Source organism: Vidua macroura, chromosome 2 (genome assembly GCF_024509145.1).
Source record: "Vidua macroura isolate BioBank_ID:100142 chromosome 2, ASM2450914v1, whole genome shotgun sequence".
Lineage (NCBI taxonomy): Eukaryota > Metazoa > Chordata > Aves > Passeriformes > Viduidae > Vidua > Vidua macroura.
The window spans coordinates 26,436,168-26,721,594 of NC_071572.1; the positions used below are offsets into that span (position 1 = coordinate 26,436,168).

The 285,427-nt window shown below is 40.6% G+C and overlaps 3 protein-coding genes across 3 annotated transcripts; 1 reads left to right on the forward strand and 2 right to left on the reverse strand.

The window, feature by feature from the left end:
- Positions 1-1,116: 1,116 nt before the first annotated feature.
- GAS6 (growth arrest specific 6) lies at positions 1,117-42,297 on the reverse strand. The gene is made up of 15 exons (XM_053971711.1): positions 42,005-42,297; positions 41,447-41,613; positions 26,859-26,883; positions 26,014-26,076; positions 21,281-21,403; positions 19,579-19,698; positions 17,455-17,580; positions 16,108-16,229; positions 15,880-15,998; positions 15,298-15,487; positions 9,811-9,975; positions 8,118-8,286; positions 6,085-6,257; positions 5,074-5,299; positions 1,117-1,697 (listed from the first exon to the last, which is right to left on the reverse strand). Exons 1-15 carry the CDS (start codon positions 42,072-42,074, stop codon positions 1,546-1,548), a joined length of 2,010 nt encoding a protein of 669 aa, XP_053827686.1. The 5' UTR covers positions 42,075-42,297; the 3' UTR covers positions 1,117-1,545.
- Positions 42,298-88,606: 46,309 nt separating this feature from the next.
- Positions 88,607-217,419, reverse strand: RASA3 (RAS p21 protein activator 3). The gene is made up of 24 exons (XM_053971269.1): positions 217,206-217,419; positions 181,170-181,287; positions 169,816-169,919; positions 158,054-158,148; positions 146,106-146,182; positions 123,029-123,109; positions 120,228-120,300; positions 115,945-116,024; positions 111,853-111,957; positions 111,196-111,352; positions 110,275-110,423; positions 108,487-108,601; positions 107,622-107,696; positions 106,653-106,776; positions 105,377-105,483; positions 104,675-104,752; positions 103,677-103,754; positions 102,981-103,054; positions 99,264-99,370; positions 98,241-98,323; positions 94,439-94,650; positions 93,586-93,689; positions 91,026-91,209; positions 88,607-90,446 (listed from the first exon to the last, which is right to left on the reverse strand). Exons 1-24 carry the CDS (start codon positions 217,258-217,260, stop codon positions 90,371-90,373), a joined length of 2,511 nt encoding a protein of 836 aa, XP_053827244.1. The 5' UTR covers positions 217,261-217,419; the 3' UTR covers positions 88,607-90,370.
- Positions 217,420-262,939: 45,520 nt separating this feature from the next.
- CDC16 (cell division cycle 16) lies at positions 262,940-283,002 on the forward strand. Its single transcript, XM_053971246.1, has 18 exons — positions 262,940-263,035; positions 265,671-265,725; positions 266,609-266,706; positions 267,220-267,258; positions 268,083-268,223; positions 269,596-269,755; positions 270,427-270,521; positions 271,148-271,281; positions 272,330-272,409; positions 273,994-274,043; positions 274,707-274,780; positions 276,593-276,718; positions 277,480-277,632; positions 278,214-278,277; positions 278,722-278,783; positions 280,833-280,968; positions 281,532-281,622; positions 282,713-283,002. The coding sequence occupies exons 1-18, from the start codon at positions 262,988-262,990 to the stop codon at positions 282,976-282,978; spliced, it is 1,872 nt and encodes a 623-aa protein (XP_053827221.1). The 5' UTR covers positions 262,940-262,987; the 3' UTR covers positions 282,979-283,002.
- Positions 283,003-285,427: the final 2,425 nt, after the last annotated feature.

The window sequence follows — 285,427 nt, forward strand, 5'->3', positions numbered from 1 at the left end:
GGTCCTTGGTTGAAAGTGATAAAGTTCTGTTCTTTTCTGCCCTGCTGCATTGCTGCTGATTGATTTGCTCATGATAAAATGCTTTGATGCCTTGTCTAATGGCTAACAGAGTACCTTCCTCTCCTCTGCTAAATAAAACAGAGAGCCTTGCCAGAAAATAGGCTTGGAATAGTCTTCCCCTTCTTTACTCTTTTCCTCTGGGAGTGTTTATCTTCACAGTTTGGTCACAGATGTTGCCACACATGAGGATTATTAGACTAATGCGTCATCTCCTTATCTGCTTAGGGAAAACATAACATGACTGACCAAGAATAATTTATAAAAGACCTTGTAGAATTAGACCTTTTTCATGCTAATCCTCTGAAGGATCATGTAACCTTACCCATTCAGTATTTGGATTTTGCACCACAGCATATACCAATATTACTCAGTTTATTAATTTGATTCAAGACAAAAACCAAATAAAACAAGATTTAAGTGACTCAAGACAGGCTAGGCAAAGAAGGATAGCTGAAAAGTTGAACACACTTTATGGCTCTAAAACTTTTCCTGCATAAACCCCCAGGGGTATTCTCACCTCATGCAGTTCAGCCTGGCTAACTCTCACAGCTCAAGCCTCTCTGCTCCCACTAGGCTCACAGTGAATGAGCCAACATAAAAATGCAGCAGCAAAAATATGTCATCACCAGATAATATTCCCCAGTTCTCAACACCTCATCATTTACTCCAGCAGCTATTGACATAAAAACTGTACGGCTTTCAACTTATTGAGTCTTTTCTTTTAAATATTTCCTGCTGACCCAACTTCATTTTCCATTTTCTGTTGACCAAGAGTTTTTCTAAAGGTCACAACTTTTTTCTGAGTCTTTTTTCTGTGGTACCCAGAAAGAGAAGAAGAGAAGCTCTAGCAGTAAGAATAGCAGCCACCATTTGCTCTGCAGCTAAGAAGATATGAAATACTGATGAAAGCATATAAACCCCCAACCCTCAACCTCCAAAAAAAAAAAAAAGGGCAGCCCTTCCCTCCACCCTCTCCCAGTGTAACCTCCACATCAGGCATAGTCTGCGTCACTGTCTCCAAATATCAGAATATAGAATAACCTCAGTACAGGTAAATTAAAAATTGTATGTAAATATTTTATTCTCTCATATTTTGCAAATCAGAAGCAGTGTTTGGTAATAAAAAATAATACAGAATTATTATTTTTCTTCCAGTACACACTCATATATTACCAGGTTTCCCACATTACAGATTAAACTGTCTCTTACAGTCTAAAGATAGTATTCACTTTCAGTACATTCTGTACTTTTGATGTATTTAATATTAGTCTTCTGAACTATTTACAAATATATTACAACCTTTAAACCTCAAAGCAAAGAGTATTTCAATAATTAATCTGACATAAGGATCAGTAGCTTCTACATAACTTCAGTGTTTAAGAGAAACTATACACGCAGTGCGGTAGATCTGAATAATTTATATCTTTTAAAAAAAGAAAAGCACTGAAAGTTTCTGAGTATAAAACTTTCGCATTGCAGTGGTACCTACTGACCCTCCTGGACTGGAGGACAGGAATGTGAGGTGATGTCACTGTGCTTGTAGAGAGCCTCATCTAAGTCCAGTGCCGTGTTGCTCAGTTTGAGGGTCATGCAGCCGTGGTAGGACGCGGTGACCGGAGTGGAAGTGACAGGAACGTCTGTTGGAAAGGGGAGATAAATATTTCTGACAGCTGCCTTTAAATAAATACCTGCCCTGCCTAGGCTCAGATGGCTATTGCTTCAATGAATTCAAGCTCACCTCCTTCCATGCGGGTGTTTCTACCTCCCCCTGCCCCCTTGCCAGAAGGCAAGAGCACAATCCCAGACGTGAGGAAAACACCATCTGTTCTGGTGCACAAAAGCCCTTCTCCCAGGCTGAACCCTTCCTCAGCTGCTCTGTGTCTCTGCAAGGCCTCCAGACCAGATGAAACCATGGAACCTTGTGCTGCACAGCAGCAAGGCTTCTTCACTGCAGTGGCACAATGTGTTCACACATCCCCATGGTTTCCCCCCCTCCATCTCCAAACTCTCTGCTTTGTTATTGGTGGAGATGTTAGACCCTTTCTCTTCAAAATAGCTTCCAAAAGATCATAGGAAGAACTTTATGACAGAAAAGGACTTCCCATATGCTGCCTCTACCACTTGCTGGACTCATCTTTACCACAATTTTGCTGTGTATGAGCACAGGAAGGTTGCTGGCCTTCATCAGCAAGGTGCTGGAATGCATCAGTTGAATTGTTCAGACTAATTAGACTAATTTTTACTGTGGAGACCCACTGGTGATTTTCTTTTAATCAGTTTACCAAAGGCAGAAAACAGATGGCAAGGAAGAAAACACTAAGTACAATCCAATAGACTAGAGGAAGTTAGTCAATCTTACTACTAACTTCTGTAATACACACTGACCATAAACAAACAAAAAGCCAACACAGTAACATAACAACAAGAAAATCTACATGAGCTCTGTCCTCTACCTTTCCCCAAAGGTCTTTATTTTATTTACAACCCAAAGCTGACCCAATCAAACTGGTTGTGCAATGGAAAATAATGAACGTCTCAAAGAATATTTAACTTCACAGTGATTCAGGTAGCTAAATAAATCACTTATCTTTACATCGAAGCAAGGACAACTTGAACAATAGGTTGTCCTGTTGACCCAAGATTAAATGAAATTTAAAGTGTTCTGCCTGGAGATATGCAGGACTGATGTGATCAGACATGGCTCAGACAGAATCTAGGACTGAGTGGGAGAGAGAACATTTGTAGGAGATCTGTAAGCCACAAAGAAATACTATAAATCTCTTCAGCTTCCTGGGGGAGAGCTCCCTACCATTTCTCGGTAGTTGCTTTATTTAGTGATGTTATCTATTTCCCATTCCTTCCCATTTAGCAAAGTTTATCTGCAAAGTCTGCTAAAGGAATGCAGCATCTCTGTTGTAATACCTTACATGAATGTAAACTAAATTTTGAGTCAGAAGGAGTTGAAGTTGTGACTTAACAACTTGAAGACTCATCTAAGGAGTCAAGCAGATTGCTGTTACATGTGCCACAGGGCTGACTAAAAGACAGTGTGGGCTTTCAGATGGGTATGTAAGAGATTAAAAAGAAATTAGGTTTTTTTCATAGTGTTGTAGTTGCAAATTATGTGAAATATTTCATTTTCTGTTATGACTAGAAATGGATCTGTCCAAAATGTGGTCATGTAAAGATTTGGAAGCCCAGTTTAAAGGTTCCTTCACCTGGTGGAATGCATATTTTCTGAAAAATAACATATGCATTACATAAATTACATAATTTAGGATTTACCAGAATTGAAAAGCCTATAGAAAATGTAATTAACATCTACATGTTCCCTCTTATCTGTTGAAACTCTAAGTAGTATTTCTTTCACATCTGCAACATTAGCCGTGCTTAGGATCAGACTTAATACATATTTGGATCCAGAAGTCTTTCTTTATTTGTGGCAAATAGAATAAAGACGTGGAGTTTGACCACTATACTGTTTTTTCCACAGGGTATGGAAGCATGGAAAAACTAAAAACTACGTAATGTTTTCAAAATCTGAATGAGCCAAACTCACTTAGATCTGACCATTTGGTATTGTTACTTAACCCAGAGTGATTAATCCAACTGAAGTGCTGAAATGTTTATTTATTTGGCAAGTGACAGGGTTTCTCATGCAAGCACTGGGTTCCTCTCAATGGCAAAAGCAGAGTGCTGGCAGAAATTCCTGTTGCTAAGCACAACAGATCAAAGGGGGATAGTAGCTGAACCTACAGCAGCCAGCTGAGTCTGAGCTGCCACAGCCATGGTATCTCACCCTTAGCTCTGGCAAATTAAAACCAGTGCTGCACCCAGCACAGATAGTCTAAGCAACCACAGAGAACCTGGGACAGTGACAGAATGGGATGATTTTCTGAGCTGTGGAAGTCTCCACTGTGCATCTGAGAGCAGCTTAAAAGAAAGCAGGCAACCTCTCTAGCCTGTGCAATGGCCAGCTTAGATAATTCAATCTGAGAATAGAAAATGCCACGTTTGGGATTTCATCCTTGTTCCTGCCACTGTGTGAATGTTCCAGAATATGTGGCCTCCCCCTTTCAGGTGTGACTGGGAGCCATTTGTCTCATCAGCATAAATCCTCTGTAAACTCTTGCTCATGGTGGGGACAGCCTCATCATGTGTCCTATGTGCACCATGTGGCACCTCAGCCACCCTGTTCCAGCCTGACTGCTTCAGCACCAACGAGAGGCCAACATTTGTACCTCTCCCATGCTTGGGCAAGTAAGGGCAAGATTCTGCTTAGCTGTTGGCATCCTGTGCATCAGAGACATAAGTGTTCCTTTAATAGCACTCCTCAGCAGAAGGCACTGATAAACTTGTTCAGGCAGAACAAGAAGCAAACTCCCAAACTTGGCCAAAATTCATGATTCAGATCAAAGTTTGATCTTACAGGTTCAGAAGAGAGGAGCAAACTGACCTCCCAGAAGAAGCCCTGTTGTTGCTGAAAAACCAGAGAAACTATACACGGTGTTAACCCCTTGGTTGTGCCCTACATGAGCTCTGCTGGGAGGCAGTCAGTTAACTGTGTCGTGCTGTGATCAGTTTAAAGAGAGCATCAGCCAGGGAGGATCACCACGCTGGGCTTCTCCAGTTTCAGGCAAAACACCTTGATGTCCTAGTACTCCCCTCAAGGAATGCTCCCACAGGTTCATTACATTAATGAAGCACTGCAGTCCAGCTCCTATGGATTTTACCAGGTTTAAGATAATAACCCAGTTTACAGCAATCCTTCAGATTAAATCATTCCTATTGCTGAACAAGCAAAACCTCCTTTTTCTATTTTTGCCTCCAGCTGCCCTCAGAAGGACACAATCATTCAAGGAAAGTGCAACCCCAGATTCATTGCAGACAAAGCCTGCTCAAGCAGAATCAGAGAAGGACTCCCACAGCTTGAACAGAAACAGTTTTCCTGACTCCCAGCTCAGCAAAGCAAGTTGGAAGTCTGTGGTCCATGGTACAAAACTGGAGGCTCACCTGGCAATCCTCCCACATATGTCTTCGTTGACTGCAAAGAGCTCTCCAAGATGGACAGACTATCCTCCAACTCAGAGATGCTTAGTTCACTCTCTCCTGCTACCCCATCTACCCTCAGGGATAAGTGATCTTTCTTGAGGAGGACGTCTACAGAGTGCTCCTTTTTATCACAGAGATTTATTGCCAGTCTGGACACAACTGTGTTCTCCAGGGCCACGATGATAAACTGAACAGCATGGGAAAGAAAGAAAGAAAAACAGGCAATGAGCAGAAAAATACCTAGCTACACTTAGCCAGAACCAGGATAAGCCCAATGTGCCGTTTATTACAAATATTTTGCAGAGCCTTCAGAGAATTTGGCTTATTACTATTGCTGATTGTGTTCTGAGCTCATTTGCATAGATGCAAAAACAATGAACCAGTGGGACTAATTCTTGAAACCATGTTTTCTCAGGGAGAGTTCTTAGTGAGTCTTGCAGAAGCCATTATATTGCACTGGGGACAAACTGGAGCTGCTGTACTATAAATGAAAATTGGCTCATGGCATTTAGTGAAATGGTTTACCCTTGTGGAATGCCAGAATTTAGCCCTTTGTTATGAATGCCATTAAATAGTAGCTTCAACACTCCACCATAACTGGCTTTTCCCAGTAGCTTTCCCACACCTAAAGCCTGTCTCTTGGCTCCTTTGGGCCAGTTACTGATAAGCAAGGATGGAAATCCCTGGTTTATGGCACTAAACAGTTTCTGTGCCAGAAAATAAAATATGCCTGCATTCAAGAGAACAGTTTTATCTTTTATCTAGACCACATTTGCAAAGAGCTCCCTATTAGCATCTGACACACAGCTGTAAGAGGCAGAACTTCAGGCAAGCACTGTTGTTTCAGACCATGCTCTGAACAGGTGGGACAAATAATGAGGCAGGCAGCAGACCTGGCAACTGTTTCTGAAATTGACCTCCAGTTACCAGGAAACAGCAAGGAAACTTCTCTACAAAAATACTTGTTTGTACCTGTTGCTTCAGTTTCTTTGTGGAGTGATAATCAATCAGAGATAGGGATAAAGGGACAGATGCTTCTTCCATAACTAGGGCAAACAGCACACCAGTATCTGTTGCTGGTTGAATTACAGCATTTACTTCAATTTCCCAATTTGTCTTGGTTTCATTTCCAGAAGAAGGTTGCACTGCAGAAAAAGAAATTCATTGGACAATGTGTCAAATGGGTAAGCTGTTCAATTTCTCCCTAGAGAAGAGCATAGGCAGATGAACTTCTGGAGGGACTGCCACATTTTTTAAATTAAAAAAAAAATCATTCCAAAGCACCTGAACATAAAATTGGACAAGAAAATGGCATCAGTTTCCCCTTGCTACCTTATGCATTCTGCTGCTTTTCAGAATGTCAAAGGATAACATAAAGCTTTTTACCACAAAGACTTAGTCAAATTCCCATGGCTGCCAATCTGACACATTCAAAGAACTGCTGCAAGATAGGTCAATCAAAAACCAATTTTTTTTACCAGTGTGTCCAAAGATCATTGAGAAATCTGAGTTGAAATTTGACACACAGGAAACATTTCTATTAAAGCTTGTATTAAACTCAAAAATTGTAAAAGCATACTACACTCATCACCTACTCAAACTCTTCCTGATCACTGATCTCTCAGAAGTGTGTCATGTTTTATTTCACCCGTTGAACCCTGAATTAAACTTCCTGGTATCTTCTTACTCCCTTAGTGCCCTAATAATTTAAAAGGTAATGCAGGCTGCAAAAAAAGATCTCAACCTGCTCCTGCAACCTCCCTTCACAGGACTATTAACTTTGCTAGCTCACCACATCTTGAAATACAATAATCCATTCTTTATAAAGCTTAACACTGCAAAGCAAAAAAACAAACAAACAAAAAAAAAAAAAAAAAAAAAAACCAAAAAACCCCAAAAAAAAACCACCAAAAAAAACCCCAAAAAAACCACCAAAAAAAAACCCAACCAAACAAAAAAAAAAAAAAAAAAACAAAAAAAACCCAATAACTGTTTGGAAAAAAAAAGTAAGTGCTGAAGCCTTATCTTGGCTGTCTTATCCTGCACTTTAGATGCTGCCTTGTCTTTATTTTGCAACTTTTGAATCCATGTACTAAGTAATACGACAGACACCTGGTACTCCCTAATTTACCATGGCACAGCAGAAAAATCCACATAACGCTGAACAGGTGGCTCCTGCAGAGCAGGACTTACACACTACACTGAAATAGATGGTTAGCATTTGTGTGGGTTCAGAAATACTGATAGTTGATTACACAGATAAGCAAGCACAATAATATAGAACAATAAAAGGTGCCTTTCTGAGTGCTACATTAGTACGGACAAGTTTGATTTGAAACCTGTTTTTTATTATTTGTATAACAATAATTATACATATACATAAATAATAAAATATTATTTGTATTACTCTGTTTATTATATCTATTTATCAATATTATTATTTATTTATAGTTAATATTATTATCTATTTATTAATATTATTATTAATATCTATTTATTATATGCATTACTCTGTGCCAATTTCATTGGCTTCTATCAGAGATATGCTTAGTTCATAGTCCCAAGTCTAAGTAATGACACCCCATGATTAAAAGTGAATCCAAGACAATAGACAATATTAATTTTTCTTTCTATTATAACCTCAGGATACAGCAGTATGGCTAGCAGGTCTCCCTGTTGAGCAGAAAACAGTGGTAAGGAATGGAAACACCTAAGCTGCTGTCAGAGAGATGTAAAGCCTCTAAGGCTGAGGATGAGCTGGAGCCAGTCTGGGTGTGAAATGTATTACTGGAGCTACACAGAAATAACCTAATCCCTGCTGGGCATATTTGCACTGGCTCAAACTATGATTTATAGGCCTTCCTTCACTAAGAACCACAAGTTTAATCTTTTCTGCATCAATCAACAGTGAGTCTGGCATACACCAGAGTTTTACACTGTTTATTAACCAGGTATGGTTAATGGCAGAACAACAGGTCAGAAATAAAAAATCCCAGCCTACTTACTGTAAGTAAGATTAAACACAGCAAAACCTCGGCCAGGATAGAAAGACCCTCGTCCTGCTACAGCAAAGCACTGCATCTTTTCATTCATCTTTATGGTCTCTTGGATGGATGTGTCCTCCCCATTCAGCCAGTTCCATGCCCGCATGCAACCATCCAGCCGAGGGTTTATCTGGGAAGATAAAGCAGTGTCTTATGCCTCAAACAATTGTTCAGTGAAGAGGAATTATGTGCAAAGGAATACTGAGTTATATTATGACACTAAAGAGTAGAAATAAATTTGACATGTTATGTACATGCAAACCAATAGGCAGCAACCCTAATCCTGCAAACCCAAGCAAGTGAGTGGTCAGTATTTCCCCAGGAAACTTCCCTGAGCTCAGCTCGTCTCCATAGGCCAGAAGAGCACTAGCTAGTGCAAGTGCTGATTTGGCTGTATTGATTCTGTAAGCTCCTCTATGTGTTGCCCATCATTAATACTTATTTCTAAACTTATTTCTACAGCTCTGTAGCCAAAGCTCCATAATTCATTTAGCATTGCAAATGCTGGAGACTAACTTAAGGCTGAAAATCCCAATCTTTTTTGTAATTTCAAACAGCCAGATATTGGAGCTGATCACAGTATAAGTTTTTGGGTTCTGGCTCAAGGAGGGGTGCCTGCACCACAAGCCCAGCACATCACTCTGTACACACCTTATTCCTTCCAGCTTCTAGTTAGGCTATCCTGTACCTAATGTCAGCATTAAAATGTGAGTCAGTCTGTAAAGAGAAGGCTCCTTGCAAAGCCTCTAAATCAGCACCACTACCCCAATTAAGTAAAGGAGAGACAGAATTAAGTGTCTGAGCCAGGATAAAAACCTGAGGAGTTTCTGGCTCTCAGTCCTAGGTTCTGACTACACCTTGGGCTTACTGTTTCTGACAAGCAGTGGCCTTGAATGACTTCTTGTGAGGCATAGAAGCTGTGAGGCTCAGCTGCTGCACTCCCAGTCACAGAGCCACAAGCTTGTCACCTCATTCAGGAATAAAGAGATGCAAATTTGGATTTCAAGGTGCCAACTCTGCTTGTGGTAGACATTCAAACCAGCCTGAGCAGCACCTATTCCAGAAACACAGCAATCGTCCAATCTTACCCAAGGACTGCCTTAACTTTTATTCATATGCTGTATCTACTTCAATTGGGAGGAAATAAAGAAAAGTAAGCTCCTGTTTTTCCTTGGGTCTCACTATACTGACACAGCAAACACATGCAGCAAATTGTGATTTGTAACATGTGAAGAACAAACTTTGGTCACAGCACAAAGAGTGCCCCTGACGTTGGTTCCAGTCTTAGTTGGCACAGTGGCACCCTCACACAGCAGCGTGCCCACTGACCCCTCCCCCAGGCCACTCCTGCTCTCCAAGCCAGCATCACCACTGTGAATTTTGTCATGTGCTCCAGTTTAGCTGTGCCCTAACTCTGCAGGTGGGATACATCTCACCCAAACTTACCAATCAAAAAATCTGGAGACTCAAGTTTGCTACTGGCTTAGGCTCCTGCTATAGTCAATGGACAGAAAGCTGTATCCAGAAGGTGATAATTCCACCTGTTTCAGGGCAGGTTGAACAGCTCTCAGGAAGGACCTACATTACCCTGAGAGAAGATGAAATCAAGCCCTTCAGGCACGCAAAGGAACACAAGTTATCATGCTATACTTACCGGTAGAATAAGGTCCTTTGTTTTGAAAGGAATGCCTCCTACTGTCAAATTCAGCTGATACACTCCCTTGTCTAGTGTAAACAGGTTTCCTGAGACAGCTATTTTCATAACTGCATCCCTGTTGACCTTTATAATCAAATTTCGTTCAAGTTCCTCAACAGAGATCTGAAAAAGTAAAATTCCAAATTGAGTTATTAAGTATGAATAGAACTTAGTATCTGCAATCTCAGCTACAGGACAGACCCCAGTGAAATCCCCAAGATAAGGAAATATTTTCAGTCCCCAAACCTCTTTGTTCACCTTTTAAGTTACATTCCACCTTTATATGTAAATCTACTCTAGAAAGCAGTCTGTGATTAACCTTTATGGTGAAGACAGTCCATCTAACTTCAAAACAGCTACAGAAAAATGTGAATGGATTAAATACATTACTTTTGTAGGTTGCTTTATGCAAAATATAAATGCAGTAATGAGTTATCAAAGAGAAACTTCCTATTGCAACTGCATGTGAAAGGACAAACAAGATGTCTTTTCTTGTGAAAGGACAAACAAGATGTCTTTTGTTGGATCAGTATAAGATAACACAGAAGCCTCTCAGACCCAGTCTTTTAATATCAACCTCTGCAAAAAGCACAACACAGAATAGAATTTTTGAGAGGGCAATATAAATGTGTAATAGGCAATAACTTTTCTTTCAAAAAAGCATTCTCCATGTCTCTGAAAAGCTATTATCACTGAAATTAAAAAAAAAAAAAAAAAATCATCATTTTGATTATGACCAGGCTGCACAGAGCTTCTATGGAAGGAGAGAAGGTGAAGCCCAAAGCTGATGCACCAGACTGACCAGCAGCCAAGATTCTGCTGCCTTGGTACATGGGTCCTGCTACCAGTGGGGTGTTCTGTGGCTGTAGCAGAAGACAGTCCCAATCCTTCTGTAAAGAAGAAAGGAACACACCTCCACTATTTCATAATCTTCTACCCACTCTATGACAGATACTCCACCTACTCACTCTTCATCTGTACAGCTCTGTTCCCTGGGACACCCAGATGCTGCTTCTATCAGTGAGCTGCTGTACAGAGCCAATTATCTATTTCAGAGGATGTTTAGACATGTCCTTCCCTCTCCCTGCTAGCAGGTCAGGTCCTGAGCATCTTTCTCTCTGTGTTTTGACTAGCAGTCCCAAAATTGCTCTTATCAGCCATTCTGAGTTCTTGCTCTGTGGCTGTAACATGAAGGAGGACAGGGTTGAGCAGGTTCGTACCTGGGCACTCCCTTTGGATTGCAGTCTTCAGTAATGAAGATTAAGTGAATTTGATAGTAGAAAAGATTATTCACAGGCTTTCTTCTTCTCATGAACCTTTTTTCTTCTCTCATGAATACAATCTGGTTTATATTGCTACAACACTGTTTCCACCTGGCGTCTTGCTCTGTGCCACATCCTACTGGACATGGATTTATTTGTCTGCAGCTTGCTTGTTTGAAGTAGCACCTACATCTCCAGACTGTATTTCATGGAGACACACAGGCCAGTGGCAAACAGGCTTTTTTTGAGTATTGGATGGCTGTGAAGCCCATGCAGTGTGGGGGAACATAAGCCCATAGGTCATGGCAGTCTCAGCCCAGCTGGCTGAGCTACACAGGCTGTCCTCACACAGACACCTCTGCCTGTCATGGTCACCGCTGCCCTAATGCTCCGGGCTGTGGAGTGCCACACAGAGGTGGCACAGACCATTTCCCTGCTCCTGGCACAGACACTGGGCAGATACAGAGCAAATGGGAATCGGGAAAAGCTGGCTGCAGCAGTGCCCATACTGTGAAGAAATACTGCTACTTACAGGGCCACCAGAATTCAGGGCCCTCTAAAATTTTATTAGATTGTATAGCAAGTAATAACATAAAAATAATAAAAAAAAAATTCTGAGTTCTTAGCTGCATCTGACCTTTAATACAAGCAAACACAAATCAATGGAAACTTCCATAAGAGAAGATGTTAATCCCTGCGAGAATTCTCAATGGATTCTAGTTTAGGAAATTACATTCTGCCTATTTTACAATGCCCTCTGGCTGCTTAAGCTCCTGCTTCTTATAGTCAAAGCTTAATTGCTGGTGCACCAACATCACATATAAACTAAAAGAGGAAGCATTTCAGTAGTTAGCATCCTGCTCAATTCCCTACTCCTGTGGCAAGGAGAAGCTACTTGCTGCCTGCCACTATGGCTTAGGGACATTCAGGAGGACAGTTCTCATAGCTAAGAGTTCCCATATGCTTAGGCATAAGGGCAGTCAGCTTTGTGTTTTGGATTCATGTCCTGGATAGCTCATAGCACATAGCCAGCCTGTCCACTGTTTGCTGAAAAGCAGGTGGACAGCACTGAAAAGGGACAGACCTACAGTCAGCTGCAGGGTTCAAACCAAATACCAATCTTGTGATTGCTTAACTTTCAGCCCTGACATTTAACAGTGCAGGTAAATTATTATTTTTGCTAACCAGACTGTGTCCTCAGAGCAGGACTAAACTGAACACTGAAAATAAGACAAAATGAGGACTGTTTTTAGAAATGCAAAACAAACAGAAGGCGAGTGCATTCTTTACTATCATAATTTCATACGTGCCACTTCATCCAGCTGGATTACACACAAATAGCCACATTAAAAGTCTTTCCTGAGGTTGCTTGTTTGCGTTTTCAATGCTGGTTCAATGCTCATTTCAAAATATTTTAGGAAGCATTAACACCAGAGAAAATACCTAGGTAGAAATACTGGCCTGAAGTTTTGAAAATAGCATCGTATTTCAGTGAAAGTATGCAACTTTGCTCAAGAGATGAGAACATTGCCGGTGCTTTTTCATATCTTTTGCTTTTAAATACTCACTGTTTTTCCATCTGCAGAAACTTAAATTGTAAAATTGCTATTTTCTCACAATCCATATGAAGTTCGTTCCAATACCCAAAGTCCTCTGGTTAAGATCTAACTGAAACTAAGGGCTTGATTCTGTGCATACTGAAATCCAGACTAAAGCTCACAACTGCACTTGAGCCTGGACTGTGACATCTGAAGATTGTTGAGGCTGTGTTTCAGAGGAAGTGAAGCTGCAAAGTACACACAAGTCCATGCTCAAAATGAAATGTGTGGCTACATATTTTATAATAGGAGACAGTAAAAAGAAACCCTTAAACAGGATTTCCTAAATTAAAAACCATGCCAAAGAGAGAAAAATGGAAAAATGCGGGAGGGGATAAAATGTAGGAACATGTTTACAGTTGTATCACTCAGCCATATAGATTAAATAGTATTTAGAGGTGTGTGACACTAGATGTCAAGGAGAAGAGAGCCGAGTATCTCTAGGGTGAAAGCAAGAGATAAGAAAATACAGCCGAGAAAGGAGAAATCAACAGCCCCCCAGCAAACCAGGCAAGGTTTCAGGTCTCAAAGGTGTAAAATAGGAAGACAAGAGACTAAAGGCTCCTTCCTCCTGCTGCTGTTCATCTGTGGGTAAATCCTTCTGCTTTGGGGCAGTATCAGCACTGCACTGTTTCACTTTGGGAGACAGTCACCAGAATTATGGCCATTGACCTGCTCCAGGTCCATTCCTGTGGCAGCACTGCATGATGCTCTGTCCTCCACTCGTGTCATGCTATCTATGCCTCTGGCAGCTGCCCAGCCCTGCTCAGCCCACACATAGGGTGATGTCCTGGCTGCAGGGACACCTCTGCCTCCACCCCATAGGTGTGGGTCCTGCCTATCTGCCCCACACAGCACCCACAGCTTGGTCTTTACTGTCCCAAAAAGCCTTGAGGAAGGATTTCTGGGGGATTTACACAACTCCTCAGAAAATGTGCAGGGTGCATTGCTGCAGCCACTCAGCCAGGCAATTTCTTGGTAGGATGATACCTGGGGATAAGAGCCCTGACACTGATAGCTGGCAGGAGACATTTAATTCTTGCCTAAACATGACATTTTCATCACACTGCTTTCTCTCCCTGAAGAAAGAAAAGACATTACAGCTGTGTCCCCCTCAAACTAATATGGGGTAGTTTGTAATTATCTCATAATGAGGTCAGGCACTTAGCAAGTATGTTAGCTCCTCTATTAAATGAATTAGCTTGACAACTGCTGATTTTTGTGACTCCCAAGTCACCCCAGTGGCATCCACTCTGTTTTTCACATCTTCTGTCACCGTCCTCTCTTTGCAGGCAATTACAATTGTCATATTTCAAATTAGCAGGACAACTCTTACCATAAAATTCAGTAAGTACTGGCTTGAAGCTATTGCTATATGTAAAGATACAGCATGTCACACATTTTATCTACAGCTTCACTGAACCTTTATAGTTCTCCATTTGGAATCTAAAATTTTTTCACTGTCATTAAAGGAACCGAACCAAAAATCACCTCTTCTGCTGGAAACATTACCAAATGTCAGTGGTTGATAGTGAATGTATTCAAGGACTTCTTCATTTATTAATTAGAAACAACTTTTTCCCACCTTCCTTATTTCTTTAATGTATAATTTTCAGCTTTTATATACTAAAAAATGTAAACCAGAAAATGATTCACAATTACCAGTATTTGCATTTGTCTCATATGTGAGTTAGCTGAGAACTTCCCACCCACTCCCCAAAAGGCACATCAATTTAAAAGAACTAATTAAGTAAGAAAAAATGAAAGGAGAGGAAAAGGCAGAAGTGAGAAAGCATGTATAAACTGCTCATCTAATGTATATCATACTGCAGGATGATCCTGCCACAAATGGCAATAACCATAACGCTCCCAAAATCACCAGTCAATGTTCTGTGAGAGTGCCAAGAACACGAACCTTTACAATCCTTACAATCTCATGAGATTGCTGGGATTATGGTATCAATAAAAAGATGCTTTAGGGTTTACAGCAGTAGTGCTAGGTCGACAGTTGGACTTTATGGTTTTAGATGTCTCTTCCAACATTTTTTTGAATTCTCTGATGCTATAGTAGACCCCAATATCTTTACAAGGGAAACAGCTTATTTTGTATATAAACAGGCCTGAAGACTTTATTAAAAGTATACTGTAGCATAAGAGATTTGTGAAAAAGGCCTGTGACTAAACAAATGAATGAATAAACAAAAGCAACGATCCCCCCACACCAAACACACTTGGAAACTTTCTTAAAAGAACAGATACAGAGTTCCCTCAGCTAGGGGGCATCTTCTTGAGCTGATGTGAAGTCATCTTAGCCCTACTGCATCTCAAAATGCAAGTTTGTGCAAGTGGTTGCTCTGGTTGTGCAAATTAGAGATGCAGTGTATATTGCAATGGATGTAAAGTATAATTCAATTTATTAGGAAAAATATTTTCACCTTGGAATGTATGACATACTGGCATGCATTTACTGGGTAGATAGGTTGGGAAAGCATTTTCCCACGAATACACAAAGTCTATCTGCACTTGATGAGTACATCCCAAACAGGCCAAGAAGGAGTGAGACCTCAGCAGGGGCCTGGACTCACCGTTTGCCACATGCCATGGTTGATAAGTGGCCCGGTGCTGGTCACGCGGCCGATTCCGTTGTATTTCAGCTGCAGCTCTAGCCGTCCTTTGCGCAAAGCCAACACTATCCATGTGCTGTCTTGATGGCCTCCAGCAAAGAAAAGGATACCTTCAGGATCAAAGGTTCTAAAGTCGAACTCAGCCACAAGTCTGACCACACAGGTGCCAAGAAATAAATTAGTTATGCAGAGTTCAAAAACCACAGAGTATTTTCCATACAGATAGCATCAATTCTAGCAGCTCTAAAGCTCTATTAAAATATACTAGCTTTTAATGCACTCCTGAAAGCCTTAAGATGTGAGTACAGCTTTTAAAACATCATCAAGAATAAAGAATACAATACTATATTTCAGTAATTGTCCTAACAGCTCTGTGGTCAAGGCTACCTTTCTTAATTGCTGGTTTAGGTAATGTTTAGCCTAACAGGACATCATAATCCAAGCAAATAATGATGGCTGTAGGGTCAATTATTATTGTAACAACTCCCTTGCATGCATCAAAGCCAGTTAGAGCATTTCACTGCTATTCTAAATTGTCCTCACCTCGTCAGTTGTTTCCTTTTGAAGCGCAGCCTGATAACAGGAGTGCCGCTGAACATCCTCCCCAGGTGCAAGGATTTAATACTCCTTCCAACAGCAAAAGGCACACATGGTATGATGTTCTATAATCAAAACACATTTCTGAGTGCTTATTGTCCTCACACAGCAGAAAGAGAATCAGAGAGTGCTGTAAAGGTCTGTTTGCAGTTACAGCAATGAACACTGACATACCTCACATGTATTCATGTCCTGGGAAAGTTTCACCCCCCCTCTGCCATCACAATGACAAGTGTAACTCCCTGGTGAGTTGACACAGGTCTGTTCACAGAGCTTTTCTTCACATTCATCTATATCTACACAAGACCAGCAAAGAAGAGAGATAAAAACACTGAGTTTGTTTAAACATGGCAGAACTGAGGGAATGGCCTGAAGTTGTGTCAGGGGAGGTTTAGGTTGGATATTAGAAAAAGGTTTTACACCCAGAGGGGGGTTGAACACTGGAACAGGCTCCCCAGGGAGGTGGTCACAGCACCAAGCCTGACAGAGCTCAAGAAGCATTTGGACAATGGTCTTGGGCACATGGTGTGACTGTTGGGGATGGTGCTGTGCCGGCCTGGGAGTTCGATTCTATCCTTGGATCCTTGTGGGTCCCTTCCAACTCAGCTTATTCTGTGAAATCTATTTTCACAGACAGATTCCAGCTGCCCAAAGATACATAGCAAGTCAGTGGGAAGGCTGGAAGCAGAACTCAACTACTTGTCTGCTGGAACAGAGCCCTGGGCTGTAACTTCTAGACAAGACTTCCTCCCTTCAGGCCCCTTCTGCTATGCCTGTAGTGACTGACTTCTGCTCCTTGCAGTCAGGGACTGCATATAAAACCTGAGTTTCTCATTCACTGTTTTCTTTTTTTCTTCCACTATTTTTTATCTTCTTCACAAACAAATGCAGGAAAGCAAACTGCGACAGCCCACAGGGATCTCTTCAGGCATAGTTTAACACTTAAAGCCCAACAGGACTGGTTGGAGTGTGATTTGAGTCATTACGTTAACTTAGACAAAAGGCAGGGAACAATGCTGGTTTTGGAATACTTCCAAAACTTACTCTGTTGAGAAAGCTTGCAGCAGTGTAGCCAGCAGAGCTGTGCATGCTTCCAGTACATATTAAGTTCCTAGTTCAGAGTAATACCACAAGACAGGTTTTGAAAAAAGAGCTACTGCTTTGTAACTTTTCTTGTCCTATGAAGAGAGACAGCAACATGCACAGATGCTTCTGAGCTTTCACCAGATGTTGCACTTGTTAAAATTTCAAGAAATCTCAGTACTTTGGCTCATACAGCTTGATACAAGTCATCAAAGATGACTGCAAACTCACTGAACTCAAAGATGACAGCAAGCTCGATGAACTCAAAGGTGACCACAAGCTGCAAACTCACTCCTAACTAGGGAAAGGGAACAGAACTCCAGTGTGCAAGCAAGATTTAAAAAGCAATAAAAGCTTTTACTGAAGCCTGAAACTAAATTTCCGGGGTTCTACAGATTTAAATTATATAATAAATGCTAACACATTTCTTGCACTTACCCTGACAAGTTTTTCTCACGTCATCGTACTTGTAGCCTGCATCGCAAAGACATTCATATGAGCTAATTAAATTTTTACAATGAGCTTCTCCACAGATGTCTGCTGATGCTGTGCATTCATCTATATCTGCAAAACAAGCAATTAAACAACACAACTTCAGAGGAGTATAATCACTGCACTGTTCACATAGAGTGAGCTTAAGGCAAGGAGATCCCTGCATAACTTTGGAAATTGAAAAAAACCACTATCTTTAAGAATTCACTTTTAGGGTTAGCTAGCTATAAGAAGTGACTTCAGGCTTCAAAAATCAGTTGGTCTTTTTTACCTTAAGCCATTAACCACTGTTGGAAAAAGCAATGCAAAGTGAACCAGGAGAAAAACTGCAGAACAAAACAACTACCACAAAACCAAAAAGCCCCACTCTCTCCAATCAGGGGCCTGAAACTGCAGGTTTAAAAAAGCAACAGGCAGAAACTTAGGAGCAGCAGCATGAATTTTACCAAAACACTGAAGCAACACTCATCCTGTAGCACTTCAGAGAATTTTGCTCTGTGTCCTCAGACAGGTAAAAAATACATTTTCATATATTTACAAAGCTAATATCTAAATCTGCTGGTTTGTAGAGGCAAGGGAGAATTGAAGCAGCCCAATTTGTCACAGAGAACAAGCCATACCAGAGAGATGTGGGGTTTTGCCATAAGGGCAGGCAATGAACTGGAACTGGAAGTCCATAAAAAAACCTGATTGTTTTCCTCACATGTTAACTAATACCCTGCAGAATCCCGGTGTTGACAAAACATTTGCAGTATACCGAGAGTTTAATATTTACTTTTGCTTTCTAGTATGTGTTAAAACTATAATTACTCATTACTCTTGTTGATTTTCCCATGTATGAGTGAACTGGCTGAGTATCCTATGTAGCTTAGCCTACAAATGAAGATGAGGGAACTTTTGTATGTATGCCCATGATGACAGGAACAAATATTTAGAAAGTCAAAATGCAATGTTAAATCTGAGCTATCAATAACCACACCTGACAGTAATCTCAGCAGCTGGAAGGTCACACGTTGAAGCTACAGAATGCTTATATAGTAGTGCTCACAGTGCTCTAGGAGACAGTACTAGGTTTTGGAACAAATGTACATGCACAGCAAACAAACACAATATGTGAGCCCCTCGCCATCCACCTGTCCATGCTGACTGGCACTAGAGGACAATTCAAAAGTGAAGCTGGCTCTTCTAAGTTGCTCCTCCCATTCAGAACAGATACCATGTAATCTATACAGTCATTTAGAGTGGAAGTGACATAGAAACAAAATCTTGCTCTTTTTCTTTTTGCTAGTAGCATTAATAAGTTGATCATATCATGTATGCAAATTGTTTAGAAGTATGTCATCACATCCATCTCTAACAGATATATACCTGTTTTTTCATAAGATGAATGTAACTAACAGCCACCTGTTGTTGAGTTTGTCTCAGCATGCAGTCTCTTAACACTTTTAAAATCTCAGTTGCTTAAGTTTTGGTTATGTAAATTCATTAGGCAGGTTCAATCAGAAACTTCAGGTCCTCATTTTCTGCTCTTAGCTGGTATGTAAAATAGCTGCCAAACTTCACTAGGGCCTTTCTACACCTATTAATATTGACTTGCAGTGAATTTAGCCTTCTGTATCTATCCAAATTCATAAGCTGCTGCACACATACAAATCTAAAAAAAAATAAAATAAGAAACACACAAAAGAAAAACAAATGGTTCACATACTACAACACTGTGAGTCTGGAAAGAATCATAACAACAAATCTGGCCAACACTTCCTCCTCTCAATGTCAGGATATGAGGATTGATCAACTAAACCAATTTAGCACAATCTAAGCCACAAATCCTCTGTGAATCACGCCTGTGTTATGATCTTGAGAGTATCATGGTCCAACTGCTAACAAGCCCAGGCATGTAGGAGCACCCAGCACAACCCCAGTGGGGTCAAGCTAAGGGGAGCTACCAGCAAATTTCTGCTGGGCTAAGGAGCAGACCAGGACTGCTCAGGGCAACCCAGCTCTCCAAAATACAGACACAAGTCATGAAGCAACCCCCTGAAGCAAACTGAGAGTCCCAGCAAAGCTTACCTTCACATATTTTGCTGTCTTTAAGAACATAACCACTGTAGCATGAGCACCGGTAGCTGCCTAGCTTGTTGAGGCAGAGCTGGTTACAGCCGCCATTCTGCGTTCTGCATTCATCAATATCTACATCAGAAGAAAGCGTCACAGTCAGATTTTCACATCTGTAAATAATCTACAGGGTCACAGTGCAATAGGCGTTGGGAAGGAGAAAGACCAAACAAGAAACAGTATTACAGATGCAACGCAGTGATAACAAAAAGCACAAAGATTTCAAAGATTTCATTCAAACACTTCATGCGTATAAGCTCAAGTTTGTTTAACTTAAAAAAAAAAAAAAAAAAAGAAGAGAGAGAGAAGGATCTGTAACTGAGTAGTATCTCCTTCACAGCTCTGAGAATGCATAAAAGTATCTTTAGTCACTGTGGAGGCAAAGAAGCTTGTTTGCAGAAGCAAACTAGTTATGTATTTTTTATCATAACTAAGTACTAAAATTATGCTATAGCCAGTAAGTTCAGGACAGAATCTTAAATAAAAAAGGAACACTATATTGTTACTATTACAGAACTTGTGAGAACACAGGAAGTTCCAAGTTCACACCTGCCGAACATTTATGAGCTTAACTGTGCCCCACAGAAATGGGCAGCAAAAGCCTGTAAAATCCAGCAGAGCCTGAGTTTCACCTTCAGTCTACCCTACCTGCTTATTATGTCCTGCTTGTCTATGGGACTCCAGAGTTAGCTGATGGGTAGAACAGCATGTCATGGCCTTTTATAAGAAAATAAGGAAATATGCTTCAGACTGATCAGTGTCTGAGCTCTCAAAGCCAACTGGATACTGACTGGTCTGCTTTCTTAATTGATTAAATAAGATGCTTTAGTGATCCTATAAACTCATCACAATATTTACATGAGAAGGAAAGGATTGGATTTCCTACTGTCTTGGTTGCCACAATTCTGGACTGGCTGAATACTATTTCCAGTCATTATTTACTATTGGCAAGCAAAAAAGCAGTGGCCCTGACAGGAAGCCTTGCAGGCAGAAGAAAAAAACCAAAGAAGCCAGAAAACAAGAGGAGGGAAGATAACTTGTAGAGAAAACTCCATAGGCAGCTGGAAATTTTTGCACCAATAGTTACTGTCTAAAATTCTCTTTTGAGGTGATGAAAATACCCCAATGGAATATGTGGAATTAAGTGGACATGGAATAAGGTCAGACTAGCAAGGAGGCTTCTAGAGACTAATTTTATCAATTTGTGTGTCATCAGACTCAAACCTCAACTTGCCAACTGGAAGTCATTGTTCCCACTGCAGGGATGCTAGATGGGAAGATGGGCCAGCTTCTCTGGCTCTGCGGTCTGTGATGTGTTACACCAGGATTCACAGCAGCAGCTGATGCAGTTCTGCTTGAAAAGCCACTACTGCTCTATTTCTGCTGCTGCTGCTTTCAGAGGGGTGGAGCAGAATGTTGGAGCATAACTTCTTGGATTATCTTGCCAAGACCAAGCTGAGCTCCACTAGAGTCATATAAAAATGTTGATGTGAAAAACTACCTGTTTCCCAGAAAGATAAAAACACGAACAATGTGTAATCCAGGCTCAGTTCTGTGACTTTGGAATTGTGCAGCACAGTATCAGTGACCATTTGAGAATACAGCAAAACCCAAAACATATTTGTTACAAGAATAAAAGATAATGAAACCAAATTACCTTTTTCACATTTTTTTCCCTGCCAGCCATGCTTGCATTCACAATAGAAATCCCCCTTGAGATCCTTGCATTTGATGGTACCTTCTTTGTGACAAGGACTGGGAGAACACTGGTTTGGCAAATCTGATTTACACAAGGAATAAAAAAACCAAAACAAAACAGAACAACACATTGAAGTCACTGACAACCAGGTGTTTCACTCTCATTAGAAGATGGGAATCTTAAACAGTATTGGAGAATCACTCAAAAATACTTGTACCTGGCAAAACTATAAGCTAGTTCTTAGTGCTCACGTGCCAAACAAGCTGTGCCAGGAATTTTGCAGAGCATATGCAGTGGAATTCACTTAATTGTGCAAGGGAGTGAGGTACCACCCCCATATCTGAAGGACACATCCTGAAAGAAATAACTCAAAGTAGCTTATTTTTTTTTTATTCTCATTAATTTTTGAGAAAAATAAAAAAGCAGTATCAACTAAAATACTCAAGAAAGGATGGACACTCTTTTCAATCACTTTTGATAGTTAAACCAAGGATCTTACCAGGGATGAAAAATTTCTGGCAAATCTAACAAAAGTTTATAAATGAAATTTTTGTTAGATCTTTTCTATTACATCAAATGAAAATAAAAAAGGAATACCCATATTTCAACAACCAAGAAACAACAAACCATGAATCCAGTTTACAAAGAGCACAATGTTCCTATGGGGATTTTTAAGCCAAGTTCCAGGATTTAACAATGAGTTTTCTCATTGGAAAGAAGCAGGGGAGTTGTCACCACACTTTGGGAACAATTGAAGGAATAAATCTCAAAGTATCATGTAACTACTCACCAGCTGTAGTCACCTGTCCAAATTCACCTACCCACTTACCTGCACAACACCCAGGGACGGTGCTTCAAAGAGGTAGCTAAAGGAAGGAGGAGAGAACACCCCTGTTTCCACAAAAAATGAGTTGGTAGCTATCATGTAGTAGCAACCTGTTAACACCAGTGTTCTAGGTCAGTGGTCTTCAAAAACCGGAATATGTTAACTGTTTTCACAACTTTAACCAGAAGAAACAGTGCAGGAGCTTCTTCTGCAGATTGCAAAGCTCACCGGTTCAAGAGCCTTTCTTTTCATTTATCTCCTCCCAGCATTTGAAAGTGCCCAGTGTGTACACACTAAGTGAGCAGCAGCAGAAAAGACCTGCACTGGTTTCCATCCACTGGTTCTGCTGAGTCCAGTACAGATTCTTGATATTCTGAAGCATGACTTTGTAGCATGACAGGGAGGCTTTTAGGAGAGGAACTGTTTGTAGATTAGCAGCCCCATGAAACTTCTCAAACTGAGAAAAGTTAAGACTCCTACTTTTGTCAGGATTATTATACTTCTACAGGTCTCTTCTCAGCTTCCCCTGTGTGATCCTGAAAGTCACTGTCATGACATGCTTTGAAAGAACTTTAACACTTCTGTGAGTGCAGGCAGTAGCAGCTCCATTTGATGTCTCATAAAGCACTGAACAGCACTTTTGTTTGCATGGACTGTCTCGGATTTAAATCTCAGGTGGTTGAGGTTGGCAGGGATCTCTGGAGGTCACTTGTGCTCAGGCAGGGCCACCTACAGCTTGTTGCTCAGGAACATAGCCAGAAGGCTTTTGATTATCCCAGGGACGGCGACTCTACAAGCTCCCTGGGCAACCTGTGCCAGTTCTGGTTCACCCTCACAATGAAAAAGCATTTCCTGATGTTCAGACAAAACCTTCCACATGTGCAGAGCTGGGGCAAAGGCACTGCCAAAGAGGCCAGACACACGAAACAAAACACAGCTACATGGGCTGTCTTAACATCCACCTGCCAGAACACCTCCCAGTAAATCACTGCCCAGCTGACACACTGCTGGAGGTGGAGGAGCTGGGGAAGGAGAGGCCAGGTTAAGGTGGCAATGAGCCACAATAGAGCAAGTCTGTCCAGGATGCTCCTTTTCATAGACAAATCAGAGTGTGTACATTAAAAAGAATGGTTTAGGTAGAGTAAGCCACAGGGTTTTTTTTTAGCAGCTCACACCAAATCTAAATATAGCAGTGTTTTCAGTCATTTGATAAGCAAATCCAGTCAACAGGATTATGCACAACTTATCTGGTGTATCCACAAGTTTATGATTCTTCCCTTCAAACTGGATTCTGACATGTCTTGCAGAGCCACTTGGTAGTAACAATGCCCATCAGGGTAACAACCCATGATATAATCCATGGATATCAACCACAGAGATTTCTATCACATCAGCACAAACTGATTGTTCCCTCTTATCACAAGAGTTTGAGAACATAAGACACACCCTCATACTCTTCTGGTGGCTTCGCAGTTGTGTTATTCTGCTGGTTTCATAGAAGGTGCTGTTGACTGAAACCATTGCGAAAGAAAAAAACCTGAGCTTTTGTTCACATTCATTTACATGACAGATTTTAGTAAAGCTGTTAAAAGTAGTGATGAACATGACCTTTTCATGTGCTTTGAGCTGTGTCTGATAGCACCTATGAAGCTCATAAGTGCAGACAGAAAATAGAACTACCAATTCCATCTTTGAAATCTGTATGGAAACAAGACTTTGCTTATGCCCACTGACTGTCACTTTCAGTTTATTACTTTGTTCTGTGAATTTATTTTTTGATACTCACAAAATGGTTCATATTGAGACTTCATAAAATGCTAGGCTGCAAATAATATCACACTCAGTAATTTAATAGTAAAAAGCAGGCACATGTGACCTAACAAAAATATAATTGTGTATTTTAAGGCCATGTGTAGCTTCATTTTCCAAAAGTCCTGTAGAACTTTCCAAAGCCTTGCAGAACCAAATCCTTAATTCCTAGATGACCTTCAGGATCTCTTTTAGAAAAAGATCCAGATATGCAGAGAAATATAGGTATCCATGTGTAAAGTAAGATCTATCTGCAAAGCAATTATAAATACTCATCGCAGTCAGTGGAGATAGTACAATAAACAGTCTGTGGAGGGACTCAGGTCTCCTCAGAGCAGACACAGTTTGGTTGGGGGAATCCCTCTAGAACCAGAGGAGATTAACTCTCTGCTAACTCTGATGGGAATACTGCTCATGTAAGCACCCATGCTGGAAATCCCTATTTACACACTGTATCAAATCCTCTGAATCTGGATCAGCTGTAACCTGATCTCAAGAGTTTATGAAACTACGGCCGTCAATCACCCTCCAGCCCTTTGGTTGTTCAACATCTTTTTACACCAGGTTAAAAGAACCTTCCACTACCTTGTTTCAAGAGGAGAAAGGCTGCTAAGAAGGAAAGTTTAGAAGTGTCTTGCAGGCATAAACCCATAGAGCTACATAGTCTTTTGGCAGCATCTGTGAAAAATTAAGAGACACGCTAGAATTGGCCAAGCACGAAGCTTGTCATTCTTCCAAGCGTGTTTCAGGCTCCTTCTCTGTTACTTCTCCTTTGAATTGATGATGGCTAGACAAAACTCAGACATTTAAAAACCTTTTAATATTATAATGGGGGAAAATATTATCATTTTCTTTCCAAACAGCTGCATCTGCAATGGGCAGAAATCCCTAAAAACAATTATTCAGCTTTTATTTTTTAATATTTTTTCATCACTACCCTTTAGACTCTCATTTCTGAGACCTGATTAGTTGTTTGGAACAACTGTTCCCAGTCAATCACCATTTTCAGCAGAAACTCCTGCCTCTTTGCTGTGCCACATGCACAAGTAAATGTAAGCATTCAGTCTCACATCCCACTTTGGACTAGCTGGCACACTGCAGCCAACACAGGTACTACAGGTCTGAGAATTCCCAGTTCGAAGGACTCAACATCCATAAGTGATACTGCTGCAATATGTGAGGGAAATTCTTCACATACCACTTATTAACCTTGGAATTCACTCTTTAAAAAGGTTGTTTTAATGCAGTTTATAAATGTGAAAAGTTGACTAAATATTGATCCTGCTTTGGTAGCACATGTATGAACACATGACTAATTAAACTTGATCACAATAAAAGACTGACACCCAGGACTAAAAAGAAATTAAATATACATACATCTAATTTTCTTCACATTTGAACTGCTCACAGGACATATTTAGAATACTTATGCAGTTTTCTACCTTTGGCACTGCTAAACTGCAAAAGGCAACTAGAAAGGTATTAGAAGAATTCATTACATTTTCTTCTCTAATGTTAGTGAAGAATAAAAAAACCCTTCACCCTCTACAAAGTTACCGGTTTGTCTTCCAAACTGATTTGAGGTTTTAAAGGTAGCAATATTCAAAGCATAGTCACATGATACATGAAACTGATGTCTTAATGTAAAGAAGGCTGGCACAAGCCTGGTTTGACTTTAAACTTTTCTTGATGTTCCTAAATGGGGTAAGCCAAAGCTAGCATTCAGAAGAATAGAAATCGAGGGGCCAAATATTGTGTACAGCTTATGGTACCTCCTAGTTCTTGTCCCTCTTGCTTCTCATATTATTCAAACTTTGGGAAATTGGTGGGAAAGAAACTTGCATCATAAAATATCAAAGCACTAAAACAGGACAGCAAGATGGCATTAGGTTATAAAATGGGAAAGATTTTGTTTAGTGGTATGGAGTCTTAAGCCTGGAGAATAGGAAGACTAGTATTGAAATACTACCAAAAACAGATATGGCTGAGCTAGTCCCACACCTTCAGGTAGAATGAGAGAACATTCAACTACAATATAAAACCCAAAAATGCTTACTATGAACACATGTAAGGAAATCTGGATTTCTCGTATACGGTGACCCATATTTCTGAATACAGTCTGAAAAACAGAAAATGAAACTGTTATTGTTACAATGGTGAAGGACACCTGTTCAAAGCACATAAAATGATACCTGGCCTGCAAGGATTTGGAAGGTAGATACAAAATCTATGCAATATTATCATCTCCCATGTGCCTTAAAATTCTGAAGTTCATTAAAATCTTTTAGCTTTGATGTACAGCAGTTAAAAGCCATGTGAAGATGATCACTTAACCAGATACTACTATGGTTCTAAAACTATGGTAGTAGCTACTCCAATTTGACCAACTAAACTTCTTAAAATATCTAAAAAGCACACATTTTTTTCTCCCACTGTGGCATTTGTGATCTTAAATACATCATATCATCATATTTAACACAAATAGAAAGCAGTATGATGCCAGGACTATGATACAGTCAATAGAATAAGGCAGTAGTTCAATCAGGCACCTATTTCTTTTTAAAAGGAGATTAGTTAATGACTAACTTAATTAAAAAGGGAAAAAGGTAGAAAACTACAAATTATTTCATAACACTGCAAGCCACAGATACATACACAACATCAAGATTTTAACATGCAGAAAGCACATAAAGCATCTCTGTCTGCAAATGTACACATAAGTAAAAACACACACCTCAAAGTACAATAAGGAACATAAAGTCTATCTTAAAAGTTAGCAATGCATGTTTATTGCAATCAGATTTCCAGCCCTTTCCTTAGCAGAGACTTCAGCTGTGACAAGCTCCAGTGTTAGGCACATACCAGCACTCCCACAAAGTGGAAATAAAAGCTGCAACTCACCCAAGTATTTCGGGTAAAAATATTCCTGTAGAAGGAAAAAAAAAAAAAAAAAAAAAAAAAAAAAAGCAAAGATTTATTGAATCGTATTTGCTTCTATTTTCATGCTATTTAAGAGCTGCTGTTACTTTAGTGGTCTTGTATGGCAGTTTTTTAACAATTTCAAACACCTAATTTCCTTTTATTCAGAACCAGAAGCAGCACAGTATTATACATGCATTTTTCATTTGAAAAGCAAAGAAACATTAGCTTGTCTCAAGGTATTTTTTGATGGCAGCTGATCTGGTCAGTGACTGAGCATGAAGACACCCTCCAAGAGATAAAGCTGCTGCTGATAGCATGAGGTAGGGGAAAGGATTGGAATCTGGGGCAAAACCCTAGAAGGAAGAGTTCAGGATCATTCAGTCACCCTGTGTGTCCTCAAAAGCATTCTGCTAGTGCAGGACATGGGCCTGAACACCACAGGCCCTAGAAAAAGTACTTTTTGCTCTTACAAGGAGCACCCTACAACTCAAACAGCACCATTGCTGTACTACACATCACATTCTAGATGCTCGAAGAAGGGAGCAATGACACTTTGCAAGAGGGGGGAAGATTGACATTCATTTCTCTAAAACCAGACTGCAAAGGGCATTGCCATTCCTCTCATGCTACCTACATGGGTGTGCATTACTGTTCCCTACTTTGCATCAACAAAGTGCAGCCATAGAGTGAGAGCAGCATCATTGTGCTGGTGTGATGCAAATCTAACCTTGCATGTTAGAATAGTCAGCCTGGTGAGAGAGCCTTGTGAGTCACATGACTGCTTGCACCAACACAGGGAAACAGCAGAAAAATGCAGTTGTGCTGCATGGAAGAATGGGAGATTGGCTGCAGCTGGCAACTGCATCACATTCTTAAAAAATACAAAACTTCATGGCCAGGAAAAAAGCATTTTTTCCCACCTTCCTGCTGGTTTTCATAATATTTAAGTCACTAATTCAAATGCTGTTAAAATGGTAATTGGGGCATTGAATGAGGAAAAACTTAAGCATTGTATCAGTGCTTAATTTTTTTTTTTTGTTTAAATAAACCACTTCTCAGCTAATTATGAAAGCATATGCACAGTATAATTCTCTTTTATGCAAGAGGAGCAATTTCCATATACCCTTATCTTCAGTCAGATTGGGACAGTAAATATCCTGCATTCTACAAAATTAAATTGGTCTATACAATGTGCAAGAGAAGAAACTATTTTTTCTTCTCCTCTTATTACAGATGTTTGGATTGGATCTATATAGGCACATATGTCGGAGCCTTCCCCGGATTGGGGTGACTCCGGCTGGTGGTGAAGTCTCTCCTCCAACCCGTGCTTTCAAAGAAAGACTCAGCAGTCTTCAGTCGTCCGGTCTCAAGGCAGTTTATTGCATGTTATCTCAAGGCACACAGACTCCCTGACATTGTCCCTGACTCTGTCTGTCCCCGTCTCTGGCTGTCTCCTCTCTCCCCTCCCCGAGGGGCTGGTGCCATCTTTTATATCACACATTACGTATTAGGTGTTTATAGTTTTTCCCCAATGCCTACTACCTATGTTGAACAGTGACTTTCTACTCTAAACCAATCTGTAAGTGCCAACATCACCAAGAACATGGAGAATAGGAAGAAGAAAGAAGGAGGACAGGGCACGCCCAAATCCCTCCATCTTAGAACCTCTGACCCCCATGTACAAACCTCAGACCCCCCTGTACAAGGCCTAAAACCCCCCTGTACAGCACTAAAAAATTCTACCTTTCACCTTGTGACTACTTCTATTATAATATCTAAACTCTTGTGATTTCTTGTTCTTCCTGCAAGGTTGGTAAATTGTTCCATGGGTCAAGCTCAAGACCACAGGGGTCCCTGGCCGCCTGCCAGGGTCTCAGAGGCTTCTGCCCTGGGCCCAGAACATCCAAGAGTGTCTGAGGGACACCTTGGGTTCCGACACACGTATAAACAACAGAGACAGGCACACACCATGATTCAGTTTGATCTGGACTGTCCAGTGCAATCAATTGCACTGCTGTCATTTACCAGAAGAATCAATTGCTTCTGGCAAATATGCTCCAGTTACTGAAATACACCATGTAAATATTCAGCCTAAATGATGAGAGCATCAGCAAAGAAGTAGAAGCAGCAGCTTACACTAATGTTAATTTTTAATTCTGATATGAGGGTGATATGCTTGGCATCTTTTGGGGCTGAGCTTTGAAATGTTTATTCAGCCTGAAATGTGTCATCAGAGTGATGAGCTCAGAACCCACTATGGTTCTTGTTCACTCTTTTTTTTTTTTTTTAAGGTTTAGTTTGGAAAGAAAAGTCAAAAAAAATTCAGTCAAAATAAAAATAGATCTAAGCAGTCTAAGTATTCAGATGGGTGCCCATATGTGCTATAACCACAGACTGAACTTCAACTGGCACTTGAGGAGAAAAATATAAGGGCACGTAATAAAATATTCCAAATATTTCTTTCATTATTTCCCCTTGATTCAATGTACTTCACAAGAATGTGCAAATGTATTTAACCACCAATAGGATAATCCAGACTCTGACAAGAACAACTATTTTGGCACTCACAGGACGATAAACAGGAGCTTTTGTATTAATGGCTATCAGCCTAATTGCTCCATGTCAGTGGTGGCAAAGGCATTTTCTCCTTGACCTCTGATGAATGAGCTGAGTGCTACAAAAGTGGTATAGAATTCACTTCTGTAAACATAACTTCCAAACTCAAACTGACTGTGTATTGATTCAATGCCAATTGGACAGCAGATAAGTGAAACTCCAAGGCATTGTACCACCACGACTTCATTCCACAAAATATGTAGCCAAGTGATTTAAACAGGAGGCTATCACTAGAAATTTAGCTCTTCTTTCCCTGTCTTTCTCATTTGTTTATGTTATACAAAGGCACTTGGTGATCACTAGCACTTCTCCAGGTTTAAGAAACCTGCTGATACTACCATTCTAAAATAAAGACACGTGCTCACAGGTTCTAACAGTACTCATTCTTGTATGATTAGCTGTTCATTTTTTTCCATACTCAATTTTTCTTACAGCTGGCTTCTGTAAATACAATGACAATGCATTTACATTCAGAGAAAAGATTAATCAAGAATGAAGGATGAATGATCTTGCGCCCTGAGGAAAGGAACCTGCTTAAACTGCAGTCCCTTTTCAAAAAACACTGATGAGAAGTTTTCTTGGTTAAAAATTCAAGCTGCTCCTAACCTGATACAGATCCAGATTATTTCTCATGTGACACTCAACTCTTCAATGTCTTTTCAGTGTTCTGTGATGTACTAAGGTTTAATGACCCCCAGATGTCAGAGAAAATGAAAATCCTACACAGGGTTAGGTCCCTGTTAAAAGTGTGCAACTCGTCTTCTTTCTACTAGAAGTGTTCAATTGTATTTTCATAATTCTACAAAAATGCCAAGAGAAATGCTTTGAGGCTTGCTAAGAAGGAGTTGGCAAAGATTCTCTGTTACTATTTTGCTGATTTTTCAACAAGCCACTTTCAATTTCAGGCTCAATAAACTTCTCACCATCCAGAAAGTCACACACTGTTCACAGGATCAAAACACAGGAAGTTATTTAACTGTTACCACTAGGGTGGCAAAAATCACCACAGAATTATGTAAGTGTTAAATTTTCAGCTTGGATTCCAACAAAAAAGGTCAACATTTAAGTGTGGTCAGCCCTTCCCCTTTATATCTGCTTCGTAATTACTGCTGAAAATAAAAGCAGGAGCAATTGGCTTTTTAAATAAAAAGCTATAAACACATACATGTTGGGCATAAACCTCCTCTGGACAGGCTGCTGCAACAGACACTGACCTCACCAAGTTCTCTAATCCATCTGTCCAGTAGTTATGTCCCAGTGCAAGCAAAAGGAAGACAAAGGCTGCAGAAGCTCTGACCCCCACAAGAGATGAAACATCACAAATGTAGCTTCAAAAATTCTAACCTCTGTGACTCTTCCCACCAAGAAAACTTAAATCTATTTCCACCTCTCTTCTTTGTGACCCACCAAACTTTCTGTCTGCCTGGTTTCTACCTATCAACCAGTATGGCTGGGATGGCAGAAGCAACAATAGTCAAGGGCCTGGCAGCAGGACACTGGCAGCCTGTGGTGCCCTAGTAGCATGAATGGTCCTTTTGTAAATTATATCTTTTATCTGCTGCCACTACAGGTCAAACTTGTAGTACGAGCTGTAACTCACCCATGAGTTACACATCGTATGCCACCCAAAGTACAACTCAGCAGAGATCTCAGGTAAAGAGGAAGAAACAGGAGAGACTGGGAAGTGCCTAACATCTACACATCTCCACCCTTTCAGTGAGGTGGAAAGCATGGCATCAGGCCAGCCTCTCCAGGCAGGTCCTGGCTTGCTTATTTCAGCTCATTTCCAGAGACCTTTCTCGTGCTGCCCAGGAGACTGAGCTGTGCATTAACAGAAAAGCTTTAATGTCTACAGCCCCTACCCATTTCACACAAATATATGTACATGCTAGAAGCAAGCCTTCTGATGGATTAAATGCAATTATTTGCTTCCACAGAAGTGTTGCAAGATCTGAGAGTGCATGCTTTTATTTCAAGGTAGAGTGACACCAAACACAGGCTAAGGTGTTCCTCTCCCACCTGCAGCTGGAGCTTACTATTACTACAACACTTAGTCTGGATATCTAAGAGAGCATAAGTTTAAAAGTGTCCTCAAAAAAACTAACCCAAGCAAACAACCCCCCAAAACTCCAGGTTGTTAATTTTTGTATTTGGCTTTTTTCCTTCCAAATGATAAGAACAGTTTCTCTGGGGCCACCCCCAAATGCCTCTCATTGAACCAACTGAGGAGAACAGCAACATGAAGGTAAGAATTCACAGCTGTGGAGGGGAAGGGGCAGAATGTCAGCCTCCTATGTCAGCCTCCCCACCAAAGGAAACCTACATTGGGACTGGGGTCATCATCTATTTTCAAATCTATGGCCAAAGTCCACAGTGGTAAAATCAAGAAGTTATTGTAATTATACAGGGTATGCATTAGTCCTGCTGCGTTTTTAGAGAAGATGGAAAAACAGCAAATCAGAACAGGCGTTAACATGAGTCACTTTTTAAAAATAGCCCTTCTGAAAACATAACAATGACCCTGTCGACACCAGGAAAATGTTCTCACTGTTGCTTTACTTTAAAGTAATTGGTAACACTGGAGACCTCAGAAAAAAGGGCCTACTTACTGCTTCTGTTTATTTTGCTTGAGTACCAGGTCAGGTAAAACTGCAAGGCACGGAATCTTACAAAAAGTCATGTTTGAGCTCTAGAGGTCACAAATAAAAGATGTAGTTTAAAAGAAGGCTGCTCATGTTTCTGGACATCTGGCTCTTGGTGACCCTGCTTGGACAAGGAGGATGGACCAAAAGGCCTCCAGAGGTGCCGGCCAACCAGTCTGTGATTCTGTGACTGCAGTGCCACTAACACTGGAGCATTTCACCGATTTGTGTTAGCAACAGTGATTTCTAAAAAGCACTTTCTTAGTTACCTAGTTACATCTAAGAGAGTAGCAACAACTCCCACGTTATGCCCTTTCCTCATTTCCATATAATGACTCTCCCTTTTCCTTTTTCCTTCAGGACTGAATGTTTGTCTTGGTTATGGCCAGACCTCATTTATAAATGTTCTTCATGTTTCCACACTGTGGGCTTGCATTTTCCTTGAAGAAATCACTGCTACCAACCATAACTGGCTATAATTCAGTTTTTGCTAGTTTTCAGCTGTTACAACCTAAGAATGCAAATCTCAGTTATGCTTGAGAACTCTCCTGTTTTTTTTTAAAACTCAGCCCTAGACTTTAGGTGCATAGCAAATCTCACACTGCATGATATGGGCCTTCCTCCTGTGTCAGGGCATGAAGCAGTTCTGCAATTCAGAATTTTAAATATGTAGAATCAGTACTTTCAGAATTTATGCTCAAACGAATGCCATGCTGCCTGCACAAGCTTTCCTTCTCATCATGAGGGACCCACCACTCAGCCAGGGTAATGCTTCCTATTGCGCTTTGTGACAATCTGTATTTTCTATATGAAGAGCAAAGAGAACTTCTCTCCACAATTTGGCAAGTGAGGCTTTAGAGAAGCAAGTAGGTCACATAACAGTCCAAAAGCAGCCTCCAAGTCTCATCTCCTACCACCAAGTTACAGCTGCTTAGGGTAGCTTTTAGATTTTTTGTCCATTTGTCAAGTATTCACTTCACACTGCCCGGGTATTTAGGTGCACAAAGACTGGGTCTGCCACTTCTACCAAGCTGTTGAACTTCCCAAAATAGAAGCATTCAAGACCATATTCTCCAGCATGACATCTTTTGTAGAGACTAGGTGCCTCTGCAGAATCCTCAAGTCTGAAATAAAACCCATCTATTGTCATAACTTCCTTTGCTCTGTTCTGGACAGCAAGATTGTTTCCCAATAGCTTACTGAGGTACTACTTCAGCAAAAACTGTTTCTCTGCAATGAGGAAAAACCCACCAATGATTGGAATGCATAATTAAAGGGGAGAAAAAAAATTACTGAAAGAAAACAAAAGACAAAAAAAATGTTCACGTATGTCACAGATACTTTTGATTGTGTGAAGATGCAGGGGGCATGAAGACATGATTTCTACAGGTGGCCTGATGCAAGGTTTGATTAGACAGTAAACAGTGTGAAATGGATATAACTGATGCCAAGTACTCCAACAGAAATAATTTGTAGTGCGTTGTAGTGCTTTTAAGTTATTCTGACAGAAATCTGATCACAAATGCCTTGAGGTTTCCTCCACTGCTTCAGAACTGAAAGGCTACTTTCCCTCTAGCTGCAATAATGTGCAAGATCTTAATTTCATGACAAATGTCATCTCACTCAATGTTGCTTGTTTGAATCTTTACTTGTTGCAAGAGTCACAGTATTTGTATGTGGCAAACTAACACTTGCTCAGACAGTTTAGTCAAATTAAGGAAAACAGTATCTGACAAAATATGTAACATAAGTAAAAGGCTGTCTCTCCAACACCATCTATATTTATTCTGTAATTATTTTAGCCATAATTAAAACAGAACATGTCATATATCACATCAAACATGATTTAAATATCTATGATCTCTCATAGGTTCTGTGACATTTTATCCACTTTAGCTTTTCCCTTCCTTGTAATGTAATCACTCTGTTTCTTTGGATCTTGCTGATCTGCAGAAGTTGCAACTTATACTAACAGCACTCAATCACATTAAGGCATTTAAGGATTTGGACTCAGAGAGCACAGGCAAGTAAGGAATAGGGAAGTGACATCTTAGATGATACCAGGCCCTTGTGACAGAATCTGATCTCATACTTCCCTGTTCATTATTTTCATAAGTAAGTAACTTTTGCTTTTCTGGAATTAAACTAGAACTCCCTTTTCCAAGAATCAGCCAAATATGGTAGCTTTCCAGGAACATGTGATTCTGTGCAGTGCAAGCATGACCCATTCTCCTTTTATCTCTTCATTTATGTACCCTTCTCTCCTGGCAGGTGTGTGGAGTGAAGACAACACCAACACTTGTTCCCCTCCCTGGGTATCCTTCTTACTTCCCAACTTTGCTCTTCTTCTGGTTCCCACTGCTGATGCTCAAAGGAACAGGGAGAAAACACAAACTCATCAATAAGTAAATTTCCCCACAGATATCCACGCATGGGTAGCCTATAGAACAGCAGTCATAACAAAACTATGATTAAAGCACAGATACAGAAGGGAGACCTGCTATAAAACTTCAATCAGATTCTCCAAGGCTTGTTTATTCATTCATTGTTTTGACAGGCTGAGCTGTGACAACCATTTCTGTTTCTCTTCCAGCACCTGGCCTTCCCATCCTAACCTCAGGCTGTCCTTTCCACTGCGTCAGTCCCCACTGGACTGGGGAACCAATCCAGCTGCAAAATGACCATTTTTCTCTGCAGACTACTTTTCTTTAGGTTAAGTTACTTTAATTGGTCCATGCCAAATTGCTGCGCAAGAAGGGTGAAAAGAACAGGCAAATTTTATCTCTGCTTATCTCTACTAGAGCAGCTGAATCCCCAGTGTGAAACCAAAGGCTTGAAAAGCAATGTGAGGGGAGAAGTAAACCTTGATACTCCGCTCCTCAGTTTCTTCCAAATCTGTGGTCATGCTTCCATCCTTGTTCTTCATACTTATTGGAAAGTATGCTTGTAATTCATTAAGCTCACTCAGAGTAAGGAACACACGTGAATCACAGCTGCCAATTAATACACATTCAATGTTTCTCTTACCTGATTCTTAAGCAGCTGCACTAAAAAATTATATTAATTCCCAGTAGGCTGCTCCTTTTCTTTTTAATTTAAAAAACAAAATGAAATGAGTTCATGGCCACAAAACTGTTTTCTTAATTTTTAATTGTCTTTTTTCCCTTCTCACGTACTTATTAAAACTTATTGTGCTGTTCTAGAAAACTGACTTACTCTAACTTCATCTACTTTTTCCATTATAATCCATCTTGAAACCAGTATAAATCCCCCCATTCAATTTGTCATTCTTAACACCTTCTTCTACCCTATATCTTCAAACAGCCCCTCAGCCTAATATTAGTCCCTTTTGTCTTCTCTTGCTCCTTCCCTCCTGCTGCACAGTCCATTTAGCATGCACTGCTTCTGTGATGTGGTGTGTCAGTATTTCCAGGTCTATTCTGAGTTTTTGGGCTCCTCTCCCATGAGTGGAAATTGATACAGATCAGGTAGGTATGAGTCCAGCAGAGCTGATGGAGTTGTGTCTGCTTCCACCAATGGCAAACTTCGCTCACCCTTCTCAAAAACTTTTGATAAAGCAGCATTTAGCCAATAAATGCATAACTTGCCTCCTAAGACAGGCAGGAGTATTTTTGTCACCCTCCTGCTACTGAACACCACCACTGCCAACAAATACTGTGTCTGTACTGCAAAGTAGATGGGTGCATCCTGGTCCACAGTCCCAATCCTTTTGCCTTGCAGATCAGTTAGACCCACTGGGTTTTGGTACAAAGCTCCATGTCTTTTACACCAAACTACAAGGAGAAGGAAAGAAAGGGAAGGGAGTGCACCTGGTAGACACACAGATCTCATCCCAACAGGCTGGGATACCACTATGGCATTTACCTGGGCACTCAGATTTTTACTTCCTTTTTCTCTCCTTCAACCCATTCCTGGATAAAAGTTTAAGTATCCCTGTATTTTCTTTCTCAAAAGCTATTAAGCAGTATCACTGTGCCTGGGAATTCATTCCTACATGTACTAAGTCCAAGCAGCTTAAAACATCAGCACAGAGTTTTCCAATAACTCTTTCTCTCTCTCTGCACCAACAAGAAGAGATAAAAAAATGTATACAGCTATAAATCTAGCACTTTCTCCATGCTCTGCCAAAATATCAAAACAAATAACTATATTGAGAAGAACTGTCACAGCAAATAAAACCAGATTCTTGCCTGGTTATTAAAAGAATATTCTATACAGGGATTATGACATCTGTATCTAAAGATGATATCAGTATTTTTCATGTCTAGACTACACAACGTTCACTAAATTACTTAAAGAAATTTTACACTGCTTTACTTTCCCAGTAACTCCTCTCCTCCCTCTACATGCCTTCATACTTTACTGATTAATATTTACAAGTGTGTATCTACCTTGTTATTCTTAGAGATAACATCTAAACATTGCCTGACAAGCACACCTCCTAAAAGATCAGAATGAAGTTTGGATGACCCTAGTCCATGAATGAAGTTCATCTGTGTTATCAAGACCATGTCATGTTATGGAACACATGAAAAATAAAACCAGTGAGCCATCAACATGCTGAAGACCAACCAAACTGACCCTTACCACACCCTATACATTGCTTCATCTGTATTTCAGCTTCTCAATAAACCCAGCCTAGCAGAAAGAAAGCTGACATTGCTGGATATTTTGTTAGAATCAGTAATTTTCAAGACAAGGTTGCTAAAAGTCCCCAAAAACTTGGTCTGGTGTCATTGCTGCCCTTGCCATGAGTGGGACAGAGGCATAGATTCCTCTTCAGCTCCATGTGATGCTGTGATTCTCTGCCAGTGTTTTGTGTATCTGACAAGCCGTAGATTTAAAAAACATTTTGGATTCAAGTCCCTCAAAATCCAGATTTTTCACGTGTCTGCCTATGAATCAGATGTCCATTCTGCAGGCACATGGAAACCAGCTGGCTTTCCACACTGCTCTAGTGAGGGCCAAATCCATAAACAGTAAACACAGGTGGCCAGGCTGACCTACATCAGCGTTTCTGGTGTGCCTAACATTTTTCAATGCATTCAGCATAGTAATTTCTATGGTGAGCTGCAGGAAGAGCAGTAATTCCTCAGCAGTAACAACAGCAAGCAAGATGTGCAGGGACAGATACTGTACTATCATACCAAAGGATAAGAGGCTGTATTCAAACATCTTCCCTATGCTGAGCCTTTCAAAACAGAGGAACTCCTTGCACAAGGACGTGTTTTTCTTCAGTGAAATACAATGTTTCTAAGAAGATCCAAATCTACACTCCCTTCTGCCCTTTGTTTTACATGCTTGGATGACCAGATTTTTAGAACGGGTCAACCAAATTCCAGAGCAGTTTATCAGTTACTTAAGCTGTAATACCTTGACTGCATACCAAGGTCAAATATTTCTGCAGTGCTGCTTTTATAAGGCTTTGTCAACATGTTAAATAAGATAACATTCTTATCTCTGTATCCAAGATATTTTGTAACTTCATCCCATCTATCACACCTAGCATGTATTTTGAATAGATCACATTTAGAAACAGTCTGCATACCTCCCATCAAGATGTTTTCCATCTTTCTTTTTTTTTACCACTATATTATCTTTTAATTTTTCTCTTTGGCACCTCTAGCATAAATGAAATTACAAAACAGGAACCATCCCAGAATTCTACAGTAATGTTTAAGGTTGCTATAATCAGCTTCATGAAAAAGGTAGGCTGCAAGACTCATTAATCCAGGCTACTTGCTTTTACCATGTTTAGTCATTCAAGTGGCACAGACTGAGTTTTGTTCTGCCTCTTAAAAAAAAATCTAAAAATGTTTCAATTGATTTTCCTTCCTCTAGTCTGAATGAGCTGATATTTATATTTTCCGTAACATAAAAGACAAAAGCTGCACTGCCCTGCACATGAATGGCTCTTGGGCCCCGCCTGATACACTATTCTTAGCAGTTGATGTAAGCAATCACACATGTGGCAAAATCCACATTCAGGTTTCAGAGAATGTGCATCTTCTGCTGACTGCCTGCAGATGTTGTTTTGGAAAGCTGATCACTGAAACAATGGAAAGCACAGGAAAAGGTGCTCTGGTATAGGTATGTGACACATCATGTCATTTACTGGTCTGTCCAGGAAATAGGTATCTATCCTCTTTCTTGGCTAGATGTTACAACTGGCTGCATAAAGATATGGTTTTACCTAGGAAGCATCACATGACCTATGTTACAGCCTTACTTCATCTTACCTCAGCTTCTGGAACTGTTTTATTGAATTATTTAATGCAATTTCCTATCACATCTTTAGGTCATAGGTCTTAAACTTAGGCCTTGAAATTCTCCTCACACAGCGACAGGATAGTCAAGAATGGCAAGGTTGGTAATGAAGACTCATACATTTCATTAGCATCTAATGGAGGGGAAAAGGCAAGAGGGACAACACTTTTGGTCTGACATCACAAGCCTTTCTTGGGGTTGAACTGAGAAGCATCAAGATTGATCAACTAATCTGAAACTAACTTTCAGTTGTCAAGGCTGCAAGACCATTGTTCCTGTGGGACAGTAAACAGCCAAATGCCTACATAGATGCTCATCTGGTGCTTTAAAGCATAAAACCTGGGAGATGCAACAAGACATTGCACTGCTGTGTTTGTCATGGCTTGCTCACAGAGCTCGGCACAGGGCAAAAAGTATTGTAGCTGCTTCTTTCTGCTACAACCCAAATAGTTAATCCATGTGACCAGGTTCAGCAGGCACATGCAGAAATTTCATCCTTCCTAAACTATAACGAATCTTCTTCTGTCAACAACAATCTGTTCATTTCCCTGGTCAATAGAAGCTCACTTTACAAGCATGGATCAGGCTGCAGCCTGGCAATATGCTGAAGCATGACTGCAGTTACTGTAATTCTTCAAAAAGCTTGGTGTTGTTTACAACAGTTTTTGGCTTTCCTAAGTCAGGTCTGTCTCAACTAGCTTCCTTCTTCTGTCAGTCACTGGGACTGGATGTACAACACAGCATCAGTGAAATGACAGCACAACAACTCCCTACTGTTTAAAATACACTTCCATTGTGAATTAATACTCTGTCCATGAAATCCACAGTTACTGCTGAAAGACCAGTCACCTATGCACTACAAAACAGTGAAGTATTCCAGTGCAGAGGCAGCAACAGCCCACATACATAACCTCTGCCACCATGTATTAGAAAGCTGCTACTGAAGAGCAGCTGGTGCTTTTACATCACATACTGATTGCAAAAGGGACAGGAAGGGCCATAAACCCCCTGATATACTTAAGCACACTTGCTTCTCAATCAAACTGAAGCAAAGTAATGCAAGGAGTAGAACATACTGCACTTAACAAGCAACTTTACAGCTCTTGGGAGGTTTGTGTCTCAGAAAAGGTAGGATCTTATGTCACTGCAGATCTAAGTGTCCTCGTGTAGGACATGTTAGGAGGCACAGACATCTAGCCCTTCTTCAGGTTTTCAGAACAGAGTGAAATCTAGCAGCAATAGCAAAGGAAATGCACCAAAAAATCAAAATCACTTGCAATAACAGAAAGCCAGCATTGTCTTACAGGACACACTGAAAGTATGATGGTATCTTAAAGAATTTATATTATATGTGAAAAGATTTTAAACTAAAATTATTTCACTATTGTCATTTCAGTAGGAGAACCATGCATTCTTTACAATTTATGAAATTAAACAGTAATTGTTTGTTTGTTACTTTTATGAAAGTAAACAGTAATTGCAATTGTAAACAGTACCAAATACTGTTAAAAACTCCTGACATACTTGTACACTATCCTACCCTTAAAGTGATCTATCAGTGCATCACCTTTGGCTACCTTCTTGGCCAGCAGCCAGTTAGTAAAAGGAGTGACCTTAGATCATCTTTGTTCCAGAAGGCTATAAAATCACACTCATCATAGTTTTCCCTGCACTCACTACTATGTGATGAATATTTATATTGAGTTTAATGTTACATTACTCAACACAAATACAGTAGCTGTGCCAGCCACTCTCACCCCATTACAGTTATCCACATTCTGAAGTCTCTCAGTTTCTGCAGAGCAGAAGCAAACACTGCTACATGCAGATGTGACTATGCATACACATAAAAGGTGTAACATTAAACACCTCCTGGGCAAGTGTTTCATATTAATCTCAAAAATAAATCAAAACCACATCACTTTGCTTTTGCTGTACTTACTACTGTCTTGTGACAGCAAGCTACTGCACTGTCTATCCAGTGCTAAGGCTGCTAATGAAGCACACGTGTCAAGACTTGCCTTACTGAAGCATAAAACATCTCCTCTACTGAGTCCCTCCCTTGCCTGTGGTTTGTGTCTCTGTGTACACACACACGTGCTCACTCTCTCTCTCTCCTCCTCTGTCCTATCTTCTCCCTAGAGCATCATACCATTAACAGGAACATGCTGTGCAGAACTGAGCTTCAGTTTGAACACCAAGAAAATCCACTTCCCACTGCTAAATCAATGCCAGATAGTCCTTGCAATGAGAACAGCCTATCCAAAACAGTGTTGAGAGGAGGTGTAAAGTGACTGGAGGAGTAAGCCAAGCTTAGTAAAGCATCCGCATGCTGCTCGAAGTAAGAGGACTGAAGTGAAAGTCAACCCTGGTAGGTCTAGAAAAGACAGCTCCACGTACAGTGTGCAGTCTGTAACTGTGTGAATCCACACTGTTACAAGTGCAGCAGCAGCTGCACTTGTATGTGCCCTCCTGCTGTTGTAATGACAGGTCCTGAATCTACTGATTCTAAGATGCTGACCAAGCTGAATTGGCCCCCATGGATTTAAGAATGGTTAGGACATTCGTCTGAGAAGCCCCAGTTGTGACATATGCTGCAACACTGAGGGGATTTTAAATACCACTGGGATGGGAAGCTGGAGGGAAGAGCAGGGATGGTAGGGTATCTAGACAGAGAAGCTGTATCATTATGTTGCTCTGGTCTTGCTTCATGGATTTGCACCATGGGTGAACAGGATCCTTCTACCCTCCAGTGACAGTCCCACCAGCCAGTGCCAGGCTGGGCTGCTCACTCAGACCACGCTCACCGAGGCGCTCCTGACTGGACAGCCGTGGCACAGCCCTTGTGCAGGCTGAGCATTAGTGTGTCTTCCAGTCATTCATCTAATGGCCCTGGGTCCTCCTCCTCCAGATGCCTTTCCCAGCTGTGCCGGTAGCTGGCATCCAGCCGCGGATAGTGGGTGGGTGGGAGCGCAGAGCCGGACAACCCCCCAAATCTCCGCGGCGGCCCTGCGTCCTTACCGTCTCTGGGTCATTCTCAAACACCTCCCGGGCCTCCTCCTTGCTGCAGTGCTCCTCCACGCACTCCCTCTCCAGGTGCCCTTGCTTGGTCTCCTCGAAGATCTGGTAGGCTCGCCGCTGCCTCTGCCGCAGGAACTGGGCAGCTTCCGGGGCGCGCAGCAGCACGGCTGGGCAGCCGAGCGCCGGGACGGCGCGGGGGAGGCCAGGAGCAGGACGAGGAGGAGGAGAGGAGCAGGAGCAAGGACAGGCAGCCGTGAACAGCTGAGCCCGCCTGATCGCCCCGGATCCCCCTACCCCCACCCCGCACACTTACCGCCCCTCCGGGGGGCACCGAGCGCTCTCCCTGCTCAGGGCGCCGCCCGTGGGTCGCCGCGGCCTCAGCGCGGCCCCTCACCCGCATCCCCTGACCCTGCCGCCGCCCTCATCGCAGCCGCGAAGCTGCGCATCCCCCCGCACCCCACCCCGCCCCGGCAGCATAGCCCGCACTCGCACACACGCAGGGCGGCCGGGGATGCTCGGCGGCGTGTGCGGGAAGGACGAACCCCCCGCGGTACTCACTCTGCGAGGAGTCCGCCGCCAGCAGGACGAGCAGCAGGGCGGCCCCGAGGGGCGCCGCGGGATGCGGCATCACGATGCGGCGGCGGCCGGGGCCGAGGCCGGGGCGGGCGCTGGCGGCGCGGCGGGAGCGGCGCGGAGCGGGAGCGGCGCGGGCGGCGAGCGCGCTGCTACTGCGGGAGCGCGGCGGCGGAGCCCGGCGAGGGAGCCGCGGAGCCGCTCGCCCGCCCTGCCCAATCCTCACAAGGCACCGCCGAGCCGCTGCTCAGGGACACACCTCGCGGCGGAGCGGCCGCCCGGACCGGCCCCGCGTACCTGCCCGGCCGCCCGGGAGCGGCCGTGCCGAGCGGCGGGGGCGGTCACGGGGAGTCGGGCCGATGGGCGGCCAGTAAGGGCGCGGGGAGCGGGCGGGGAGACTGCGCCCTCACCTCCAGGCACATCTCTTTAATAGCTCCGGGGCTCATCACTAGGAAGGCAGAAGCTGGCGCCAAACCCAACTCTGTCCTGCCATAAATTAGAAACTTGGGTTCTCCCCACACACCAGCACAGGTTTTCGTCAGAAATGCATTTTCAGTTTGTTCTAGTATTTTAGGATGAACTCCCCAGGAAAGAGATTAGTGTCTTTTTGTTACCAATATGTTGCAAGCCATGCTTTACTGTCCCTTGTCCATCCGTAGTTCCACGGGGCACTTCCACCGTGGGAAACCCTGTTAGCTGTAACCTAGAGCTGTGGGGTCAGAGCTCAGAGGTGCTCTTAGGCTGTCTACTGCCACTGCTTTTAAAGCCACCCTTTTTATCTGTACTGCTCTGTCCAAGGGTAAGTGTGACAGATAGCTCCAGTAACACCATGTCTATACATTCTTCAAGAAAACTTCAGTGGCATTTGTTTCAGAAAAAGAATTTGTCTAGTTTTATTTTGTTATTTAGGTATATCTAATCCAGACTTTGTGTCTCCACAATAATTACCGCAAATATTACAAATGCAAACAATGTATTCATATCACATATAGTTGAAGTAAAGTAGGTGAAAACAGAAAAGCCAGCCTCATTCAAAGCAACTGTCCCTAGGCTGGTATCTTCTTCTGACGATGGCCAATAGTAGAGATACAGTTAAGAGGTATAAAAACATATAAACCACCATTATGTGGCCTTTTCTTTCTTTTTCAGCTCCTGGGTGAAGAGGAAAAGCTCTCAGGTGAAAAATGTATCCACTGCAACCCTAACAACCACAAATGTACCACTTGTCTATGAATTTGTTAAATAGCTTTTTGAGCTGTTGGTACACCTGGCCTCCAGGAGTGGTGGGAAGGTCTCAAGTTTGCACAAAGGCTAGACAGGAATTTTTTCTCACTAGTTTTAAAACCAGTGCTTAATAATTTTACAGGGTACTTGAATTTTTGTCATCTAAGAAATAGCGAATGATCACGCCCTATTTATTTTCACCATACCAGTTTGTAGACCTCTCTCATATGATTTCAGAACCATCCTTTTTCCTGAACTATGGAGCTTTGGTCTTTTACTTGCTTCCAAACCCCTTTGAGCCATCATTGCTCAAAGGAGCAGTCCTTCCAGTCCCTGTTGTTTTTTTTCTGTCCCTTGGCCACATCCATTTCTTGTGCTAGCATGCTGCAAACTCCATCAGAATAATCCAACAAAAAAGATTAATTTTGCTTCAGATAGTTCCCCCACTGAGTTGCTGAACAGCTGCACAAACACCAAAAGGGAGAGGCTTTCAGGGGTGACAGCGAGTAGCTGCAGGCAAAGGAGCTTGGACCTAATTTCATCAGCAAAGCTGGCCAAAATGGTTTATGGAGCTACAGCTGAAGACAGAGGTTTCCTAGGACTGGCTGCCACTTTTCTCCCTCTGTCATGTATCTCCCTGCCCACATCCACAGATGTGGCTGTGCCATTTCAGCTCAGTCACCTGGCAGGAAACTCTTCCTTTTTTCAGTGTGTGTGTGTTCTACCAGGTTACTGTGCTGAACCAGCTCAGTAACAGCATGAAGAAGTGTGGAGTGGGATTACAGCAATAAATCCATAGTCTGCTCTGAGATTGCGGCCTGAGCCCCTCAAACAGAAGCCATTCCCCACCTTTTCATCCTGCCCTGTATGTTTTCTATTTATACTTCTTTTCAGACAATGTGCAACAATTACAGCAACAGTGTCCTGCTTCTTTCTTAGTTCTATTTTTTCTTACTATTTTCAAACATTGCATGGGTCACTTCTTGACCTGTTCTCTCCAAAGAACCATGAACAAGAGGTCTGAGATCTCTTTCCTGAGTGGAAAACACTTTCCAGAGTGCTGATTTACCAGTGAATACAGAAGGTGAGGGCTGTCTTTCATGGGTGTGTCGCTTTGTGTGTCTGTATATTAAATTTCACTTGTCATTTATTACCCTGTCATGTAAAGAGTGTTATCAAGTCATACAGCCAAGCCAACTGAACAGCTTTTTGCTGCCAAAACAGGTTGTCCCACTCTGCCTTCCCTCTATGCTTCCACCTTATCCCTGGATGTGCAATCTTTGTACACTTTTGTCATTGATGTGACCTCTCAGCAAGTCAATTCTACTCACTAAACCAAGATAAAAATCGGGGTTTTTTGCTAAAAATTTTCTGATAATCTTGATTACCAGTTTAAGATTTGTCTGTTCAGATGAATTTTGCATTATCTGCCAACTGACCTCATGGCATTAAGCTTCTCCATAAAATTTCTGAAGATGTTGAACAGCAGAGATTTTTGTGGGTTCTGGAAACTGCATTATATTGTGTAATATAATGATGAGGTTTTTTTCTTTCAGATTTTTTGTATCCTTTTCTGTTTATCCTATATGATCACACTTTGAGAGCATATGGTAAAAAACCAGCTCAAATTTTATTTAAAATCCAAGTATCTAATATTATCAGAACCATCCTTATCTAAATAAATATCATTCCTTGAATCTCAAATGGATTTGCAAAACAAGACATCCTTCTTGGTATGCAATGCTGATTCTTCTCCAACATATAATTCAGTTCACCAGTTCTATTCTTTATTATGTTTTCCAGTAAGTTACTTGGCACAGACATCAAACACTGGTTCTAGGGAGCTCTGAAGTCTCCTCAATAGTTGTATTTTCCACCTTCCATTCTTTGGCATGGTAGCATTTAAGACAAATGTAAGCAATGAGTTGAATAAAGTAACAGTTTCATTTTCTTCAGAATTCATTGATTTTTTTTTTTTTTTTTTTTTTTAGGGAACATGAAAAACAGGATAGAAAAATAATGCTGAAAATATTAAAACAATGTTATATGAACTGCTTGTACTCTTAGCATGTCCCATTTTAGACTCTCTTTTGATTTTAGAGTAATCTAGACACAGATGTTCCCAAATATAAATCTCAACCTGTAGGATTAGTTTCCATTGGTTTTTAGACACTAACCAGAAATATGCACCCAATTTAACAAGTTTTGAGAGAAGTGACTAAAAATACAACCAGAAGGCGTTCATTAAGGATCAAAAAATCTAAAAGTGATTAATTGGTTCACAGACCTTGAGACACTTACTCCAAATTCCAACAAATGTCCTTTGGTTTCTCTTCCTTAATGGATCCCAAAAGAAACCAGTGCACAGTGTGTAGACAGGCTGCAGAGGTGTAGCAAAAGATTTAACTGAGCAAAGTTCATTTAGGTTCCTGCCACCAATTACATTTGTAGTCACCAAACTGCAGAATGAAACAAAAATGTCCTGAGAAGAGTATATAGGTGAAGGGTCTGGAGCACAAGTCTTAGGAGCGGCTGAGGGGGCTGGGGTTGTTTAACTGGGAATAAAGGAGGCTCAGGAGCCATCTACAACCACAACTACCTGAAAGGAGGTTGTAGTGAGGTGGAGGTCAGTCTCTTCTCCCAGCTAACAAGACACAGAACAAGAAGAAATGGCCTCAAGTTGTGCCAGGGGAAATTTAGATTGGATATTGGGAAAAATTTCTTCACTGTAAGAACAGTTGCGCATTGGCACAGACTACCCAGGGAAATAGCAGAATCATCACCCCTGGAAGTGTTCAAAAAAATGTGTGGGTGTGGCACTTGGGGACATGATTAAGTGGTGGACCTGAAAGTGCTGGGATACAAATTGGATTTGATGATCTTAGAGTTTTTTCCCAACCTAAACAATTCTAAGATTCTATATATTCATTGTGGACAAAAGGACGGGTTTCCCAAGCTTGCCTTTCCTTCCTTCCATCCGTCCTCTAGCCAGGGACACTATGAGGTGCATGTTCTTGACTTCTGAAGGACCCTCTTTTCTGTGTAAAGTACTTTTCTGACCTCAAGGAAAAATTGTTTAGACATGTCCTGTGAGTTGTCCCACACTGCCAAAGTATCTCAGATTTTAGAGCAAGCGACTGTTTCACATGCTCATTCCACATTCATTTTCCATTATTTTTCCTTTGAAAGTATTCCTAAGGTGTCATACCTACTTTTGCTTGTATTTTATGAGCAGAAGGATATGAGATTACATCAGAATATTTAAGAAATTAAATGATTGTGGAAAGCAGCATACTTAATCAGAAAATCCCTCTGAGAGGAAGAGAGCTGATTCCATGATCCTTGACCTGAATGCAGTACAGGATGGCCATATGCCAAATATACTCAGCACATTAAGATCTGGAACTTGCTGCTTAGTGGTCAACTATGATTCACGGACTGATGCCAGGAAATAAACTGGAAGTTTCAAGGACAAGGAAGTTCTGAGCTGTCGTCTTGTTCTTTCTGTGCCTGTCTTGGTTCCAGGTGAATGAGATTTCCTTTCACTAGAGGCTAAAATGGTGGCTGAAAATGGCTTTAGGCACTAGCAAAACCAAGTTGCTTATCTGGACAGTGGCACTCCCTCTGCAGCAAGCAAGACAATGAGCAAACTCCTGGGCAGAACAGGCCACTGCCATCCATGGGTGAACTCTCAGACTAAGTAGCACCAACCAACAGCACAGACCTCCAGCCAGAGCCTACAGGACATCGTGGCTCCTGGTTTATTTTATACCTCTGCAGGACATCAAAGGGTTGAGGTGGGGATGCAGGACCAGAGAATCTATATTCTGTGCAATCTGAGTCACCAATCTAAGCACCTGGAGGCAGGGAGCCCAATGGGGCTGTTGTACTTATCATGACAAGATGTTGTGGAGAAGGTCTTCCATAACTGACTCTGCTTTTTACTTCTTAATCCCTTTCAAAAAATAGCTTTTCTTTTCTCCATTTTTGAAACAATCTCTGTTTGTCTGGGACACAAGCATTAGATTGTGGACTTAACTGCATTGTGGAGGAAGCCCAGTTCCTTTTATCTTGCTCCTGCCTTCACATGTCTGTTATCCAGTTGAGGATATTAAATTCAGTTCTAATAGATTTCTTGCTTGATGATTAAGCACCTGTTGTACCATCACTAAATGTCTCACTAGAGTCTTCTTATGTTGCCATTTGGCAAAATAATTTTGTAGAGGTTGAAAGATACCTTGATTTTCACCACATGAGACAAGGCAAAGAAGGGAGCTCACAAACTGGAACTACTGTGGGCAGACAGACCATAGAATGACTCTAGAATGCCCCTGACAGGTAATTTATATCAAAAAAGTAGAATCCCAAATATCCTACTGTCTTCACACACACACATACACACGTGAATCTTGTTTGTATGGAAAAATCACACAAAAATTCCTTATTGAAACAGTGTCATTTTGAAGACCTGAGGATTTGTAATTTTGTTTCACCCAAATATGAAAAAGCTCCTGTAGCAGTGTGTGTAGCTTGCCCAGGTGGACCTCAGTTAATTAGACAAAGTATGGGTTCACACACTAAAAAGTTAAGGTTACTTTTTGTCATCAGCGGGAATTGAACCCAGACTTCAAGACAGGAACCTTTCATGGTACCAATGCAATCCCTGCTGCTTGGGAAACCCATTTGGTAGATCCATCTGGACCTTCTCCTAATGTGCCACTGCCACAGATGAGCTGGGGCCTTTTGCACAGCCTGCACTTTCATTTTTAAAAAGAGTTTTGAACACGTCAGCTTCATTTAATGCCTGTCTGTTAAGTGAGTCAAAATAAATTTAAATTGTAAAGTATTTGTGATGATGAGAAGTGAAATTTGGAAGGTAACAAAAATAAGATGTAAGCCTTCTAAGAACATTTCCAGGCACCCAGCGTAATGCTGGATAGTTATGCAGCTCCACTGAAAGATGCTACTGATGCATATGTGAAACCTTATTCCAAGACACACACTGATGCAGAATGAAAGTGGTGATGAAAAAGAATGTCAGAAGGATGAGAAACTGCAACTAAAAGCAATTAGAAGCCATGCTTGGATTCAGGCTATTTTCAGATTCAGGGATAAATATGAAAATCTACTTTCTCCTCTTCCAAATATAAGTCCTTCATGGAGCCACACAAACATATGCCTTTGTTTAGATCAGGCCAATATTTTTGTGTGAGAAAGTGAAATTTCATCCAGAGGTCTTTAATAATGTCAATGGCATAAAATTCATCTTCTCTGGTGTGTTCAATTTTAACACTTTCTAATAAAAACAATCACAGAAAAGGTTCCCTTATACTGAATGATCCTTTTGAGTAATTATCATGTATTAAATAAAGAAGAAAAGGGTTAACTTTCAAAATATGCTTAATTCTAGTGAGGATGAAATGGATGAAAAGAATAAGTAAATGTAGATTAGAGAGAGAATCAAAGACTTGGGTAAAAAGTGGAACAGAATGCATGGAGAGAAATGTAGAAGAAAGGCTGTTCATCTTTCAGACATGTCATTTACTCAAAAACAAATTTCATAAAAGACTCTCCAATTAATGTCTCTCTTCCATAAGGGATCCAAACCCTATTTTCTGACAGTGATATATTATGCTGGAGGGAGAAGGAGAAAAGCTTCTTTTCTCCAGGTGCTAGTCATGCCCATGTCCATATGCTGAACTGAATGACCAGAGGAATAGCCTTTGCAAGGGACCAATTTCTCTTCAGGGCCATCAGTTTTCCTGCTGGGTGCACCGCAGATCAAACAACAGAATCTTGCTTTGAAGCATTGCGCCAACATGGACACTTATGTTTCTTCTCTTTTCTCTGATGTCCTCAACCCTGTGGAAATGTGCTGAGCTAAAACAAAGGGCACCCTGATGATGAAGAAATTATCGCGACCTGCGCAATTGTTGGGAAAAAGTTGAGAGAAAACGCAGTGTCAGCAGATAGAGCCCAGTTCTGACTCATACTGAGGACAAAAGCTCAATAAGCCTGAATCCCAAACCAGATTCGGAGTAGGAATGAACTTCTGAGTGATGTAAGGAATTTCATAAACATTGCAGGTGGACAGGATTTGTATTTTATTAGGCCATTGGTACAGGAATATACCATGAGGTCATCATGGCTTCTATTCCTATGCGTTCCACACGTTCTTGTGCCCTAGGGGATTTTTAGTTGCTTGAATAGAGCCTAAAACAAATATAAATAAAATCAAGGGTGACATGAGGAGGAGAAGAATATTGCAGCAAAACAATAAGTACAAATATAAGTCCATACGATGTGTTCTACCCTACAAAACCTCACCGGGAATAATATAAACACCAAGATGACAAGCGGAGTTGCTGAGACATTACTTGAGTTGGAGATGTCTCTCCAAGGCATGAGGGAGAGTACTGATATTCATTGCTGCCTGTGAAAAGGGCTTCTTAGCAGAAGACCATGATGTTTCTTTATTGTTCTCATTAATTCAAAGCAATAAAAAACTCCCAGCTGTATAGCACAATATAATGGGACAGTGAGAGACAAAACCAGAGTTTTAACAAGATGTAGCTGTTGCCAATGCTCCAAGCTCTTAGAGGGAGCTCTGCTCTGAAGCAGCCTCCATGCATCAGTCTGGGCTTCGAAGAAGGGAGAAGAGCTGTCACGGCAGAGCAGCTCTCAAACCCTGATCCCTGGGGCAAGCTGCTGGTGGTTGGGAAGAGTTGCCTGGTAACAAGGAACTGCTGCCTTCTCGTTTCCAGCTGTTAAACTGCATTGGAAGGAGCTGAATAATACCATAATAGAAGCCTAGCTTATAATTTATGGTTTAATGCAATGGAATAGGAATAATGTTATGGCATCTCTAAATTCTATAGGGCACATGTCTTTGCACTAGAGTTCTAGCAGGTCCATGTTGCAAAATGGAAACCAAGCTTTCTGTAATATTTTATTGATCAGCTTCTTGTTCCAACAAGATTTGTCAGGGAAGTGCTGGTGGTGTAAAGGATGGGGAAAAGGTAATAGCAATGGGGATTTTAACAGTGCAGCACAAGAAACAGACATAACCAAGAAAAGAAAAATTCATTTTCTGGAAAGTGTGTGCAAATATATGTATTAAAATATCAATATTTATATTTCATAATTTAATGAAAAATGCAATATCTGATGTGCTGATTTCTCCATCCAAATGGAAATGTGTACATTTACCTATTGATAATAATAGCCATAATAATAGCCATAATAATAATAATAATAATAATAATAATAATAATAATAGTAATAATAATAATAGCAGCAATGGTCTGAGTTTAATTCTAAAACAGGTGTTCCGCTTTCTTCTCTGGAAGGGAAATTCTAGCTGTGCAGTTTGAGAGGGACTGAGACTTGAATGAAGCCTGTTGACATCTCTGTGGGAGACAAAGAAAAATGGAAGGATCAGGCCAGAGCAGAAAGTTGTCCCACTGTAAGACTGTCATCATTGAGGGAAGGAGTTTCAGCATATGTTGTTGGGCAACCTGTACTGACTGCCATGAAGTTTCCATCTTCAAAAGCTGGAGGAAAGGAGAATGCCTGCAAAAGCCCAAAGCAGCAGACAAAAAGGGGATGTGAACCATCCTCTGAAGTCCTGGGAAAAAAAGGTGACATTGATGTGGGCTTTGGCAGGGAAGGCAGTCATGGGGCCTGCTTAAATTCTTTTGAAGGGTTGTAAGCAACAGAAAGAAAATATCAGCTTTGGTTTAAATTCAAAAAATCATACTTCAGTGTGCTGCTTTGTTTGGGGTAGAGCTGATTTTCTTTATAGTTGCCAGTATGGGGCTATGGCTAAAACAGTGTAGATAACTCAGGACATTTTAGCCATTGCTGAGCAGGACTTGCACAGCACCAAGGCCTTTTGTGCCTCTCACCTCACCCACCAGTGAGGGGGCTGGCGGTGCACCAGGAGTTGGGAGGGGACACAGCTGGGACAGCTGACCCCAAGTGAGCAGAGGGAATATCCCACACGATATGGTGTCATGACCAGTATATAAAGCTGGGGGAAAGGGAAAGGGAGGGAGGAATATTTGGACTAATGGTGTTTATCTTCTGAAGTCACCACTACACGTGATGCTGCTCAGCTTTCCTGGGTTGACTGGATACCTGCCGGCCCGTGGGAAGTGGTGACTGAATTTCTTGTTCTGCTTTGCTGACCCGTGTGGCTGTTGCTTTCCCTGTTAAACTGTCTTTGTCTCAACCCATGAGTTTCTTACTTTCACCCTTCTGGTTGTCTCCCCCATCCCACTGGGGAAAAGTGAGTGAGCAGCTGCGTGGTGCTGGAGTTCAACCATGACATTCAGAAATGTGTTATTTTAACCAGGAAAATTAGGGAGGAAGAGGGATATCTAGGTGAAGTATGGCGTCCTTTTTCCATTACAGATTGCTTAGAAAGATAGGGTAATGTCACAATACATTGCTAGTGAGAGCTGGCTTTGAGCCTGTGTTGTGCTAATTTTATCAAATACCAAAACCTTCAAACATTGGTACTTAAAATGGGCAAGAAATATGTAGAGAAAATATGTTTGATTCATGTGCAATCTGATCTTCAGTAAAACGTACCAATCAATGTTCTCTTATCTACAAGAAATCTTTTGTGTTTTAGGAGGAGAGTGATAGCGTGAAAACAAAAAACAGGAGGCACACAAAAATCAAACCAGTCTGTACCCCTATCCATAGATCATACAAATATGCACATATATGTATCTCCATATCCATGCATGTGTTGCCATGTCCCAGCATCCTACAAACACAAATCAGTTGAGCTTCTTACAACAGTCCTCTGAGACAGGAAGTTATTATTCCTGTTCACAGATTAGAAAGCAGAAGTCTGGGAAGTTCAAAGGTAAAACACAGGAAGAGCTGGAATTGACTTGAATTTTTTAAAGTTCAAGGTGGGGGTTTATGTCCAAGATTTGCGATACCATCTTTCCTTTTTTTTGTTTGACTTGATTTCAAAATTTCTATGGCAAAGAGAGAAAAATCATGGAGTAGAATCACATTCAAATAAAAGGAGAAAATGATTGTTTCCCTTTAAGTTGAGAGAGGGAAAATATTTCCTTCATCTTAGCTTGTATCAGAGCAGTAATTTAAAAATGAAGTGCTGATTCTTCAAAAAGAAATTTAGTTTTGCTATCATTGATGCCAGCTGGGTCTGCAAGCTCTGCCACAGGAAGGGATGAATAAGTGGTTGAGAAAACCTGAATGAATTACACTCAGACCACAATAATTAAAGCCCTTCTTGGATCTTAAGGTCTGGAACCAGAAAAACAATGGTCCAAAAGACCCAGTCCAGCACCATTGCATTTTGGTGTGGGCAGTCCAGTGCATAATAAAAACTCAGCAGCGCCTTGCTTTTAATGGAATAAACGGGGCAAAGCAGGTCTGGAAGGGCAGCAACCCCTTTCACAGACTGGTATAAGGGGCAAATAAATCCACCCTCACTGCAGGACACAGGCTGGGGCTTTCTTCAGCCTGTGGTGCTGACTCCTTGTCCCTGAGGAGTGCACCCTCACTTCTTATGGACAATGCTGTGAAGTAAAGGAGGTGATGGAGGGACCTGTGATACTGTGGTGTGTGGAGAGGACCCTCAGGAGGGAATCTGGTGGAATCCTACGTTAGCCTCCTTCAGAATTTTAATGATTTTTTATACATTATATTATATACAATACAGAATGACTGTATATTTTATGCAAGACCCATCCTAACACTGGATACTGGTCTCTGCTGCAGATTCTTCTCTAGACTTACTCAAAAATTACTTGTATTGACTGTCTTCAAAGGAAAACCAGTCAACAAGTTGTTGCTCTTTGTCTATAATCACTTTGTCTTCATCTATGGTTTGGCATCAGCTGCACCAGGAAAAGGCACATAATTATAGTTTGCTTCTAAGTTATTTGACCAGAAATTCAAATTTCAAGTCCCAGAAATTACACACTGGTAATAACTAAGAAAAAAAAATTCAAGTATTCTGTTAAGAAAATGGTGTTAAGCAAAACACTCCTAAGTCAAACCTATTGCAAGAAAAACACCTTAATTTCTGAAAAAAAAAATAAAATGGACAGAAATGTAAGTTGTTATCTGGCTATAAAATTAAGTTCAACTGTTTTCTTACTAGAGCTTATCAGTTCTTATTTTTATTGTGCGCATTGTTTATATATTGTGCTCTAGAAATACTTTATTGCATAAATGTTTGGCTGAAGGGAGGGAGGAAAGGGTAGGAAAAATCCTCAACAAATAATCCAGTGTATTTAAGACTTCACTCTGCACATATGATGCAAGGAAGATTCCAACAGTGTGGTTTACTATATGCCAGGTGCATTTGCTGCTTGGAAACAAAGCACTTGGGCCTCTGTTGAAACTAGAAATCTTCAATATGCCCATCACTTCTGCAGACACCAGCTCTTAGGGCAAGTGTAGTAATGCACAGGAATGCACATTTTGGGGGTGAAGCCCCCTAAATCTCACATGCAGTATCCTGAAGCAGTAGACTCATCGTGTGTGGGCTGGATGAGTTATGTACCATGAGCAGAGGAGCTGCCCTTGCTGTGCAGTGGTGGGGCTTGCAGCAAGGCCAGCCAGTGCTTTTCAAGGCACTTGGTGGGACATGAAGGGGAAAGATGCTGTGCCTGTTGCACTGCTGCTGTCCTGTGTCTCCCATGGGCAGGACCACACTCTAACCTTCAGGTAGAAAAGGGCACATGAGGCCAAAACTTTGCATTGGGTGCCAAACAAAAAGGTCAAACCCTTTGGCACTGCACTGGTGTGACTCCTGCACATGTGTTAACCCATAGCACAGGAACTCAAGTGTGGCCTCATGTGCATACGTCCCACATACCTATATAGACTCTGCACATGGTGAAGGTGATTGCTCTCTGCAGTGTTTCAGGTGTCAGCTCAAAGCTGTGGCTGCATCCTGGGTGTCATGCAAGGAGTGATTAAATATGGGCCCAGAACCTGCCCAGGCACCAGCACACACTTACCTGGGGTGCAGAGGCATAGAACCTCCCGCAGCCCTCTCTGTCCTTCTCTCTCTGTGTGCCCAGGTATCTCCAGATTGCCCCCGTTGCTTGAAACCCACTGATGGGAGCCACAGAGGAGCTGCAGCACAAGCTGTTCCCATGTGATGATGCCTGAACCCTGATTCTGTCTCCCCCTCTCTTGCTGCAATGTTCCCATACCACTCCCTGTGGGTAAATGGGGGAGCTCCTCTGATGCTCACCCAGCTCCTCCTGCTGTGCCCGGGAATGCTGTCTCCACCCCAAAAGAGCTCCCTTCAAGTGCACAAGTGCACAGCCTTCTTCCTTCCCTGTGTTCAGCTTCTAGTATGCATCCCTGTAGCATTGTGCAGCTTCCATGGGGGCTGATAAGCAGATTGTGGTTTTTTTGTTTGTTGGTTTGGTTTTTTTTGGGTTTTTTTTGGTTTTTTTTTTTGGTTTTTTTTTTTTTTTTTTTTTTTTTTTTTTTTTTTTTTGTTTTTGTTTTTGTTTTTTTTTTTTTTTCTATAAAGGCAGAAAACTAATGCAAATGACATTCCCTGTGGGTTTTGATGTGTGTGGCTTGATGCTTATCAGCTCAATTATACTGCAGGAAAGTGAATGGCAGGATTGTTCTCCTAGTCTTACATGGAGTTAAACAAGAAAACCCGTGAAACTCTGTGTTACAATCAAGTGAAACTGGGGTCTTCACAATTCCAGAAGTGGGTTCTCTGGCCAAATTAAAGAAAATGGAGAATTGCCAAGGAAAACATTTTTGTCCAGTTTAGTTTATCTGATGTTACCAGCATGTGGTGATACATTATCATAGAGAGTTATTTCCTCTGTTAAACATAGAAGCAAGAGCAAGGATGGATAAACAATGTAGCAAACAAACCCCAAGTGTTTAATCATTTTAGCTTACCATGGTGGGAAGCAGGGGTGGAGGGGGAAGGAGATAAAATTAAGCATTCCTCAAAGAGCCCAGCTACTGCTTTCTGTGTTGGAATAGTCTCCATCAGAGAAGGAAGCCTGAAGCACAGAGCAAGGGGCTGTCCAGCAGCCAAAAGCTCTTTCAGAGCCCCAGTCTGTTGCAAAAGAGAAGCCCTCTAAGCAAGGCTGTGGGGCATGACTCAGGGTGACCCAGGTCTCATGGCCTGGGAAATGCACAGCAGGAATCAAACATCTTGTCTGCTTTTAGATGTGTCTGCAGTTTGTGTCCGATCCACTCACTCCAGGCTTTCCTCATGACAAACAGAGGGATGCAGATAAGGGCAGGGTTCATCTGACACTTATTTCAGGGGTCTTGTTTGGGATTACATGATTCACACCCTGAATACAGTATACATTGGTTAAAAAGAGACTATTCCATAGTAGATGTCTGTGTTATAAATATCAATATTTAATCAAAAGAGCCCATAGGCCACCACAAGATTTCCTTTGGTGGTTGCCATCAGCCATCATTGTTGGCCACTGGGATGTGTATGGCTTTGCACACCCAAAAGGCAAAGGGAGGGACAGGAAACCAGAAACCTTCCTTTCTATGAATAAGATCCCAACCCTTCAAAGCAAATGAATGAAGATGAACTGCAACAAGGAGGAGTGACAAGGATTGTCTACCCAGATAATGCAGTTTCACAGGTAGTTATCCCTTTAACCTTGAATCCCATAGTTGAAGTATTTAGATAATTCCAGTGCATCCCAGACCAGAAGTCTCTGACCAAATCAGAACTTGCAGAAAAATTTCAGAGAGAAAGTATATGGTACAGTAAGGTTGCTAATTACCACTATAAACCAGTCTTTAGTACAGCAGTTTTACTGCAGAGCTGCTTGTTAGGATAAATTTTTATCCTGCCAAGATAACATACAAAGGACCAAAGGGATCTTCCATGATGAAGGGCTAGAGTATGTTTGTGTGCCTGAGACAGGGGGTTTGTGTGGTAGCACCCCATTATCTCCACACCTGGAAGATGAGGAGCAGAGCTTTGGCTGAATGTCCAGAACAAGTTCTGGGTTGTGAAATCTCTGTGTGAGGGAGCAGTGACAGCTCAGCTGACCTTCAGGTCTGGCTCAGGTCTGTGTACTGTGTCAGTACACTGCCTCCCCTCCTATTGCTTGGAGGGTAAACCATGAATGGGGATGTCATTTCCTCACTGATAATCTGCAGGCCACTGGATCCTTTCTGCACATAAAATGTACTTCAACATGCTAAAATACAGCTCTTGCCTATACCTTTTTCAGTTAAATTCTGCAGGGTGAGACACAGCCTCTTCCAACAGCCTAAAAAGTAGGACATTTATTGGCACAGCAGCAAAAAATGTGTTTGCTAACCCTTATGTACAACAAACATGTGTTGATGGCAAAAACATGCTTTGCAGAAGGTACCAAGTAACCTCAAGGCTGAACAGAGAGCTGTAGAGTTGTCTCATTCCCTGCCAGCAATCCTGCGATGTCTTCCAGAATTACCTGTGGCTTCTTGAGTTTAGTTCAGTTGGAGCTGAGAATCAGCAAGAGAAGTGTGTGTAAGCATCTATATATGTAGAAAGAAAAAAAAGTGACATATTGAGGACTGTATGTTGGTAGCCTACATGTAAGTCCAGGGGAACACCATAAATAATATACATATGTAAGCATGTATACATTTTCCAGTAGCCACTTGAGAGCCACAGTTTTAATTCATGATGCTGAAAGTCTTGATTCAGAATGATGTCGATCAACACTGAGTGTCCGTCAGCAGCTGGTGCTTTGGATTTCATTATCTTGTCTCACAGTGGTGTGGAGCAATATTTTACAGGACTTTCTGTACTAGACCCAGTCCAGACAAGCTATTAAGTGTATGTTACTTCAGGCACGTAGAAAGTAATTTTCACATCTTGATTTGAGGCAGACTACTTATGCTCTTTTGTGGTGTGGAGCTGTACATCTAGATTCATGAGTGGGATCCAGATCCTAAACAAGAGTCGAGAACATCAATGCCTTTGCAAAATTAAACCTCTCAGTCAAGTACTGGATATTTTCCTCCAGATAATCCTCTAAACTAAAAATTGAAAAGAAAGAAACCAGACAAATCTTGACTCTAGATGCAGTCTAATGAAATTTGAATCAGCAGCAAATATTCCTATTTCATAAGAATGAAATAAGATAGGGAGAGTATGGTGAGATCAGCAGAAAGTACATCCAATCCTAAACTGCTTAAAACTCATTAAAAAAATAATGATTCGGTGACATAAAAGCCTAGTCTAAGCAGTCTCTTCTTCTCTCTCTTTAACTATTTTCTAGAAATTAAGCTAGAATAAGCCCCTGCAGTATAAAAGGCTCTAAATCTCACAGGAATTGTTGGAGGTTTGCAATAGGCTGTGGTGGGACTCCTCTGAATAGGACAAAAGGATAGGATAAACAGCAGATGGACATTTTTCCTAGTGTGCTTGTAGGCATGTCCATGTACCACCTAAAACTGGGTCTTGTGGACACCAACAGTTCTGTGGGTGTGAGCACAAGAGATAGAGCTAAGCCAAACAAGCCAACAGAGAAGCTATTCACAGTTTCTGTGGAGATAGAGCAGCTGGTCCCACGTGGAAACAGCTCATCCCCACACACCATGCTCCACCTGCCAGGTACAGTGTCACTTCAGCTCATCAGAGCTCATGTGAAGCTAGGAGAGGAGCATGGACTATCCTCTGCTTTAAATGTATTTGGATACTGCACAGTCAACTTCAAGAAGTTATTTTATGGATCCAGCTATAATATCTGCAGGAGTTCTCAGGACCCTGCCACCTGAGCTTGCTCAGCCAGCTCTGCCATGCCCAGCACTTTAACTGTTTTCACCCATTGCCCTAACAGTGGCACGGGCAGTGGCAGCAGAAAGCCCAAATTGGGTCAGTTTTTGATATTGTTTCTTCATCTGTGGGAAACGTACAGAGGGCTGAGATTGGAATCAAAAGGTCTGCAGTGGGGAAAATACAAAAGTCTAAGGGATGCAGAGTGGTTGGAAAGACTTCAAGTTTGTTTACATCCTCTCATTTTTCCTTTTATCTTATTCTCTGGTACTTCAAGAGTACTGTAGCATGGAAACATCTTAAAGTGGAAAGACTAGGCCAGTCATGGAAAGATAAACACCGAACAAAGTTCTGGCATCAAATAAAGGTCTTCCTACAACAAGCAATTCCAGCATGGTCAGAGTTCTGGCATCTAATAAAGGTCTTCCTATAACAAGCAATTCCAGCATGGTCAGGGTTAATGTCATATGTGGGATTCAAATTTATGCAGCTTATTTTGAGTCAAAGGACCTTTTGGCTATCTGCAATTAAAAATGGAATTGATTGAATTTTTCATCAGCCCTGTTTATATTTACACATTCTTGTCTGGTTAAAATTTGGAAGTTTTGTGGGTCATTTGTGTTTTGTCTCTGTGAGTGTGGCATATTTAAAAAAAACCCTGAAATGTCAACGATATCAAGAGGAGACAACAGTGACTGTCTGAGATTACTACAGTACAGCACTCTCTTTCCTACAAAGGAAGAATAGAAAGTTCGTATCTACTTTTATACATAGGATAATTTATGAGGTCTTTCAGTAATTCTGTACAAATTTCTGTACAATTTTTATTGTCACTGGGGGAAACAGCAAAGTTTGGTACATTGCTAAGAAATGTATGTGCCTTAAGCATCTCCTGAAGACTCATCTGCAGTTTCATTGTACACACGGTGCTCCATTCTGCAGGTCACTTCAAGCCTAGTTCTGGTTTTAATGGGACTAGTGGCAGTTTTAAATACTCCCTTTGTGAGCAAATGAATACAGCCCATTCATTTCAGTTGACAAAAGTTAAGTAAATGTAACATTTTCCTTCTGAAAATAAATGGAAATATCTTTAAAAATGAGTCTAAAATAGATATTTACATAATGAAAAAGATTGTTCCTTATGTTCTTCCAATTTGTATTCATTTTGGCTCCTTCAACAGAAGCTATTGGTGATGAAGTAGTTGAAAAAGAGCAGAAGTCATTGAATCAGAGTTAAGTCATGTAGTACCATGACCCATATATTCCTATTAGGTGACTTGCTACACTTGCATGGTTCCAAGATGAAAGGAATGTGTGTTTCTCTGGTAATATAGGGTGGAAAAAGCATATAGATGATAATAATAAAAAACCCTATGCAGTTGAACATGGAAAGACACATCTGTGAGTAACTGCTGCTGTACTTTTTCTCAAAATCCATCTGTTTATCATAAATTTTCATGTCTGTGCAAGCATGTTAAGAGATATTGAGTGATGTGGTAGTTACTGGAATCATTACAAAACCAACAAAACTGAGGAGAAAGCCAGTTTTTCAACATTCTATTTACTATACAGGACAAGCAGTAGAATAGAAGTGGTAAAATTTTGAAACTTCAGCTACACTGAGTAAGCACTCAATAAGAAAAGCACAGTTTTGCAGCAGGTTTCAATTATATCCGTAGTGGATTTCAGGGCAGTTACATCAGCTCCTATATTCTGGGCAAATCAAAGGCTGATTAGCATGGATATATTGTGCAAATAGAAGCTTGTGCTTCTTCTCTCAGTTATTTCACCTCCATTTTTTTTTCTGTGAACACACAGATTTCCAGAGAAGCAGTCAATGTTTTCAAAATAGGCCTGTAATGAACTGTAGGTAAGTTTTGCATGTTCAGTGATCAGGCTGCTGATGAAATTACCTTCCCTGAGACCCCAGGAATCTGTGATCATGTTGGTTATTTATTTAGGTTGTCTGTTCAGAATCATGTTAAATTCTTGCCTTATGCAGGCACAATTTCTATTGCACTATAAAGCAGAAAAAAAAGAAACACTAGCAACACAAACATTTTCCCAATTCAATCACTAAGAGGCAGACTGTGCTGTTTGGAAGGTATGTTTTAAATGGGAGGAGGAGGAGATTTCACAAAAGATTTTATGTTATTTGATGATACTTTAAAAGCAAACTGAGAATTGGAAAAAAATCTATAGGATAAATATGGCCTCTATAAGCTTTAAAAAACCCCAGTACAGAGTCCTGCTGGCCTTTAGGACTACAATTAAAACATCAGCAAGCCAAATAATGTGATCAATTGCTTATGTAGGCATAATCTTCCCACCTCCTTTCTAGGCCTCCTCTGTCTCAATAGCCGTTCCTGAGAAACCTCGGCAGTGACTGCCTGCACATCCCTGTAGACAATCAAGGAATCCCCCTGTGATGGTCTGAACATCCCAGCGATCTGTTTGGTCCTGCTGTTTGATTTGGGGAGCGAGATTCCTCTGAAGCAAGAGGCAAGGGAGGATGAAGAGGACCTCCAAAATGATGTGCTGTCAGTAGGAAAAGGTGAATGCAGAGCAGGAGATGTTTTAAGCAGATCCGAGTGGACTGGTGTGTGTGTGGCTGTGGTGGAGGGTGCCTGAGAAGAGGGTGAGGCTGTCAAGTTGTCCAAGCTGGGAATTGCTGTTGACTTCACCAGTAGTAGGTGCAGCAATGGAGGCTCACATGCGTGTAGGAGCCATAAGATGTCTGCAAGGAGAAGGTGCAGCAGACATAGGAAGACTCTTTGGCTGTACCCCCTTTTTCCTTGTCTTTCCCTTCTGCTCTCAGCAAACCTGGAGGTGAGGAGTAGACTGCAGGAGCTGCAGACAAAGGATGCAGTTGAGCTGGAGGCAGGCAGGGCAGCTTCTCCTGCCCACAGAGTGTCTGCCTATGGCCATGGGCCACACAGGCTCTGGAATTCACAGTGGCAGCAGCAGATCTGCTTCCAAATGTGGGAAGAGGTGGGTGGGATGAAGATTGGCTCCCCAAAGGGTCCTAGGATTGGTGGACAGCACAGTCCTTGTGTCAGTACTATAAGGGCAAGGGGCTGGTGGGCATACAGGGCCCTCAGTGGTTAAAGAGCCTGTGAAAAGAAGTTCTCTGGAAGCTGGGAGAGAGGGCTGCCTTTGCTGGGGCAGAAAGATAAGTGTGCTGTAACCCACAGAGCTATCAAAGGGGAGCATGCTGAAAGGGTTTCAATCGATTGAGGACTACAGTGATCTGTCAAAATGAAGGACAAATTCCCATCCTGTCATTGCATGGTTGGCCAATGACTTCAGAAAAATTCAGTGCAATTTTCTTTCCAAAAGAAAATGTTGTTTTGAAGTAAGCTTGTGCATTTCACAGATGTGCCAATATACTGGCTGACACAGCTCCTATTCCAGAAGAAGAATATATTATTTCTTTTTGATAGGAGGTCAAAAAAAGAAGGGAATGGACTGAAACCAAATTCCAGTATATTTGTTATTTCCAAGCTCCTAATTCAGAAAAACAGTGTTGCACAACATTTTTTGCTATTTCATCCATGATTGTTCTCTGAGGGATCAGCATTACAAGACACACTCATGTGGACAGCCTGGACAAATATCTCCTTAAAAATTCCATGAGGATGAAGAACAAGACTTTCTGGAAATCACCCAGTGCAAAACACTGTCCAAATTCCATTTGAAGAAAAAGACATGTACACAAATAAAACACATGCAAAAACTTTCAGACTTCAATGGCAAATCTTGTTTTGCTTTTACCTCTGCTCTCAGATAGGAAGACTCCCGTGCTCTTAAAAACTTAAAAACTCTTCCTCCTCCCTCTGCCCCCCCAACAGGATCTTCTGGGTTTAGCTTCTCACTTTGGGGTCTTCATGCTATTCTACTCAAGAAAAAAGAGCATGGGCATCAGCTGGAGCCCTGTACAGCCTGCATGCTTCATGTTTAGCTGTGTTCTGGACTGCTTTGCAGAGCTCACAGCAGTGTGAACCTGACCTAGAGAGCCTTAAGCGGCACAAATGTGACCTGAGTTCTTCAGTGATCCTTGGCTCTGGTACATGGCCCTTGTAGTTTAGCTGAGAAGAGCCGTTCTCTAAACCCTGCTTTTGTGAAAGCAGAACCAGAGAGCTCCACCCTTACCAGCCCATGTTGCTGCAGCCAGGTGTGCAAGGTGTCAGGCACCACAGCTGGCAGGGCTGCACAAGCAGCTACAGGTGACATGGGAAGGAACTGGGAAGAGGCTGGGAGTCTTGGGAAAGACACAGTGATATTCCTTTGGTTTAGAGTTCTAGTTTAGTCTGGTTTAGAGTTCTAGTTGCCTTCCCTCATCTCAGGCTTTCTGGTGTTCTGTTTTTTAAAATAATGATTTATGAATTCATCTGTATATAGGATAGGCAATAAGCATAGCCATAAAAATAAAACAAAGTGAAAGAAAAGCAAGTGCAGAGGCTGGAACAGTACCTGAGTTATAGCAGTAAGATGCAAAAGGTCACAAAAGAAAAAAAAAACATATGAAAACAGATTTTGTTGACTCTTCTGCTCCCAGAACCAGCTTGGGTTATTTTCTGAGACTTCTTTTCCTCTTTTTATAATTTTCCAGGCTGGCAAAATTTCTCAGCAACTCTTCAAATTGAAAAGCAAACTGTGGCTACAGGAGAACATTTGTCTCAGCAGTGACAGAATCACACACTGTTGTTTTCCCTTCCAGCACCACCAAGCACTCCTAAGTCACAAAGCTGAGGTCCTTCCTTGAAGTTTTGCACAGTTCTGCCTGTGCATGCCTGGGACTTTGCAACATGAGGATGTCAGCTGCAAAAAACCCACCAAAACCAAAATGGCTCGAGGCATCATCATCATGCACTTTGGGTCATCTGTGTCCCACAGATCAAGGGTAGAAATGTAACCAAACCAGAACATCTCCCCTAGCCCCAGGTGAAGGGCAGGTTGGAAGCCTCACAAGTTGTGAGAAACAAACTGCAGAGAGCCTGGGGCAGGATCTATACCTCTTCTGAGCAGCAGTTCTCCACTGTAGTCACAAGCTGTCCTGAATTTATCTACTTTCAAACCTACTACAAAAATTATCCTTGAACAACAGCAGTTTGGGGGCAGTGTTTACAGGGAGCATTCACAAAGTGTTAGAGCAGCAGTACTTAAAGGGAAATTTAGATTTGCTTTTCCTCCCAGGTGGCAGCTGCCAGCTAGGCAGAGATGAACGTGCAAGGGTCCAGCTCCAGTCTGCCTTCTTCTGAGGTTCCCAACATTTATCTTTTTGCCACCCAGTAAAAAGCATTTTCAGCTTTGCCTCAGGCTACCTCATTGTGTAATCTCAGACATCTTTATTCCCTTAGGCACAGCCCATAGCAGCAGACCCAGTTTAGAGGAACCATCACCTCAGGCACCAGAGCCTTCATCATCTTGCATCTGGTCCACATGGTTTCATCCCTGCTAACGCTGCTGATATTCCTGTCAATCCATGCTGCTGGTGGGGAAAGCCCACCCCAGATGTGCATCCCTTGATCTGTGGCTGTGGAACCCGGGCTCCTACTCCCCATTCCTCTGTGTCACATCAGGACCAAGTTTGTCTCATCCCAGCAAGCAGGAGAAATAGTTATTCCTCTCCAAGACAAATACTGAAGGACTCTTAATTTACATTTGGCCTCAATAAAGGGAAAAGACTGAAAAATTACAATATTATGTATTTAATCTCAGGGCAACTTCACGGTTTCCCACGATTTCTCCTGGGAATCCATCCTGAGCTATGGTTGCTTCAGTAGCTCCTTCTCATTCTAGATGCAGATGTGGCCTCATTTTCTGCAACAAGAATCAACACTGTAAACGTTTATACTCTAATAAAGCCTAAGGACCTCTCAATTTCTCAGCATTTTCAAGGTGATCAGTAGTCAAAAGGCACCACTGAGCAGCCGCTCTTATCTGTCAGCCTGCTCTCTGCCATACAAAAGTCAGTGATTTCTGCTATATGCAGCAAAAAGAATCATTATTGTTTCTGACTCAGCTCAGAGTATTTTGTCATGTCTGATTTTGCTGGAGGCTCCAGCCCTTCACGCCAAGTTATGTTATCACATAGCAAGAACAGCTAAATAGCCCCAGATGGCCTGGTTGGTTCACATTAGCCTCCTAGGTTTTTAGCAGCACTGTCATATACCCTGTTACTCTTGGATACTGCAGAGATGGCTTTCTCAAGCCAGATTTGTGAGCAGCCTAGGTGGATGCTCCAGGGCTCCATTCTGAGACTTGGAGTGTGTTTAAAGTACTCTGGGTTTGAATAAATCATATCCCTGTGTACTACCATAAAGGAATGTGGATGATACTCTTGCGGTTATCCACAACATCTTTGTGGAGATTTTGGGAAGAAAAAACAAATAGCACCCTTCCAAATATTTTGAAATGCTACCCCTGACTCTGAGGAAGAAAAAGTTTAAAGAGAAATTAGGCTGTCATGAGTTATTTGGACTAATAACCACCAGCAGAATAAGTTAACTTCTAAAAATATTGTTTGGCCAAAACTTCTGTGTCTGGTTTTGGGAGGATTTTTTATTGATCTGTGCAGTAATGCACACACTGTAAAGATTAAACATTCATCAGCTTGATAGGCAGGTTTAGCTCTAAGACAAAGTCATCACACAAATGTTGTCCTGCATAAACATGGCATGGTTGGTAGCAAGTGCTGTGGAGAAGCATCATCACCCATCATCTTTATGGTGGCTCATTTTATTGGTAACCACTCCAGCTGTGGTCTCAGCCAAGATATTCTAGCTGCAAAAATTGAACTGAAAAGATCTGCAGAGAATTCTCTGTGTGGTATAATATAACAAATTTGCTAGATTTACTGAAGTGTTAGGTTTGGAATTTGCTATTCAAGCATTCCTTCAATGGGACGCAACAGATACTTTGACAACTTGTTTAAAAGAAAAATCTGGTCTCCATTATGTGCAAGTGCTATGTCATATAAAGTTGAAATAGGAAGACACCATTCTTTTAGCTCAGTTTTGGTCATTATGACTATATCCTGCCATTGATCTATATCTGGGTCTCTAAGCTGTGTCCATTAAAAGACCTGAAAATGTATCAATGGCAGGATATGGCCCTTTGTTCTTTCATGTTACGATCACAAGGAATTAGAATGGGATCTGGCTCCCAGGACTTTGAGCTGGCCTGCAGCTTTATGAGAGTGGCTTGCATCCCTCAATGAGAAAAGCCTTTGGAAAAACAGGCTGCCATCTGATAGTTTCCAAGCTCTGATGCTGCCAAGTACAAACTTTCTCGCTGTATGAGCATACCAGCTGTTGTAGAGCGTCAGTGGTGATTTGTAGTTGATAGCAGGGTGTTCTTGGATCTTTCTGGCAACACTTCTTGAGCCACCTCCATTTATTATGTTTTGATCCCTCGTCAAACAGATGTTTGATTTTCCAAGTGCTCTTGCACACCACATTAGCCCTGTACGTGTATGGTTGGCTGGAGAGCAGCAGAGAAGAGGGAGGGAGAGCTCTGACCATGCTCCTCTTTGAGTGTCCAAAGCTGCCTGGTGGCTTAGGACTGCTCAGACTCCTTAAATTCCAAATCTCCTTGCCACATAACCCTGTAATCTTGCATCTTCTGTGGCTATGTGCTGTGCAAGAGAAGGGTAGACACACTCTTGGTGGCCCGGAGGAAAGCTCTTTCTCTCCAATGTCATAGCCAGCACCTTCCAGCGCCAGGAAAGGGTACAGCTGGAAACCTTTCAACCCCCAAACATGTGGGATATGTTTGTTACAGCCAGAGAGCATGGTGTCAGCTCAGTAAAACAAGATTTGCTCTGCTGCCATAAATGTCTCTGTAGAAATAAATCTTGGCACTAATAAGCCAAAGAAAGGTGGCAACCTTGCAATCAGTGATCAAAACCAGTTCCACCCACTTCCATTCACAACCCATTTCATGTTTTGCATTTAATGCCAACTCATTAAAGCTCTCAAAGTACTTGACCAGGAATACTATCTTGAAATTTAGGCCATTTTTAGACCATTTTTTCTATATAATTTATTTGCAGAAATTAATTTTAATCCAGAACACTCTTGTGGAAATTATTTAGGAATTGATTTTGTACTGAAAAAAAAATGTCCTCTATAATTTTGCAGTCTTTGGGGGTAATTTAATATTGAATACTATTAATAGATTAGGCTAAAAATAAGTGCCCTTTTTAAAACTAATATCAGGAATTTAAATGAAGATTTATTCATACAGAACAAATGGAAGGTTGCAAGACTGTGTTTTTTATACATATTATACTATTGAAAAGTTCACAATACCCTTCTCAGCCATTCCAGAAGTCAATTTTACAATTAGATACTTGTTAGTGAAAGGAGGATAATTTTGATGATGATTTTATGGACAAATATTTTCTAATCTCAGATAATTTGCAACTTACTCCCGAAATTTTTTTCTCATTTATGTATGATATTAACAGTTGTGAAGAACATCACAGTAAAGGAGTATTTAGAGCAAAAGGTCTTTAAGGATAATATTATGTGATGTTCCAGTGTTTCCTCAAATGGACTTGGATTCCAGATAATGTATGACTGACTAGCCTATAAACTCTCAAATAACCAATGCTAACATATTGTTCATGTACAACTGCTAATGTACCTATTTTTAAGCCTTTTCTCCTTTAAAACAATATTAAAGTGAGAAGGTTGTGGTATAACTCTTTCAAAATAAAGCATATTATTTCACTGTCAGTGACAACCTTTGCATACCACAGTCAATGTCAGATGGATAGATGTTGCGTGCAGTCTGCAAAATGTGAAAAGCAACTTCAAAGCTGTCTTCTTTGGCAGGTACAAGGCCCAAAATCATTGAAAGGGGCAATGAGCAGGAACTACCTGACGCTCAGGTGGGTTCACCATTTGCTCGACTCTTGCGTATTCATTTCTGGCATCCCCAGGTCCCTGGTTACTGCATAGCTCATGTTCATACTGTACAGCTTTCTTTTGCTCTTTCTTTTGATCAGTTTGGAAGGAAGGACTTGCTGTCCCCAGGCCTGAGGGCAGTGAGCCCTGAGCAGCACAGGTGTGGAGCTGTAGGTTGCCTGGGAGCTTTGCAAGCTGTAAGCCCATGGCACATCCTCCACCTTACCCCTTTGAATCCTTTCCCTCCTGGCTCATTGAAGGAACCTGTAAGGTGAGCAGGAAAACTTTGAAATTTGAACACAAAGAAGCAATTAAGGGGTCCAGGAGAGGACATGAGCCTGATCAGTAAAACACCATCACACCGAGCTTCTTCCCATTGCAAATCTCCTGAAGCAAGTGAAGATGCAAATTGGTGCCTCCTGATGGCTCCAGCCATCCCTGCGTAGGAGAATGGTTCTGAATTCAATTTCCACAAGAGAGCTTTCTTTTTCTTTTACTTGGATAGTGGTTAAAAACAATCTTTGGATTTTATGTTGCTTCCTGCCTGAAACAACACCTCCCCTGTGTGTCCCAGACTGCTGCTGCTGTACGATGGAGAAGCAAAACGCAGGCTTTTGTTTTGGACTGCTTACTGGTTTGGAGGCATTTCATGCCTCATCATTAGCTGATGCTGGGACTCAGAGCTCTCCTATGTTGTGCACACTATTAACCAGCCAGCAATTTCAAGAATATTTTTATTGCTGCTAATTACCCTTCAGGGAGACTGTAAAACAGAGTTTTTATGGCTATCTATGAGCTGTCCATGCCTGGAGGAAAAATATGAGAATGATTAGCCATGTTTGCTAACCAGAGCATTGCAGAGATTGTCTCTATGTTCCTGTGCCTGACTTGTGCCGAGCTGCTTGGGAGATGTTTACAGCTCCACTTCTCACAGCTAGTCTGAACAGTGGGAGGGAAAAGAGCCATAGTTCATTAAATGTGTTTCTGTTTCTGAAATAAGCACTTCATCCAACCTTCCATCAGTGGACTGAAGATGTCCCAGTTTAAAATAACTACACCCTAACTGCAATGGCTTGGTCTAAGGCAGCTGAGAGATTTGGTGGGGTGCTGTGGAGAGAGGTTGACCGTGCAGTCCTGAGTCCATCCAGATTTACTCCTGATGTCTGTGTCCACCATATCACCCATGATATCCATGTGAGTGCAGTGCTGGGGAAGGAGTTCCTGTGGCTATCTGGAGCACTTCAAGAGCTGTAGCTCTGTCCTGACCTGGGCTGCCCTGCCAGGGCTAGGTCCACATAGAACCAAAAAACAGCTCTCCCTTTGCTCCTTTACCTCTGACCATATGGGATGACTCCCTTTCTTTAGTGCTAGCATCAATGCTTGTAACTCCACAGCTGGCATGTGGCAGGAGAAGTGTGAAAGAAGAGTGTTCAAATGGCTGGGGACTAGGGGAGGCATTAAGATGCCTCCTTTTGTCACTATATAGATTCTATACAGGGAGAGAGAGAGACAGAGAGAGAGGTTATAGCAGAAGTGCATAATGAAGTCTCACCATGGTGTACTCAAGCCACACACCTGGCCCCACATCTGTAGAATAGGTGGTGGCACCTGGTTCTCAGGGTCTGTGTGACACCGTGATAAATGGCAGCAAAGAGCCAGCACTGAATCCTGCTGCAGCAAAGAGGATTTATTTGTGTTCAGGAGGAAGAGGAAATAATGAATTACGCTCAAAAAAAGGAAAGAGAAGTGAATAGACATTAGCACAATTCCTTCTAGAGGACTGAGAAAAGGAGAGATGAAAAGTAAAGCTACTGAGACAAAATAGTCACACCTCAACAGCTGTGCACACCCATGGAGAGCCTTACAAGGACAGGGCTGCCCAACATTGCTGAAAAATGGCAGTGGGCAGCACAGGGCTGGGGAATATGCTTCATCCACGCCCCGCTGCCACTCCTGCCCCTCTGAGTAAGCTGCCTGCTCCTCACTGCCCTCAGCATCCCTCAGATGCAGATGTAAGTGCAAATTGCTCCCTTCATGCTTCTCCTTGGCCGCCACACAGACAATGAAGACACCAAATGCCGGTCCCTGCCTCCACCCATGGAAACCTGGATCTGCTTCTGGGCCCAGCACAGGGAGGTTAAAGGATGGTGAGTCACCATCAAGAGTGGTGTGAATAGCACCTCATTTTGTGGATTTGAACATTGCAGGGCAAATTAATGATAAAACACTTTCTCTAAGCTTAAAATTACATACTTTTGCAGGACTTGAGTCACACTTGAGCTATTTTAAAACTCTCTTAGAATGCTTAGTTTTATTTTTCAGGAATAATAAGTAAGATGGGACAAATTAAAAGCTGTGGCCCAAGCAGTGCTGAGCTTGTGTGAGGGTCAGCAGAAGACTACATTGTAGTTTTTCAGTTTGGCTCATCCTCCTGTAGGAGACCTTTGGAAACTACCTTGTACTCAAATACTCTTTGTGCTCAGGGTTTTCCTTACACAGCTAGAAAAGCCCAAGATCCTTGCCAGACTGAACTGCAAAGTGGAGTGGAAAGCAGCAATTTTGATTTGAAGTCCTATATAAAAAAACCTTTCTATCCCAGGGGATCTTGAACCCGAGCAGCCTTCTCTCTTTCAGCAGCCAAAAATTTTTCACACGAAACCCTTCCTGGAAAGATTTGCATGCTTGCCCTGATGTGATCATGCAAAGAAACTTTGTCAGTAACCACAGAAACTGAAAATCAGAATGTATCTGCTGAGCCTGAGCTCTGTTTCTGTCAGGAAACACCCTCTTTTGTTAGGTCGGGATGCCTGCTCCTTCTTCACCTGTGCTGTGCTAAACTGCCATTAGCACTGATCCGAGGAAAGAGGTATCCAGCAGCTGCCTGGTTTTATTTATGTCAATTCAGGGTTGGAACCCATCTCACTGGTATGTTACCCAGCCTCCCTGATGTCTGGCTCTTCTTGAGATTTGGGGCAGCAGCCTCTGAGGTCCTGAGCAGTGAGCAGCTGTATTTACAAATAACAAAGTCAAATTTCTGACATCCCTAAAGCACACTTGGCTATGTGGGTGAGCAGCAATGTTTCCCATGAGTGCTGCCACTGCTGCCAGCTGGAAATGGGCAGGAGGTGTGGGGTTGGTGGCATGCCTCTAGGGTGTGCCTGCTGCTGGGATGGATACTGAAACCAGCTGCCAGGAGCCCAGGAAGCCATGTGGTAGGTGAGGCTGGTGCCACAGCAGCACAGGAAGCAGGGCTGGCCACACAGAGACAAAACTGAAGGTCCTGCTGAGGTGGAAGGACGCATGCACACAACACAAGTACATGTCTCCTGCTGCCCATGCCACACTGAAAGGAACACCACTGGACCTTCCGGGGTGTAGGGGCTCCATGAGACTTTGTGGACCAGCGACAGAAGAGCTGGGGGTTCAGTCAAGGAAAACACAGCCTGATGCCTTTGTCATTTTAACCCATGTTCCTCTGTGCCCTTCCCCCAGAGTCTGAGTCTCAAAAATAACCCACTCAGAGAGCTTTCTTTCTCTTGACAGAATCCTAGGCCTTAAGTTTGAAGCCACAAAATGTTTCCAAGCAATGTCAAATGCAAGGAAAGCAGGTATCTGCTGCTAGCACATGCCTTTTCATGACAAGCTGTCCCAGTACGCAGGGGTAACATGATTGTGAAGTTGTTGAAGGCGGGACCTTCCTCTGTTCGCATGCATTTTTCTAGACTCTGTAAAGAACAATGACAGAGATGTTAAAAGAAATTAATTTAAAAGATTGCCAGGAGGCAATTGCAGACAAGCCTCTCTCATGACAAGCCTCAACTGAGATTATTGATTTATCATTTTTGCACTACACACCTTGACATTTCAAAGGCCAGGACATTTTTTGCAGCAATGCCAAAACATGAGCAAATAAATGAAATATCCACAAGTAGAAGTACTATATGGGAGGTTCAGTCTCAGGAACAGCTCTACTTTTGGGTCCTGCCCAGCACAGGCCACTAGCCCAAGGTGCCCTGTGGGATAACCTCACTCAGAGAAAATTATGAATTGTGACAGGGCCATTGCCATCTTCACAGCATGAGGATGAAAACTGAAATCCTGACTTTAGACAATATTTCACAACAGTCAGCAAAATCAGACAAAGTTCCCTTTGACTTCAACAAGGGCAGGATCAGTCCCAGAGGACAGCGTAGCTTGCTTTGGCCAAAGGCTTACGGTATTTAATCCCACGCTTTCCAGAGAAGAGAGCCTCATAAACCCTCACTTACATCACCATGTCTTAGTGCTCTGAGGCTGCTTCAAGAAAGCAGCTGCTGAAGAAAGCATGGGAGGAAGGATGGGAAAAAGTGGGCCTGATTTAGGTACTGAGGCCACTCATGAGTTTCAGGTGCCCACTAAAGCCACTCTCTAGCAGTAAGTGCCAAAGTGTCCCACACAGCTAAAGGTGATTTTGCAGGTGGGTCCACACAGAGCACCTGCCAGACAAGGAGCATGAGTGTGTGAAGTGAGGCCATGGGTGTCGACCCTACCCTGCAGCTGTGGTGATGGCTGAGCAGCACCTCATCCTGGGCAGTCCTCTGTTCCTAAATAATCTCTTTTGTGACAGAACAGTAGGGAGGCAGCAGCTGAGAGGTGTTTCTGTGGGCTCCTGGTTCAGCATCGAGGCAGGCAGTTAGAGGAGGTAGTGAAGGTATTTGGATTCCCAAGCCCTTTTGTTCTGAAATTCTGGCCATAGCAAAGCTGGTAGGAATTTCACCGCTGCCTTCCACCAAAATATGATTTCACCCCATAGGTATTAGTTTTTCCTCTCCTCCCAAGACCAGTGCAGATATTAGAAAACCACATTTATCAGGGTGTTGCAAATAAATACTCATTGTCACAAATGTGCTTTCTTTGTCAAGAGGGGCCCAATGAGCCTAAGAGAACAGGCTGAAGAGCAGCAAGGATACAATGCAACAAAGCACAAATAACACAAGAAAATACTAAGAAAAGCAGATTCAGTCCTTAGGAGGAAATAACATTGTGTTCTGCAAAAATAATCAGCTGACACATGCAGCATAAAGCACTCCACGAACTTTGTTTTCCTACAGTTATAAGCAGTGTCTTCCTGCGGTACGCTGCACACAGCCTTTCTCTGCTCAAGAAGCAGGCAAATCAGATGAGATGGTTCATGACCAGCATGACAGAGAGAAAAGCCTTTCCTGACAAAAGATCATTCTTTTGCTGAACTAAGTCTAAACACAAACCAAGCCTGAGGTGATAAAAGGAGAGGGATGTGGTGTGCAGCATGGGACCAGTGGGATAGAGATGCTTCTCTTACATTTGGGCTTTCTCCAGCCTAGATCAGAACACGCACCAGCTCCAGCTTTCATGTCAGCAGAAGGAGAACATTTATATTGACTAAAACATGTGGTTTTTACATCCATGTGGCACCAATTCACCTGGTCATTGAAGGGGATCAAGTGATGGTGCCACATACATGACATACATGGTCACAAAGCACTTTTTACAGGTGACTCTCAGGCTGATCCCTTAAGTTTTATCTGATAATTAACTAAATGTTTTAAGGCAGGATGGTTATGAATGTTTGGTACTAGGGGAATACTGCACAGTTAACATGGCTGCTTTCTAATAGCATCTCATCCTTACCTGGAGTGCTGCCTTCTTTCTGTTGGACATGATAAAAAAAAAGAAAAAAGATGCTGTAGCCAGTATAAATGAAACAAAAAGGGAAACAAAACTGATGATAACATCAAAAATATTATTTGAAAGGACACTTCCTAAGTGACACTTTTTTATTGTAGCATAGAGGAAATTACCTATGCTGCATATTTTTTGAAAAAGGGTTCAAACTTGAAGTTTGCCAAATGACCCAAAACCCATGAGAATGTAGGGGAACAGAGTCCATGGCAGCTGCCAGCCCACAGGTATGGAGGGAATTTGGCTCAGTATTGCATCTGGTAACATGACCTGAAGATTAAAATTTTTCACAGGAGAGAAATTCCTCCTGGTAAAATCTGCTGAGGATTAATGTCTTCTCTCAAGGCAACTGCTGCAGATACAAATGCATTTACACACTGCAGTCAAACATGACCTTCCTATTTTCATAGTTGATGTGCATATGAAAATATGCAAGTCTGCTGAGGGCTCCCACCTGACCATCCCTGAGGACCTTGCACAGACCAAAACTCAGCACTGACCCTCTGGCAGGGCTGCAGCTTTCTGCAGCAACCCTGAAGGAAACCAGCTTAGTGAGTCAATGGCATGTGGGTAATGTGGAGTCTTTGCTCCTGTCACCACTAACTTTCTAATCCAGAGGGATGCTCTTCTGTGTGGAACAGATTAGGCTCTTGGAACTGGTTTGAACCTGAATTTTCCATGGAGGTATTATCCCTGCTTGGAGTCAATGTCAGAGTTTGGTGATGGGAGGGCAGCATTTCAGAGAGTTAGGCTGTGAAATTTGCTATGATTTTTAATATCTACAATGAACAGGAGACATGAGCCATGAGCTGGGGAAAGGTCTCCAACACCATCAGACATGTGAAGTGCAGTGGCCAGGGTAAGAAAGTCACACTGCAGCATGTCACATCTGATGCTAGAAGGAACATGCCTCAAGTACAGCTGATGTGCTGCTCCTGCAGAGCAAGCTGGAGGTCCTCAGAAGGGTTTCCTCATGCAAGATTGCATAGGGCAGCTCCCCAGAGAGTTCCTACCATCAGCTCCTTGGAAAGGAAGTTTTGCTGATATAAAAGCTCAAAGGAGAAAAGTAGGACTGTCACCTACTATTCTTATCCAAAACAGCAAAATCCTGCTGGTCTAGCACAATATAGCATCACATTTTGTGACTGTGAGAAAACATGCCCACAGCACCATGGGCTTGAGCAAGTGGGATCCCTTGAGGGCTGTCCCAGGGCAGCATCACACACAAACTCATTACAGCAGAGGCAGGGAATATAATGTGAGCAATCTATAATCTCTGGGAGCTCACTCATGCAGCCTGGCTACACTAGTCATGCCCCTAACCTAGGACTCCAGGCTTTTCTGATTTCCAAAGGAAATCAGGATAAATATTTAAAACCTTTTTTTTTTTTTTTTTTTTTTTTTTTTTTTTGGAGGTTGTTGGTACGTATTCAAACTGGGACATTTTTGAAACATGGGATTTCTAGCTCACACAGGTGGAAGACCCTTATTCTGCAGCACTGCAGCCTAGGTCACACTGCACTTTGGGTCCTTTCTGGAGAGTGATGGTCCTCAGAGGATGAGTGCTTATAAAGGCTTCCTGAAAGACACTAAGAAAATACAGGCTATTGTTCATGGAAGCAAATAAATGCAGGGAACCCACTCTGACAAGACAATTGTTTACAAATCAGACAACACAGGGTTTGTATTTCTGGCTGCTTATCCTCTTATCCTGCTTATCCTGTGTGGATCCTTATATCCTGTGGGGCTCTTTTTTTTTTTTTTTTAATGGATTATTACTTGCTTGTTATATCCTGCTTGTTTTGACTATCAGTTGGAATAGGTATGCCACTGGCAAACAGTGGCATAGAGTGCTACTAGCATATCCAAATAACTGGCTTTCACACAGAGTCATGATAAATGCTCTCTGTGTGCATTCTTCAGTCAGGGGTCCCCTGAGACCCAGATCTATGACAAAGTGCAGTGATACTAGAGAAATAGTCAGACAGCCCTATACTCACTTCTATGGTTAATCAGCTTTAATATTCCTTGTTCTCCCTATTGTTTCAGCAGCTATAAGCACATAAAAGTAGATAAATTGGAGAAAATGGTAAAGGCCTCTTCTCAACTGTAATACTTCCAGTATTTTTTCCAATACCAAGAACAACTGGATCATATTTTGCAATCTGAACTTTAATATTTTATTTTCTTAAGCTGAGGCTGCCAGAATGTTGCACTTAGGCAAAAGCACACAATTACTGTGTCTCTCTGCATCAGCACCACAGAAAGAAGTCAAGCTAACATTACACCCATCCAAAGACTGAAACTTTCTACACCACATGTCAGTCAAGAGCTCCCACAGGAGCAATCCTGAGCCTCTTTCATGGGGTTTTCTAGTGACAAACTTGCTAGTTTAAATTTCTATTTCTCAATATTTTCTGAAAGAAAAATGTGCCAAAAAACTACTTTGGCTGAGTTCCTCCATCCCAGTGGCTGAGTGAATGTGCAGAGCCAGCACCTCTCCTGCCAGGCAGCAGCTCAGTGCCTCTCACATGAGCTCAGGGGATTCTTGGAAACTCTGTGTCCCCACAGCCAGGAAGCAGACTGTGCTGGGACATTGTGTAAATCTTCCTGTAACTCACTGAATGCTTCTTCAAGGTCCCAAACCAGAGGAGAGGAGCCTTCCTCAGCTGACTAAGCATTCATTCATGTTCAGCTGAGAGGTAGGTGATCCTTCCTTAGCCCTCACACATCCTCCATTCCAGTGATACTCCTCCAGCAGACCCCAGGTTGGGGAAAATATCTCCAGGGCTGACTGCTGCTTTCAGGATGCACCATGAAGCTGTGGTCAAACAAAAACATTCACTTACCAATTGACAAAGGCAATGAATTTCCACCAGGTTGGAGCCTTGTCTGCAGACCTATTCCCATCCATCCAATCTCCTGCCCTGTGTCTCTGCTGGGAGGGAAGCTCAGGAAGACAGAGTGCTCTTAGTGCCAGTGAAAGGTGTGAAGTATTGTGTGTTTTTCACATAAGTCTGAAGACTCACCAATATTAAAATCAGAGTCTATCTGAGGAGGACAGTTCTCCAGCTCAGCTCCAAGGACAGTGGCACTGCTGACAAAAAGTTGTGGCTCCTTCGTCCAGCTCCTGTATGCTGGTAAACAAAACCTCATGCAAAATAAAGGGCTGCAAACTCTTTGTTACAGAAGCTTGGCTCTGTCCCTGGGTAGGATTGCACTCCAGGTCAGTTCAGCTAACAAGGTGTGTGTACCACATCTACACAGGAAAGCAGCAGGAAGACACCAGTTACAGTGGTCCCAACACAAATTTCAGAGGATGACTGTTTTGCTCTTACAAACACCAGATGTGTCTCTGACACTGGGACCCTAAAATCTTGCTCTTATCAAGTCCAATATGGTGTATATGAGGATCATTTTGCAATATATAACTTTTTTCAGAACTACTGAAGGAGTTTTTGGCAAATAAAGCTAATTTCTGGTGCACAAACTGGACAGCTATTACTCTGTATGCTACCCCACAGAGAAGCTTTCTTGGGCCAGTGGCTGATTTGATGAAGGAGAGGTGGTGCCGGTCCCAGAGGAGCTGTGGGCCTGGCCTCAGTCAATGCTTAGCTCTGCAGGTTTTGCTCTCCATCTGATGGAGGCTTTGAATCTTCTTGCAGGAACTGGAATTAGCTCATAAAAGCACTGACTGTGAGGACTCACTCCCTCCCACCTTTGGTGTCCGGCTATAAAGCAACTGTTGGGGGCTGCACTGTGAGGCCTCACAGTATTCCTGACCCTTTGCATCAAAAGGAGACAGAAAAACACAGACATGTCTTTGGGCCCAAGAGGTACCACCTGTGGTTCAGAAGAGACACAGGGTGGGTGTGATACAGAGTGAAAGCAATCAGTGTGGCTTAAATCTGCCTAGCAAGGGGCAGGTAACAGCCAGTGGCCTCACGATGGGTCCCCAGTTCTCTTTTATTTAGCAGCATAGAAATATTCTGTGTCAGGGCTGGAAACAAGGTGGTGAAAGGGAATGAGGGGTTCCCATGCCAGACCAATTTTCCAAATCATGAGTCATTTCTAGTATGCTTTGGTGCTTGATCTTTTTCCAGCTAGTATTGAAGACAGTTGGCATCCAGTGGGGGAAAGAACAAAATGCCCAAAAGAATCAGGCTTCCATTGGCAACTTTTTTAGAGGCCTTGAGCAGTTTCTTTTCAGCTTGTTCCTAACTTTGTCTTTCCCAAGATAGGGCATGGTGTCTGTAGGGGCCAGCTACAACGCCAGCCAGCTGTGGTGGCTGCACCACTGTGGCCTCCTCTGCAGGGAGCTGGGCAGCAGAGCTCAGAAGCTGCCCCTGTGCCAAAGAGCTCCCTGTCTGAGATGGGTACAACACTGCTAGGTAACAGGAGAAGGACAAACAGAAACTTTATATTCAACAGAAGTACTCGGTGAACATTGCAACTTTTAAGTCTGCACTCCGTCTCCACATCTCCACCGAAAAAAAAAAATTCCCATGTATGCTGCTGGAGACTTGGTTGTACTTGGAACATTTGTCCAGCAGTAAGACACTCCAGTGATAAGTCTGTCACTTACAGGATAAATAAAAAATTTAAAAATGAATACAAGGGTGAAGTAGTTTTCTCTCTGGCCATGAGGTAGCACCATTGAGCTATTCACAACTAAACCCAAAGCTAACCTGCCTCAATTTTACGAGCAGTGTTTCTGCAGACACAAGTTGCCTGTCATTTTACATTGACCATCTCAAGAGATTAGGTTTACCATTGTGCTAATTTAGTGATGAGTCAGGCCATGCCAACCTCTCTTGGCCATTTCCTCCCTCTATGATCTTTCCAACTCCTTGCATGAAAATCAGCATTTTATTGACCATGCTTGTATCATGTCTTCACCAAGATGTCTTGGAGCCCCTGGTGAGTGCTGGTGACTGCAGACTCTGCCAGGCTCTCAGCTGACCAGGGCTGTCCTCAGCCAGCCCCACCACACAGCTCCCCAGTGACGAGCAGAGAGAGTGGGACAGGCTCAGACTGCAAACTGCAAAGTAGGAGTTCCAAAAAATATTTACAGGTTTGAGTGGGGAGCTCAATTTGAGCTCCTAGTGGTGTTTTTTGTGTTAAGTACATTAAAAGATAGATAGAAGCAAACAAGTCAAATCTATTCTTGGACACCTATATTTGATTCTATTACCCATCTCTTGAAGACATTGAAGAATTGAAGAAGAGTGCACTTTGCTGCCAGATATTGTCTGGAAAACATCAGATCATGGCCTACAGTATATCCACTTTCCTGCATTGTTTTTGTGTACTGTTGCCAAGAAAATTCAGAACAGAGTGAAAAAATACAGCCTGCAGGGATGCCTTACTGCCCCCCTGCAAGCCCATTGCTCTGAATAACATATTTCCTACAGCAAAAATGATCTCAGGGAAAAGAATAGAAAAAGAAAGATTATCTTATGAAAAGCTATTTCTATCTGCAGCTGCACGGTTGATGGGACACACTCAATGGCAATCAAGGATTAACTACCCTTAGCCTTTCAAGGAGGCTGCATGAACATCAGATTAAATTCTTCAGCTCCAAATGGCATTTACGTCAGGAAAGGGAATCATGCTTTCCAGAGCTTTTAGGGACACAGACTGTGCTGACATCCAATGACACTTCCCTGTGCAACATTGCCAGGGGCAAATACAAGAATTGCCCAGTTGCCCAATGTTTGCTAATGATGTATCTGATACACAAACTTTTTTTTTTTTTTTTTCCCAGTTATTTATTTGGTTGTAGCAAGAGAAAATATTGTGCTTTTGAGGAATACTGAGGAATACAGCAGGACTTCCATGACAATGGAAAGTTGCTGGCAGGTGTACGCTGGTAACTTGGAAGAAAACATGTCAGCCCCATTGATGGAGGCAGGGCAGAAAGGGGAAAATGTTACAAGAGAAACATGGAGTAACTGGGATATTTTACCCAGCCTACCCACTATGCTGCAACAAACCTTGTGCTTTGTAAGATGGAAAATTATCTGTAGTTCCAACAAACACCACAGGGCTGCTGACGTCCTACAGGAAGGAAAACTATAGTGACCTTGGAATAGATTTTGGATGCCTCAGTCTGAGCTGGAGCAGCTGTGCTGCAGACAGCCCTGTACCACTAAGGACTAAGTGGCTGCTCTCAGGGATCAGCGCTGCTCAGATTCTTCAGTCCTCTGGCAGCCTCACTGCATGGAGGTTTGCTGGGAGGTTTTGAAGATTTCTCATTTCTTTCATAATTCTAATAGTCAAGAGACATGGTGTCTTCAGACCCCCCTCACTGAAGAGCCAGCTGACAGACAGACAGCTCACACTTTAGTTTCTGCTAATCCTCTGAATATCTCAGTGAAAGGCAGTTCTCTGGGTGAGATACTGCCACAGCTCCAATGGTGCCACTGCTGGGCCCCAAGCACAGACAGTGATGGCAGCAAGAGCATTACTGAGTGTGACAGGGGCACCTCAACACCCCCAACATGCAATTCTCCTGCCTCTGTCTCTACTGAACTTAGGTTAACAGTGGTGGCAGTGGAGTCTGGCTATTTTTGCACCTTCTACCTCAGAGATATACAGATGCAAGCTTACAGTGTCCAGAGGGTTTGTCGGGCCAGTGGCTCCCAGTAAAAGACAGAGTTGGCAACAGAGAAGTTTGGGAACTGCTGTCCTGTGCTTAGCAGGGCTTTAAGATGCTTTCTGCTGCTTTTTTTTTTTTTTTTTTTTTTTTTTTTTTTAAGATTAGGATGCCAGCTCTTAGTTTTGGTAGGATTTGAAAGGATCTAAGACTGCACAGGCCTTTCTCTCATCATGTAAATCTGAGCAGGATGCTCAGCTCCTCTGTTTCAAGGGAACTGAATGATGAGCAGCTCCCATGACTTACCTCACCTGACTCCAGAGTTTATCAGGGGCCCTTGAAGTCATGTCCCCTGGACTTGCTCCAGAAGTTGTTTCTTGGGGTCAGGAGCTGTATGGGCTGTACAGATCATTTCTGCTTCTCCTCTACCACAGCAAAAACACATTATGCTCAGAAGTGAGTGCTTAAGATCAGCTCAGGGCTCAATTGTTCAATTTTTAACAATTGTTAAAATAGTTTTAAATTGTTTAACAATTATTAAAATTGTTAAAATTAAATCCCATCAGCAGCTCCCAGGGATTCTGTGATGTGGAACCTGTTGTATGCAGTGAAGAGGATACACTACAATCCCTTTGTGCCTTCAAAAGCCTTCAGTCCACAGAATGGCTTAGGGGAGAGCAGACAGTGGGATGCTGGAGGTGTTACTCAGGGTGAAGCATAATCCACCAAGGCCTCACAACTGCATCCAAGTCTTGTTTTGTCTGATAATTCAAAACGCTGAGGTTATACCTTTTAAAAGCTATTTAACAAGAGAAAGTGTTTGTGACTTGGGCTGATACACCCACTGTACCAAAAATATTTCCCAGAGCAATTTTCAGATCTCGACTGAGACAAGGGAAGTCTTCTGTTATTGAGTGCTAGACTGCCAGACAGCCCAGCTATGATAAAGCAGATTAAAGTATATCTGGATAATGAGTTTTTGGCTGTGTGGCTCTCACTGCACCAGGAAGAGGTGGTTTACCAAGACCATTACGCTGAATGTTTAAAGCAAAAGTTTACCTAGAGCATGCAACACCTCTCTCACTCACCTTTGAAGCCAGCATGCCCTGGAGAGCAGTAAAGGCAGAGATTTAACCTCCAGCAGGTTTCTCATAGCTGAATTTGCTCTTCATTCACCCTTTCCTTCATTTTCTGTTGCAAATAGTAGAGGGCTTCTCAGAGCTGGAAAATATTTCTGCTAGGTTTTAGACCAGTAGTGCCCTCCCCAGACTCTGAACAAGCACATAGAACACATAGAATAGCTCTTATCAGTGGGAAGTGGCCTCTTCATTTTTTGATGAGTGTAAATCTTCCAGCATCATCTCACCTGTGTCTGTTATAAGAGAAACAAAACAGATAGCAGGGGAAAGGAATATTGTATCTAACACTGGTTTCTTCTCCCATAGTCTTTTGTATTTGCCCCAGTGTCACTTTGAGAAGAGCAGCCTGAACCAAACCCACCTCACTGGTGCAAGAAGAACCTAATTTTGTGCTTTGCCCCCAGCCCTTCCCACCAAAACTGTACTTTGTACTACAAAAGCAATGACCATGGTGAAAGAAGAAGGTAACATTTAGATGACAGAAAATGGGTGTGAGACAGACCAGCAGCAGGAATTTAAGTAGCAAATGGGATGAGAGCAGATACTCACCTAAATACAAAGCCACACATAGAAGGAAAAGGAGCATGGCTTCAGCATAGCCCTTTAGAAATAAGCATTAGAGATCACAGCCCCACCCTGCACCAACCACAGCACCACATAATGTGTGTAATTCCTCTGTATAAGGTGACTTGGACATATGGAAAACCAGACTGAAGCTCTGTTTCTCTGTTTAAATTAGCATCTGCTTCTCAGCTGGTCCATGTCAACCCTCACAGCCAAGAATGAGATACTCCAGCATCTGGAGACAGACATCTCAGCTAAGCAGTGCACAAAACATCCAGTCTCTGGCAAATGCAGCTGAAAGCAGCCTGTGCCCCCAACACGCAGGTCCTGCCAGCCCTGCCCCCATGTCTGCCCAGGGGAAAGGCACAGAACGCTGACATTTAGGGGTGTTGCAGAGGAGGAGCTGGCTGAGAAACGCTCTACTCTCCAGTCCAAGTGTTGGCTCGAATCTCAGGCAAACATTTCTTAAGAAGGGAAATCTGCAGGTCACGAGTCACGTGCCTCCCAGGGAAAAACCACAGAGCAAACAAAAAGAGATCAGCTGATCTGTGCAGAGCATAGACAAAGCCACACAGCCAGCGTGATTGATGCTTCCTCTTCCAGGATGTGCCCTGGAGAGGTGCTCCATGGCCACATGTTACAGCCTCCCCAGCGCCAGCTGGGCATGTCTCTGGCAAACTCCCTGGGCTCACACAGTCCTGCCAGGGACAGCTGGTAGCCCGTGGGGAGCAGGATCTGCTACTTCCAGGAGAGCGGCCAGCAGCCATCCCCCATGCCATGGGAGCTCAGTGACAGCAGGAGGGGCTGTGGAGGTCGGGGTTTGATTAAGGCGTGCCAGGACAGAGGTTTGAATATACAATGCTCAGGAGGGGACATAAAAGAAAGCTGTAGAGAAAATTTCTCTCTTGTCCAGCTGAGGTTCAGATCCTTCCCCAGACCAGGTCTGAGCAGCTCCCAAGACACAGGTGCCTGTTTAGCACTGCTCCTTCTCTCTCCTGCCTTGTCCAGCCTGGGAAGCAGCCCAGCTTCTCTGGTGCCTGGACAGCAGGACAGAAGCAGAATTGCTTTGCCAGCAACTTCCTACTAAGTACTCCCCACAGCTGATAACCCCACCTGATCCCTGCAAACAAAACAGTAAGGCACAAAAGATGCTTTCCGTGTCTTAAGGATGTGCTTGGGAGCGGTTCTTGGTCAGATAGCTGAGGAGCTCTAAAGTCTCACAAGATTCAGGACTCACAAGATTGATCAAATATAGTAGTATTCTTGTTCTGCAAGTGCTTGCAAAAACAATAGGATGATATAACCACTTCCAAATTTAGGAATGTCAATATCCTTCACATTGTTTATAATTTTTTTTTCCAGAACATAAATCCTTTGGGCCAGCTCTAATGTGGATATGATGGCAATGTGGATGAGGATGTCCTGTATTAATGCTGTGAGGCCCTCTGGCCTTGCGTTTTCTTCCCAGCCACCCCAGATAGGACCACAGGGCCACCTGTAGCTCTCTGATCCACACCACAGGAATTACTGGAGGCACTGGAGACTTAAATACACAGTCATTTTCCAGTGTGAGTTTAACAATAAGGATGTGCAGCTCACCCACTCAAGTGCGTTTCCTTTTGCATTTTGGAAAGAGGACAGAACAGTAAATCAAGGGTCCAGAGATTGTTAAAAATTAGAACAATATCCCACACATGCAATATACATGCCATACACATGCAATACAAGAAGTACAAAGTAAACCAAAAGCAATTACCAGGAAATTCATTGCTGCTTTGGTGCTCTAGAACTAAGTGGTACCACATGAGAATTGCCACTCTCCTTGTGTTGAAGCAGGAGGGATTTACCTTTCTCATCTGGCTGCCCTCTGTCAAACAGGAATATTGTTTTATCTGGCATCCAGTGCACAGCTGAAAGCACTGTGAACTCGCCAGGCAAGGCTTGAACCAACTTGCTCTGATTTTGCCAGCCCAAGTTTGTCTGGGAGGCCGCACTAAGTCCATGCGCCTTCCTGGTGCATCCAGGGCTGTTGGAGCAGCCCCAGCTTTGTACCTGACCGGGTGTGATCCTTTCCCACCACAGGAGCCAAAGGAAAAGCAACTCGCTTAAGCCCTCAGAGCATGTTCAGCAGGAACCCATGACGGGTCACATCCCACCTGAGCCCGTGTGTGGCACCAGCTGAGGCAGCAAAGCCCAGCGCAGCGCTGGTGTCCCAGGAAAGCGCTCCCGAGCTCCTCCTGCCCGGGATCACCGCTGAGCAGCACGCCCTGAGCAGGACCCCGGGGTTGTGGGACGGATCCTGCAGGAGATCCTGCACCCCCATCTAGTGGCCTCAGCGGTCCCTGTGGCACCAAAGGCAGAGGGAAAACCCTCTGAGGACATCCAGGGCTTGCAAGAAATCACCAGCTGCACAACGGGGGTGAGTAAAGAGCGACAGTGTACATCACAGCAGCTGGGATTCCCTCCTGTCACCCTGGCTGGGCTTCATCTCACCAGCTTCAGATGTCTGTGCTGTAAGACATCCTGCCAGCTTCTTCGCAGTCTACAGAATGGAACTGAAAATTTTTTCAGGTTTGATTAATTTCATCCTAAAGTAGACATTCTAAAAAGTGTTGTGAATCAGAGTTTAGAGAGGCCTCTCTCTTTCCCCGACTACTGGAGGATGAGTAACTAATTGAAATGTCAGCATCTACATGGTGGACATCTGCAACTGAGAGGCAGATCCTATTTTCTTTGTCTTACGATGTCTTATTGAATTAATTTAAATACAAATCTTGCTTCTCACGGATATCACAAGAGATTTGAGATTGCCTGTTTAAGTAACACTCTAACAGTGCTGTCAGAATTGTGTATGAACATATTCAGCAGATCATTCCTCATCCCCTGCCAAAGAAAATTCACTTCTGGTTTATGCCATTTCAAAGACCCTAATGTCTGGTTTTGAACACTCAGCTCCTGCCACACACAAATACTCAGATGAGTGAAATTTTACATAGTTGCCTGCAGCATGGAAATACTTCTCTTTGCATCCCATTACCTCCAAGTACCACTGAGATTCTTGTAAGGGAAGAATCAAACTTCCCAGAGAGCTCACCAGCTTTATTCTTCCTCCACCGCAGCACTGTATCCCTGCCCAAGTGACCTCCTTGACTGAATGAAGACAGCAGTGCTGGCTCAAAGACAAAGGTACTATCAGGAGCAGTCAAAAGACCTGATCTGAGGGGCAGGTGGGATGTGGGGTCCCCTAGAGGCCCCTTCCACACTGAGTCTTCTGGTGATTAGTGATGACAAGGACTAGGGCAATGGCGGACACAAGACCTAACACACCAGAAGGGGTAACAGGCTGCGCCTGCAACCAGGACAAGAGGAAGGTGCTGGTAAGTAGGGTCTGTCTCTGCCCAGGCACCAGGTGAGGAGAAGAAATTGGGATAGAATTGGAGGGGCAGGGCCAAGGAAGGAAGGAAGGCAAAAGATGTTGTGGCAACCTTGCGTGCAGAGCCTGGGGAGACTCCCAGCAGCCCTGTCCTGCAGCACCCACATGCAGGGAGCCAGGGAAGTGCCCCACTCTCCTCCTTGCTGGCCTCAGGCAGCTGCAGGTGGTCCATGCACATGTGGCTGTATGGTGGCTCATAGGGTTTTCAGCTCTTAAGGAACACAACAGAAAACAACAGCTCTCCTTCACAGCAGGAATTGCTTAGGCAGGAGAAACAAGCAGAGAAAATTAATTACTGCTTGATTAAGAGAGCATCATTCAGCTTTGGGAGCCCACTGGGCAAAATCAGTTCTGATTTTTCTACTTTAGGCTGCCCATGGCCTCCTGGCTTTTGCTTTACATTGACTGTGTCAGGTCCCACCATAAGAGCTGAGCAGGCCCTGGCCCTTTCCAGCCCAGGAAGATGGGTCCTGTCTCCCCATGAGGGTTTTCATATCTTTCTCCTCTTAATGAGATTGATACTATCTGTCCAGGCCTGCCAGTAAAGAATGTCATCCCCTCTCCTGTAGTCACAACTTCTAAATAAAGCAAAAGCATCAGCCATCTCTGACACCAAAATAGCTTGGACACCAGCTACTCTTTGGTGGGACTCAATGCTAAGTCCTCTCAGAGGGCTCAACAAACTACTCCCCTATGAGGAATTTTTTGCTTAATTTTCCCTCTTCCTGCATCTTTGACAGAAATTATACCAAGGAATGATAATATTTAAATGAAGGAGAGATTCAGGCCCAGGTCTCTAGTGGGAAAACTAGCCTGCCTTTGAGCCTCTCACAGCCTTCCCCATGCCAACTCGAGGCAGCAAAGGGCTGGTGGGGAGGGTGCCAGAGCAGCTATCACGTTCTCTCTGGTGGTAAAGCTCTCCGGGTGGCTTGTCCTCATCTTGTCAGCTGTGCTGACACAAGTGTTTATGAGACTGCTGTAAACCTGGTTAGGCAGACGGTCCAGGTTTGCCCAAAATCTCCTCCTAACAATTCCCAATTATTTTACGGATTCAGTTTCATCAGTGCAATTAATGGGATGCAGGACCACAGCCAGGGCAGGCAGCAGGGTCTCTTTAAGGGGTCCTTACCACAAGAAGAGACATACCACGGAGTTGTTCTCACAACACTGTGGCGCAGCGGGAGGCAAAGCATTTGCATCTCCAGACACCACAGATGAGTCTGTCTATTTTTAAAGTTGCTTTTCTCAGCTGTGATCCTCTCTAGTCATAGGCTCTCATGGCTGCCAAAAAGATAGCTTCTATAGAGAATGAGAAGTAGGAATTCTAGCCAAGCTGAAATGCAGAAAAACTTGCCAAAGAAAGCAAAACACAAGGCATTTCAGGGTAGCCCTCCCCTTTTTTTGTGCACCATTTGTGTTTTTATCAAGTATTTATTTCTTCACCTTTAATTCATGAAATTCACTTCTTGTATTCCCATCATCAGATTCCTCTACACAAACGTGATGACTGCAGTTTTAGTTTCCAGTCCTGGAGAAATAAATGGCTACATTTATCCAAAGTATCTTTCTTGGTCAATTAAATTTACAAATTTATACCTTTGGTACATGATGGCAATCATGTGCAATGCTGTCACCTCTACCAAAACTTACTCATTTGCCTGTAAGAGTCCATATCTAGGTAGTACTTTTGTTATGGCCTCAAGGACACAATAAAAAGTGTACTTCCTTTTGACACCTTTAGGACAGAACAGTGCAACTGTGACAGAGGTTAAAGATGATGACTGAATTTAGTAAAGTGAATCAAGACACCAGACAGACCCCACACTTGTAGAGAGAATTTGCTCTCAAGACTAACCAAGATGTCATCTAGGGTATGCTTTTGGTTAAGATTCAGCATAGCAATGTTTTCAAACTAGTAAAAAGCCGATTTCTGTTTTCATCATTTCAACCTTCCTTACATCTAGCCCAGGCTGCTGGTGAGCCTTTTGTTTAATCAAGACTTCCACATTATTTTTGCAAGCAAACGTACTAACACCAGGCAACTTTGCATTTGAAAGTAACAGCTTTGCACAAAACCAGTAAACCCAATGATGTTAAATTTTCAGGTAAATCAGGGTGGCTCAAATGGAGTAGCAGAAGAAAAATAAGGATTGAAATGGAAAGGCATGTGTAATTTGTTCACAAGTTAGGACAGCTGGTTTCTATCCTCAAGATTAATCTCTTAGAATCCTATTTTATTTTAGGAATCCAGAACAACTGATTCATGGTGAATCTTTGCAATCTTTTCTTTCACAGATCATACCCAGAATCTTATCCATATAAGAATACAGTGCTTCTGTCTTAAAACTTCCTCTGTTCCTCAGTACCCACATGAGCTTTGGAATAATTTATTTACCATTTAATGACAGTAGCCCAAGAGCCAGAAGGAAACTTTATCTTCAGTCAGCCCTGCTAGCCCAGCTGCAATGCATCCACAGAAGGCAGCTCGTGGGAAGATACTGTTCTTTATCTCCAAGCACCCCCCACTGCCAGTCCTCACACCATATTCCTCCTGCAGCACCCATTTCCTGCACCTAAAAAGGGGGGCTAGCAGGGTTCACACCTGCTATCCACGTGAGCTTCTCACACAGACCTTTAAGGTGAAACAGCACAGAGTATGGCAGAAAGAGGATGGGAATCACATCGAAGTGCAGGTGCCTCAGACAGCTGTGTCACACAGCTAACTGCCTTATGTATCTGGGTCCTGTCACCACATCAGTCCTGCCCTAGCACATTGCTTCAGCAAGGGAGAAGACAGGCACAGGGAACTTCTTTGGCAGTAGGAGTCCCAGGAGAGAACAGCTCAGCTTTTAACTATTTTTTCTATCAAAAATAATTTTGTTGTCTTTCAGGCTCAGAGCAGAGAAGTAAACTGACCTGATGTGCTTAGTTATGCCTATGCTTTTTTTTTTCCCCTATTTTCTTCATTCCAGACACAAAGGATGCTGTCCCAGGTTTCCCAATCAAGCTATTTCTCTTGTGAGTAGGATTTCTGAGTGTTTCTGAAGATAGCATCAGAAACATATGCTGCAGACAGACAGGAGATAGAGGCTGAGCAAGTACTGGAAGCCCAGTTTTAACACAACCCCCTCACCAAACACACAATGTTATGCTGTAAGAAAAGAAGATTTCAAAGATTTCCTATTGACTTAAGCTATGTTAGCAGGAGAAGAAAATTATTGTATACACCAGATGAGACTGAGTGAAAAAGAGACAGAGCTGGAAATAGTTTTACAGTAATTTTGCATTTAACTCTTCTCATTTCTTACAAATATTGTGTCAGTTTCCTACCTCATTTAATGTAAAAATTTGTTTTCAAAACAAGGTTAACAGTTAACAGCAAAACCCCACAGCTGTAGTTAAGTTCACCTTCACCAGCACACTGGTGATGTGTCTTCCACCATCAGTTTGGTTTTTGTTCCTGGATGTGGTTTATCTGTTAAACCACTACTGTCACTCGGCTCGAGCGTGCCTGCAGCAGCTCGGCCCCAGAAGCTTCTCGGAAGCACACGCCTGGGTTCTGCTGAGAGACACCCACCACAGCACTGGGAGTCACCTTCAACATGAGCTGAGTGAACACACCCTGAATGCCAGTCAGTAGCTTTCCATCCTGGGGGGGGGCATTGCCCAGCCTCCCTGGAACACTCCCCAAGAGAACCAGGGTGTGCAGCTTGTCACAAATCTCAGAGCCAGAGTTCCGTGCACATGATTGTCCTGAGAGCACTGGTAAGCTCCAGGAGTATGAATGACTAGCACAGACCTCAGCAAGTCCAAGGCTTTGGCACAGCATGGGTCCTAATCAGAAGGGTGGTGGTTCCATAGGTCTGTGAGCCAATCCATAGGCATGCAGGGTGCTGTGGGCTCAGCTCATTCCTCCTGTCCTTTCAACGTGGTCTCAGCTCAGTTACTGTGCAGTAACACAAGGAACCAGTTCAAGATGCCTGACCTATCTGAGCAAGCTTTCTTTGCTAAGGTAGTTCATGGCTGGCTCAGATGCCCAGTCTGGTTCACTGCAGAGTCCCATGGGTACAAGCTGATAATAGGTGGATGGGGATGGAATCAGGAGAAAGGATGGGACTTGGCAGGTTACACTCACAAGGATCTTCATCCACGGCCCCCACTCTCAGCAGATGATTTGCCAAGAGGCATGCTGGTGGCCACTGAGAATTTAAAGACTCCAAACGTGGACACAGTTCTCAGAAATAAACCATTTCTTTTAATTGGCAAGTAGAACACACATTACAGGTCATTAGTATTTTAAAAACAATATTAAGTTACAAATACATGTTAAAAATTGCAGTTCATGGCAGCTAAAAGCTTGGAGTCCTAAATGCATCTTTTGCAATGCTTCATTACTTTCCTTTCCCCAGTCTGCTGGGTGAAGATGAATAAAAGATCATTTATCATCTACTAGAAGGTGGTCTACTATATATTCGAACAAAACCAAAACTTAATTCCTAAGAACATCACTAACAAACAGAGGCATTTGAAGTACTTTAGCCATCTCAAATCATGTCAGATGCAATGAGGACACAGTTAAGAATTATTCTTTAACACTTGAAGCAAAGACAGACATCTTCACATTAAACTGATCAATGCTTTCTGATCCAACTCAGCTTAAAACCTGTACTAGCTCCTACCCCACAGAGGCCTAAAGTCCATCATGCAGGCTTCCAAGCCATCAAAGCTAGATGTTTGTTTATCAGACCCTTACACAGAGAAAAATTATGGTGTACAGCTAAACAGCATACACAAATATGCACTGAATATTTAGAAGATCTTTATTCCTCTCATTTTGTTGGTATTAGTGAGATACACAGCTCATTCCATTTTTACTATACTCATAGTATTAACAAGTTATCATTATGCATGTTAATATACTAAATATCATTTAACAAGTCTCTTTTAAAAAGTATTTAAAAACATTTTTGGAAAAGTAGAAATCTATTTTCCAGAAAAGCAAGTGGTACTAGGATAGCATGGACTCCAGTGCATTATATCCTTTCAGAGAAAACCCATCTTGACAGCTTTTGTGCCTGGGAATCAGCATGTCTCAGCTGCCAGATTCATATTCTATTTGTCCTTCTCACTGTGGTGATAAAAGGTCATCAAAATCAGCTTACCTTGCCTTTCAGTCGGCAGACTTTCAAAGATTACCATTCACTGGACTGTGTAAGAAACACTTAACTTTGACATGAGTTCATTTCTTTCTTACTCCTATTTATGACAGTCAGTTTTATTATACTGCTGAGATTGCATCTTCAAAGTCTGCTGAATGTGCCTGGAGAAATGACTTCGTATCTCAAAAATATCAAGAGTACCATTCAGATTTGAATTTCTATTAAAAACTGTGCACAGTTAGCAAAAATTACACTGCTGTAAAAACAAAAGGCCTGCTCCTTGGCCTGCTCAGAATACATACTACAATGTAGATGATTACACCAGAGGGATTTTTCTCTGCTTCTTTTCTAAATGCAGGCATTTAAAAGTGAAGTGTTACTAAACTTTTCCTAAGAGAGTACGCAGGGGATGTGGCATAATATACATTAATCAGGAACAAAAAAACAGTAACAAACAACCTTTCTAGAAAATGCTGCATATTAGCAGCATGCTTGGTTTCTAAAACACAAGGAATTGCATGGGAGTTGTCAAGATGAAGTCCACACACCTCGATCATTGAACTGATCACTAGATTCCAAGAAACCAAAGCAAATTTAAAAATACACATGACAACTGCCTAGAAGGCAGGGTTTTATCATCTGTCAATAACCAGATGAATAAAGTGCATAGCAACTATTATAACAGTTTCTTGAAAAGAGAATACGTTTACCAAGTCTCAAAGTTTGTAAGCTTGACACTTATCCATACATTTTGCTACATGTGTGGCTTCCCTTTTGTTTTGCTATTTAGCATCACTAATCAACGCTTCAGCACTGTCCTGTGATTTCCTTTGCATTTCATATGGAATGTGCTGAGATCTCTGACTGTTGCCTGATGTATGTCTGGAAGCTCTTGTCACCAATGGGATGTTCTCTAAAAGAAAAGAAAAAACCAGTATTACACATAGAGCCTTCTGTCAGGACATGAAAATGTCAGAACAAAGTGGAACACACAAGAACTTTTTCCCTATATTTGATTTTCAGAGTTGTAATTGTAGTGTTAATGTTGCATTTTACTTGAGCTAGAACTGACTGAATTGATCCTCTCTTTTGTCAGCTGCATGCAGAATGCTTTGTGTGTACACAAAATACAGTCATGTGGCTGTGTCAGCCACTCTTTCCATTTTTAAACCAATGCTCCAAGATAAGCCGGTAAATACATGTCTCTTCTGTTATTAACTACTGCTCAGCTCACCAACATGGGTTCAAAATTTAAAACCAACAGTATAACAAACCCACATTTAAATTTTATTAATTAAACTGCATTAAAAACAAGCATTAAAAAATTCATTTCAGTGCTTTAGAATATTGTGACATAACTCCTAAGCCACAGTGCTACTCTATGTGTTTGCAGGACCTTTTTTGTACAAAGTATGGTGAAAGCCAGAGCATAAGCAAGGGAAATACCATCTTCCAGGACCATTCCCCTGTTTGTACTACCCATTGTACTTACTGACTTCCATACTTTGTCTTCTTAAATTTATCCCTCTTATATTGAGCATGCTCCTGCTCTAAATTTCCAACACCTTCAATAATCAGCTTTAGTGTTTTATATGTCTCCTTAGGGTCATCAATGATGAATGTAGAATACTCTTCTTCTTCAGGTCCATCATATACAGATTTGCTCCCACAGGCCTCTGGAGAAAAAAAATAAATAGATAGGAATAGATATGAGGCAGGGGGAAAAAGCAAGACAAGCAGACTAAGAATATTCAGTCTGGGGTTCATAGAGTTTCTTGGTTTGCTTCTATATGACCACCACAGAACTGTGGCTGACATCAACAGCAGAAGTTTTGCTTGGCTGTTGGGAGGCACAGAGGGTGTCCCATGCCCACTCCTTCCTCCTCATCTCGTATGGAAAGGGCAGCAAGCCTGGCAGCTGCTCCTGGCTTGGTGGGAAGCTGTCCTTTGCTGCACAGGCAATGCTTTCATCTCAATTGCCACTATCTGCACCCCATGCACACATTTTGGAAACTCTTACACAGGCCTGTCTCTGCCACTGTGCTGCAGGGCTGGCCCGCACAAAGTCAAGTATTCACTTGTTGGGACAGGTTCCACCCCCAGGCAGCAAGTACAGGCTGAATTTGAAAACATTACAGGCTGAAGCAGTCATGGTTTACCACATTACCCCTAAAAGATTCATACAATAAGCATAAGCAGAATATGCCATAACTACTGCCTTGCTGCCTGCTTTATGACATATCCAAAGGGGCAAGTTAAAGTTCTGTACCTTCTGATCTTACCAGGGAGCCTTCCTGACCAAGAGATCTGGGCACTGACTACACATGATCATCCACAACATAGTTCCCATGTGATCTACTCCTGCACTGCAGCAGAGTGGGGAAGGAAGGGGAAGGAAGGGGAAGGAAGGGGAAGGAAGGGGAAGGAAGGGGAAGGAAGGGGAAGGAAGGGGAAGGAAGGGGAAGGAAGGGGAAGGAAGGGGAAGGAAGGGGAAGGAAGGGGAAGGAAGGGGAAGGAAGGGGAAGGAAGGGGAAGGAAGGGGAAGGAAGGGGAAGGAAGGGGAAGGAAGGGGAAGGAAGGGGAAGGAAGGGGAAGGAAGGGGAAGGAAGGGGAAGGAAGGGGAAGGAAGGGGAAGGAAGGGGAAGGAAGGGGAAGGAAGGGGAAGGAAGGGGAAGGAAGGGGAAGGAAGGGGAAGGAAGGGGAAGGAAGGGGAAGGAAGGGGAAGGAAGGGGAAGGAAGGGGAAGGAAGGGGAAGGAAGGGGAAGGAAGGGGAAGGAAGGGGAAGGAAGGGGAAGGAAGGGGAAGGAAGGGGAAGGAAGGGGAAGGAAGGGGAAGGAAGGGGAAGGAAGGGGAAGGAAGGGGAAGGAAGGGGAAGGAAGGGGAAGGAAGGGGAAGGAAGGGGAAGGAAGGGGAAGGAAGGGGAAGGAAGGGGAAGGAAGGGGAAGGAAGGGGAAGGAAGGGGAAGGAAGGGGAAGGAAGGGGAAGGAAGGGGAAGGAAGGGGAAGGAAGGGGAAGGAAGGGGAAGGAAGGGGAAGGAGAGTATTTTACTTTGTCTCTCCTCCTAGCTTTACTGCTATCCCAGTCTCAGCTTTCAAATTCCCTTCCCCTTGCTGTACTGTCTGTGCCAGACCTGTGTCCTTTTCCCCAACACTGAAACTCAATGCTGGCTCTGGCAGAGGATTCGGAACAGGGGAAAGCTGGGCACTGGTTCAGACAGCTCGGAAGTGGTGAGGATCTTGAGTTTGCAATTGCACAGCAGCCAGGAACAGATTAAAGTGCTTTCCAGTCTGTGTGTTTGACACCGCTGGCTTATCTCATATTATAAAATAAAATCCTATTTAAAGATCAGTGCCACAGTGAAGGCTTCCCCGCCACTCCCTGAGCTAAACTGAGATTTCAAGTCTGGCACTGTGTACACCGGATACTTCTCTTGGCATGCCTATTAGTACCAACTTCCTCTGCCATCTCTTCTTTCTTTTATCCTTTCCATCACATCTCTACTTCCCTCAGCTCCTGAAAGTTTCCCAGCCAAAACTCCACTTTTCAACATTTCATAGGCATCCACAGGTCATCCTCGATGGGTAATTCTGAAAGAGCCTTTCCAAAGAAACCATTTGTATCCAGCCTATTCTGAATCCGGGAATGTGCGTGCACATGACTTCTGGTAACACAAAACCATATTCCACTGAAACCTCAACTTTACTGGTGCAAGTTCTTGTCAAGATCAGTAAACCTCTGGTTCTGTGCTGGCTCTGATTTGTCAATTCAGAGCCTCCAAGCAACGCTCTGTGCCTATGCTATTTTAGGATGATGTGGTTAAGACCATATTTCAAACAACTGTTAGTACGCAAAGAACTTTTTACAGACCATGAGACTGCACCAAAAATAATACACACAACTGCCTCAAGACAGCAGAAGGGGAAAGAAGTGGAATAAAGGCCACTTGTTCTAGGATGTGATTTGCAAGGTTGGTCAAACCAGAACATACAACTTTTCACAGGTATTTTTGCCTTGGTAAGTGAATTGGAGACATAATGATCTTTAATCCTCACCTTGCATTTTTTCCAATTTTGGCATATACAGGTTGAAAAGAGAGTAGATGCGCTCAGTTTCTCTATCTCCATCTATATCCAGTTGTATATTTGCTGGCAGGCCTCTGTAAGGCATCAGGACAAGAGGTAAAAGTTATATGCTAAACAGTGTATTATGGTACATAAAGCACTTAACAAGGAAAACAAAGTGAGTTCTTATGAAAGCCAATAGACTGTAACAGAGCACAAAACCTTCCATTTTTTCCCAAAAGAAGACAAGTTCAAACTTCTTTATTCCTCTATTTATCCAGCACCCTTCCACTGACTTGAAAAAGAAGACTGTATCAGTATCCAGACTAATTTTGGTGAATTAGTCAGCTACAACCAGATGGAGGAGCCAAAGCACTGAACTTCCAACTACCCAGGTCTTATATTCTGAGTCTAACTACCACTACAGTCTTGTGACTTCTCTCAGTTTAGATGAAAATTGCTTCCTATAAACCAGACAGTACATCTTTGTTTAAGAGAGAGCATGAGCAGCCCCCTGGAAAGATCAGCTCAGAATTAAATCTATCAGCAGATGAGTGCTTCAGGAATTTACAAACAGGATATTGAAGGGATTTCGGACATTTTTATTAATGACGGATGATCAAAACCAAAGTATTTTTAATCCCACAATCACCTCCTATCACCATCTCTAACTCTAAAAAGTCAACATTTCGATCCACACATGCAGAATCAAGAATACCAAGAGATGGCCTTTGTATATCTGTACACCTGGCAAATCTTGGTTAACTGTGCCCCTGCAAGTCACCCTGCAGAGACACATGTAACCAAGGCAGCAGCTACACCAATGGCACGTTAAAACCCTTACCCTGTGCAGGGTGTGCAGCCAGGGGTGTTGTCTGCAGTAGCTTTGCAGCAAAGCCAGTGGCCATTGAGATAGGCCGAGGGATGGTAGACGGTGAGGCGCTTCTTGTTGCACTGGCTCACTTTGGTGAGGATATCAATCCAGTCCTTGGCTTCCACACAATTATTTGCTTGGATATACAGGACTCTCCTTTCAGGCTGGATCACCTGGAACATCTGCAAATAAACCATGGAATAAAGCACCAGAATGAGTCAGTGAACCTAGGACTACACTCGGAGTGAAGATTTATTGCAGGAAAAGCACAGGATACTAAAAGAATGGACCAATAAATCTATTTCAACACAAAACCAAGCAGCAAATGTGCCCTTAAAAGAACAAGACCTTTCACCTGGTACAAGGAGTAAGATACCAGTCCTGTAGGAGATGATTTACAAATAACTAATATCAACTTGCTGCTTGGGTCTCAGCAAGATTTGTTGTCAGCCTCAGGGAAGCAATTTTAGTAATGCTGCAACTCCAAGTTTTGGAAGACTGACAGAGGAACCCAGCGCTGGCCTGAAAGGAAACGCTCGTCAGCAGAAGGCAGAAAAGAGAAAAATGAGAGTTTGGATCCAGCCTTAGTGACAGTTTGCTGTAGTACTGCCATTTCTCTAGTCCTTTCAGTACCTGTTTCAGCATGACCACTGCCTTTTAGCAACTTCCATGCTTCCATACCCAACTATAGCTGCTATTAGAAGATCACAGAAATACTGCTTCTCTTTGATTGACATCAGGTGGTTTAAATAATTACACGTTAATTCTGTGTTACAGCTTGACCATTGAAAATCTTAACTAAAGCTATTCAAAACAGCTTGGAACCTAGAAGGGTATTTATCTTCCTCCTCCTGAAGAAGGAAATTTGTGATGCACAGCCTTATTGGTTGATTACACTGATCATGCATCGAAGATTACTAAGCTCAAGTTAGCGATGCTAGCTGCAAATTTTGGACAGGTAATTTCCTCCAGCTTCTGCAAATAGTGAATGCATTTTCTTCTCTATTTCAGGTATGTCTAAATTATCTTTCTCTGCTCTACTTCTTCACTTGATTATTCAAATCATTAGACATTACATTGCCCATATAATATGGAATACAATTTTCCAAAAGCTGGTTTCGTTGTGCTGTTTTAAAAAGAAAACCGGAGAGGTGCACACACACACAAAAAAAAACCCAAAACAAAACAAAAAAAACCAAACAAAAAAAAAAACCAAACCAAAACAAAAAAACACCAAAAAAAACCCCAAACCCCCCCCCAAAAAAAACCCCAAAAACCCCAAAACCAAGAAAAACCCACAGAAAACACAACAACCCAACAAAAGCCATGCAAACAAACCAAACAATAAGAACAAACCAGACTCAACAAAATTGAAATTTGCCTTTGTTTGTTAAACAGACTTGAAATATTGGCTTGAATTCTGCACCTAGCTGGTTGGGAGAATCTTGCAGACCAGTACCAAGTCCTTTCTTGCACAGTCCTTTCTTCCTTTGTGACACTTTAAAATGTGCATCGTGCCAAACAGCAAAGGGAAAACTCAAACAACCATTTTCCTGTATTTAGCAGGGAAGCACTCTTGGTATAAGACAACTGGTCTGATATTGGTCCCTAATGGTATCAGACAATGATCAGAAATGCACAATACACCATGGCAGTGTAGGAGCTGCTTGGTGTGATCAGTCCAACAGTGCCAACTACACAAAGAGTCTTTTCAATAAAATTCTTCAGGGCATAACTAGTAATTTGAGTTTGGGATGGAAGGAAGAAAAAGGAAGACAGGAACATACAGTTCAATTCTCCATTAACACAGAGCTACAAGGAAAAGAATTTTAATGTCCTGCTGGGCTAAATGGAGCCTCCTGCATTGCAACAAGGAACAGATTTAAGGAGTATGGCTTTGTGTAAGAGGATATCAACCAAAGTGATCCAACATATGGCAACAGTTACTGAGAAGCCCACAACTAAGCCAAGAATTTCAAGTGGCTGCAAGACCTTTACACTACCAAAACCACCAGATGCCTCTCAAACAACACAGAAGACCTAAAAAGTACTTAAAGCCACCCTCACATTCCCCAAACTGTGCTTAAGAACAACGAAGGCTATTGGCCTTACTGCCAGACAGGTAGGTTTAACATGAGTGAAAAAGGCACACTTGGTGCAATTCAGAGCACAGATACACTGAGAGTATTTATACAAAATGTGAATTTTTATCACACAAGCACCCACAAGGGAATATCCATTGCAAATACATCTGCTGTGGTGTTCTGAGAATTCTGATCTTGCTGCAGTCATCTATTTATGTATGGCAAGAAAAATAGGAATATATTAGCACAAGAAGGTGGCAACATTATTTTCTACTGTTAATGGAAAGACTGAATCTTACTTCCTGGAATGGATGTAGTCACCTGGATTTCCCAGGTAATACTGAATTTAAGCAACCAAAATAGCACATGGCTTTTGATGTTGACAATAAAGGTATATTTTTCCAATAATGAATCTTCACAATGCAGACATATTTTGGATGCTCAGTCTCGCTCAGTACACTCAGCATAAGTTACAGAATTGTAGCTCACTCCTCTCTACAGTGAGTTTTATCTCAACTGTGTGGCTGCTTTCAGTTCAGTCAAGTTAGTTTGCAGAGTGCAGTTGGCAACAGTTCATCACATGTTACAGCTGCCTTCTGATAGCCTAAATTATTTTGCAGCTTGGGTTGGTTTTTGTCTGTGTGGTAGAGTTACAAACACCAGAGCAAACTACAGTACAATTGAGATGTGTTCTAAAAGCTCCACGTTTTAGCAGAGAGAGAGAGAGAGAGAGAAAGAGAGAGATGTTACCAAAATAATATCTAAAACTGGGAAATACTGAAGAGCCTAGAATTGTATTTCACTTTTTAGCAAAGAGCTGTTTGAGGAACCTAATATCTAGGGCAGGATTGAGCACTGCCCTGCATGGTGCTCACAAGCAGTGTAGATGGCAGGAAAGTCTTAAAGGCAGAAAAAGATAAAAGTCACAACCATTTATACATGTAAATAAGTCTGTAGTAGATGCATGTTCAGAACTGGAAAAAAAAACTGAGCTTTTTTTTTGTTTAATTTTAAATACAATTTTTAAAGGACTGGACTCAGCTTTACAGGCAGAGGTGTGTGAAAAAAGTTACCAACACCACTCAAACTGATCAAGTCTGTTCTTACACAATACAGAAGTTGGCAGTAGTGTTCCATGCATGAGAAATACAGCTGTTATGTTATTCCCTAATGTGGCAACCAAAATGGCAAACCATACTACCACAGCACAGATGTTGTTTTGGTACATAACCTAACCCAAATTAAATCCAAATATACAAATCCAAATATATATATATATATATATATGTACTTTCATGAACCAATAAAGAAACCTAACCACTAATAAAGAAGTTGTGATCCTTCACAATTATAAGCAGCAAGTTCCTTCTGACCAGAGAGGCCTGGCAGAAAGGGCAGGGACTCGATCATCTTACCTGTGTGTGTGACCTTACAGAGCTGACAGCTGATCAGCAGTGCTCAGTACTGAGTGTGCTGCAGATCACGAAACCCAAAGACTGCTGACTGGGCTGTTAAGAATCTGAATGGGCTGTACTTTTGGAAATTCCTGCTACTATATACAGAACAAGCAGCTGTGGTTGTACATCTTTCAACAGAAATCCAATCCAGGTTACAGAAGGGAAAAAGGCGATTAGGCTGGTGGATCTGGAGCAGCCTAACAAATACATTAATGAAGATGACCTACTTACATTTTTCATTTTGAAGGATTCCTCCTCTAGTCTTTCCACTGCCAGAATGTTTTCAATTGGAATGCTGCACAGAGGGTGATCACCTGCAAAACACACAGGCACACATATAATGAGCCACTTACTCACAGCTCATCTTCACTTTTTGCCCTTTTTCTAAGGGCTAATTCTGTTTCTTTGAAGACCATTTTGACTGCATAAGAAAAGAAGGAAAATCTTTCACTCAGCAGGCATTTGCTAGCATGGTCCTTAAGTATTATCTTAAGTACATTTCTGTTTTCAGCTGCACTACCTTACACTAGCAAACCTCTTAGAAACTGATTACTGCAGCAGGACATGGTATATTTACTGCAAAGGTGACGATGAAATAAATCATTCCTGTCAGCTGAACTGAACTAGTGGTGATGCAAGATCTCAAAGCTGAGTGTGAAATAATGACTGGCATGATCTGAACATACTTCCTTATCATTCTTCCTCCCTATGTACTTACATGATGGAAGGAAGTGGTATTTCTTGTGTACTACTGAACAGACAGGAACAATTTGCAAAAAGCAAAATCCTTGCTATTAGGCAACATTATGTGAACACATTTTTCAAGTTCAAAGATTGCAGGTGAATCCTTGTCTACTGTATCCAGTTGTGCCAACACTACAGAATTTATGAGCACATGCTGAGATGTATCTGAGAATGTTCAATACAAACCCAAATTCCAGCTTAAAGTTGTTAAGTTTTGTTTCCTAGGACAATCTAGGTAACTGTGAAACCTACAGATGATGTTAATAACTGATATTAGACAAATATTACCAAATACTTTGCTAACTTACAGGGTATTATGCAATCCAAAAAGCTTCTCTAACTGTCAATGCAGACACTAAAAAAAAGAGCAAGAACATACAGGCTGACAGACATGCCTGCACTGTGTCTTCTACACTTTCAGATCTAGATCTCAGTCTTCTCCTCCTACACAATCCTTATGTTTAATCATTGCTTCAATGTATCAAAACAAGACTGGCAAACCTTTGTTACCTTTGCTTTTCTGATAGGTAAACTCATGGTTTGTCAGGCGAAACCATCTCTTCTTGAAGTTTTTCATACCAAATCGTTTTCTTCCTTGTGCTCTCTTGATCATGAACCTAGTAAACAGGGCACCAATTATTACAACACATGCTTATGTATGTAGATTTACACATATATGTGTATACATACAGATATGTCATAGCACTTGCAAAGCTTTAGGAGGTGACACAGTGTTTTCTAATTACTGAGGTCTTTTCTTGGTAAGGAAAAGTGTCACATTTGGACAGGTTTAGTGCATCTATTAGTTAGGTCTGTCCTTTTTCCAGATCTAGATGAGGGGCAAGACATATAACTTGACTTGTAGTTAGTTAACTAAGCTGCAGTTTATGCCCTTCCTGCAGTTACAAATCCAGCTAAATGGTTTCCTAGTACAGCAGAAAAAAGGCAAAACACAGTTAGTACTGCTCTGCTAAGCTCGACCTGTTGACTCTACAAGCATTTTTTTTTAAGCTGTGAGAAAGCTCAGAAAGTTTAGACTATGTTTAATAATTAAAAGGCAGGTATAAAGCCTCTGGAGCACAGGGACTGTACCCTTACATGCTTTAATCACTCTCAAGCTCTAGAAACAAAATCAGGATGTTCCACAGCCTCACTTGCAATTGCACATAGATACTCCAGATGAAATGCAATTTCAGTAACATACAAAGTGATCTCATGGCTGGAAGGTAGACCACCCCCACCACTTTTTCAGCAGATTAGGGGTGCTCATTTAGTGAGTTGTCAGTTTTAATTAATTACAAATTTGAATGAGTTCATTGTGAAATTAGTTTACTGGGAAACTGTGATGCATCCACCACTTTCCTAACAACTAAATCAATCCAAAAGCGTCAATGTGACTTTGGTGACTTCATACTGCTCAGCATCACTTTTGTTAGATAAAAATGTGTCTGCATATGCAGTAGAGAGTTGATAACAGCTACTCTACACATTACATTAACTATTGTGCCAAATACAGAACTGCATAATGGAGTGGGTAAAAACTACTTACTAAAGAGTGGTTTTTATCAAGTAGGAAGGCACTATACAGCACAAAGAGCACACAGAGAGAACAGCGAATGACCTGGTTTAAGATTTTTCAATAGCAGAGCTAAAATGCTTAGAACAGCTAATACTGTTTCTTGCTCCTGGTATCTTCAGTCACAAATAACTACAATACATCTGACCAAACCACAGGTCTGTTTAAAGCTCAAACAGAAACCCAAGTTCCTTCAGACTTTAACTATTTTGTAACCAGCTGGGCTGGTGCCTGCTGCTCATTCCAAGCTGTGTGGGCAAAAGCTGACAAAGACTGTCTACAGCAGCAGATTTTTTAAAACTGGTTATAGTTACACATCTCTCATTCTTAAAATGGTCAGACAGTTCTGTCTTGGTCCTTATTCTTGGAATACTTGAGGAATATTTAATAACACCATGTGATTCAGGTCGTCACCAGGCCCATTGGCAGTAGCCCCCATAATTCCAGCTTAAGGCAAATTTCAAAGGAAGAACTGACACCCTTGGGCAGGACAACATGTTCTTCAAGTTAGTTTCTAATCCTTCTCATGCCAACTTAAAGGTGACTTAAAATTGCAAACTCCTACAGAGCCTCCCTTCTTTGAAAAAGGCAAACTCCATATGGCAGGGCTAAGAGCACATTTCAAACTAAATTCTTCATAGGTGACATAGCCAAGAGAAAAATGTGCTTTTATTTTCCAGAGATAGGTGAATAGCATTCAAAGTCACAGTTATAAGGTCAACTTCCTTGTTTCTAGCAATTGCAAGAAGTCAGAACAAACACAAGCACAAAGGGAGAAGAAGTCCAAGATTAAATCCATTTCAGTACAAGGTGGTTGGAGATACTCTTTCTTCTCATGTTTATGGGAGACCTGAATCTGGATCCGCCTTAGTTTTGCTTGGAAGTATAGACATGCCCTTTTCACCACCAACAACAAAAAAATACTTCTCCTTTTCATTCTCTTCCTTTTGGAAAGAACCAGGCAGCCAGCTGTTAAGCAGTGATGGCATGATTGATATCAGCAAACCCAAGTGCCAATGGCTAATCTTTTCAATCAAAAGTACTTATGATATAGTTTTCCATTTGATACTCTTAATAGAGGCAAAGATAGATTAAAAACACAAAAGCAAGCAAACATATTGCAAAGGCAAATAGAAACCCCACTAAACAGCCATTCAGTCTGGAGAAGAATCAAATCAAAGGCTGTGGGAAGTCCCACAACAAAACATGGCAATAATGCAAAATGTAAAAAAAAAAAAAATAAAAAAATAGACTGCTGAAGGCCACTTCTTAACCTTGAGAATCATTTACATGAATTAAGAAGTGCCTAGAAAAATACATAGTCTCTTCATCACTTTCAGTAAGTTCTTCATGATGCATACATTGCTTCTTGGTGCCCTTCCTACAGATAGAAATCCTTTATTCTCTATTTACAGCAGGTTTTTGTTTTAAGGAAAATAAAATAAAAGGTCAACATCAAGAAATGGGTAACTAAATGTTCTCTGCTGGGTTTACACAGGCATTTCAGGATGGTTAAACAGAGTACTTCCTCCCCGAAGTTAAGTCAGACAAATCTACTGCTGCAAAGGACATGCTGTCAGCCAGTAGCTACAGCAAAGCAGCAACTGCCTCTACCATCTTACCTGCATGAACTATTACCATCAACTTTCTTTACTGTTAGTTTAAGAGTCCTTACAACAGCAGCCACAGGCCGAGCAAGAAAAGACAGAAAAAAATCAGACAGGAGCAAAAGAAAGACAGAGGCAGAAAAAAAATGTTTTACAGTTAGAGGGTAAATGTTACAAACTATAAACTTATGTTGAAAACCAAAAGGATGACAAATGTACAGAATTAAATTAAGACAAAATTGCTTCTAAGGACAGAGGTTTATCAGAGAAGTGAACTGTCAAGGTTAAATAGAAGAAGTAGTCATGTTTTCACTGAAAACCTACTTTTTGCAAACGACCATGAAGGCTTACTTTCAAACAGTATCTGAGCTTACTGAGCTCTGACAAATTTGGATTTTACTTTCTTCCTCCCAGCTCAAAGCAGCTGTTTCTACAGTGCACTTAGATGATCTTAACAATCCAGTTTAGTCACAAAAAAGTCAACAATTGGTATCTGAAACTAACACAGCATATGGAACATACTTCCCAAAAAAGGGAAGGTACTAAAACTATAAACTGTTCCAAGCACATGTCAAATTTTCCTCAAAATGGCCATGATAATAGTTAGCATATGTATCTCATAGGCAGCAAAAGCAAATTCCATTTGCAGGATTTGCTCTCATTAAGTTATTCGGTATCTGTCTTCAGTCTTCCACTGTCTTCACGGTGGAATTTTACAGCTTTTCTTCACTAGAGTTCAGGAAGAAGATCCCAGCTTGATTTTAATACAGTGCTGAGTTTATTCTGCCTTTGCTAAGCTAATTAAGTTCTACAGGCTTCTCTTTCCTTCACTTATTTCAAAACACATTTCTATTAAGATTTAAATCAAATGAAAATATGTTCAAATCAGCTATAGCAACCAGAGAGCAGAAATTGCAACACAAGAATTCTCCTACATTCTTCTCTGATTGCATGAATGGAATAGGGGTGGCAGAAAAAGAGATGGCTGCCTTAGAATGGTAGTAAGCACACAAGTAGATGGCTTTGTTGCACATGCATACTTACCCTTCTTTAAGCAATATAGGTTGCTCTATGCTCTTGTGATCTCTTCTTCCTGAAGATGAAATTAGATCTAGAAACTAAAAGGTGAACAAAAAGCAGATGTAAAAATGACAGGACCACACTACCCAAATTAAAATCGTCCAGCATTTGCATAGCACAGAGCTATGAGAGTATTTGTAAAAGTAGTTAAACAGAAGGTAATGGCAGAAGTTTGAGGAATCTGGGAAGTTTCCTGGGTCGTAACCTAAAAAATAGCACAAATGCTCTTAAGCAGCAGAACTGCAGATGCCCAATACTTCTTGTGCTTCTGCTTTGTTATATGGATATTTCACTACTTTTTGGACTAATTTTTGGACTCATTTTCATCACAGATCTGAAGCATTCTACAAAGTACACATATCTCAAAAGCTCTAAGCAGCAGATTGTTAATCCAACCGATTTATTAACTAGAAATAGATGCAAAGAAATTTTACTATTGACGTGTTAATTTAATAATTGACGTGATAATTTAATAGAAGTTTCTTGAATATTAGTTATCAGGAGTCTGCTTTTCTCAATACACTTCCTGGTTTACCAACAGTATGTATTGTTTTCCAGGATTCAACTTCAACAGCACAGCAGGATTTTTAGGATTTCTTTTTAGGAAATCTTTTTAGGATTTTTTAGGATTTTTAGGATTTCTTCACATGTATTACTTACATTTTTTACTGCATCTGCATATTTCTGTTCATTGAAATAGTCATAAAATGTAGCCATGTAAGATTCCTTGAAATTGGCCTGAAATACAAAGCCAAAACCATGCATATCATCATACAGTTTATACAGAAAATATTATTGTTAATAGCAGTAGGTTAGCAGGAAAGCCACTGCAGATAGACAGGGCTTTTTTCTGGCCAGAAATAAAATAAGCAAAGTGCTACTTTCATGTTATGCAGCACACATTCAATAGTACTAAACTTTTATTTCAGAGAGGCAGCAGAATGCATTTCATATGTTCAGTTACTACAGTTAATAATGCATTCTTCAAATGCTTCAAAATTCTGCTTTGGCTTTAAATTTCCCTCCTGACAAGAAGTGTAAGAAAAAGAATTCTGCTATGTTGAAGGATTCATAACTGAGGCACACAGTCACCCACTGTTGCCTGTGTGAATCCTAACAAGACCCCAACCACCCCAAATTACCACCAGCTACAGCAGTGTGGTGCCTTAGGTATACTTATTTCAATCAAACATCCAGAGTATGGGCATTTACCTCTAATCTCACCGCTGACAGAAAACTGAACTGGTATGAAAAGGAAAGTATAGCCCTTCCCCTTACTGGTTGACTTTTCTCACTTGAGTTTTAAAACGCTGAAACAATCTATTAAGCCCTGTAGAGCTGCTAATCATGTATCACAGGTAAGTAGAGAACTCCACAGGTTCTCCTGATCATTGTCTTTTTTCCAAAGGAAGGAATGAAGAGGTCTGAAACAGACTTCTAGATTGTTCACACAATTTTGCTTTACTGAAATCTAGTTCAGATTAAGACAGATTTATTTTTCCTCTAAACATGAGAGGCTTACAATCAAAGCAAACACAACCAGTATTGCATGAGCCTAGTGCAACTCAAGCATTTTAAAGGCTTAATTACAATTAAGGATAAAAGATTTAAAAATCACTTTCTTAAATTAAGTCATTAAATGATAATAGCATACTTACAGATTTAGATTTTGATAAGCTGCCTAGTGTTTGAATGGTTTTAGAGATAAGTGTCAAAGTTCGAGAAGTCTGAGGATCCTAGGAAAGAGAACAATATTATATGGACTAGCTATTTAAAATAATGAATAGAGGAAGGTAAACTATATTTCTTCTTTCTTGTTTCACTTGCAGAAGAGTAACAAACAATTAGAAAAGACCCCTAATAAAACACCACAGGCAAAAAGTTGCTTTTATATTAAGAAGTTTTTGTCTTGTAAGCTGTCACGCTCCATAGCTTCAGAGATCCAAAGGCAATCACTTACAAAAAAAAACAAGGCTGTCCACATCCTCCCCACTCCCAATAAGAACAGCTACTCAAAGCCTGACATATGTTGTTTAACATCCAAAATATTTCCAACACTGCTGCCAATCAAGCCAGCATTAATGTGATGTGGCAAGAATGAAGCAATGCCCCCTTTTTCCACAGTAGCTTAGACCATCTACCTTGATTGTCCTTAAATTTCACTCTTCTTCCAATATCTCCCAAGTTCTTCACAAAGTCATTCAACATATGCTTCAAATCCAAGACAGATATAATAGATCTTTGGACTAACATAGGTACTTTTCCTAAAGGCTATTAAAAGAACTGAAGAAAGAATCTCGATAGAGAGACTGGTGCCAGAACTATAAACACAGCTAGGAAAAAACTGATACAGTACTTACTGGATGGTGTGGTGTAAGCTGAAAGAGGTTTGGAGAAAGAATGGCAGGAGCAAAGAACCTCAGGAAAATAAAGCTGCTGACAGCTGTGTACCTTACATCTAGGTCACCTATTAAAAAAAAAAAAAAAAAAAGACCTCTACTCAGCATTTCAATAATCCTCCCTGAAAAGCCTCATGAAATTATCAGAGCCTTGAGAGAGCTAACTCGAGCATGTGCTGGATAATGTATGTATTTGCGAGTTACGGGATTAACCGATGACAGAGGATTTGGAGCCAGAGTTCAGATAGCCTAACCCAAGGAAATGTCAATGAGAGCCTCTTTAAAAAATAACCAGGTTCATAACATAAGCTGCAAGAACACCATTCATTTTTCCACCACACAGGGAATTTCACAGACATCTGCTATTTCATATATGCACTGAAGTATGATGAATAATTTACACAGTTTATGAAACGTTCAGCACAGAGGCCAATTCTCAGTTACCTACTTATAGCCCTAAACACAAATGTTGTACAGACTCCTAATGTATCTATTCCAGTTGGTAGTTACAGAAAATACAATTTATTTATTTATTTATTTATTTAAACATAAAATAAAGAGCATGACAGCAGAGTCAACGGTTTTCCGCTTGAGCTTGCCTACTCCAAAGTGACTGTTTAAAAGCTGAACTCATATTACTCTCTCTAAACCTTTCCTACTGTAATCTGCTTCCCCTCATGAAAATACAGAGTTTGGTTGTTTTACTTAATTCTGGGTTTACATTGCCCACTTACTCTCACAGAGTCAAAACAGCTAAGAGGGACTGGAAAGAACTGTCTCTTGACAGCCACAAAACCTTTGCAGCACATGGGGTCCTAGAGCAGTGAGCTTGCAGCAACTCCAATTTATAGACTGGCTTTTATTACAGATTGACATATAAGCAGAAAATAATTCCACTGCATGGAATCTGCAGAATGAACCATTATAAAATCATGAACATTTGAAAATTGAGTATGCTTTGCAAATACTGAACCTATAAAAGATCATCATAATGATATTTTTAAATGCTGTTTTCCTTAGAAAGATATTTAAGAAAAAACTCCAATCATCATCAAAAATAATGTTGCTTTGTGGAATGAATAAACGATAAGAAAACAGCATTAACATACTGCAAACATTACTTTCGATAAGCCGCTGTTTACATACTAAATTCAACAGGGATCATGCAGACTGCTAGACTACATCTGTATTTAAAAGCCAACAGATATGTAAAATAAAATAATATATATAAACTCACCTTGAAAACGTTTGGCAGCTGATTCTCTCAGTGAAAAGAAAATATCACACATCACTGTAGGACAGCTTACACCAGATTTTGTAATTACAGTAAAAATGCGATCAACATATTGCCTCAGATTTTCCTGAAAAAATGCAAAGATTATGACAAAATTAGTATAATTTTCTGCTGTGAAAAGTGGCACTATTCCTGATTTTATTCCTAGTGGCATCATTAAAAGATTCCCACTTTCAACATTATACACTTGAAAAACAAACTCTCACTCAATTAGCCTGTTTGGGAAATGCACATATTCAAGAAGAAGAGTAAAAATATCATTCATATTAAACCAAACATTAAATGATACAGCCATATGGCAAATCATTCCTTTTTCTAGCACTGTTTACTACATCAGCAGCAGAATCATAGAATCATTAAAGCTGGGAAAGATCTCTCAGATCATTGAGTCCTATGGTTAACCCAGCCCTGCCAAGTCCACCACTAAACCATGTCCCCACGTGCCACATCCACATGCCTCTTGTACATTTCTAGGGAGGCTGATTCCACCACTTCCTTCAGCAGCCTATTCCAGTGCCTGACCACCCTTAAGAAATTTTTCCCCAGTATGCACTTTAAGCCTCCCTGATGCACTCTGAGGTCTTTTCCTCTCATCCTGTCCCTTGTTACTTGGGAGAAGAGGCCAACCCCCACCTTGCTACAACCTCCTTATAGCTGAAGAGAGAGTTCTCCAGGTTAGCCACAGGCTACGTTATCTTGTCCTCAGGGCAGCAGGAGAAGTCATTAACTTTCTACAAGTATTGCATTTATAGCATAATGTAAATCTGTTATGAAATAATTATATGGGTGGTGTCAAGAAAGCTTACAGTGTATTCTAATGAATGGCAAAATTATGTGCAAGATCGAACTTTTGAGGACCTCAGTTAAACTTGATGGCATAAACAGAGAATGTCTTCAAAATCTAATGCATACCCTGTTGTTTTCCAGGTTTTCACCATCTTTTAATTTCACAGGATCAATTTCACAAGGTTTATGGACCTGGCAGATCTGGAAAAAAAATAGTTAACAACTGTTATATAAATTTATCTACAAGTACAAAAAGTTTTGTAAAAAGCATAATCTGTTAGCTTTTGAGATGAGACGTAAAAGGCAAAAGCCAACTTCACAAACAGTATTTTTTTAACAGCAAAGGTAAATTATGTGTGATCTTTATTTTTTTCCAAAAAGCAGCATTAATTCATTCCATCCTTTCCTTCAACTGAAACGCAGAACTGTTCTTTAAACTCTCTCAAGAAAGGCTGTTCAAGAAAAGTCCTATTTTTTCCAAAACAGTCAACTTTGAAAGTATATCCATATTCTTTAAAACTTGACATTTTCTAATGAAACATTAAGACAAGAACAGCTGAGGAAATTGTCAAATCATTTAAAGGAAGCCTGTGGTCTGAAAATATTGGCCGATTACAGCACTAAAATACCCACACCCACCATTCTGGACTGGATAGATAATAAACCATTGTTCCAATATGTGCATCACATGCACAGTTATCCAAGAATAACTGCATCCCTTTATACACACTGGATGAAACACATTACTTATAGCTTCACAACAGTTTTCTATTGTATATACTATATATTAATTTCTCAGTAAAAATATATGCTAGTTTTTATAAAACAGAGTAATGTAGTTTAATAAATAGAAATTTTACTTTTCCTTTAATGCAATCCAACTGTTTCTGAGTTGGGCGACTCAGCTGAGGCTAACCTAACACACGGGATTTTAAAGCAGAAGGCCTTTACAATGACATTTTACCAAATAAACAGTCTGAACTGTTCTTACCTCATCTATAATTGGCTTTAGTGTAACTTGCAGATAATGCATCCCTGCCAGTTTCATTGTCTCATCAATACACTTGGAAGTTAACGAGTTTCCTCTGAAAATGGTGTTTGGATCTCTGGAAGTGAACAATTTTCTGTAATTTAGTCTCTTTGTAATGAACTGCTAATACATGGAAATAAAAGCAACAGTGAAAGGCGACAGAATCCTAGGTTTGAATACACAAGCAAAACCTCCCTTTGACACCAGCCTGCCATTAAATGTAGTCATGCAGCATTTAGTGCACTTCCAGGGTATAACAGAAGAGCAGCAGCCTCAAAAAATACACAGGGACTATAGATCTTCATTTTATTAGCATTGTGAGCTCAGTGCACTATCCAAATACACAGTGATACAGAGGCTCAAATCCAAGAGGTCTACAGCACAAATCTGGGAAAGACATCTGTTTTCACATGCTACTGAACAGTGCTAATTTGAATAAGGGAAAGAGGCAATGATTTTAGTCTCACAACTACACTGGACATTGCACATGACCTACTACTTGCACCTACAAAATAAGTACTTGTGAGCTGGGAGGGAGAAAAAAACAAAGGCTCCAATGGCACAGCCATAATTTCTAAGGGACTTAGAGCACTGTTCTGTGGTAACACAGTGCAGATCCCAGTTCAGCCCTGACAACTGTGCGGCAAGGTGGCACCTTGCAGACTCTCAGGTTTTCCTAAAAATCTCTTGCACAGAACTCATCTTGTATTAGACATACAGCCTCCATGACTGATAAAGCTTCAGCCAGCTGCTCTATCACATACCTGCACCTCCCTGCTCAGCAATTTATTTTCTGCATATAGGTACATAACCAATGATCTCATCTACAATACGTATCTTTGCTGCTTTTTTATCAAAGGGATAAAAAAAGGATAAAATAAGGATCAGCAAGTTTCCTCATGCTACAGCAACCATGCTGTTTCAGCCAACCTGCAGTTCAGAAAAAACACATCTACCTACAGAAAACACTTGATCCCTCAGACACTCTGAAAAGAGCCAACCCACACAAAGACTTTATTTTCTACTGCGGAAATTTACAGTCAGTATCTGTCATTCCCCTTGACTCCCAATTGTCTTTTCTACTGTTAGTCAAGAGCATGACTACACAGGCAGAAGGACTGTGGCAACAAATATTCTTTAGGATCTGCTTGGTATGAGCACTAGATCTTACACTAATGAACTATCAGCCCACCAGTAAGTCAAACAAGGAATTCAAAAGAAGCAGCTGAAAAAACCCAACTCATTTTCTGCCCTCCCATGCCAAATTCAATTCCATCCTTAATCCTTCACCCTCTAACTGGGATGATTAGACACACAGCTTGTCTTAAATATTCATGATTAAGAAGAAACTTGCTTGTTGTTTTGAACAAATTCCACACTTAGTACTAAATTATTTATTAGCACACAATAAAGCTGAAATTATTTCATATGAACAGCTGAAGGTAATGTAGAATTTCAGTTACCATATATACTTAAGACTGAGTAAAAAAACCCTGCTTTCACATGTTAGAATAGTCCTGCAAATAATTTTCACCAAAAATGATGGGAACTCCTCCTAAAGGTCAAATTAACCAGATCTTGAGAGCAGTGAAAGAATTTAGAAAGAACTCTGCCACACAGCTAGGAAGAACAGGAATCACTCTGGCATTCTCTTCTGAAATTGCATATTTCTAGAAACTGAGTGGAGGATTCTAGCACTAGCCAATGCAGTTTAGGTATTTTTGATAGCAGTTTGGTTTTGGTACTTACTGAGTTCTCTTCACTTCAGCATTCGCAATGGCACTTATGAAAGGCACAATTCTGCCATAGTGTAAGAAAAGCCTGACAAGAGGTATGGCTGCTTCCTGTTTTTCTCTGCAAACTTCACCCAAAATATGTGCAGCTGATGCTGAAACAGGCTGAAGAGTGGAAAATAAAAACTTTGAGAAATCCTTCCAGAATACCCATTCTTTCCTTTTATTCCCATTAGCTTCTTAATGCAGAACCCCCCATAACAGTTGCAATGGCCAGTTACCCAAATGTCAGTATATAACATGGGTGGATGACATCCCAGTTTTTGTGGGCTGTAAGTTCTGGTCACAAGAGGGCAGCAATTTAAAAACTACTACAGTACAGTCTCTTCTTATCTCCCACATTTTTAATGGCTGTCTTTTCAGTAAATGTCACTTGCCTGGAAAGCAAGTGAAGAGAAAGAACTCTATATAACCCTTTGCAATTTCAAGTCGCAGTGAGTACAGTACCCGGTTCTTTTACTGAAAAAACAAAAGCACCATTACAACTGTAAAAAGCACACACGGTCCAAATCTCTGATGTTTTAGGATTACTTCTTGGTTTGGATTTTTCTCAATTATGCAAACAAACCTGCTCCTGTCCAGTAAAGGTAAACAACTGAAATGTAAAAATCACAGAAAACGTACTGCTGCTAAAACCACTGTGTTCTTGGGTCTGCCTTCACCCACCTACCATACAGAATGCAGATAAAGATCTCTGCAAGGACTGAAAATAAGCACAAGGGATATGTAAAGCTTAACAAGGTTCTGAGGTCTGAAAAGCAAGAGCTGACCTCTCTGGTAATTACACAGCTATGGTGTCAGCAAGATAGTGACAAATCTTCAGAGACCCCTGTGAAGATGATCTGCAAGTAAACAACAAACAACATAAGCAAATTACCTCAACATCTGCAGATTTTAGCAGGACGTCTCGCAGCGGACTGTAATAGTCTGAGGAAAAAACATGGTCCTCAGTGTAAACCACATTTAACCTTAAGGAACCAAGGTCATCAGGTTTCAATGACTTGTTACCATTATCTCTGGGCTGCAGAAAATACCTGATATGCAAAAAATAGGACAGAAACTTAGTGCTGAAACACAAGATTTTCTCAGGCTATACACGAGCACAGAGAAACTGTACAGATACACAGAGTATTTATATATGTATCAAACTCTTGAGAGTTCTGAATCAGACTTCTTAATTAAGTTTGCCAGTCTGTTTTGCACCAACTGCAACATGGGAAGTTCTGAACATAAAGATTTATGTAGATGTGATAAAAACCCCACACACTAAAACCATAGCACTGCTGATGAACTGCAGTAAATAATATAAAAACAACATACTAGAACTCCCACATGCTACAGAGAGGCAGACTGAAACCTCTAATCATATTATCAAAACTTCTTCTTCTTACACTTCCTAAGATTACTTTGGCTTGCTTACAAAAAAGATACAAATTAAATCCACTTAAACTTTATCACATAGTAGTAATTACTCTTAAGGCTTCAGAGGAGACATATGTTTCTACTTATTCTCCAAAACAAAAATGTCAAATACCATGCTTCGTAAGAACTAGACTGTCGGAGAAATTTCAAAGGGAGTCTCAGTTCTCCTAGAAACTCGTCACCAAACTTCAAGTTACTGGCATTCCAAAGATCAACCCTGTAATAAAAACAAATAATTTAAAATACTATTAAGAAATTAAAGTAATAATAATAAAAAACCCCAACATTTTTTTCCAAATTTGTTAGGGTTTTTCCCCTCAGTTCTATGAGTTTGAAAGACTTGAAACTGTACAGTAATGGTTTCTGAATAGTAAAGCGATAACCTTACCTTAGACTTTTGAAGCCTTACAATTCACCTCCATAAAACATCAGTGGAAAATATCATTCAGATTAACTTTTCTCATCTGTACTGTTTCCACTGTCCACATTGATAAAGATTCAGATGGCTGTCTGGCTATTCCAGATAATAGAAAAATACAGGTAAAATGGACACCAGGGGAAAAAGCACAAAGTTATTGAAGGACTACATATTGTCAGTCCTTGTCTAATTTGGGATTAGTAACAGCTAAGTGGCAGCTTTATAGAATTAGTCCTACACAATTTTCCCCAGTTTCTTGCTCTTAGGAAGACTCCTGTGTCAAGCACACATACTTATGGCACCTAAATTAGTTCTGTAGAGATATTCAAAGCTGTAGGATAGTTCTACCATTTGGTAGAATCTGTGTATTGGCTGAAGCTTACACAAATTTTGGCACTCGGTCCCTCACATTTTGGAAGTTCTGGTATCTATCTGTAGATGACCCTTTCTTCCTTTTCATATACTCTTCAACATCTGGATGGAAAACAACTGCACTGAGATTCAAAGCAGAAGTACTGGTGTCCAACCCAGCATGTAGGTAAACACCACATACCACAGCCACCTTGAGGCAAGGGTTTCAAACTCCAGATATTTGTTTCTGTATTTATTTTAAGGTTTTCTCTAAGAGCTATTTTTATTAAAAAACAAGATCAGCTGACTATTTTGCAGCTAAATGACAGCTTGAATATGCCTTAAACCTTTGAGGGGAAAGACAGTACATGGAAAGAAATACAGGTTTTCAACTAATGACAATTTTTAAAAGAGCAGCTTTAACTTGGATAAGGTGCAAAGCCATCCAATTGTGGACATATTTACACAACCCTTCTGGTGTCAAGCAAGTCACAGTAGACTGGCCAAGGAACATGTTGACAGTCCTGTTAAAGGTTTATCCTATCTTATGCAAGCACAGAATGTGTTACTTTTAAATCCTCTGAGCCTTGTATCTCTCAACAGTGTCTCCTGCATCAGCTGTCATACACTAGACACACCATCACCTCACACTGCATGCCTGCTAGGTAAAGCTCCTTAGACACTGATAATTTGGACAGTATTTCTGCAGGCCAAGAACTCTCCAAAGGAAAAAAATCTTCTTTGAAAATTTGACCTTCTCTCTCCTTTCTCCATATTTGATGGGTTATTATCTTGCTAACCAGTTCAGACAGCTAACAGCAGCTTCAGGAGTAGAGGAATCTTTAAGCCTATTTACAGAGTCAAACTTAAAATTTACCAAGTATTTACAGGCCACTGGTTTCTAGTTTATCCAAACTCTTTTGAGATGCCAACTAGCAATATCACTTTCAAACACAGACAGCTAAAGGGTCTCCCCACAGTTACAGAAAAAAATCAGTGCAAAGGATCTGTACAAGAGAAACTAACAATTCAAAGTAGATCTCACACTACACAGTAAGCAAAGCAGGCATGCAAATTAAGTTATTGGTTTGTGCTCTTGGAGTACAAAGAATAAGCAGCACTTATTAAAAATGTTAATACACAGATCTCAGAGTCTAAAAGATCACTGTTTCTCAAGACTTTCAGAAGGCAAAATTATGACAAGTGTTATTCTGAACGTGGTCAGATTGTAGTCACAGAAAGAAACAAACAGGAGAGAGAGGGAGGAGAAACAACGAATTCACCAGAACATCTGGTCCCCAAGTGTTGATATGCCCTGCCTACAACTTCCTACACCCACTCAAAAAGAGAAAACTTTTCATAGCTTTAGAGAGAAATCATGAGAGACTAAGTCTCCTTTTTACCCTGTGGAATTGTATTTTTCTCAGGAGAGAAAAAGAAAACAAATCCCCAAACCCATAAATCTATCCAGAGGGCTTGGGGGCAATCTAACTCTCATTAAACAGAGTGGAGGAAGTAAGCGGGGGTGGAAGGGGAGCCCAAGATGGAAACAAAAACACACTGTCTCACAGGGGACAAAAGCTCTAAGGAGAATTTGCCCAACCAAGACTGACACTTTATCTGCTTTTGTCTGTTATTTTTGTCTGTTATTTAAGCGCTTAATCTTTTCCCAACTATTTTGCAATTTTTCTCTTAAACTAGTCATCTGTACCACACTGTGCTATATCAGTTTTAAGGAATGACAGACTTTTCTAAAGCTCAGTTCCACATACTTTATTGCTGCAGACAAGTCATTTGTCCAGAAAATATACTTAGCAAGTAAAACAACCATGCAATTTCATTTAGTCCAGTAATATAAAATAAGAATCATTGAAATATTAAGCAATAGGTAACCACTGTACACCAGTGTCTAGCATCTCCTTCAAAACTATGAAAAATCTATCAGAGAATCCTAGCTTTCATTTAAAATCAAAGCATGGCTGGGCATCATGGTTATAAAGATCAGACTGGGCCTTCTGAGACATAGTGTAATTGCCCAGTTCATCACATACATTCCATGGAATATGAGGCATGCTACTTTGTATCTGCCTACACAATGCAAAGCTTTGCAGAAATACAGTCTAGTGCTAGGACTAGGTGACCTGCTGTGCTGCAACACTGACACCACCAAAGCAGCTCAGCACTCCCGTGAGTCAGCTGTGGCTTGCCCCTAAACCAGCTACCTTTGCGCTGCCTGATGCAAATGTTCTCTGTGAAAGAGCACAGCTCTTGCCTCTATCACATATGAATGGCTTCCCTTTCCTGCCTCAGAGCCATGGCAAACACAAATCCATTAATGCTCCTGTAGCGCTGTGACACTGCATCGACAGGCTACATGAACCAGCAGCTGTCACATCAGACCAGCCCCTCAATCCATTCATGGACTCAGATGTGCTTTGCTTGCTGGGAGTAAGTATTGTTCCCCTTTCCTGGTCTCCCCTCCTTTCCTCATAGCCAGCTGGGATTCTGAAGAAACTATGGAACTTTTTGAGAGACACCACACTGCCTCTCCAGTGAGAATACACGAGGAGGGAGGCACTGCTACTATTCTTCCTCCAAATACTACCATGAAGGAGAGGGGGATTTCTCACCACCTGATGAAGAAATAGCAGTATTTATTTACTGTGCATACAGATCACCAGATGGCCCAAGCCTCCAAGTTTCAATAGTATCTGATGGTAAGATGCATGTGGCACTTTCAAGTTTTGCACCTCCTGTCATTTCTCGCCTCTCTTTATACTCACCTGTCGCCATACACAATGTGGCCTGGCCTCAGCAGGTTTTAAAATAGTACTAAGAGGGTGGCTCAGGGTGGGGTGGGATTGTTTTGGTTTTGAAATCAGAATTGCTTTTTTCCTGTGCAACTGATTTCACTTTTATCATACCAAATGTTGCAATAAAGCGTTAAAGTTGGAAGGCAAAAGTGATGAGAAACTGCCCCAGAAAAAGCTCTTGAGTTCAAGAGTCTCCTTTCAGGGAAGAAGGACTTTATACAGATTACTAAAATGAAGCGATAAAAGAAAATATAATCTGTAACTTAGAGCATCACAGAGCCTCTGGGCTGTCCTGGGAAACTGAGGGAGGGAGGAGAGGAGAGCCCAGACACAAAAGGCTGCTTAATGACAACTGCCTATCATACATAGGCATACATATACATACAGTGCACATGAGAAACAAAGGAAAATAATAAAGATCTCTCCTGCATCAGAACCAACACACATATTCAAGATAGAATCTACAGGACAGTGGAGGTAAATACACATACAGATACAGTGACAAAAACTCATCTTGAACAGATGACAGAAAAACCATGCTTGCCACTTTGCAAATAGAGTCTACTACAAAGTTACACAACTCTGGAAGACAATTTTGTGCTAATAATGTATTTTATATTACCTAATCTCCATTTTGTCCACTTCATCTACATCTTCAATGTCAAAATGGGATTTCTTGTTGTAGCTACTGGGTCTTGTAACCTAATAAAAAGGAGGAAACTTTTAGCAGTTTGATCTGATACTAAAACATTCTGATGTAACTTTTACAAAGCTTTGGAAGAGCACAGTATTTTACTACCAGCAGTGACTTCAGTCCTGATACTGAAAACATTCATGAAAGTGAATAAACATGTTGACTAAACAGATACTGACTATAAAGTGGTGGTTACACAATCATTTCTGAGAGTAAGAAGATACTCCATACTTTTTTTTACAGAGAAATATCATCTTTAATATTACTACTGCCCTTTAAGTTTACATTGACAACAGAAAAATACCATTGAAAGGAGCACCACTTTCATTATTCATCCAGGGAAAGAAAAGGGCAATTAATATTTGTGTTTTAAATGCAGCTGTACAACAACAGATGCCCTGAGGTACTTTGCAGAGCACTGGGGAGGAACCACAACCACCCTCAAAAACACTTGGCAGTGTATCCAATTAAAATTGGGAAGTTCTTCCTGTCCTGATATTCTGGAAGTCAATTTAACTTCCCCATACAACAAATACCAAGCAGATCAAGACACCCTAGCCTGTGTTATGCATATCAGAATATAGAAGCAGCTGCACAATTCACCAACCATATTTGCAAAACTGATTAATTGGAAAGCACAGGCAAAGAAAAAAGGAAAACTTTGTATGCTAATGCTCTATACTTTTTTAGTACAAACATTTCTTAAAATTTGTTTTCTACCATGACTGAAAGAACACTTTGGTGGTTGTATTTTTGCATAGTGCATCAGAAACTTAAGAAAAAGGCTACCCCACCCAGCTGAAACCACAGCAGGAACTGATCAAATGCAAGGGTGTATGATGATGTGTGGGTTCAGCTCTTGGTTGCACACAGAAGCTGAACTTTATTGTATGTTTTAACATGCCTGTGGCTTAATACTCCCCACCCACAAAAACTGGCTTTTATTGTAAACTTGACTCTTTGGTTTTGTACTGTACATGAGATGCAAATGGCAATTAAGGGAGGCAATGATACAGTTGCCTAAGGGGAGAGGAACCAGAAAATCTCTGGCAGAGCACACTCAGAACCTTTTTATATGTGTATGTGTGAAGCAGGCAACATCTTCAAAGTGATACACAAAAACTAAAAGGTACTACTAGCAGCACTGAAGACCAAATGCTCCAGACTAATGGAACCAAATGCACCTGGTAAGCCCAGGGTGCATTTGATCCAAGAGCACAGTGGATTTAAATACAGTCTACAACTTCAGTTAAACACATGTTTCCTCACCCTAGCCTTGCAAATACTTCACTGTTTCTGCAAAGTATCCTCCAGGCCTGCAAATGACAGTTTCTACAACCATTGGGAAGCTCATGGTACAATTTTTAATAATGAAGCAAACTTTAAAGTCTCGTTCTATCTGTAACACAGGAGTCATTACAAAAAGCTGCAGCATAGTGTAACTTATAGCATGTCCCTTCTAAGAAAACACTTTCTCAGAAGTTTTGCTGGAATCTGCATGTATGGCATCTCTCTGTTCATCCATGTGACTACTTAGTGTGCACATCAATACTGCTCAAGAGTGGTATTCTAAAAGGGATAGCTGTATGGAACTGGAGATGAGGAACCTCCCAGTCCACTGTGCTAAAGTAGCTGACCCAAAACATTGTACAATAAAGGGGGCATAACTCTGCTGTGTTGTCCCTTTCACCTGGGAAAGCTGGCAAGCCATTTATCAGCTGCTCAGTTTTTTTTCAGCACATGCAAGTTTACAAACAGGTCCCCAGCACTTCCCTCTTAAATTCCTGTAAGAGGACCATTTTCCTGTAGATGCACACACAGCTCCACACCACGCTGCAGCTGAAGCAGTGGTGAAAATGGCTCCTAACTATCAGGTGCAAGTTTCACTCACCGCACCCCTTAAATAAGGCCTTCTATTTCCCAAACCAACAATAAGCTATCTTTCATTTAGAAAATTAAATCTGTGTAACTTTTTGGTTGTAGAAAGGAAAGCACCCATTCACTGTCTTTTACAGATCAGCTAATTCCTTGGAGGCTTGGACAATCACTGTGCTAGCAGGCTGCAGAAAAGCTGATGAAGCTGTTCAGAAGCAGAAAGTGACACCGCTGTCAACAGCATGAATCTCTCAGCTCCACAGGAATTGGAGCACTTCGTTCGCATGCACCAGCCACAGGTCTGCCCACGTCTCATTAGTGAATGTATTTCCCAGTCACAGCAGTTCTACTGAACCTTGTTCCTTGAAGACATTTAGCCTGATTTGTACTAACTACTCTCAAAATGACATAAATCTATGATGGCTCTGTCTGCAGAGGTATGTTTATATTTCAGAGCTCTGGCTGATTCAGTCATTTCCCAAGCTCTGCTCTTACCAGCACAGAATTCATTTTGCTCTGAGTTAGCAGAACAACTGGGGCATGGGCTTGAGTTCAGGTTTTACTTTTGCTGGTACTTGCACACAACCCAGCTCTCGCATAAAGGCAAGCCAAGCAAGCCTCCAGCCCCCCTCTCTCTCAACTCCAGCTGGAAGATGCTTTGTTTCTCTCCTTCCTCTCCCAGTATGGCACCACCTGCCAAGTTCAATGTTTAAATACCAAGCATTCACTGTTTCTGCAGCACACAGAAGGCTGAGGAATCAGGTGAAGGTTTCGTGGCTTACAGTCTGAATTCCTGGACTACATTCTCATTAAAAACTTCTCACTGACAGGCTCCTCCAGAACTGCCTATGTTAAAATAAGGAAGCCCATTTTAGTTTATTACAGACAGAGGTGTTACAGACAACTCAGTGCAGTTTCAACACTCGGTCTCATAGGATCTCTGCCCCTCTAACTGTGCCCATGCAGCAACTCCACAGAGTCTCATGGAGCCAGGAAGCAGGCTCCACAAAAGCTCACTGCGAGCAGGGCAGCTAGATCCTAGGATGAGATGTGCTGGGTTAGCAGAGCAAAGATCACCTTAGAAAGCTATCCTGACCTACCCTCATGGCTTCCAGCCCTCCAGGCACTACAGAAAGCACTCCTACCAATCAGGAACTTGTTAAATCTGTTCCTTGTATCCAAACACGTGACATCAACAAGAGCATGTTTCTGCTGGTATGACAGACTTTACATTAGTCAGTACAACTACTGACTTCTAGGCAAAGACGGTGGTTTGTAGGAGAGGGAAGACAACAATGTCAAGAATGACACATGCACTTAAGATCTGCAGAGTGCAACGGCTCTTGCATGGCTCCTCTCTCCCCAGCTTCCCTTCCTGATGTGGCTGTGGCCCAGAACTGATATGAGAAACCACATCCCTAGGTGCCATCCCTATGCCAGCAAGAATTTCTAATGCAAATGTGACCTGAATGATGCAAGCCATATGAGCAGAAAGGGCTTTTCAATCCATGCCAACTGCACTGTGCTACTCTAGCTTCATAATTACAGATACTTTCTTGAGCTATCTACTGAAATAGAACAGTCAAGCATAGACCAGGACTATGATATCCAAGAGAAAAAGAGAATGATACACATACTTTAGAAGAGAAAATGAAAAGTTTCAAGAGAGATCTAAATTATAAACACATGCACATATATGTATGGACACACCACAATTAGAGCTACTCTTGCCAGAAAGAACCAAAATGAGGACTTTCACATAAGTTATACTTTATCTTAACTGGACTTGTTGAAAATGCTCTGTATTAAATAAAGCTATAGAGGTTTTACCCACTTGGAGAAAAGGCACTAGTATTGCAGCAGACTGGTAGACAGCCAGAACAACCAGTTTAAGTGTATTTTTCCTCTACAGTTTTCAGTATTCCTAAGGAGATAACCTTCCTCCCAGTGACTGGGAAAGACAGGGTGGAGCAGCTATAAAAACACAGACTAAGAAAAAAATATAACTTCTCTGCATGTTTGGTTTGTTCGGGATTTTTGAACTCATTTTTAAATGTGCTTTTTTCAAAACTCTAGTGGGGTGAGTTGTGATTAAATGCAAAGCCTGTTGCTCAGAAGTGCCCAACATGAAGCTTTTCCTACAGAGCACCTGAGGTGAAAGCAGGATACTGCTCCTTCAGCAGACAGCCAGTCTGAGCCCGGGTACTTCTTTCCCCCACACCATGCTTTGAAACAGTCTTCAAAGATGACAGCTGGCACAACACAGAGCAGGATGCCGTGCCAGCTATCCACAGTATAGCATTTCAGCTTATCACCCGCTCCTTTGAAATACCAACCTCAAAATAAAACACTTCATCAAAATGTGGATTGTTGGTCTTCTTTTTAACTTTAGTCTTTTTGGCTTCTGATCTGAATTAAGGAAACAAAAACAAAAAAGGGTAAGAAACAACATTCGTAGAAGTGTGATCCTAGAACAGAGCCACTGAGGAGGAAATAGGCATCCACTTGATTTATCTGATAAAACTGGAATGCCATGTGGCTCCAGCACAGCAAGGCACAGACACTTGCACACGCTGAAGAGAGATTCAATGCATTCCTAGTTCTCTAAAGTGGCAGTAATCACATTTTGTTATCCTATTTTAAACACAATTCTTTGAACCCTTATTCTATCACTTGCTTGACATAGTAGAGTCTTTTATCTGTACAAACTGGCAAGAATTGGGCTCTGAGCAGCAACATTTGGAGGATGGTCTCAGTCTTGATGTGACTCAGAAATTCCTCATACTCTAAAAACACAGGAGACAAAGACTAGCATAGCTATTTCTGTGATATTTTGTAATTCTGGTCTGAAAAATCAATCACTGCTTTTCAGTGACAATCAAAAAATCCAGAGTGGTTTCTTCAATAAGACTGTTTTTATTACTGTACAAGCATCCCTTTCCCTGCAGCACCAGCAGCACTTAGTTAATACAGTGGTGAATTATTATGACCAGTGCTGAGCAGAAGTCTCTACTTCTACTGTCCCGTAGGTGTAAGATGTGGCAGACCTCCTCCCAACCACTCAGCAGGCCTGACCAAGCTCTGCACTGCCCATTCATCCCCTATGGGCCGTGCCATCTGCCTGTGCCTGCTTCTGAGAAAACAAGACATCGACTGCTGGGTTCAAGCCAGCCAATGCATTTCTCACAGGCCAGCCAACAGCTGTTTGATGGCTTCCAAATGCTTGATTTGTTCTCACTACCTACAAGAGAAAAGCTGTATGCTGTCCTCTGTCACCAATCTTACCCTACAGCTCTGCAGGCATAGATAAAACAGATGCAGATGGAGAGGCACATCAGCCATGTGGAAAACTGACCTACTAATCATTTCATCCCAGAATCTATCGTTCATTTCTCATGCACCAAAGCTGCTTAGATTGCTTGTAACTGCTTATATTCACTGGACAACTCTGTGTATTTCACAGAGGTCAAGGGAAGCTGGATCTAATTCCCAGTGCTGCTCCAGACTTCCCGTGTGAGTTTAAATGGGCCTGTCCACCAATATACAATGTTTTTCCATCAGGCACAGAAAGAGTTTCTGTCAGGAAGTCTGATGACTCTAAGTACAAATCACACAATAAACAGCGGCATGTTTGTTGAATTTTTTATACTTGTCATTGCATAATTGCAGCTGAATAAAGCAGCTTTCCTACTCTAAAATGAGAGGCACTGGGAAATCCAGAGAGGAGAATGATGTACAGATTAAGAATATCCCACTATTCCTAGGAGAAGCTGAGAGATAAGAGACACTAATCTCCTCCAGGACACAGGACAGATTGCCAACCCCATCTCATCAGTCACACTTGCCAATCAGCCTCTTTACTGATAAACCCATCTGGGAGGGGACTGGGAAGCAGGATGTAGAACGGGAGGTGATTAAGGCAGCACAATTATTGAGCAATTACAAAGCAGTGAATGGGAATAAGCTGCATGCTGCTTGCTGGAGATAGGAAGGAAGCTCTCTCCCCTCACCAAAACCCAGATAGGAATAGGATAAGGCTTATCCTATTTCTTATTCTGAAGGAAGTACATATTCTGCTCCTTATTCAGAAGGGAGTACATTATCAATAGTCATACATTATCCAGACTGGGGGGCATAGGGAAGCAGACAAAGGCAAATTCAGACATTCAAGAGTTAGTCAATCTCCTTACAGTTTCAATAATAGCCACCCAGCCAGTCATTTGAAACAAGTTACAGCGTTAAAATGAAGTGTACAAGTCAAATATACCAGTCCATTAATAGAGATAAAGCACAATACAATAAAGACAAAGAAGCAGAATACAGAGAGGCTCAAAGACTCCTCTGCATGCAAGGTAAATATTTGTCAAAAATGCTTATTATTTATAGTATTTTCAATAAATTGTTGTAAAACAATTAATAATCCATGCTACCAAATCTGATTCTTTGAGGTCACAGCAGAGCTGTTTTGTTTCTAAAATGACACAGACATAAAAGATGACTAGATAAGGAGAAAAAAAAACAGTGACATCCAACAGCACAGGAAATTTTTACAACAGATGGGAAAATTGAATCCCAAATTTAAACTTTAGAGTATTATGCAGAATCTCAACACTAAAACCTCATTCCAAATTTTATCTATGATATTATGTCTGCATATGTCAAATTACAGGACTAAGCCATTGAGGGTTTTTGACACACACATTAATTTGTCACACCTTTAAAGTGAAGACACACTAAATATTCACATGCAAACATGCATACTCGGCAAGATGTCGATGTATTCACATTTCTCTTCCACCCTGCCCAAAATTAGGCAATGAATTTGCTCAAAAACTGGCCTCCAACTGTGAGGTGAGAAGATGCATAAATTAAGACTAACCACAAATTATATACTCTAGGATATTCAAATTATTCAGAGATTATTCAGATCTTTACATAAATCAAAACTGAAACGAGTCTCAAATTACTTACTCTAGCATAATTCAGCAGCTCATACACACACCCACCTCAACATTTAACATATTTTAGCAGTGTCTAAATACTCCCAGCTGTCCACTGGAGAAAGTGAATTTCTAATAGACAAAGGAAACAGAAACCATCCTTATAAAATGGAAGCTCTTGAATGTGCAATACTTGCCTGGAGGGTCCTGCTAAGGTAACGGTGGCGTAGGGATCACATTGCCCGTTCACAATGGGCAGCCCTTGGCACTCCAAAACTCTAGAAAAGAAGAAAATGAAGACAAATAAATTAATTAAATGGAAAGAAGCTGGAGTGAAAATATAAGTGAAGCCATTTCATAGGGTTTTTTTCGCAATACTTTTCACTAGGGAACTGAAATGTCACTAAGCAGAAACATTTAATTTATACTTGAACTTGACAACACATTTTGTTCTTAAATACTAACATTAATAAGGGTCAAAATACTGTTAAATTACTGAGAAACCTTAACTCAAAGGATTTCTATTATGCAAGCACAGAAATTTAAGGTTCATGAAGTAGGAGTCTGCTGTCAAGATGGGAGCTGTCAGCACTTTAAAATTCTGTGACAACTTATTCACTAAAATACATAACCAGAATTTATTCTGTAAGAGAAATGTAAGAAAAACCCCACACAGACAGATCCCAGAAGCAGTTCAGTAATTTCTCAGAATAGCATTCTTGAAGACCTCAGTGCTTTTGCAAAACTTGGCATGGGCTTATTTATAAAGTTGTGTTAATTACAGACCAAGACATATGACACAGCCATCCTTCTCCATGTTCAGCAGCTCTGTACTCAAGTAGTAACAAAGACATTGGAGGGAAAAAAATGGAACAAATTGGGGTTTGCTGCACACAATGGTGGGAAAGCTGCACTTCCGCACTCTCATTTCAACATCTCTTTGGGAGAGAAAAAAAGAAGAAAAAACCCAACAAAAAAAACCAACTACCTCCAAAAATTGAAAAAAAAAAAAAAAATGCTGCACGTTTCAGAAGTTAAAACCTACTGAGGAATGCAGCACCAGCTCGAAACAAAGACAGATAAGCCAGTTTCCAGAACTCTCCCTCCAGCAACAAGTTCTGCTTCCAACAGGTAACCTGCTGGGCTAATAAAGTATTTGCACAATTTTAACCGCAAAGTTTCAGCGAAGACAAACCATGACAAACTCATGTAGCAAGTACTACTCACTTGCTCTCTGGGCAAGTAAGTAGTACTATCATTGCAATGTGAAATATCATGCAAAATTCTGGGTGCTATAACATCACATGCAAAGTAATAGCCATTTTAGCCATTTTTACTGTTTTCAGTGATGGCAATGTCAATGCAAAAGAATATAAAGATGAGCAATAGAGAAAAATTCAGTAACAGATAGTGCTCCACAATTTCATCCACAAGGCAAGTTATTTGGTAACATATAGTGTAGACTTCAAATAAGTTTAGCTGCAGGTCTATTATTACTTACTCTCCATAAAGGGAGGAAAAAAAGTAATATTCTGTATCAATACAGCAATCATTTTTGTACCAGAGAAGGTACAACCTAGATATGTTGACACAGCACCACAATTAGAAGACTAAAAATCATACTAAGAGGCACACATGGGTAGCTGAAATTGCACAGGACATGTGCTGCTTTTATCTCTGGACTTCTATTATTTCACTACGAGTTTACCATCTACAGAGACAGAATATAGAAGCCTCCGAAGGCACCTAGTTTAAGCACATATCTGATATTGCAGAGTGCTACGACACAAACAGTGAAATTCAAGCCACAAATTCTATCTCAGCACCAGCTGGAAATACATGGTGTAAGCTTCAGGAACCCTCAGCATCAAGCAACACACAAAACACATGATTTGGTTGCCTCAATGCCATGCATACAGTGACATTTGAGATGACTTTGTTTCTTCCACCATCTCTTGATGCTGCTCCACAGAGGCAGAAGGTACCCATGAAACACATAAATTTGACAGCTCCACATCACTCAGAGGCCTTATAAATAGACCAGATACCTGTTTTCAAGCAATCAAATACTACTCCAAATTCAACTAGCTTACCTCACAGAGAAAGTGTAGAATAGGTTTTTTTTTGCAAATGTAATAATACAAATACTCCAAATTGTAATGGAGATGCCACTTTTTAAATTTTAAAGGGGCAGATGTGAACAGAAAGAACATTATGGGGAACTTTACACTGCAGCCTTCTGACAGAGTATCTGTCAGTGCAGGAGGAAAAACCAGTAAGTACCAGTGGAAAGTTCTTATGGAGAGGCAGGTCCAGCTTGATTTTCTTACAAGTAAAGGACAAGCTATTTTCCTTCCAGTAGTCTTTACACTAGGTAGGACCACATTCACAGCAGAAACACTTGGCCAGTGAGCTAGAGCAGGACTGCTGGTAATTCTTTTAGGATGGCAGATATGGCTTGAACACATTCCTATTCAGCAGTACAACTGTACACCAAGTGTCAGTGTCAAACCAAACTCCTGTGTTCCAGTGCTTTCTTAAAGCAGTCTGGAAGTTTTCTTAAAATGAAATAGTAACTCAATGGCTTTATAGCAGTCAGCCAATTTTCTGCTGCTGATGAATGGATTCCAAGCAAGCTCTCATCCATAAGAGAAGAACTATGTGAAATTTAAACAGTCAGAGCATGTGGCCAGAGAGACTATGACTCCTGTTTTAGTAAAAGCAGTTCTTTCCAGAGTACGCAGAAAATAGAAAGTGATCCTAGAGAGAGCATAATCTACACTTGAGGACATACAGAGTTTGCAAATCACTACACAAACAAAACAGAAAATTAAAAAATCACAGATTAATTTGAATGATGATAAGTGTGAACGCATCCAAACAAAAAATACATATATCCTAACTGTACACATGTACAATGACAGGATCTATTCTAATATTGCCATATAGAAGAACTGAAGGTTTTTCTTGTGGGTAGCCCTGTGTTATCACATTCATCATCAGCAATGGTTAAAAAGGCAAGCAGTATCACCAGCTGGTTGGAGAGAACAGAGCAATCTACATCACTGGGCACCTATAATTTGAATTGTGTGTGCTCTCCAGAACACATGGACAAGAACAACAGATGGCTTCCAACCACTCACAGCTCTCCCAGGTCTATACTCTCCAGCTCAGAAAACAGAAGTTATCCATCCGCAAACAGCTTACAAAATCATGAATGGTGTGAAGAACATTTCCTCACAAAATAAGAATTATGGGGCACACAATGAAATTACCCGACAGAAGGTTTAAAAATAAACACAAGGAAGTACTTTTTCTACACAATGAAATTGCAAAACTTAATGCCATGCGGTGTCGAGGAGGCTGAAAGAATACATGGATTAAAATCAGCACTACAGAAACTCATGGAGTATAGTTTGTAGGCAGCTATTAAAGCTTAATGGTCCAGAAGCCTCCTTCAGCTCAGGAAATCCCAAATTGGTGATCAGGAAGGGTACAACACTGGAGCAATCATACCTCTTGAAGTATCACTCACCAGAGAGCATCAGTACTAGGCTAGTACTAGAGGGGCATTTTACACAGTAGGGTAGTTATTCTGTTCTCTGGGGGAAAAAAGCAAAGACAAAAGGAAAAAAAGAATAAAAGAAAATACAGATGTTCTTGTGCAGTCATGATGACTTAAGAGTAAGATGCTTCTTTGTGTGCTTCTGGAATAAGAAAAGCAAAAACAACCTTGAAAGAAACAAAATGTGGGAAAACAGGAAGCAGGCACCAACAGACTGTATCACAAGCCTTTCAGGTAATTTAAAAGCAGTTATTGTTTAAGAATGTTGAAGAAATCAGGCAAAAGACTGGAGACTTAGGATTCTGAAGAAGGAAAGCAATGTTTGGAGAGATGTTTATTCTGGTTCGTGTCTCTTATAAAGCATTATGAGGAGAAACAATGAAATTCAACAATGTACAGGTCTGTTTGACTCATGTTAGGATACTCTCCTTAGCTACAGGACACTGCAATGTTAGGGCTGCTTTTGTGACAGTCATTTTCTTCAATCATGGGAAAGTTGATAAGACATTTAACACTCGTCTCTCCCAGCCTGGTACCAAAACACTGGCTTTACTTGGCAAGCAGGGAAAGAGGTAGAACAAAATGTCAGCTACTCAATCTCAATTATGCCACAAGGCCATCACATTATTTAGACTGACAGTTCATATCTGGATTAGATGAAAAAGAAAAAAAATGTGTAATAAAGGTATGATCTTGGGAAAGAGGGTCATAGTGGGAAGCAATGAACAAAGCCAGTAAAAATAAAATGCCCTTGCTCTGGTCATCTGCAGAATTAACTTAACTTACATGTACTAGAATAATGAAAAAAAAAAAAAAAACAAAACCAAAACCCTGACCATCAAGATTATTCAAGAATTACAAGTCAACTCATCAGACCCCAGAGAAAAAAAAAAATGTCTGGTGGCTGCCAGAATCTTGTCTACCCAACTGGTAATTTCTCACCATTAGCTGTCTGGAGCCCAGCTGGGGCAGAATGAGCCACCCCTCACAGCTTGCCTGGCTGGGCAAAGCTAAGGTTAGTGCTGGGTCATATGAGAAAACTCTCAATGCAGCTGCCTCACTGCATTTTGCTTGTGGTTTATAAAATTAATAGGTTTCAAGAAACAAAGCAGTTCAGTTTTCAATGTGGTTCATGACCAAACCTTCAGAAGAGTAAATAAGCTATGGAAAATTCCCAGTCGGTAAGAGAAAACCTCAAAAACCTAAACATATCATAAGCATGCCCTTGTGTCTACAGAAGCTGAGAGGGTGGCAGGAGCAGAAGGTCTTGAAAAAAATAGATTTTTCAACAAAGACTAAGTAGCTCATATCTGACAGTACAGGCATTTCCTCTGCCTCTGGGTTGCCAACTCAACGCTGTAGACTGTAATCTCTGACACAGCCCCTACACAAACATACTCAAAATCAGGCTTAACACAGGTGAGCAACATCACAATGATCCAAGCCCACAGGCATTCCATGCTCCTTCCCTGGAACTCCAAAAATTGTTTCGAAATTACAGGCCTTGTTATTAGTTCAAGATGCACATGTGTCATCAGTCTCCTCGTGTGTCAGAACGGACAACCAAGACAAAAACAGACAAAAAACCAAAAAAAAAAAACCAACAAAAAAAAAAAAACAAACAAAAAAAAAAACAAACCAACAAAAAAAAAAAAAACAAACCAAAAAACCCAAAAAAACCAAAACCCCCCCCCAAAAAAACCAAAAACCAACCAAAAAACCAAACAAACAAAAAACAACAACAAAAAAAAAAAAAAAAAAACCAAAAAAAAAAAAAAAAACAAAAAAAAAAAAAAAAAAAAAAAAAAAAAAACAAAAAAACGGAAGGGACACAGCTGCTCTTAAAACTTGTATGTGTATTTAGAGTTTTTCCAGAATAAATCACCTCCAGTCTACCAAGTCAGGCACAGTTGTTTCCTCACTTTCAGCTTAGGGTAGGGACCAGCACACCATTCCCATTCTCCTTCTCAAATCAGACTGTTTTCTCACTGTGATTCCTCAAGAGAAAAATAAATACATCATTTTTACAATAGAATTGCTTTCTATCGCTGTACCACATATTGTAATTGCTTGGTTTCTGATATCAATATAGATACTTAGCAAGCTTCCTTAGCTATCTTACCATTCCTCTATTTCCAGCCTTCACTTGTTCCACCTCTCTTTATTTCTTTATCTTGAGACTCCATTCCATCTCATATGCATTTTTTTCTGGCCATACTCACATTCTGCTCTGCATCATTTTAAAGACAAGAGACTTCCTCCCTTCTTGCTCTAGTGATCTAAGGATTACTTGAACACTCAGTACTTTGTGAGGTAAGCCTGACCAGACAAGTACCAACTTAAAAGCAAACTTGTGGTAGATTTGTCAGAACTGTCATCAAAACAATGCATCTTTGGCTTATGCTGAGTACTTGTTTGGTAAAGTACATTTCCCAGTGCTGGGTATATGACTTAGCTTCTTAAGTCTCTCTAGATCTCTCGCTCTCTTTTTTTCTTTCCCCTTCCCAATTTTTCTTTTCTACTCACTAGAGTCATCTTGTAACATCTCCTAAGTACTTTGTCTTGCAGGGGTAACAGAACGCCTCTAAATGGTCTCTCCTTGTGACTGGGCTTCTCATGGCACATAAAATAAGGCTATTACTCTGTAATTTCATAATAGAGCAGTCCAGTCTTTTTGCCTAGTCTAACAGCATAGAGGTGGTGTCCCTTTCTTGCAATGTTCAGTTCATTCCTGAATGCTCTTTTATTTTGGTGCAGCTTTGCACCACATTCCCTTTGCATTCTCATTCCCAGTAGTTTAGGAGGAACTTTGCTGTAATGCTGCATGATATACTTTCATGTACACCTTGGCCAACCTCACATCTAGGTGGGCACATGGCAGCTGCTCTCAGACCAGTGAACTGACTTACACCTTCCACTGCAAGCAGGAATTATTACCAGGCCTCCTCCTTATTCCCTTTATTACAGCTTTACTAAACCAGTTATATTCACAGGTTTCAGAGGAGCTTTGTCTGAATGTTTCGGACAAAGTACATTCACAACTAATAAGCAGAAAGGTGCCATGTCTAGCTCAGAAATTCCCTGAATCATAAATTTTCAGAGGCCAGGAGAGTGTGTCACTGTATGACTGCTCTTATAATTCTTCATCTCCTAGACAGACTCAGAGTCAGCATCCTGGGCTGAGTCTGACCAAATGCTACATCTGTTTGTGCACCTTGAGACAAGCCTTGCACTTCCCCTTCACTTCCACAAAGTAATCTACTGGATGCCCACTGAGCATTTAACATACACACACAACCCTTTGTTGTCAAGAGGCTGACGAAGTGGCCAGTTTCTTCTGGAATAAGACAAAAATTCTTACAGTTTGCTCAATCCTGGTTTTAAATCCTCTTTGCCTTCATCATCAAAAACACTAAATTATTATGTCCCATCCCTCTTAAAACTTCTTTACCAATCCATATTCTGACTTTAACTTGCCCCTGTCCCCAGGGAATAAGGAGGCTAAGTATATGGAATACACATATTGAATCAAGTCCTTGTCCTCTGGATGACCATCTGAAACCAAAGGATCATGCCCATTCCCAGTAAGTGAACTCCAGTAAAAGATTATTTCAAAAGTCCCTATTTCTTGACTTTTGGAAGTGATCTATTTGTACCAAAACAAGATTTCCTACTATTCTTCTCACCTGAATGTTGTTTTGTACTGGGGACAGACCAGTTTCCTCTGACAGCAGTTCTCACATCCTGGGAATTGCCTGCAGTGATGTGCCTTGGTTCACCTTCAAGTTATGTCTTGCACAGACACAAAATGTTGCAGCACTGTGTAGTGTCTGGTGACCACTGACCATGCCACCATGGTAGAATGAACCAGGGAGAAGAAAGGATGGAACAATGTCTAAGCAGATAAAGCCATAATGAACAAAATACATCAATACTTGCTTTATCGTCATGATTTTCCAAGACATTTTCCCATCATATTATTTTATCTCTCCAGGAAAATTGAAACCAGAGTCTTTATCCAGTCCTCATCCATGCTGCTGGTCTCCAGTTTAGCCTCTCACTACTCTCACTGCCCCTCCAGGAAAACTATTCTCCTTGAGGAACTCCAGCAGTACCCTATCTTATCTGGATAATACCCTCCCTGCTTTTGAGTTTATTTTGGTGAACAAACAAGTTCTGTCTTATAAAGCAAAAATAAACACTTGCCATCTCCTTAACATTTGAGAGGATTAACAGTTAACTGGAGCTACTTTTCCTTTCATGTGGCAATTCATTCTGCCACAAAGGTCTGTGGCACTAAATTAAATCCTGCCCCATTCAAACAAATGGCACTTCACCTGGACCAGCAATGTGTATTCCCTTAAAATAAAGACTTTTACAGTATTTGAGGCACTGACTCTGAAACATTTATAGATAAAATATATTCATACACTCAAAACTACTCCCATTTTGATCGACCTTAAGGTCATCAGAGGAGTAGGCTGTGCAGGCAACTATTTTGGTTTTTTCCCCTTTAGAATACTCCCCAAAGCCTCTATGACAAAAGCACAATAGAAACCTTGAAACTGAGATTATAGCTGCAATCCCATGCAAGCACTACTTTTTCTTCCCCATTTCCAGTTCAGCTGAAAATCATCTTAGTCCAACAAATTTAAACATGTTCTTAAACCCACACTACCCTGAACAGATTCCTTCCCAAGCTGACCTACAACTATTTTTGCAGCTTCCTGCAGCATGCACATTAGCTTTTGGTCTTAAATTAAAGCTCTGTACGCACAAAATTTCTGTCACACACACACAAAACTCTTGTTAACACAAGACTCGCAATAGTGATTTCCTTCTGAGAGAGTAAAGGAAAAGAAATTGACTGTTAGTGTCTTAGTTCAAGCAAAAATTTCTTTCCCAGGTATTTTACTGAAGATATTTTATAGCGAAACAGGGACAAATATTCATACAAAGCCAACAAATAACATATAGAAAGCAAGTGAAAGCTAATGAGCACAGCCCCTACTTCCCCATTCTACCAAATCCTATTACAGATATTACAATAAAACTACATCCAATGCGAAAAACCCTACTTCGTTAAATACAAGGAAGAAATACTGTCAACACACATGCATCCCTAAAACCAGTCTTACTTCAAATAAACTGCAAACTTCTTATGTCATTAAACATCTATATTTCTTAGAAGTTTAAAACCAGACATTTTTCCTGCTATTAATATGGGAACTGTCCTCCATACTACAGCTCAAACTATCCCATTTGCTTTCCAATACCCACTCTAGAAAGACCTTTAAAAGCACACATTTACAGAGTACCATCTGTACTCTGTACTGAAGAGAGCAGACTAAAAAGTGGGTGCCAGCCATCCTCTTCTCACAGAACAAGGAGTTAATCCATTAGTAAAGTCAGTTTATGAGCCAATTACAGTAGAGTTGCAAGCTTCCTAAAAGCCTCTTCAGAAAATTCTTCAGTTATGTCAATATTAAAAAATGGTTAAATTATTCTCTATGACAGTGCCCTGAGGCTTTAAGCAGAGACACAAGCTCAATAAAATTTTGCTCTACACTGATTTAGAGACTATTCCTGGCACTGACATCATCATTTCCTTCTGCCTTGGTCTCGGACTGGCAACCCCAGCTATTAACAGGGAACAAGAACTTAACAACAGGAGAGAAAAGAGAAAGGCTAAGCAAGCAGAAGTTATTTCTAGTACATGCTGATATTCAGAGAAGACAAAAGATGTAAATACAAGTTAAAGCAAAGCAAGCATACAAAAATTGTAATGGGATGGCAAAACAAAAGAGGAGGTACAATCAGGAAAGGATAAATGTGCTTAATGATGGTACTATATTGATTCTTGCAGGGGCCAAGTGCAGAAATTAGAATTTCATGTAGTATGGCAGGAAACCAAGGAATGGGTCAACATATCAAGGCAGTTGCAGAAGCACTCATGTTAATGCAGCATGGTAAGAAATGGAAAAGGAGTGAAGAACAAAACAGCAATAATTACAATACACAGCAAATGATTAGAGTCCAGCCAGCAGCTTTAGCTGAGCTGACTGTGGCAATCCTAAATGGAAGCAATGAGATCCTGTCTGTACAGGCTGATAAGACAAGAAAGAAAACCAAAAGGCACCACGGGAGTGAGAGCAGAAAGGCTGTTATGGCTAAACAGTGAAGCCAGACCGTGACACGAAAATCTCCCATGTCATTTTTATTTGCTTGGAAAGGTATATTCGTCTCAGTGTTCTGTATGGGAAAGAAAACTGCAGTGATTTCTGACTTGAGACCTGTCCAAGTTTAACCTGCTCCCACGAAGGAGCTGCAGGACACAGCACAATCTCTCAGGCAGCACTTGCATGTCACTGTGTACATACATGAGCATGTAAGCAAACAAAAGAAGCTGCAGGAACATGTCCTAACTTCTCCCCTCCACCAGCCAGTGGAGGCCAGAAGCATCTACACCCATTAGATGTTTGATACCCATATGACAAGAAGGAAGACAAAATGAAGACGCTATAGGGAATAATTGACACTCATCCCTAAGAGGGTGTGATACACAGAAGAGCAAAAGTTAACAAGAAATCACCCTGTTTTTGAACCTACTGGCAGAAATCTGATTGTGAAGTAAAAGATAAGGAAAAGGCTAAAAGCAGAAGCTTTAAAGAATTTATGACAGAGAGAAGGAAATAAGGCACGCTGGTGGGGAGTGGGTAGGCGTGGGTGTGTGAGAGTGGGGGTATTCAACTCCAAGAAGCAAAAGAGATAAACAGAAGCAGCTCATCCTAGGGCTTTCCTACCTAGCTGGTGAGCAAGAGTTTCCTTCCAAGTGCTGAGTATGGTCATGGCAAACAGATATCCCAGGTTGGCCACAGCCAGTAGTATTTTAAATAAAAATTTAGACATGCTGGTGAGTGACCTGAACTGACAAATACCTGGAACAACTGGGAGAACATGAAGCACAGTAGACTGGAAAGAGCATCTAAATCACATGCCATGACACATTTGAACCACAGGGCCCAACAACCCAGAACTCTTGGGCCAAGAGAATGCATCAGCTGAGAAGCATCTTTTGGGTGATGGGGATGCACACAGGAAGGGAACACAAGGGAATGAGATGGTTTAATGAAAGCTGTAGCACCAACAGAATGTAAACCCAGCCAGCTCCTTCTCATCCCTACCCAATCCAAGTATAATGATTTCTCTACTAAATAAATTCTTGAATACTCTTCCACATAGATTTTCACATCATATATTTAATTAGATGTAGTAACAAAGTTTAATCAGGTGTAGTAAGAAATACACCTTTCTAAATGAAAGTAATACAAAAATAGGTTGTAATTTATAAAGCAAAGAAGTAATTACCTGTGGAACTAGAAAACAATCAAAGGTGCCTCCAAACACTTCACATAGGCTACAGTCTTCTGTAGTGAGAATGCCGTGGCACACCTGAGGTAGGTAGAATCTTTAATGCTTTAAAAAAACTCAACTTGAAACAACTCAGAAAAACTATTGAATCATGAATTTACATGAATCATCAGACAATCTGGGATCTTGATTAACAATAGTTATTATTAAAGGCCAGTGATCTTTGCTATACTTCGCAACACTTTCATTATGGAATTCAAATTAAGTTGATTCATTAGCCCTGCTGAGACCTGATGGCAATTACGTTGCCAACTAAGTTCCAAAGTAATGCTGATACACTGAATTTGTTTTGATAAGAGAACTGGGCTAAAGTTACACAAATTGTGCCACAGTGAACATAAAAACGCTCTCCAACTAGAATTAAGAGAATAATATTAATAATTTGATTCTGTCAGGATTTACATATCTAAAACTATGTCAGTGTATCTCACTGCAATTATGGACAATGCAGTAATCAAACACAGGAGGCAAAAAATAAAAAGCACACAGTATTTAACATGGAAATCAAGGCATTATATCCTCAAAAACTGCCCTTTATTTAAAAAAAAGAAACCCAGCTCAAACCAGAAACATTCCATTTAAACCAGATACACCAAGTCTGTGAAAGGTGGGAAGCAGAACAAGAGTCTTCTTTAGTAAATCAAATTGCAACGTACAAATGAAGGCTTGTTAACTTTCATTTACCTAATTTTTTTACACTGATGCAGATAGAGCTATTCACAGAATAGTTTGGGTTGGAGGGATCTAAAAGATCATAAAGTTCCAACTCCCCTGAAATGGGCAAGGATGCCATTCACCAAAACAAGCTGCTCAAAGCCCCATCGAAGAAGTACAATCATCATAAGGATCAAAATGTACATTTTGTAACACATTTCCCTATGAAATTAACTGAAAAACCCTCACCAATGTCCCTGACTTGGCAAAAGAAGAGATCAAACAGGATTCATAAACAATTTATTTCAAAAACAGCTTTCACAGGATGGTGACTTGCCTAATTTGAATAATTCCTCTGGTCCTACAAGGAGATGTGCAATAGTGTTCTGTGCCTGAAGGATCAAACTGTGAATGTAATACAGAAATTCCATGAAGGACGTTTTGTGGCCATTCTGTAGCAACACCAAAGCAAGTAGGTCCTGCAGACAAAATCTTCCATTAGCAGTGAAACCTCCTCAATAAAGCATCATCCTTTGCAATGCTACAACTGTAAAGCACCAGGCTCTTAAGACTCTCCACAATTTTTAAGACATTAGGAAAACACCTACAGAGCAAAACCCAGATGGTGCCTGCAAAGGAAGCTACAGACTTCTAATGGAAGACAAAAGCCCTTTGACCTAGGGAAAAGCACCAGTTGTGATTATCTGCACAAGAAAAGCACATCCAAATGGCAAACCTGGTAGCTCCTACCAGGAACAAAGCATTACACAAATTGTAAACAATTTCCCCTGGCACACTGTCCCATTTGACTTTCTACTCTGAAGGGTCATTCATGCCATAGGTTTAGCTAAAACCTATGATATCCCATCCAAAGAAGAATATGCTTCACCAAATGGTGGTTATACCATTGCTTGTACAGCACGAAGCCTCTAGAGATGAAAAGCAACGTAAAGTGCTCTTTATTGAAGTTTTTAGTGGCTTGTCACTTCATCTTATGGAAAAACAAGATGAAAATTAGGGCAAAGTCAGATAGGCATGTTGATATAACCAGCTGTAATTAGTAGCCCACATCAGCTTTTTTATTTGCTATTGCAGAAAGAGTTGATACTAGTGTTATGTTTATCATCATAGTTTGGGATGAAAGGGGATCCTCAGGATCACATAGTCTGGCCTCTTTTGAGACAGTGATGAAAGCTCACCCCTACTAAATTTGTGCAACAAGTTCATGATGCTTACTTCATCTTGAGAGCACATTTCTGAAGAGCGATCGAGGCTTAACTCAAAGGAATCACAACTATAAAAATACCCTTAAAATGTTCCACATTAAATTGTTTGCTGATTAATGATCATAACAGAAACAAACTCACTCCCCATCCCCACATCACCAATGTGGTTTTACTACTTGTTTCCCACTAGTCTTGAGCTTCCAAACATTAGTTATCACTTACAGCAGCAATAGGAATAAGTAACCATACATTCAGAAGGACATTCTTCTTAAATAATGTGCATACTGAGATTTCACAGAATTAGCTAGGTTGAAAAAGACTCTGAGATCATCAAGTCCAACTTATCACCTAACACCACCTTGTCAATTACACCATGGTACTCAGTGCCACATGCAGTCTTTTGTTAAACACCTCCAGGGATGGTGACTCAACCACTTCCCTGGGAAACCTTTTCCAATGCCCAATCACTCTTTCTGTGAAGAATTTCTTCCTAATGTCCAGCTTAATCTTCCGCTGGCACAGCTTAAGACTATGTCCTCTTGTCCTGTCACTGGTTGTCTGGGAGGAAAAGCTGACCCCCACCTGGCTACAGACTCCTTTCAGTTGGTTGTAGAGAGTGAGAAGGTCCCATCTGAGCCTCCTCCTCTCCAGCTCCCTCAGCCGCTCCTCACAGGACACGCTCTCCAGACCTTCATCAGCTTCAATGCCCTCCTCTGGACACACTCCAGCACCCCAAGATCCTTCCTAAGCTGAGGAGCCCAGAACTGGACACAGCACTCAAGGTGTGGCCTATATTGTTGGATTCAGCCCATGGATCCAGCCTGTCCAGGTTCCTCTGTAGAGCCCTCCTACCCTCCAGCAGACCAACACTTCTCTCCATCTTGGTGTCATTGAAGTTTTTCTTGCATAAATCCAGCAGTCACTCACTGTAAGACATATCTACCAGCTCTTCTATTTTTCCTGTAGCTCTTCCATGAACACTTCTGAGTTTAACAGCATGCTTTTTAGCCCAGTCTCCTAAAGAGAGAAGCTTAAGAGAAAATGCTTTCTGTCTTGATTGATTTGTCAATCTCCTGCTGACAATTTTTTTTTAATCAGTTGGCGTTTACCACAAAATTTGAATAAGTGGTAGAGATTTCAAAAGATACTCCAGTTCTACTAATTTTATATGCAGAGAAGAAAGCACCCCTGGATGTCTCTAGGGAAGAAAGGGCTGCACATAGCAGTTCTCAGCAGCTTCTGACTGAAAAGCACATAAATACAGAGTCTGATGTCACACTGTGCCATCTTTTACGAACATGATGTTTGGGCTGGTGGGGCATAAAGCTGGACAATTCAGCAGAGACTGTCAAACAACTAAAAGGGTAAAACCATACACAGCAAGTACAACTGCAGCTGTATACAGTCTAGCTGAATTGTTGCCTCCGTTTGAAGCTTCTATGAAATTATTACAAAACCATCAGCTTGGAAGCAAGTCAACAGTAAAATAAGTTAAAATTAATTGCAGACATTACTGCCTCCAAAAGCACAGCCTCCTTGACAATTTCTGTGCTCACTGCAATTTCTTTCAGAGTATTTCCCTTTTCTCTTAGTATTTATGAGAACAAAACTATTAGATAAACTAGCAATCTAGCTTGTAGGGCAGAAAGGAATGGGACAGCGAAAATGACAGGTCTCAAAGTGCTATTAAATTAACAATGTATATTGAAAGATTTTTAATCTGACTCACAAGTGCTTTTTATGTTACAAATATATAATTGGCAAAATAGATGAATTTTCCCACAATCAAGTCTTACTGAAATTTCAAAAAAAAATGGCATCCAAATCAAAGATTTACACCAAGACAGACAAGTAGGGGGACGTACAGTTGATACCAGATGATTTTAGCACTGTGGATTCTGGAAAGTACTCAGTCATAGCACATAACTAGTTGCATTCTCAGTACAATAATGTACAGAAGCATGAACATTATTCCAGATGGAGTAGGGCAAGAGATACTTTCTCATTATTGTCACATCCACTGTATGACTTTGTGCAATAACTTCCTCTCAACAAGTCTCTCTGTGAACAATGAAGTTGATGACAACTGTTTCCTAGGTATTGTGTACCATGTCTCTACTTTCCTTATATCTGATAAAAAAAACAAAGAAGCCCAACAAAAAAAGAAATCATCTAACCTAAACACTTGGGGCCCTGCAACTTCCTCTTTACCCTCCAGCTTCCCCTATTTCTATCCTACCTTGATGTCTGTCCCTAGCTCCATTCTGCTACCTAAATATCATGTTGGCAAGTGCTGCTCTTGGAGCAACAGATTAAAAAAAATTGCAGAGACAACTGTAATTTGTGCCTCATCACATTGTTCCTTTAGAAACTTCTCCACTGTTTTTTGATGGTGCCTGCCACAGAAGCTGTAGAAATCCCAAGAGTCATTCAGAATGAAACAAGGTGCAAGCTCGCCCTTGTATTATGCTAAATACCTTGTACTCCAAAGAATCTTTTGCTACAGGTCGCATTGCAAGACAGCTAGCTGGTTTTTCCTAGGGCCCTACCTCAAATGTAATTGAACTCTTTTAGCTGATCATCATTAAAGGGCATCAGTGAAGTAAAAACTGCAGACATTTGATATACTGACAGCCTACTGAAGGTGCTCACAATTCACAGTTCTCAAAATCCAAGCACCTTTTACAAATATGGGTACAACAGGAATGCTCTCTAATGCCCCTGAAGTACCCTAACACTGTGACCTTAAGCACATTTAGAAATAAAACCATTTACCATAAGGATTTATGCTTGAATAATTTGTCGCCATTTATAATAATCCCAGTCTGTGCATACTCTGTGTAAAACAGGAAGTACTGTCATGTTATTTACACAGCAGCATTTACTGCTATAACAGAATGGCTTAAGACTTACATTTGAGTCTTTAATTCCAAACTGAGTTGTATACCTATTCCAGAGAGTCATGTGATGATTAACCAATCTCAAAATGGTGAGCACTTTAAAACATGTTCTGCTGGAGAAGAGTCTAACTGAAGTTGCTGTTGATTGGAATTACAGATAAAATGACACTTGTATGTGATTTGCATAGAGAATTTCATGAATAGAGGAGAAGCACTGAAGAAACACTGAATACAAAAACAAAGAAGTGTGAAACAAACTTCATTTAGTGGGAAACACAGCAGCAGCAGCAGACAGTATTTCTGTATAGCAGAGATTTAATGGAGAACAATTGAAACTTGATTTAGGCTACAAAATAGTCAACAGAGGCTATGGTGGGGATGGAGAAGCACAGCAGAGACAGTGTAAACTCAGTGTTATGAGAGCTGGGAGGAAAAAAAAAATTGATGCACTATGTTAAAGCCTTATAAAGATACATATCTCCTCCTTCTTCCCCTCCGTACTCCCAAAACCCACAGCATTGCAGCACTTCATGATAAAAGTACCAGATACTACGTGATTTAACCTCTGAGCATTTTCCCCCCATCAGTTTGTTATGAAACCCACACAAGATTAAAAGCATGATCAAGACGCAATTCTGCAGGAAAAGCTGCAGCGTGATGCAGGGCTTGCTCTCCAGAGAAAGGAGACTGTAACACATTTACTGGATGCATGAGTTTATTCAAAATGAAGCCATGAAACTACTTGATGCTTTCCTTAGCATTCCTTCCCAGGAGCAAACAGAAGCTGAAATTTTTCAAAATACTGGGAGTTCACCTGATTGATGCATACATTAAACTGGCCTTCTTGTAGTTAGCAATACCTTCCCCCCCCCCCCCGCAATTGATGCAGGTTATATTTTAGGCAGGAAAATAAGCTTCATTTGACCCTGAAGCGAGTTCAAAGCTGGCTGTGTGTCTCTGCAGTGGAATGGAAACTTCTCTAAAGCAACACAAATGTATGCTCTGTAAACTGGAAGCAGCAAACCCAAGAGGGCTGGGTGGCTCATGGACCCATTCTGGATGTAGGCACAGCACCAAGAGCTGCAACATGACAGGAAAAGAGCCACTGCCAGCTCTGGCCTCTTCTGACCTCCAACAGGAGCTGCAGCCCTGCAGCACATCAACATAACCATCAAGAGCTTGAGACAGAGCACTACTGCCTCACAAAGCAACAAAACATTGCCTCCATGAAGAAACAACCCCAAGTTCCTGCTGACACTTTGGTGGAACACCAGCTCCAATGCGGAAAAGAAAAATACTTCTTGCAATCACAGGAGGAAAAAGCAGATCTGCACCAGACAAGATCATGTTTTTCCTCTTATGCTTTAGATTAGGATCCAGACTGTTGATCCAAAAGCAGGAATGGCCATTATCTCAGCCCTTCCAACCAGACTTGATATATGTAACTTTGCCCTTCATGAGCTGTGACCAACAAAACAAAAAGGCTGAGCCTCTGAAATTTTCAAAATGAAGCATCATTTACCTTAACCTTAGAAACATCATATTGCATAAGAGACTTTTAAACAGTTACATAAAGTCAATCTGCTTTAGGGCAGTGATTGTCAACCAGTGAGCAGCAATGCTCATGGACAAGGAAGTTCAGATCTATAATGTGAGCCATCAGAGAGGAAGGGCAGATGCTGCTCTGTGCTCTATTCCCATGGCAGGGAGGGCAAGGGAACCACCACCAAGTCCCAGGACTCCCACGCCTAGACAGAGACCTTAACCATACCTGACAAACAAAACCTTCATCCTTACCTCCCTCTTCCTCTTCAGAAGGCTTTTAAAGCCCACGGATCAGTCACTGTTCTTTTAACAATCCCTGAAGCGTTTCTCTTAGGGATGTCATACCTACTTATTGTCTCTCTCCTGCTTGCTCTTGTAAACTGCCCATTCAATTTTGTTCCACATGGTTGGAATATATCTTGTAGAGCCCTCAAGAGAGTTGCACAGCATTTAATTCTTAAATTAATGCAGAGTAGCCACATCTTCCATACCAGAGGTACAAAAGCTTCACTTTCCAAATAAAATTTCAGCATTGATAATGTATTTATAGACTTATGAGTTGTTTACTGGAGAACTCTGTTACTACATATGAAAGACAGCAGTGGCCTCTGAAGCACATATGTTATTTAGCTATATAGATTCACTGGGTGGGAGAATAAAAGAAGCAAGAGGGGAGGAGGGGTGAGCTCTCCAAAGCAGATGTTTCCAAGCTTTTTTAAAACTAAGAGACAAGACATAAGACAACACTTGAAGGAGCAGCTGGGGACACCGAATAAATACAGACATTTAAATGTGACTAATTACATACACATGCTGGAATTCTCAAAGGATGATCAGGGAGCCAGGCTCCCAGCTCACTGACTTTCAACAGGAGTTCAGTGGCCTGCTCCTTCAGGCATGCTGCAAGATGTCATCTTGCTAAATACAGAACACTGCCTCTAATGTTGCCCCTTGTAGCTTAACCACAGCAAAGCCTACAGATTGCTACAAAGCTATCTACAGGAGCCCTCCTCTTTATTAAATAAATACAAATGCATGTATCTGCTGTTCCTTGCGTGGGTGGCTCTGACACATGAGACAGAGTTGTCTGGACAGCCCAGAGGCCTTAAAGCCTCTGAGGAACCACCTTTCTGTGCTAAACACAAATATGCTGCCCAAAACCTGCTCCAGCAATGGTGGGGAAAGGTTTACAACAAGTCTAGGGATCCTTTCCGAGTACTTTGGTCGTAAAGCAAGAAAAGTTTCTGTATATGGGAAGTAGTGGCTCATAAAAAAAAAAAATTTAGGGAGAAGTACATACCATTGATTTTCAGATGTATTAATGTAATATAGCTAGACACACATTGTTCATGACTTAGTTCAAACACTTCCACCCAGCATGGCTGCAGAAAGAGAATCTTTCCCTGGTCGTTTTCCTTCTTCTACATTACAGAAGAAAAGTGCAGTTTCTAGGATGCACAGGATTAAGGCCTGTTTCAGCTTAAAAAGCATGAGAGAACAGAAAAATAAAATACAACATTGGTCCAGCAGCTGCCAGAAGCTGTGTGTCATCACAAAGGGGTGTGTATGGGCACAAGCCGCCGGAAGCATGGGAAAGTCTTGACCACTTTTTTCCATGGCCGGTCTTAAAAATGTTCATAAAATTACAGATAGATTTCTGGCAGGTGACAAACGGGACACAGCCTTCACAGCCAGTGGAAGATGAGGCCAGATGCGGATAGTCACAACAAGCAGTGGCTGACTGTGCAGAGGGCCAAGAAGGCTGTGGCTGTAAAAAGTGCGGAGGAACACAGTGCAAGATCTTTTGTGACTGAGAGACAAAAAGGGGAGAAGCCAGACCTACTGAGTAAGACTCTTTTTCCCAGCACTCAAGGTGACTCACTACACTGCACAACAGTATTTAGTACAAATGCAGCTACAGGAAGGAACCAAACCACAAAGTCCCTGCATGATGGTTTTTATCTGACACACTTGGGCAAGGGTCTGTGGTCAGCAGGCTGTGCATCTGCTCTCCCTGTATGGTGTGAACATACACATCAAGAGCCTGCATCCCAAGTCCTGTAACTGGGATACAGGAGCCTTATGGGGGCCAGTCACAAGGACCAGCAGGTTTTGCACCAGGTCCCACAGGGGGTACCCACAAGTAGCAAACCTTTCCCAGGTTTGGAGCATCCCAAGTGAGAGCTGTGGTTCTTACAGAGTATGACAGAAGAAGTTGCTGGCATACACAAGCGGTGTGAGTGTGGTGCCTACATCTGTACTGTCAATGTAACTTTTAAATCCACTAATGCTTCTCCTTTTAATCTCTTTTGCAGGGATTCAGTCCAGGAGACTATGCTGTAGCAGCTGGCTGAGACTAGGGCCTCTGATGAAGCACTACAGCTTAGTGGTTTAAGACTAAATGAAAGTACTGAATGCTTCCTAAGGAGAAGCTATTAGGTAACAGTTTTTGAACTGAATCTTTTGCTTCCTCGGCAGGGGTAAGGAAGCACACTTGCCTTTTGCATTTTTTAATAATCTACTACTTAATGTTCAAGAGCTCAGCATTTAAATATTTTAATTTGCCCTTCCATTCAAATGAATTTTTCCATTCATTCATCCAGCTGACTGTTCACAGCATGCTCCACGGGACTGCAGGCTGGCTCAGCCCCAGCTGCTTTCCAGGCTTTCTGGAATGCAGAGGTGGCAGCAATATGAACAGGCTCCGAGGGCACACTAATAAAGACCTGTGGGTAAGCTCATATCTTCTGGAGAGGTAAAAAAGGTTCCTAATTGGGCCAAGTCTTCATTTAGCCTACATACACGGTCTTTGAAAACAAGCACTACTCAGGGGTTTAAAAATAGCTGCTCACTGGATGCAGCTTTTGTTCTCCCTGCAAACCTGAACTGTTCAACCAGTTATATGTATGAGGGAATTTGCCGGGTAGTGTTCATCTCTGCAGTTAAAAGTTTCATTAAAAAAAAACTATTTTTTTTTAAAACAAAATCAATGACATTCACAAGACAAGCATTAGATTCACCAGAAGAAGTCCGTTTTTAAGATGAAGTGATTCTAGATTCTTGCTCATACTTTTACAGCCTTGTCTTATTTGCTCACTGTAACATCCACAAGATATTTACATGAAAATCAGTTCTTTTCACAACACTCAATTGGAACCTGCACTTCCCTAGAACACCTAGTGTCTGCTTTGCACTCATGACCTACCTCTAACAAAGGTTCTGCCTCTCCTGCCTTTGCTCTCCTCACTGGCAAATTCCAGCTACAAAGATATTTAGCTGAGCATTGCTTAATTATCACACTCTTTTCTTACAGGCTGAAGCACTAGAATCAAGATGTCTATGAACAAACCTGCAAGAGATTTCAGATCATGTGGAAAATTGTGAAGAGCTGCAGTTTGTTGTAGACCTTCCTGAAGCAAGCAGTGTGACATGAAGAAAATGCTGGACTACATTCTGAAGTGCTTTTTTTTCCCCCAGATGTAAATATTCCCCTTCATCATTCTCTTCTTTCTCACAGCGAAGATAGATGGCCGTGAAATCCCGCATCAACAGAACTCCATACTCTAGAAACATTCTTCTTTCCCAATTTTCTTATTTGAACTGCTAAGCTCTACTGTCACTTACCACTCAAGTAACAAATAAATGTGGAAGCTAGACAAAGCCAGAGTGTCCAGGAGAGATACCAAAGAGAAGGTGGCAATGGGAATAGACAGTTTCAGCAGACAAAAGCTTACTTGAGCTCTGATTCTCAAATTTTGTTTCTAAGACACCTGGGCTCATTATGATTCAGTGGCTAAAACCTCATGATTTTTCTACACATTGCAGCTAATACACTAAACAATACCTAGCAAATCATGGTTGCAGAATGCTTCACAAACTAATCTAAGTTTTTTTATCTGCATTGTACGAAGTTAATGAAATAGTCTTCAAATCAAGAATATATAAGCAAAAATTTAAATAAGTATTTAAAAGCTGCCTGGCCAAATGAATAGAAAGCTAGAAAATCACACTGTTAAAGTAGTCATTGCCTTACTGCTAATCATGAAGCAAGAAGCTGCATGTATTACATATTAAGAAGGACCTTTTGAGACACCCATTTCTAGCTTTTCAGGAAGTTCACTGAAAAATCCATTGGTACTATAATTTTACAGGGTCTCACTTAACCGAAGACAAAACTTTTAAAGGACAGCTGGCTGTGGTATGACATACTCTGTCAAAATAAAACAAACAGAGGCAAACACTTCTGAAGGTCCTTCAGTACACCTCCTAACTATTCAAAACAGATGAGAGCAGAAGAGCATTTCAGTTAATCTATGTTTGCAGAGTCACAGACATCACAGGATTTCAACCCACAATGAAGGTTCAAAGGATAAGGACAGAAGGCTCTGTGGCTGTATCACATCTAAGGAGTGCAGTACACACTTTCAGAAAGACCAAAGCAAAAAAAAAAAAAACACCCCTCAATGTGGTAATCAGGAAAACTGTGCTCCTTTTCCCTATCTAAATACACTATCCTCCAGGCTAGCTTCAAGGAAAGGCCAAGCTCAGTGATAAACCTACTGTCCTGCATGTCCCACACACATTCATCCTCTCTGACAAAGAAATTACCTTTTCCCACCTTCTATTTCCCCCTGTCCCACAAAGCCTTAGGACCAATAGCAGTGCAAGCAACACTTAAACAAAACACGCCAGCCTAGGACTTGGTAGATACAGGTTTGAGCTCTGGTTTCTCAGAATGTGTGTGACCATCATCACCTGGTCATATTCAAATTGTGCAAAGGAGAATGACATAATGAGAGTCCTCAGGTAGCAGCTAGAGGAAGGCTGGCCCCTCCAGGTGGTGCACAGCTATACTGACATGGCAATTTTTGTTCTCAAAGAAGTTCAGCTGTGTTCCAGCAGCATTGTGCCGTGGTTAACAAGTTCACTGGAGCTCAGAGCCTCCATAGCAACTTGCAGCAGACTATCCCCTGGTTTTTGCTCTGCCTCATGAGAGCAGACTGCAGAGAGGAAGAGGTCGAATGTACCTGCTGCAGAGCTCTGGTAGGACCTGCATGGCCAGAGGGTACGTGCACAGGCAGGCAGGACCACTTACCCCAGCACATCCTCATATCAAGAGTGGGCCTACAGTGATGGAGGTCACCACATGGGTCACCTGTATTTGTAAACAGGTCCTAGATGTAAAGACTACCAGGACAAAGCCTTAGCAAAGACAGCAACAAAATGGTATTAAATACTGGTCTGAAATTTGGGCTGGTCAGAACTTTCCCAGCAGAGCATTTATCATATTGACATGACTGCCAAACAGCTAGAAGTGTATGATGCCAGCAGTCTGATTTTGACAGCTCTTCTGCCAGAGAACACAAAGCATTCCTCACAGAAACCAACCAGCTCTGCCACTGCTTCTGAGGTAACGTGAAAGGCTTTGGTGTGGTCAGAGAGCAGTGGTCTTTCAGACTCCTCCTCAGAGGACAGAGAAATCTTTACTGCCATTTGAGTCCTGTGGCATCTCTGTTCCAACTTAAATGAGACTGGATGGCTGATTCTGAGGCCACCTTAGTAAGTGATAGCAAACTTTTGTTTTAAGTCAGCTCTGTACCATAAGTTGTGCTACAAATTTACTTAGCTGGTAAGGTCCTTAATGCAAATTAGAAGGACATTAATATTACCCTTTGATGTCTTTTTAGTATTTATGCCATGACTAAATTGGATAAGGGATTTATTAACATTTAAGGCTATTAGGAAGAAAATTACGCAGATTATGTAGGGAGAAGGAAAAGGAAAAATGAAAAAAAATCTTAAACCCTACAAATTCATAAGAATATTTCTGATTAAGAGCATTCAATGTCCAAATAAATGTGTTGATTCCTCCAACTATTTTTGAATGAAGCACTGCACACTGTTTGCAATCAGTCTGTTTCTCATAACTTCATAGCTGCATTTCAAGTCTTACCGTGTTGCGAGTTTGTGGCAGACAACACCAGTGTCTGTTATGACTTCACTCAGTCTCAGCTCCAGGTGGACCTTCCCCTGAAACACACCAAAAACACCACAGGAAAAGTTAGTTTTATGCACAGTCAGTCACACCATTCCAACTTCAACCAAAGCAAGCCATTTTGTGCAAGTAATTCCAGGAGAAGTCCAAAGATTAAATAAGAGCTGTATAGCTAAGATCTTTCTACTGCTAGAGAATCCAGACTAGTAGTCATTCAACTAAATTTGGGCACATCATTCCCACCATTATATTATCTCTATAAGCTGAACTAATAGAAGCATTTTGAGTGTCCATGGTCTGACACATAAATGTTGCGTTGAAGTTGTAATTAGCATTTTAAATATTAAGCAAGTATCTGCAACACTGTCATTAAAAATGATATCACAGAAGTGTTACAAATTAACACCTACATGTTTTAAACATTACAAAAATAAAATCTATTAAGCAATATAAATTGTAAGACAAGTATCAATAAAAGTGTATCAAACAACAATTAAAAAACCACATAAAAATGTTCAATCATGTTGCTAGCATTCACAGCATCTACTGTTACAGAGTCTTCAACTCCTTACCATCACATCAGTTATTATGACTTGGGCCAAAATATTATCCTTCAATACACTAAGAAAATAAAGGCAAACGTGAATACCAACTGCACTCTTCGTATTAATTCCATTATATTTCAAAATGTGAGTAGCCACTCCCACTGACAAAAACTCAGCATCACTTTCACACAGTGTGTACACAGTAAACACAAAACACATTTTACTATTGAGCAAATCTGACATGCCAGCAGTGCCCAGTCATCCTCTCCAAATTATCATAGCCAAAACAGAGCCTTTCATTTTCATTACTCTCCCCTCCACCTTTTGTACTAAAGGATGCTAAAACCCACCCTGCTAATTAGTCACAGCTCTAACGTGGGTATCATCTTTACCTCAAAACACACAAAATTCTTTTGCCACCCCTTTTATAACATCTTCCAGATTCAGTCTTTGCTCTTTTCACACAGGACCAAAACTCTTGCCAGCGACTTCCCTATCTGTTATGACTAGTTACTACAACCTCCTGCTCTATGGAGATGTCTGTCCTAGGCAACAGAGGGGAGTGAAGACGGAACTCTGGCCTCAAGCTGTACCTATGCTGCTGAGACTCCCTTTCCCTACAGCAGATTTGTCTGGACAAAAGCTGGTGAAGGTAGTCCAAAGCACAACAAGGAGCGCAGCAACAATTAAGGAATATGGACACACAGAAGTGCAGTCCAAGGTCATTCCTTGGTCCTCTCAAGTTAAGAGGCAGAAACACTGGACTCAGTGCCTGAATACTTGTCCTGAAGGCACCTATGAAGCATTCTGTTTCTCACTGCTACAGTCATTCCCTCCCCTTCCTAGTGTATATCCCTTATTCAGTACCATTCTTTCTGCACTACCTTGAATGCACACTTCATGCCTTCACTCCCCAAACCTTTATCATCTACTTGTAACTTCACTATTCTGAGTCAGTAACACTTTTTCCTGTCTGAGGGCTGGAACACAGACCCTTCAAGTACATGTGGCAGATGATACTGGTCTTCATCCAGAAAACAGGGAAGACACCCTCTGTAATTGAAGACAAGCTCTTCAATCTGTATAAAGCTGCAGAGGCACCACAGCTGCTCACTGGCATTTTGAACAGGGAAGAACCCAGATGAGTGTGTGAGTTTCAAACAAGGCTTCTGCCATGTGTCTTTTGCATCATTTTAAACAAAATAATTAAACCAAACCACCCCCAACACAAAAACCAAACGTTGCATTCAGCTGTCACTCCTGGTTCGTGTTTCAGTGACACAGGTATCCTCCTTCATCCTGTCAATGTGTGCCAAAGTCAGCATCTGTCATTGTCTTCCAAACTGAAGCCTGTCCTCATGCACAAGAGCAGGACTTCCCTGCACAAATGCATAAAGCCACTTCCAGACCCAGCTCTTAAGGACTCAGTACCACTGCAAAACCCACTGTAGCTGTACATGACAGGGGCTAGGCACATAATCAGCTAAGAACTCTGCTTAAGCAGAACAGCTTTCTTGCTTTTGTTTTACTGTATTTTCCTTACTCTTCAATGCTCTCTCTCCCACTGGCTACATATTCTATTACAGGTCTCTGGAGAATAAATTTGTATTACGAACATGCAAAACCCACTGCTGCCAGCTTTGTTGATATCCTGCTAACTACCAGAGAAATCAACATTAATGTAAGTTTTGAAGAAATTAAGATACAAGAACAGAAATTTGGCAACTCAGAAAATATCCCTCTGTAGAAAAATACCAAGGTATACCAATGTTTTTATAGAAATATTTCTGCTGGTCTTAAACAAATGTGAGACTGACCCTTCTCAGGAAAGAATGCTTCAATGCACTTAGATGAGCCTGAGAGCAAACTGGCCATTTGCTCAACCTCACACAGACTGAATAAAATGGAAGCTCCTCATTTCAGTAATTAAGTTGGAAAAAAGATTTTTTTAAAAAACAGCAGTATTTCACACATTTGCCTAGCTACATTAAGCATAAAATGATAGTGATGCCTCTCATGGGCTAAAAGCCATTTTTTCTTGTAGCTTTCATCTTTGTTTTGTGAAAGCTTTGAAAATGGTCAGCTGCTCCAAAAGTGACTCCAATCTTCCTACAGCAAAACAGATGTAATGGGATCACTGGGACCAGCAAACTACAACTATTCCCAAAACACCTTCCCAGTGTTTTATTTCCAGTTAAAAATGCAAAGACCTTGAAATAAGGCTACGGTAACACAATTTCAGGCTTAATTTACAGAAAATGTTACTCTTACATAAACAGAATTATTTTTCCCAAATCAATTATACCATTATGCAAAACATAAGGATTCATCTGAATAAATTCACTACTGAGAAATGGCATTAGTTGGGTTTACAAAATACCAGATAATTTATTTTGCAAAAGGAAGACAGAAAACTGCAATAAATAGTGTATCAAAATCAAAAGTTAATCTAATCAACGAGAAGGTCAACCTATAATGGAATACACGTACCACAGAAACAGAGAATTGCCAAGATCTTTGACAGTTTGTAAGAAAGAAATTTATACTTTTATTATTATCTTGTCATCATAACAAGAGTCTTTTATTGTAGTAGATCTGCAGAGATTACAAGCAGGAAAGATTAGACAATGCAACAGCAAAAAAAGAAAAAGTCCACTTTACCAAAAGCTGAAACAGTGGCTTCATCCTGCTCAGAGAGAATCCCTTCTTGGAGCCAGGGATTGAGGCTAGGCTCACTCCTGCATTATGAGGCTATAATACTTTCTTTTTTCTGAGAAAAAAATCTGGAGGTTGGGCAATTCTGAAGTAGCACGTATTGATTACTCAAAACATTTCCATTAACAAATATATTTCAGCATGTTCCTAGAAGCAGCTATGCTTATTAGCACAACCTTCTCCTTTGGAAGGGTAGGACCCCTTTTCAAGGAACAAGCTGAAGGAGTGCCAGTTCAACTGCTGGACACTTCCTTTTCCATCAGCTCCTGCTGACATGGAGAGTGGGTTCACAGGTCGCACCTCCTTCCTGACCACATCTAACACCACATAATGGGGCCAGCCAGCTTCCAGTTTTCAGTTATTGATTAGAGAAGCATCAGATGACTGAATTTCTTGTAGGGAAGCAGACACTACTCAAGAGGAAATCAGTAACAAAAAAACTTTTGAAAGGCCTTACTGAGGAAAACACAAATTATATTATGCTTGTTAAATATAACCTTTACTACACACTCCGTTATCTGAAAACAAAACTGAAACTGATTGCAAGTTGGCAAAGAAAAGAAAAAGCAGACTCAAAGTCCTGGTTTTATAGATACAGGGAAAGCCTGTGTCCAACTACCTCCTTTCTGCCTGGAATGAAGCCATGAGCCACTGAGGATTGAAGCACCAGAAAACAGTTACAAAGCAAATAAAAGTACACAAATCCTACCTAACTGTATCACGTTTCCAGCAGCTGCAAATTTGTGGTTTAATTTAACCGCAGTACTTTGAAGGAAAAGAAGATGCATGACCACAGATTATCCTAGTTACTCATGACAAAGTTCTGCCATTCTGGCATAAAGCAGTTTTACTATCCTGAACAAGGCCTCAGAGGCAGTGTTTGCAAGGTCACCAGGACACCACTGGGAGCTGTGTCAGAGTGCAGTTAAATGCACTCATTTTGCCCTGGAATCTGACACACCCCACATGAAGCAGTGACTGTAAATTCAGATGCAGCATCCAACCTAGCTTAAAACAGATACAATCCGGTTTTTCAGAGAAATATTTATGAAAAAAAGCACTGACAAATACCAGGAACTTCTGTGCCTATCTGAGGCTACAGAAAATGCATAGAAGACTGTTAGTCTGCCTAAGTTCAAGACAGGAGCCAAATACACCCAAATTTCCTAAATCATTTTAAAGCAAGAATCAACCAGGCCTCCATCCTTTTTGTTACTATCAAATTTTTAGAAATCTTTCACTTTTTAAAAACATCAAAGGAAAAGAACAAGTCTTCCCTGCTGATTTTAAACAAAACCTGAAAATATTCTTTTTGCTTGAATATTAAGTATCAGGTCAATAGTCTTAATATCCAGGGCTCACACAGTATAATTCACTTCTACAAAAGAACAAAAGTTGATATAAAAAAATTCCTAAATAGTCATTTGTTTCCTATTAAACTTGCTGGACAAGAGGTTTGTGGTCACCCACCTTTCTACTTCTCACTAGCCTACCCAATTTTCCTGGGAACTTTCCCCTCCAAGGTGGGAAGTGCACCTGGATGAAAGTTTTTCCAGACATTTATTCCATATGGGGACACCTTTCCCAACACAACTCAACTCTGCTCATTGCTCAGTAGAATAGGAAGAGGGACTGGGACCCACTTTTGAATTCTTACTCTTCATCCTGCTGGTGGAGTCTCACCCCAGCTCCTGGAGAAGGGGGAGGGATGAGATGCAACAGACATAAGCTGTAGGAGAGGACTAGGCTAAGCAGGTGACATGAACCACAGCTCAAGACTGACTCATGTCAGCACTGCCTTTTTTTTGAATCTCAAATTCAGGACTGTGATAACACTGGTGTGTTGGTTTATTTTCCCTTGCTCCAAATCGCCTGGAGAAATGAGCATTGGAAGAACTCAGCACCGCACAGAGATCACTCCAAACTAGGGAATAACCTATACCATTGCTTTCTCAGTCTTTCCAAATTTTATTTCAGAATATAGCAAATGTTACTGGACAGATTCTGTCTACTCTGAAACCTTTTTAGTCAACTTCCCAAGAAGTCACTTTCTGACATCAGTAAAACTTAAAAGCAAACAAGAAAACCAAGCCAAACCCTAAGGGCTCACTAAATGCTGCCCTTCAGGGAGTGGGAGAGGAAAGATCAAGGGTACAGCTACTGCTTTAGGTAAATTCAGCCCTGCAGTATTATCAGCAGCCTCACATAAGGTCAGGCCTAACAGCAGGTTTGAGAGCAGGAGGAAGAAGGAGTTTGTTTGCTGTCTACATTTGCTACTTGTAACAGCTGCTCCTTCCTTTAGAAGAGGGCAGCAGGCGGCTGGGAAAGGTCTAAGGATCATGCTAGAGATCACAGCCTGCCTGCTGGACCACAGAGCAGCTCACAAGAAACTGGAACAAAATCCAGCTGATTGCTGAGGAAAGTGCAGCAGCCCTGTTCAGCACTGCATGGGTTCATAAATGCTAAGCAAAGCAGAACTGATATCTGCTTGCTCTCCATATGTGCAAGCATGTCAGAATTGCTCAGGAACTGGCAAACAACTTCACATGACATAATGTTAACCTTCCTGTTTCTCTAAAGGAAGAATACTGCCATATGGTCAAAATCCTTAAAATTAGTATTTTCTTCTCAAATAGTTTGATGGGATATAATATGTAGATGTTGTAAGTGAAAGGGTTTCACTTCCCCAGACTAATTATGTTCTGTAGATACAGCCCCACATATGTTACTTTAAAACCATGTACACTCATTGTTCAGCAGTAGGTGCTCCTCACCACATCATGTTGCAGACTAGCTTTTGAAAAGTAATAGACCAAAACTTGATTAGCTGTCTTAGCCCTTTGTGCTGTTAAGTCTGAATACTGTGCTCTTACATGCACATAGGGAAGAAGTCTTGCCACAAAGCAGGATCTGGTCAACAGCTGCTCTTTCCCTTTACCACAAACATTATTTACCATTGCTGATGCATGGTTCAGTTGTTTCAAATAATTTTTTCAGCTGGCATTTAGCCTTGAGATTCTCCCCACCCTATCAAAACAGACATGTCATCTCTCTTCAAAACAACTAGAAGATATAAGGTTAAGTGCCACTGTTCAAAATATAGAGGGTAGCACCCATTTATTTCCTGTTTGTGGTAGAAAGCTGATGCCAAACCGGGAAGCAGCTTCTTTTTACAATTCGCATTTACCCATGCTTACAGTAGGTTGTACAAAATGCATCAGTGACTAATTTTTATACTAAAAGTGTTTAAGTGCCTACACAAAGATAGTAAATATCAGTGTTGGACAGTGGTCATGCAATGCTCATAAAACTAAGATAAACTTCTCCCATCACACAAGACTGAATGAAGAAGAGCTAATTAAAAAGCCTGTGGTAAAACCTTGGCTCTGATGAACTCATGGCAAAACTCCCACACCAGGAAGGCCAAGATTTTTTTCACAAAGAGTGACACTTGGGATACAGATTCTGCATTCAATGGGAAGGTGCTGACAAAAAGGAAACTTTTGAGTACCACACCATGGCTTAGCTAGATTCTTCTAGCTAATATACAGGCAGCATTTCAGAGCCAGTAGTTATGTCGAGCAAGACAAGCAGATTTTATGTCTACTCTCCAAACATACCCATAAATAATGTTTCCCACTACTCAAGTATAGTACACCACATGACACAGTCCATACTCAAGAACACGCATGCTTAATCAACAATAGTCAAAGGCCTGCACAGACAAAATGCTAATGTGGTGAAAGGAAGAGGAAAAGCTTTTGGTGTCTGAAGAAAGTACTTAACATCAGTTAATCTTTGGCACAAAGCTTTGAGTACAGAAGGTTAAAATATGAGACAATTTGCTTCCTCAGTGTTGGTTATCTGCCCTTTACATGCCTTTTATTTTTATTAAGTTGATAGCCAAATAGATATCTCAGACACATCAAAGTTCTTATGAGAAGGAAGGGGAAATGAGCAATTATCAAGATTTTGTCAGACTTTTTTTTTGCCCCAACAATGACTTTACATAAGATCTTGAGCATAATGGCTTTGGAAAAGCATTCTATGATTTAGAACTGAGAACTCATCTGTAAGAAGACATGACTATTTCACATTTGTCAATGAGATGGAGGAAGTAACTCAAAGCACACTTGAAAAAGGGAACTTTTAAAACAAGAGCCTGCACAGGAAAACATGTCAGAATAATCTCTCTTTGCAAGTCCCCCCACTTTGGCATATACTGACAACATGGTTTTGAGTATGCTGCTGTATATAGATATTAATCAGAATATCTCTGGATCTTTAACCACTTCACTGATTACACGTACACAAAGAGCATTTAGGCAGCAAAGCTCAAACTTCACAAAACAGACTTGAACTATGAACTTAATGTGAAAAAATATTAAGGGAAAAACTACTCAAAACCAGGAAAGGCCTTTTAAAGACTGCATGTGCACTTGGGCTTAAATTCCACTGAGAACACATGGACCACTGAGAGCATCTGTCATCTACAGCCCTAGGCAAATATCTGAATCAGTTACTGTTGGGTAAACTTCCTTCTGTGAAAAAAAGGAAAACATTCATGGATCAAAAAAGAGGTACACACAATAGCATGGCTATTTTTGCTTCCAGACTTCAAAAAGTATGACAAAGATAAGAGAGCAGGTCCTGAAAGACAAATGACTAGTAGAAAAGAAACATGTCCCATATAAAGTGTGCAACATCATGTTCCTACTGGCCTCAAGCAGCTTACAATGTTCTCTCTGCTGCTGCTAGCCCCTCCCCTCAGCTGAAGCTGCCTGATTGTTCGTAATCTAGTTCAATGCAAAAGTTAAGCCATTTCAGGAATGGCTCAATTCCTGTTCTACTTCTCACTGAAATACTTGGGCTCATGTACTGTCAGACACTGGGCATTTAACTCTGGGCACAGTACTGAGGAGGAGGCAGGCTCCATCAGAATACAGGAACTTAAAATTCCTTCAGCTGAATACACACAAACCCACCTGGTTATAGCTTTGTACCTCCAGAACAAGTTTCTCAGTCTGGAAAGTTAAGCCATAAATTAAACATTAATGGCTGCTGTCAACTTCCATTCTGTACTCTATATAAGAAAACATCTCGATCACATTTAACATTTTATTCTAGACTTAAAAAGGAAATAGTCAGGTTCAGGTATCATGTCATTTCGTATTTGTATGCCAAACACAAATACAAGCTGACGTTTCATCATTTGTTCTTCACAGAGCAGCTCAAACTTAACCACCTAGAGCACAACTGCTGTTTCATCACCCAGCTATATCTCAACAGCATCCAGGGTTTCCACTGACAGGACTAGAGCAGACTATGCAATGTGATATCTTCAAACTAGTGAGAGCAAAACCAGCCAGTAAAATGTGGGGGCATTGATGTACCAAGAGTAAAAGGCTGTCAACTTCAAGGGGCAGCTACAGCCCACTGCTGACTGACACAACACTGTGCTCTGGCAGCTACTGCTTTCCACTGACTCAGGCAAAGGGAAGTTCAGATGCACCTGATGATGCTGATTATCTCCCTAGGTAGGTTTGCTAGACCAAATGGTGAACCAAACCCACAGAAAGGTTTGGGTGGGTTGTAATGCCTGCTCTGCATCTGTGGGCTGAGCAGCTGCACAGTCCCACCTCTACTGCTCCATGTGAGACTGAACACAAGGTGCTGGTGAGATCACAGGCCTCTCAGCAGCACTCAGCCCAGACATACAATGCCCTCATTTTTCTTCAACATGAGCAATCGTGCCAGACTCCTTTACTTGCTGTCAAGCAATAAATGGAGGTGGCATTAAAGCATCTGCCAATAATACTCATATCTGTGTAGTCTGACAATTAATGTAGTCCTGCTGTCAGTAACATCCTTATCTGCAATAAAATTTATGAAGCCATAATCTCACTCCTAACAATACAAAGCACCTTTTTAAGAGAGTAAGAATTGGCAATGTTGTAAAACCATAAAACTAGATTCAAAGTCTCAAGCTAAACACCTTGGAAACAATCTGCGACAAAGTTACACAACACTAACACTTACATACTGATTTTTCCTGTATACTGGCACAGTATACAGGAACTCGTACAAATGAGGTACAAACCATGCTGAACAAAATTTTAAATTCCTCTCATTAAACTTCAGATAGCTCAAAATATCAGTTCCTATATCACAAATGTTATTACTTGTAATTTCAAATCAGTCTTTCTGTTCTGAAAAATGAGGTACTGTGTCCCAGAAGTGGGCCACAAGAAACACAGCACCCAGTATCACTAACATTTGAAAAATACATTGTTTTTAAGGTGGTTTTCAGTTTCTGACTGTGCTGGCTGCTCTGCTTAAAGCCTGGGTACTTTCAGACTTCACACAGGGTGAAGGTAAGTCCCTCACAGGTTTATTATTCTTACCCCGTTTCTTTCATATCATGGTCTAATGTATTAGAAATAATTAGAAACCTGGTCTCTTTTTTAATTTTTCAGTCTGACTGCATAAGCCCAAGCAAGTGACATTCTTTCTGACATTTACTCTCACTGTATTCAAAGTGTGGGAGCAACAATAGCTTACCTTAATAGAGTGCTGTGATGCATAACTAAATAGCCATGAAGTGATCCATGAACATGGAAAACAGTACAACAGCCACTGGCTGACAAAAGCAGAAGATGCAGGAGCTTCCTGGCCTACAGCTCAATGTTTGATCCACTAGATTGCATTGGAAAAACTGCTAGAATGATAAAACTGATAGTTGCCACATTAAGACTACCTTTGTTCTAGTATTTGCATGATTCACTGCAAATGTTAACTATTAAAAATTTCTTAAGCTATTTTCTTTAAAACTGTAAGAAAACTGAGGAAACATTGTAAAAATATGCATAATTAATACAAGTATTCTATTTTCCCTTACAAATCATGAAGTGCTTAGGACAACTGAGATACTGTAAATGTAAAAGATACAAACAAAAAAATTCATTTGGCTATCTTCACTTGCCTAAGAATTCATAGAAAATATTTACATATTGGCTCCCATTGTTACGGAAAAGCAAGCCCTCTTGCAGTCTCGACATAAAGACCAAGGAACATTTAAATAAATTGATAAAGTCAGAATATCATGTAAATCATATTTACACTACTGGTAATAAATGCTTATCATGGAGCCCAGAAACAGACTTTAAGAGTTGGATACAAACAGCAGAAGTGATAAACTGCATAATTACGAACAGAGAACATGCTTCCAGCAAATCCTGTGCTCCTCATCACTCAAAGCTAGAGCTGTCTGCACCTTACATTACCACTGCTGCCCTAGAAAGCACCCTGGTCTAAAAAGCTTCCACAAATTCACTCTGTATAAATATTGTAACAAAACAAACAATGCAGAAGCTTATCTAAATATTGGCTTTCTTCAACTGATAAATTACAAAGGGAAAGTTTCCATATCCTACAGGAAATAAATGCTTAATCTATTGTTCTAAAGGCACTGTCATAAGAGGCTTTGGGGTAAGAAGACAGGGACACTCCAGGGTAAACAGAATAGATCTCACAGTTAAAAGCCTGTTAAAAGCCTTTCCACCACCAGTGACACTGTGGCATTAAAGAGGATCAATATTTTACAGGAGAATGTCACAGGCTGAAGAGGCTGTCCTGAGGCTTTCTTTGTATCACATGCACAACAGTGTATTATTTCTCTCTCCAAACAAAAAGAAAACCTAGTCTTGTATGTATTTTCACATACACTTCACCGTACATGACCACACTGTATGTTGGAATGGGTGTGCATTTTAAGTGTCATTTTCCAGCCTGGTATGTGCAGACTTGCACACAGACTGAAAAGCCAAGACACTGCATCCAACCCTACCATACAGAAGTATCTAAGAAGAATTTCCCCTTGCATTTATCTGAGACTTTTGCACAGGCCAGATATTCATGTCTCCTCCTAAACAAATATTGTGGTTCAAAAGTGATCTGTAATATATACTTACAAGAGAAAAAAAAAGTAACTGGCACAGTATCCTGCTGTATCATTTTGATTTCTAGCTTTGTTATAATGACTGTTTTCACAAGACCTAATATCATAATAGAAAATAGAATCTGCTTCAAAAGAAGAAAAGCACAGAAAGAGGAGTCACACTGTGTATAAAAATTCACAAAGTACCAAACCCTAAATGTAATTTAGGACTGAAATAATACAATTTTCAGCATTACCATTGTATGGAAGAGGGCCTAGAGATTTGGCAAGCAAAGTTTTTCACATTTAAGATGTACTTGTTGCCATTCCTGTGGCAATCTGCCAACATAATTATTTTAAGCAATACCTGCAGATACTATTTTCAAGATGGCTCCACTCCCTGAGGAATCAACTGCTATTTATAGGGGCTGAAGTTATTCAATGCTTGAGATAAACACACCCTCCTTGTATCAGTGACCTGATAGTTCACATTGTTTTAATTATTTCTGTAGGCAGAATCCTGACCCCCAGTGATTTATACACACTTGTAATCCACCCTACACTTACCACCAAAACCCAAACCATACTAATGGGCAATGCTTCCTTTTTGTAGGGAAGCAACACATCTGTCCCAGAGCTATGAAACCCATGAAACTGCCATGGCCTTGTCACAAATACTCTTTGCCAAGATATTTTTTTAACCATCTCACCTGTACTTCTGAATCAGCATCAACATGCTGGAGTTGAAACCAGGTGTCTCTGTTATGATACTTCTGCAGATCTTCTTTCTGTATAGCTACCTTTCCTGAAATAAAACAAACCAGAAGCACAGTTTAAGACATACTGTAGCTCTACCAACATATATTGCCATCAAAACCAAGTTGCAAAACATTGATTTAGGGCCTGTCCTATTCAAGAAAGGCTTTAGAACAAGGAGATATTTTTTTGGGGAATACTTCTTTACACAATTCATAATGATGAGCACAATACTGATGGATCATACAATTCTCATGAGCATCTTTTTCCACTGCATTTTGTGAATGACTTGGAAATTCCTGAAGTCCTACTCACCTAGCAGAGTGAAGCACTGGATGCTATGGACAAGCTTGTAAATATGCTTATAACAAAAACATTATTATTCCTCTGACATGCAATTAAACTTGTGGGAAGTAAAAGCTTGGAAACCGTTGCAGAGTTTTTTTTTTTTTTTGTGGCTGATGTCTGTAACAGTCCCAAATTAAATGTTCCACACGTATGTTATTGCCAACAATATTTCAGGATGAGTGTTTCATTGTATAGTTTTGTAGGAGAAGGGAAACAACTACAGATGCCAAGTCACAGCAGATTCCCATATCTGCATTTTGGGGCCCTGTCAAACTCTCTCTCTCACTCAAATCTGTCACACTTGGCATTACGCAAGCCAGAGCCACCCAAGGGCTATCCCCGACTCTAGAGAAAAGTTGGGGGGAAAACCCACCCCAAAACACTGAAGAGTTTTAACTCTCATGTTTTTATACCCCTCTTTTTAATTAAAACATTCTTCTGTTTTAAAACAAAGCCAAACGATCCCTTGTGGTAGGTACCGTAACAGCACCAGTTCCATGCTGTGAACTAAGAGCCCGCATGAATGCAAAGGGTCAGCGCAGAAATTTCTGTCCTGCCCAAGCTCTCTCAGGCAGTATGTAAAGCACTCTCTGAGGAGCAGTGAAACTTCTTCCAAGTGTCCTTCTTTATATACACAAAGCTGAGTGTGGCATGCATGAGGAGCACGTGACCCTCAGGAAGCTGCTTTGGGTTGGGTGGCTCCCCAGGCACTGAGCAAAGCAGCACGTTAGAAGTGAAAGAATCCAGGGCAGTCAGAGACACTGACAAGGCTCAAGGAAGCTGGGGTTTGGCAATGTGGTTGGGTAGATTGCTGCTGCTAAAGTGAGTTGCTCACATACAGTTTGCAACCACTGCTTTGTCATAAAAACACATACCTTCTTTAACCAAATGTTGGGAGATAAAAGTCACCAATGGATACAGTTTTGCAGGAAAAAGAGTACTAAGGCTACCTAAATTTATGCAGTTTGACCAGATGTCAGTAATACATCACCCCAGCAAATGTTAACACATTTACAAAGAAACAAAAAAGGAAGAACACAAGATCAAAGACTACAAAAATGGCAAACACAAAGCACTTTCCTTTCAAAAATCTAAAAGCTTACACAAGTCCTAGCAGCAAGTTATTACACAACAGCATTCGCTCAATTTATGGCCTTTTCCTTTAGCTGGATAGCTTCACCCAGCCCTCCTGCTTGCTGGACTATACCCCATACCATGTTGCAGCTGCATTCTTCTGTCACCTCAGGCTGTTTCTGATGACAGTTTCCAGACTTTCAGTCCCAGTTTCTAAACTACCCTGCCATTCTTCCACAACTGCCCTCCATAGTATCTGCCAGGGCTTCTGCTCTAGCTTCCCTTTCAGAACTTCTGACCCATTATTTCTAAGTCTTGTTCATTCTGTCCTCAGCACCACCCTCTCACTGCTTGGCCTGTAGAGATCATCAGATCCATCTTCTGTCAAACATCTAACTAGAAATTAACAAGGGAGACTCTTTATTGGATATGCAGAGCAAGCCACTTGAAACTTGTTGGTAAAGCAATATTTAAATTACACAAACCTACAAAATAATATGGCAGGAAGAGTAACTAAGACATCTGAACTGTGCTGAACAGAAGATACCAAGTTATTCTGCTGAGAATCCATAGGATGACGACTGTGTTTTTTCAAAGCTTCTACTTTTATTCTCCAACCACAGTGGTTTGTGGGGAACCTAGTTTCTCTAAAACACTTTGAGAGGAAAACATTGAAATGCATGACCTTCCACTAATTGCTTTGGACCTCACTTGAAATTGTTTACTTTCACTGATTGCTATCCTCACTCTACCCTTTAATCTCTTGCAGAAATCCTCCACTCAACTGCAGCGTTGTACACACTTTGCAAACACCGTCACCTGCCATCATCTCATTCAGAGTCACCTCCATGTAAGGAGTGCCTTACATGCCTCCCCTCTTTCAGCAGGGAGTTCCACTGCTCTCTGCATCAAGGATGGCAGGGTAACCCAGATGGGTCTGGTCACAAAGTCAGTGCAGGATTGCAGCACAAAGTGCTCACAGGCAATGGCATGTGCCTCCAGCTCTGAGGGAGTTAACGTGGTGATACAACTGTTTTGATTAGGAAACTCTTTCAACAGCACTGTTTGCTCTGCACACAAGCAAGTTTTATTAATGACTGAAACTTATTGACTGGGCTGGCTATTATCCAGGGGTTTTCACTCCATACCAAATGATCCACAAAGAAGAAAAATCTACTAGGGAAAAAGAAAAGGGTGGCAGTAAAAAGAGGGCCTACAGTTTGGCCAGTCTAAATATATACAAAGATATATTACTGATAAGGCAGAATGTTTGATCTGCCCTGATAAATAGTTCTCCGCATACACAGAGGAGCTTCCCTCTCAATTTGTTAATAACTCTTCACCTGCACCAGCCATGTCCATATGCTCATCCAGCTCACATTCCTCATCCCCATCACCAGACCTACATAAAACACAATGCAGGCGCTGAGCACGGTCATGTTTCTGCCCTGGTCTGCACAGTCACTGCTCTTCCACTGGCTGACCTGCATCTGACCTGGCTCAAACAACTTCCACAGCACCAGAACTAGGCTAAATCTAGGCCAATAATCACAAGCTGTTGGCACCTGTCATTTGACCTGACACTACACGATAAGAACCTGTAATTCTCCCTCAAGATAAACCCGACACGAGAGGTCAGAAAGATTTACCACCACTCATTTAAAGGATGTTTTCCTCTTTGTGGTTCCTCAGCATGTTCCCAAACTCGAGCCCATTGTCCCGCACTCTTTCTCAAGACTTGGGTGGCTTCCAGACAGCATCAAGAAACTCTAAATCATGCACCTGAGGCACCCAACCACTCCTGCTGGTTTCCTCAGAGTGGCCCCAGGCTGCAGAGTCTGTTTATGCTTTTAGACACTGTATGGGAAGAGGCAGGAAATAGCCGAGCTTGTTGAACAATGTAAGGTGTAATTTCAAAACTTAGTATAAGTTACATTTTTAGAAGTTAGATTCTCAGCGATAACCAGCAAAGATGAATTAAAAACATTCTTCTCATCTGAACTAATTTCTTCCTGAAGCCTGATGCTCAGCAGGACCTCAGACTGGGGGAGGGTAGGAAAATCTCACACACTCCTGTGTGTGTGTTTTCCATCCATATGGCAGCATTTTCCCTAAGACCAGCCCCCTTCTCCACTTCAGACCGAACAGATCTTCACTGCAATATTTAAATCCTAAGCTCTGTGTTCAAAACAAAGGTGCAACATGCCACAACTGAGCTCTTCCTTCTGTGAACCTCCCTTTAGGGAAAAAATAATATACCTATTATTGAGGAGACAGCTTACAGATTAATAAAGTTACTACCTAGGCCCTGGATGGTTTTAAGGCTGTGAATTCCACTTTATAATCCCTGGTACAAACTGATTTAAGACCCTCCTACCTTCTCCACCCATGCATCCCTGTCCTCTCAAGCAGGGCATACTGAAACTGTTGAGGAAATCAAGCTAATCTAAAAAAGCCCAAACAATGAAAATAAAGATTCTGTGCAAGGAGAAGAGAATAAGAAATAAGTTTCACGGGTCACATGTGAGTGGTGTTGGCATTTTTAACACAAAGGTTATTTCAATTGTCCTGTTTTAGAGGTTTCCCCACTCAAGAGTCACATTAACAAAGCTAGGATACAGAAGACAGTAGGAAATCAGTAATATGGGCACACAGGCAGAGATTTTGAACAGAGAAGGGTAGGAATTTCTGGCTATACCACCTGGGAAAGTGCTTGTGGAAGCACCACACCCTCAGTGCCCATCCCTCACTGGTTACAAACATTTTTCCAAAACAAGTCAATGCAGTCCATTAACCCGTCCCTGAACATGCCTAGGCTTGTTAAATCAGGGTCAACATCTCCATACAAAGACTAACAGAATTTGGCTCAGGCATTCTCCATCCATACTCAACCACCTTCTGTCTGCATTACCTGTTGGTGACAAAAGTGTCAGGCATTGGTCAAAGGATTACATCCCACCTTTTAAGAGTAATTTTCTAGTTTGCAGATGAGATATGTGAATATTTATGACAGATGCTAGACTAGTATAACATTTCTTTACTGAAAAAGTAGCACAGCAGCAATAGGAAAGGAGCTTGTCATTCTAAAAGGGCACAAGGCTCTACCTGAAACACGATCCAACAGTTATTTCACAGAAACCTGAAATCAGAGCATTTCAGGAGCTCTTTAGGCTATCTTTATCTTGGAATACTTACACAGTGAAAACAACAGAATTTTACACACTGCTGCCAGGTGAGCTGATATAATAATATCCTTCATTAACAATGACTGCAGTACAGTTAATTTACAGCTAAGAGTTAGGTCTGAGTCACACATTAAAAGGCCCCAAAAGTCTAATTAACTGAGTCTTCTCTCAGCTCTGAACAGAGACTTTGTCTCCTTCCTATATAATGCAGTATTAGGCAACAAGCAAGCCCCAGAGCTACTTCAGAAGTTGCTTCATGTTAATATATTAAGTGCACAGACACACTGTATCACTGTACTGATTTAATATAACTGATATGAAGGTCCACAAAGGAAGTAGCTTTCAATACTTGGAGAGACTAGGGACAAATCAGAACTAATTTTGATCAACACTTTAGACTGTGAGAGCCTAGTTATCTTGAAACAAAAAGCATCACTGCTATTCCAGCCTACCTAGACGTTTTTAATTATCTGCATGAAAGGTTATTTGTCTTTAAATAAAAGTACAGAAACTTTTCCTGCCTTTTTCAGGAACAGCACAAATTCACTCACCTCTACCCTAACGAAGATCGAAACAAGCAAACTCCCAACTCCCTATTTCAGAATTATAGAGATGAGAATTAGGGGCAACCTAAGGCTTCAGAGCCTTAGAAGCAGCAGAATTGTTCCCTCCCGGCTCCTGTGCAGTGCACCATGAAGCACAAGCACTATTAGACCATCTGCTAAAATGGGAAAGAGTTTAGTGGCAATAATAGCAGAACACTTCCAGCTCAGCATTAGTGCATCCACAGAGAATACTGAGGTATGCGATATTCATGACCTCAATTTCATTTGTTTGGGTTTTTTAAACTAGTCCAAATATACTAAGAAATCACTTAATAATTCCATTTTCCCCTTTGTGGGATTTATCTTGTATAATAAGGCAGAGAAAAATAGGCTGTGGACAAAACATAGCTTCTATCTTTAGTCACAATGGTCACAATGCAAGAAATCTCACCTGGCTTCCATGTGAATTCCTGCTCTCCCTCCCTGCTAAAAACAGCAAAACTCCCAAAGAGCCCTCCTCAACCACACCTCTGGTATCAACTCTCTGCCAGCTGCTCTCTGGGCCCTTACAATGGCCCTACATTTGAGACACAGGGTATAGCCTGTGGTTGGTTGCAGTGGGAGAGAGCAGTCCTGAACTCCAGGCTTGCAGTCACTGCTGTCTGCCTTCCAGCAGGCACCAAAATCCTGAGCGTGGCACCTGCACGGAACAACCACCACATTCATTCCCTCATTCTACATACAGACAATATTAAAACTTGTCCTCATGTCAGGAGGAGGACTGCATGAAAAGACAGTTGAGGTTCTAGCACATTATGCTCAGTAGTTTTGTTTGTAGGATGAAGAAGAAAAAAATATCACCTTTTGAAACCTCTACTTTGGTTTCCTGCTCTTGGAACCACCCATCAGGCTAAAAGATATCATGAGTGCATCCTAACAACTTATATTCTATGCAGAGAGTATTTATTTTAGCCTTTCTATGTAGCTGCAGAGATCCTTTCAAGGATAATACTAGTTTATATCTTTTTGAGACTTGTCATTGTGGAAGAGTCATCTGTTTCCTTTATTTCATTAGCAGTTGTATTTATATTATACTGAGTAGATATGTTACTCCCACGTCATCCACAGTACATTACAGAAACAGCAAACCACTGCCCAAGCCATGGTCAGGCTAGAAGAAACCAAGGAACACTATTTTCTACTGAAATTTTCATCTCTGTTTCATGCTCGATTGGAGGCTCTTTCCTGCATTTAACTAGCAAGAATCACAGTTCATCAGGGATGATTCTTTCAAGTTTTTTTCTTTTAAACCAGTAAAATAGTGAAATAAAAAGGTGATGCTTCAGCTACATTTGGTAACAATTACCTAATAACAGTAGATGGTTTGCTTGGATGTTTGGTAATAAATTATGGCAAGTCTACAAACATACCTCCTTAGCTTTGGAAGCAACCATTAACACAGGCACAGGTAATTCAAACACGCATGCCTCAAACAATTTAATTCCAAGGTGTTTTCACTTTGTGCCTCCAAGAGCTATGAGTTGGTTTCATCTACTTTAGTCCAGATTAGCTAAGTTTAACTACTTCTGAAGGCAAATTTGTTTTAGTGCTCTACTCTGCTTCACCACAGGAAAAGAGGTTACAGGGAAAAGAGTTACAACCTGCCAGGATACAATGGCCACAAGAGTCTCAATTTGTCATACAACACACCTAACAACCTGTATGAAGGTGACTTAGAGCAGCTACGTTATTGTAAATGTAATTAACAGAACCATACATTAGTCTTCTCCCACTGGCTTTCTGCTTCTTCACTGCAAAGCTTTAGCATTTCACATCTGTGCTTTATACAGCACCATTCCATCCCCATCAGCACAGCAGCATTTTGCTCTATTCAGCTACTGCTTAGCACCAATGTTAGCAAGCCAGTTTCATGTATCTCTTTTCCGAAACAAATGAAGTGCTGAGGTGAAAAAACCAAACTGTCTGAAGTAGAGGATAAATAATTGTGTACTTGTCACCTGAAGGACAGATGATATCAACTAATCTCTCACCCAAGTGTTAAGTGATTTGGTGTGGCATATTTCCTGTTTTTGATCTGATCTGTATGTTGAAGGTCACAGCCTGGCAGCCTGAGCTATTCATTACACACTTAGAAGAATACCAGCTCATGGCATGCCACAAACATGGTTTTCCTCACTAAATCTAACTCAGTTACTAAGCTGTGAGAAGCCCAGTTTATTGTTATTGCAGACACAGCATATCTCATTCAACATCTCTAAAGAGCTGAAAAATATCAAAACAATCATTAAAGAACATTTACCTGATACAGCAGCACTACTATGCTAATATTCCTTCTGCTGCATCTAGCCAGAGACATCTTTTTTCCCCATTATTACTGGAGGGGCACCAATTGAGTTTTTCAAGATAGCCCCATCTCCTCTGTGTTTTTCTCATTCTAACAACTAGAAGGAAATAGCTATTCTACATATTATAGACACATTTCAGCAAATTGGCCTATTACTACTATTTGATCATTCAGAAACAAACAAATAAGATTTTAAAATGCATTTACCATTGCCTTCAGTAGTATATTTCCTACTCAAAGTATCTCAATATACTGCATAAATCAGTACATAAACTCTATCCAGTAACAGTCAATATCACTTAAACAACAACTTAAAACTAGTTTACTTTCACAGTAACTATTTTTATAGCTATAAGCTAAATATAAGCTGTATTTTATCTAAAAAAGAGAAAAATAATATTTCAGATTCACTGAACTCTGCTTTTTCTTCATTATATCTGCATTTCAAACAGCATCCAATATTCTTCCAAGACACAATGGTTCAAAAGTTGCGTCTGTTAAGCTGACAAGATCCCAGATGACTTAGCAATTATGATTAAGAAAATGCAAATGTAATAAGCAAACATGCAGACTCAAAAGACCTCTTTATCTGCACAATCCTCCCATCCTGTATGCCAAAATACTACAGCATGTTCCAAAACATATCTGCTACACATGTTCCAGTTTGAGTTTGGTTGGCTCTTCTCAGAAGTTTGTGTCAGAGGTTTCAGGGGGTTCTTGTTTTTCATATTCTCTCTCCCACATCTTCCGCTTTTGGTAGCTTAACCATTCTCATCTGTCACACACTGAGTTGCATTTCTGAAGTTAAAGAATTTACCATCACAAACTTATACTTCATATTTGAATAAATAAAAGCATGCCTGAGCTCCAGTAACCCTGGAAGTCAGTATTGTAACACCAAGAGAAACTCTGGGAAACATTTAACAGTGAACCAAAAGGAATTCTGCTAACCAACCATCTACAAAAAGTAGCTAATTGCTGAATTCTCACCATTTTGACCCATATGCACACCCATATTCTCTGTCTCAAAACCAGCCAAAAAAACAATGCAAAGAGATGTCAAACATTGCAAATCGCACATAGGTAAGTTCACAAGCTCAGTAACACATGGACTTTAAATTAGTCTCTCCTGGATGGAAGACACTACCCACTAACTCCCTCCTCTGAAAAAGTTCATTGCTAGATGAGCATGAGTAACCACGTTTTCTTCAACAGAAGTCTCTCATAATAACAGAATGTTACTAGTCATCTTTGGAATGCAAACAAAGGGCCTCTGACTACAGAATTTGGTGGTTCTGAGGTAACAAGCTCATTTTAGCTCTACTCTGACCATCCTTTTCAGTAGGGACATTTTCCAAACCTTCCTTGTTCAAGCCTCTTCAAGGAAAGGTTTAAGTCTTAAAACTGAGCTGAAGATACACATAGAACAACTACTACTTTTAGATGTTACAGACTTTTACAAATGTAAGAGTTTCCTTGTTCAAAGAAACCTCTACTGTTGAGCTTTGCAGCTGCTGACTTCCATACTGAAAACAGCCACAAGCAGTTACTCCAGAGCACTGTTCTCTTTCCAGAAAAAATTCCTACTACAAGTACAACTTAAGAGAGTAGAATCAAACTGACAGTAATTCTGGATTTTTTTTTTTCTTCTCTCCATTACTATTTATCACACTTCCGTATCTTTGAAATGCTTTTCAAAACATGACTCAGTAAGGAAGAAGGGGAACAGAGGGAGGAGGAGAGGAAAAAATACTACAATACATAATATGCACTGTAAAATCTCAATGTAGACAGGAAACACCAGAGTTTTGACTTCTAGCGCTACATCAACACTGTCACCAAGCTATGTGGTTTGGTTAACACACTGGAGAGAAGCAATGACATCCAGGGGGACTTGGACAAGCTGAAGAGGTGGGACCATGGAAGTTGTGTGAAGTTTAACAAGGCCAAGTACAAGGTCCTGCATACAGGTCAGGGCAATCAGAAGTTCAAACACAGGCCGGGTAGAGAATGGATTCAGAGCAGCCCTGAAGAGAAGGACTTGGCAATGTTGGTGGACAAGAAGCTCAACTTGATCCAGCAACGCGCACCTCAAATTTCCAAGGCAAGTGTGTGACCAGCAGGTCTGTGGAGGTGATTCTGACCCTCTAACTCTGCTCTTGTGAGACCCCAGCTGGTGTACTTTGTCCAGGTCTGGGGGCCCTCAACACAAGAAGGATGTAGACCTGCTGGAACGAGTCCAGAGGAGGGTCACTAAGTTGATGAGAGGGCTGGAGCACCTCTCCTATGAAGACAGGCTGTTCAGCCCAGAGAAGACGTGGCTCCAAGGAGATTTTCCAGCTGCCTTTCAGTGCCTGAAGTGGGCTGACAAGAAGGCTGGAGAGGAACTTTTTGTAGGGCATGTAGTGATAGGACAAGGGACAATGGCCTTAAACAAAGAGTAGGTTTAGAGTAGACATTAGGAACAAATTCTTTTCTGTGAGGGTGATGAGGCACTGGAGCGGGGTGCCCAGAGAAGCTGTGGGTGCCCCATCCCTAGAAGTGTTCAATGCCAAGCTGGATGGAGCTATAAGCAGCCTGGTCTAGTGGAAGGTGTCCACCATGTTTCAACCAAGGTATTGAAACTAAATGGCCTTTAAGGTCTCTTCCAACCCAGGCCCTTCTATGATCCTAAGACCAGTACAGCAAGACACCAGTTTGCCTACCTGTGGATTCTGCAATACATGCATAAATTAACATTGCCATTTCCTGAAGACAGTGAAAAATGAAAACTTGATCAATCATTCAAGCATGCAAACAAAAGTTTTTATTTTTTCTGCATGTTCTCTTCACAAACTGCTCCCAGAACCTTTAAGATTACTCTAGCAGCTCCTGAATAATTCCCCTCCAACATCAGAGCTTGATTATTAAAATATGAACTTAGGAAACATGGAGAAAACAAAAATATTTTCACTTCTCTATCTGCAATTTAATGTGTCTGACATGTATTAAGTGGTTCAAGAGACTGTTTTTCCAAGAGAAGGAGTAAAGCCCTGAGCAAGAAAAGTCCCTGGCCTGTTGATGGGTTACTGCAGCTGTTGAAAACTGGTGACACACAAGAGATCAGATATTTTCAACAATGAAAAACTCATCAGTTGAAAGAAGGGAGCTGTTACTTTCAAAGTACAAGGGAAACTAGACATCAGAGAGAACAAAATGCTTTCCAAAAGCTCACTCAACAATCAGAAATTGACTCCCTCCTCCCCAGGATGCTATACACACATGAGCTCACTTATGGGCAAAGAGAAGGATGACCTGCTTTCCCATGTAAAATAATAATTAAAGAAAAAGCTTGTGTCTGCATGACAAATTACTGTAATGTAAGGATACTTGCACCACCACTCCAAGGTTTAAGATAAAAAATTTTATGCCATCACACAAACTGTTGCTCAACATCCTTACACAACTTCCTCTCTACAACCTCTATGAATATAGCTACAGCCATCTATTTCAAAAGAGATGAATAAAAAAAAGTCCAAAGTGTTCAAGTGACTTGAAATAGAAACTGTTCCCCTCAATAACAACTAAGCTTTTACAAAGGTTTTATTCCCAAAGACATAAATGGAGTGTCACACAATTTGCTGTAGATGAAATGCACAGCAAATAATATCTGAGAAAGCAGGAATCTTGTCAATCTCAAACAGGCACTGGAATTCTTTTAGAGCTATTCTGTAGGTGACAGCTTGCTCTGATACACTCCACAAAATTCTGTCATAATTGTACTTGGGGAACCTATGGCCAGTCGCTATTCCTCTGCTTGTTGTTAGGGTAGCCGTAATTTAACAATACTGCAGGCATGCAAGTGTGGGGGCCCTGGAAAACTGCAAGACTAATGGCCCTGCACTTAGGAAAAAAAAATAGTAACATTTGCAGTAATAAATGAGTTTGTCAACATTTAAACAAGGTTCTGTAGCCTGTTTTAGTTAAACTGCATTCACTGTCACAACAGACAGTGCTTTTCTCCCCAACTTTTTTATGTATAATATGTAATATTGAAGGCATTTTTGACAATTGACAGAAGAAGGACAATACTGAGCAGCACTTACCACAATCATCATCAGTCCTATCAAGACCCCCAAATCCTAAGACTACAAATTATGTAAAAGCTAAAATCCAAGAGAAATAAGCTATAAGGAAAGTAGTAATTTATGAACACGTACCTATGATGGAATCCCTTCGAAAAACATCTCTGTCAAAAATATAAAATGACAGATGGCGAAAGGTCCGAGGAATTTCACAGTAAAAGTCTTCTCCATAGAAGGGGCTGAGTGAACAAAAAAAAAACACAACAAACCAACATACACATACACACACACAAAAAAAAGGAAAATAGATTAGTGTTGGTATCCTGGACAAGTCAGTGTGTTTATATTTCACACCCAGAACATCACTCTGGGCTGTGATGGTCTTTCCCACCAATGAATGCTCACTTTTAAGTACTGTTCCATTTTTACTCTTCCTAAATATCTTAAATTCTCACAGAACAAGATTTTTTAATGAGCAAAAAAGAACAGATACTTCTTTCTATCTGGAAAACAAGCATCCCTTTACAAAGGGGGCAGAGACCACATTATTTGTTAACATACAGTGCCTTGAAGGGTAGAGAGAGGCCCCTGCTGCCAAAGAATGCTTACAGTAGACCATTAGGATAGAGATCACAAAATCATACTGAACAGGATGAGAAAAAACACAGTATGGTTCATGTTCTTTTGGTTTTTTTTAAGCATTTAGTATACTTAAAATAAAATGCCTACAGCTGTTGCATCTTTTCTCATCTCCTGCAAAGTTTCTTATTTAAAATCAGATTCAGTCAAGTGACAGTAACTAAGCCTTGGAGCTGGCACCTTGCTTGTTACCTCGGAGCACTGAATATTTCTGCATAGTGGAATTGTATAAAATATTTTTTTTTTTTTTTTTACAGTAAGATCTTTTTTTTGAAGACATTAAAAAAAATAAGAAAGTACTATATCAGCATGAAAAGCTCTTTAGGGACCTAAGGGGCTTTCTTTGGATCCTACCAATTTAAATGGGGGAAAAAAATTCTCAGACACCTGACAGCAGCGCTTTCAGTTTCTTTTTATCAAATTACATGGTTAAGGATTTACTCCTAGGAACTATAAGCATATATCAACATTATTTATTCATTGGCAGGTCTACCATTTTACACAGACCTTTCATTCCAAGTCACTCATGCTTCAGTAGATCTAAATGAATGGATGCAATTCAAGTCACATGGACAAATACAGCAAGCATTGCAGATGTAGATTTAAATATATATCTAATTTCAACAGACCAAAAGCTAGCATGTTTTTTTTTCCCTTCTTAAACAGAGACCTCCTTATTGCTTTGGTTGAGCTCAAAAATGAGACACAGTTGTGCTGTAGTTTAAATCACTATTACAATTTTTATGTTAGAAAATTAGATATGCAAAAATTATTTACAATTCCTTGAATAAACTTTTAAATTTTTCAGAATTTTTTCAGGAAAGGTAATTTCCCTGACTCCTTTCAGGGATGTTTTACACCACCATATGTTGTCACTTGTATTTCTACCTATAGGAAAAATACACTCCCTCAAAATCACCACATTCCCTCAAAAACTAGCTGACAAGTCTCCCTTAAAACACCAAGGCACTGCCATCTAGCTCATCAGTCTGTGTTTGAAGGGAAAATGACTCGATAGTTTCATGAAATCCAGTGATATCACTCAGTATTCACCAAGAACATTATTTAAGTCACTACTCCACTAGCCACAGGGAAGAATAGATGTTGGATGAACAACAAAGCCCAAGGCATAGCCACAGGTTAAACTTCCACCACTGAAATGGTTTCCCATTCCTTGAAAAAAATGCAGCCAAGTTACAAAAACCAACGTGAGGCGCACTCAGTCATGCCTACTGTGAAGGCAGGGGAGGAAAACATGACAGCTGGAAATGGCAGCTGGTTTGACTGTCCCATCTGATTCAGCACTCCTTGTTACATCCTCTCCACCCATTCTGCTCTGAGAAGTTTCATTTGGAAGCAAGAATTTCACAGCCACCACTTCAGGCCCAAAATACCTTAATTCTTTGTTTAAAGCAGCTTTTACCAAACTGGGAGCTACACGACTGTCCCAGCAACCATGCTTCTGCTGGCAGCCCCAAGGGCCTCATTCTGTGCACATCACTTGGTGCACATTTTCGCATGCAGGCTTAACCCTAGGGGGCCAAACAAATGCATTCATATTGCCCAAATACCTAGTGCATTATACATGCAAAACACTTTCATCATTCTGAGCTTTAATACTCTATTCAGCCATAAAATTGTCCTTTCTGCTGGAAGAACATGACAGATGAATTTATTCACGAATGACCTTAGAATGAAACGATACTTAATGAACTGTGGATTATATATCCAATCATCTATCAACAATATAAGGGAAGCTTCAGTGTAGTGCAAGTCTAAATGCAATACAATTACAAATGACTTACACTGAGCATAATTTAATGATTCTGGGGGGAAGAGCAGGGAAGAGATATCAGCTAGAACTTTTGGCAAATCCCCCTATTAAAGTTTCTCGTGGGGGTTGAACAGAGGCAGAAGTCAACTAAGATTACACCAAAGCAAAACAAACAAGAGTCAGAAAAGCAGCATGGACAACAGGAGGTACCTAGCCCAATGCACAGAATCAGAAAGAGACTCATTAACAGAAGAAATGCTGTGAAGGCTGACTTAGCCACGCAGGGACCATACCAGGTCACTACTACTGGCACAAGGTTTATTAGTCTGAGCAGTGCAGTCTGAGCCACCATCAACAGAAGAGAAGATTTGTTCTGTTCTTGGCTTCTCCCCTCTGAGATCTTGAACCTCTTGTAGATTCATAACCTCTCATCACTCAGGTAACACCCCTGAGGTGCACTGGTTCTTAATTAATTTAAGCAAGCAGGTTTCCAACACAAGCATACTCACTCTGCACTGCATAATTAGCCAGCAAAGTTTTAACTGTAAGAATACACATCAAGATAAATCCGGTATGTTCCCAACCCAATCTTGTGTAGCTCTGCAGAAACAGTAACTTCTTTCTGAAGGAATCAAACACGACCACACAAATACTTCCAGCTTCCACTTAAATATGTGCTTTTTCTCCATGTATCTCTTCAGAACAGTACTCGCTTTGTCTCCCACCAAGACCTGAAGAGCAAGAGGTCGCAGTCAAATCACATGATTTATTTCCCAAGCTAACTTATCTTGAGCGAGAACCCCAGGGCTCCAGAATGGCTTTTCCAAAAGAACAGCTAAATCCCTCCCCCAGCATCTCCTCTCTCTGAAAAGTCAGAATTTGTCTGATGGGGATTCAGTAAGTACTTTTATTTTGACAGAGCAATTAATAAAAAGCAGCAACATCTGCCTACCCAGCTCTCAGGAGTCTGACAACATCCTCCAAAACAAATACTGGAACTAGCCCGGACAAAAACTCAGAAATCTTTCAAGAACCAAGTTCAGATTCAACTTACAGGTTTTGAGTTGAACTTTCCTTGTAGATGAACCAGCCCTACACTCAAGAGAAATTTTAATCATTCAAAGTGGAGGAGTGACAACGGGGGCCTCCTCCCCAACCCTGGCAGCAAAGACTGCATATGAATATGATCACAAGGGAAGGGCATGGGCAAGACCAGTGCTGTCATTATGTCAGTTTCTTCTGGACTTCAAACAACTGATGGGATCTAATTGCTGAGATCAGGAACTTGCAAGGCCAGAAACAGTGGATCTCCCCTGAAAAATGCAATTCATCTCGTTCCAAGCTGAACATAACTGCATTTTCAAATCCAGCTTCTACAGTAAGGACTACTTACAGAACAACTCTACTAATTTTGTTTTAGTTTTGCCATCACAGCAACAAGAAGAGTATCAGCACAGGTATCAGCTGGTCTTTAGTTATGAAACAGGGCTTGTTTTTAAGTCACTGTCTCTTGTTTTCCTGATGGAGTTAGAAATGGAGAAAGATCTGTACCAATTTTTAAATCCTTGCTCCAAGCTTTCAAGCACACAAGGGCCTGATTAGCCTTCTATTCCAGATACTCTCACTTCACACCCCTTTCTCATTTCTTTTTCAGTACATGCACATACCTTAATATGCACTGAAAGAGAGAAGCCTGAGTTCAGCAGTCCCTTTTCTTTAGGAAGCACAGGGCTCTCTTACTGCACAGCTTTTGTACAGCCTCTATCACCAACACATACACTGATCAATCTCTCCTCAGGACACTGTCCCTAGTATGCTTCCACAGCTCTCACCACAGAAGAGATACACACAAAAAATAAAGTTAGACACATACATAAACAGAGCAACCTATTTGAACCTTCAGGCATACTCACTCTCCCCTCACCAAAAACTTGCTTGTTATGAATGCTCATGGCATGAGAGCAAGGTATGTTTACTTGGAATACCAAGAAAACAAAACTAAAAAAGATACCTCTAGATATTGTTTCACTCACAGCTGCCCAGCCCTCCCCATCTCAAGGTATGTTTTTTAATGTCTTCTAATGCATGTTTTGGCAGTGGATATTTCTAGGAGGAAACAGGGAAGGAGAAGAGAAAGAAAAATTACTGTGCAGATCAAGTGGAATGAAAGTAAATAATGAAGAGAATCCTTACTTCAAACACAATAAACCCTCTAAAAAGAGTGCATAAATTGTTCACATTTACATATGTTACTAGATTCTAGAAGCATACTTGCAACTATTTCATAGCCTCATATATCTACTGATATCATCACAATATTAACAGAGAGGAAGAGCCTTCATAAAACAAATGTTAATATAAGAACCTTTCTCTAGTTTTAGGCTGTGTTACAAAACCTCATGCTTGTTTTTCAATACTTAGGATTCGCTAAAGCAGTTTTGTTTTTGTGTTGGCACCAGTACTTCAGTGGATGAAGTGAAAAGAGTTGCATGATGAATAATAATGAAACCCCTCAAGCCAGAATTCTTTGTGTATGGATTTTTTTAACTGCTTTTGTGATTAAAAGTAAGGACTATTAACATGCCACAGACAACTCCACATCCTCTGACTATTTTAAAAGGTTTAGAAATACTGAATTCATCCTGCTGCATGAACTGAACACCAGAGTTCACATCACCATGTGAGCAGGAAGCAAAATCAGTCTGTACAAAGGAGCACACTTGTTTGTTTCTACTACTAAGCTTTTTCTACTACTTGGCTAATACTTTTTATGCTATGCTCTGCAGCATATGTAAGGGAGTGGGGTAGAAGAGAGAAGGTTTATTCAAAGCAGATACAGCAAGTCAAATAAAATCTGAATGCACTTCAGTCTCCTACTAGACACAAAACTAGGAGACAACAGTCAAGTAAGACAGGCTCTGTAAAAGCCAGAGTTGGTAAATGTCACAATAGCTTTCTGACACAACTTATTAAAAACTACTAATATTGTATTTGAAGCAGATTTATATTAGATTTGGCAGAGGACATGCAACAGGAAGTATATGGCACAGGAGGCAACATCTAAATCCAAACATATCACTTATGCCTACTGTTGAGATTGCTGGCTGCAGTCTACCAGACACCCACTGAGCCTAAGTGAATTTTTTCTCATGTCACTGTGCAGAGACACTTTGATGAACAGTGCTTTGTTACACCCATAACCAGCCCTACTACAGAGAGAAAAAAATAAAGCAGTGTGTATTTTCTCAATCCTGTGCTCAGAAGAGACAGACAGACACATGAGCTATAGTTATCAACCTCACTTGACAGTTGCTGGTTTGGCTCAATGAGGCTTACAAGGATTATGATAAACTGAAGCAGCAGTCATTTGGCCCCTGGTCACCTCCCAAAATATTCTGTAAGATGACACACACAAACAGCAGAAGTCACATTACAGCTGCATTTACTTTTTTTTTTTTTTAATCACTCAAAGCAGCCTACAACACCAACAATTGTTACTCACATGGGTGGCTTTTCATATAGATAAACGCTCTCATTCATAAACCCTGCCTTGGGTCTCAAGGTTCACTTCATTCTCCTTCTTCCATTAAGTCTTGCTTCCCTTACTGGCACTCTTCCCAGCTATATTACTTCCCTGCACAGCCATGCAGTCCTTGGCTTCAATAATATCCCTGACCAGGCTGAAGTTGTACCCCTACCAGTCTTAAGCCTTTCCCTTAGAGGCTTGGGGTGTTCCAGAACTGAAGTTAATTGTCATTACGAATTCAAGCCATGGTTAGGTGCTGTCACAGCAGACCCTGGGAACCTGCAGGAGTGAAGCTGCAGAACACACTACAACATCCACCTCAAGGCCTCTCTGCTTAAGGCCTCTGGGCTGGGGAAAGCTGTTATTTCAAGGAGGTGAGCTGGCAATGTAAGAATGTAGAAACAGCTAATGGAGCTAACTCAGATACAACAGCTAATTTTGGCAACGCTCCAACTAAGGGAAACGACTTTGTGTTTAAAATTTGAGAAGTGGCCTGCATCCAAGATGTTATCAGAACATGAGAAGTTTAGTAACACAGTCATGAACTCCAAACACACAGGGAAAAAGGATTTAAGCAAAGCTAGAATTAGAAAATAACATTTAATATGGCAGTAGAATAACTTAATGAAAGTTCTGAGAGCTACTGGCTGAATTTGTTACCTAATTTAATTCTGAAACAAAGACAGAGAAACCACTTCTTAAAAAGAACATAGCCTTAACTGTGAATTTACAGTACATTTTAATATACAGTCACAAGCCACAAGCACACTGCAGACTTGTAGTTCTCATAGTTATGTTCACCAGAGACTAGTGCAAAAAAAAAAAAAAAAAAAAAAGAACAGGGTGGGAAAGTGGGGAAAGTGCCTGCCTATGGCTTCATTTGCTGTTTCATTCAGGCTTTGATCACTATGTTTAGCACGTGAAAAATTCCTCAGTGAAATAGTGGTGAACTAAATCACAGACTCAAGATGCTTGGCTCACCTCTCTAAAGCACACACTGTCAGACATTTGATTCTCAGCGTACGACGGATTTTGCCTTTATTCATATCCTTGAAACAAATTTAGAGATGTCACATTCCTTCCATTCTTCACCTATGATTTGAGAAGCTGCCTTGATTTCCTGTTGCAGCTGACACTGCCCTTTAAGTGAATGGGCACATTTGATGCAAACTGCAAAGGCGAAGTCAATCTTAACACCATCAATCCAACAAAGTTCATCCTCAGGAAATATCTGTAGCTAGGAAACACTCCTGGATGGTGGAGCCTGAAGTAGGGAAAACTACTAATGGGGGAAGATAAGTGGTTTATGGAGCAAAGGGAATTAATAGACAAAATTCTTGTCAGGCTGTTTACTTGCAGCTCAGAACTAAAGAAAATTTGTAGAGCTCTGCATTTAAAAAAAACAGTCATTCTAACATGCTCCTTAGGACATAAAATACACGAATCCCTTCACGTACATCTTTCCTAGGTTATGTGGAATGGATCCAAATCTATTCAGTGTCTTTGTAGATGACGGTAATATAAATATTGAATGACAAATACAAAACAGAGAAGCATATTAAATCCTGGCTCTAACTGACCTCTCCCTCATATCTTATGACTTGCATGTGACCTTCTTAGAATTTAGTAAAAGCTTGTGCCAAGTTTACAAAAACAGTGCTGCTTGAAGAGTTCAAGATTCTCTCCCTGAGAACCTGGATTTCTTGGTCGGACCAATTCACGTATTCACTATTCTTGCCCAAAGATCCCCAGAGAAGGGGGATGATTCTGAACTACCAGAGCACTTTCACATTCCTCTGTGGTTTTGTAGGAAGGCCTGCCCTGGTGGTAACCCACCCCTGACTTGTTTCAGTCAGACACTACTAAGTTTATCGCAGCAGCCCTCAATCTTCCAGCACAAGGCAGCAGTGCCCACCATCCAGTTTAACAGCAGCCAAGAGGCTGGATGGCAGGAATGACTTAAGTTCCATATTGTAATTTATGAGCCCCACCTGACTGCTGAACAGAGGAGGCAAGATTCACCATGCTGGCTCCTCTCAGTTTTTGAGATGCAAACTTAGATAAAGGGCATCAAGCTCATAGATATTCTCTTCAGAGCACTGGTAAGGGCACTTGACTGGACAACAGGATGTGCTGGTACAATTCTTTTGAGCTCTGAATGATTCATGTATTGTTGATTTAAAAGGTTACTGCTCTCAGCTGTCTTCTATGCCTCTGCCACAGACTAATAAAAAAAGAAAATATGTTGCAGAAGATTAGGACAAAGCTCAGGGAGGCAACTCCTTAGACTGTCCCAGCATAAAACAGGAGAGGATGAGTCAGAGTCTGAAGGTTCTATAACAGATATTCCAAGCAAGCCAGAATTGGACATTCATCCAAGTCCCTCTGGGAAGGAGAGATAACCGCTTCCTTTTTTTCCATCTGCTAGTTCTGTTTAAGCTTTACACCAGGAGCAGGCCTGCATGGAAAAATATACATTTATGCAATGCCTAGTAGAAGCCTAAAGAAGCTCAAGTGAGAAAAAAGTGGGGGAAAAAAACCCCCAGTAATTCCCAACTACACAAGGCATTGTATCAATTACAAGCCTTTTCATGCAGGTGAAGAAAAAAAAAAAACATTCAGAAACACTGCAAAAGATGGGCTTCTCCAGGATAAATCTGAACAAGAAGACAACATTCCAGAATAAGTAGTGCTAGGGCTGCATATGAAAGTCCTCCTAATTCAGATTTTCACCCAAAGCATCTTGTTTTCTACAGACTACATAAAAATAATTTTTTGAGCTTTTTGGAAGATGAGGGAATTATCAGCCTTAGTAAAAATACAAGCAATTCTTAAAACTTTATAGCAAGCCAGTCCTGTGCCAGAGATGAAGTGATAGGAAGTAGAAAACAGGCATGAACAACAGACCAGAGCCAGTGATCTCCCCTTCAAACTGTAGAGGAGAACTGTGTCAAGCTGTGTCACCCAGCCACGCAGCATTTCAGGGAGGACTCAATTAATTTAGTCAAGCATTGGCTCAGCTTCACATCCCTGTTCCCAAACACTGTGTATCACTGAAGCAATACCTCAGAAAAACAGAGCAGCACAATTCGTGATTACGCTGTCAAGTGCCTGCCAAAGGAGCACCGTACATGAGAGCAGGAATTTCTCTGCTGCACAGGAATTACACAGCCCATAGGGCACATAAGCCTCACCTGCCCAATAACTCAATGGGCTAAATCCATCTGCAAACAAGCATTAAAGAATGGAACAGCATGACTGGCTCCTCATCCCAGAATCCTACAAAAATAATAGGCAAGTGCAGTAGGGTCTGGTATCATTTGAAAAACATCTTCTGGAAGTCTATGTATGCATTTGTTTTAAAAGATGTAAACACAGTCATGAAAGATAAAGTAGCTGTTTGAGTGTGCCTCACAAAGTAAAAGCAATTCCTACCCACAGATTGGGAAGACATCCCAGGATTACCAGTCATGTACTTGGGATTTTTGTCTGCTTTTCTTTTATGGCCCAGAAAACAGACAGGGAAACACCTATAGGGCTAAATGCAAAACTGAGTTGCTATCAATGTCTGTAAGCAAATATTCAACAAGGTTTTCAAAAATAGTATTTGAAAACAGAAGATAACACAGGGAGAAGGCAGGCTCCCAACTAAAGACAGGAATTCACTAGTAAAAGAAAGAATAATGAAGGAGACCATCTTTAGTCAAGCCTTAGATGAAAGAACATAGGTACATAATGGGATTTTGAGAGGTCATCTGGTCCCACGACTGTTTCAAAGCTGGAAGATCCCTATTATTTAGTTGAGACTGACCATATAGAACCTATTAAAAGCCATCAGCAATAAACTCAAAAAACAACAAAATCAACTCCAGTGCTTCAGAACCTTTAGCAGAGATTTTTCTTCAGTTAATCTTAACCTCAACTTCCTTCTCCACTGCAATTTGAGTTCATTATTACTTGCAATATCCATACTGGACAGACAGACCAGTTCCTCCCCTTTCAAATTTTTGTTTTGGTAGAGGGGTTGTTTGGGTTTTTTTTTTGTTTTGTTTTATTTTTTTATCTACATATTTATGTCTACTATCATCTCTCTTCTCTAGGCTAAACAATTCCAGTATTTTAACATTTCCTCAGAGGTTACGTTTTCCAGACCTCTGATCATTGCTCAGTTCTCCCCTGGATTTGCCTCAATTAATAAAATGAACTTAGTCCTGTCAGGAAACTAGAAACTTTCCAATTTTGCACAGCCTCAGTGTACCTCTCCATCTTTATAAGACAATCTAAAAACAGATGCAACTTTTCCCACTGAAGGAATTATACTTGTTGCTTATTTTTATTACCAAGAGTTTATTTTTTCAATAGAAAAATGCTTGGAGTAATTCAAGGAAATGACATCAACTATTCTCACATATCCTCACTTCCTATCTTCCATTTCCCTGTGAAGCGCTAATGATCATCCAGAAAAAAAAAAACTTAAAAATCCCAAAAACAACAACAACACAAAAAGTACATGACTTACAAAATCACTTTTAAAAAAACAACTGGTTCAGGGATATTAGGTTTAGGGATACTACATGTCAGCTATAGGGATGAGGAAGAAAGCATACAGAGCAATCTTTGCTTTTTGTTTGTATACTAGAAATAAAAGAGCATTAGCATCATCACTCAAAAACACCAAGGCTTAAAGATGACAAAAATTAATGTGAAAGAACAATTAAGAAGACTTACAGAATAAATCCCACTCAAATTCCTGAATGTGTCAGGTACTTCTGCGTAGTTGGGAGCGAGGTCTAGAGATACTTCCTGAAGTACATTATTTCAATAAGACAAATAGCAAATTCCTAACATATTACTCAAATTGAGAAAAGGGTGAGAGTTATCTCTTAAGATAGGAGTTATGAACTAGTTTGTTCCTTGCTGCTTCTTTCCTCTCCACTCAAAGAAAAGCCTTGCTTAACAGAATATACATATATGCCCAGCCTAGCTCCCTTTATTTTTCATGTCTAAGGATTTCCAGAAGAAGGCATTTTAACTTTTGCTACATGCTTCTCATTCTGTTTCATTGACCTCTGCAATCTCATAGGAAGTGTCCAAGATAATCAGACAGGCATCTTATGTTCAAACCTCCTCTTTCAGTCACAGCCTCGTGACAGGGAAAAAAAATAGAATTCCTAACTCAACTCCCTAGGGCAGTCAGACCAATGCAAATTCTAAGCCTAGAAAGATGCAAAATGGAGTTAAGTGAACCTTTTCTAAACTGAGATTTTAAAAGCTTAGGGAAGTACAAAACAAATATTGCAGAAAGAAAGGAGCACTGGTGGTACATTGTTAGGGAAAAATTAATATGGATGCCTTGGTGAAGGCATTTTCCCTTAAATATAGGTAGGTATCATGACATTACTGTTTTTACCACCAGTATTTTTAAAACTGGAGGAAGAATCCTATTCATCCTCTCTTCTTCCCTCAAGAAAGTATCTTTGGAATATTAAACAAACCTAGTAAGCAGCTAATGAGAAGAGTTAACAGAACATTCATATATGTATGTATTACCATAATGACTTCTCCACTATTTTGGTCCTGAAAACCTCCTCCTGGTCCAGGTTTACAGTACAGTAGCAATCCCTCATCTTGTTTGGCCCCGGATATGTAGGAAGATTTTTGGCTTCACCTAAAGACAAGAAAGAAAAAAACAGAAAGATCACATATTAAAATGTTATCCATAAATTAGTCGTATGTCAACTAATGCAGTGTCAGCAACATGGCTAAAGCAAAGTATTATATGTTCCTTCTTAAATGTGAAGTCTCCATCAAACTTTGCAGCAGTTTCCTGTTTTCAATGCAGCAGGTCCTGACAGTCACCAGGTTTAGAGCTCAGCTAAGAACTCAACTGGCTGTTGCATCCAATTTATTTGCCTGTGTTTGGATGCAGACTATCTCCTTCCATACAGTGTTTTGGGTTTTGATCAGTGTTCCCCCAAGATACCAAGAACACTACACCACATAACAACCAAGCTTTTCAATACAGCCCGGTGATTTTATCCTAAAACCATTACCAGAACACACCAAATGAGCTGTGCAGATCACAGCTCCACCACTCAACAGCGATGTGGAGACAGAACAGTCACTTCAGTTACACCCAACAGCCTTAGATCACAGGTTGGACTTCAAAGCACTCCGATGGGATAATTAGCACTTGTGAAGCTGCCTAAGGTCCTTGCACAAAGGTTCCATGCAAGTCATGAATATTCTTCACAATAAACATTTGTTTCAAAACTACAGCAAGAAGTAAGTACTATAATTAACAACAACAAAAAGGACAGGACTGAAGAAGCCAGAGTAACCAAGAGACTACCAAACCCAAGCAGATGAAACAAGAACTTAACCATAGTTTTCCCCTCAACATATTCATTAACGACCAAAGCCAAGCTCCAACTTCCTTGGCTGACTAATTAAAATCAAAACTCTGCAACAGGAAACTGGACAATGCCCCTCATCATTTTGCTAAAATATGTATCACTATGTGGATGAGTGATTTAATTCTAGAGACAAAACTCAGACCTAAATGTAAGTCTGCAATGCTCATGGTCTTATTTACTGTCACTCTTCCAGTAGCTGGAGATTATTAGCACATAGCGTGAGTACTAGGTCATTCTGTCCTGGTAAAAATATAGGGAGTAAGACTAAAACTGCACAGACCAAGGGAACACAGGCTTGTTTGCCAGTACAGAGGGAAACTCTAAATGATGGTAACAAATATAACTTTCTATCCAATCTCTGCAGCTCAGCTGAGTGCACTTTCCTAGACACATTGTTTCCCAGTCTCTAGCTCCCAAATAGCTTTGTACTAACGATAGAACCACCTTGTTTTTTTCCACCCTAACTTCAGTAAAGACATACTTGTCCCTTTTGGCAGATTTGTTCCACAGCAATGTGATGCACGTGCCTGTAAATACTGAAGATGCATAGCAAGGAAATGGTGAGCCAACCTGCAACCTCAGCTATTAAGGAAAGGCATAAAATCACATAGGACTCCATGTCTTCCTGCCTATGATCTCTTTCTGGCACACTGTTCACACACTTTTGCAAACTGACCCATGGCACGCCCTTGGAAACATCACACAACCACATTTCTCAAAAATGGCTTATATATGGGTGACTGTATGTGCATGTGTTTTCTAAAGCTAACCACGGACCATATATAGAGGCACTAAAAAGGGACTTGAAACTGTTGCTTCAGACAGCAATGCCTCACTTCAGAGTTCTTCTAAATAAGTTTGTTCTCTCAACTCAGCTGATACAACTTGATAGCATTCTTCCCACTTCCTTCAGACTTGTGAGACACTGGATTAAAAAAAGCTGTCTCCACTGTAATTTGAAGGTGTGACTGGAACATCTGTTGGCACACTCAATGTGGTGTTAAACTAAGCTGAAGCGTTAGCAATAGTTCAACTGCAACAGCTCTAGACAAAAATATACTGAGGATTATTGATGGCTTGCTCAGTCTGCATTAAAGTCTATCCTGCCATACTAAACCTCCAAGTTTTATTCTTGTTAGTCTGAGTTCAAGCAAGTTACAAATCAAATGCACTGCTGTCACACAGACTGATGAGGCCTCCAAGAGGCTCCCCAAGCAATCAAATTCCTATTAATTTTTCTCCCTTAGAGTCACATGATACCAGCCTCTTTCCTGGATAACTGGGTACAGTTCCCCAAAGAGACACTGTCAACAGGAAGCATTTCAATAGCAGACTGATAAGGAAGTCTTCCTCCAGGGCTGGCACACAATTCTCACAGTTCTTCCAAGAGAAAGACATAAAACTTTCAAGCTCAAAATCAAACCAAAACAGTAACACAGCTTCCCTTTTTCTTTACTCTTCCACTTCCTACTTTAAAATTAATGCATCACATGAAACCAAATCTCTACTTTTCACCTTGATTTCCATTTTTTTTTGATGTGCACAATATTCACTTAAGTACTTAAAGGCAACAGTTATGTCAAGTACTCTAAGAACCACATTTTGAAAATTCAGTTCTCTTCTTTCTTAAAAGACTTAAAATAGGAAAGCCCACAATATTGAAACCTAAATGCAGTGTAAAGGAAGACACCATTTAGCATCACTGGAAAATGGCTGCCTGCATAGTCTGAACAGCAAATTGAAGGTCACCACCATCACAAAGTTGGAAAGTGCACGGAGGGAAGATAGAGGGAGAAGACATTTTACAGTAATTTCTTTCTTCAGGATGAAAAAGACCCCGGAAAACCATGGAGACCAGAACAAGGAATTAATTGACCAACCCAATACATTAATCATGTTACTGACTTGAGTAGCTTACAAAAAAATACTGTTTCGTCCCAACACCAGCAGCAGCCAATGGCTGTTTAGATTCCTCCATCACTGAGCAGTTGAGAAAAAAAAATGTATCAAGCTTTCAAGCATAGCTAAAGACTCAGCTCTCTAGCCTGACATTTTAAGTCAACAAACACACTCTGTTAGAGCTTCAGTTGCTCTTTAGATTCATCCAAGACAAAAAAGTTCCCTCTGTGGCACTGTTTTGCCATCTACAATGAAGCTGAACGATTTGATCAGTATTCTTTTGGATTTGCTACCAGCAAAATGAAAAAAAAAAAAAAAAAAAAAAAAGAAAATCCCTTAATACATGATACAGTCATGCACCATTTAACATTTTCTCAAAAAACAGAGCTGATGACATCATTTATTTTGGGCAAGAATTTAATCACTTAACCTATCTGTGTAGAAGAGATATCTTCATCAATTGCATTTTCAAAAGCCAACTCCAATTTTTTTTCCTCCCTTCTTCATATGTGTGAACTACCTGTACACTGGAGAAGTTGGAGAGGGTTTGCAGATGAAAGGTCAATACACTAGCCTTTAAAACCTCCAATTTTCCACTTCCACTAAGAGAAATGGAATGTTTCTTAAGATGTCTAAGACCCTGACAATTTAGACTACACAAGCACTTTGTTTTGGAGCATAAGGCTTCCATATGAAGCCACAGCAGCAGAATAATCTGTTCAAGTTTGCAATAGCTTTTCTGTCTATCCCTGCACCTCCAATGTACATGGGTCCTAATTTAACTGTGTGCCGAACTCAATTTAGCACTAAGTACTTAAACCAAGCAAAGCTGATTTCTCCTGGGGAAAAGTTAACATTAGGTATTTTAGACAAGTCTTAAAAAAAAGACTGTACAATTCTGAATATGTCATTGGCTTGCTATCTTCTCCCCATTCTCCTCATAGAATTACTACAAGGTTGCTACAGTTCAAAAATAGATTACCACGCAGCACACATAGCTTAGCTTGAGCCAGACTCAGGGAATGCAACAAGCTGGAAAAAGATGAAGGAAAAACTCAAAATTGTATTCATCTTCCTTGTTCTTTCCAATGTTGCATATTCCTGCTCTGCTAAAACACTGGCAATAAAAGGAAAGCAAGTAAAAAGGGCTCTCCTACACATATGGCAAGGAAGGACACTGGGAGCATAACTGATAAAAACTAAAAAAACTTTGAAAATGCTTCTAGGAATAAATAAATATATATATACATGTCCTTAAGGCTTTCCCACTTGAATTTTTTGAAGCATCTAGTATTTTAAATGGAATTTAGATACTTGCCCTTGTGTCATCTTTGTTTCTGATATATTTCCCCAGATGTAACTTTCTGAAAAGCAAAGAGGACATGACAGCTACAGATTGTATCTACCTTTTGCAACAAATTTCCCGTTCTTGCGCTGCCAAATATTGGGCCATCAGCACGCATCTGCCAATCTGAATGCATTAAGAAAGACTTTATAATGCATTAACAAATTTAGCTTGCTGTTTTCTAGCAGCAACATATTTGACCATGATGGTATGAGAGAACCATTTCTCAAACTGTTTCAGAAAACAAACAAGCAGAAACCTACCTCCAAGAAATAAATCCAATAAAAGTAGCTGAGCTTTCAACGCCAGCGCATTTGACTTCGGGGAGAATGCTGAAAGACTTCAGCACAGAAAAAAACACCTAAAATCTGAAAAGGGCATCTTATCCAAACCCACAATAACCCACTCTCTTTCTGCTATATTCAGGAAAACACTCTCCAAAGAAGCTTGCAGGGAAGCATTTCAAGAACAAAAGCAGAGCAGCAATGTACGTCAAGAATGAAAAGCTTCTCCTGTTCTCATTTAAGCTCTCTATCTCAATAGAGATGCTGGAAATCTTGAAAAATTATCTCAAGCATTCCTTTCAAGTTTTCTTTCTTCTGAAAAAGCATTATTGCTTGAACGTCCACAGATCAAGCAAAAACAGAAAAAGGAAAATGTATGTACACCCAGACCCCTGATTACCACAATTTATGCTTAAAAGGCTACTCCTGCACAAAATTCAGCATATATGTAAAATATCAAGATGACAGCAAGTCTCTAATTAATACTTAATTTTATTTGAAACAGAAATATAATACCACTCAGTGTCGATTAACACACACAGAAATACCTAGAATTTTGTGCCTATGCATTAAATTTTAACTGAACAGAAACAGTTGCATTTATGTTGAATGCTGAGAAAGCAGTTCGTTTTCTTGCACATAAAAGATCATCTTTTTTTGCAGATGAGATGGAGACTAGAAGAGGCATATGACTGCAATACCTCAGGAAGACTATATTGAGAAAATAATCCCTTTTAGTATTGAAATGGTCACAGTTGAAAAACTTCCATCCACATTAGAAACCAATTTTGTTACTGAACAGCTAATGTGATAATTATATGACATTAATGTAATGTTTGAAAGCAGAATAAATGGTTACATTTGTATATAATTCCTGTACATAGATATGCTGTGTTTACCTCTCAGAAAAGAGTTTGAATTAATTTTTGTCAGTTCCAAATAGAAAATCACAATAAAATAAAATAAATTTTAAAAGTGAAGTTCCAAGAACCAGTGTACCCAGCATGCAACTATGGAGCCATGTAAGTAGCTTAGTGCTCCTTTGTACTTCTGTAGTAATATCAAAACAATGAACACTTTCTAAGCAATACATGCCAAGTGTCAAAAATGTTCTTTTCTCTCCATATCTGTGTATAATTCTCAAAGCCTAAAAATAAGAAAAACACATGAAAACCAGGTATCTAAAAATGAAATTGATATATTAAAAATAATTATTTATTTTAAAACTGATGTGGCTAGTAATGCTACCCGTCCAGCAACCTCTTTGCCTTGACCACTAACATTTATGTACACACACATACACACAAACTTTCCTCTCATGGAGGGACAGACTGCATTAGATTTCTAAACCAGGTCAAAAATAGCCATCTGTGAAGAGATTTTGATGATCTGGAAAATGAGGTTTTTAGATGACCTGTTCTTAATCTAAAAGCCCTTGCCTGCCAGCCTCTTTCCACGTGAAATGGTCATCACGTTATCAGGGAAGGCACTTCCTCAGCCAAACACCACTGAAGACCTGGGCATTACCAACACCCCTGAGTAGCTCCATACCACAGCCTCGACACCACAGTGATGCTTCAGCAAGCTAATTACCCCTTTTTAGACAAGAGTATCGTGTGGAAACCCTCTTGGCTCCAGGGAAAGAGCTTCAACCCCAAACCTTCTGGCATGAAACTGAAGACCAGCACCAGCTGATATCTCTATTCACAGCCTAGTGACAGGAACATTTGGTATCTGTTAAAATCCCACCTGCATAATCCAACAGTATACCAAGTGCCACAGTACTATAGTACCTCCTTTCCCCCTCATGATTAAACTCATCCTATACCACTTAGGAACCTTCCTACAGATCCTTCTCTGATCTGGAGCCTGTTCTGGCACAGCAAACAGGCCTTTCTGTCCACTGTAACAATTGCTAAGCCTAATCAGCCACAGCCTGCATGGTGAACAGACTCAGACCTATCACTCAGGATGGCAAGTAGCCAAATTCCCTTTTTCCCATACATTTGTGATCAGACATTCTAGTTCTCCTTTTGCAGCCCTGAAAGCCCAAAAAACTGTCCACATATCTTGCTTTGTTTTTCTGGGTGTAACAGAAGCAGCTGAGGATATTTTCACTGGAGAGCAATGAGAAGCTGCAGGCTGACAGTCTTACTTTTCTTGTAAGAAGAATGAACAGAGAGAAGGCTCAAAAGATCTTGTCATGATCTTAAGTACTTATGTGCTTACAGCAACAGAGCTGTTAATCAAATCCCAGGACTGAGAGGAAAGATGCCTATAAAGCAAGTTTCATGAGAGCTGCTTGCAAAATTAAGATTTTAGTCTGTACAAGAGGAGGAGCATAATTCTCCTCAACTCTTTAAAAACTGGTTGCATGCTACTTGCCAATATTGTGGTCAACAGCAGGCATCAGGTTTCTCTAAAGATCCCCTTAGAATAGTAACTTAATCCCACAAAATAAAAAATACACAGTCCAGCTGCTTTTTAACAAGACTGAAGCTATTCTGTGTAAAAGGATACTTTGAAGGTATTCTACTATTTTGGAGTAGAATACTGCTAGGAAAAAGGTGTTCTCAAGGAGTTCACATTTAAATTCAGTCTTCCTGTGGCATTATGGGGGAAACATTCTAAGTTGCTTTGATGTGATTTCTTTTTTCATATTTCTGCAGAAAAGCAAGATGAATTAGCTAGACTCTGTCTTTATCTGTGTTGAAACAAAGTTCCACATATATTATTTTTCAATCCAGCTTGTGTTTTGAAGATGGTCCTTTGCATCAAGATACCTCATGCAACTCCTAGCTGTGTTTGCTAGAGACTTGTGAGGTTTTTCCTACAGTTTCAGAGCTGTAGGGACTGGCTACAAGTTGTTCTGTAGCCTCGGAATTGTGGCCTTTGTTTAGACTGTGGCTTGGACAGTTCTGGGTAGGTTTTCTGGTTTTGTTCCGAGGTGGGGCATTTGTGAGGGGGATTTGCTTGGTTTGGTGGTAGTTGTTTTTTAAAAATGAAAATCAGCTTCCTAAAGTTACAGAAGACCTTCTCTCAGCAAAGTTTAAGTCGCTGAACATCTGTGGTGGGAGGCCATGAGGGAGAGATTGAGGCTACAGGAGGGGCAGAGTAGCTGAGAGGAAGTAACTTTAAACAGACTATTCCATCATGGAGCTGCACTGAGCAAACAGAGAGCAATTTCAGCTATTTTTAGAAAAACAGTATGACACAGGAAATACAAGCAAGTGATTTACAACATCAAACAACGAAATTGAACAAGTGCTCCCTTTTGAGAGCCTCTGTACTTTAGCATACTTTAAGATTGTTTCTCTGTAGTAAGGAGCCTAGTCATTGGTAAGGAACAAAAGTACTGTTCTCAAAAACATCAGCATAAGCAAAAAGCAATGTCTGAGGAAATAAGTATTTTTACTTTCATTTATATTATTCACAGACAAAACTTAAAGTCATATCACAGAAAATAAAACAAGGGCAATTTTTATTCATGTACATCCCATTTTTTTAAATTGTAGACCAATGAAAAAAGTGATGCCCTCCCTCTTCCAGGACACTAATCACTTTATCACAAGAAGTGACACCAAAAATTTTTAGAGTAGAGTAACATGAAAAGTACAAATCTGCCAAAGGCCATGTTTTGCTTAGATTAAAAACTACTAACCAAAAGGAATAATTGCTGAACGGCCAAAGCTTTACTGGTCCTGTTAAGAAACTGTAACTGTTTCCTCTGATGATTCCACTGTCCACAACAGCTCTTGCTTTAGAATTACATATTTAGAAACATCTTCACCAAGCAACACAACTCTGTTCTAATCCAGTGGATATTCTCACAGAAATAAGAGCAAGACTCAACATTAAATTTTGGTTGTAATTAATCACCTAGAGGCTGAGTATTTTCCAAATCTGGCAATGTTTTTTGAAGCTGGATATTGCCTATGAGCCGCTCATCCACACCCACAAAATCCATCTAAAGTTGAATTTTAGCATATCTCACACAGCGACTTATCTGTCTCACACAGAATGAAACGAAAACTAACAGTGTGAACTAGTATTTGTAATGATTTTGCGTATCTGATACCTGTGAGAATCTGCTGAAAGCTGGAGAACAAGACCACCACCACAAAAAAAAAAAAACAACAACAACAGAAAAAACCCCAGCAATAACAAAACAAAACAAAACAAAAAAACCAAAAAAAAAAAAACCCCAAAACACCATTATTTGGATTTCTATAGATAATCTCCCACACTGGTCTGCACCTCCGCCTACTTCATGAGCATTTTCCTGTCAAAAAAACCACTGTTAACAACTTACAACATGAGAAATGAAGCTGTTCATAAGAACCAGAATCAAAGTCTAATATGGAACATTAATTCATCTTTCCTTCTATTCAGATTTTCATCTATAAACTATAACAGAGTTTATAACCATTTGTTTCAGCAACTTCCAATCCTTTACCGTGTCATAACCCTAATTTCTCTCAAGGCACAAACCAGACATGACTCCTGGGCATATTCATAAGATGCAATACTTTGCACAATTTAGGTGCCTGTATTAACATCTACTGTTGACAGACTCCTGTGTAAAAGGATTCAGACCATGAGCATAACACATTTTCTGAATCATAATTTGTTGTTCATTGACTAGATTTGGAGTTTAGCCAGCTAACAGCAACATCTGAGTTATGTGTTTACAATCACACTGTATATATTTTCCCCTCTCTCTTCCTACTTCTGATCTGGCCACCAGACATTTTCTGCATTAGTTTGTCTTTCAAACTGCTACTTCCCACAATGAACCATCACCCCTAAAATCTTCTAGTACCAAGATAAAGAATTTCAAGAGCCTTCATAACAGTACATTACATAGTAGGGACTAGAAACTGCTACTGTCCTAAAGTTGTTTGAAACCTCCATTAAATCTCAGCTCCATCAGATACTTCCAGTTTCTGCCCCAAAAACTAAAGTCTGATTCAGGTACCATGACAGTATGCCATCTATGTTAACAACTTTTGTTATTAACACTGCTTTTATAACTCTATAGGTTTCACAAAGTTCAATCTACTACTTCATTTACAATGTAGTTTTTGTTCTTACCAGTATAATGAAAGAAGCCAAGTTTAAGCAAGATGTATTTCAGCACATTGAATTACTTAAAATTCACCTGCCTTATAGACAATTCTTTGCTAGTTACTATGAGACCCGAATTTAATAGACTGATTTCAGTGGGACTCCAGTAATATGTCAGTACCATGACTATATTTTTCAATATAATGATGCTGCTGAACCCAAATTGCAAGCAGTGGGGGAGCATGCAATGGGTGAGCAGGCAACAACCTGTGGTGCAATTTATTTTTTAAACAGGATTTCAAACAGTGACTAATCTGATTGCCCAGAGAAGGGGAACATCACATGAATCCTGGCCTGAGGAACAAACCTAACGAAGAAAGCATGACTCATTGTGCAGGCAATGTGATGAGAACCAAATGCTTGATCTTCCAACTTCAGTAACTATGGGAAGAGAAAACACATTTACTTCTTCACTCCTCAGCACTGAGTATAGATAACACAGGCACAACACTGCAGAAAAACAAGCAAGAATCTGAATATAGTCATTTATTTACAAACAATGATCAAAACTACAGACTTCAGAAGTTTGTGTAGTGTGTGCTCCAAAAACACATCACTTGATATAAGCAGCTGAGATTCTGTAGAAACATCTGAGCCAAAATTACAATATTCCCTTGCAATTTCCACAAACACTCATATGATTAAAATTTGTATTTACAGGGAAACATATAACTTTTCATGAACTGTCTGCAATCCTGTTGGGGTTTTATGCAAAGTATAAAGTGGGTATTAAAAATGGAAAGTGACCTACTTTCCTTTTCTAAATTATGCAAAGTGTTAATATAATGAAACTCAATTGATGTTGCTTTTCTTTCAGTCTTCTGGTTTCAGTTTACAAGTTAGTCATTTCAGCTGCAGAAAATAGGGTAAAGTCAAACTGATTGTGAAGTATTCATGAAGTGTTAAATACCTTTGCATACATATTACTAGTGAAAAAGCAGAAGTAATTTGTCAATGCAGAAGGAATTCAAAAACATGAACAAGAGGAAGGAGTATCTAGCAACTGCTCCAAAACACATTCCCAAAGTTTTATTATTATATGGATCTTCAGTTCCATCATTATGGAACACAGCACAAACATGCTCTGACTTTGCCTCAGTAGCAGAGGTCTAGCAGTAATGAGAGCTGTACCAACGAAGAAGACATTTTCTTAAAATGCTTAAGCCTACACATATATTAATATATGTTAAGGGAGGATTAAGCTTTAAAAAGAGAAGGGCAGGTAAAGGATATTTGACAGGATGGAAGCCTAAAGGCACAGCATTCCTAAACATAATGCAATACAAAAGAGATCCTGAAATGTAGTGTTAATCTTAATTTAGAAGTCTCGTTCTGAAAACTTTGCCAAATCAAACCAAGAACCAACTGCACAGTCTTTGAGCCAACACAGCTAGTTGGTGACAGTGGCTTGCTTTCATGATACACAGGTGAAGGCACTGCAACCAAGCTTATTCCTCAGCTCAACAACCAAAAAGGACAACGCACATTTAAGTAAACATAAACTCACAGTTTTGAATCACAGTTATGTGGTGCAACTATTCAGTCATCAAAAGCCCAAAATACACAAAACCTTGGTTTAACTCTCTCATCAGCACTTTACAGAACACATCAAGCAGGCAAAAAGTGATAATTTACCCACATGCATCAACTTACAGTTCATCTTTTTCAGAGCCCAACAGAAGTGAGAAAATCATGTTTTTCTTGCCGATACAGCATGTACTAGTTTTATCTCAAACTCAAAAAAACAGAAAGCAATAAATCCTTCCATATTTATTGAGGGTCACATGAAGCTATGCTATCATGTGCAGTGTCAACAGGTATCTAAAGGCCAAACTATACATATACAATATCAAGTTGCTTTGAAATAATCTTCACAAACCCCTGTGCAAATTCATGGCTTGCAAAAGAACATGAGACTGGAGTCAAGGAATACTTCTGATAACCAAGTGTAAAAAGAAGTTGATTTCTGGATTATATCACACACTTTCACAGACTGTAAGGAAGTTCTTCACAGACATTTACAATAACCAGATGCCAAAGTTAAAGCATGTAAATAGACACGCCCATCCAAGAACTATTTGTTGGATAAAAATATTCCCTTTTTTTACCTTTTAGGGTAGAATACAAGTTACATAGAGTAGATGGACACAAATCCACGTACATGCTGTAATCATAACTTTTAATGCTGTAGGATGGGGATGAATATTCCAGAGATTTGGCTACCAAAATGCTTCTTTGCAGAGATAGCCCAAGAATGGGAAGTCATTCATTCAGCCTCAGTTAACCTCCTTGCTCATTTCATGTGGTTTCAAAAGCAGTCCATTTATTTTCACAAAGCAATACCACACAGCAGAGCTGTTCTGTGCAAGAAGGTTCCATCCCCATGCAAGATGCTGGCTCTTTTGGTTGAACATCTAGATTCCATCCTGATTCTGCTGCAGACTCCATCTGTGATTGTGAATAGTTAAGTCACACAGCAAATTTCCATGGTCAAACTCCATCCCTCTCAGTACTTCATAATCAAAATGCAACTTCAGATCCCTCAGATGAGGCTGCATGGGAGCAATGCATTACAGTATTTGCTAATGCAACTGCATGAGAAATTGCAGAAGCTGCAACTGATGGCCAGCAAAGCCAATCCAGCCTGATCCACCTGCCTTACACCAAAGGGCTCTCCTGTGCAGCATGTCAGGATCAACACCTTGGCCTGGGAAGCCTCTCGCCTGCTGACCAACAGCACAAGGGGGGGAATCCAACACAAAGCAGAATTTACCAACGCAGAGCAGGAGAAGACAAAGCACCTGCTCCCTTTAACAAAAAGGTAAGGCAAGCAGCTCCCAGTAAGCCTGAGAGGAAATATCTCACTGTTAGCAGTGTGTAATTCCAGCAGTGCTGTCACATCCGCTCAGAGAAAAAAAATGGCCCCTAAGGGCTTTACTATGGAAAGAACACCAATTTAGGCATGAAAAAGGTACTATAACCATTGCAAAGCAACCTGGCAGAAAAATGTCTTGTGACAGAAATTACTTTGATAGGAAAGACACTCTTCATAGGAAGCTGGCTGAGGTATTCCATACCAAAACAGAAGGGCAGAGGAACTCCCAAGTGGAGAGAATGGTACCTACACACAACAGAAGCACAGAGTAACACTGAGATAAGCCCAAAAACAGTTCCCACTAAGGCAAAGGTCACCTCTGCATACCCCAGCACCATTACATCTCAAATAACCATGCCATAACCACAGCATAACACGCTGCTGCCAGCTATGGAGTTACAGGATCCAAAGAAAGACCCTTTTTTCTCATCTTCCCAAGATGAACTATTTGTGAATAGGAATTTTAATTATTTCAAAAGATGTGAAGTCAGAGCAGATCTTTCCTATACTGAAGATTTCTGACTCGTAGGGGTTTCTGCAAAAGAACCTACTTGTTTCTTATTTCCAGCTCTATCTTGTTCTGAAATTAATATACTTGCATTATAAATTCAAAAGTGAGGTAGTGGGTATACCTGCAAGCAGGAAAACAAATGCAAGTTTGCTATTCAACCAAAGAAACTGCCTATAAAGCTAAGCAAAAATATCAGTCTTTAAAGGAAACATCTCAACACATCTCCATAGGTAACAATATTCTGGGTCACTGTTATTAGCTTATTTCTTGGGAGTTCTTATGGTTATCAATCAAAGCTTCTCTCCTTTGAAAGGCAGACAGATTTCTATACTAATATGTTCTTAGCATACAGAAGATATTCCTCCAGAGAAACAGCACACACTGTTTAATAGCATAAGTTTGGTAGGAAAGCTCAAAAGCAAGTATAACTGATTTTCAACTGAATTGCAAGTCAGCGTGTTCCTTTCCTGCACTCCAACACACTCATTCTGTGTCAGAAGACAGGAGTTAAAAGGGGGTTTTTAAGCAGAGAGCAGCAATGTCCTCACCTGTTTCAGTAACACTGCAGCTTCACAGCCACTTGAAGCCACCACAGGCCAGCTGACTGCTCACTGCCCATCTTGCCCCACATGGTGTAAAAACATACATTCATGTGCTACACAAATCCATTAAGCAGAACAGACCACCTCAGCTCAGAACAGCTCTTGTGCAGCCATTAGCTCTGACACTGTAGAGGCTCCTGATGGATCCACACCACAACCTTTTGCCTTGTTGCAAGAAATGGGGCAGCAATGAGAGTGAACAGGGCAGGGCTTGTGCAACTGCATGGCACTGGACACATTTCATACAGGTTTACAGGATGTAAGCTCCTGGAAGATCTGAGGCTGCAATCTCAAGCACTTGAACTACAGGCTCATTGTCTGCTACTCTTGCTGGGGCTGTTCTATAATGTCATTGATCTAAAGACTCAAGCAAAAGCAACAAGGTCTCTGACAAAAAGAATCTGGTCTACTTATGGGAAGATCTAGTTCAATTCATCAGCATTCTCCATTCAACTCTACCTGACTACCACTTAATGCTCTCTGCTGGTTAGCCTCTCAACTCTTTTTACTGTTGAGGCCTTTGAAAAAAGCTATTAATCCAGCAAAGTTTTCCAGACCTAACAAAGTCTTTCTATCAAAGTCAAAGGCAAATAAGTGAAGAAAGCCAATCTATGTAAAACAGTACCAAATCTTGGTCACTCTGCAATGCTTGAGCTCAAACAAACCAATTTGAACTTTTTTCCAAGGCATTCTTTGACAGTCAACTTCTCTACTTTCATTTATCTTTCCCTTTACTCAGCTGAGTCACCACTGTGATTGAAGCTTATAGTGTACATCATCTTTCATGAGGTTTCTCGCTCCTTACCATAATGAAGTCTAAAATACAATCAAGAAGCCCACAAAGCAATCAGCTATTCAAGTGCATCCATACCCTACTTACCATCAGTAACACTTATTCTCCATCAGAGAATTAAATATTTTCCCCAAAATGGTGTCAGTTGCTGATGCACATTACCCCTCATTCCATACAGCTCCATGCTGTCAGCTGAAGAGGAGGGGGTCACTGGCTCTCCATCTCCAGTGCTCTCCCCGAGGTCATGTACAGCTACTGCCTCTGCTGGCTCAGCACACTGAAGATGGCATGGTATGGCCACAAGTTAGTATCCACATGGGATCAGCAGGTTCAGTCAGCTCCACAGCTGCTTGTCAACCACTGCACTCGAGGGCAGAAGCTGCAATAACAGCCCCTCTACAAGACAATGCACAGTTACAGCAAGTGAAGTGTGTCCCATTAACACTGATCTCTCCAGCTGTATTCAAATCCAGCTATGGAGGAGACATCAGAATCACTGCTTTACCAAATTCATTACAGTTCCTACTGCAAAACCACATTTCCCCTCCTAGCCAGCAGTCATTCCCTGTGATGCACATGCAAACTGAAGGTAAGCAGACCTATTAGACTTTATTAAAAATACTGTCTTGAGATTATTCACAACAGCTGTTTCCTCTTCAAGCTAGTGGAAAACAGATGGCAACATAACAAGAGCTAGATAATTTTAAAAATTAACTCTAAAACATGACACTTGTACAGGATGTCTTCCACTCATGCATCTCCAAATGGGATGGTAAAAATAAATTGATGCCAAATGTCATTTTGCTAGTACAATATAGCATAATTAACATATCAAGAAGGGCAGAACAAAGAATACTTCAAATTACACAGAAAAGCTGCATGTTGTGTAGAACACAAAGCTGCTGCTGTTGTACATTCCCTACAAAACCATTGAGAACATTGTTTATCTCCTCTGTCAAATACCTACAAAGCCTGACAGCATCAAGACATCTACAAAGCATCAAGACAGTGCAATTACAGGTGTGGAGAACAGGGGTGTATACTCATCTTCAGTCAAGATTCACATGGGTGGGAAACAGCAAGGAAAGTATTTAAAGTCATACTAATTCTGTGAACATAATGAGGAGATTTTATTTGTGTCAGTCTGGCTCAACTGCATTTCATACATATTCCATATGCTTAAGAGTAGAATTTAAAAAACTATAAATACACAACTGTAGCAGTTTAAACACACATTGAGAGAGACCATGTATTATTGAGCTACCGCATGTTGAAACAATTCCTACCATAACATCAGCATTTATGGACAGACAGCAATGAATCCTCAATTGGTTATGCATCTACAGGACCAATTTAGAGCCAAAGGAAAAATTTTGGACAGAAATGAAAGCTATGCTTCTGACTACCGACTTTATGGAAAGTTTAGGGTAAGTGGTTATCTTTTTTTTCTAATATCCTTAGCACTGAAATGCAGTATGCAACAGACCCTTGAACTACCAGCTCACAGAGGCATCTGCTAATGCCTCTGAGTCCCAGATTTAGAGCGGTGAAGAAAACAATGCTACAACATTTCATTTTTCTGGGCAGATTCCTGGAAGTGACTACTTAAGTGTGGTATACATTGAAGAACTTACATGGTGCAACTTTCATTTCCTGGCAGAAGGATTTATTTATTTTAAAAGCTAACAAAGTAGTCTCTGCCAATCCAGACAACTTTCCAAAATCCACTGCAGATCCGCCGAGAAATACACTCACTTCTATTCCCCTACTCCATTAACACGCCTAGTATCAGCCTCCAACACCTATTCTATCAACATTTCTAAAAAACTATAAAGTAAATAACCAGAGCAGTTAGACACCATCTTTACAGTACAGCAAAATTGGTCCAAAAGAAAACTTATGTGTACGTATATCTGTTCATCCCCCTTCAAAAAAAAAAACAAAAAACAACAGAACTCCTCAAGCATAAAACAAACCACACACAAATTGTGCCAGAAGGTTAGCACATTTAGAAACAGAGATGGTCCTAAAATCAGCTCTGGATACACTCAACCCTATCATTGACAGCACAACACAAGCCATAGTCCCTGTGATTCTTCCACCTATCATGTTTATTGCTGTAATTTGAAGCCAATGTGCCTCAGAACAGCAACACTTGTAGTCAGTAAAGCATATATACAAACTGAAATACTCTTCTCCATAATAATACATAGCATATATTAATAAAATACACTGCACACAATCATAACCTGCATAATATACACTGTAATAATTATGTAACTGCTTTACATTATATGTCTCTTTATACTGTATAGTCACATGTTACAGAGATATATGAAAACCCTACACAGATTGCAAGCAACTTCTAACTTTGAAACTTTCTCTGTTCAGCGGACATTTAAAAAACATTACTTTCATGTCTGACTACTTTTTCTGCTGGGTTTTGATACAGCTTTATCTGAGATGAAAGAATTCTCTATTCTTTTTCTACAAGCATAATCAAATATCACATGTTGCTAATCTTTTACTACATCATAAATACATGTGAAGTGTCTGCAATAGTGAAAGTGTTAGGTGTACTGAAGAGCCAAGCAGGGAAAGAGAACAATTACAGCAAAAAAAGATATTTCCTTCCACGCCATTTTATCTTTCTGACTTCCATTCTAAGGATAGAAGACTGAATTTTGCAACTTGCCCGCCACATTATTCAGTAAATTTGTGATCTCAAGCAAGACAGTGAAGTCTCTGACATACTTATGTATCTCTAGCTGTGACTGTATGAATCAACTTCCTCTATTTATGGAAAGCGGGTACTAAATTAACTCTTGCCTTGGCATTTATCATCTACAAGCTTCATTCTCAAATTCACGGGATATCCTCTGTCCGGCACAGTCTGCCATTCCAAGTAAGTTGTGTAACTCCTGCTGGCATGGCTAACCCAAGTTGACACGTGTTCATATTGCAGAGGTAAAAAACAAACAAACAAACAAATCATTACCGTCTTGTGAAACACAAAACTCAGGTGAATGACACCCAGACTGCCATTTCCCATTCTCAGACCCACACCCAGACCTGTTCAAGTGGTGCCTCTTCCATTAGCTCTCTCTCTTTTGTGAAGGCAAAGTAGACATAAACACATGTAGTGAAAATTTGTCTTGTAGATTAGGAACTAAATTTCCAAATCTTAAACATAAATCCTGCCTCATTTTCTTCAGGAATCAGAAGTCATAAATGCTGCCACTCAGGCTTACATTTAAATGGAAGAAGATGGGGTACATGTACAGTTGATAACTGCAAAATAACCACCTGCAAAATAAATCTGCCAAGGAATCCAATTACATCATTGAGCTTTAACCACTTACAGTGTACTTGCAGGAATGAGAAGGACATCCATTTAACAAGCTTCCTTCCTCTTTAAGAGCTTCCTTCCTCATCCTTTTGACCCCCCCCCCACCAGATCCCCATTTAAAATGCTTTACAACAACTACCTACATCATGTGGATTATCTAAAATAAAGTTCTCTCCCTTGTTATCATTAAGACCTGCAAATTACCAACAGCTCACACCCAGTGGAAGATGTTTACTGAATAGATAGTACAGCTCTGTGGGCTTCCCAGCAGGGAGGAAAAAGCCACTTAATCAGATAAACCCTCCTTTCAACTTCTCTCCATTTCCACCTCCCTGCTGTATCCTTCAGCTCAAAGGAGCATCTAATCTTAGACAGTGCCAGAATCAACACTGCACTTAAGTAAAAGAACTCACATAAAATTGCACCACTAACAGTCAAGCCAAGCTATAAAGAATTATTCAATAACTTACTGAACACATCTCATGGGTGCTCTCTGCTACTTTGTTTCAGGAGATCCTATACCACTTTATTTAATAGTTGTGAATTTTCTCTCCCCAACCCTGCAAATACTGTCTCCTTAATCATTGCTTAACTTGATTGCCTGTCATATCCCTGCTCTTACACAAGCAAGATACCCTTAAACATATGGGAATGCTTGATGTCATGCAGCAAGGAATTACTAAACCCACGACGTGCAGACTTTATATGCATCTTAAGAGAAGATAAAAATCTCTAAGCAATTTGATTATGCAGAACAAGCCTCAGATGCATTTAATAGTACTCCAGTATGTGAATTTACCATGATACGCATTTAGACTACAATTTAAAATATTTTGCATTAATTATCACTGCCTTTTCAGGAAAGGGAAAAAAATATTAACAGTGATAACTTCTAATTCTTTCAACCAAGCAGAACTAAAGAGGAAGACCAGGAACCACATGCCTATCTATAAAACACTGGTCATTATTCTCCCGTCTGTGTAAGGAGCATATTGCAAGTACTGCTGTTCTGAGACATACCACTGTCTTTCAAAGCAGCAGGAAACTGGAATGTAAACAGAACCAACCCTTTCATCTCAAGTACAGGTCTGCAGGGAGAACTATGGCTTAGTTCATAAGCTAATTTCTACACAACCCTCTGTCTGCTGCAAAGACTCCTTCAACACAGCTCCCACAGAGCTATACCACAGAGAAGTCTCTAAAAAAAGCCTTCTGGGGAAGGGAGAAAGAAAAGAGGCAGGAAACAAAGGAACACTGAACTCTAATAGGTCTCTTCTGCTAATCAACAGAAGGCTGCTGACATGATATAAGGGCAGACTTGACACAGCCTGGAGAGAAGTAAGAGCATGCACCAGAAACTTCACAAAAATCAGACACGGTTTTCAAACCACAGAAAGAGGGAAGAAGAATAAATCACTAAAAAATGTCATAGAATGAGAACAAGATATTAGTCTAAGTACATGGATAAATAAAGGTAAAAAACACAGCTGCAAAGGTTAAAGAGACTTCAAGAGAATTAACTTTCTGTCCATCCCAAAGGTCTAATTAGCAATCACTGTAACATACTGTAGCAATAGCTACCTAACACCTAGCATCTCCCACACTTGCCCTCATCCACAAAGGGCTGTGGAAATACCTGCCATCCAATGCAAGCCACCGTGGCTGCAACAATCACAGCGGGGAGCTGGCTCCCCTCACACACAGGATGCATTTTATTGCCACAGTCAGTGTTACAAAACACACAGACCTATTCTCTGTTATTGCATCTCCACTTCCTCTTTTCACCCTTTACGATTCACACCATGGTTATCCCAGGATATATATCCAGGATCAGGAACTGCAGAAGGTTTTATGTGATTTAAGGCTAGCCCAGACAAGATCTTGCCCAAAGAGAGCGGTGCCAGAGTGCTGAGCAGAGTCCCGGGGTCTGGAGCCTCGGCTCCAGGCCAGCTGTGACACAGTGCAGCTGTGTAAACTCGGAGCAGCCTGCTGGGGAGGCAGTCCTGGGAGAAAGCACTGGAGGAGCCTCACTGGACACCCTTCTTCACTTCAGGGCTGCATCCCAGCTCAGACCCATGGCCCTCATCAGAGCTCTGCAGGTTCCTCTGTACCCGGCCATTTGCCTTACCAACCCCAACTCTGCCCTAATGACTTAAATTCTGGTGTTACCTTGGACCTATTGGTCACTACAGAGTTCTCTGGTGGTCACCAGGCTCTTGGTTGACCCTGGCTAACATCATGAACCTGCTCTATCCTTGTTTGGCTACCATATGATTCCCCACCTCACTGGCAAGAACGTTGCCCTGCCTACTTTGTTGTCATGCTCAGCTTCCAGTGTTCCTTTTTTAATCAAGTAATCCACTTTGTGCTCCCTGACAAGTGGAATAGGATAGCCTCACATTAAATTAATCTTTTGTTCATTCAGTTCTGCTCTAAATATTAATAAAACACACCCTTATAGCAGCAGGGCACTGGAGTTCTGCTACTAAGGTCACAAGGATCAGTGGAGTATTTAACCATTGTTATTCAGAACAGGGCAACACTTGTCAAGGCTAAGCAAAAGGTTATGTTGTAACGTAAGTGAACAGCAGCTTTTCAAAAAGGTGAACAGCTAGCATACAAAATGAAATTTATTACCAAGGCTATAGCAGACTTCTCTACATTGTTTAGACTCCAAGCAACTAGAACAGAAGTTATTTGTACAAAACACTGCTCTAGACCAGGACAGACCTTGGTAGTGCAGTGATCAAAATTCCATTACTGTTAGCTTACAGAAAGGCAAAACCAGTATTAAATCCTGCAGATCAGCAGGGAGTCTAACAAGCAGGGGAGGATGGGTACACAGGGGAAAGAGAAAGCAACAATTTAGTATGAGTTTCTTAATAATTGCTTCCTCTTTAGCTTCTATTCTTCAAAACCAAATAAAGTACTACAGCTGTTTTCTGCTAAACTCTTCCTGTGCCCCTCAACTGTTTCAGCTAAAACAGGCAACATCACCTCAAGAGAAGTCAGCTTGTCCAGCAAATATCCGGAAGTCAAAATTAAGTATTAGGCAACCCTTGTTTTGACCTTAAATAATTCAATAAAAATCCCCCAAAATCCCAGAGAACAGAAATCAGAATCTCTTCTGATCTTTGTGAGAGATACTCGCTCTCGTACTGCACTTCATTTCTCCAATCCTGGCTATGCCAGGCAGGACCTTCACTGCAAAAGCCCTACCGTGTCAGGAAGACACAGAAGGCATTTGACTCAAAGTGCAGATTGACAAGAACAGGATCTTGAAAGGAAGGAAGCAAGACTTGGCTAGGCAGAGAAACAGAATCCTGCTTGTCCTCCCCTGTCCCTTCCCCTGGCAGGGTTCTCTCATCACTCCAGCACTGCTTAGCTAAAGCCAGTTGATTCCATCTCTACATATAGCTGGCGGAGGTACTTGTGAGGCATCTGCAGCAGGAGAAAGCACATCACAAATGAATAAGCAGGAAGAAAGAAGATTGCCCAAATGGAATAACAATGGCTGAATACATATTCAGGTCCAAGATCCTTGCCACTTCAATAAAATGGTCTTCCAGAAAGATGTAGAATTAGATGGAAATTGGCACCATGACTGGTAAATACCATTTTTTCTATCCTGTCCCCTACTTTAGAAAGTCAACTCTATCTTAAAAAAGGCTGGATGATTAAAAATTCCACTGTATGGTAAGGAATGCAGCAGAAGGGCTCAACAATAATGCCAGAGCAGGTGTAGACTAAACATATGGTGGAAAGCCATGTATTCCACTACAAGAACAGGATACAGATGATGGCAGTGTTAATAATAAAATAATAACAATATAATTACTCATTACACAAGTACCACTCATCCTGAAAGCAGTATAGTGTTTTTATTTTAAAAGTAAACATATAATCCTGTAAAGGTAAGAATTTTGTGCACATAAAGGGACTCAAGATTAAAATGAACAATCCTCATGATGGTAACCCTCAGTTTCAAGTGTTTTACTCTGGAAGCTCACCGGTACTTAGCAGACAAGGGTAAACAATAAAAGCCTTTTAGACACTGCTTCCAGCTGTCAGGAACATGAATGAAGACATATGTCTGATGCCATAATGTCACAGTGAGACAAACATCCAGGCTGTTTTACAGGCAGAACAGCAGCTATGTGTTTCAGTGACTTTCCTAAATCAGGCTGTCTTTCAAATGATTAGCATAAAAACTCATTTATTATTAAGGCTAATTAGGCAATTAATGAACTTAAAAAATTACACCTGAGGAGACTGTAAAATGAATTAAGTGGGCCGGGTCAAACTTACTGTCTTATATCTTGAAGATTTGGGGCTGAACCACCCAATCTAGATTATTACAAGACTACAAACCAATTTTGTATCACAGTGATTACACTGTCTACAGCTAAGCCATACTACTGATGTGATTCTGAAGCCTGGGTGTAACTAAAGATCTTTCAGTGGCATCACTAATACCACAGAACATGTACAGCAGCATCCTTTTAAGTTAGTTTTAATTTACAGAAGTCTCAACCTCCTTCCCTTCCTTTCCCCCCCGCCCCCGAGAGCTCTCAATCACAGCCCTACAACAGAATTCACATTAGTCCCCATCAAAATCCAACTAAGTGCTCCATTCCTCAAAAGTAATACTTGGACATAGTCTTGATATTAAGCTATTTTGTTCTAAAGATTTTACTTGAATGATTGTTGAAAAAAAATTGAAATCCTGATTAAAGTAAAGCTGACCCATTGGCTCAAAATCATGTTTAGAAGCTTTATATTGTCGTCATCTTCATCCTATGCTGGCCTATTTTAGTGCTAATCTCATGTTCCCAAATAAAAACTATCATTCAACAAACAGAAAGCAATGCAAAGGAAAAGAAAAAAAAAAAAAAAAAAAAAAGGCACACAGTGGCTGAGCTATGGCTCATCCTTCCCACACCCTGTTCCCCCCACAGCTGTGAAGGCTCAGTACTCCAGCACAGCTGGTTTCAGGTGTACCACAGAGGTCAGAGAAGCTACAAACACTCTGTCAGGGAAAAAAAAAAAAAAAAAAAAGAAAAAAAAGCATGCATCCATGTCCAAAACAATGGCAACATAACAAGAAAAAAAATCAACTAAATGCACGTGACACCTGCACTAGATCAAAGTGCACTGTGCTTTGCCTCTGTCAAAACCCCAACCTACCCCAAGAGAAATATCCCAATTCTATCTCCTGCAGGCTGATACCCTAGAAGATGCATACACTGCAAAATGTGTTAGCATTTCACCATGACACTGAAGACACCAAATATTATACCTACAATACAACAAAAGCACCGATGAACCACCATCAGTGCCTCCTGCAGAAGTACAAAGGGAACCAAATTCCTGTCTTTAAGGCACAGCTACAAGGTCCTGCCTTGCTACTGACTCCATACTTGAGGGAAGGAGGTAGAAGCTCCTGTCCACATTTCGTATTGTGGAGTTCAGGAGAGCAATAGGGGATCTGACCTAGCCCCATACCCAGTGTTTTCCCACCACACAAGTAGTGGGTTTTTCAGATCACATTCTGTAGCACTGAGTTAACCCCATGCGAGGCCAGAAGAGTTTTGGCCTATCTGCAGCCTGGCACTAATTCACAGACATGTAAGCCCTTATTTGATTCTAAGCCCTTCCTGGATAAGATATTCATGCCTGACCCCATTTCTTCTGCCACTGTGCATGGGCTGTTAAGCACAGAACTTACTCCTATGTTTCCCAATGCAGTGTGCACGGTAGTGCTGAAGTAGAGACCCCACCTCATCCAGTACTTCTGGTTATATCTCAAACAGCCATCAAACATTAAAAGAAAAAAAAGCTGGACACAGTACAACTAAACCTGAATAAGAGTCCACCAGACCATGAGAAAAATACAGCTTAATTCCAGAGATTCGCTCTGCACAAGAAAGTGAAGCCCATATTCAAGAGCATGCAGTACAAGGTACTCCCAGGAGGAGATGACCATTTCCCATTACCAGAAGCAGGGCACCAGCATACTAATAATTTGCAGGTGTTATCAGGAAACTTTAATAACAACAAAAATTTCCACTAGACTGCTACAGAGACTGGTTATATTTAACACTGAAGCTGTCTTTAAAAGTAATTCAGCTCATTTTTTTTCCACTTTCAAACTCTCAACTTTCTGGAATACTGTCACAGAATCAGGTGTCAAATCACACTAATTATCAGCCTGTTAGAGTTTCACTTTTACTGAAATGATTTTGCTCTATTGCAACATTCCAAATTCCCCCAGGCACTTTTTATTCCCTGTCAAAAATCACAGAATCACCATTCAAAAACAGACAGGCAGGAATATTGGTCTGAATAAAAATTAGCTTTTTTCCCTCCCTCTCAGGCAATTTTGCTTAGTAGGCCTAAAAAATAAAAAACTATGGGGGAGTAGGGAGAGGAACACTATCTTGAAATCTAGTTCCTCTCAACTCTAACATGCAACACCAATTTCCTGAAGACCATTGTAGGCACCACCCCACAGAGCACAGAGGTTGGCTCTACACATCAGTAGGAGAGGGAAGGGACACCAACAGTTCCCCCAGCTTTAAACAGGGTTGGATTTGTGACCATTGACCACGACCTCCTTTCTAGGCCATCATCATCTCTGAAGCACCTAAGCCTATTCTGCAGCAACTACCTGGAGCTCCTGTTTATGGGAACTCTGGTGTTCACAGTGGTCAAGCAGAGTCATCCAAGAGCTGCTGGCCATCAGCATGCAGCAAAATTAATTATGTGGAACAATCTACAAACACAGGGTAAGACAAATATTTACAGAAGTAAGACTAGGGCTGGTCAACTCCTATCTTACACTTAGGGCAAAAAATGCTAACAGAGCACAAATGTGGTTCTTCAGCTATCTTAACAATTTGAAATTTGAATATTATGCAACATTAGCCAAAGTCCTAAACATGAAATATCTACACTGTAAACGTGACTACAAGTTTATAAAGAGGAACGGGCCACAGAACATTTGCAGAAATAGCTGATGGGTCCTTTCTCTTATCTACCAGGGATTACTTTACACAAAACTCAGAACTTGAACATTATGTTCTTGGAGGTAAAATGCAACTTATCATTTGAGGAACTGAACTAATAGGTTAATGAACCAGTGCTGCAGGGATAAGTACGCTGAAGGAGGTCTCTTAGGACCAGACTTAGTCAAGGCTACTGAGAATTTGCATAGATCAAGACAAGGACCTTACTGACAATTACAACAGTGCACAAAATTTACAGGAGCACAGCTTCTCTGACTTGAGCAGAGCAGGTGCAAGTTTTCTAGGACCTTTACTGCATCCCTGAAACAGGGCATAATACAGGCTAATAGCAAAAATAATCCCCTACAGAGCACAATGGCTTTTGGGTTTAGCAAATTCTCCGACACCCTGAGCAGTACGATTACTACTGTGTAAGTGGAGAAGACATGAGAACCTTAAAAATGGTTCTGTACCCATATAACATGCTGAAAGACACAGCTGCTGCAGTTTCATAATTCTGTCACTATTTTTGCATACCTTGTGGGAAACAAGTAGCTCTTCCCTCAGCTCCTTACAATACGTAGAAAAAATATAGTGTGCAACTATACAACCTATTTCATGTAATCAGTTATATACCTGCTGTCAGGGACATTTGGGGGGAAAAAAAACAAAGGAAGACAAAAAATTGTACCGATCAGATCTGTAGAGGAGTGAAAGGTCTCAGTGCTAGCATTCCTTGCTTATCTCTGCTAAAATGTATTAAAAGCAGCTAAAAATAAGATAAATATTTCCCAATTATTAAGTTCTCTATGAGAGCAAATGCTGCCATTTCAGAGATATTCCACAAATCAAAAATGGAACGGAAAGCTAATCAACAAGTGCATGTATAAAAAGAAAAAATAATGCTTCCAATGCAAGTCTCCTCTTAAGAGCAGGTGCTTTGTAAAGTTTTTGAACATATATTGTACAACTACAGAGTTTTCATGACTAGTGACAGCATGAAGAACGAAAGCTGCAATCTCAGAAACAACACTCACAGCTGGCAAATGGCAACAACAGAAGAGCAGACCACTGGATTATGAAGAACTTGCATTTCTTATGGAAAACTTGGGGCAACCACTCAGATACATAAAGTATTCAGAAAAGCACAAATTTTTTCAGGATTAACAGAACAACTTGAAAAAAATGAGAGCAATTCCCTTAGAAAACTGCATCTCCTCTCTTTTTTACCGACTTTGAATTATCTGCAACAATGCTATCCCAACCAGTAAATCTAACTTAAACATGGCTGTTTTGGAGAGGATGGATTGGTTTGGTTTTAGACACACACAACTCTCACATTGTGCCACAGTGTCAGAGCTCAATTTTCCAAGGCTGTGTTCATGTGTTCTATAGCAGTCACCAGCCTTTCAAACCAGAATCGAAAAGCAACTGTAGGATGTCACACCCTGTGTCTCCTGCAAAATAGATCTAATTTTCCATTACAAACTGGTGATTGTTCCTGGGCAGGGGGATGGAGAGAGGGAGGGAGAGAGAGACTAAGAAAGGCAGCTTTTGTACTATCTACTAGATTTTTCTTCTATTTCTACCACCTCCTTCCTACAGTTCTACAAGCTGAACGACAGCCAGATAAATCAACAAAACTATTTTTCAGTGAAATAAGGCAACAAAACATCTGAGAAGTTTCATAATACAGCTCAATTTCACTGTTCAATTACACCATTAAACACAAGCACATATAATTACCTTTAAGAACTCACTAATTGGTTTAAAATGCACATCTTAGAAGATACTAAGAGAAATAGCTTTCAGAATGTTGCACTGTAGCACTCAATGAAACAGGAAATGAGGAACAAAGAAAGGAATTTCATAGATTCCAGATGTACTCTAACACCAGCTGGGAAATACAAGCAAGAATCAACTCCAGCCTTGTAAAAAGCTACCACTAACTGTTTTCTTCTAGAGTTCTTGAACAAAAGTAAGTAGCTGTAAACAATTTGTAAACAGAAATATTTTTAGAAGGAATTGGAAACAGTAATAAACTTCTTCCCTTCCCTCCTATTTTTAAGGAGTTTAAAACTCAGCTACCAGTTCATCTGGTTTTTTGAGTTGCTTTTTTTAAACATAAGAAATCTGTATAAACAGTCATAACAGAAGCACAACTGTAAATAAAGTATTTCAAGTTGTCCATTTTCCAATACTTGGAATATTAAAGCTGAATGAAACTCAAAAGGAAAATTTTGAAAACAGTAAAGTTGATTTATACTACATGCCTTCCATGCAACTGGAACTGAATGGAATTTAAATTTGCAAATTGCTATAAAATGAGTTATCAGTCACTTAAAATTTTTATTCCTACATCTATAAATTAAAAAAAAAAAAAGAAGAAAAAAAAAAACAAACAAACAAGAAAAAAAAAAACCCAAAACACACTCCAGATTAAAAATCCTGGAAATAAAACTCCTTCACAAGTTCAAACACCCTTCTGCTCCCTATGTAACACAACATCTCCAATGTTTCATCTTCCTTTTTTTGAAACCCAAACTCAGGCCTTTCAATGCAAACTTCTTCTAAAGGGATTTTGAAATCTCTTGGTAACAAGTTTAGAGACAAACAGACAAGTATATTTCCTCTCAAAGTCACTGTAACATATGAAAAGAAAGCTTAAGTATGAAGCACGCATCTTATGGAACACAGATCTTTGTCCCCCTCCTCCCCTCATCACAGAAATAGGTGTTCTGCCCAGCTTTGAGACTTTTCATTCATTTGTTGCACATGGAAGAATTGAGACACTTCACCTAACATTCATCCACCTACTAGCAGCATATAAAAGTACATTAATATTTATGCAAATTAAACATGGCATCAAATGCTACCTGTTCAAACCTACCAGTAACTGAAACCCTCTTACCATCACATCACCCTAATCCATTTCAGTCAATGGCCACGCAGTCACAGCTACACACCTCAGCAACAGGGAACAGCACGATTCAGTTGCTGGGCTAATGAAGGGACCTTCATTTTGCCCAAGTGCTCCTTGAGAGGTAATAACACACAAATGCACAAGTCTCTAGTGAAGTAGAAAAAAATTATAATACTTGTGAGGTCTGGAATGAAAACTGAACAGCAGAAACATTAATCACAAGCCTCAAAAGTCTTCAACATTTGTGTTCTTCCCTCAAGAGACTTCAAAAATACAGATACACTATTTTTTTTTCCTTTCAGGCAGAAAGGGGGGAAAAAACAAAACAACCCTCAAAGACCTCAAGTTTTCCACTGAATATATGAAGTGTTTTACAGCTGGCAATGATTCATTAAAATTTGCGAAAGGACAACAGAGGGAAAATATTCCAATTCTCCATAGTTTTGAAGCTTCACATCACATTTTGCAAAACTTTCACCCAGAAAGTCTTCTATAGGAGGAAAACAACATGTGAAGTTTCAGGGAAGTTCCTTTCCCCCTGGTAGAGGTTAGGATGGGAGAGGAAGGAAGTTAGATTTGCTTTGTTTTTACTCCAAAACAAAGCTTTTATTTGGGTCCTAAATTCAGTCACCACACTGAAAAAAATCAGACACTGCTAAAGAACAGACATTTCATAAGGTTTAGCAAATGTCAGTAAAATCAGAAGGTCAGAATGGGCAAGTCCACAAATACTTTTTCAATTTAATAAAATATAACCTGTTATTAACTCCAAGATTGACCTTTTCCTTGGTGTAACCACAAAATATGTAAGAATAATATAAATAGTATAAGAAAGTTTAATAGCACAGCATTAAGATTTAATAATGCGTGTTTTGACTATTAATATAAGCCTTAGGTGACTTGCTCCCCAGAAGCATTAATGGTCCACTAACACACATTAATTTTCCTTTGACATATTTGGCTGAACATTTGTTGGTCAGATCAATTTGAGCAATGCAACTGTCTGATATTTGCATCTTTTACAGTATGCAGCCAAGTCTACAAGCCTCTGATTTTATTCTAGGCTTCCTGCTCTCACAAGAGCCAGCTGTAAGATTTATTCCCCAAACACATCCGCTTGCAAAGTGCATTGTAACAACATGAGAAATGTTAAGTACTCCTTAACAACCCAAAGTGGTTTTTACCTCATCCTTTCCCCCTCTACCTCCTCCAAGAAAAAAAAACTGCTACATGAGATACTCAAAGACTTAATTCAACTCTCAGAGAAGTACAATTACTGGCTTTAACAGAATTATTCCTAATTTACACTCCTGTAATGGAGATCAGTCAGTGAGAAAGAATAGAGGGAATTTTAACCTGATTAATACTATCAAAGGTATTTCTGATGAGGTTTTTCAAATGTATTTTCTAATCTTGGTGTAGGCAACACTGTCCAGTGTTTACATGAGGTCTTCCTTAAATAGGAGCATCAGTGCAACAAATGACTTCATATGATAACAGAGCATTTGACAACATAAGTGCATTAAGTAGAAATCCTGCTTTGATGCAGAGAAAGGGGAAAGCTCTGTTAAGCATAAATATGATAATCAACATTAGGTGCCTCAGCTTTAAAAGACAAGTGTGTGATGGAGAAATGGGGCAGCACGTGTAACTATAATACCAACTTAGACACCTAAACTTTCATAAACAGCTAAGGCTCCTGCACCAAGGGTGAGATTCAAGTAGTTCTCAAACAGAAGGTCAGAGATACAGATACATCAATTTGTCAGACAATCCTCTTGCCATTCTCTCTGGATTTTTAACATTTATTCTCCAGAGAAGCTGACCAAGCTGGTGTGCACTGGCAGCTAACAAATACAGCACCATCAAGAAAACCTAGAGTAAGGAAAGGGAGTGAACTGAAGAGCACAGAAGGAGTCAGGCAGTGTCATGATGCTGCCAGTACCCACACGTGAAAGCAAGGGATGTACCTGCTGTCCCCTCCCATTTCCCACACACGCACACTCCCAGTCAAGATCTCAGACACTTGTCCAGGAACACCTCTGACAACCACTGGAGTGCACAGCTCACTAAAATGGAAGAAAACTAAACCTGAAAACGTGCATTCTTTGATTCTGCTTTGCAAATTGAACTGGATTTTCTTTCCTGTGAGCAGAGGAGCACCAGTCAACAGCAGGTGTGCAAAGAGCCCTTCATGGCTGGGAACAACATGAGTAGGGAAGGGGAAAGACAAGATCTGCCTTCCCAACAACACCAAGGTACTAATTTGGGTGAGCATATAATGATTTCATGCTTTGGACTGCAGCTATCAAACAGAATCAAAGCAATATGCACTACATAAAGAACAGCATCGGGCAGAACAGACACATAAAAACAGAGCAGGAGAAGCTGATACTGGCATCTAACTAACCTAGCAATTTCAGAACTAAAAGATCTGGTTTTAACCAATGATAGTAAAATAGTAAAAAAAAAAAAAAAAAAAAAAATTAATCAGTCTGAAGAGTAATTCAAGGCAATGAAGTTTCCAAAAGATTTTCTGGAAAACTGAGAAAGATATCCAGCACTTTTATGTCCTTATGTAAGAGCATTTGGTACTCTGACCACCAGACAATCAACTTCCAGAAAGACAAGAAAATATTTCTCATGAGACAGATTAAATAACAGATTTTTTCAAATGTACCAACTCCAGAAGAAGACCAAAAAATGTAACAAGTTTGCTTATTGGCATCAGAGGCCCTGAGCAGGTCTGTTTAACAGATTCACTCCTGTGAATTTACCTCTACACACTCTAAAAACCAAAACACATGGGTTTCCACTCATATATGAATGCTTCTCTACTTTAAAAGAAAGTAAGGCTATGCATGGAATGCTATGGAATTTGATTATCAGGTTGGCAGCCCCAAACACAAGTATCTTCTATTTCTTCAAAACTACATTCACTGCAGCATTTTCCACTGCTACCTCTGTTCCCTCCTCTCAGAAAATACGGTCTTGCTCCAGCCATGGCTATTCTTGACAGTCCATAAACAGCCATGGCACTCTGCCTCTAGAAACAGCACTGGTCCCAGACCTTTTCCATTCAGCACACTGAAGACAAGCTGGTCAGAATACAACCACCACCACCACATCTAGCAATTTCAAATACTGAACCAGCAGTGACAAATCTGCATAATTTATTCTGCACCTTCCATGGCCTGTGAGACTCAAGCCTTAATGAGCATTGCCACAGTCAACCAATAAGAACGTTAAGCTGCCACTTTATTTTCCTATGCAACATCAGTTTAAGCTGTACTTGTCAACTTTTTAATGTGAAGAAAAGATCTTGAGAAGTCTTGAATATATTCAGGGTGAGATGCAAATAGCTTTTCCTCCTTTCTTTACTTCTTGGTCCTCTAACTTAGAAACACCGGAAAAAAAACATTGTTATCTTTATAAGAAACATTTCACACTTCCTAAATAATAATTTTCCATTTTTTATAAATATATATATAGTGTGAGAGAGAGAAAAAAGTATCTGGGAAAAATTCTCTCATTCTAAAAATATCTACTCCACAACCTTGTGCCCCATTTAAAGGGGAATAAATCCTTTTACAGTATTATGCAATGAACATACTGAGTCGTAATTACTTCTACAAGTAACCACTTAAGGCACTAAATCCCAGCAGACAACATTAAAAGGGACATCTTATCAAGATAAAATGCATTTCCCTGAACAACCTTAGTATTATTAGACTTAAGGGAGACTTAAATTTGTCAGGGACAAGGTAAGTTCCTTCTTAGCCTGGGAAACACAGAGACATCTCTCAAACATTTACTCCATACCAAGTTTAATGGTGAAAGCTTGCAAATACCTTCTCTTGGCAACTGACCTGCTTAAACACAGTAAACTAGCACTTAACTAAGTACTCTGCCTGACTTCATCCAAGACTCTCAGTTTCACAAGTTTTACTGCTTTCACAGTGTCTTAAAACTACCTAGCTCTCCATTAATTAGTAAAGAAGGCACACCAAGAATATGAGGCAAAGAGATGGCACATCTACAGACCAACCATCCTCATTTTGTCAATTGGACATAAACAAGGTCTTCCAGTTCCTAGAAAATGGGGTGAGTTTAGAACAGGGTAAGCTCTGTGTGAAGCACCAACCTACATCAGTCAGGAGCCAACTTTTATTACAAATACTTCACTGCTTCATTATTCTGCTCACACTTAGTTCTAAGGATACCTTATGCCACTGGAATGCCCACATTTTAGACTAAGGCCTCAACACCCTGTAACCACAAAATGGCCCTTTTAAAAGATGATAAAAGAAAGATTTCAAAGTTTATGAATGTCCTAAATTGCAACAAGTGCTCACAGTGCACAAGTAGATTGTTATTATCTGTCAGCTCAAAAGTACAGTGAGCAAAGGGTCCTCCTCATTATATTACAGCCCCAGTAAGCTCTCATCCTCCAGCCCCAATTACTACTTTCAAACTATCAGAAAGAACTATAACAAGCGCTACTACTGCTAGAAAAAATACTATTTTAAAGCAGAGCCAAATGCCCCTAAGTATAACAGTACTAGATTTTAGGGACATGAAAAGCTTATTAAGTGAAAATTCACAAATGAGCTGTTTCTTTAGATTTTTCAAGTATAAACAATTTCACAAAGTAAAATCTGGCAGCAGGTTTTCTGCTAGCCAGCATACAGCTTTCAACAACAGAAATGCTAAACATGAGCTTTTATTTTTTCAACTGAAAGTTTAATAGTTGATGCCTTTTAAGGAGAAAAAAGTAGCAATTAAGTACAGCATATTTATTAAATATTAACTGTACAACAAAAGTCATGTTGTTAAGCAGAAGGATTCTTTGTAGTTTTTCCAGCCAATCATCAGCCATAGAGCCTTATGTTGTTTCCTTTCAGGTTTTGAAACACTGACTCATGGAAATATCAGCACTGCACACTTCCTCAAAGTGGCAATCTTATAGGAAGTGTTTGTTTAGTCTTACATGACACATTGTTTTGTTTATGTATAAGGGATTCCGGTAAAAATAATTTTCAATTAAGGAAAAAAAAGACATAAGCACAATGGTTTCAGTTATGGGAAGCCAAAATAAATCAATTTCAACTAGACATCTGAACAGCACATTCTTTAACACAAGTACTACTTTTTTCTTTCTACTGTACATTACTTCCTTGCAACATGAGCAGAAGTTGCCAGGCATTAATTTCTTTCAATTCAACTAACCACAAAAGAAAGTGGACAAGAGGTAGCACAGTAACAACTCCTCTTAACACTGGTACCCACATCGACACTGCTGCTCCCCAACTTCAGCATCTCAGTGAGACATCTTTAGGAGCTGCCACACCACTGTCAGTTCAATTGAGTGAGGCAAACACACAGCTTCCTACAAAACTTAACTGTTTCAGCACTTTCAAAAAAAGGAGACAGATGGCTCAAGCTAAGTCCAAGCATGACTAGAAACAACACTCCTCAGAACACGGATGCACTTAGGAGATCCAGAATGTAATAACCCATCCAGCTTAATGTGGCTGATTCCATGCAGCCTATCGGTCCCAAAAAAACAAGTTACAGAAGTAGAAGAAAATGCCTTCATTTACCTGCAGCTTCTTGGAAATACAGGACAAGCCAGCCATAGCAGTACACTACCTTAGGGCATTCAAACATCTCTAGGCTACAGATATACTGCACAGCCAGAAGCCTCCCAACCGCATTTGCCTCCCCATTAAAAGAGGAACGCCAACATGGGTGTCCACTCTGTTTGCACTGATTCCTCAAAGAATCAATCCTACATTTCATCCTATTATTCTAAGGCACACCTGTGTATCAGTGTCCCCATTCATGATTTGCCAGCAGAGGTACTACAGAGAAGGAAATGTCTTATCAGATCAAGCACAGAATATCTGAAGTCAGAGATGAGCTTGGCTATGAAACAAGCTCACAAAGAACAGAACTGACCATTTCTTCAGCATGATAAACCAAAATGGAAAATGGCTTAGCTTTTTGCCCTCAAATAACTTTTCTCTTAACCCATTCATTGAAAGATTAAAACCTCCTGTCGCTAGAAAAGAGAGAAAACTATAAGACACCCATGAATGGGAACTGCTAAAAGAAATGTACTATTGGGAATAGCTGAAAAAAGTACTGTTTTTCCAGAGTTCACCATCTTTTCAGTGGTGTCCAGCAACAGGATCAGGAGAAAGGGCCATAAATAGAAACACAGTTAAGTTTCATCTCAACATGAAGAACTTCTTTACACTGAGGGTGGTAGAGCACTGGAACACGTTGCCCAGAAAGGTCATAGAGTCTCCCTCTCTGGAGATATCCAAAAACCACCTGGACGCTTTGCTGTATAACCCATGCTGTATAAGGTGACCCTGCCTTGGCAGGGAGTTTGCAGTAGATAATATCCAGCGATCCCTTCCAACGCCAACAGCTCTGCGAGTCTGCGACCTCCCTTCAGATCCAGTCACAGGACTCTTTGTACGGAGCCTACAAGCTCCAGATACAAATTCTAGAAGATTAGGATTGCTTTACGAGGCCAATCTGATTAGGATTACTTCCTCAATCCACCAAAGCAATCCCGCCACTTCCTATTTTTGTGAAAATTTCCCAAGAGACGGGCAGCTACCGAGGGGAGTGTGACTTTTGAGCACGAGTGGCAGAAAGCGGCGGAGCTGCCAGGCCGCCGGTGCGCGCCCCCGGCCGCGGGCAGACGGGAGCGCTCGGCTCCGCCCCCTGCCGGGCAGCGGCGGAACGGCGGCATTGTCCTCAACATCCTCCGGGAAACACCTTCCGCTCCGACGGCACAAGCCAAGCACCGGGATGCTCGCGCCTTCTCCTCTCGCTATCCAGCCTAAAAACAGCGGGGATCCTTGCTGCAGTTCTACTGGAATCAAGTGCTTAGGTCTGACAGGGGCTCCGCTCCGACAGCTGAAGTCAGCAGCAGGATTAACTTCAATCTGCGACATAATGAGATTAATCTCAAGACTTCTGCAGCTGTTATTGTATTCGATCTCCTCAACAGTTCAAACAAATTCTCACACTCTCGTGAATTCAATCATTTAGGTATAAGATCATCACTGTTTTCTTCTCAAGAAAACCCCAAATAATGAAACTCAAACAGCTTAGGCACAAGTCATCATCCTATACGCGGGACGTGTTCTTAGCCCTTTTACTAAAAATCACCAGATGGAAACAACTTGCAATATCATCACTCGTATGGTGTCCGGATTTCTCCCTTGTGAAAAGACCTTTTTTGTTTTCCCCTCCCCTCTTTTGAAAAGAGACAGAGAGCAAGTCTCCGACCATACTCTGTAGTCTTACTGAATCTCTTTTCTGGATGTATACGAGAACATAAAACGAAGACATAATTTTTAGTTTATATGATAAAATTTTAGCTCTTAAAAACTGCTATCACTAAACTACCTGTTGACAATAAACGAGAAAACGATCCTAGCAATGGTCTCTTTGAAATCTATCTAATAATGAGATTTTCTAGGTAATCTCACGTTTCAGTTTCATCTACCACGCCAATTGGTGGCTGCAAATTTGCTTCCGAACGCAGGGAAACGCAAAGGGATATTTTTCAAGAGCTTTATTAGGAAGCCACACGCCCTCGGTACCCACCGCTGTGAGCCCGGCGCTGAACTTCGCCACTTCCCCTGCAGCTCGCAGCCCCCGCGCCCCATCCCGGGAGGAGAACCGCTCGCTCGACATGTGGGACCGATTGTCTTACGGAAACGAGGGATTTCCCTCCCAGCCGGCACACTCAGAACTCGACCAGGGAGAGTTTAATCCGCTCGCTGACATCTGTCGCTTACTTTCTAATAATGTGGTTTGGAACTCGCTCAACACAAGAAGAAGAGCGAATCTCCAAAAGCGCGAGTCGGAGAAGCCCTGAGGAAGCGACAGCAGCCCCTGCCTGTCCCCCTCGCCGAGGGAAGGGGCTGACACAGCGGCTCCTGCACACAGCCGCTTTTGGGCCAGCTCCACACCAGTTCTGCCAGCGACACACAGTGCTGAGACACGGTGGCCGCCTTCAAACTTTTAGAGCGCAGCTTAGCAACAAAAATGAAAAAGGAAAAAAAAAGTAAAGAAAAAAAACCACCCTAACAAAAAAAAAAAAAAAAAAAAAAAAAAAAAAACAACTCAACAAAACCCGCGAAATCCTTCGAATACCCTGCGCCACCCGGACTCCCGCCGGTGCCGCTCGCCTGCCGGACGCACGGCGCTGCCCGCCCGTCCCCGCGGCACCGGCCGCCTCCCAAGCACCGGCCGCTCGCCCCGCACGGCCCCGCGGAGCCCCCCCGGGCCGCGGGCACCGCCCGCCCCGCCGCCCCCGGCGCTCCGCCGGCGGGACGCAGAGCGCAGGGCAGCGCCAAGGGGCGCTCGGCACCCCGCCGCCCTCCGCTCCAGCGGGGGCTGCCTGCCCGCTGCCCTGCGCGCTCACCGATTTTAATCCTGACGCTCTGGAAGACCCGCAGCCCCTCTTCCTCCACCGCCATGGTGGTGGTGCCGCCGCTGCGCCTGACGCTCAGCAGTGCTGGAGCCCCGCCGCCGCGGAGGCGCGGGGACCGGGCAGGAGGAGGCAGGCGAGATGCTCCGCCAGACGGGAAGGAGGGAGGACGGCCAGACGGCTCGGGACGCACCGCGACCGGGCTGGAGCGGGCGAGGCACGGAGCGGCCGCGCAGCGGAGCGCAGCGCAGCGCCCGCCTCTCCCCCCGCGGGCTGGCAGCGCCCGCCCCGCCGCCGCCCCCTCATTGGCCGGCGGGGCGGCGGCCGCGGCGCTCATTGGCCCGCTGCCCGCCGGGGCGGGGGGAGCGCGCGGGGGGAGCGCGGAGCGCGGCAACAGCTGGAGCGCGGCCGCCCCCCGCGGCCCGGCCCGGCCCCGCCGCACCCGCGCCCAGCCGGGACCCCCAGCGGGCAGCGCGGCAAGGACAAGGGCAGGGGCTGAGTAACTGCGTGGCCCCGCTGCTCTGCCGGCCCGGACCAGCCGCCGGGCGCAGCCGTTGGCGTCATGGCGAGAGAGAGAGAGAGAGAGGGAGGGATGTGCAAGTCCTCTTTCCCACACAGCCATAAAGAGAGGGCTCTAGCGATGCCTCAGGTTGAAAGCCATTCATTAGCGAGGAAAAGAAGTCCCGTATTAAATAAACAAACCCGTTTGGGCGCTGGGAGCAGGTCAGTCTGTCTCCTGGCTCCATTTGATCAGCGGCAAAGCTGGCTCTACCTGACTGCACGGGGAGAGCAGGGAATTCAGATTTCCGACTTGCATGATTACACATTAAACAGCAAGAAATAGGACCTGTGTCAGTGTTCAGTGCCAAACTTTGGGTCTTGTAGAGTCAGTAATTGAAATAGGCCTTCCCTAAAGGTCTGGCAAAAGCAGAGCACAAGGTTCAGTGGAGGTCTACAGATTACATTATTTTAAAAACTAAAAGTTCAAATTATCTTTGATGCAGTCACAATCCCCCTAAAGAGGCTTGGAACACCCCTATGCAGAACAGCCCAGTCGCATCACAGTTCAACATGTCTGATAAGCACAACAAAATGCCCTTTCTCAAGCCTGCAATTAAAAAAAAAATACTTTCCTCTTCTAGCTCTAATTTCAGGAGTGATAGAAAGGCAAACTCACTGAGGACAATCTATACATATATTAAAAAGCTAGTAATGAAGGACAGCAAGAAATCAGCAGGCAAATCAGTCACATGCAGTATGAAGTCTGTACCAAAGAGGTGCATGCAAGCCTGATGAAAACCGTTGAGCAATCCATCATCGTTTGAATCATGGAAGGCACAACATATAATAAATGCCCCTTAGTACCAAAAAAAAGTAAAAGGTGAGATATTGAAATATAGAAGAGCAAAGGAAAAGTTGGGAAGGAGTTACAATAGCAGCTTGTAGGAGGCATCTGAGTTTTCCTACACAGGTATGGGCCTAACTGAAGGAAACTGGCAAGCTCACAGCCAAAAAAGGAAGCAGTGAGTTATCTCAAGGAGCTGCCTGGCTTACTGTGTCTTCCTTGTCTGCATAGCCAAGTGACATATGTAATTTGATAAAAATACTTTTACAGCACAGGACTCTAAAGAGATTTTACAAAGTACAGGCTTCCATGTACCAACATCCATGCTGCAATTCCTTCTTCCTTGCTGTAATATGCCCATTGTCCTCTGTAACCTGATTATACCCATTCCACCATGTACCATCTTTTCTTTTATAATGCTCTCAGCTCACTCCCAGGAACACTTCAGCTCCTCTGCCTGCTGGTCCTTCACATCCCCCATGATACCTTGAGTGCTCCCTTTAGCGTTTTCTGCACCATAACCCAAATTTCAATTGTCACAATTCTTCTGATTCCCCTATTTTTGTCTCACCTTCCAGCTGGACAAGAGGCAGCACAAGCAGCACAAGCAGAAATTACAAGAATGCTTATCAGAGAGCTCAGATTTTAAGAAGGACATTGTCTCAGACCAGCTAACCTGATGTTACCTCTCAGATGCTGGATGTGACAAACAAACAATTTTGGGGTATACATGTCTGTTTAACACTCTGTACATGCTCAGATATAAAAAGGAATAGACAAAGTCTGTTGCTTTTGCTCCTTCACCACACATGTACATTCCTTGAACATAATGGTACAAAATAAATACAGTCCCACTGGGCCATTTCACTAAAGAAAAATGGCAAGCAACAATGTTGTACACAGGCACAAACAAAGAACTGCAGCTATAAGCAAGTGGATAATGTTTAGCTATAAGCAAAGGTATCTTGTGCTGAGGATCTTTATAAATCTTCCTCAACAGCATCAGGGAGAAACCTACTTCCATGCTCTAAATATTAGGGACATCTTTAATGAAATATTTTATTTCTGTGTTTGCTACATAAGGGCTTCAGCTGGCCTCATTTCCCTGTTGTAAGCTTTTCTTATTTGCAGAAAATTTGACCTCAAAATAGTAATTTTTTAAAAAATTAATTTTTCAATTCTCTTCCTAGCACCTGCTGCTGTAAGAGTTGTTCTCAGCAGATACTGAACAGACTATCCTTCCCAATTTGCCATTGTGTTCTTTCCAGATAGTCATGGCATTTCTATGTCCTTTATGCCCAGAAAATGAAATAATGTATCTACCTATAATACAGTCTTTGTATGTTCAGAAAAATCAAATTCCCCACCCCTTGATGTGCACCCAAATTTGCAGTCAAAGCCCACCATCTTAAATCTAATGTTATTTCACCCAGCATAAATTCACCTTGTAATCTAAGGTGCTGATTTTCTCCCACGCCCTAACCTCAAGTGTTGCTTGCAACCTCACCCTGTGCTAACGCTGGTCTCACAAGGGTGTGTGGTGTAACACATTTGCTGGGTAAAAAAAAAAAAAAAATACACTGTCATGACTCCCATTTGTATTTTGTGAGAAACAAGAGGCCCATAAGCCATGACACTTGGAAATCCTTTACCCACCATCATAAGCAACCTGATCAGAAAGCATCTCAGTCCAAAGGTGTGGTTAGGGCACAGTGGCATGCTGGGCAGCTTTAGGAATGCATACCTGCCTATGGCTACACTTCCAGGCTATTTTCAGGATGGGCCAGCTTTGCCAAGAGCACAGATATGTCCAGGAAAACTATGGCAAAATTTAACCATAAAGCCAGCCTTTCCTCTGAAATGTAGTGAAGCACAAGCAACTTCCACACTTAAGCATAACAGAAACTACCAAGATGCCTATGGAATCAATTAACAACAATTGGAACAGACCAACATTTAAAAAAACACACAAAAAATTAGTAAATAAAAAAACAGTGTATAGCAAGAAAAAATAGGGAAAAAAGCTGGCACCTTTTTGTCATGGAATAAATTAATATTCCTCACATGAAAATCTACAAATGGTTTCTTGCAGCTCTCTGTTCTGTCCAGCTATGCTTCAGGTTTCCCACCAGATCTTTTCTGCTGAAGCTCTTTGTCAGTGTTTCTGCAGATCAGCGTGCTAGTTTATTTTTCTGTCGGATCCTGTTCTCTTGACATACGGCTGAAAGCTTCTTGCTTCCTCTGTAATAAACTTGTCTCCAAATGTTATACTGTCCAACAATGCAAATGCAAGCACTGTTTCAAAATTCACATGAATATGTATTTTTAAAGATGTTAAACACAATATAAAAAACAACCAAAGAGTGTGTGCTGCTTTTTCAATTTCTCCATTGCTGAAATGAAACCTCAGCAGCAGCATCACATATGTAGCTGCATATTACACATAACATGTGCAGGCAACATGAGGTGTGCAGCTGCAGCAGTCTGATCAAAAAAATCTAGGCAAAGTGAAATACTGCTTTTTAAGATGTGGACGAGTCTGTTAGTGACAATGTCTACCCCAACTTTCTTCATCCAAGCCATGTAGGTTTATATTATCAGCTCTTCAGAGGATTCTTGAATCTAAATTAGACTACAAAGAAGGTCATTTTCTGTGACTCATTTGTGCCAAGCAAGGAAATCATTTCCTCTCTTGATCTACATGATAGCTTTCTCTTGGGAGGAAACAGAATATAAGAAGCTCTCTAATCTCCTTTTGCATTATGCAAGAAACTAACAAAGTATGAACCTTCTATCCCCAGGGTAGCACAAAGCTGCTACCTATATTTATGTGAAGGAACAACGTATTAAAGACAAATCTAAGGAAATATCACTGTTATAAAAAGCAAGACTATGATCTGATGACTGAGATACTGTAATTGAATTCTAGGAAGACACAGACAGTTTTAACTAATAGTATCTGTACCAGGCCTAAAGGCAGCTACTATCCGTGTCAAGATGCTGCATGATATGACAACTATGCTGACTAGGGTGATCCAATAAACATTTATCCCTGGTAAAGTGAGTGGAGAAGCAAAGAATTCTTTGTTAGAGCCTCTGCATCCTATTCCCTGTCTGAGTGGTAAATTCAGACCTTGCAGTGATACCTCTCACAGGAAGATAGCAAAAGTAGCTGGGTATTTTTGCTCCTGAAGTCCTAGAACCGGCCAACTGGTCAGGAAAAGGCTGCAGTCCTTCCTTCAGTCTCCATGCATAGTGAGATATGGCAGAAATATACCATGCAAGTAGGAAATTAAGACTGAGTCTGTGATTACCTGTGTCTCCCCAGGCTAAGAGTTCACATCTGATGTAGCTCCAGAGGAATGACCAAACAGTAGTGAAACTGCTTGTATGATTAGTCTGGCAGAAAAACACTCTGGCCATTACATTAAATAAAAGAAGAAAAGAAAGAGAATGATAACAAGAAGAAACCTTTAATTAGCAAAATGTCAGCAACAGCGACAAGAAAGCATAGATTTCACAATAATACAGAAGTGACAAAGTTTAATTGAAGGAGAAATGTGGGAAAGAGCAGCTACTACTGAAGTGGCTGTTACTGAACTCTGTGTATGTACCAGTACATACATATGCATGTATGGTACACTCACACACTGGATAAAAATAAATCTATGCATCAGAATCAGGAAAACCACGGATTGCATTGCAGTTACTACACTTAAAGAAAGAAAAGATCTCCCCTGTGACCCCTGAGTACAGGAAGTAGAGCATGTCTACCTGTTTTTCTTACTAGTTACCTTCAAAAAATCCCACATTTTTGCTTCTTGTTACTGGAACATGGGGCCAGGAAGAGGCCAGAAGGGGGAAAAGAAAAATGGCTTTAATTACAGGAAAAGGGGGCCAGTAAGAACTGGTTGTTACAATAGCCAAGACAATACAACTAACTTTCATGGTATATGGTTTTTTTTTTTTAAACTTTTTCTTTTTTTGCTCTTTTAATTCTTGCTCATCACTTCTAAAAATCTGTCAGTCTAGTTCTTTCCTAAAATATATATCTATGTTAAAATTCAAGTCATTTCAGCAGCAAGCTTATAACATTCAGGATTCCAATGAAGTTTACCAACATGAAATACTTTCTGGTTAAATTTGCAAAAGCATTGTGTTCTGGGTCATATCTGCTTTACTTGAGCCTATAAACTTTGCTTTTCTATGAAGGAACAAATCCCTTTATCCTTCCATAAAAGATTAAAATGTAATAAAACCGCAATAAGACCTTACAGAAAAACAAAAATAAAACCAAAACAAAACACTAAAACCCCCAGTGATTATGTACAAGAATGAAATATAGTGAATTTTCCTGAAGTTTAAAAAGTATGCTTCTATTCTCATATCTTCCACATTAACCTTCTGTGAAACTGCTAGGTGAAAACAGCAAATAATATTGAGAAAAAAAAATAAACAGCAATAGGACTTGCTAGTGTTTTAAAAATGCTGAATATTTCTGTTTATAATAAATATATGGTTATGCAAACAGGCATATAAACAACCATATTTCACGTGCCATTGCATATTGGCAGCCATAATCATAATTTTCATATCTCCTTTTAAGTCATTAGCTCATCTGCAGTCTTCTCTGTTCTTTATGAGAATTAATTTAACAAAATAGGACTCCATCCTTACTCTCCACCTCCAAGGCAAAATTTCAGCTCCCCTCAGTTTGGCAGCAGCAGTAGTATCTCTTCTGAGGGGAGAGCAAGGAGAGCTTTTACCCCTTCTTCTCCCTCTTATCCACCCCAGGGGATTGTGTAGCCACGCAGAGGAAAGCCATTGGGATTATATTACGAACATCCACCCCAAAACACACATTAAACAAACACTTCTCTGCCTCTGAGATGTGTTCCAGTTTTGTGTTATAAGCAAGACCTGTAAGACAGATGCTCTGAAGTTTACATTGACTTGGTGAAGTTTTGCATCACTCACCCACAAGCTGGGGCACACAGCTATCCCACATGCTGCTGTAAACCTTGACCAGACTTTTCCATGTAGTCACGTGTTTAGTATGGGTCAGGTCCTGTGGTCTTCCTTTGCTCAAATACCCCATTGAAGCCAACACTGGAAGGTCAACTTGCAAATGCCACCCTCTCTGTGTGGTGAATAGCTCCCATTGAACACACTGGGATTACTCATGTGTGTGAGTGACTACCAACAAGAGCAAAAGGAGCAAAATCTGGTCCTCATTAAGGACTGCTAATCTGAAAAAAACCTCCTTCAGTCAGTAGTACCGATCAGGCAGAGCAACTCTGTCAGTGAGAAGCTACATAGGAAGGGCAATATTGCACCGTTTGTCACTATATTTTAGCACATAATTCTTTGAAGCATCACTTAATTGTCCAGGCATGACTACATGGAGGAGCTCTATCCCACCACAGTTGATGAGCAAAGATAATCTTATACCATGAAACACAATTAGACAGATGGTTATTTGGAGGTTTTTGGAATAGAAGCAATTTCTCTGATCTGGGAGGTTAAAAAAATCAAGGCTGAATTTAAAAATAAAAATCATACCACACTTTATACCCAAGTATTTAATTACACATTATCGTGGGTAACTACTAAGGGCTCCAATTACGCAATCTTAGTTTATTGCTTTCGGAAACATTTATAGCCAGTAGATAATGTGTAGATTTAAGTCAATATCTGTATAAACAGCCTGGAAAACACATCATTTGTACCCAGATTGGGTTACTTGCATGATTATCATCTGCCACCTGCTGGAAATAGCTGTGATAATGCAACTAAGTTCCACAGATGGAAGGTCTGGTCACTCACAGAACAAGAGGAAATGTCAAAGAGCAAAAATATATTCCTTGTACTCAGGAGTTTATTCCTCTTGCACCTACTGGGAAAGTTTGATTTGCCGAAGAGGGATATTTGTGAGCATCCACAGAGAAACCTTAACATGAATTTGTTTAAACAAACTGAAGTTAATTGGCTATTGAGAATGACATTACCTGCCTGTGTCTGACCAGAAGGCAAGATATACAGTCTGAAACCAATGCACGCAGCTAATCCCATCTCAGGCTGGCATAGCTGGCTTGCCACTCTGCTAGAAATAGCAGGATTGCAGGTCCCCCTGCAATCCTCACATTGTCTTTGAGCCTCATTCAAAGAGATTGACTACTCTGGCTTTATAGTGGCCCATAAAGCCCTCATGGACAACAAAACCTGCCAATTCAAGACATCTGCTCTCACTTAAAAAAAAAAAAGGGACAGTGTTTGTATTTGGTATTCTTCAGAGAGCCAGAACCTTGTAACTTGGTTCCTCTGTGCCAGCAAACCAGAGTGAGTAATCCAATTAAGCCAGAGGGTAAATCCAAAGGCAGCACTGCAGGACTGGCCTTCCTCTCTCCTTTGTGCAGAACAGTAGCAGGACACACAGGTACAACGAGCAGTTCTTGTCAGGGGCTGGCTTATTGTGTCCCACTGGCTGATGACAGGACTAATTGTATTGGTATGATTTTGCAATTGGCATGTCTCCCCAAGCCAGTAGGGAGAATTAGACAGGTGCCACTATATTAGAGATTCAGACTTTTTTTTTTTTAAACAAAATCAAACACAGGCCTCAGGCAACCAAATTTTGCATGCCCAACAGGTTTAGAACATCCGCCCAGAGTTAGTGTTTAGACGGTTCTTGCATTCAGGGAAACAGTCCCTTTCTCTGCATACCTTTCAATTATTTCTGAGGTCAAAAAAGGAGAATAAAAAGAGAAAATGGAAATAAAAAAAGGAAGAAAGAGAATAAAAAATGAAATTATTTTTGAAGGTTATCCAGGTCTGTGGGATGTAGTAGAGAAAGAAACAAGAATACACATCCCAGGACCTAATGAAATTCTAATTCCTCATTTTCTCCACTAACTTTTTTTAGCCACTTTAAAGCAACCAGCTGTTTATAGCAGTAAGAATTAATATCAGTCCTGAAAGCAATATAAAAAAATCTAAAACATTGAGCCACACATTAGTAATGTGTGGCATGGGCAGGTACTACCACATGCCTCCTGAGCAGGGAAAGGGCCAGGCCTGCAGGAGCACCATGTCCACTGCACTGTACAGCATTCCCTCCAGGAGCACTGGCCACAGGCCATGCACCCAGAACAATGTTTCTGTCAGTATTTGCTTTCAGTTGAAAGCCTTTGTTGCTTCACCCTGCTTTGTCTGCTCTTAGGAGGTCGCTGTGTTTCAGGCTCCCGAGTTTCCTCCTCTGTGCTACTCTTAGGAGGCTGACACCTCTCCTACAGCAAGATGGTTCTTGCCTGTGCTGGTAAGTGGCCCTCATTCCAGCCACAAATTTAGCAATGCCTCATGCAGAAAATTTGGCTGATTTACTCCTGTAAAGCTTGGCAAGTGTCTTATATTAAGAAAATACCCAGAAGTAAAAGACCTGCCAGCCAAAGAATCAGCAACACCCCCCAGCCTGCACGCACAGAAGTCTGACACCTTCGCTGCAGCCATTGCTGCAGTGACATTTGTACCTAGGGGGGCACGTGGCTGAACACAGACCCTCACCTGGGAGAACATGGGGCTGCCAGGCAAATTCACCCAGCCCTCTGTCCCCAGACATTCTGGCCTCTGGCTACAGACCAGCTGTTCAGCAGCAAGAGCCTATCCCATCCAAGTGCCTTCTCTGTGGCCAACACCAGCACAGGGAGGTTATCACCCAGAAAGCCACCCCTCCTCAGGCAGAGGTGGGGGACACGGCTCTGGCCTTACCTCTGTGTAACTACCCTGTATCATTCATCCAGGCAGCGAGACCAGCCTTCCCCAGAAGGCTAAGGACTGCTGCACAAGCAAACACACCTCAGTGCAGGAGCTCAGTCAATTGCTCAACAGTCGTGTCCTGCCCTGTCCTCTCCCTCTGTGTCCTTCTCCCACGTTAAAACCACTCAGGAACATTAGCTGTCAGGGCTAGTCTTCTTGGCAATTTTTCTGGAGATCAAGGAAATCGTGCATTTTACTAAACATATCCAAAAGATTTTAAATTGTGTAGGTAGATATAAATACATAGAGATAAACAACTCTGTGTGATTATAGCAATGTTTTTCCCTTCCTCTTCCTCTCTTCCCACCCCCTTTCCCTTCTCTCAATTTCTCAAGACAATAAGTGGGAAACAACCTCTTTTTTTTCCCCAGCCAAAAATTAATTCTTGCTCAAAACTTCCAGAAGGGGTCAAGTCGAAAGGAAGCATCTGGTCCATCTGCTTTTGTACTGCAGTGGGGGGCCTCCCTCTGCACCACTCAGCACCGCCAGCACTTGTGCCACGCCGGGGAGGCTTTGCTCACACTCACACACAAGGGAAGGCAGCTCTGAGATGGAAGCCCCTGGGTATGCTGCATGCACAGACAGAGCACATCCCACTCCTCCCAGCACAGCTTCCAGCTGCCTTTTTTATCCCCCTGAGTACAGATGGACTCTTCAACTACTGACTCGGGTGGTTTGCTTGTGAGTTATCTGCTTGCAGGGCCAGAGTCACTGCACGGGGTCCTATCATGTAACATACTGAACTGGCCAAACAATAATTTGGCTTCTCTCAGCATCTTGAAACCCTGGATGCAGGGACAGGCAAAGAATGAAGGCAGACTGGGCTTGATCCTCAAACACACCCACAAGTGGCTCCCATCCTGTGGTTCAGACTGTGCATATGTTCAAAGTCAGTGTAAAACACTTTATAGAATAAAGTAAGAAATAGCCACAACTTTAAAATAGTCAGGAAAGTTGTCAACACAAAAAAAAAAATAAAATCAGGACTTATTTTCCTCTTCGTACCATACAGAAAAGCTTTTAAGCCTTAGAAAATGTACATTCACCATCTTGCATTCCCTTAGTAAATATACCAAGTTCACAGCGAATGAAAAACATGAAAAAGGCACTTCTGGTCACGGTGAGCAACAGTACCTCCAACCATACACTCTCTATGAGGTGTGCAATGGCAGAAGAAACATTTTTTTAACTTATTCTGTAACTGGGCAGTAAACATGAGCAGTTGCAGTAGCTAGCAGCTCCTGAGTCAGCCCGAGCTCTTCTGCTGGCAAAGGGGGTGGGAGAGGAAAGGGCAGTGACTCACTAATTTGCAACATAGTGGGAAGTAATTCAAGAATCAAATTCCTAGCAGCAGTACCACCTGCAGAGCTTACAGCCCTATATATTTTATAAAGGGGTTGCTTAAAAATCAGACCAAAACAAAAGTGAGATTAAAAAACAAACCCAGAAACCTACGAGAGCCTTAGGGTGCTGAGATCTCCAATAAGAAGCTGAGCACACTCCATGATTAACAGGTTAACAAAGCAGTCTGGTATTGACTACCTCGGTTTTATGCTGCAGAAAACACAATTCTCTCTGCTGTGTGTGAAAGCTAAATGTATTTGTGTCTTAATACATAGTGAAAAATGCAGTTTTTGCAAAAAATAAAAATATTCTCACATTCATTATCTACTAATTTCTCATCTGTTCTTTAGCAAGTACCTTTGTTATTAAGAAATTATATGCAAGTCCAGTCTGCAGCTTTTTAAGGATGCTTCAGAAGACTGCTTTGACTAAGCAGTGAACCACCATTCTAAAGATTTTCCTGCTGTAGCTCTAAGTTTAGAAGTGAAATTAGAACAAGAGGTAGGACCTATTGTCCCTGTCTTCCATCACCATCTTCTGATAGAAAGGACCTGCTGGACCTAGGTAGCTCAACATGAAGACAACCATTGAAACTGCTGAGTTTTTCTTTCCTTATGTCAAAATAAAACCCAGCAATACCAATTTTCCCCAAAACCCAGTTTAGAATGCATACATGCACACTTTCTGAGGGTAGAAAGAGAATAGGCAACCAAGGAGGAAGTTTAAAGCCACTTCCCTTCACAGAATTTAATTGAGAAGCAGCTGGGAACCTGTGCCAGGTGATTTCATTTCTTACTGGGCCATGTTTCCATCAATCTAAGTGTTGCCCTGATTTTTAAAAGTGTTAAGTTTTCTTTTATAGTTCTTTTGAAAGTTTTAAAGTTCTCATAAAACTTCTTTAGCCTTCTGATAATGTTTACATATTTCTACTGGAGTTCTCATGCACTGTTCATGTAAATAATGATTGTTTTGTATTCTTCTCTGTGGGAGGAGAGAATTGATGGACTGTTAGTTTGACCAGTGTGGTTGGAGAGGTGGTAATTCCATCCTCCAATCCACAGTCACCTTTAGAATTCTATAAATACCAGATGTTCAACTAAAACTTTCTCTTTTTTCTCTTTTGAACTTACCAAGCTTCTGTGTACTCATTTCGTGTCCAATAGCAACATCTAAGAGTCTATGTTTTTCTTATATTTTAAGGGCTTAATCAAAATCAGTAAAAAGATAATTATGTCCTTCAGATCAGTGCATAGCAGATCATTAAACATAGCATTTAAAAGACTAAGGCCAAGGCCCTGCCAAGCACTTTTATTTGTTCAAGAGCAAAATATAATTGTATTATATGCACAATTTTATATAGATATTTGAAAAAATACACTTAAATTCTGTACTCTTTATTATTTTGACTGACATTCTCCACATTTTTCTTTTATAATAACAAGAAATTAAGAACACAAACAGTGAGGAAAAAAACACTCTTCATTTCCTTCCATCATTTGTCTGAAAATAAGAGTATTTGCCTTATAGCTCAAAATTAGTAGGTATCAAGATTTTAATTATATGTCTGCTTCTGCTGTTTAAGCTCCATTTCACATCAAGTGTAATAAAAATCACTAATCACAACCTCACTTCAACCACTGAGATGAAAAAGATAATCAAGATATATATTAAAAAGAGTATTGGCACTGATTCTGTGTTGGGTAGTTAAGTGATAGATGTGTTGCTGCATCCACATGAAACACTGTGTAAGATCAACCTGCACAAACTGCCTTGCAGTAAAGAGGAATATCCCCTGGTTCATCCTTGAACAGACCAATTCTCGTGAGTGAATTTTGGTACTATCTGCCAAAGGTTCCCTCCCTACTTCCCAGTACTCCTATATGATGTGCATTAATCTACCTGTTCTAAAAGACCCATGGCAGCTGCAAGTTGTAATTCAAGTCTTCTCCTTAGGAACTAAGGACGTTATAAAGAAAATGTATGAACCAAAAGCAAACTTCTCCAGCAGTCTGCCAGATCCAGCTTCAGGGTGATCCATACCTTGAGGACAGAAACCTCAAGTGATCTGTGTCAGCTCAAAGTCATCTTTGGAGGAGATCAAGCTGATCTTGAATGAGCAGAACCTTTCCTATTTTTGAGAGGGCCTGAATAAACGTCTTTGCCCATTCATTTTTCTGCCAAATATTGCCTAAGAATGAAAGCCAAGGTGGCCATGGATGAGAACCAGTACTCAGCTTGGTAAATGGCTTTTGGAAGTCTGTTTTACCTGTTTTTCTTAGCAGTCAGATATTAAGCAGATAAAGAAAGGTGAAAAGTCTATTAAACCCCAGAACTATTTCAGTATGAACACATTTCCCCTGGCTTTTGAAAAGTACATTTTTAATCAATGAAATAAATGTTTTTAAAAATGTATTGCAGAGCAAAAGACCACACTGTGGGTTTGTTCAGAGCATTACTAAGGTGTGCCATGCAATTCAAGACTCGGTAAATATAGCCCATTATGCAGTCCTTTACATATTTGTATGAATTATTTGTACAATCATAGATTGGTTTGGGTTGGAAGGGACCTTAAAGATTGCCTGGTCTAATCCCCCTGCCATGGATCTTATTAATGGCTTACACCACTGTCTTTTCTTCACCAGTGAGAAGTAGAGCTGAATTGTGAAGTATAACTGGTAGTCTATTTCATGTATGAATAAAATACTCTTTGCTATAACATTCAGTTCTTGTTTTCTATTTGTTAAATTTATTGTTTGAAATGCTACCACCAGCTATTCATTCCTTTTCTGAGCAGTGATACCATGACAACCCCCACGTGACTGGCTACAAGCATACCACAAGTCTCCAGGGCTTTCTATTGCTTTAGAAAAGACTCAGATTGGTGTTACTCACACTTTTTTTTTTCTTTTTAAAGAGACCAGTTTCAGAGATGCTTTATTTTGCAGAGATGCATCAGACCAACCTGTTAATTCTACCATGTGGCAACAACTATTTCAGCTAAAATGGGACAAAGCAAAGTTTGAAGAACTCAAGAAAAGGGTGGGTACAACTGTTTGATAAGGAGCATGTTCTTTAAGACTTCATTAAAGAATATGCTTGCCCAAAAGGACTACAGGATCTCTATTCATTCTTAATGTGTTGTGAAAGCTACTGATGAGCAATAAGGTAGAAGAGACATGTTTTGAGAATATCCAGCAAATATATGTATAGCTTTTGTGTCCGTTTAGGGTATCATAATGACTTTCACCAAATTTAGAAGTGAAAAACATTTGATTAGTCATTTGCTTCAAATCGGTAATAATGCAGAACTGTGCCCTCTTCAAAATCCGTAAGCAGTGAATAGCATCAGTGATGATTCAACTGCATTGCTACTTTAGGAAGATTGTATCACAATACAATTAGCTTTAATATGAAGAAATAGTTCTTCATTATTTCCAGACTAGGTCTGCTTCATTAACTGTGTAAAATTCCCTTCCTCCCTTCCTCCCTCCCTTCCTCCCTTCCTCCCTCCCTTCCTCCCTCCCTCCCTCCCTCCCTCCCTTCCTTCCTTCCTTCCTTCCTTCCTTCCTTCCTTCCTTCCTTCCTTCCTTCCTTCCTTCCTTCCTTCCTTCCTTCCTTCCTTCCTTCCTTCCTTCCTTCCTTCCTTCCTTCCTTCCTTCCTTCCTTCCTTCCTTCCTTCCTTCCTTCCTTCCTTCCTTCCTTCCTTCCTTCCTTCCTTCCATTTGACTTGCAGGTGGATAAAAGTTAAAGATGAGGTAAAGAATTTAATTTGACGTATTTTTCTAACTAAATGGACAATATTGAAATTAATAAATTTCTTTCTGTATTAATTAATTTCAAGAGGCTCACTACTATTTATGAGCGTGGCTATTTAAACAGTGGCTCTTTTAAAGGAGGGAACTGATATCAGTGTAGCTGAAATACCCTCAGCATCCACTGTTCATACAGAACTCTCCTTTGTTCAGTGTGCAGAACAGTGTACTTCATATATGCATGAAGGGCAGAATAGAGGTTAGAGATCACCATGGTATATAGTGAAGAAATGTATTTATAGGGAACAAAATATTTGCCACGACTCAATTGCTCTTGGATTAAAAACAAGTATTAATTTCTGAGTGCAAGAGAAGAGAAAGAACAACCATCATGTTGAGTGAAGGACGGCTTAGAAAGTACAAATTTTTTGGTTTTATTATGGGGTTCATACCAAGCAGAGGTCCCCAGAGACCAAAGAGTGGCCTTTCTAAGTGCCCCTGTGTTGTCATGCTGGTGCTTCTAAATTACCATTCTGGTTTTCCAGAAAATTCACCATGCCTTGTCCTGGCACAAATACAGGCTTGCTGCAGTGAACACCAGCTACCAGAGCAGAGGCACCTACAGCTGTGGTACCTGGGGGCAGCAGGGCAATTTGGCAGGTTGTCCTGAATGCCACAACCCCCTGGGGCCTGGGCTTTTGATCTATCAAGAGAGACAGAAATCGCTCTGAGAAAACATAAGGGTCTCTGCTTGGGGATGTGAAGACTTTGCATTGAAGGAGCTCACAAAAAAAGATGAACCAGAGCAAGAGAGAAAGGGGGAAATACGAAGCAAGGAAAAAAACAAGGTACACTTCTTGGAGAAGACCACTAAAAAGATGGCAATATTTAGGGATAAGTTATCATTTTCTCCATGCTGCAAAAAATGTCAGCATGTTTTTATGAACCCAAAAGCAAATGCATCCAGTCTGAATAATTTTGCTACTTCCTTAAAAGAAGAAAGGAACAGGGAAAAAATATCAGAAGTTACATCTGCTCTATGCAACATTCTGCATAGAGTTATAAATATAATGGTTCCAAAACCATCTGTAAAGTGCTGCAAGTTTAAGTGCTGCTGTAAAGAGATAAAGGTGGGCTTTTAAATGCCAGGGTTAGCATTTTACTGTTGTGTATATAGGAACGAGACAGAAATTGTACACAATTCCCAGAAAAATTAAACTATATTGATATGAATTCTACAGAAGAAATCCAGTTTCTAAACCCACCTTTTGTTATTTCAATTTTGGGAGAGTTTGCATATCTAAAAATTAAAATCAGAGTTTGCATAAAGATCACATTTTGTTCTTCACACTGGTGATTTGTACTGACTGGTACAGTAACAACCCTCTTTTACAAATTACATGTCTTCTTAAAGTTATTTTAAAAATAACTTATTAGTATGATAATTAAAGGCACCTGAAGAATCAGAGGAGATAGCAGCAGCAGCCAAAACTTTCACAGGTTTGCCAAGTTTAGTTTTGCTATCCAGTAAAAGTCAGCTACTTAACATGATAGCATCTAGAAAGGATGCAGATGAGCCCTGTCATCATCCCCTGAAAACAGTTGGAGTTGAGAGCAGTTTCCTTCTGGGATCCCACCTCCTCTGAGATGACTGCCACAAAAAAAGCAGCTGAATGTTTTCACAGGAAGCCAAGCAGCTCAAGCAAATTTCAGACAAAGTTAGAAACTGCTAAACATTATCGCAGTCAATGCTGTAAATTATTCACTCTGTTCTAAAAGCAAGGAACCTGCCCTGGTAATATGTATGACAAGTCTGCTTGTCATAGGGATTCGAGCCTAGTTTTTGGCTCATCATAAAGGTGCTTCAGAAAGAGACATGGAAAACTTCTGTTGCATTCAGGCAGTGCTTTGGTCATGTCCTGCACTGAGGGGTTTGTGTTGGTGATGTGCTTGCTGCTTTTACTTGTCAGTCTTTTATTTTTTAAATAGCAAGGATTTCTCTCCTCTTTACATATCACAGAGTCTGCCTGAGCTGGAACAGTTAATGTGTAAGCTATGAGAGAGGGAGAATGTATTTCATGACAAAAATTCATAGTTTCAACTGATATGGTGTCACTCCCTGCAGAAGACCACTCTGAGAGAAAGTGTTCTCCCCTCTTTATCCTCTCTTGCTCTACTCCATTACCAGCTTTTCTTCCATGGGGTTTACTTAGTCCAACACAGTTCACAGATTATTCTTCTCCCTCATATGTTGCATGGCTGTTTAGGTTAGATGGAGATAAATATTAGTATGCCACTAAACTACCAACTCCATTAGAATTATTAGGTCTACAATGTGCTCTTAATGATTGTTCTAAAACGCTAACAAGAAGAGACATGGGAATACTTTCAACACAAGTCCTTTTCCAGTATTCTTACCCCTCTGGCAGCATCCTAAATAAATATCCTTTTGTAAGACCTGACTTATCTTAGGAGTACCTAGTGCTTTCTTACACTCATCTTTTTATTTCTGCTGGATGCCATAATGAAAAATGCCTGCCTTCTCTTAGACAGTCATTTCTGTATCATAATATCAACCCAACTGTAACCAGACTGTAGGCATTTTCTGCATTTTTCCAACATAAAGAAGGCTTTGCATCTCCAGCAGGCTTTAGAACTTTCTGGAATGTTTTCATTTTCCACTACTCTTCTGGGCAAGTCTGGCTTTGCCGATACAATGAATCATGTGTTTAATAGTGTTACTGCCAGCTAACAAAACAGAACACGGGAATTAAAAGATCTTCCATAATGATATGGAAGGATATTTCCAACGAGAAAGAATAAACATTTCACTTCTGTTGCAGATCCAGACAGCAAAATCATTAGTGGACACATGTGCCCCAACAATATATGGCCACAAGCTGAAGGTATAGTATTGGCTATTTCACTGGCCTTCACATCTCCTCTCAAAGGAAATAAGGAGCCTAGCAGAATACCACAATTTCAGGGCCTTTTTTTTCCCCTCAGTGAAGTGACTGTTACAACAGGACTATCAGGATCCATGAATAGCACATTCCCGGCAACATTAAATAACTTCTTTTATCTTTATGATGATTGATGAAAGCAGAGTTTCAGATTAAGAAGTGCTAAAGTGTTCAAATAGCCTCCTAAGATGTACTTCTGCACAGCTAAGAAAATACTATTACAAATAAAAAGAATAGCACAATCACCAAGATACAGAGCAAAGAACTGAATAATGGGACGTTCACATATTCAAAGCACAAGAAATAACAATGGGTAGCCTTGACTGGCAGTTATCCTTCAAAATCTTACTGCTCCCAAGAGACAAATTTTTAATAACAGATGAGAGTGGAAAATACATTGTTATCTAATTATCTCTCCTCACTAAAAGGAAACAACAACAATTAAAAAAAAAATTAATGTAAGCAAAGTAGAAAATACATGCAGCTAAACCCTGTCAAAGATTTAATTTCCAACACAGTGCCCCTCAGGCAATGGGAGAATAACCCATATAAGGACTTCAGAATTAATTTCCTTAAAATTGTTTATCATCTCACTGTGTGACATAATAATCCCCAGGCACCTTAAAACCATTTCACTAGCAAAACAATTCATTTATTCTTCATGCATAAATTCACATGGTATATTAGGATGTGGGTTCAATTGCTGATGTTAATTTTTTTCTCATTACTGTAAAAATAATTGCTGAAGTTCCTTTGAAAATGAAACACTGCATAACCCCACACACAGAGGTTAACAACAAAAACACCAACAGGACCCACTAGTCTTAGCATGCTCCTTAGAACTACAGCTCCATACTCCTATAGAAAGAGGGGAGAAAAAAAAATTGTGATATTCTGGTATCCAGTTTCTTTACAGTCACTCTCCTCAGGGTTATTTTGTCATGGGATGACTTAATGCACCAGTTTTATGTACCTTTATGCTACAGTGTGACCAGCATCTGGCCTGCTTTGGTTACAAAGCCCAGCAAACAAGACAGATGCACTAGATTTCCTCCAGAAACCTGCTATTCTAACACTAGCCACTCAAAACTGTCAGATCTGGATAAGCAGGATTTACTATTTGTTCTGAATAAGACTTGAAATATCTTTGAAGTGTCTAGAATCAAATATGGGGAAGGAAAGGATGAGAAAGGAAAAGACTGAATTAGTATGCTCAAAACAAGACTATTCCTTCAGCAATTCTGTTCCAAGAGGCTTTTGAGGACAAAATGTTGAAGTCCAGCTATGAAAATTGTGCTCTCCCTGCTTCCCTCCGTCCAGCCTCTCTCTGGTTATCTTCAATTCAGCCCTTCCAGAAAAGGGATTCTTGGGCCTCAGATAGTCATATAAATAAGTTTTTCTCTTCACCTCTCCCCCATTCCTCCTCAATCCCCACAAACACACTTTTAGCATGGATATGTGTTCTTTGAAAAACAACATGGTAATATTTCTTTACAAATTAGAAAATGCCTCAGGATGTCCAAAGAGATTCTCTCTCTTCCACTGGACTATTTCCATTTTTATCCACTGTTGACACAGTTAACTTCAGAAATTGAGATTATTAATATCTTCCACTTTAAAATCAAATTTTAAAAGGCATAAAATAATGATAACGATGAAAAGAACTAGCTTATCCTTCCTCATACATCTCTCTCCATTTGTTCATTACACCCAGCTGTTGCTTCTCTACTTACAACAGCCTTCAGTCCCTCCAGAACAAAAATGGCCTGCAACTGGACTTAATCCAAATCTCACTGAAGTCAATGGAAAAGTTACTATTTGATCCAAAGCCCATCAAAGATAATGGAGAGAATCCCACTGACTTCACAGAAATCTGGCTATATCCCATCAAGTCCTGGTACACTGTCCATAACAATCCTAGCTTTTGATAAGAGCCCAGGAAGGCTGTTAGAGACAAAAATCATGATGGTGATTCTGGAAAATATGATGACAAATATTTATAGAAATTCTGCTTACACTGATGAAATGCATTCACTAATCATGCAGGCTGTGGTTGCAGGAGAGTGTTTCAGGGTCCAATTCACAGCATTACAAAGGGCTTTGTCTCTCTGTGTCACTATGAAAATGGTGAAAAAAAGGGTTCTCTCAGCAATAGCACAGAGCTTTACCTGATCAGTGTCTGTTGCATGCTGTGTAGACAAGGGGACAGCAATTTTGAACACCCCATTGGGTATCCATGATACATCACTGCTGCTTGTTATGCCCTTGTAAAAACAGAATCATTTCTTTATCCCTTCTGTACACAAAGTTGTAGGAACACCAACTTTCTGCCACTGAAAGAGAGAACTGTTTGCAGCTGGAGAAGATGTCCTGCATCATGAGAACAAAGAGACAAATTGACAACTAAAATGACTATAAGGCCAAAAGGTAACATCAGCAGCACTATTTCCATGTAGTTATCAAATTTCCTTCCCAGTGATAAACATAGCTAAGGATAAACTGCTCTGCGAGGATACATTTAAAAGGCAGCCTAAGGTATAATCAACACTTCAGAAAGCCATTTGCTTGTCCTGTCACATGAAATCTAATGCCAGATCATTTCCCTCCTACACTCTGTTGAAGAGACGATGGCTTTAAATTAGTTTTTCATTTTAATAACTGAGGGAATAAAAACAAATAGAAAGAGGAAACGTTGCCCTACTTTAAGAAAATAATTGAAGCAAACCAGTTATGTCTCAGCAAAGCTGTTGATCCTGCTAAGTGAGTCATTGCTGTTGACTTTGCCAGTTGTTCCTACAGACATCACTGGAAAAAGGTAGGCCCAAAGCTGAGCGAGGAAATAAAGCCAGAGCAAAAATATAATTAATTTTTTTTAAAAAAGTGGAGCAGGAAGCAGGCAAACGTGAAAATTCAATTTGCTGCTCAAAGCAGACCAAGCAAAATGTGCCTTGAAGATTTATCACTGGAGAGAACCATCTTAAATACTTTTGATTCAGCAGGAAATTCACATCCCAAATACGGCACAGCAAACCAGTCAACAACAGGGACAGGTTTTTGAAGTGAAGAGTTTGTATAGTTCAGGTGGTGGTTGTTATCTCCTGTGATTCATTTGCAGCCAGTCTACTTCTTGATAGACTGACTACTCACCAAGCCCTAAAGTGTCTCCAGAAAGCAAACGTGGTTCAGCTGAAATGACCCAGGTAGAACTCACTACACATCACTGTCACAAATGTCCTGACATTTGCACAGTTCCTTCACCTGAGGCAGAGTTGGTCATGGGCACATCATGCAAACCCATATGATAACACTTACATTTTGTCACTAGTGAATAATATCCAGATCTGTGCAGGCATCAACAAGAATTACTTAATCCCACTGCTGAAGCTGTGATTACACAAGATACAGAAGGAGCAGAACACCCTCCTCCTTTCCATTCCTTCTCTTTGTTCATGATTCAAATGACAAACTCCTGTTGTTTTCTTCGGATCAACTCTGGTTTTCGCTAAACCTCTCCATTAGCTAATTAAATTTGTGACAGCAGCAGAAAATTAACACAATAAAACCAAACAAACCTGGATGGTTTTTCTGCCACTTTCTGCAAAGTCATTAATTCCAGGACTGTTGCCAGGGATGGAGAAGACCACACAATTGGAGCAGGGGGGAGATGAGCAGGGGAAGGAAAAGTGTGGGTCCTTTGCTTTTTTGGTGGCAGGAGACTGTTGTGAGATCAACTCAGCTACCTGAAAAATTTCAGTCTAAGAAATCGCAGAAAGCTTCCAAGGCATTTGAGGCAGTAGACTTATCTCCAGTATCTTCGTGCTTCTCAACTCAGTATATCAGGTTTGTACACAAGAGAAACTTATAAACCAAAGTAACAGAAATGGATGATTAAGCATTTCAGACACTAGCCATGCCTTCACCTACAGTACTGCACTACTGCAATTCCAAGACTGGCACTAATCTAAGATAAAGCTATAAAATTGTTCCTCTTGTAAAATGTTCCGAAATTCCACATAGGCAGGAGTGTGTTTGGAAGACACTGAACAAAGTCTATCCTCTTAAGAATGACAAAAAGATTGGGTTACAAGGGCCAGTTAATGCAGATCAAGAAGGAGCAAGTCCCTGTAGGGAAGGTATAAAATTTCAGGCAAAATTCCCCCTAACAGAAGATTGACAAATACTTCACATTCTGGATTCCCAGGCATGGGAACACAAACAAGTGCGAAGTCTGATTCTACTTATATGGTTTTCCCCTCTAGTTTAATTGAAGAAAAAAAAAAAAAGCAAGAGCTGTGGAAAGTGAACCAGGAGAACTGAGCCATTCTGGATAGAATTACAAAGTTCCAGCCTCAGTATCAGGTTCAATGATGGCATGAGGATTGGCAACAAGCTGAAAAATGCATGGCCAACATTGCAAGAATATCCTCATGGGCTGTGTAAACCACAGAGCCCAAAGGTAGCCCTGAGCTTCTATTCTTTCCTTCACAGTTATTTCTGGATCAGAACTGCTCATAGAGCACATTTTGCTGCACTTTTGTGCTGGGGATTAACTGCACGTGGCAGGCAGCCACACAATTAACAGCCTTTCACTTAATGCAGCCACTCTTATCAAATGAATCCCAGTGCGCTCTTCAGACTTTATTAGGCAATTTGTAACTGCTGTAGTTTCTACACTCAGCCTGTGCACCATGGAGAAATGGTGCTCTCAGAAATAATCTAAAAATTATTGAAGAAACCAGAAGCAATTGCTCACCAGTTCCCTGGGAGAAACAGTCAGACACTGCAACAACATTTAAGGTGACCAGAAGGGCACATGCATTGAGGGCTCCAAAACCTACACTGGCAAAGTAACCAGGTTCTTATTTTCATCAGTAACAGAGGTAAAGAAAATCAGCAACAAAATGGCTATAAGAGGTTTTAGCAAGTTTTTCCAGAGAAAGAAATTTGATTGTCTTTTGCTTTTCCATGTCCATCTAGTATGCTTTGTGCCCTCTAAGTCATAAATTCCCAAATTTCCTCCCACACAAACCAGAGGGAAGCTGCGGCACTGCCCATCAAGCAGGGAGCTGACATCAGCTCTGCCTTTACCCATCTTCCTTATTGCCTTGGACTGCTAGGCCTCTGTGGTCATGTGTCTTGATTTTTGAGGTATGTTCTTTGTCATTTGCATCTGATTCAGTATGTGGCGCATACTATCTGTATGTTCACCATATTCACTTCCTTACCCATTACCTCTAGCCTGAGTTCACTGAAATAAATATTTTTTAAGCCAGTCTGAACACATGTAAATGGATTTTCAAAGGAGTAGCTCATCAAAATCTGCTTGAGTCTTTGGAGGACAGTAAATGGTATTTCTTCTATCCCAGGACTATCCTTTTTTCAAATCTTTGGTCCCAGTTCTAATTCCAGAGGGCTTGTTCAGGAAAGGCAAAGCACTCAAAAGAAAAATAAAATAAAATTGTGGCACTGAAAACAAAAACTACCTTAGCCTCTCCCCAGCTTCTGTCTGGACAGAACATGTATTCTTGAATACAAATACATCAGTTTTACTAAAGCTTCCCAAAACTGCTTAATCAGAGGCAGAAAGCAAAATGAGGAAGTTTCAACCCAAACAGTTAAGACTTGACCAAGAAGCTTCCAACTAAAAGAAAGGCTTCTACAATGAAAAATATGAGGCAGCTTTAATTGCTGTGGAGGCAAGCAAACAAATAATTATATAAAAAATACTATGGTTGTGTCATAATCCAGGAGTTTCATAGTCAGAAAGTTCCAAAATTATGGAAAACTAAATATATACTGCAGCCTTGTCCCCATCAGCTGTTAAGTCTGTGCTCTGTAATTAACAGGTACTAGAACATCTCTAAGAAGTAGTCATTAGAAAACACTTTTTTCCACTCACCATTTCAGAAATGGTTAAGCCATTCTGAAGGACATTTTTCTTTTAGCAAATAAGCAAACTTGATGCAGATATCTGCTGCAAATCTCTTTATCACCAGGGGAAATTTAGTAAAGATACACATGAAAATTGGATCAGTGGAAGTATTTGGCAAGATCTGCCATAACTTGTACTACTCTATGATGTCTCTGTGATTTTATAGTTCACCTGACACCAGTCCACAGTCAAACGTCAATACAGTACAAGTCATACAATTTCTTGTCAAGTATTTTTCTACTCTCCCTCTGTTGCAATTGAAAACGTTTTACTAGTCACATGTATGCTCTAACAGCAGGAAAAAGTGAGAATCTTTTTACATAAGGACATTCTTTACCAATTCCAACTGAAGAAAGAATTTATCTGAACCAGCCTTTCCACTGGCTTGACGAATGGAAATTACTCTGACTCTGGTGGCTCAGGCAGTACTCATGAATGAAAGAAAAGAAGAATTCCCTTTCTTTCCTCTGGAAGAGGACTGCAGTTGTATCAGCAGCAAGCATCTGTCAGCTTGCTTTGCTATCCAAGCTTTGGTGCCAAGAGAATAATCTGACAACTAGACATATAAGGTTATTAAATCAAGGCAGTGACATGTTCTTTATTTTATATTTCTCTTTTCTGTCTGCAAGAACAATTTAAAAAAAAACAGACATCTAAATGAGATGGGGGAAAAAAAGAGAAAAACAGCTGAAACAAGTGTGAAAAGTAAGATGAAGGAAAAAGAAAGAGATCATGTTAATCATGGGAAGCAAAAGAACAACTAGAACAGGACAGGGTTCCAGAAATAGCGTTATTCCAGTAGTCTCCTGTGAAAGCAATTTAGGAAGTAGCAAAGAATTCTTACTCCCTCTTGGATAATGACAGAATTTGGAAATTTTACTGTCCTCAGCCTTCCTGCTTTGCCCTTATTCTGAAAGTCAGTCCTTTCCTGGCATAGTGAACCAGAAGAACAGGAGTCACAAGCCCATTTTGTGATTGCAACCCTAGGCATCAAGATATTTTGCTTTCTGCAGTTTAAGTTAAAATACAGCTGTTCCTATGCAGATGATAACTTCCCGCATCAAAAAAATGGACTTGTGAGGGTACTAACCTTTTTAACTATGCAGCTAAACTTAGCAAAATTTGTAAACAGAACTCCAGAATTAGCTGGAGTGTGTTGGACAATCAAGTGGAAGGATTCATATTCTTTAGAATACTAGGGGGTTATGTATTCTGTAAGAGTGTAGATATTAAAGACCCTATGTCTTCAGTATAGTGAAAAACACCATGAAGCAAAATGACATAAAAGCCATTTCCCTTACAATTCCCAACAAAATTCCTTTGAGACTATAGCAGCTAGTAAAGAAAAAGCCTAAATGGGAAAATTACTATAAGCCAGCAATAACTGTAGCATAACTAATTGATCTGATTACAATTTGCACTTTTTTCCCTCATGACAATTTTCATCTAAGTATCCAAGGTCTCTCCAGCAAGGACCCCATTGGCTGACAGCAAATACTTCAGAGTGAGGTTTTTGGAAAATCTTCAGAGGCTCTGAAGCCCCTGAGCCACTTGCCACAAATGAGGGAGAGCTCTTAGCAGAGCAATTCCCTCCCACCGCAGCAACACTTCCTTCTTTACTCATGATTGCATGCAGTTTTTGTGTCTGTCACAGTAATTGCATTCACAGAATGAAAATACTAAAAATATATAAAATTTGTTTCAAGCTTCCCTTTTAATAGGATTTAGCAGCTTGAAACAAGGAGAAGCAGCACCACATGACTGATCAACTCTTTGCATGTTATAATCTACCACTCTGTTACACCACCATTCATCTATGGTGCAGGGGACAGACACTTTTGTTCTGAAAGCACGTATTCCATATTACTTATTTTTAATTACACTTCTTCAGAAGAAAATTTGTATTAAAATCACAAATTATTTTAGCATAGCCAAGTAGGTTAGCAGCAATTCTCTCAGAAGGGTTATCAATTTAAACCAAGACTTAAATCCGTATCAGCTCTTCCTTTATTTACCATAGATTTTCATCTGCAGTCATGTTGGAGGCTGCACTTAGATATGCTTTCTAAGGTATTTTCTCCTTTTTTATTTGCAACATGGATCAGTAGAAAACGTTTGAAATTATGATGAAAACTTATTTTCTGAAAGACAGAAACTCTAGCACACAAGACTATGACTTTTTAGTACTGAACTAAGAGTAGAAACACCACCTACCATAACCACCACCTTACAGTACTTCAGTGACTGCCACACAACTGCAAACTCCTGGCTTCAGAAAATTGGCAGTTTCACAGGGCAGGATCCCCAAACCCACCAAACCAGAGAGAAAAGCTTCACCATACCTAAGTACCTGGGTCAAGAAGGAAAAAAGACTCTTGTCTGCCCGAAACAGAAGTGGGATTGGTCCAATGTGCTGCAGCAACACACAGCCTAGAGCACATTGAGTATGTCCAGACCCCATGTGGAGGAGGTGACTTCCGTGTAGTGGTCAACCACAGAGCTCCATGGCTGGATGGAGGTTATCTCAAGCCACCAGCCATGATGGGAAAGTGCCAGGACAGACAAACTCAGCTACTGTTGTGCACCTCTGTTATAGCAGTCACACTGGGCTCATATTATCTGTTTCCTTCAACAGTAGCTCATTTCTAAAAGAAAGATTATGAACCCTTTAAACAAGAGCCAGAAAGTAATTTAATGAACCAAAACTTCCCTTTCTATCAGAAGGAAGATGACAACTTGGCTTTAGTAGTAATTCTATTTTTTAATGAAAATATTCTATGCCCTTATGGCTGAACTCAAACACCCTGGAACTCCCCTGCTTCATGTGGTTCTATGTTGGATCATCAGGGCACACTGTAAGGGGCTAGTTATCCTTAACAAGTTACATCATTGAACCCAAATATTTCTTATCTCCTTTTCTTCTTTAAAAGCTTCAGTTTGGGATAATAATAATCTAAAACACTTGACCAAATGCCACTTCCCTTATAATTAAGTAGAAATCTTACTCTCTTCAAATCCCTGGCTCCAAAATTAAAACACTTTGTTACTGAAGCACTGGTCTGATTACAAACTAAATACTTGAAACAAAAGAGAACTGAAGTACCACTTATAAAAAAGAATGTTAAGAGTTACAGGAAATGTTAATCTCAGGGTCAAGTTCTTAGTTCATTTTCACTGTTGTAAATCCAGGCTAGCAGCTTTATCTTCACTGCAATTGCTGTGAATATTATAGCCTTACATTAAGAAACCATGTCAAAAAAACCCTGATTAACTAATTTTGAAGTTTTAAAGACATCTGGACTGAGATTAACTACCAGCTCACTGCTAGGGGAAATAAGAGGTCACTCTTCCCCTTTAACTCCAATTCTTGTGCCTCTCTTCTATTCTGTTTATCTTATGCTCTTGAAATCCTGAGCAAGGTCAACTGCACGAGAAAAAGCTTTTTTTTTTTTTTTTTTTTTTAAGGAGAATAGTCTTCCAGTGGGTTAATTAGTTAAATCAGTTCATTGAAGATAAATTTAAGACTAAGCAAGGAAGGAAGGAAGAAGTAAAGCCACATATTTCTTTAGTAAAGTAGAAAAACATTTACTCACTGCCTGGCAGTATTTAACACCAAAATAGCTCTCCTAAGGGTTGATAGAAATACATGAAATCCAGTAAAATGGTTGCAACTCAATAATCCATTTTGGTTACCATGGAAAAGCTATGAATATAGACACAATAAGGGTTTGTCCAAGTTAGGAATGACTAATCTGGTATTCACACACACACCCCTTTAAACTGGACAAACACCAAGTATGAGTGTAGTTATTTTATTACTTCTTCATATTTACCACAATAAAAAGAATATTACTTAAATATTCCCAATTTGTTGGGATTTTTTTGGGGTTTTTTTTTGGGTTTTTTTTGGGGTTTTTTTTGGGTTTTTTTGGGTTTTTTTTTTGGTTTTTTTTTTTGTTTTGTTTTGTTTTGTTTTTGGGTTTTTTTTTGGTTTTTTTTTTTTTTTTTTGTTTTGTTTTGTTTTGTTTGTTTTTTTACAGAGTTTTTATGATTTCAGGACAAAATTATTCACTTGGATTTCCAGGCCCAAGTTTAAGCAAGAACAATGAGTTGAAACCATGTTGTCTACAGTTTTAAAAAATTGAGTCAGGCCTTCTAAAAATGTTGCACTTGTATACTTGCATTACAAGTTGTGAAACTGAAATGTGAATTGTGATTACTTTTAGTTGATTTCTAGTTACAGAATATGCATAGTTCATGTTTTTAAGATTTCCTTTCCTCTTACAAAGTTAAGGAACCTTATTTTGAAGCTTTCAGTTGATGCGGCAGCAGGAACATGAAAAAAGAAAGGGGGAGAGAAAGAATGATAACACAAAAGTTAGTAATAAAACTATAAAACTGTAACAGTGAAGATCTTTTTTATTAGATACCAAGAAGAAAATCCTTTACTGTGAGGCTGGTGAGGCACTGGAACAGCTTGCCTAGAGAACTTCTGGATGCCCCATCCCTAGAAGTGTTTACAGACAGTTTAGATGGAGCCCAGAGCAACCTGGTCTACTGAAAGGTGTCCCTATCCATGGCAGGGGAGTTAGATCTAGACAATCTTTAAGGTCCCTTTCAATCCAAACCATTTTATGATTCTATGATCTTTGTTCCTAATTCTGTGATCTTTGTTCCTTTCATGTTTGACTCCATCCTAATATCACTTGAAGTCACCTCAACTGCTCTGTGTTTTAAATGCACTTCTAAAAATAAATGGTAATGTTTATTTAAGAAGGATGTGGGATTTAACTTGTATGTATTGAAAAACTACATCAGCACAAAGAAGAGCAAAAAAAGCATCAGTGTCACACAGCCACAAGTAGAGGTTAAGGACAGAGTACAGCACGATTTGTTTGTTTAAATCTGTGGTTTGATCTGTCCCTTCAGTATTAAAATAGTTTCATCCCACCATACAGCCTGCTGTGAAAGATTGAAATGATACCTTCACCTCAGAGCTGAGGAACTCTGGCATAAAGTTTACTGTCACACTAATCAGAGGGTCATTCCACACCATTCTCACTATTTGCATTCCAAGACAAGCCAACTGGGGCACCAAGGAAATCAGCTCAGCCATAATAAAAATTTAAACTCTTCTCTTCAGTATAACAGTTATTCCACAATCCTCAGCTACTATCACAAATTCAAGCACATTTACCTAAGACTGGGCACAGATAACCACAGAGTTCAAGGTCCAGGTTCACAATTCAGTGAGACGTTGGTGCCTGAAATATCATGTGGGGATGTCACTTCCTTGCCAACAAGAGGTGCAGATATTCTTTTGCTCTTCTACAGCTGAAAAGTCAAAGTCTGAACAAACATATGGACCACAATGTGTAGAAGCACTAGAGTTTATTGGGCTACAGGAAGGCACTGTGCAATTTGTCATCCTGAAGTTTTGCTACAGCTCTCCAATTCACAAGCTCACTTCTACTGGGACTTTGTGAACAGTAACTATTAAACCATACCTGGGGGAAGATATGGCCCATCAGGAGAAAGAACATGCCCATGGTGGGAAACAAAGAGCTTACAGGAAGGAAAGTGGAGACGTGATGGTTGATGTGCTACTGTGTCAGAGGAGCAGGTAATGAAAAACTCCTATGCCTGGTGTTGTTCCAGCCCTCAAACATCATTTCTAGCTGGAGCAGCCAAAGAAAAGTTAAATGAGGAAGGAAAGCTGAAATGGAGCATCCTGCTCACCTCCACATCCGGCATCATCCTCTGTTTCCTTATTAACCAAATATAACCCAGATTTATTTCACTGTCACATTTTCTTTTGAATCAGCAGATTCTTAATTTTTTTAATTAAAGCAAAGCTTGCTAAAGCTGTTGGAAAACACGCAAGCTCAAGCGCAAGGATAATGGTTACAATATATAGGTGTATGTAGAAGTGATACACTACCACCTCCTAGCAATTCCCTTGTCTGAAAAAAGAGCAGAAGGAGATAATACTACAAAAATCATAGGGAAGTAATAATTTTCTTATATATTTAAGTAATGCTGAAATATTTCTTCAGCCTGTAGAAGCTTGACATTTACATGCACTGTAAAAGGAATAGAAGAAAATCCTTCTTTGGTATGAACAGAGATGCAACTTGTGAAGTGAATCACAGCTACCTTTCTGCAGTGCTTTATTTCAGTACTTTTTGAGACTGTTAATAACCTGACAAAAGGAATTCAGCCACAGATGAAAAAGGCTTTTTGCTCTTTCTTACCCATTTCTTTGTTGCTCATGACCAACAGAAAATTAATTTTACATTCTGCATCAACCAGCAAATTTTGAGTCTCATTTCCATTTTAAAACTCACAGTTCTCTTCATGAATTAAATATGGCATCTAGTAATGCAATCACTACAGTAAGGCTGAAATTTTAGTTCCAATAATACACTGATTAAACTCTGCCCTCAGGAGTTTCAGCTTTCAGCATGACAAAGGTTGCTTTGATTATCCCATGTCTGCATTATCTATGTATAAGGGCTTAAGTACAGTGCCATGATTTGGGAAGCATGTGGAATCGTGCCTGTCATATATAATCTATAGGCATACACACAAATTAAATCCCATTGAGCTGGATTCCCTGGTGCCTTCCTGGAGCTCAGCTGGCATAGCTGCACTGAAAATTGGTCCCATTCTCAGGAGACAGACAATCACTTCTTGCCTCTGCCTTCCCACCCCCATCCTCCAGCTGTCCCTCCTGGAGCGGCTTGCTGCTTCATTTGTGCACTGCCAGCACTTTATTGCGGGAACTGCAGCCTTCAAATTGCTCCTGCCACTTCATTAACACCATCAGAAACAGAAGCATTTGCTGAACAGCATAATATTGATAATTGGTTTAATTTGGTCTCACCATCTCTGCCAGGCTTCCATGCAACAGAAGCATGAAGAGCAAACCTGGCCAAGCTCTTTTAACAGCCTGCATGGCACAAGTTTCATTGCACTTTAAGGCTCCTTAGTTTAAAGCTTAGCACAAATTAGAACACAAATTAACAAGTTACACTGCAAGAAAGCACAGCCTTAACCAGTCATAGCTTGCATCTCCCAGAGGACAACACACCTTGGATTTTGGGCCAGCTGGTATGTAGCAAAAGGAGGGCAGCTGTAGCCTGGCTACACTCACATAAATCCATGTGAAAATACACAAGGACAGACAAGCAAAGAGGGTGTAGACCCTCAGGAAATACTGGTTACCCACTGGTCACAGTCCCTACAGCTATTCTATTTTCTGTCTTTTGCAGCAGTTCAGTCTCTCCTTTGCTACATATGTTCTCACAGCCCTGAAAGCGAGCTTCTCGTGTGAAGTTAAAGTGCAAATTACTTCATCTTTGCTGCTGCTCCAACTTCATAACTGTGTTATGCAGTACCGATACATCCTGTATCACACTTTTAGAACACACTAGCAGTCACCAGCTAAAGCATTTCAGTGTCATATCTACATCCTAGGCTAGGCAAAACGTGACTGATAGATTAAACAGCACGAAAAGACACACAGATTGGCAGGCACGTGAGTTGGCAGACACACAGTAAGGATACAGACCACCTGGCTGGTGCAAGCTCACTGACATGAGGATACACATGGAGGCAGCTCTGTCCACTGGACTGTGTTAGGACATGAGCTGAAGTGAGTCTTACTGTGAAAAATCAAAGCAAAATTTGCAAACATCAGCTAAAGAAGGTATAAAACTGATCGCATTATAACACTAGGCATGAAAACTTGCAGAAGTTTGCAAATCTTCAGATATGGGGGGGGGAAATAATATTCACATTTGCTGGAAAAATCAGAGAAACAAAATTCCAGCAAATGGGTGCAAGTGCATAGAGCTAGTCTGGACTTGAATCAAGATCAATTTAAAGTACTTCAGAGATCCAATCTAAATGTTTTGCACAACAAGTTTCAGGCTTTGATTTTGTGAGCTGAAGGCAGGAGCCCATTTCCTCTAGGCTGCATGCAACTAATAACAGCTGTAAAATGGTTCTGGCTGCCTGACAAAGCATACTTTCATCCTCTGACCTTTCTGAGAAAAATGCCAAGGTTGGCATAGATGTACTGGCACATTTTTTCCATCATATAACATATTATTCTGATGCAACTAATCACTACACTGTAAACACAATTTTATTTTTGTGTTTATAATTTCTCAGACTGATAAACACTTTCTGCTGTGGAGTTTATAAATATATACAGTTTTTAAAAATCTTGCTTGTAATTCAGAGTCCTTATAAAAAGAAGAATTTTTGAATGCTATGTTACCTCCAATACCAAAGATAGACATTAGAGTTTGACATGCTTGGGCTCCATGCTCTGTGCAATGAAAATTCCCAATACAAAATACATGGCCTACCTATGAAACCAACCAGGAAGTGGGGGGGGGGGGGGGGGAAATGACACCAACTTGGGAGTTTAAATTATGTGCCAAAATAAAATATCCTGTTTACAAAGGCACTCAGCATTCTCAGACAGAAAGCAAATAAAAAAAACAGAAGCCTTCTTTTGTTGGCTAAGTATGGTTCTATATCTTAATTAGATAATCAAATTTGAATAAAGATGTCTGCCTCCAGTTTAAAAGTGTTGTTATCTGACCACACTTGTAAATGGCAAACAGCTCAAGTCACTAAAATCAAAGGGGAGGCTAATTGTATTAGGCTAAAGCATGCAAAGGGCTTGACTTTACAAGCCCTTCATGTACAGAACTCCGACTGTCTACAGGATCAGAGCCTTACATGGGGATCTGAGACCTTCCTAGTCCTTTCAGTTCTATTTTTCATGCTTGAAGAGCTAGGTTACCATCTGGCATAGGCTTGCAGCAGCTGCACAAGACAAACTCGAGCAAAACATATCGGCACAGGAGTAATTAACAATTAGAGGGGGCAAGTACTGCACATTACCTTATCTAAACAAAAGCTCGTGGGGAGTCCACACCCCTGAGTACATCATGATCCTCTACCATGTTTTCAGCTGCAGAATTTATTCTTCAACCGTAGGGGCCTGGAGAATGCTTCATTCAAATCACTGCTCCCAAGTATATTTTGGGCTAAACTTTTAAGATTAAAGTTTTGGTCTCAAACTATGAATGTTCCAGTGTATATATATATATACACATACATATATATATGTACTCATATAAAATATATTAAAACTGAAAAAGCTCCTATGATAAGTTCAGTAAAATGCCTGGATTTTTTGTTTACTTGAATTTTATAGTACTTTCAAAGCTGCCCCCCAGTAAGCACTCTGTTTAACCTAAAATACATTTTGACCCAATTATGCAACTGAAGAAATAAACTTATTTTTACAGAAGAAAACAATAACCAGTTCACAAGTTGGAAGAGGTATTTAATGGCTTTAGAAAGACTGGCAAATTACTAAGTATCATCATATTGTTCACAAAAGTGACTGGGATCTATGCAGATCTTTCCACATGTGTCTTGGAACATGTATTGAGCAAGTCTCTCAACTAGACACAGAAGCTAATTTAGGATGGAAAGGACCTCAAAAATCAAGTCCAATTACAAGTCACAACCACACTGCCAAGTCCAGCACTAAACCATGTCCCCCATGCTACATCTATACATCTTTTGAATACCTCCAGAGATGGTGACTCCAACACTTTCCTGGGCAGCCTGTTCCAAAGTTTGTCAATGCTTTCTATGAAAAAATATTTTCTGATATTCAATCTAAACCTCTCCACAACTTGAGTCCACTTTGTTTTGTCCTGTTGCTTGTTACCTGGAAGAAGAAAGCAACCTCCACCTGGCTACAACTTTCTTTCAGGCAGTTGTAAAGAGAGGTAAGGTCCTCCCTCAGCCTCCTCATCTCCAGGCTAACCCTCAGCTGCTGCTCATAATATTTATGTTCCTGACCCTTCACAAGCTCCCTTGCTCTTCTCTGGACAGTCTCCAGCACCAGTGGAAATTTTCTCATAGTGAGGGGCCCAGAACTGAACACAGGATTTGAGGTGTGGCCTCACTGGTGCTGAGTACAGGGGGACAATCACTGCCCTGCTCCTGCTGGCCACCCTATTGCTGATACAGGCCAGGATGCCTTCTTGGCCACCTGGGCACTGCTGGCTCATGTTCAGCTGCTGCCACCAGCACCTCCAGGTCCTTTTCCACTGGGCAGCTTTCCAGCCACTCTGATCCCGGCCTGTAGTGCTGCAGGGTGTTGTTGGGACCCAAGTGCAGCTTGTTGAGCCTCATATAATTGGCCTTGGCCCATCAATCCAGCCTGTTCATATCCTCATGCAGAAACTTCCTATCCTCCAGCAGATCTACACTCCCATCCAAATTGGTGTCCTCTGCTGAGGGTGTACTCTGTCCCCTCATCCAGATCATTGATAACGATATTGAACAAATATGTGGAGGAAAAGACAGTTTTCTCTTTACACCACAGAAGTAAGTGCTTTCTAAGATCCAGGTAAGGAATTTTTATGCCATGAAAGTAAAATACATAGCTCTTTTAAAGTCCAGCTACTTGTGACTTGCTTGGTCACTCTTGCTAAGAGTGACCATGTTAATCTGAGTGTGGTAAATGTGTGAAGTTCTAGAAAGTGATTTTCAAATCCTCAGTTTCCACAAGGCCAAACAATTCAACTTAGTTGAGTCCAGTCAGACTGAAAGCCCAGACATGGGACTGAGTTCATTCAGAAGAGAGCAAAGGCTGTTTAGATTTGAGAGACTCAACAGGAAGAGAGAGAAAGCTTGGGATTTCTATACTTTCAGTGGTTACTCCAGGTGCTAATATTTAAACTTAATTACTGATTAGTTTGACCTAACTTCTTAAAAAAAATTCACTTCTATGTTAAACCACTACACTGCCCCATGCATGTGGTTTTGTGTTTAGATAGGACTACCAACTCTATTCCTTTTAATCACCTCTCCTTCTCCTGCTTTGGGCATTAAACTAGAACAACTTCACACATGCAGTGACCATTACCTGTGATTTTTGCGCAGAGCAGCCCTGGTCTGTATGTCCAACGAAACCATTCTCACAAGTACATCAGGTTCTATTCACGTGTGGTAACTGATGGATTTTGGACACTTGGAGTTACCATGCTTACAACAAATATATGTCCTTGAGCAGTAAGCCTGGACTACCCTGAACATGCGTGAGGCCTAATGCCCATCCACAATCAACAGCCCAAGTGCAATAACTCTCACAAGTTTCTACTACACTGTTGAGCAGAAACATAAGCAAACAGGTGAGCTGAGTCTGCATCCTGGGCGCCCAAGCAATTTATGCCTCCAGGAGAAAAAGCTGCCAGAGGTGCTTCAGGTGTCCCATCTAACAATGAACACAAGAAAACACAGCATCTCTGAACAGGCTCTGCCTCAGAAACCTTTGTGCCAGATTGTGATACCCCCAGTGTCACATAAAGATCAGTGTGATCCTCTTTTCTAAGCCTCAGTCATTTTCTACTAGCTGCTGCCAGGCAGGAGGAGTGGAAACAGAACAGCATGCAGAAACTGGATCTGAGGGAGCCAAGAGATTTCCTCCTCCAGGGGAGTTTCTTACTGGTCATTTTCAAGCCCAATTCAACCTCCTACATCAACGGGAAAATGAAATCTGATAAACTTGACAAAGTTGATAATGAGAGACAGAACCTGGTACCTCTCTGAAAGTCACTTCCCAGGTGCACCCACTATCCCTCCAGCTATAACGTTTGGGATCTCTAAGATCCCCAAGCAAGTTTTGATCAAGGTCCAGGTGGATATGTACATGCCAAGAGGTCAGCTGAATGCTGTACAATCAAGAAGTCAACAGGTATTGGCTTTGCCAGAACCAAAGGGAGGCATCACACATGCCAAAGTGAGTCAGTTAGCAAAAATCATAACATAACACTAAAACACAGAGGCTAGTTTGCTGTGCTTCCAAAAGAGTGCATTGATCTAGAGACTGGAACAATCAAGGCACCAGTTAGAGGAAAAAACCCCTCCTTGATACTCTTGCCAAACCAACAGAAATGCCACTTACATTCTTACAGTTAACATCCAAATAACTGATCACATTTCATCACGAAGAAACATGTTGCTATTGCCTGAGGCAAGCACAGAATCTACCAAGGAACCAAATAGGAACAATCGAAATATTAAGCTTGAACTTGACAAGCAACATTCCAGTTCCTACCATATTTTTTTGGGGGGTGAATATTACGAGGACAGATTATTCTATGGAATTTGTTACTTTCCTGTGAATTGTATCTAACTGTAGAAAAGTGCAACTCAGCAAATCAGGACATGATTTACCTCTCTGGCCTTCGAAGAACAAATGGGGTGCTCTCAGTTAATATACTGAGGAATGCAGCTCAGGACAAAGACTTGAGACTGATGCAAACCTTGTCTCTCATTAAGCTAAAAACCAAAAGGATTTTCAAATTTATTTCAAAACAATTTTTAAATTTCCAGTATGTGTGAAGAATTCATCAACTGCTGATAAAAAAATGAAATATCCAAGGAATGGAGCTCTGTCTGCTTAGCTATGCTGAAGAGGAGCTAAGGGCACTGATTCTGCAAGAGGCATCCTCAGCCCCTGTGACTAATGGCACCTCAGGTGGAGTGATTGGTGTTTGGTTCCGTGAATCTTGACTAAAAGAATTTATCTAGTTTGCTCATCACAAAAAAAGCCCCTAAAACTACTTCTAAAATTATCACACACTGTGAGAAATGAGCACTGAAGAGCGCAAAACACAAGTCCCACCTTTATAAAGATTGCTGACAACAATCAGAAGATATTCTCACCCCAGCTGAACCTTAGTATCCATTTATTTATCTTCTTTCTGGATGAAAAAAAAAATATAGCCAGACAAATTAAACATGGCCAAGTCCTGGAATGATCAACATATGGGCTCGAGGAATACGGGCTCACGTTGCACATGAATTGACTGCTCCGAGACTCTTTGTAAACCCGTTTAACAGTGACCTCTAGTGTTGTTCGGCAGCATCTTTGCTTTTTCGTGGGCAAAAAAAGATCAAATAAATCGTAATAAAATGAATCTGCCTTTATACTACGGGGCAGTATCAATGCTCAGCCTCTGTTGTGGATGAGTGGAATGCATCTCAGTCAAAGCAGGGAGGAGGCAATCTGTTTTATTGAGGTAAGGTAATAATTTGACAGAGTTCAATAAATTCCATGGAATTTAACAGTGGTTTAATAAGGTTCGGTAAGTTTGATGGCAAGGCTCACCTTATTAATTCATGCATGGAAGAAAAAGTGGGGAAAGGGAAGGGAAGGGAAGGGAAGGGAAGGGAAGGGAAGGGAAGGGAAGGGAAGGGAAGGGAAGGGAAGGGAAGGGAAGGGAAGGGAAGGGAAGGGAAGGGAAGGGAAGGGAAGGGAAGGGAAGGGAAGGGAAGGGAAGGGAAGGGAAGGGAAGGGAAGGGAAGGGAAGGGAAGGGAAGGGAAGGGAAGGGAAGGGAAGGGAAGGAAAGGAAAGGAAAGGAAAGGAAAGGAAAGGAAAGGAAAGGAAAGGAAAGGAAAGGAAAGGAAAGGAAAGGAAAGGAAAGGAAAGGAAAGGAAAGGAAAGGAAAGGAAAGGAAAGGAAAGGAAAGGAAAGGAAAGGAAAGGAAAGGAAAGGAAAGGAAAGGGTTTTCATTCTGCAGTAACTATTGAAAACTCTAAAAACCTCTTAAACTCACAGTGTCATTTTCTACTTAGAATAAATTTATAAGTTTTAATTTTCCTAAAAAACAGCAGAAATTAGTTCGCACACAAACCCTCAGCTGATTCGAAACTTTTACAGTAACACTAGAGGGCAGGAGAGCAGCTTTTAAATCCAAGTATTGCACTTTCAACTTCATCTGCCTAAAGATGAGCTGAGGAACGTCTCTTTTGTAAGGGAACAAAATAGAAATAAGGTATTTCTCTTCTTATAGACTAAAATCTGCTAAAAGTATCATGTTTAGCAGAAGAAAGGTAGTGCCAATTTGAGCTAAAGAAGTTAATTTGCAATTAAATATCCTTTCATACACACTCTTTATTTTTTAACATAATCCAGCATCTCGTCATTCATTTCACTTATGCAATCTTTACTGGAAAATTTAGATAATGTTTTTTTAGGCTTCTCCTCATCCAGAAAAGAAATTTTACATATTGTTTTATATATCCCAGGCAGTTGTAAAGAGTTCTTTACATCCATATGTTGAGGACCACCAGGTGCTGCTCTACAACTAATTTCCTTGATAGTCAAGAGGACCAGCCTTTTCTAGGTTAAAAGTGTTTCTGACTGCTGTACAAAGAAGATGTGAGAATTGGCGTCTTTGAACACAGTATTTCACAGAATCTCAGTGTGGTTGAGTTTGCAGGCACCTCTGTAGGCCATGGGGTCCAACCCCCAGCTCAAGCAGGGCCACTGGGAGCTGTTTGCCCAGGCCCATGTCCAGATGACTTTTGAATATCTCCAGGGACAGAGACTCCACAATCTCCCTAGGCAGCCTGTTCCAGTGCTCGGTTACCCTCACAGTGAAAAAGTGTTCTCTGATTATCAGATGGACCCTCCTGAGTTTCAGGCTGTGCCCATTGCCTCTGCTTAGCATTGCCCCACTGGGCACCAGTGATCACAGTATTTATTTATAAGATGCAGAATCATGCACAACTATTGGTCACATCAATGGCGCAATCTGGCACTAAAACAAAGAAATCAAAACCAGTCTGGAACCTCAGATTAGGAACTTCCCCAGAAGACAATGCTGTTTTAAACGGGGGGTGCATAGGACCCTCCTAAACAAGTCACAGGCTCAGTAATCAGTCATGGGAAAATGCATGCTCAAGTCTCAGTCCTAAAGAACACAAATGTCTAGGGACGTAAAATAAAGAGGGGATTCACACCATGAGCACAAATTTGTCAAAATGCAAATGTGATTATGCAAAATACCAAAAGCACCTGCAAGAATAGTTATCATGATCTATCTAATATCTAGATAGCATGAGAGATTTTGTCTACTTTTTGTCTACTTGTGGGAATATGTTCTGTTTTTTTTTTTTTTTTTTTTTGCTAAAAATTTTCCATGAAATGGTAAAGTGCTTCTCTGACATGCATGCTGATGAAATAGCAATGACAGGAGTTAAAAACCAGCTGCAACAGCAGTGATAGGAGATAGAAGACAGCTTTTAAAGGGTAATGACAGTAAACATGGAGATGGAAAAAAAATGGAAGCAAAACAAATTCCAAAGATGCTACAAAACTCTTTTTCAAAGAAATCATAACTATTTTAGCTATTTTCTATTTCACATTGATTGATTCTTACGCAGCCATTTATTAAATTCTCTGTGGAATTGAAGGACACAAGTGCCAAGCAATAACATCTCAGTATAAGAAAGCTGCATCTGTCTGGTACAGTGACCTGAGAAAAGTAAAAGTTGTTCTCTGGATATGATTATTTCAAATATTACATCTTAGCAACAGGATAATCGAAGTCCATATTTCTTTAAAAAGAAATTCCAACAAACTAGATTTCATGTTTGCTAATCAGAAAATATGTCATGGATTACCTTGTCCATGCTGGTGATGAACTGCTGTGGTAAGCAGTTCTCTTCACAGCCAAAGGAAATGAGTCACACACTGTAGAGCTGCTCAAGCTGCAGCCCATGCAAGATGTGTGTCATGGTTTGACACTGGCGCAATGCCAGCGCCCCCATGAAAATGCACCTTCCCCAAATAAATGCTGTGAGATGTTATCAGGAACAGAGCAGAGCAGGCCCAAGCTTAATAACAAAGGGAAAAAAAAACTTTATTAAACTACTACTACTACAGAAAACACATAAACTAAATCCAGGATGAAGACCTTTTAAAACACCCCTCCTCCTCCCAATTCCTAAAACATCACCCAGGATTCCTGATCAAATTACCACCCTTCAGATAATCAATACTCAAGCTATCAAGGGAGAGAGAAGTCTCTCTTGCACCACAGACCCCCCAGGAAACACAGTTGCCACCCTTGTGTGTTTCCATGTCACACATGGCAACCGCCTGGAGAAAATCTGCCAGTGTGACACTCTCCTTTCCATGTCACAGTGCTCTCACCACCGTGCATGGACAGACTGCTCATAGGGCTCCTTTAAGGATGCTTTGCCACGGACCCAAAGATACAACAGTTCAGCTTCTCATCTTGGGACTACAGTCCCCCCCATTTTCCTCTGGGGCCAAGGGTCCAAGAACAGAAATCATCTTCTTTCCTCTGAAGACAGAGGGCATCACCATTCCCTCCTCAGCTTTCTTCTGTTCTTGCCATTCCTGTGCTGTTAGAAGCTGAAGTAGGTCTCCTTGGGTCACCACTGCATCCCCCTAAAATGCAGTCTCTATTGCAGGAGATTTTGGTTCAGTCCATGGCTAACAAGAAAAGTCCAGCCAAAAGCTACTTCATCATCTCCTCCCACCTAAATATTTCTTCTTCTAACATCTCAGGTCCCGGACTGTCTCTCTTCCATTACAAATCAAGGAGGAGTAATATTTTACAAAGCCCTCATTTCCTGGAAAGGGTTAAAAGTTCAGACTCCCTGGACAGCTGAAATCTCGGCCCAGCATCCCATCTCCCACGCTGGGCATCATCCCCCCCCCCTTCTCCTTCTCCTCTGCCGGCAAATTTCCAGGTGCCGTCAGGCTCTCTGTCACTTTCCCTCTGTGGGGGGGGGGAACAAAGGCATCTCCGTTTCTCTCCACCCTTCCGTCCACAGGAGCTGTCTCGGTTCCAGACCTTCAGCCCCCTCGGCCTACCTGGACAAGGCCGCGTGGCTTCCCCTCCCCCTCCCAGCCCATGGCTGGGCAGGGGAGAGTCTGCACTCTCTGACGACTAGAACCAAAGAGACAGTTCCCCTGGGAGTTCTTGCTTTTAACCCCCTGTGTTCTCAGAGGCGTGTCCATACTTTCAGTGGTCACTCCAGGTGCCAATATCCAAACCTGACCACTGTTTGGTTTGATCCAACTTCCTGGGAAAAAATTCACTTCCATGTCAAACCACGACAATGTGCTAAGTCTCGTAAGCAACAAAGTGATCACAGTGCTCCTACTTCACTGTCCCAAAGTAGAGAGCAAACTCTTAACCAAGCAGGCACATCAGCAGACTAGTCCCATACAGACATCACAAACACTCTACAGCAACTGACATAACACTTAATACTTAGTTGTATTTCAACTACACTCCTACATGTGGAGAAATTCATTGAGGTCCCTGGGTAGACTCCATTACAACACATACATTCGGATAACTGTGAGACAGGTGCTTAGGGTCTCATTCTAGTCAGTAGAAATCTAATTAACACAAACAACAGAGTCCAAAGAGCCAGTCAGCTCCCCCCAGTGCAAACACATATGCTTGGTCAGCCATATTATTGATATTGTGCCACTGACAACAGAAACTTCCAGGAAAATGACAAAATCTAGACTGATGGCAAAGCAAGCCCCAAGCACCTCATCTCCCTCCTAGTATATCTAGCTCTGCTCACCACCTCTGGCTACATAGATACCACAAGTCTTCTCAACAGAAATCTAAGGAAAATTAGATGTAAAGAAAATCTTAATGAAGTAGAAAATAACTCTTAAGAGCTAAGCCTTACTTCAACACATACTCATACAATTTCTTTAAACGTACATAGAGGAGCCTAACTGTAGTCAGTTGACATAGCTTTGTAATAAAAGTCACTTTTTTGATGCAAATATTTATTTATTTCTCTGTGTTAAAATTTGTCATTAAGGTGTTACATTTTATTGTGATCAACATAAAGAAGCAAAAGAAGATTGTGTTATCTTCATTTCCTTAAAACAGACTTCTCTTTTTTGACTCCTGACCAAGAAAGATGAAGCACCCTCAAACTCATACTAGGGACTTCTGTAAGCTAAAATGGACTAGTACTGCATGAAGGAGAGAAATCAGCATAAAAGAGGCCACTCTTCCAAAATTTATCTATTGGAAAAAACAAAGCCAAATGTGATCTTGGTTGTTTTGATACAATCAATGGGATTCAGTCATCACCACTGCAATGAATAAAAACATGTTGCAGAAAACAAATACCAAGATCCTTTGCTTTACAGCAATAGGGTTGCATCGTGTAAATAACTGCAGGACAAACAACATTCTAGGAGCAGCAAACCCACAAAGGCTGTCTTTTTTATTGACGAAATCATGTGGCCCTCAAATTTTTTGCCAAGACACAGCTTCTCTTTCTCCATAGTAACTCTAGTCCCTGTCCTCCCACGTCCTTGAAGCCTTCTGACACAATCTCCAACTGTGATCCTGAGCCATACACATCCTCACTGGGCTGCTGGCAGGCCAAATGGAGCAGGTAACTCCTTAGCTGGAGCTGTAGCCTTCCTTGAGGGAAAAGGGGCACTAGTCTGTCCACGTCTCTCTAATCTTGACACTGACTTCCACAAAACTTGCAGAAACTAACTCTGCTTTTAGAGACTTGTCAAACTTGCTTGATAGTGACTAAAGGGATGAAAGATGTTTGGAAGAGGCAGGCCTGATTTACAGCAGTTGTGTAAGCCAAGCTAAAATAAGAAGGAGGAAATTTAAATAAAGGCCTCACTGCAGATTGCGTTTTTGATAGCTCACGCAGTTCATCATGAGCAATCAAATAACACAAGTTCAGGTACAGAAATATCATGCTAATAAATTTAGAAGAGATGACACAATTTCTGTATGAAAAGGCAAGAATTCTGTCAGATAATTAAAGAATGCTGGCAGGAGACAAGATAAAGCAAACTGCTTTCCTTTCCATCCTCCTCCCCTTCCATGCATGCCACAGGTGTTCTCAGTTGATCAAGTTCAGTCCATTTCCCAAATCACCTTTTTTAGACCCACTGAAAATCAAAATACCTTTTTCCAATCAAAATACCTTTTTCCATGCTGCAGGCAGCTGAAGGAGAGTCACACCCCATGGGAACAATTCAGATATTCTGCCTCTGTAAAGTGGGGGTTGCCAAGGGCTGTCCCTTGGCAGGGTTGCAGTTCTTGTACACAACATTGGAAACAGGAGCCCACATGGGTTTGGGGTTGCAGGGATGAAGAAGAAAAACTTCAGAATGAGGGCAGTAGAAGGTCATTCACTTTTTCCACTTTCCTGAACAAAATAGCTGAGTTAGGGGCTGCCTCTGAAACCTTCCCAGAAAGATTGGTACCCACTCCTGGGCTATTTCAGAAAGAACTTCTCCCAGCTCAATACAGACCTCCATTTCAGAGGCCTCACTTCAGTTACAGTACTCAAGCCAGAAACAAGGACACTTTCCAATATCAAAGAAGACTTTTTTTCATGTACAAACTGAAAGCAAACATGCTCACTTTTACTTGATCCAGTTTACCTGGTCTGGTGGAAGGTGACCCTATCCATGGCAGGGAGGTTAGAACTAGATGATCTTAAAAGTCCTCTCCAACCTGAATTGTTCTGTGATTCTATGAAACATGCAAGCACCAAACTGACTTGGAAACAGTAATTTAAAAGCAGCAGGAAGAAGCTATGTGATAGCACCAGAACATATCATGTCTACAGGTATTTTTAGAACAGAAGAAAAAAGATACCTAAAAGCAGATAAAAACATAGGAACTTCCACTAAGTACGAAAGTCTTACTATGACTGTGGAGCCTTCCACTTCCTGTCAAGATTTAAGATACATGAGTGCAAATTTGTAAATCAATTTGTTTTAACTGACTCTCCATACCCTTACCACTGTTAAAAGTATTATTAAGCAAAGCACTAGGTATATCAACACCACTTAACCATTACAGTAGTTTTGTTCTCTACTGGTTTTGAATCTGAAAGAGAAACTTACATATAATTTGAAAAATACATAACATCCAAAATTTCACCTGTTCACACCTAAAATAATTTTTAAGCCTCAACCACCACTTCACAAAAATCTTGCTGTTCACAACATGATGTGTCAGCCCCATCTATTTGCTCACACACCTACATAACTCCCAGGGAAGGAGCAAAACGATGGAGTCTGTCCATAAGGGTGCTGTCTTTGAATGACCAGCTACTTCATGAGAGCTGATGTCAGACCAGCTTCCTGTTGAAGAAACAGGACTGGAGCCCACCTGAGCAGAGCCCCCAGGGCCACACTGCTGTAGCCCCCCAGCACAGCTTAAGCAACCATTCCTCTGAGCTCTAGTCCCAGAAATAGCTCACTCAGATGAGCTAAATTTTCAGGGAAATATAAAAAAGCAGCACATAACACATGTTAGGGAGCAACATGAGATGATGTACTCTGCTTTGACAATGTAAGAACTAGATAGATGCTAAAGGAGAAATAACACTCTCTATGTGCATTTCTGTACCTGTTTCCTCAAGTTTATAGAGCATTCCCTGGACCACTCCAAGATCCTATAGATGACAGGTCCTCTCTGTGCTTCAGAGCAGCTCCCGGTGACCATGACTGTTCTTAACAGTCACCCATCCCCAACAAGAGCATTTTCTTCTCTTCCAACCCCCACACTTCCTGTGCATCTTTTTTTTCTTCCCCAGCCAAGATTTCTATCTTAGTGGTTAGCACCACTCTTAATTTTCATATTTTATTTCATTTTTTTTGTTCTGCATTTCATGAAGTTTCAAATTCAGTTTCTCTACTGAGATATTTAAACTAAAAGAGGGTAGATTCAGACTAGATATAAGGAAGGTACATTTTCTCATGAGGGTGGTGATGCACTGGAACAGGTTGCCCAGAGAAGCTGTGGATGCTCCATTCCTGGAAATGTTCAAGCTCAGGTTGGATGGGACTTTGACCAACCTGGTCTAGTGGAAAGTATCCCTTGGCAGGGGGGTTAGAACTTGATGATCTTTGGAGGTCCTTTCCAACCCAAACCATTGTATGATTCTATGATTTTTAAATTTATCTTGTTCTCTCTGAATTACTGCAGTTTGCTACCCTGACATCTCTCACTGAATAGAAGCCACTGATCTCTGGTGAGTTATTATTACACCTGGTCAAAGAGGGAAATGTGCCACACAGGACAAATCATGGGCTCCACCACTCAGCAGTTTCTAAATGTTATCAAAATCTCACTCGAACATCTTTCGTTGTACACAGACAGACCAACAAGCTGATGAATACATATGCTGTTATTTCCATACTGATTTCAAAGAGGATTTTAAACCAACAAATGCAATGAGTGGAATGGTAGTACTCATTACAAGCCACAAGTTTCTGAGAACTGTAGGTACAAAAGCTTGATTGCACCCTGCCATGGAAGGTAGTTGCACACCCAAAAGTTGTCTTTAGGGAAGTTGAATGTGATAATAACCCTCACTAGATATGACTGTCGGATCCAAAGAAACCACTATCACATGGATTAGTTTGTTCATTATGTGATCTAATGGAAAGATGAACAAGGATTTTGCTTTCCCCAAGATGTTGGTTACCAAAATACAAAAAAGTGGCAGACCTACAAATGCAGTTGAGTTAAAAAAAAAAAACAGAATAAATTTATGCTTTACAGCAAGCATAAATATCTGCCTTCTGCAGCACACACACTCAATGGCACCAGAGAAGAACTGGCTCCCAAAAGGTGACACAGTGTGAGGTGAAAAGCTGACCTAAGCAATAACTGGAGGAAATCACTGAAATCAAACAGTTTTACATCAAAGTGCAGCTACTGCAAATAATTCAAGAGAGGGCACATGGATCCATTTTCCTCAGAGACTGTTTGCTTGTGACCAGCTGCCACCTTTGTGGCCTTCTCCCCACTGTAACCTTGACACAAGTCTTCCTTCTCCATCAAAGCAAACACAAGTGATTCCTCTTCTTGTCCCATGCATACTTGCTCTGAGTCATATTGGCCGACACCCGAATTACTTCAAATCAGGCATTGTAATGGTTGACATTACTTGGGTTTCAGTAGTGAAAGCTGACATGTTTCAGCAGTGTCCTAGTGGATGATTCCCTAATCTGTGTGACACCAAAAATGCCTGGGAGATGCAGGACTCACAGAAAACCTCCTGACACACCATCCACCATCCCTGGAGAGTCCTGAGGGAACATTTTCACCACAAGGCTGCAGCAGCCGAAGGCGGCTCTCAGGGAGCAGACCTCTGCAGGAGCCCTGGCAGAGACGATCACGGAACCACAGAGGATGCTGAGCTGGAAGGGACCCACGAGGATCATCGAGCCCAACCCCCGGCCCTGCACATCCCCAAGAGTCACACCCTGCGCCTGACAGCGCTGTCCACAAGCTTCTTGAACTCTGTCAGGCGTGGTGCTGAGCCCGCTTCCCGGGGGAGCTGTTCCAGTGCCCAGCCATCCTCTGGATGAAGAACCTTCTCCTGACATCCAACCTAAACCTCTCCTGACTCAGCTTCAGGCCATTCCCTCGGACCACATTCCACGGACAATCTTTCACTTCGAAACTGTGAAGAAGCCCCTCACCACAAATTTCTCTCTCTCTCCAGTATGGACTGTAGAGAAAAGTCCCAGGACATGTTGATTTAAGGGCGTGTGGGGGAGTGGGGGAATGCCCCCGGCGGCCTCAGCGCTCCCGGAACGCCGCGCTCGGGGCGCTGTTTCCGGGAGGGCGGGAGAGAAGGCGGGGGGCGGGTTTGGGCGCTGCACCGGCGGGCGGCCCGCGGTCCCTCGGCGGCTCCGGCATCCAGGGCGGCGCGGGAGGGAGGGAGGATGAACCTGGAGCGGCTCAGGAAGCGAGTGCGCCACTACATCGACCAGGTGAGCGCCCAGCGGGGGCTGCTGGGGAAGGGGCGCCAGGCCCACGGGTTTTCCTCGAGGAAAAACCGCGCTCGGCGTGGCTCCCGCAGAGAGGGAGGCCGGGGCGGGGCGGGGTGGGGAGCGGTGCCGGCCTCTGCACCGGCGGAGGGGCAGTAATTTTGTAATTGTGCCCCGTTCTCCCTGGAAGGGGAAGGAGCGGCGGTCACAGAGGGCTGCGGCGGGCCGGAAGCGCCGCCTGTGGGTCTCCAGCGGGAGCCGGGGCCTCCCGGTGGGTGTTCCTGGTTTCTCCCGCGTGTAGAGAAGGAGGAGGGGAGCCGCCGTGGGGCCGCTGTGTAGCGAAGGCGTATTTGCAGGATCCCGCCCTCTCGGGTTGTGCAAGGGGGAAAGGGCGTCTATGGCACCAGAGCAGGTTCAGGTTGGACATCAGAAAAAAAAGCTCTTCGCTAAAATGGTGATTAGGCACTGGAACCGACTTCCCAGGGCAGTGGTGGAGTCACCCTTCTTGGAAGTGGACATGGCTCTTGGTGATATGGTTTAGTGAGTATGGTGGGTTCTGGCAAAGGTCGGATTATCTTGGATGTCTTTTCCAACCTTAATGATTCTATGATCGCTACAAGGGGGAATGGATTCAAACTAAGAGGAGTTAGGTTTAGATTAGATATTAGGAAGAAATTCTTTACTGTGAGGGTGGTGAGGGTGGAACTTGAAACAGGATGCCCAGAGAAGCTGTGGATGCCCCATCCTTGGAAGTGTCCAAGGCTTGGTTGGATGAGGCTTTGAGCAGCCTGGTCTAGTGGGAGGTGTATCTGCCCCTGGCAGGTTAGAACTAAACAATTTTTAAGGTCTCTTCTGAGCTAGACCATTCTGTGATTCTCTACCTGGTGATTAAGCTGCCCATCACACTCCTGCAGTGCTGCAGACAGGCTGGTAGGAGGGCAGGGTTGTTTTCATTTTTTGATGGATTCAGCAATTATGTTGCTGCAGGGCAAAAAAGAAAAAAAAAAAGATACAAGAGGAAAAAAGCATAAATAAATTAGGTTAAATGTAGCATCAAACTGTTCTGCTCTTCTTCCAGTTCAGACTTGGTGTAGGCATCACTGCTGAGAAAAGCACACCCATTAAATTAGCAAAGGCATTTCTCTGTGTGGCCAGCAAGTCTGACTGAAAGGCTGATTAGGGACCTAAGTTAATTTGTTGGGTTTAATTGGTTTGGTTTGCTGTTCTCATTTGTTAAACTGTTTCACCAAGTTGTTTTACCACACAGCTGTGCACTTCTGAGGAAGGGGCATCAGGAGGAACATGAAGTCGCTTTTTTGTGTAAAAATGTGTCATCCTATAGTACTGTAAAAGTGCTCAGCAGAAGTCATGCAGTGCCTTGTAGGCCTGGATTATACCTTTCTTTTGTGGTGTTGAGGTAATAATTTAAATATCTTTTCTTGTAGACAGTTATTAAATGTGTGTGGGGTTGGTTTGTATGTTTTTGTGGATATTTTTTCCCCCTTGGGAGTGCAGATTGAAACCAAACTATTCTCTTGACAAATTTGCTGGGTATTATTAATCCCCATCAAGTAGGAAATGTAGGAGCACATGATAGAAGAGACCACTGAGGTCATGGAATGTAGTGCTTTATGAGGACTGGGAAACCATCAGTGTGTGCATCTCAGAACAGCCTGCCAGACCTGTACTCCAGAAGCATAAACCAGTCTCTGAGGTTCTGAGCAAACTCCACAACTGCAATGGTGTAGGAGAAAAGCCATCAATGCTGCTTAGTCTTTAGAGAACCGCAGAGTGGTTTGGGTTGATCTGGTTCCAGACCCCTGCCAGGGGCTGGGACACCTTCCACTGGACCAGGCTGCTCAAAGCCTGATCCAACCTGGCCTTGAACACTTCCACTAATGGGGCATCCACAGTTTATCTGATCAACCTCTTCCAGTGCCTCACAGCAAAGAACTTCCTCCTAACATCTAATCTAAACCTGCTCTCTTTTTCAGTTTTAATCTGTTCCCCCTTGTCCTCTTGCTACATGCTCTTGTAAAGTCTTACAAATCTTTGCAATGACAGGGTATTTGTTAAGTGTCCAGCATATCCTGGGAATCATATTAGGCTTCATTGCATGGACTGGGATAAAAAGGAGCAGCAGGAATGCCTGGTGATCTTCTCAGTAGATAACCTCAGCCTGAGCTTTTTCCTGGCACCCAAATCTGGTGGCAACTTTATCTGGGTTAGTGGGATATACCTGCAAATTCTACTTCTGTGTAACCTCTGGTTGCCACCACTTACCTATTTGACTCACTTTTGCCAAACTGGAGTCTCAAGAGTGAAAATGTGTATCCAAGAATAAGGGGAAATGCATGCAGGCACTATGAATTTATGTGAAGTTGAAGCATCATGACTGGAAAATGAACATTTCTTGATCAGAGATGGTGCTGCTGAAACTACCTGAAATAATTTTGGTGCCCTTTTCTATATGTAGTATTCTCTTTCTTCTAAAACGTAGCATCTGAAATGTGCATCACCATTCATTAGAGACTACATGCACAAGATGTTAGATCTGACTGATGTACAGTGTATTTCAAAATTATTCAGAGAAGCCAACGCCAAAGGAATATTAATTATTTCTATCATGCTTTTACAGCAACAGTATCAAAGTGCCCTGTTTTGGGCTGACAAAGTAGCCTCACTCTCTCATGGTAAGTGGTTGCTTTTTACATTGGATTTTATTAACTTCTTTCTGATAGTGTTGTGTTTTGGTGGGGTTTTAGTGCTGTATGGCCAAATACTGACGTTTTGAGTTTGGTTTAAGTGCACTTTTGTGATCTTTGGAATGCCATTCTCCTAAATAGAGCAGAGCTTATCTTCCTTGCCTTTTGAACTTGTGTTAAAATTCATGTTTGAACAAACCTTAAGGTTTGCCTTCCTTAAGAAACAAAAAAACAAGATTAGCAAGAGACCATGGTGGTTTCCCACAGGACTCAGGGTTGCCCTGGGTGACAAGTACAGAGTGTGTTTACAATTGAGAGGGAGCTGATGCTGCCCACAGCCACCAGCACTTACGCTTCTTAAAGTGATTCCAGGGACTTGATCCCACAAAGGCTTTGGTTGCCACTGAGGTAGGACGGTACTAAACTGTGCTTCTGAAGTTGCAACTCCAAGCTGTGAAGTCTAGTGCTTTCACTCTTCTTAGGTTCCCACTGATCAATTTATTGAGGGAGACATTTATGTGTTGTTTTTTTCTGCCCTATGTCCAAGAGCAGGGGTAACCTGCAACTGCTGCTTTTTTAATTTGTATCATTGTTGTCTCCTTCTCATGACACACCTCTATTATGACATTCTTTGTATTCACTGTCCAGTGAGGTCTTTAAAGTTAAAATCTGATTATCCTTTCATTTTAATCTCTCACTGATAGATACAGTAAGTACTTTATACATATTTATAAGTAAAATTTTGTAACTCAGTCAGATGCTAGAGTAGGGGGAAGATACTTCTCTAGTGAAGCAAAAGTGAACATTTTGTATTAAAATATTTGAAGCTATATTGTAAAGCAATGGTTTACAATTTGTTCTTTTACTTTAGAGGAACCACAGGATATCTACTGGTTGGCTCAATGTCTTTACCTAACAGCTCAGTATCACAGGGCAGCACACGCCCTTCGATCACGGAAGTTGGATAAGGTAAGTAATTTTAGTCAAAGACAGGCTACTGTTACCCCTCTCTTAAGGCTCTGCTGCTAGCCACAGTGACTTCTTCACCATGACAGTAAGAAAAGTAATTTAAACAGCTGCATTATTTGGTTTATAAGGCCCTGTGTTTAATTTGTCAGGTTTAAAGCATTGTCCCCAGACAGGTTCACAGAAAAGAGAAGGGGTCTGAGGATATAACTGCAGCAGGTATGGAAAGGTGGATTGTCACTTCAGATGTAGTTGTTTCAATTTTCCTTCCACTCTGATAATGAGTGGTAAAGACAAGAGTCAAGTAAGTGTCCTTTGAGAATTTAGCAGTAGAGAAAGTGTTACAGGCTTGGTCAGGAAGGACTTTTGGTGGTGAAAGGGGTGAAGAAGCCAAAGTACTGAAAAAGGAGAGAGCAAAAGCAAAGTACTGAAAAAGGAGAGAGCAAAAGGGACTCAGGCAGTGTAAGCAAAAATGTTCTCTCTTTATAATTGATGTGTATGAAACTTTTCTTTCAGTTGTATGAGGCATGTCGCTACCTTGCAGCTAGATGTCATGTGAGTACACATTTTAACCCCTACTGGAAACAAGCTAAACTAAACAAAAGACACATCTTGGGAAGATTAGGTACTTGATAGGCAGTGTAGATATATATGTTCATTGGAACAACAGATTTAAATTTTCTGGCAGTTGATTTTGTTCTTTAACTTTCAGTTGGGTCACTGGCGTATCCATTGTGGCACTAATTGGAAGAAACCCAACTGACCTTTTTTCCCAGGAAATACTCCTCTAATATTTTGTGGGCAAAGAATGTGAACTATTTTTGTCTCATGTCTTCATGTTTACACTTTTATTTGGTTGGCTGTAATCTGGCCAGAGGAGATGTGATTTATGGTGGCATAACTATAGTTAGCAGCTTTGTACTTCTGTATAAGATGTCATACATAAAAGGTAAAATGCAGTGCTTTCAGAGACACAACTGAATCAATTGGTAGATTAAATACAGACATTTGAAATAGAATAATGTGCTGCTTGTAGAATAAGATGATGGTATTTTATTAAAACCTGTGTTAACTAGTTTTAGAGCCATACCTGTTTCTCTGCATAATTCTGAATAATACATTTTTCTGTACATGCTTTATTTTATAATTTTTGCATATTTTTATAATTCTGTAATTTTGCATATTACAGATAAGCAGTAAAAGAGCTAACTGCAAGTATAAAATGACAAATGGCCAAATAAGAAAATGCATGCATGAAAAACCTGCTGATAAACACTAGTTGTTGTAATCTATGCCTTTAAAACATGATGCTGTGTTTATTGGTGCTTTATGTACAATTTTTTCAAAACCTTGTTTTTTGCATGCATGTGTTTGGATAGTATGCTGCAAAAGAGCATCAACAGGCCTTGGATATCCTTGATATGGAGGAGCCAATCAACAAACGGCTTTTTGAAAAGTACTTGAAGGATGAAACTGGATTGAAAGATTCTGCTACAGACTGGGAGATGTCACAGTCCTCAGTAAGTGACATTATTTTAAAAAAATAGTTTTGTAGGAAAAAAACCTGTGAAGTCAGAAAGTGGTTTCACACCTCTGTGAATCTGAAAGTACATTAAAGCTTTCTTTTTCAGATAATGTAATTTATGGAAATGCTGAATCATTCTTCTTTCAATCACACATTGTGTGTTAGCTTGCCTGTATGAAAATAACTCAGTATGCAAAAATAAACAGTGCTTTTCAACAATTTCTTATAAATTATTTGCAGATGCTTTGCAGGAACTTCATGATCTAGTATTGGTTTTTACAGTCTTTTAGCTCTTTCTTGGGAATGTATCCTAACATTGCTTTCAGTTGGGCTGCAGGTTCTGAGATAACAAAGCAAGTTTTTTTTCTCCTCCAGTTATTTTTAATGAAATACTTCATAATCACTCAAGTGTTGTTCTCAGTGGGATATTCTTTGATCACATTTGTGAAAATTATGTGAGGTGAAGGTGAAATTTTTGAAGCTCAGTGAAAAAATTCTATGTAGAATCTCAGTTTAAAGAGATTGGTATGATGTGTAGGCTGAAGGGTCTTTGAAGAGTCGTTCATTTCAGAGGTACAAATTAAAATTTATTAGCTGAAATTACAGTATAGAAGGCATTTTCCCTGTAAGACTGAAGTAGCAAAGTGGGTTACATTGCTGATGTGAACTGATTTTGAATGCTGGTAAAATGGGATTAAAGGACTGTTTAGTTTGATGATAGAGTTGGGTAATGTGTTCACTTTCTCTTTTGCTGACACTTTTGTGGCTTTCCAACTGAACTGAATACCCGTCAAGGGAATTTGGAAAGAGCATGTTAGTTAATAAACATTGTGGCACAACTGGTAATTATGGGCTTTCACTGTTTTCTTTTGTGAACTGTCTATATTTTGGATTGAAAACAAGGATATATTTTTCTGTTCAGAACAATTGAGTCCATTGATTTGGCCTTTTTCATCTCTACTGTGATTTGACTTCATTCTTGTCTTGCATGAGCTATGTGGTTAAATGGTCAGCAAAGAAGTGTATTGCCTTTGGAAGGGACAATTTCTCTATGTTGGATATGAAGGGAATTTAGTATAATTAGGTTACAACTTAAGCTGGATGCCAGAATTAGAAGAGATAAACTCTGTCCTCCTGTTGTTTATTTTGAGCATCTGTTTGGTTGGCATTAGGTAACATGAGAGAATTCTCTGGATTTTTCTTTGAGATAGTAGAAACAACTTTTTATTTAAAGACAGCACTAGAAAACCAGGTTCTATCATACATGAAATACTTTCTACTTTCCAGGGAGCACATTTGATTTGTGCTGAAAACTAAATTGCAAACAATAATTCAGTCTTTAACCTCCAGTCCTGCTTTTCCACCAGATCAAGAGCTCTATATGCCTTTTACGAGGGAAGATCTATGATGCTTTGGACAATAGAACCCTGGCAACTTACAGCTACAAAGAGGCCTTGAAGCTTGATGTTTACTGCTTTGAAGCATTTGATCTTTTAACGTCACACCATATGCTGACAGCACAAGAAGGTCTGGAGAGAAGTATTTCTCAAACACAAGTAAAATTCACCTGCTTTCTCAAGATGTGTTTTCCTAGATAAAAGTTAAGGCAATAAAACAAGTAACAGATTCCAAAATGTTAAGAATAGAAAATATATTAAATAAGTGAAAATTACAATTTGAACAAATTTGCACTTGAAGTTTTATTTTTCAGTCCTGCAGTGCTAAAGGTTGAAAGAAACACAGTAACCTAGCTGTCCTGCTTGTTAGCTCCTGAAGCTCTTCTGTTCTGCCCAGCCCAAACAAAGTTTTGTCCTGTGTTCTCAATTTCACAGGCTTTGAACCAATGAAACCCTCCTGGGGTTTGCTTAGGCGTTAGTTAATAGAGCATTCCAAGTGATAACATTTGACATGTGGAGTAAATAAAAATAATGGTATGTTATTTCATCTCTATTACATTTTGAAAGTGCAGAAGGAATAACTAATCAATCCTTAATTTCCAAAATTAGTAGTATTATCTGTTTCAGTGTATCTGTGCTGTTATAGTCTTTGCAGTTGGGATGTCCATCCTTTAGGTCATCCTTTTTTTATATCCTTTTATAAAGGATATAAAATCCTTTATATCTCTAAGTTCTTGAAATGTTGGATCGTGCTGTTTCTTCTGTAATATGACCATTTCAATGTTTTTTTAACACATATAGAAAAAGAACTCCTTGAATCTCTACCTCTTAATAGACAATGTACGGAAGAAGAAAAGGAATTGCTTCACTTTTTATTTGAGAATAAATTGAAAAAGGTAAGTCCCAAAAATCTGGAGAATTCATTGAAAGTCTTGACTTCAGGTGTAAATTTTCTTGGGTCCCATTTATTCTGAACATGGAAATAAATATGGACTTTGTAATTTTTAAAATTTTTGATGCAGTAAATCCCACTTTATGCAATAGTGTAACCATTTTATGTTAATTGTTTTCTGCTGTGGTAACAACTTGAAATTCTGATTTACGTTTTTGAAAATTTATTTATTGAGAAACTTCTAGGTGGGGAAAAGGAATGTTAATAGCATAGACAAAACGTCAGTTACCTGAAAATATTAGGCTGTAAGAACATCATTCCAGATTATTCTTATCCAAAGATAAGGTGATAAGGAGCACTAAAAATATGTATTGCTCAGTTTTAATTTCTACAGCCTACACTAAACATATTGACTATGGCAAGCATCTTTTATGTTCTAAATGAGCTTTTAAGTACATTTTAAAGAAACATTTTACCAAATACAGGTTTTATGGACTTTTAGTTTAAAATTAAAAATTTTAAGAACTTTAAGGCTTCTTAAATATTCTTTTAGGACTAATAATATTAATACTTATACCATCTGATTTTAGTTTAGTTTTTGTTTCAAATGTTGTGTCTTTTGTCTTTCAGTATAATAAACCCAGTGAAACGCTGATTCCTGAATCAGTAGATGGTCTTCAGGAAAACCTGGATGTGGTAGTATCCTTAGCAGAAAGGCATTATTACAACTGTGACTTCAAAATGTGTTACAAGCTTACTTCAGTGTAAGTGTGCAAAGCAACTTTCAGGTTTTTTCTCATATGGTGGAGTGTAATAATTTTGCCTGGACTTACAAAAATATTGTTGTTCAATGGGTGAACACACATAACAATTTGATATGTATTGCAGTATACGTGTCATATGTTATATATGCCTCAGGTATTTAAAATGTGTAATTTGTGTCTGGCAAGACATGGTATTTTTATAATACATATCAGAAGTATCCAAGGTAAACTCAGCTTAATCACCACTGAACTGGTGAACTGCTGAACTTCCCCTCATCCATCCTCTTCCTTATTCTGGTACCTTCAATTTTGTGTGCACTCTACTTACTTCTTGTTTGGCCTTCAGAATGAACTGGTATGAATCAATTGGTTAGTTAGGAAGTTTGATTTCTCTGGCCAATAGTAGTTATAGTGTTATTGACAATGATCAAAAGATATTATTAATTTAAAAGCCAGCATGTTATTTCTAATTTTGATGGCCGAGTATCGTGTATCGGTTGTTACAGGCATGTGCTGCTGCTGGGGTCAGAGAGGTCAGAATGCTGCCATGGTTTGCTTCTCAGGTCCTCTAGGTCTGCACTCATGGATGTGTTTCTGAATGCCACAGGAAACAAAATTTTACAACTGAGCTAAATGTGACACCGAAGGCATACTGCCTGGTGTTAACCTCAGGAAGTTGGGAATTATTGCTTGAAAGTTGCTGTCAAATGTATGAAAAAGATGAACAGAAATGTTGTTGTTTGCTGTCTGCTGGTTAAATTTGAAGTGACCTGCAAAACAAAAGTGTGTTTTATTCTGATTTTCTAATTGTATATTCAGCTTGAAAGAATTTTCTGTTATCCTCTTTTGTTAAGCTAAATTAACTGTTGTATTTCTGGTCTGAAGAGAGCCTTTATTATGCTGTTAATAGTTGTCCTTTAATCAAAAATAGTTTTCTAATGCCTAAAGTAGTAACTAACTGGAACATTACATGCTATACAAGCAGTTTGCTTTTAACACATTAAAGTTTTTGAAATGTGCATTACATTTTTTTAAATTTTTTTTTTAGAGTGATGGAAAAAGATCCCTTTCATGCAAATTGTTTACCTGTGCATATAGGGACACTTGTGGAGCTTAACAAAGCAAATGGTAAGGAACACAGCATTTAATACAACTCAACAGAAGGCTGTAAAGCCCCAATTTTAACAAAGAATTAAAGACGCCAAGAAACCCCCTTATATACCATATGAAAAATTACATATATTTTTCCTCCCTTTGAAACCTGCCATTTCAAGAAAACAGTGGCAACTGGTAAAGAAGGGAATATCAGAGCTGACAGCAGGACTGGGGGTTAGGGGAAGTAGATGTGCAAAGAGTTCATGGTCATGAGTGCAGCTATCTTTTAACCGCTGCACTGTGTAGCCAGGAGGCCCATGAGCTATACTGCCTCATCCCTGTCATTGTGATTTCTGTTTCCAGGTGATCTTTGTACAGTATCTGGCTGCACTTTTTCTGCTCGACAGTAAATTATCATAAATTAAACTAGAAAGTAATCTTCAGCAATTGTGTATGCTTAGGTGGACATGATTATTCTGTGATAGAAAAAAATCTAGACTCTCCTTGCCTTTGCTCTTGTGAAGGTCTCTCTTTAGTTCAAACAAATTAATAATCATGCAAAACTTTCATTGGAATTACAGTAATAACTTACTTGCAGCTGGGGTGGCTTTTTCTCATTCCAGAATGCATATAAAACAAATTAGGAGCTTGAATATCTTTAAAATCAATTGGAAAATAGAATAAGGAACTCTTATGCTGTGCAGCCTCTCGGGATGGTGCATTATATGTACACAAATAGGTCATTAGATGTACTGGTACTTCTTGGGAATTAGTGAATGTTATTTTGCAGTTATTTTACAGTTAAGTACATCTGAAAATGGAGCCAGTACTCTGATTTTTCTTCTAAATCTGCTTTGAGAAGCATTATGTACAGAAGTTAATATTTTGTAAGCCAGTTGTAATATTTTTTTTTTTTTCTGAGCTGAGATACAAAGTGCTCCAGGACAATCTCACTAGTTTAGGAGCCCTGTGCTCTGGAAAAATAGAAAATTTACCTGCTGTAATGCTATTTCCTTTGGAATTGCATAGGCAATAGAATTGTTATCCTGTAGCTGGTTACTGCTGCTATGATTAGAAAATCTGTAGTAAGTTATTCCAGTAACTAGAATTACTATTTTTACTAAAAAAGTAATCACTTGGAATTATTCCAAATAATATAATAATTTATTTGCTTTTGTCCTATTTTCAGCATATTAATGCACAAGACTCTACTTTGAAATGGATCTAGCCAGTATGTTACACCTTTTAGATGTAGGAAGTTGAATAGTGTTTAACCTTGACAAGGTATATTCAAGTGTAATACTACTGGCATTTATTTTAATGTATGGTAATGATGTAAGTTGTTGCAGAATTCTTAAAGGGTGGGAAGTAGAACTGCTTACTGTGTCTTGTAAAGACTTATGTGTTGTTTTGGTTGGGTTTTCTTTAGCTAATTGCAAAATTGAATCTATTTTGAGGCAGTTAGAAGCGTTGCCACTAAAAGAAAACATTTTGTTCACTTGTGGATTAATAATGTTAGATGTTCTCTATATTTTGTATGGAAAGCTAAAAGACTTGAAACATCTAAATGTTCTGGCGTGTTTTAATTTTCTTCTCTTGTTTCTTCCCACTTTGTAGAGCTTTTCTATCTTTCTCACAAACTGGTGGACTTGTACCCAAATAATCCTGTAAGTTGTTCTAAGTTTTTGTTGTCAGGTAGTTTCTTTTTTAGGTGAAAGCACATAAAAGTTTTAATGTATTAGTTTGAGGTACAGAATTCAAAAACTGTTTCTGGATGAAGTTTGTTCTCTCCTCTTATTTTCTCTGCATTGTAATTTCCTTATGCCAAGGTTCTTTTTATAAGATTAAGTACCTGTAAAAGGTATTCAGTGCAAGTTATTTACTTTGATTTATAATTTAAAACAAATGCTACACTAATAAATGTCTGCATGTCTCTGAGCATCCTTTTCCAGTGTTTGATCCACCTTCACAGTAAAAATTGTTTTTCTTTGACTTGATCTTAAATTCCTATGTTGCAACTTGTACCCATTGCTTCCCGTCCTATCACTGCACCCCTGAAAACAATCTGGCTCTGTCTTGTATTCCCTACCATTAAATAATGGAGGACAGCAGAAAGTTTTCTACTTAGCTCTCTTCATGAGGCTGAGTAAGCCCCAGTTAGAAAGGTACATGCCAGCTTGTCTGTAATACCAAGTTATTTGAAGAGCTGACTGTGATTTCAGTGAAAATGTTCCTAGCTTCTCTAATTATTATGTCTTCCTCTCTTTTGATGCTTCTCTACAATGAGTGTGATGTATCTAATAATATTCTGTTTTGATTTTTATGTGTAGGTGTCATGGTTTGCAGTAGGATGCTATTATCTCATGGTTGGCCACAAAAATGAACATGCTAGAAGATATCTCAGGTAATGTTATTCACTTGCTAAGTAAACATTTATTATTCATGATTGTTTGTAAGCTCATAAAGAGAAGCCTCAATAAACTGGTTACTATTTAAATACTTTTGTTGCCACCCTTTTTTTTTGGTATAGCCGTTTAGACATCATCCATAGAGATACTTTAAAAATGAGGAAGACTTATGTGGTGTCTCTCTAGGCAGTCACCTTCCTGTTCTGGGCAGGTGTAGTCCCTGCAGTCACTCATGCTGCTGAGCTAACTACAGCTGTAGGTGATCAGACCTCAGTTCTAAGTTGAGGGTCACTCAGGCATTCTCCCAGGTTCAGGTTTCATATCTGAAAGGGAAGAATTATACGGAAAATTCTGACATTTGGCTGTCCAGTTATTTCTGTGCACAAGCTACAGTGGGCTTTTTAGATTGGTCAATGCTGTTTCCTGTAGGTGTTCTGTATGGGTAGTGAATATCAGCACTGGGGAGCAGGACCTTACTGTGAAGTAGGGCATTTGTTCTGGTGCTATAAGCTCAAACTGAGAAGGCATAAATCAACCTGTAAGACTAATTTTTCCGTAGACTTTTACAGACAATATATGTAAAGATGGGTTAGTAATTTAGACTTTTCAAAAGCCTGGCTGATTTTGTTGCTGAAATAAAAAACATCTTTAAATGTACAAGCACCTCTAGACAGCAGGAAAGTATCTGTAGATGTGTTGAAGAGAAAAACAAACAAACCAAGAAACAATAATATCAAAATTCAGAGTAGTTCTGGTAAAAGGGAAAAGAGGTCTGCTAAAAGTGAAATAGTAACAAGATGCATAAATATCTTGGAGAAGAATGATAGTGTAAAGCTAACAAGGCTAGGGCCAACTGTGGGCTACATAGTGGTTTCCAGAAAAGAAACTTGAAGACACAGTCAAATATCTACATATCTTTCACTGCTGTCAGGGGTGGCAAGATACAAGTGTTTGAATAAGTCGAGTTTTGTCTCAGAAGACAGAGAACAAACCATTCTCTAGGATCTGTGATGAGAAATAATGAGTTTAACTGTGACGGACAAAATTTAGATTATATGTTAGTAAAAAAGTAGGTGTTTAAGGATAGTTAAGCAATATGATAGAATACTTATGGAACATATATTATTTCCATGTCAGAAGCTTTTAAGAAAAGATTGGGCACACTTGTTATGACCTGTTTAGTTATGAATGCACTTGCCTTCAAATTCAGAAAATATTCTACGCAGCTTTTTAATGTTCCTGTCAAGTCCACCTTTCTGTAAAGTCTCCAGGTTGATATCTTGATGCTCAGGTTGCAGTTTTCAGCTCAAGACTTGAGTGACATTTTGTATACTTCCCTGATGCCTGTGATGTGACAGATGCTCATCTTCTTCAAAGCTAGCGCAATTAGATGGCAAAATTTCAACCTAGGTGTTCACATGGTATATTCATATCCAGCTTCTTAAACTTGGATTTGATAAAATATATTTATTTCAAAATGTATAGCTAGGGTTTTGCAAAGAGTTTTGAGTCACTAGTAATGTTTCCTATATTTTATTCAATTCACCTACTATATAATTGTTTATGTTCAGTAATATCAAATAATTCCTCCTGTCTGTGAACAGTAGCAGAAATAATAAAATCAATTCACAAGAATGTGTGATGCTTCTAAGTGTGAAATAGTTTGAACTTTTAAAATGAACTTTATTTACCACTGGTCGTTACAATTATCTTAATAGATACCTAACCATGTGGCATAACATTGCTATCTGAGTAGTCATCTGAAGCAGATGAAATTTAATTCCAGATGTGTTTGCTCTTGATTTTAGCAAAGCTACTACACTGGAGCGAACCTATGGCCCTGCATGGATAGCATATGGGCATTCATTCGCAGTGGAGAGTGAGCATGACCAAGCAATGGCTGCGTACTTCACAGCTGCACAGCTCATGAAAGGGTCAGTACAAACATCGTATTTGGGAAGACTCAAATGAATCCATAAGTACTGTGGAATATTGACAGTAGCAATGCATTTGCTACTGTCAGTGCCTTAAAACATAGCAATGCATTTGCAACAATTATCTGGTAGAGAACAAGGGAGGAAAAAAACCCCAATTTAACCATCTACATTTAATGGCATTGTTTGCAATTGTTGTTCTGACTTGGTAAGTTCTAAAGTCAAGTTTTATATATAGGTAATCTGAGCTCTACCTGAACATCTTCTGAAATTTGTGAATCATGATTGTCATACCAGCTCATCAACTGCTGTATAGTAATAGCTTGAACAGCTCTTTCTGTGGAAGGGGGTTGTAAAATGAGTCGTGAACTAATTGTGTCATATAGCATATAAAACTATTGTATTTGATTGTGGTTACTGGCAAAAGTAATTCTTTTATCAATTACTTCTCCATATTCCATTTGTAAATTAAATGTATGAATGAAATTAGGGGAAAAACCATCAGAACTAAACTTAAGCACTGAGAAAATGCATGTGATTGCAGAGCAGGTTACAATTACCTCTTGGAATTCAGACTCTTGTTAAATAGAGATGTAAAGTCTTTTAAACTTCCCCTTAGGTTAGTAGTCCGTTTAAATCAGCTTTTACTTGGATGTGCATAAACATCCATATGCAAACAGTTGGCATGTCTTTATAGTTTGTGACTCCATTCTTGACAACCACACAGAAACAAACATGCACTTTGTTTTATGGTTTTTTAGGTGTCATTTGCCTATGCTCTATATTGGACTGGAATATGGGTTGACCAACAACTCCAAGTTGGCTGAACGGTTTTTCAGCCAAGCTTTGAGCATTGCACCTGAAGATCCTTTTGTTATGCATGAAGTTGGAGTGGTAGCATTTCAAAATGGAGAGTAAGCTTGCAAAATATGATCAAATACTATCTTAAACATGGATTATTCTGAATTGTAATGTGCCAATATATATAAAGTATCTAAAGTATTTATATTGCACTATAGTGTCTTTTGGTCATAGTTTAGATGGTGTTCACCTTAAACCCTTGCTTTCTACATTGTTCTTCCTTGTGTAAGATTGAACAAGAATTTAATGCTCAAGGAACATCCAGAGATGTCATTGTGTAGTTGAATGCCTGAAAAGGCATCTATCTGCACACATACTATAAAATTTTGTACAGCAAAACATTTTGTCAGCTCAGGAGGTTCCAAATATATTCTGGGAAAAACCCTAACCTATATAAGAAGTGTTTAGTCAATATTTTTGATTTTATTCTGATGTTTTTTTAGTTTTGTCTTGTTAGCTCTTAGGACCACAATGCAAAATATAGCCAAATGTAAATTACTGGGTTTTATATCTAATTTCACTCATATGATGAAATAATGTCATAGAAATCTTTCTTGAATACAGTTTTCTCATACTGCTAATGAAAACTCTTCACTAATTTACTTTTCTTTCCCCCTACTTCTTCAATCCTTAGCTGGAAAACTGCAGAAAAGTGGTTCCTTGATGCACTGGAGAAAATCAAAGCTATTGGAAATGAGGTATTTATTCTAATAACATGCAAGATCATAAATTTGTAGAACTCCAGCAAATTCTGTAATAGCTTGTGACAAAACATGTTGTGCTTATTTTAAGATAAAAGTAATATAGTATAAATTTTATTTTAAAGCTGTGCCTTCAGTGCTCCTAGGTTGAGACTTCACTTTACTTTCTCTAGTTAAGTAGAAAACAAGTTTTGTTTGGTTGGCATCAAGTTTTAATAACACTGATCCTCTAAAGAAATATTATTAGCTTTGGGGAATGTAAAAAATAGAAAAATTAGTTATTGAATAAATGTTTTCAGCTTGTGTGTTTTGTTAAGAGTTTAAAATGCTTGTGGTATCTTTCTTGTTAATAAACAAAATTCCCTATTCATTTGTATGTTTTGGTTTTTTTTAAGTAGTCTAGGAAGCTGCAGTTATTTGAATTGTTGCATTATTTTGCAGGTAACAGTTGATAAGTGGGAGCCTTTATTGAACAACTTAGGACATGTCTGCAGAAAACTCAAGTAAGCAGAGAGTACTGGAGCTCCATTTCTCTATAATGCTGCACAACTGTATTTTCTCTCTCCTTTATATCAAGATTGTGTACCACATGAGAGCAGTGTAGAATTACCCTGTAAGAACAAGATTCTTTAAATCAGCTTGTGAACATAACTACATTAATCACCCCTAATATCCCATCTATTACACAAAAGTTAAAGTAATTTATGTAAAAGCCTTTCTTTAACTATTGATTCTTATTAGGAATTAGTTGTAGGCTTTTAGATGCTTGTATGGTTGTGAATTTTAACTCTTCACCGTCCCAGTCCTCACATACTGAAATATGTCCACTGAGTTAGTTAACATAAAAGTGGGTTTATGCCAATTAATTGGATTAGCACTTTTTTTTTTACTGAAGTGAAATATTCAGTGGCATTATAACACAGCAAGGGGGTCTTTATGCTTTTTAGGACAAAACTATTTAATATTTCATTTCATGTTTCTATTCAATGAATAGAAAAAGTGCAAAGCATACATATACAAACAAGCATTAACGGTTTTAACACAGAGACGTTTTCTTATTAATTACCTTAATCTGACTTTACCCAGTCCTTTCTTTTGTTCAATCAATGCAATTTTTAAAAAAGATTTTTAGTGGTTTTAATTGCTCAATTGGTGTACACTGTAATTTTTGTTTCAAAGCTGCTAATGAGAATGTGATTATTGTAGATGGAAGCTGTACTTCTGCTTTGGCTTTGGTAGTAATTGCTTTGTGCTTTAATTGCCAATTAGTCTTCATTTTCATTATGAAATAAGGACATATAACAGTTACTCCTTGTGCCAAGTTCAAACAAAAGGCACTGCTTCTGAAATCTGTTCATAAGTATAATTGCAGGGTTTTTTCAAATGCTTGTTTTGTTTATAATTACTTTTGTCTTTTTTAAATTTCTATAGTAAGTTACTAACTGCTTACAGCATGCTTTGTACAACTTCTAATATTTGCTCAGGTTCAGAAATCACAGCTAAAATATTTTTGCATCCTTCCAAACTATCTTTCAAGAAAATCAACTTGAGAATTTAGGCAGCTGTACATATGCTTTGGCATCTTAAAAAACTCTGTAGTAACTAATTTAGTAATGTCTGTAATACATAATATGGCTATTACGAAAAACTTATTTGATATATGTCTACTCACTAGTATGTGGTTGAAATTTGAAAGCAACATATTCAAATACAGTGGTAGTCAATTGGATGTATAAATACTATGAGTGAAAATGAAATTGAAATCATGTGAAAGGTTTGTGCAGCAAGCAGACAGTTGCATAATTTTTCTGCCTCAGTTGTTACTTGATGCCCTCTAACAACTTCGTGTGTTGCTCTTTGCATAATTTCATTATCAGTTTAGACGTTAAAATTTCTTCTAAACAGATTATATCTATCTTTATTTTTAACAATGTAGAACTAGGATATCAAATGTGACAATTTTAATTTCTCAAGAGTAATGCTGTAGTGTACATTTAATCCTTGTTTTATAAAATAACAAATACAATAATCAGTGTAATTAATAGACAATTTTCAAAGACAGGTTGGTATTTGATAGATATCATGGATATGTGTAAACCTCCTTTTCTGATAGAGCGTGTTGCAAAATGATGAAGGTACCAGTGTATGCAGCACTTAAGGGTTGTGAGATTTCTGCCCAGAGAGCCTTTCTCAGTTTGAATCATGTGTGATTTAGTCTCATACTGCTCCTTCTCTCCCTCAGGAAGACAAATGAAAGTTACAGAAAGAAAGCCAGTGCTACAATGAGCAACATTAAACATCTAAAGCAATGTACCATATCAAACAGCTAATATCTCCAAATGGGACCTAGCTGTAGGCAGCTGTTTTGCTACGTAAGGAGAACAATGATTTCTCAATTACATTCTATTACTATGTTCAGAGTTCAGAGAAATAATTTTTAAGTTCTGGCACAACTGTGTTCCACTTTGCTAAGGAAAATACGCACAGGGTCCTGTAAAAGCATCTTTCACCATGAAGCTTACTAATAGATCACCTGTACTTAACCCTAACAGGAAGTATGAAGAAGCACTGGAATACCATCGCCAGGCTCTGGTATTAATCCCTCAGAATGCTTCTACTTACTCTGCCATTGGCTACATACACAGCCTCATGGGCAATTTTGAAAGTGCCATTGACTATTTCCACACGGTACGTAACTGCCTTCAGCTGAAGGGCTGGTCACACATTCTGTTATTTACTGTTCCACTCTGGTTTGGGTTTGGAGCAGAAAACCAGCATTTTTTTCCAGTCTCCAAATGAGTGTTTATTTTATAATCTTAATTTGTTTTTTTTTTTTCTTAAATCTTCTGTATTTTATTGGTTAGGTAAAAAATTACCTCTTTGGTAAACTTTGAATTGCAATTTACATTTTATGTACGTAAGCTTCTCATGCACCTGAAATAATTTTAAATACTTCCAACCTAGAAATTTTACAGTAAGTAAACAGCAGCATATGTTGTAGCTCATATGTGAATGATTTCCTGTCTGTATATATGTTCTTTTCTGCTTTTGTTTTTGTGCTTTCCTTGGTTACTACTTCAGCCAGTTCGTATGATGGTGTTATTTTGGTTGTGCAATGTTTTGCTTTTACAGTGAAGACTATGCTCAGATAGCATCATGGAACAACAAACCAACAAACTGGACCAGTGCAGACTTACGATGTAAATGTTTTTATTTGATGCTAAATACTTTTTACTGGTTTTTTTCATTAGGCCCTTGGTCTCAGGCGGGATGACACATTTTCGGTCACAATGCTTGGACACTGCATAGAAATGTACATTGGTGATTCTGAAGCCTATATTGGTAAGTCTCTAACTTATGTGTCTCTTGAAGTCATTGAGTCCTTTGAGAGGAGTGTTATGTCAAGAAGGACTGCCTACCACTAATCACCTCACAAAGTAGAGGATGTTTTTGTTTGGGTTTTTTGTTTGGTTTTTTTTAATGGCTAAATGAGTCAGAACTTAGCAGCAATTGCAGATGACCACTGATTTTTGTAAGCATCATGACAGTACTCTTACCAGCATAAAGAAAGGAAACACTGTCATTAAAGGTGTCAATGGTTTCTTTATATAAAATATTGATTTGTGGCATCTTAGATCGCAAAGCGAATGGGGGAAAAATTAAACAGAGGTATGGAGTTAGGAAATCAGAGCACTAATGCTAATGTTGTTGTAGAGCAAGGTATTTTCACCTTGTCAAAACTTGTCTTTGTGGAGATAGGGTAGGTTCTTCTGACTCCAAAAATACATCTTTATATATGGTTAAAAAAGTCTTTCATAACAGGAATACATTATATTGGCGTAGGTTTAAATTTTCTATTAAAGACTTTCCCCGCAAAAAAAATTCTACATTTTTTAATACATTCTTGCTTCATTGAACTTAGTGATTTATCTGTAGTGAACACAGTTGATGTCTTGTCAAGCATGTTAAGAAGGCTGAAAAGTAAAAGCCATCTGTGTGTTCTAGTGCTTTTCCTGCAGATTTTTCACACAATGGAAACAGATGTTTCTTCTCAATATTGTCTTGCTTCATATGTAGTCACTTAACACATCTGGAAAAACCATGCAGCCATGTGATACGCATTAATGCAAACCAAGCTGTGTGTAACTTAAACAAGAAAAAAGCCCCATGGAGAATTGGGAAGGGAATTGGCAATTACTTCTCAAAACACACTTTTGAATCTGAGTTGTGTTTCTTGTATTGTGCTTTTTTGAGAAAGGAGGCTGCTGGATTTTTTCAGAACAACTCATTCAGCTTCAGTCATTAAGCAGCAGCAGCTCTTTTATGGTCTGAAAGCAGAGAATTATAGTAGTTTCTGAATGATAGTTTCTTTGAGATTACATTTTTGGGAGTATTCATTTGAAATAAACTACTGATTTGTCTGTTTTCCTAGGAACAGAGATCAAAGACAAATTAAGATGTTATGACTTCGATGTACACACAGTGAAGACATTAAAGAACATAATTTCACCTCCCTGGGATTTCAGAGAATTCGACATAGAAAGACAAACTCTGGATGAAAGTGGCATAGTAACATTAGAGACATCAAATCAAAGGAAAAGTACAGATACTAGTCGCCCATTGGAAGAAACATTTGAGATTGAAATGAATGAAAGTGATATGATGTTAGAAACATCAATGTCAGACCATAGTACGTGACCATAAAGACTGGTAGAGAGCTCATTTTGTCTAAGTGTAGTATGTTTGTTTTAGCATTTTTGTTATGGTGTTGTACTTTCATGAATTTGCTATTTTTTATATGAATTCAAACTACTGTGTACTTAACACCGGGAGTTTTATAGTTCCTACTTTATAAATATTCCTTTCCTGATAGCACTCTCATGAATCCCCATCTGAATCAAGAAGACCTCATTGCATTGATGTAGGCCATATACATAGTTTGAATCCAGAGGATTGGCTATTTTGCACATGCCTGTGCATTACTGAAGATGAGTTCAAGATTTAGACAAAACTGCACTTTGGAATTCAAAGTTATCAAGGGAGGAAAAGCTTGGGGAGGAGTCTGTATTTTATCAGCAATTGCATGCACTCTCACTGTGGAAATCTGTTGGGTCCAGGTGATCCCATTGCTTTACTATGAGGACCAGCACAGTAGTGTAGAGAAGTCTGGTTCTGTCTCAGTGACAATGGGAATTGTGCTGTGGCTCCACAAAGGGAATGGGAGATGCCCAAATTTCCCTTCCATTTATTAGAAAATATAGATTGGACTTTGCATTGAGTGCAGAATTCAATACCAATCCCGTATATTCTTAAACAAGAAAATGAGGTGAACAAAAATGTTTTGCTTCCTAGTTCTAAAACAATTCACCAATAGTTACACATTCTCCTGAAAAACATAGTATGAGCCATGAGTCTTAAATGAAAAAGTATCCAAGCAGAGTGTAGGAAAAATTAATAATTTAGGAGGCATATGCATCTCCTGGGCAAAGCCAGGTCTCTCTTCTTCAGTGTGACTGGCAAAAAAGAGTTAATACAAAGGGCTTTATTTTCATTTGGAACCTGGTGATTTGCGTGTGGTGCAGGTGACTTCTCTGAGGTAAAATGGGGATTTTTCCTGAACACTCTGGAAGAATCTATAATGTATGTCTCAACAGCTGCTCTATTAGCAGGTCTCTTCCTTTAAAGGATCTTTTGAAAGTTATTTTTACATCTGTGCTCATGTATCCTGAATGATTGTAACCAAGACTATCTCATGGATAATATGAGAGCAATGGCCTGTTGCTGCACACAGAAGGATAGTGCAAATAGATTCTCAAAGATTCTCAAGGGCCCAAACTCCTTTTTCTCTATATCATTATTTTTAATCCAGCATATGTCAATCTAGTTTTCTAGTAAGACATCATGACAACTTCTAAATGGAAGGTGGCAAAATAATCTTCTAGAGAATCAGACCTTTTGACTACTGTCAGACATGGATATAAATTTTGCATTGTTTTGCTCTATTACTAATATTTTTCATTGGCAAAATGGTTTTAAATATTGACAGAAGTTCATCTTTCTTCCTGCACTCCCCAGTTATGATCTGATGCCGTGTCAGCTGTGATGGCAACACCGGTTTACATTATTCCTGCCTGTAGGAATCTACTGTGCCACTTCCTCAGCTGTGGTAATAAAAATCCTTGTGTGGTTACATTGTGAATGAAACCAGGGAACTGGAACAGCATTTTAAAATATTTTCTAGATCTGATCAATTCTCAGGTTCAAGGAGAGCAAGCCACTGCTGTATTACTTGTTGTCAGTGGGGCAGAGTGGTTGGAGTGGGAGGAAACAGATGGAATAGCGAGAATGGGCATTGCTATAACAGCAGGCTGTCATGACACTGTGCCTTGGCAGGTATCTGTTGGAGGTTTTTTGGCTGGCTATTGCTAACCTTCGTTTATTGGTATTAAAAATTGCCCAGAAAGAAATGTATGCAAAGTGTCCTAGATTGTGAAGACTCTTGGATGTCAGAGGAATTCTTGAGACAGCTTGGCTTGGCTCCAAAGCCTCTTAGGCAGCTACAGTTGGGTTAGAGCTTGTGAGCTGGTTAATGATGTATGTCTCAGACAGGACTTTAGGGAAGTTTTTCTCTCCTCATTTATCTTCTGTTCAATGTTTGGACCTGCTCTTGTTCTGTCCAAATCCCTGCCTTTGTACTGGCAGCATCTGCTTGCCCTGGTCTTCTGCACTTCCCATCACCTGTCCTGCTCTTACTGGAGAGTGCTTTCTGCCTTTCTGGGTTATTATGACATTCACCCTGGCTCTAGTTAAATTGAGTATTGTCCTTGTCCTCATGAGGACTTTGGTTATTGGTTTCGGCCTGACTTGACCTCAGATTTTTGATTCATGCTGTGAGCCATTGCCATTGCCTCACTTGGCTTTGGCTGCTGAGTACAAAGGTCCAAGACTGTCAGGTTGAGTGGCTGAAAAATATACCCCCAAAGGGGACATTTTGACTCTGTCTCATAACTTCATCTTTCTCTTCCAAGGATTAGTTTTGTCCCAGAGGGGGGAGATCTGAATGTTGCCTTAAAGGTTTTCAGAACAGATATGAAAACCCACAAGATAACTGTGCTGCAAATGGCTCCAAAAGTTTCTTCATAGGTAC

Excerpts from the sequence above, each read along its gene's own strand:
- RASA3 (XM_053971269.1), bottom strand. The coding sequence starts at position 217,260 with ATGGCGGTGGAGGAAGAGGGGCTGCGGGTCTTCCAGAGCGTCAGGATT. Across the intron at positions 158,149-169,815 it reads TCGAAGGGATTCCATCATAG|GAAAGGTAGCTATACAGAAA; the intron begins GTACGTGTTCAT and ends GTTTTATTTCAG. Across the intron at positions 90,447-91,025 it reads AAGACAAAGTATGGAAGTCA|AGAACATCCCATTGGTGACA; the intron begins GTAAGTACAATG and ends CTTTTCTTTTAG.
- GAS6 (XM_053971711.1), bottom strand. The coding sequence starts at position 42,074 with ATGCCGCATCCCGCGGCGCCCCTCGGGGCCGCCCTGCTGCTCGTCCTG. Across the intron at positions 26,884-41,446 it reads TTGAGAATGACCCAGAGACG|GAATATTTTTACCCGAAATA; the intron begins GTAAGGACGCAG and ends TTCCTTCTACAG. Across the intron at positions 6,258-8,117 it reads TGTGTTTAATCTTACTTACA|TGCAACCTTCTTCTGGAAAT; the intron begins GTAAGTAGGCTG and ends CTTTTTCTGCAG.
- CDC16 (XM_053971246.1), top strand. The coding sequence starts at position 262,988 with ATGAACCTGGAGCGGCTCAGGAAGCGAGTGCGCCACTACATCGACCAG. Across the intron at positions 267,259-268,082 it reads ACCTTGCAGCTAGATGTCAT|TATGCTGCAAAAGAGCATCA; the intron begins GTGAGTACACAT and ends GTGTTTGGATAG. Across the intron at positions 272,410-273,993 it reads GGAGCTTAACAAAGCAAATG|AGCTTTTCTATCTTTCTCAC; the intron begins GTAAGGAACACA and ends CCCACTTTGTAG.